At 40.9% G+C, this 288,358-nt stretch overlaps 11 protein-coding genes and 1 long non-coding RNA gene across 18 annotated transcripts; 9 read left to right on the top strand and 3 right to left on the bottom strand.

The window, feature by feature from the left end:
- Nucleotides 1–1,416: 1,416 nt before the first annotated feature.
- lbx1b (ladybird homeobox 1b) lies at nt 1,417–2,838 on the bottom strand. The gene is made up of 2 exons (XM_061680323.1): nt 2,514–2,838; nt 1,417–1,907 (listed from the first exon to the last, which is right to left on the bottom strand). Exons 1-2 carry the CDS (start codon nt 2,836–2,838, stop codon nt 1,417–1,419), a joined length of 816 nt encoding a protein of 271 aa, XP_061536307.1.
- A 50,414-nt stretch (nt 2,839–53,252) lies between these two features.
- Nucleotides 53,253–70,219, top strand: slc2a15b (solute carrier family 2 member 15b). Of its 2 annotated transcripts, none has more exons than XM_061680518.1 (12): nt 53,253–53,333; nt 55,138–55,236; nt 59,139–59,299; nt 59,430–59,554; nt 59,789–59,934; nt 60,014–60,146; nt 60,398–60,585; nt 63,981–64,091; nt 64,234–64,335; nt 64,861–64,936; nt 66,892–67,019; nt 68,740–70,219. In XM_061680518.1, the coding sequence occupies exons 1-12, from the start codon at nt 53,289–53,291 to the stop codon at nt 68,962–68,964; spliced, it is 1,539 nt and encodes a 512-aa protein (XP_061536502.1). In that variant the 5' UTR covers nt 53,253–53,288; the 3' UTR covers nt 68,965–70,219. The 2 variants fall into 2 exon arrangements, with proteins under 2 accessions (XP_061536502.1, XP_061536503.1); XM_061680519.1 differs by lacking the exon at nt 68,740–70,219 and adding an exon at nt 67,113–67,180.
- Nucleotides 70,220–105,819: 35,600 nt separating this feature from the next.
- On the top strand, nt 105,820–111,499 carry fgf8b (fibroblast growth factor 8b). The gene is made up of 5 exons (XM_061680509.1): nt 105,820–105,878; nt 105,977–106,013; nt 106,515–106,695; nt 108,287–108,393; nt 110,801–111,499. Exons 1-5 carry the CDS (start codon nt 105,820–105,822, stop codon nt 111,089–111,091), a joined length of 675 nt encoding a protein of 224 aa, XP_061536493.1. The 3' UTR covers nt 111,092–111,499.
- Nucleotides 111,500–113,778: 2,279 nt separating this feature from the next.
- On the bottom strand, nt 113,779–117,668 carry dpcd (deleted in primary ciliary dyskinesia homolog (mouse)). The gene is made up of 7 exons (XM_061680508.1): nt 117,624–117,668; nt 117,428–117,544; nt 116,445–116,525; nt 116,223–116,347; nt 115,988–116,121; nt 115,440–115,542; nt 113,779–114,166 (listed from the first exon to the last, which is right to left on the bottom strand). The coding sequence occupies exons 1-7, from the start codon at nt 117,631–117,633 to the stop codon at nt 114,062–114,064; spliced, it is 675 nt and encodes a 224-aa protein (XP_061536492.1). The 5' UTR covers nt 117,634–117,668; the 3' UTR covers nt 113,779–114,061.
- Nucleotides 117,669–118,004: 336 nt separating this feature from the next.
- poll (polymerase (DNA directed), lambda) lies at nt 118,005–123,311 on the top strand. 2 transcript variants are annotated; one of them, XM_061679602.1, is made up of 9 exons: nt 118,005–118,061; nt 118,918–119,036; nt 119,115–119,409; nt 119,640–119,745; nt 119,880–120,215; nt 120,616–120,789; nt 121,052–121,180; nt 122,091–122,259; nt 122,442–123,311. In XM_061679602.1, exons 2-9 carry the CDS (start codon nt 118,925–118,927, stop codon nt 122,801–122,803), a joined length of 1,683 nt encoding a protein of 560 aa, XP_061535586.1. In that variant the 5' UTR covers nt 118,005–118,061; nt 118,918–118,924; the 3' UTR covers nt 122,804–123,311. The 2 variants fall into 2 exon arrangements, with proteins under 2 accessions (XP_061535586.1, XP_061535587.1); XM_061679603.1 differs by lacking the exons at nt 118,005–118,061; nt 118,918–119,036 and having other exon boundaries at nt 119,206–119,299.
- A 4,900-nt stretch (nt 123,312–128,211) lies between these two features.
- wbp1lb (WW domain binding protein 1-like b) lies at nt 128,212–149,468 on the top strand. 2 transcript variants are annotated; one of them, XM_061680463.1, is made up of 4 exons: nt 128,212–128,520; nt 139,253–139,355; nt 142,756–142,917; nt 143,443–149,468. In XM_061680463.1, the coding sequence occupies exons 1-4, from the start codon at nt 128,374–128,376 to the stop codon at nt 144,216–144,218; spliced, it is 1,188 nt and encodes a 395-aa protein (XP_061536447.1). In that variant the 5' UTR covers nt 128,212–128,373; the 3' UTR covers nt 144,219–149,468. The 2 variants fall into 2 exon arrangements, with proteins under 2 accessions (XP_061536447.1, XP_061536448.1); XM_061680464.1 differs by lacking the exon at nt 128,212–128,520 and adding an exon at nt 136,025–136,097.
- A 1,769-nt stretch (nt 149,469–151,237) lies between these two features.
- On the top strand, nt 151,238–160,339 carry LOC133404532 (arsenite methyltransferase-like). The gene is made up of 11 exons (XM_061680506.1): nt 151,238–151,569; nt 154,402–154,435; nt 154,771–154,898; nt 154,979–155,129; nt 156,535–156,671; nt 156,759–156,828; nt 157,663–157,744; nt 157,830–157,961; nt 158,090–158,229; nt 158,307–158,429; nt 159,974–160,339. Exons 1-11 carry the CDS (start codon nt 151,553–151,555, stop codon nt 160,079–160,081), a joined length of 1,122 nt encoding a protein of 373 aa, XP_061536490.1. The 5' UTR covers nt 151,238–151,552; the 3' UTR covers nt 160,082–160,339.
- A 3,475-nt stretch (nt 160,340–163,814) lies between these two features.
- LOC133403941 (arsenite methyltransferase-like) lies at nt 163,815–170,363 on the top strand. The gene is made up of 11 exons (XM_061679396.1): nt 163,815–163,968; nt 164,259–164,292; nt 164,721–164,848; nt 164,931–165,081; nt 167,552–167,688; nt 167,793–167,862; nt 167,977–168,058; nt 168,134–168,265; nt 168,423–168,562; nt 168,645–168,767; nt 169,718–170,363. The coding sequence occupies exons 1-11, from the start codon at nt 163,952–163,954 to the stop codon at nt 169,823–169,825; spliced, it is 1,122 nt and encodes a 373-aa protein (XP_061535380.1). The 5' UTR covers nt 163,815–163,951; the 3' UTR covers nt 169,826–170,363.
- A 796-nt stretch (nt 170,364–171,159) lies between these two features.
- Nucleotides 171,160–235,251, top strand: cnnm2b (cyclin and CBS domain divalent metal cation transport mediator 2b). 3 transcript variants are annotated; one of them, XM_061679747.1, is made up of 8 exons: nt 171,160–172,783; nt 219,645–219,788; nt 221,800–221,937; nt 222,590–222,759; nt 225,219–225,312; nt 225,930–225,989; nt 231,549–231,727; nt 234,550–235,251. In XM_061679747.1, exons 1-8 carry the CDS (start codon nt 171,298–171,300, stop codon nt 234,817–234,819), a joined length of 2,541 nt encoding a protein of 846 aa, XP_061535731.1. In that variant the 5' UTR covers nt 171,160–171,297; the 3' UTR covers nt 234,820–235,251. The 3 variants fall into 3 exon arrangements, with proteins under 3 accessions (XP_061535731.1, XP_061535733.1, XP_061535732.1); XM_061679749.1 differs by lacking the exon at nt 219,645–219,788; XM_061679748.1 differs by lacking the exon at nt 225,930–225,989.
- Nucleotides 235,252–240,861: 5,610 nt separating this feature from the next.
- On the bottom strand, nt 240,862–280,103 carry nt5c2b (5'-nucleotidase, cytosolic IIb). 2 transcript variants are annotated; one of them, XM_061679751.1, is made up of 18 exons: nt 279,852–280,103; nt 273,500–273,617; nt 270,288–270,361; nt 255,922–256,039; nt 255,640–255,735; nt 255,408–255,499; nt 255,272–255,329; nt 254,611–254,704; nt 252,281–252,334; nt 252,098–252,181; nt 251,833–251,874; nt 251,563–251,670; nt 249,359–249,425; nt 249,098–249,268; nt 248,833–248,884; nt 246,955–247,015; nt 245,283–245,459; nt 240,862–242,816 (listed from the first exon to the last, which is right to left on the bottom strand). In XM_061679751.1, exons 2-18 carry the CDS (start codon nt 273,598–273,600, stop codon nt 242,556–242,558), a joined length of 1,710 nt encoding a protein of 569 aa, XP_061535735.1. In that variant the 5' UTR covers nt 273,601–273,617; nt 279,852–280,103; the 3' UTR covers nt 240,862–242,555. The 2 variants fall into 2 exon arrangements, with proteins under 2 accessions (XP_061535735.1, XP_061535736.1); XM_061679752.1 differs by lacking the exons at nt 255,922–256,039; nt 270,288–270,361; nt 273,500–273,617; nt 279,852–280,103 and having other exon boundaries at nt 255,578–255,661.
- On the top strand, nt 243,645–245,370 carry LOC133404123 (uncharacterized). Its single transcript, XR_009768785.1, has 3 exons — nt 243,645–243,738; nt 244,273–244,438; nt 244,530–245,370. It is a non-coding gene; the product is annotated as an uncharacterized LOC133404123 (long non-coding RNA).
- A 1,254-nt stretch (nt 280,104–281,357) lies between the features above and the next one.
- inab (internexin neuronal intermediate filament protein, alpha b) lies at nt 281,358–285,624 on the top strand. The gene is made up of 3 exons (XM_061679753.1): nt 281,358–282,433; nt 282,921–283,045; nt 283,160–285,624. The coding sequence occupies exons 1-3, from the start codon at nt 281,387–281,389 to the stop codon at nt 283,434–283,436; spliced, it is 1,449 nt and encodes a 482-aa protein (XP_061535737.1). The 5' UTR covers nt 281,358–281,386; the 3' UTR covers nt 283,437–285,624.
- The last annotated feature ends 2,734 nt before the right edge of the window (nt 285,625–288,358 follow it).

The following is a 288,358-nucleotide window of genomic DNA, read 5'->3' as shown; positions in this document are numbered from 1 at the left end:
GAGGAAATTTCAAAAACCATATGGCCTCCAAACGTTTGCGTCCTTTTTTGTGCGGTGGGACACACTTGTCTCAGTATTGCAGGCAGCGGGGGGGCGGCCCTGCGCCTTTGTGCTCGTCCCATCGGGGAACGCTGCTCATTTGTCCCCACTTTTCATGCTTTACGCTCAAAATTACAGCTCGGACCCGCAGAACAAAAAAAGCCCCTTAAAGGCCTGCAGAAACTGGGCCAAAACTTTGTGTTTTCGTGGCATCTCGGTCTTTATTTGCCGGGCCCAGATTTGTGTTTCTCACATAAATTTTTGGCCCGAATGGACAAACACGTCTGCGGGTCAAGAAGCCACGATACGCATTTAAGACGTGAAAGGAGATGAGAGATTCCGGGCCACAATATGTTTAGAGCATCCACGTAGAAAAGGCACAAAGGGATTAAATAGTGCCGCATTATCCGTTTAAACAGACGCCTTTGATGGCTTTATATACCTACTGTTTTTTTTTATTAGTCTGCATTCGACTGTTTAGTTAAGAATTACAACGTAAAGGAAATATTCAGGAAAAAAAAGAGCCATTTTTATTCCCATTGTTGCCTATATACATTGCAGTCTGTGCATTAATTGGTTCTCAAATCCTGATTTTTAGAAAGGCACTTACAGGTGTTTCACACATAACAAACGGTATCCCAACAAATTCATCCAAAATAATAATAATAAAATAAAAAAAATAAAAAATAAAAAAAATATATATATACATATATATATATATATATATATATATATATATATATATATATATATATATATATCCTTAAAATCACCGCAATAACAAAGTCATTTTCTCGCCATTCAATGAAATGCATCATCGCATCGAGAGAGGAAAAAAAAAAAAAAAAAAGTCCCAATCTTCATGCACTGCGGCATAAGGTGAAAAGAGGAGGGGAGCCTGCACTAGCTCGCCAAACCCGAACAAAAACAACAACCAAAAAAAAAAAAAAAAAAACACATTTAAATTAAAAAAAACCAACAACAAATAAATAGAATAGTAATCACAAATCAAATCATGCATTTGCATGCAAAACATAATTGGGCGAGGCCCTTTGAAAAGCAATGGAACGGACAGGTGCATGTGTATGTGTTTGAATAATAATAATACTACTAATAATAATAAGTTAGACGTGTCATTGTTGACCATATTGCTGTGATTGCAAAGACTGTTGGTTCATGTCGTGAATTACCACTGCATATTTCTTCTTGTCGTGTATCCATGCTTACGTGTGCCCATATAAAAGTATAATTACATTTTGGTACATGTTCTGAAAAGTGGTACGCAATATAAGCAGTAAGTTCTACAAGTAAGTGGTGGACGGTGTTCGCGCCCGTGGTCTTTTTTTTTTTTTTGCTGTGGCCGCCCGCTTGCACGCATCAGTCGTCCACGTCAATCTCCACGTCCTCGTCCTCCGAGCACTCTTTGCTCGTCGTGTGGTCTGAGAAGGGCGACAGCGGGGAGCGCCTCAGTTTCTGGCCCACGTCGAGCTCCCGCTGCTGGCCTCCCCGCGCCGGGGACTCGACTCGCGGATGGCCCAGCGTGCCGTTGGCGCATTTCTCCAGGTCGGCCAGTTTGGCCAGCTTGTCCAAGGGCACCTGGCCGATGGCCTTGGCCGACTCCACGTCCGCCTTCATCTCCTCCAGGTCCCGCTTTAGCTTGGCCCTGCGGTTCTGAAACCACGTGATGACCTGCGCGTTGGTCAGGCCGAGCTGCTGGGCGATCTGGTCCCGGTCGGCCGGGGACAAGTACTTCTGGTACAGGAAGCGCTTCTCCAGCTCGTAGATTTGATGGTTGGTGAAGGCCGTGCGGGACTTCCGGCGCTTCTTCGGGGTGGTTCTCTGGCCGAATAGGGTCATGCCGTCCCGGCCTGGAGAAGATGTTAAGAAAACAAAAACAAAACATTCAACGCCTTATTCGGAAAAGAGATGTTTGGCGACACGGGCCACAATACGTCAGCACGTTTTTGATTGGCGCTAATTGTGGCTGCAGTTCGCCGTACTGGGATCTCACGTCTAACATTTGGACTCCACGATGGAGCCCAAATGATTCCAACAGCTTCCACTATGGCGCAGTGCGCTGCAAACAGCAACCGCAATATTTTGCCGGATTGCACCTCTTTCAGTACCGATCAAAACGGAGCCATTCTCCTCTCTTACACCTCATTGGCGCGCGCAGACCGGTGAGTGCATATTCAATCTGTCGTCAAGGTGTAAGTAAGGCTCCAATCCACATATATAGTGCTCGTGGGGGAAAAAAAAGGGAAAAATAGAAGAGCCCGCTGCAAGAATAAGCAATCAAACACAATAAAAATGAGATGACTTCAAAAACGACGATGGACTTTGGGGCCAATAGGCTTGCAGAGCTCTCAATGAAAATCAATTGATCCTTTCGCAGCGGTCTCTGAATATTTTTGAGCTGAGCTATCCTTGCGATGATTTTTTTCCCCCGCGATTCCCCGTGTGCGATTTCCTACCTTCTGCCGCCTGTAGCACGCTGACTTCAAGCCCCTTAAAGGTTTTGCTGGCGAGCTCCTCCAGGGCGCACAGCGGCGAGGTTTGGGTGAGCAGAGCCCGGCTGGACAGGGGCAGGCTGGAGGCGCGGTGCTTCTCGTTGGACGAAATGAGATGAGCCGTGCCACAAATGGTGTAACTTCGCTTGGCGGACGGCTTGTTGAGGATGTCCTCGATGCTGAAGGGGGTCAGCGGCTTGTTGGAGTTGGCAGGGGGCGGCAAGTGGTCCAGCGGGCTTCGCCTCCTGTTTTCCCCCGCATCACACTTGGCCACTTCTTTGGATGTCATCACTGGTGGTGAGGTGAGTCGGACTCGGTTGGGGTGGGGGGGGCGGGGAGGGGGGGGGAAATCAACTCTTGAGTGAGGCTACGCAGGGGAGACGGGTGCGGGGAAAAGTCACATAACAGAGGAAGACGATCGTGGACGATCTTATTCCAAAACGGGATGCCTTCAAAGTGCTCCTGGGTCTGGAGTCCGCTGCAGCGAGAAGAAGAAGAAGAAGAAGAAGAAGAAGAAGCCTCCCTGAAAATGGCGAGCTCCAAACACTTGACGATTACTAACAAGTTATCATTGACTGGTAGCTAATCAATTATTTCCAGTGGCACTTTCACCCTCTTCCCTTTCACTCTTTGACTATGTTGCAGTCCAGCGCGGAGGTTTTTGCGACTGGGGGAGGGGGGTGGGAGGTGGGGATGGAGGGGGGGGGGGGGGTCCCATTAATTAGGATGCATGGCTGGAAGAAGGAGGAGCCCGGCGGAATTATCATGCGTTGTACTCATATCATCTTTGGTCTAATTTAGTCGTGTGGTGACTTACCAGAATAGCTTTGCGGAGTCAATGAGAGGGGATGGGGGGGGGGGGGGGGGGAATGAAGGAGGGGGCCACAAGGGAGAGGGAGATGAATCACAATCCGTAGCCTATTTAAGCCTTTTTACGCATAAAAGTTCCCTTGCACATGGCGTCACTTTGTTCTTTCATTTTGTATTCTAGACAGATTGGATTATCTCTACGATTGGACACAGGTTTGTTTTAGGTGGCGCACTTAGTCACAAGGATGTTGTTGTTGTTTTTTTTCCCTCCCTCGACCAAAGCTGGATGATTCTTTCTTTTGTAAAGGTAAAGTGGAGCTGAGCCATATATCAGGTCTGATGATGCTTCCTCTGGGGCGCCAGAGGAGAGCAGCACGCGGCCCTCTCAGCAGCACCAAAGACCGCTCATAATTCAGGCAATGGGTTTCTTTTTCCCCCCTTTTACCTTCTTTTTTTATTACTTGCAAGAAATACTTCATCTTCTCTCAAATGTCCCCGCGCCGCGGAGGGTTGACATCCCAGGTTTACGAAAGGGAATTTTACCATAGGATCATAAATATCATTTTCTCACATCAAAATAAAAACAAACTGCACGGCATCGCTTTAGTTTTGTTCCATTTAATTGCTAGTGTTTTATATACATATATATTTACAAAATATGGGGGATATTCAATTTGCAACAAACAGTGTTGGTGCATTGATTCGTCATTATTATATCCTATGTCCAATATAATTATTATTATTATAATTATTATTCAAATGATTGGTGTAGGTTATTATTTTTTTGGATTCTAATATTGCACACAGGGATTTGTTTGGAATTCTTCACTTTATTTTCACTGCTAATATTAAAATGAAGTTTATACAAGAAAACGAAAAAAAATAAAAATAATAATAATCTTCTCGGGTGAGGATAATAGATGCTGTCAGTTTTATTTGCTGCTGCAGGGGGTTGAGTTTTAATTTCAGAGGTAACTGCTTATGTGTTACGTCGGTGAGATGTGACTGCATTTTCTGTCGCTTCACAAATGTGTTTATGCACAAATGTGTTTGGGGTTTATAGTGAGATAACCTATAATAAATAATACAGATTTTTTAAAATAAGAATGCGTTTCAAATCCAAATTATTCCAACCAAATGTAAAAATATTTTTTCATGATGCAAGTCTCACAGAATTTCGATTATAAAACTTATAAATAATATTAAATGAGAATTTGATAACAACATCGGAGCTTAATGCTGTATTAGTCAACGACATACTTATCTAACTGTGATTATTTTAAGTAAGAAATTAGTCATTATTTATTGCATAATTACCGATCGAATGATTCTAATAAAAAAAAAATATTTTTGTAAAAGGTAAAACATATATATATATATATATATATATATATATATATATATATATATAGTTTTACCTTTTACAAAAATACACACACACACACACACACACACACACACACACACACATATATATATATATATATATATATATATATATATATATAAATGCCACGAGCTGCCTGTTAGCTGTCCGTTATCCAGGGACTTAATGTCTTTATAGCTATTAGACTATTAATGCAGGAGACAACAACATTCTCTCTCAATTCCTGACACTGACTATTTTGTGTCAATCACATTCTTTTGGTTCTTTTTCGGAGACTTGTTTTCAATTTAAGATGATGCTTGTCATCTAGTATGTCCATAGCATTTCCCAGTGTTTCTGCAGTCTGCACATTTTGCCTCTTCCCAACCAGGTGTTGATTTAAGCCATCCACACTGTAGTCTGTTAGCTCCAAGCTCCATCCTGCTATATGTTAGTGACCTCATGCGAGGAGACGCAGCACCCACTGCAGGCTTAGGCGGCTGTTAGTTGACAGCTGCAGGGGGAACAAGCCACATTGTAGCCATTTTGTGAGACCGCAAAGTTGGGTGTCAGATCTCCGCTCTCCTAAAGGCCCCTTTAACTCCCAGCACACCATATATAGAGACCAAGAAATAGAGACAGAGTGATACCGCCGCTTGTGTCTCTCTGTATAAAACATGTACTGTATAAATCACACGTCATTACCAGAGGGTCACTCTCTGAGGCGCACCAGTGGGCGCTTTCTTCGCAAGGGCCGCTTTGATTGGAGGAGAGTGGATTTATCTGGGACTCGGCTCTGCGGAGAGGCAGCCATATTTTATGTGCAGACTCGAGATGTAATAACAGGCTCCTGACAAATCCCTGACGGCCCGCCTTTTCCTGCCTTGCGGTACAGTGGCAGTGCTGCTGGAACCTCACAAGTCCATGCAATCCTAAAGGAAGAGCACTGCGCCTCTCTGCTGGATGCTGTTGTGACCTTTACAACGGCCTTGTCCAAGGTCAATTGACTCAAATCCCTCAACCCACTTTCTCATGTATTTCTAATGGTGTCCAGACGTGCAGGTGCTTTTTTTTCCCCACCTCTAACACTTCACACTCTTATCAAGCCTGATTAGAGTGGCAACACTTCAGCTTTGTTTCCCCCAATCTAACGATGACAAGCAACAAATGTATCTTATCCCTTTCTTGTAAAGCACTGTATTCTTGCAGTTATCTACACTATTTGGGAAAATGATCACTGGATGACAAATGTCAAACGTATCTTCATGGGATACGCTATAATTTTTGACAGTACTGCACATTAATAAACTATTACAAGTATCTACAAACAGACAATATGGTTGTGTTCAGCAACATTTCCTTTAAATGTCTATACCATATTAACTCCTGGCAAAGGTCTTTAAATAACTAACATAAATTTACCTGTAAAACGTATCATTGAACCTTTTTATGGTTAAAACCCCTGTATTTCCAGTGGACAATAAAACATTATATTGATATCTTACCATTTATTGGGTCGAAAATTGGGGCAGAGATGGATCGAAAAAAAACCTTTGATTAAATTATTACTACATATATATATATATATATATATATCACTACATGTTCGGAATTAATAAAAAATATACTAGGTACACATGCATGAAAATGATTTAAACAATAACAAAAAAGACAAGATGGACGTAAAATAAAATAAAGTTAAGATATACATTTTCGAAAAGGGCTTCGGAAAAAATAATATCTGATTTTCTCCTATACACCTTTCTTGTATTTATATAATAATAATAATAAACATAGATATGTATATACCCAGTAGTATTATCATTTACTCAGTAGTATTGATATATATTGATATTGTTTATATATAAACAATATCGGTAGCATACAGCATGCCGATGACATATATGACAGATGACATTTTTGGGAAACAAGCAAAAATACAACAAATTCAACAAAAAAGACAAAGTTGTCTCCATTCAACCTTTGCATATTTCCATGACACAGAAATAAAATAAAGACAAAAACCATTTTTAGCGAGCATATTGCATTGGTATATTTTATTGATATTGTGACAGTAAGTTAAAAATGACTATAGGCAATTATGCTATTAGGCGAATGATATATATCATGTGTCTACTTTTTAAAGATTCTTTCACTAAACAGAGTCATCGTAATCTGAAATGAAATTGATCTGATTTCTTTCAAAAGCCCTGAAAGGCGGTTGAATGGCTAAACAGGGACGTAAAATGCAGCTGAACACAACAGTCAATAAATTACAAGTCGGACATTTTCCCCCAATGTGAGGAAAAGCACAAACAGGTGCACAGACTCCCAAGAAATACAAGAAGCACAGACGTTGTCCCATGGGGAGTGCATAATGCAGTGTTACTCCCTCTTTAAAGAAAGCTTTTCATGGCTCTCTGGATGGAAGACAAGGTCACTGTTGTGGATTTTGCTGAGATTGCTTCACTCAATAGATATTTAACAATAATGTTTAGACACGTTCAACAGAATGTGAATGAAGCATACTGTATATTGGTGGGTGACTTCTCCCTGTCAGCCCTGCCAGGCGGTAACAGCATGTCCGACCATACTGGTGTGGTTTGGGGCCTGCTGTACACTTGTCAGTGTAGCATGAACATGAACAAGCATTCCGAATTCAGAGAAAACTGTGATTTTATCTGGCCATCAATATGGAATGTTTTGACTTGTCGAGCCTCATTTTCTATTCTTATGTCCTTATTTTAAATACATGACAATAGTGTATTTCTGCAGACTTTTATTGCGTTTACCATTACAATCTAATGAGACGTAGTCGACCTGCATCAAACCTTAACAGAAAATAGTCCGATTATGTTTATTATTGTTACTGTAGTTTGAAGTGATGTAGAACTGAACTGCCCTCAAGAGATGTTTCTAACATTACTGTCATCGTAGTTACTTACAAAGGGCAAAACAAACATTTCAATATGATGCAGTGCAGTTCAACACAGACACTGACAGAGAAGTATTCATTTAATTATATTCATTATCATGAACCTATCTTTGTAAAGGCAAAGTTTTGGTGCCACTTTACAATAAAGAAAAGACACCCTGATTCAAGTGACCTTACATTGGTTGTTACCATAGCTAACTGTTCTTTAAAGTATTAATCAATGGTTATTACCTAAGAACAGCAAGATTTTGCATTCTAATTAAACACATTTGGCTTGACTGCTATGCCTTAAAAAATAGTGCTCACTATTTACACTGATTTAACATTAACCCATTTATAGTAAGCCTCTCCTTTTCTCGTTAGAAATAGTAGAAGTTCACAGCGATGGTAGGATTACAGATAAAACAAAGATTAGAGAAGAAAACCTCGAAAGTGTGTCAATTGCTTAGATTTGCCAAAATATTGAGTCAACACATATTGTTGTTAAAGGATCAAACGTCTCAAAATTATTCATCAATGATTTACGATCAGTCTATGATTTCATCATTAGCCTTGTAATAAATCCGTTATGAATACCCTTATTGTAATTAGGTTACTCTGGATCTAATGTGATTCAAGTGTACCTAATAATCTGGCTGGTAAGTGCAGTTAGCATTCTTCCTATTTAGTTTTCCGCATTTGACGACTCACAAATCTCTTGAATGCTCTCCTGCAGCAGCATGAGCAGTGCATCATTTCAATATTTTTTCTTTCTCTTCTGCACTTGACCATAAAGCACAGTAAACTGTAGTGCTGCAGGATTGTGTTATTTGAGATGGCCTGGATGGTAAAGATTATTCCCTGCCTTTGCTAATAAAAACTGCAAGAGGAGAACTGGGGGAAATTATGACACCAATCCTTCATTTGCACAGCCTTTTTAAAAAAAAAACAACAAATTTTTGAATTCAAGACTTACAAAGTAGAATAAAAATGCCTTGAGGTGAAAAGCAGGAAAACTAATTTGCCGTAATAATGGAAGGAAAATTAGAGCTGTATTTTCTAGATGTAACTATTCTGTATATGTGCCTAGATTTAAAAAAACATATATAACCCATTGTAAATTATTGTTCATGGTAAGCCTTTGTTACCTACCTGCAGCACCTGTTGTATTAATTTTGGCTTCTTTTTTTCACCTAGTATACAATATATACGTCGAGTGCCTTTTCGAACTAAACTGCAGCTTCTGTAAATCAAACATGAATTCCAAAAAAGGGCCTCTCTAATTACATGAAGTAGGTTTGCTTTGAGATCATTCAAAGCCCATTTGGGCTTTTCCAATATGGCCGCATGGGAACAAACGCTGAAAGGTCAGCTGTTCTTTCTGTGGGGGCCAGAATTTGGGTCCTCCTTCTCCCCATCACTCGCTCTTCCTCATTTTCTCCACCCTTTGACACTTGTGTTCCCGTTGTTTCTCTTCTTTCAGTCACACACACACATAAATACAAACAAACACCGAGAGGTGGCCCCTGTCTTTCAATTAGCCTCTTACAAGCCTGGCGTCTGGCGAGTTGGGCCCGGAGCAGATGCTGTTGCGGAAAGGCCGATCATCTGCAGCCTGAAGACTGTATTGAATAGTCATTAGGGTGGAGCTGAGTATTCATGAGAAGCGCCGTTGTGTGGACCGGGATGCTGCTGCTGATATCTGTATTCTGTGCTTCTCTGTGGGACTTCTTAAAATAAAAAAAAACGAAAATGAATGGATCCCACTGTATGGCTTCCTTCGTGTTGACTATTGGTGATTGTGAGTTACGTAACTTTGATCAGAGTTGGCAAGAGGACGACGCCCACCAAATGGGAAGAGGAGCCACGAGCCAGACTGTCGCATTTGTGTATGATTTGTCGGCTCTCAGTGGGTCCGTTCATAAAGCACCTGGCAACCCTGCACAGAGGAATATGGTGGCTGCCATGACCATACAGCAACACTCACACAACCATATGCCCCCATTGTGATTCCAATCAGTTTGGACAACATTCACTTTCCCCTCCTTTCACTGAACACTATCAATACAAACCCCATGTGGAGGGCGCTGGGTCAAGAGGGACACTCTACAAAGTGGTTGCTGACACACACACACACACACACACACACACACACAAATGTATTCATAGACACACACAGCACTGCCTCTCCCCCATTTCTGTGGAACCCCTGTGGGCTTGACTGAGGAAATGTGAATTAGCTTCATCAATGCAGAGGTTAACATTGCGCAAAGATGATGTTGACCTCTCGTTGTATTCTAGGTTTGATGTCTTTCTTAGGGCCAAATGCTTATGAATAAAAATGGCAAGGGGAGAGGTTGACAAAGGGATTTGTCTGACTAATACCAAAGGAAACCCCCTCAGGGAAAGCCTGGTTAAGCCCACCACTATTGACCCCCCCCCCCCCCCACCCTCCCCCTGCAGTTATATCAATCATGGCATGGGTCGCACAGCGCCGTTATTGTTTTTACTATAATCGTGTCAAGACAGCTTTCATTTGTCTCTAATGAAATGTTGGCATTCATCATGCTAATCTAGCGACAACATAAATATTACAGCCTTAAATATAAAACAGGTCAAATATGAATGTTGTCAAGATGAATCGATGAGATAGTAAACTATTTCACTTGACTAAGTGAAATAGTTCAAGCCAAATACCAAGTACCAAGCCAAATAAAAACGCTATCCATACTTTATATTATAGTAGTGTCACCACCCATATTTTTTGATAATTTGTAGCAAAACAACAATATTTTGACTTCAAACTGTTTATCATCACACATTAAATTATTTCCGAACTGGAATATGAACACACACACACACACACACACACACACAAACACACGCACACACAAGATTTAATGAGATTCAGTATACAGTAAGAAGCTATTTCAAAAAAGTAAATAATCTTTAAGAGATAATGATGTTTGAAACAAAAGTCTTCATTGACGCTGTCAGAGATTTTTTTGATTGATCATTTGATTGAATATTTATAAGGGAAGCATGGCGGGCTAGTGGTTAACGTGTCTTCCTTACAGTCGAGAGGTTTCTGGTTTGGAATCTTGGCTTAGGCAACATGCAGTTTGCATGTTCTCACCTTTTCTACGGCTTCCCCACACATTCCAAAAAACACGCATGTGAACTGAAAACTCTAAATTGTCCGTTGGTGCGAAAGTGAGTTTGAATGGTTGTTTATACAGAATGTGTCCTGTGACCAGTTCAGGCTGTACTCTGCCTCTCGGCCAGACTTAGCTGGGCTAGCCGTCAACTTGCCTGTGACCCTAATGAGGACGAGTCGTTTTGAAAATGGATGGATGAATGTTTACTAATTTGGGCTTGTAGTGGTGTAGAAATGCACTGCATCATACTGAGAGGTAGCGGTGGGAAATGAACATCAAAACATATAAAAGAATAAAACATTCTAAAATAAATATATGAAAATTAGATATTATATGTTTAATACCTACTGACAGTATTATTCTTCTGCCAAGGATGTTATGATTTTAATTATGTTTAGAAAAACAAACAAAAAAAACCTCTAAAGTGATTTTTAAAGAATGTTGTGGAGCGGTGTAACACGGGCCAAGGAAAAACTCATGACATTTTTATGTGTCCAAGATTTTTGCTCCCTTTCCAGTCAACATATCATGACTGGGCATTATCAACATTGTTTTTTAATTGCTCATGAATCTTAATACAAATATCTATATTTATCGTACCCATCCAAAAAGCACGCATACTTATGATTTTGTACAATCTGTTGTTGATCCAAATAAGGATAGTTCAGCCTTGGTGGACGTCTCTACTTGACATCCTAGTTATCTCGTTAAAGACGGAATTTTTGATGCAATTCTTGTAACTGGAACAGATTGTGCAGGTATTCTTAATGAAGTGTTCAGTGAGTGTAAATGCATAAACTGCTTTTATTCTCCATAGTGAACTGATACTAGTTCAAATAGCACTTCAGTTCAGCAAAGTGCATGGCTGACTCAACAGAATCAACATTAATGTTATAGCCAATTCAAAAAGGATTTGATGGCATCATCCATAAGCGTGTCCTTGGTAATGACAATTAGGGCTAACATAAACTAGAGAAAACCTCAGGCGAGAAGGGTGAGTCGGGTTCTCAACCTTTAACCTTAATATAATTGAAAAGCATTTCCACATTTCTCAGAAGTGCAGACAAGTAGCTTTTTTTTTTTCTTATCCACAAGAATTATAATGTTACACTGACATTAAACCAACATGTAAATATTCAAGGTAAAGTTGCTTTTTGTGATAGCAGTTTTGTGTTTTTATTTTTTAAACCTTTGTAAATGGAAACACCCAAAGTGAAATACTACATTCTGACATACATTACATGCTTTGCTGGTGTGATTTTTCTTAAGTGTCTTGTTACTTACAATATCATACTCTTCCTCCAAAGAACCTTTGTCCAAATATATCACATAGTTATTGAGGGTAATTAAGACCAAAACTTGGTATTACACAGCGCCTGTTGTGCATAAGCAAAATCGACCAATTTAATTGCAAAGGATCTATTAGCTTGGACTTTATCTAGCATGAAAAATGAAATTTCTCCTCTTAATACTGAGGTAGGGCGAAGTCCATAGAAAATAAAACAGCCATTTATTATACTAACAGTCCTCTTTAAAATTGAATAGTAATGAGACACAACAGCTATTTACTTTGCTTTAATGCTGGTAGCTCGAAAAGACACCCTCCTTTACACCCTACTGCTGCCCCAAGCCTTTTAAATCTCCTGACTTGTTACACTGCAAAATATAACTGCATTAAAAATGTAAGAGATACAATTCTAGTCCGAATATATTCACCTCATGCTGATTATCCAACTAATCAGTGGAACGCTGCATCTGTTTTTGAATGCTTCTGTATTTTTGTTTGGGTCAAACATTGAAAAAACGCAGCAACTTCATCGGTCAGTCATCGTTTTCGGTCTCATCCTCGCTTGTCGCCTCTTTCCAAGGCCTCTCCGTTTTTCACAGCGAGCTCAATAAGCCAAGCGTCTCCCTCTCGCCAATGGAAGCGCGTGGCCTGGAGGAGGATGGCCGCCATTCATCCACATCTCTGCCTGTTCCTGCCGTTTAAGCCCGAGCAGGCTCGACTAATCCCCCTTCCTCACTCCTGTCGCGCTGCTCTATAGGCTTTGTTCCAGGCACCTCCTTTACTTCGCGAGCTATTCATCTTTTTCATATTTTCACCTCCCAATTCTCCCCATTCTTCCTTCTCTTCCCCCTCATTTCTTGGTCCCCCATTTTTTCGTTTTCTGCTCCCCCCTTTTCCTTTCCTTTCCTGTGCCTCTTGTACCCTTCCCGTCCCTCCTTAGTAATTTTATCCCTCCTTCCCCTTTAGAAAAGCGCCTTAGACGAGAAGTCGGTGGCGTTGAGCCGAGGAGGACACACTCCACTTAGATAAATATCCCCATCGCTCTGAGCAGAGCCAGGGAGATTTATTCTTCCGCCGAGCTGGCAGAAAATTGACTTGTTTCATGGGGGCAGGCTAGTGACGCATTGCTATGAGAGGCAAAGAGGCAGGAGGGAGAGAGGGAAGGAGAGATAAAGAATGATAAAGAGCTCACAGAGAGCGGGAAGGAGGGAATGCAAGAGAAATGAGTGGAAAGGGGAGAAAGAGTAAAGCGATTTAGGGAGTGCGGCGGGAGAAAAACGATAAAAAGAGATGCGAGAGAGTGATGTCCCTCCCCTTGTACCAGAGGATAAAGCCAGTGGGGTGGTGAAACAGTGATGAGGGAAATTGTACAGTTGACATTTATATAAGAGGATATTGATGAAGCAGAGACAATAGCAAACTCAGTCCACTCCTCCTCGTCCCTTTTTGCCTTTTCGTCCTCGTTTAATACTTCTCGTTCTTCTTTGCCTTCAACTCTCTCTGTCTTTGCACTGACATATGTACTTATTGGCCACTATATCCTCATTGGGAGAGAAGGGGCACAACCTTGGGTGATTTAAGATTATAGCCGCCCATGCATCAACGTGATAATCTCTTATTTTCTGCCTCCTGCACCGCATACTGTATATGCTGCAGCTGCATCGCCCCTAAACAAACTACTGTGTTCCCAGTGCTTCATATTGCCGCCATGCTAACACAGCAAACAGCAGGGAGACTTATGCTACCTCCCCTTGGCTTTTCCAAAGGGGTGCAGTGAATGAAAGTGTATGAGGGAGTGTATTTGTGTGTATGCGTGCGTGTGCTCAAAGTGTATGAGTGTATGTGTTCTGGGAGCGATGGAGCGTGCAAGATTTCTGCTTGTATCAGCACCTGAGCTGCATCGAGAGGGAAGTATACAGTGGAGAAAGATGGGGGAAGTGTTTGTGTGTGTGTGTGATGTGTGTGATGTGTGTGTGTGTGTATGTGTGTGTGTCTGTGTGTGCGATGTGTATTACAGAGCGAGAGAGAGGGTTGAGGTAGGCTAATAGGAAGCAAAGTACAATTTAGTCGCACCAAAGCTCAAGGCTCGCGTCAATCTTGGGTATCGACCCAGGATGATCATTTGAATTCGGAATTAAGTCACCAATCAATGGTTACACACATGCAGATTCAGTGGATTGTCAAAAGAGCGCCCAATCATTTGACTGTGCGGGTGCACGATCATACATGCATTGCACCGGGTGCGCCGCATTAAGGCCTTTACCAAAATAGCCTACTCAAGGGCCATAAACAAGGAGTCAAAATGTTTAGCTCAGTCCATTTACCACCATAGTTGGAGGTAACACCCACCATTAAGCCATTTTCCATCTTTGCTACTGACAAAATGTTAACATGGATAAACTATCACATACTGAGTACTCTGTATAAGTATTTACTGATTTTTACCAGCGGCACGATGGACGACTGGTTAGCACAACTACCTCACAGTTCTGAGGACTGGGGTTCAAATTCCGGCTCCGCCTGTGTGGAGTTTGGATGTTCTCCCCGTGCCTGCGTGGGTTTTCTCCGGGTACTCCGGTTTCCTCCCACATCCCAAAAACATAGGTGGTAGGTCAATTGAAGACTCTAAATTGTGAGTGCGAATGGTTGTTTGTTTATATGTGCCCTGTGATTGGCTGGCAACCAGTTGAGGGTGGATACCGCCTCTTGCCCGAAGATAGCTGGGATAGGCTCCAGCACACCCGTGACCCTAGTGAAGATAAGAGGAACGGAAGATGAATGAATGAATGAACGATTTGTACCTATCTGTTTGTATTTGATTTGCATTAGTGTCCCCAAGTTTTGTACCCACGTCGAGACACTGCATAATTACCACACTCAAATACGAAAAAACTTGTGTACCTAAATAAGGTGAATTACTATCCCTCAAGGTAACCTTTTTCATTGGCAATAGAAATAAAGGTGTTTTCCAACAAATGTAGAAGGTATTACCTCTGTCACAAGGGGGGTTGGTCGCGATGGAGTGGAGGCAAAGACGGCAGGTGGACCCAAGAGCAAAAGGCAAGCAGATGCTTCATACAAGCAGGAACAAATAAACCAAATGAGTCTTAAAATCTGATGCTGTATAGGAAGGAAAAACAAGGGACAGACACGCCACCACAGACGAAAGAACCTACTGCCCAGGACATTCGACAATGATTGGTGAAAGAGTGAACAGAAACCCTGAACAAAATACAAACAGACTGACAAGGAAATGAGGCACACATTGACTAGACATGAACGAATGGAGAAAGCCGATTCGTTGATAGAAGGGGACCCCAATTGATAAAAGATGACGAGCAGACGGGATCACGGGAACACAAAACCAGAAAAATCCAAACTAAGACCAAAAGTTATGATCCTTCCAAGAGTCAACACAAAAGTGCGGCAGTTTTAGCCACCACAGCAGCTGCGGGGCTGGTGCAGGAGCAATGAGTAGCCATTGAGCTGGTAAAGGTCGGCGTGGAGTCGGTACAGGGGTCTTGGGCTGCCGCTGAGCAGGAACTGGGGCTGCATCAGCCTTAACAGACGGCTGCCATAAAGGTACAGGGACACTAGAAACAAGGGCCGCAGAGTTTGCAGGCACTCAAGAAGGAGCAGGTAGAGAGACTTGCACAATGGGGGGTGAAATGGCAGACATGGGACCTTGAGCTCCTCTGTTACACACAGGCATGCAGTGCTCGGAAGAAGAAAAACGTGACAAAAACTGACGGGGACTAGATAAACCACACTGGGAGAAACAAAAACCTATAGCACATGCATGTATGTGCACAGGCATTACAATATGTACAGTATTTTATATACATTTTGTGCTGGCAAATGGTTTCTCGTGTTCAAAAACATTTACAATGTTTGTAAAAAGTGTGTTTCAATAAGTTCGAATGTGTTTTTAATAGGTTTAAATGGGAGGGGTAAAACATTTATTGAAAAAAGTTGTTTATGTGGTCTCTCCATATCACAAATTTTCACCTTTTGCAAATCTCCATTTAATTATGGGTGTCTTCACACAAACGGATTAACATAAATATACATAGTGCACTCTTACACACACTCAGATTGTCCTTCTTGGAGGTCTCATATTTGTTTAAAATGACACTTGTTTTTTGTGCTAGTGTGGTTCCAATGTTAGGATCAGCGTTACATGCACCACAAGAGCAGGAAAAGCATCTGAACTATTGATTAAATATAGTTAAAAGTTACTATAAAGTTAAAGTTAAAAGTTATTGTCTCCAAGAAAGTGTTAGGCATCCCAAATGTTCTATATCGTTTCTCGTAGGTGGCATAAATGTTTCTGAGAATGTGAACATTTTAATTTCATTATGAGTTGGTTATTGTTCCATTTAGAGGATGTGGTGTAATGTGGTTTGATATCCAGCACTAACAATCGCTCATAATATATCCCAATCGTATAACACCCCTGAAGAAGTAATTTAAAAACACGTCAGCTTTAAAAGACTTCAGGTTTTCTTGAAGCTCTGTATGTGTGTGTGCGTGCGTGCATGTGTGTGCGTGCGTGCGTGTGTGTAATTGCCACATCAAGGACTATTTGGTCTTGCAGCCTTGGCAAATGTGAGTGGCAGCCGTGTTGAGAGGCAGCATGACCGTAACTCAATCAGAGATGAAGTCGTGACACCTTAACCCTGCGCGGCAGGAAACGGACTGACTCCAGCACTCGGTTAATGCCTCCACTAACGGCCGTGACCGCACTACGCTCATATCCCACCCCAAGAAAATAAAAAAAGTCACTTCACTGCTCGTGCATCACAAGTAAGAAATAAGCCTGTTTTTGAGTGATTCATCGCAAATTGTGTGCTCTGGATGACAAGTTCACAGGTTACCGACTCTCAGATTACAGGTTCATCAAGGGAATTAATGATGCTTCGGCAGCAGCTGGATTAAGGGAGTATCTGATTTCCCTCCAGCCATACTCTGCAACAAGTTCTCTGGAAACACCGTGTAGAAACCGTGATTATTTTAAGTGACCTGAAAGTGGAGAAAAAAAGAAAATGATCCTCGGTTGTGATTTTTCTGACCCTAAACGTTGGCCTTAGGTTAGGTCGGTAACACTTGTAGATGTTTGGATAAGGGAATTGAGATAATCTTATTATGTGGAGTTCATCCCTGACTAAATTTTGAAAGTTGGATTTGTTTCATCAGCTGCTCCCAGGAGCCACACAGCTTGTTGTTCTGCTCAGAAACACCTGCACAGTATTAATGTGTGTTTGTGCGCATGTGCTTTCGTCATGCCGAACATAGAGCTTTCAAACAGAACAATAATTGGAATGGTCACTGTGTATGGCATACAGTTTAAGTAATCAGTCGGTCAAAATCATAATCAAAAATCCCGGTTTGCCGAGTTAATAAATTACCCACTATATTGGTGAACCGAAAGGTTCCTCTTTTCTTGGACTACAGGATCACTTTGCCCCCTGTAGAGAGCGGTGTGATTAATTCATCAATTCATTAGTTAAAGTTTATTTGTAATTAGAGCTGAATTTGATTGGTAATTACAATGGCAGTGGCAGTCGTTATCACCTCGTCCAAAATTGTTTACATTCTCACACCAGTAATGAATGTGATGTACAGTGGATATAAAAACTCTACACACCCCTTCGAAACACTTTCCCACTATTAATGTGACCTGTAACTTGTACATCTCAATTGGATTTTGAAATACAAATTAATAATTGAGAGGGGAACTAAAAAATAAACAGCTGAAATAATGTATGCAGTTGCACAACTGTGCACACCCTCTTATAAGAAGGATGTGACTGTGTTCAGAGTTAACCAATCACATTTAAAAACATGTTAAATGGGAGCGTTACATTTACTCAATTAACATTTTGGAAAAAATTCACTTGTCAGAGTAGTTTTAATGAAGCATACTGTTTACTTTTACTCAAGTATTTATGTTTGTAAGAAACTCTGTTACAACAGTTTACATGGCACTTACTGATTTCATTTATCAATAATGGCGTGCATGATCTATTTTTAGACTTTAGTTTTCGACTTCTGCATTGGGCGCCGTTGAGCCAATCCACCGTGATTACCACAGTGATGTTTGACTCAAGTTCACCAATCAAACAACACAAGAAAATCACATGTCCACATGCAAAGTCTTCTGTTGGGCTTTGCGGGCCAATCAAAGTGAGTCGTGACATCCGCGTGTGACTTGTTTTTACATTACAGACTACGAAAAACAACAGCTTTAACGTGGATATTTCAGCCCACTTGTAACTTGAGAAAACACTTTGCGGTAAGTTGCAGATTTTTGTCGTTGTTGTTTTGGCTGTGCATATGGCAACATTAGTCCTATTTTATGGACACAAGTAACTGTAAAACATGCATCTTCTCTGGTATGTTCTGTTCTCTCTCTGGTACATTCTGTTCTCTCTCTCTCTCTCTCTCTCTGTCTGATAAATCAGTTGAGTTGTACAAATGTCTATTCTTTTAATTCCATTCTATTCTATTTGAATTCTCCACACGAATGATGGAAAAGGTTTCAAAATGATTTATCTTGGTCAAAATTCTTTTACAACACAAAAAGGTGGCATATGAACAGGGGTGTGTAGACTTTTTATATCCACTACAGCCTTGTTCCTGTTTTTGTAATCTGCATGGTGAGCCTACACTATTGTGCTGTTTAACAAGTGGAACCAATATAGTATAAGACCATTTGTTGGAGCTGAATTTGCCTCAGTTTGTTATTTTACAAAGATTTATTTTATAAAGATTGTATTTATTATGTTTTAGATTAAGTGGCATTGTTCAGCAGTATGTGAATGAATTATTTTTATTTTATTTGACGTTCATGCTCTGATTTAAAAAATCTGGTTACTCACGAGTTACTCAGTACATGAATATTTTTTTCACTGAGTCCTTTCTTACTCTTACTCAAGTAATTATTTGGACGACTACTTTTTATTTTTACATGGGTCATATTATTCTAAAGTAACAGTACTCTTACTTGAGTACAATATTTGGCTACTCTACCCATCTCTGAATGGGAGTCGGCACACACTTGCCACCGTTTAAAGTGCCTATGATTTACTATTTAACTATTAATTAGTAAGTTCAGCGATTCTAGCAGGCTTTTCCCGATTTTTTTTGTTAGTTTTTGCTTTCGAGCAGAAAGCCTAAAGGCTTTTGTGCTAAGACTGAGTGCTATTTCCAACTGTTCATCATTTCCTTCACCTTGACTAAGGCCCCAGTTCAACGGAAGAAAGACAGCCCCAAAGCATGATGCCGCCAGCACCATGCTTCCACATTGTTTCGGTGTTCTCTTGGGGATGAGCAGGGTTGTGCTAGCACCAAACATACCTTTTGGAATTATGGCCAAAATGTTCAACCTTGGTTTCATCAGACCGTGACACTTCTTCCCACGTGTTTGGCAGATGTGATTATTTACAGTACTCTGCTCTTTTTCATCCCCACAAAGTCACGTTTGGTGCAATTTATAGCTTAATAATCAGGACACAATGAATGAGAAATATTTTAGAGGCTCTATATATCACATTAACGTCTATAGAATTTCTTGTCAATTCAAATTGTGATTGGCTTTCAACTCACAGAGCCCTTATGAACCACTCTTTGCTTTTCGAAACCTATTATTACGTACGTATTATTAATTAAATTAAGGCAAGTATAAAATGGAGTGGTTTTGTTGAAGTTTTTTTTTACTAATAAACTCTCAGAACAAAGCTAAAACCACAACATTCTCAGGCTCACTCTGAAGCACTAGCATTAAAGAAAGATTGCAATGATGCAAAAGTTGCATGTAAAAATAGATAATGGAGCCTTGAAGTGGATACATCTGGTAGAACAGGTGCGAGAGCAGCCCATTCTGATCTCTTCTCCCTCTGAGTCTGAAATCGTGACAGGGGACAAGGTCGTTCCAAAGGGCCGAAAATGTTGATCCCGCTCATAAACTCCAGGGTGCCCCAGATAAAAAGAAAATGTAAGAAATTCACGTGTGGAAGTGATGGAGAAGTCTGGAATGCGGTGCGATTGACTTCTATGTGCTATTTCGGTCCACTGTCACTTTTTAGTGGACGCCGATGGAATGATTGTGCATGCAATGTTTTGAATTGAATTACACGCTGCAGCAGCTTAGAGGAAATGCTGAGAAATGTGAAGCGGTGCAGGCGTGCAATCTCATGAACATTACTCCACACCAATGTGCTTCCTGATACTCTATGTTTATTATGCAGGCCTGTTTGGGAGAGGGCTTAGTAGCTGGTCAGAGGTTACGGCGCTGGGATTTCATGGCTAGCGCAAAGATGGCCCCACTTGTGAGAGAGCGTGGCCTCGGAGAGGTGCAAACCAAATGCAACCTCACACTGGACAAACACAGAGCAAACACATGGAGAAAGAAATATATCTAACTCAAAAGACAAACAAAACAATGTGTGAGTTTTGTCATTGTATAATGGAAACATGAGGCAGAGGACTGAATTTGATTTTCATATTGAATTGGTCGTGTTTCCATGATCCGAAGATATTAGTAAAGATACGTTTGCTTGTTAGCTGCCACATTCACTCAATCGAGGCATATACTGTACACATTGTTCCTTGCATATCATTGCACAATGCTTGAAAAAACATAAATATAAAAAAACTAGACTGTGCAATTCTTGGAGAAATTGCGTGTGAATGCAAAAATGCTGTTTGAAATCACGTGTTTGAATGAGCTGAACACGTAGAAGTTGAAACGGTGCGAATCGGTTGAGAAATAAGGAAACTGTAGCTGAATTTGTAAACATTTAGAATTTCGGCCTTTTATTGAGAACATTTGTGAAATTCGGGTAATGGGAGTGTTTCACAGGATGGCTTGAATGAGCCGAACACGTAGAAGTTTTAACGGTGCGAATCGGTCGAGAAATGTTGACGCAGGAGTCAAAGATGTAGAATAGGTCCTAATGTGGACATTTTATTGGTCAAAAAGTGGAATCATTTGGTGAAAATGGTGAAATCTTTGGTGGGTGGGAATTTTTGGAATGTTGAAAATCGATCCCAAGGTGAATTGAATGAGCTGAACATTTTGAATTTTGAAGGGGAACGACGTGAATGTGTTTTGTTGAATGTGCCATTGGAAATGATTGGGCATTTTTTTTGGCGCAAAAAATTGAATTGTGGGAAATGTGAAAGATGAGTAATGCCACGCGAGGCTTATCGAAAATGGAAAGAATGAATGATACATGCATTAGAAAAACTACGTTGTTGTGTGTTGTCTTATATCAAGAAAACAGCAACCATAAAGTGCCTGGCTGTGAAGAAAATAAATACACAAATATGATTTACTGCCCATCAGTACTGTCCTCCAGATTTGCATCTTTTTGTTTTAGCTGTCCATTTGTCTGTTGGTAAACATAATTTTGTATCAGTATACATTACAATTGGAAGCCTGATTCGTGCAATAGATTTTTCTTCCGACTCCACCGACGTTAATGTCCCTCTTCACCACCATTTGGCGGAATAAATCTCTGTTTTGCTCTTTTTGCCTTGAATCATTGGGATATTGAATTACTCCCCTGCTTGCACACATAGAGGCATTGTGCATTACATTGACTGATAAGCTGTCAGCGGCAGTTTAACTTAGAGACATTCAAAGGGCAATACAACGGTTGAGGATAAACTAACCGCAGTGCCCCCTTAGAGAAAGCGATGACGCTGTCACAATGAAAAATATGACGGGGGCATTTCATATAACATGCGGCATCTGGCATCAGAAAATAAAGGAAAACACTTCCGAACAACGTTTAGTTTATGGCGCTTTTCATAAGGGGCGACAGTTTTACCCTTGAACATGAGGGAATGCTTGAATCATAGCAGCAAAGGAGGAGAAAAGGCACTGACACAAGTAAGCTTCTGTGTTGACTCTGGAGGGATCTCATTTTTGACTTTTTCAAATCACAAAATATTAATATGTAAGTTATTAACAAAAACACAATGCATTTGTTTTTATTGTTGCACTGGTATATTTCCAGCGTGTGTCTTGTGACTTGAGATGGATCAGTCTTCTGTTTTCCCTCGTCATACCGTATTAGGAGCAGCTAAAGGGCCTTTTCATGCTACAATCTGGGAACAACCATTAACACTTGGAGCTGAACCAATGGGAGCCATCAGTCCCTCAATCGTCTTAGCTGGCATGAGCGCGGCCCGATCCATCATGGCGCGTTTGGCTTGTGGTTCTGAATGCCACGTTGCTTCAGGGTGGTCTGTCCAATTCAACATCTGCATGCGAGACTCTGACTGGAGCAGCTGTATATGGGTGCGTGTGTGTCTGTGTGTGTGTGTGTGTGTGTGTGTGTGCATGTATTGTGTGTTCAATAGTAACATCAGTGCAAACGTTTTATGACTTCAAATCTTGTTTGTACGGATTTGAAGGGTTCTGGTCTCTCGCTCCAAAAACGTGTAAACATCTGGCAACAACTGGCGAACATTTTACAAAGTTACACTCAACCGAAACTATCGCATACCTCATGGTTGTTAGATGACCTTATTGTCACAGAAGAATTAAAAATCACATCATAAATGAAGGAAGAAACATTTTGTCTTGTGTCCAATTGTTTATAACTATGATTGTACCTTTTATGAAAAGTTTATACATTGATGTTATGATTCTGATGTTACACATTATTATAAGTAATTTAAATAAGTGTGACCATATACTCGTCAAAGAGTGAGTCTTTAGCGCTATACGTAGAATAGTATAGAATACAGAATAGAATGGAATACTGTAAGACTTTTTTTTTCTTCCCTCAATGGGGCATTCCGTTTTAACCATATGGATAGCAGTGCCACACAAAAGGAATAAGCGAACAAATGTTTGGACATATTTACAACATAAGGCAATAGTAGCAGTGAGGTGGTAATTAGAGTAAATACTTGTAGCAGTAGCTACAGTAGCAGTAGCTCTGTGATATATAATTGTGCTCTATTACATTTTACAATAGCGTTCACTTTTGCCCAACAAAAGGTTACAGCTAATGGTGACCACAGGATTAGAGATTTGAATTACGTATAACGTGTGCTTGGATTTTCCAATTTATGAGCCTCCACTTATTGTTTATTGACAACAGTTTGTTAGGGATTTACAAATAACTTATATTTCCATTAATAACTGATCGACAAATGATTTATAAAACTTCTCTATAAGGGGAAAGAAAATGTAATCTTTTAAATATTGCTATAAAGAAAGAATGTGGTATCTTTTAAATCTGAAACCGTAGCGTGACAAAACGCCAACTAGAGCAAAAGTAATAAAAACGTGATATCGCCGAGGACTGCCACTGAGAGAGCGGACATAAACAAGACAGATGTCCATCCCCTTTAATATAACACAAAGACCGAGCAGGAGAAAATAAAACACCTCATTGTAATGAAATGCATTCACTGTCTGGAAATCAGGCAGCGCAAATGTCAAAAGAGTGGCAGAATGAGGAGGCCTGATATCCAATCCATTTCCTGTGAAAGTGGCGGTGTAGAGGACATCAAAGAGAGTTAGAGGGGATTTAGCGAAGGCTGTTGGGGTGGCAAGGCGGTGAAATATGGCACATTTGGTTCCTCGCTACACCCCCTAGGCATTGTGCCTTTAGAATAATTAGAGCCTAATTCTGTCTAATTAACGGACTCAATTACTCCCGAAGAAAGCTCATCAAAAAGATGGCGGGAATGCAGATAAAGAAATGCTCGTGTTTTTTCTTTAATTAATGAACTGAGTTGAATAACAGCCATTGAATTAAACATTTCCCCAAATGTGTATGAATTGCAAATTGGAGTTGTGTATGTTCTGTTTTTGTTTTGTTTTGTCGTTGTTGTCGTTGTTGCGAGACGGCAGGAGACCAGGGGCTAACGTTGCTGTCAAGTAGCTTTAGAAAAAGTCAAAGTGCCGATGCAGCACTAACAAATGACTTAGGATTGCCATCTTTAGCACACGCGGAGGTTCTAACGAAGAGCGGCGAATTAATATGCCGTCTGTGCGCTGGTGCTCCCATTGCCCATGCGTTTCTGATCCTACCAGAGCCAATAAACCGAGCACCAGCGTGAACTTTATGGAGCACCTTTTTGTTTTTTCAGTTTCTGAGCAAGTGGTTGTGTGTCAGTTGCGTATTTCACAACCTTGAGACGTTGATACAAGTCTTGTTAAACTACTCAGCTGAGATAGAGCCCTTCGTACACTTGGGTGTCCGGGGGTTGAAAACTTTTTATGTGTTTTCAGGGCCCAACGTGTGTGCGTGTGTGTGCATGTGTGTGCGTGCGCGCGCGTGTCTGTGTGTGTGTGTGTGCTGTGCTCAGCAGCTTTAAAGGCCCAAGGGTCGGCTAAGCTAACTTACTAGCTCAGCAGTCTTTAGCTCAGCTACTCAACACATTTGCTGAGGTACAAGGAAACAAATTTAAAGGCCCGATGTAATCGCCCATACGTAGACCGGGAGAGCCACACAAGAACACGAGGCATTCAAGGCCAACTGAAAAAATTAAAAGCATATATACTGTTGTACTGGCCAGCAAAATTGGTTGAAAACCAATAAATTATACCGTATTGTAGAATTAGAAATAATATCACATTTATCATACAGTATGTTCCATTTTTAATTCAAGGGTAAATATGCCTGTACAATTAATATAATTACTACAATTAAGTGAACTAATGTTAAGAGAAAAAGTTTATGCTAAGTACAAATGAGGGAACATTTTGAGAAAGTTATTTGTTTTTCAGATGTTTGTCTGAATTATACAGACACAATTATTATAAAATTATTGAGCATTATTAGAATGTTTTTACTACGATATGGGTCATTTTCATATAATGTGATCAATAATGGTAAAGACATGGCGCACTGAATTTTCTTTTGAAAATCAATACATTTTACTGATATGAGTATTTGAATTATTGGCAGTTGTTATCCATCAAAAGGTCATAATTGTTTATCAGGAAAAAAAAATCATATTTTTCAAACTTTTAATGCAAAAATGTCTTGACCGTTAGGTTTCCCAAATGAAGTTATCATGATTAGCACATCTGCCTCACAGTTCTGGGGACCGGGGTTCAAATCCCGGCCCCGCCTGTGTGGAGTTTGCATGTTCTCCCCGTACCTGCGAGGCTTTTCTCCGGGTACTCCGCTTTCATCCCACATCCCAAAAACATGCATGGTAGGTTGATTGAAGACTCGAAATTGCCCATAGGTGTGAATGTGAGGGCGAATGATTGTTTGTTTATATGTGCCCTGCGATTGGCTGGCGACCAGTTCAGGGTGTACCCCGCCTCTCGCCCAAAGTCAGCTGGGATAGGCTCCAGCACGCCCGCGACCCTAGTGAGGAGAAGCGGTCTGGAAAATGGATGGATTTGCAACGTGTTTTCTGAAGATGCGCATTACATTTTTGGATACATGGGATTTTTCTCCTACTGCTCCTACTGCATATTATGCCTTTTCCATGACAACTAACACAAATGCATCTTAGTGTTTTCACAGTTGCTTTTTTAAAAAATGATTTAACAAAAGCTCCTTCTTTGTCACTCAAGCTGTCTTTACCATTAATGCCACTGGAGGAACCTCATTATGTTGTCGCAATAGACCAGAGGGATCTGTGAGCTGAAGTGCTAGGATGAGGCAGCCATTTTGCATTCACACAATAGCAGACAGAAAAATAAATGGTGTTATTTCTGAGATATGAATGAATACGTATGAACTTGTGAATGTGTCGGAACTATTGCACATCTTTACCGTTATTACGATTATTTAAAGACAAGCGTGTAATGGCTTTAAGGAGTAGTTAGGATCATTTATGTATTTGTATCCGCAGAGTTTGAAGGGCAACACATGTAAATAGTGCAACTCACAGCATTTTTTAAGCTGTTTGTCTTTACCTTTTTAAAAATAAGTGTATTTCAATGGGCCATCACCATTTTCTCCGTCAATAAGGATTGCCTTTCCTATGAATGCCAAAAATTTTAAACCATCAATAACTTTTTGTAAATTGGATTTTAAGCATGGCTGTTTCAAGTATAGTAGACATTTGCCCATATATGTAAAATTTGTTTTAAAAAATGCTAACTGAGATTTTTTTTTGTGTGTGTGTGTGTGTGTCTTTGCTGTTTTTGCTCAAGTTATATGATAATGACCTATGTATTTAACTAATGCCTAAACCAGAAAACAAATGTATTTGAATTTTTATTGGATGGCCATTCACAAAATGTTTTACCATTTACTGATGAAATAGTAATAATAATACCAAAAATAAAACAATCAGCAAATAGTAAATTAACAACGATAACAACAACAAAAATCATAATAAATGGAATATTTTAAGAATGGATTAAATCTTTGTATATGTTTTGTATTTCATATAATCACTTTCAATTATTTGTGACTAATGTGAATACTTGTAAAAGTAACCCTTATTAATAAGAATTCATCTTTTCTTTTTATCATTACCTGTCTCCAAATTTAGAAGATGGTGTCTTGAGGGGGTTCTGCCATTCATTCAGGTCTGTTACATATTCGTTCTTATTATCAGAGGTATGATAAAGCAGCACAATGTGTTATGATGTGGCTTCTGGGATGAAGTCAAAAATGAAATCAATCTGAAAGATTTGAGAGATATTTTTATTAGCTTTGTTCATTTGTCATTAGATGTGCCATGACACGCCTTGTTTACATTTGAAATTGGGGAAAAGGAGTTTGAGATGATCCAATTAAAGTTGTAACCCTCCAGAGACCCAGTGCCCTTCCTCTCTTCAGATTATTGGGCAACACCCACTGAGAAAAAGCATTTGACTGCATTAACCGCAAATGAGCCCAACTTTGTTTTGTTCATTAAAGCGCCATTCTGAAGATGGTAAAATTGATAAGAGTCACCACAATGTATTTGCAAATTTGCACTCCTAATTTGACATTTTTCACATTTTCAGAGATTGGTGGGATTAATTGAAACGATTTGTAAAAACAAAAACAGATACTGTTACAGTTCAAGTCATGTTATAAAAAAGACTTATGATAGCCTGCTATTTCAGCACTGTCTCCAATGATCATCGTTTAGGAGCACCTACTGTGTTTTTAATATCCTGTAAATCTAATTAAGAACCAATACTGTGGTTTTGGGCTTGTGTGCAAACAAGCATTGGCACACAGTACCACTGCTGATGTTGAAATTGAAAAAAACCCAACAACAAACGAACAAAACAAACAAATCTGAGGCCTTGTAACTGTTTATGTCAAGATGTTAAAATCAATAACAGGAGTGTTTATTGGCTCTCCACTCACTTTGTTCCAACGGGGGTGGGGGGACTCATATCTCTTAATGTTCTGTGTGTTGTTTTAAAGTGGCTGAACAGGTACAGAGACAAACAATTTTTCCACCTAAATGCATCTAAAACAATACAGATGGCTGTTGTGTCCCATCTGTTAAAGAAATGGTGCGATCTCATTCCTGAGGGTTATTTCACTTTTAGACTGAATAGCATGTGGCAGGGCATAAACGGTATCCTAGCTTATAAAAGGCTTCACTGGTTTTACCATTTGTAATTAGCAAAAAATAGACACCACTAATCTGCCCTCTCGTAATAGCCTACAAGAAGTCATTAGTTCATCACATTAGTTTGCAAAGTTCAAAGATAATTCCGGACAATTGGGGCTGGGAACACATAACTCTGACTGACAAGTTTTTTTTGTTTTTTTTTTATATACAAAAGTGATGCTTAGGTATAGAGTAGATTTGTTTGTTTCAGATTCCATTAAACTGCCAGTAAGGACGAATAGGTGTGTTATTTTGTTCTCCCGTACAGTAGTAAAGTGTATTTTGCAGCTCTGGGAGGGTTACTAAAAAAATGTATTCCGATACAGTTACTAGTTACTAGTTAAAAAATGCAGGCAGTAACGTCTACGATGCCTCAGTAAGCATGTGAAATATGAATTGAAATTGTCCACACATTCCACACGTTTTTCTGCCGAGAGGCCTGAAATCAGGTCACTCGAACTTCTCAATCTTATCTACGTCACTACCGAAGATCTCCGCCTACCTCTCCGCTCCCGAGCCAGCGCTGTCAACATAACAAACACGTGCGCTCTTACAAGTGGGTCTTCTACACCGAGGCAACGAATCAGCGGAAAGGGGGCGGTCTTAGCCAAATATGGACAAATCGTATCAAAAACTGGGTCAAACAGAAGTAGCTGTCAGAGGGGCCTTTTCTGGACACTCGTATGACAAAACAAAGGTTTTTTTTTTAAATGAAATTTACACTTTTATACGATATAATATATATATACTATATATAGTATACTTTATAAGTCCAAGACCAAGTCACTCTATGGAGGTCTAAATAGCCAAAATTAGGGACCTTTAATGTTTAAGATCATCAAACAAAGATAACCAAAGTAAACATGAAATGCAATTTGTAAATGGAGATTTTATCTATTAAGGTATAAAACTATTCAAAGATACTGTACCGGGCCCTGTTTGAAAAAGTAATTGCCCCCTAAAGCTAATAACTGGTTGTGCCATCAGCAGCAACAACTGAAATCAAGCATTTTCTAGCAATGAGTGGCCATGAGTCTTTCACATCTCTGTGGAGATATTTTAGGCCACATTTCCTTGCAGAATTATTTTAATTCAGCAACACTGGAGGGTTTTCGAGCATTAACAGCCTTTTTGACGTTCTTCACAGTCTTTCAATCATATCGAAGTCTGGACTTTGACTAGGCCACTCCAAAACCTCCAGACGTTGACTTGCGGTTGTGCTTTGGATCATTGTCCTGCTGCAGAACCCAAGTGAACCCATCAACTTGAGGTCATGAACTGATGGCCAAACATTCTCCTTCAGTTTTTTTTTTTTTTTTTTTGCCAAATTAATACAAGCTTTATATTCTTTTTGGTCAGCAGTGTTATTTTCCTTGGAACTCGATGCCATTTTGCCCAGTCTCTTCCTTTTGTGGAATCATGAAAACTGACCTTAACTGAGGCAAAACAGGCCTGCAGTTCTTTAGACCTCCTGGATGAATCGTCGCTGGGTAATTTTTGTAGGTTGGCCACTCCTGGAAAGATTCACCACTGTTCCATGTTTTCTCCATTTGTAGATAATAACTCTCCCTGTGGTTCACTGGAGCTTCAAACATGGTTTTGTAACCCTTTCCTGACTGATAGATGTCAAAGAGTATATGTCCTAAATTAAATATTCTTTGTTTACTGCAAATAAAACACAAGCGGCAAGCAAAAAAACAGAAATTGACAAAATGTATTCAATGTGCTAAACACTGACATTAAAACATCATATATTAAGTTCATTCAAGCCTTTGAATGAACTTAATATATGTTTTAACATTATCGTTTGCATGAAAACAAAATAGAGGTGTCCAGCCTGCCCCATGCATATTGGTGATCTAGGATCACCATGGCAAGGAGAAAATGAGCGCACCATCACAATCACAATGATGGATGGGTGATAATGATTTGAAGCTAAAATTGTTGCATACTGTTGCACTGCAAAAGAAAAGTCACCCACATACACCGCAGACACACATATCCAAAAAAGGGACAGGTTCCACTGGGGGCATCCATCTTATGGTAAGCACAGCTGAACCATTAACCTCATTAGTATAATGGTCACACATGAGTGGAATGCCGCGCCATGCTTCATGATGGCAAATTGATGTTGATACACTACTAATGTTGCTTTGATAAATGTAGGCAGGAAAAAGAGAGGCATACAAAACTGTATATATATCATTGTTAATGAAAAGAAGTGTCTGCAGCCTTGAAAGTCTCTTCCTTCATTAGAAGTGTCTGCCTCTGAGTTTCAGAACGGACAAGTGCGAGTAAAAAAATCGCAACCATTTGAAAAGGGAGGACAATGTTTTGGTGCCCATGCATGGGGTACTCTCTTGAAATGCATGTATTTATATATATTTTCACTTGCAGTTCCGTGTGGTCAGGAATTACTTTGACAACACAGTTGTCTGTATATAAAACGTTTTAAATTTGGAAAATAAAAACATTGCCATTCTTACTAGATTGTTTTCTTACACTTGCCCGCAGAACGTTTGGAGGATCATTGTTAGAAATACTGTGGTACATTGACTTATGAGTTTAATTTGTTACCTGAACAACATGGTAATTCAATATGCTCATTTATCAAATAAAACTTTCCCCATTGCAATTATTTGAAATGCCTTTAATCTGTTTCAACCCCTCAAAAACTATCTACAGAGGGCACGGAAAGTTTTCAGACCCCCTTAAATTTTTTCACTCTTTGTTATATTGCAGCCATTTGTTAAAATCATTTAAGTTCATTTTTTCCTCATTAATGTACACACAGCACCCCATATTGACAGAAAAAAACGTAATTGCTGAAATTGTAGCCGATTTATTCAAAAAGAAAACCTGAAATGTCACAAAGTGTTCAGGCCCTTTGCTGTGACACGAATATATTTAACTCGGGTGCTGTTCATTTCTTCTGATCATCCTTGAAATGGTTCTACCCCTTCATTGGAGTCGAGCTGTGTTTGATTATACTGATTGGACTTGATTAGGAAAGCCACACCCCTGTCTATATAAGACCTTACAGCTCACAGTGCATGTCAGAGCAAATGAGAATCATGAGGTCAAGCGAACTGCCTGAAGAGCTCAGAGACAGAATTGTGGCAAGGCACAGATCTGGCCAAGGTTACCAAAAAAGATTCTGCTGCACTTAAGGTTCCTAAGAGCACAGTGGCCTCCATAATTCTTAACTGGAAGACGTTTGGGGCGATCAGAACCCTTCCAAGAGCTGGCTGTCCCGCCACACTGAGCAATTGGGGGAGAAGAGCCTTGTTGAGAGATAATAATATTTTAGTGTTTTTATTAAAGCAAACTTGCACAGTATTGTATAAAAATATAAAACACAATAAAAGAGTGGAAATAAACAACCTGATTTTCAAAGTGTATTTAATCCTGTAGTATTTGTCGATTCGATGGATGTGTGCCTTTAAAAGGTGTGGCCTGGTGAGAAAACATTGCGGGTTGTCTTCAATGAACCTACCATGCAGGTTTTTGGGATGTGGGAGGAAACCGGAGTACCCTTAAAAAACCCACACAGGCACGGGGAGAAAATGCAAACTCCACACAGGTGGGACCAGGATTTGAACCCCAGTCTTCAGAACTATAAGGCAGATGTGCTAACCAGTTGTCCACCATGCCGCCCATCCCTGTCTTTCTCCTGTTAATTACTCATTGTCCTCCCTTCGTGATACCGCCCCATGTGCACCATGCATTCCCCCGTAGTACCCGAACAGCGGACAGCAGGGAGGTTGGGCAACAGCTCTATGGGGATACACATTTTTTTTTTAAACAATACAGTGTTTATTTCATAACTTTTCAGTTATGAAATGGTTACTGGGCAGAGTCTGAAGTGTCTTGGTACCCCAGCAGAGCGCTGTATTGGCTCCGAGCCACCCTTATTGTCGGGCGCTGGATTTATTTTTCTTTCACTTAGTGTTATGGGCATAACGAGTTAGTGTTCAGTGATTTGCTTAACAAAATCCAGATGCGCCGTAACATTTTACAGCTCTCTGTGATGACATCGCCAACTACTGGCCTGGCATACATAGAGCATACAGTGTTTTAAATTTTTTGTTCAGGTCGGAATGACCGGGAAGTGTGTTGACAATGTCACTGGCGTGTTGTTCAGTAAACAAACCGTCTTACAACAAACAACCTTTCCAGACTCATGAAATCTGCAATACACTTTTGCAAAAAGTGATCAGTAAATCCCTTAAAATTTCCTAAATTCTCAGCTGTATTCACAGGTTTTACGAGACACCCTTGTCCTGCAAATAGAGTCAGGCTCACACTGCGAGCCTTTCGAAGCCACGCAAAGACAACGTCCATGGTGCGCTGCTCAGCCTGTCTACCGTGACGGGTGGAGCGAGGCTCAGGCTGCGTCCCGGTGTCCTGCGGGCACCCTGTTAAAAATGTCACTGCAGGGAAGGAAATGGCCGCCCCTGGGCATCACGGCCCCCTTTTTTCCACGGAGATAGAACACAAATTGCATCCTGGCAGTCACGATGGTGCTCCAAATGTTAGATATCAATATCATTCCTCGGTGCAGTGGCCTCAGAGAATATAAATAAAGAATATTTTTGTACATATAAATACATTCAGAGACGTGTCCGATAGGGTAGAAAAATGATAATGCAATCGGGAGCCGTGTGGAGTGTGTGTTTATCCCTTTGGAACGCAATGACCTCTATCCCTCCTGACATTTCCTTGCCGCCCATCCCCAGTCGACATCAGTGTGGATGGTGTGCGTGTCTGTGTGTGCGTTAGTACTTTACAAGAAGCTAACACAACATGGCCCCGAGTGGTACCCTATTCAGCGAGAGCCATAAAAACCACCAGCTTCAGCAGCCCTTGGAATCATTCAGGATGAAACATCGGCAGAGTTTGCTATTAAGTGTTTTTGATAAATCACTTTTATGAGAAATGCTTGAAAAACAAACTGGGGATAAACTGCAGTGGGCATCAGCGAGAGAATTGAAGGAGAAAGATGGCTCAGTCGCATTCGAATAGACGTGTTCATTAGTCTTGCTCGCTAACATATGGCGCCAGGATGGAACAGATCTCCTCGTGTATCTTAGAGATCTTACTGGAATTAAGAGTAAATGAAAGAGAGCGAGGTGATAATATGAGGCGAGTGGAGTGGAAGTGTGTCGTTGTTGTGCTGCTGCTCCTATTTGGCCCTTTTCCAAGGCTCCACTTTGGGTTACATCCCTGAAGCATTAGCATCACACATTCAAGCTGTTCCAACAGCCTGAGTGCTAACGGGCTAATGGGCTAATGGCTAATGAAAAGGCTGCTTCATGGTTGTGTTTCACCAATAACACACCAAAACAACAGGATCACAATGACCCAGAACCAGAACCTGAGCGCTTATCATTTCATCTGTAGACGTAGAACCAAATTTAGCACACATGTGCAAAGCTAATTTTGTCCATCCAAAAACATTGCCATCCTGTACGCTTGATCCGTGGTCTTGTTTACACTCATTTGCTCATTTAATTACTCTCAACCTGTAAAAACAACCGGTAAAAACACCTGTCCTGCACAGGAGAAGACATTTATTCGTTAACTGACTTCTATTAATATTAACACTTTTACTGGAACCCTGAGCTGATCGACATCTGGATTAAAATGACAGGTCTGCTTTACAATTGATTGGTTTGAACTAAATGAATTATGACTCGACATTTTATGACACAGTGTGAGTTACAGCATGTGTTATTCAACTTCCACTAACGTCGCAGCTAAAAGTACTGCTTTAACTTTGGGAGCAGCACTCTTGGTGGCAATTATTTCAAAGCTGATGTTTGTCTGAATTGTGCACTAAAAGCAATCAGTTTTGGACACTTTCGAAATCAGAAATGAATCCACAGACCTTATGTACAAATAATCATATATACAGACAAACACATCAAATAAATATTCATTTAACAAGTGGAGGTCTTTTGCAAACCAAATGATCAATTTTGCCAGTCATTGACTACGAGCTCTTAACTTTTATTTAACATGTTCAGATAGAGCCAATGAATTGTTTTAACAGGATACAAATTTGTACATTTTTCTCAGATTAATCCAAACTTTATTGTGTCTTAATTGCACATCTATGTGTGAATTGGGTCTGATTCAGTTGTACTGCATAGTATAATTAGACTATATAATTATACATATTGTACAGTTCATGCAGCACCATCTACATCTACATCTATATATCTATAGATCCAAAAAGATGTCTAAAATTGTTGCAAACCAACCAACCACCCAGGAGGTATGGACTGCTTAAGATGTCAGTGGTGTAAACTACTGCTATCTAGTGGTGCAATGATCCATTACACTGCAGTTGGGTAAACTGCCACAAATGTCAAGCACTTGACCATTTCTCATTCACTTACTCTAAAGCTCTGACTTAAAAGACCTTTGTTCACCATTAAAAGTGTAATAATATTGTTAACGTATGATTACCTTAAAAATATGCAGTTTCAAATCTTAATTGCTCCCATTCTGCCATCTTCCATCTTCCAACCACTTTCACCACCAGCGGGTTGTATGATTCAGCAAAATCGTCATCAGAAAAAGGACAAGAAGGGATGTGAGGTTAAAATATTGTACTGTCACCCCTGCCTGCATCAAAAGGTCAAATGTGGGAATATTCAATCGAAGAACGTTTCTGACTGTTATTATTAGAATCTGTTTGAGCAGCCTGAACCTTACTACATACAGTATTGTATGTTCTCGTATTGTACCAATATAAACGTTTACACATGCTTCCAAGTCTGACAAACACAAATAATTATGACAGGGTGACAGTGAATCTTCCAATTCACACAATGTCTATTCGCATGTGGTCTGTCTCAGAAAGCAACAATAGTCACTTTGTTCTGAGACTTCCATTGCACAATATAGAGAGCACTTAGTTTACCATAAAGTCTGTTTCAGACGAATTTGTGAATGGAGGACAAAAGGCTATAAGAAACACAGAAACATAAACAACGAAGCCCTAAATGCACCTGAAGTTACAATATGTCCAATTCAAAATTCTACCAATATTTGTGGGAAATAATTGCCTCTGAATTTAATAATAGTTTGACGGTTTATTAATATTAGTAAATGATCCACAAGTCGAGCCCCCATTATGCTAAACCACATCTTCCTTTTTTGTTTGGAAGGGTACAAATGATGGTCCACTAAATTGACTGAGCTGTAATCTCCCCTGCACGTTTGTCATTTTTAAATGAAAACAAATCTAAACAGTGGGTAACTACTCTTTACTTTTGTACGTATTACGAAAAATGAATAATGTTAAAATGGGAAATGCATGAAGTGATACACAGCAAGTTTGAAAACACAAATTTAACACCCTCAGATTTGACCTCAACACTCGCCCAGAGTATATGGCAGCCACAGGTTAAGAGTTAAATCAATACTTTTGAAAGAGTTAACATTATTAAAACTGTGGCAGTGTTTCTAAACAACTCTGACAGTGTAAAATATTGACACCATACCGGACGAGTTAATATTATTAACACTACCAAAGCGTCATTTAACAACTCTGATAGTGTAAAATACTGACACCAGAAGAGAAGAGTTAACATTTTTAACACAGTGAAATTGTTATTTAACAACACAGGTAGTGTAGATAAAACAAAAATACATGTGCATGTATATATCTATAATATACAAGAAATAGCATAATTCTTTTTGACACGAACATTTATTATTCATGGGACTGAGAACACTTACAGAGCTGGTAAATCGCCAACAAACATTGGCTGTAAGGTCATTATTCATCATACAACACACAGTCATGGTTTCATTAAAGAAACACGCCCACTAAACACATACTTGTTACAATGTGGGCAGAAACAAAGCGATGAAAAAAAGCAACGTTTAGCTACAACTATAGTTGTAGCTAAATGTTACTTTTTGTCCATCTATAAATATATTTACAAATGAGCACCGCGAAGCATGTTGTAAGGATGTTCACCATCCTTACAGCAATGATTCTTCTCATACTACTGCAGTTTACAGCATCAATTCATAATTATTTTAGTAAGTTTGAACTTAATTTACCATGTGAAAATACAGGTGTAGGAAAATGGCGCTGACCCGTCCCTTTCAAGCTGAAGAAGTGCAGGTGCAAATGTGGATCTTAATTCATTATATCGCTGAAGAGTTAACCGAACACCATGTGACCAACTCTGAGAAATAAACGCTACTCTGGACACCATTTCAATCTGAAAAATGGTTAATTATTAAAATGAAACCTTGGGCGTTAAAATCATCTCCCAAAAATTTAACCCTGAAATTTTAACACTCCAAGTTTTGCTGTTTAATGAGTTGACTTTTCCATACATGGTTAGTTAATGTTGAGCTTCTACCAATTAAAAGCCATACAAAATAAATAGTGCTCCTTGCCCACATGTGAGGGCATTACTTACTTGCTTACTTACTCCATTACTTAATTGCTCCAATTCTTTTTTTTTTTTTTTACTTCACGTGAAAGATACTGCTGTACTTGCATGAAATCTGGTTGTTTTAGTTAGGATTATGCAAAAAAAATAAAAAATACCCAACCATATTTAGGTTCCCTAAGAATCAAACCTTCAATTTTCTAAGTTTATGGTTTATTCACATGTACAGTAAAATGTAAAATGTACAGTGTACAGTATTACAGTGCATTACTGGTTCATAAAGCTTTAAAATATGTATAAGTAATCAAAGAAATATTGGTTGCAGATTTCTTCTATTGCGGGGGTGCGTTAAATGAGGGATAACTGTATTCCCACACATTCACATTAATTCCCATTGAAAGTGTCCAACGTCGCAAATTCCTGGAATTTTGTAACGGTATTTTTCATCCAAATAAAACGTCATTGCCTCTGCCATCTCACATTCAGCATCCACAGTGACGTCTCCGTTGTGGCCCTCCTTTGCCCGCCTCTCGTGCTGCTCTCTAACTGAAGTGTGGCAGGGATGAGTGATGAGCCAGTGTTTGGGTTAACGACAGGGATGGTGTGTTAAACCTGAAGTGTTTAATTAACCCCACAATGGGCCTGCCTGTCAGGCTGCGCCCATTCTCTCTTGATTGAGACTTCAACTCACCCACTGGTTCGCACACACACACATACATACACACACACTCACACGCGCACAATCAGAAGCAAGTGTGCATACAAATTCACATGAATGCACTCAGGCACATAAGGCCTTTGAGACGCGCACATAATAGCAGGTGCACACAAACACATACGCACGCGCACAATCGCACACACCAGCCCAGGAGGGGAGAGGACGGCGAGGGGAGGGGAGTAAAGTGATAATGCTCCGCCACTAACGCAAGATTGCTTCCCCCCCCCCCCCCCCCCCGCCCCCCCTCTCCTTCTCTAAAGTCCATTTTCTGGGTCACTGCATTGCATTCATTACTGTCTTTGAAGACATTGGCCTGGGAAGGAATAATGCTTCTCTTTCACTGAGAGCGTCGAGAGTTGTGACTACCAGAGAGTCAGGACCAGAGGCCTGGGAGTGAGGAGACAGGGGCGGGGACGCAGTAATATGTGACATCTTTATCTGATTTTAATTTCAGTCATAAATATTGAATGCTTTATTTGCTCATCTGCAGCTGCCTCCACTCAGGCAGCGTTTTGTCTTTTTTCGTTCCTGCTCATCCAGCGCACGCCATGTTTCTTATGTTAGCTCGGGGGCAAACGCAAAGCTCTTTCCCATTGCCAAATGAACTCTCACGATTGACTTCAGATGAAGGAAATGCTCAACTCTGTGGCTCGTTTGTACATTTAGCGTTGAATTTGGAGATATTTATTATTAGTAGTGTATTATTATTATTAGTTATTCAATGTTGTAAAGCTTTGTAAATCATTAACCCTTAAGAGGACACACTTCAACATACTTTGACACAATTTTTCTTGAAATTACAGATATCTTTGGACAAGTGAATGGCTCAAATTTGCCAATCATTCCCATTATAATCATACTAATACATATAAGCATAACGCATGATAATATAATTAATGATTCATGATTAATATAATTTATATTTTAATTATTATCCTTATTTTTTACTTTCTCACACCTGCTTCTACTGTACACTATATTGTATATACTGTATAGTTTGGTGTTAAGTTACCAAATATGGTTAGTGCTAAAACATTATAAATAACTATCCAATAGTTGTAAATACATTTCAACAAGAAGAGTGCTTTTACTAGTCGGATAGCTCAACCTACTGCCTCACTTCTAGTCTGTTAAACCTCTTATCTTGCATTTACCATTGCTTGCTATCATCTAAAACTGCTAAAAAATAGCTTTATTATAAAGTATAAGCCTAGATTTAATTATGAGATACTGACTGCAACCATTTCTAGGAGAAAGTAGAACAGCTCAATTCTGACTCACTGTTAGGCAAGCAGGGGGTCACTCTCTTTTGCCATATCACGACATTTAGCATCTGACGATTTACTTAATATTTAGAAATACAGTAGTTAGTAGTTCAAACTCGATATCAAACAAAGTATAAGCCTTTTATACACAGATTGAAAAGGGGTATACCTCCTATCTGGAGGTCCCTGACAGGGTGACACTGACATAGGGAGCACCTTGGGAGTCATCTCCACCCTTGGGTGAATCAATAGGTGCCATGTGACAGCGGCTCACCCATCAAGTGGCGTAGTGATGGGGGAGTGCTGCTGGAAATTTGCTTAAAGCCTACACCAATTAACTTCAAGATGACGGATTTAAGCAGCCAGTGCTGCCGCCTGCACCACTCCGTGGGCACAGAAGGGAGAGCTCAGCTGTTGGGCTGGTTTGGGCTTTTGTGTGGGTGTGTGTGTGTGTGTGTGTGTGTGTGTGACAGTAAGAGAGACAGACGCAAGCACACAAGCATCAACCCGTGTGTAGTTGTTGAAGTGAGGTGCCTGTGTGGCGTGTGCGCATGAGATGGGGGGGGGGGGGGGGGGTTGGAGCTGGGGGGAGTAAATCTGCAGTGATTCGAGCTCTGCTTGCTCGGCTCCTTAATGATGATGTCAATCTGTGAAAATGCATGCACACATTGGAGCTGTCAGGACCTCATCAATCACTGAGGGGTTTGTCAAAGGAGCCCACGCCCAGATTAACGAGGCGGGAACAATGACGGTGGGCCATTTGCATAGAAAATTACCCTCATCCAGAGGAAAGTGATTGTGCTTTGGACTGGAGGCCCACAATGGAGATGTTCGTGATATTGCCAGTTGTATTATTCATGGAAGAGAGGGCTCGATCTCTGATCACATAATCACATGATATAATTGTAATACATCATATAATATTTACCCGCAAGTGTAAACAACATATTTTACTGTTATTCTCTAACAATTAGATGTAGCCATTTATAGAGCACTCACTGAAAGACTTGGAAATTCAACCTGATAGAGACCAATTCTAGGGTTTAAAGGCTTGAATTCACCATGCCCATCCATCCATCCGTCCATCTATGCATTTTCCGTACCGCTTAGCCTCACGCGGGTCGCGGGCGTGCTGGAGCCTATCCCAGCTATCTGTGGGGTGGGGGCAGGGTACATCCTGAACTGGTCGCCAGCCGATCGCAGGACTGCAACATTCCATTATTAGTAATTATTTATTGGAATGACAGACCTGAAAACCATCATAATTTCTCATTATAACAATTCTAATCTTTATTGTTTTTGGGGAGAAAGCTAATAATTCTACATTCTACCTCTAAATAAGACATTGCATGGTCTATGTGGAACACCGACTTAAATGACCAAATGATGAAGGATTAACCCCTTTTTGGGCTCTCACTGAATAAGTGAAAAACAAAATCATTTAAATACCTTGTCCTTATATATGTATATGCTGTTTGTAGTACTGAACAACTATTCTTTCATTGTATTTATTAAGGACTTTTTATTATTATCATAACTTTGTTGATTGGACTGGAGAAATCTTACGGCTTGTGTCCATTTTGGCAGTTAGCAAATATCATAACTTGATCATATTAAGTGTTAATTGTCTACTGTATATACACAGACCAGCCACCGCTTTATGGCTACTTGCATGACATAATGATGTCAGGTATAAGAGTTTCCTCCCACATCCACAAAAAATGCATGGTAGGTTAATTGACAGCTCTAAATTGCCCGTAGGTGTGAATGTGAGTGCGGATGGTTGTTCATTTATATGTGCCCTGCGATTGGCTGGCAACCAGTTCAGGGTGCACCCCGCCTCCTACCCTATAATAGCTGGGATAGGCTCCAGCACGCCCGCGACCCTAGTGAGGAGAAGCGGCTCAGAAAATGGATGGATGGGTATTAAGGAAGAAAAAGTCTTAGTGTGGTGACCATTATTCCCTGACCTCAACCCTACTGAGAACCTATGGAGCAAAAAGGAAGAGCCATAACGTTGGACGGCCTCCAAGTTGCTCCCATGATCCCTTTGTCAACTTGTAACTTGTTGAGTAAAGATGTTTTTGGGTTGAAATGACATTGTAAAAAAGATCTCTGTTTGATGCAAAAAATACAGCAGACGAAGATATTTTTCTGAATATTTTTTTATGCTATGCATCGTCATCGAAACACTATATTTTGAGAAGTTTTGCAAATAAAAATACTGTTGTCATTGTGATGGTTTTGTTCGTTTTAATAAAACTCAGATTATTATAGAAGCTAAAATAATTGCTCATTTTCCAAACGTTACTCACAGTAAATTGCATTTTTAGGAAAATGAACAAAAACAGTGTATAGCTAATAATTCGGAACGCAGTCTAATGTTGCCGTTGCAGTTGTCATTGCTGACTTCACCCTTCACTCAGAACACCTTGCGCCGTGTTTTGCCCAACCCTCCTTTCTTTGCTCAACGTCCATATACTTTCCTGCCCAAATGAGACAGTGATGAATCAAGTGGGTTTAAGGTTCATTTTTATGAACTCCACTAAGAATGCACAGAGAGTCCATCTTCAGCTGCAGACCAAGCGTGTGCTCCTCCCTCCCGACTCTCTCCATTGTCAGCAAGAGGACACAATTGTTGGAGCTACATATTAACTCAGCCTGTTGTTCAGGCCGATTTAGCTGCGATGCCATCTGGCTTACTTGGCTGCGGCCTCTGTGACAAACAGGACAGTAAAGGTCAGGTCACCTGCAGGGGAAGTCCGGGATACATTAACACACAATGTTCACTTGTGTGTGTGTGTGTCAGTGTGCATGTGTATGTGTGTGTGTGTGTCTGTGTATTCATTTGTGTGTCAAAGAAGAAATCAAAAGAGGGTTTGTTTGTGCGGCTCTTGTGTAAAGTATGTGAGAACTGGGATTCTAACCGTTGATGTGAGAAACAGAAGTTGTGCATATTTTGACTGTGAGTCAATAGATGAGTGAGGAGGACAGCCTGACGTTAAAGAGTAGCGTTTAGCATAGAATGGTATTCAGATGGTGTGTATCGGGCAACAATGCCTTTACAGCTGCACCTGTGTAAAATAACAACGTCCAGTATTTATTATTGTGCTTGTCCTTTCGCCACCACACGAAAGACAAAGTGCACGCGTGTGTGTGCGGTGGCAGGGGGCCTCCCTCACTGAGTGAGTGCACGACAGTTAAGGTGTCAGCGCCATGATGGAGAGGATCTGCCTTCACGGGAGGCCAGCAGCTGCCAGCTTTTCAGCAGCTTGTGTCGAGGCCGTCACATAAGTTAGTGGTCAGAGGTTTGGGTAATGGGTAAAGAAAAGGGAGAAAAACTGAAAAAGAAACCTGAAAATTTACGCGGGCCAAAGGTGAGAGGTCGAAGTGTGGAAGGTCAGAAGGTGCGCCTTCTCTCGCACACACAAACACACACACACACACACACTGATAGAGGCACGCTAAGCTGAAAACGCACATCTGCATGTTCAGCCTGATCACCACAAGGTCAGAAGTCAAATTTACAAAGTCATTATTTGTGGCAAGACACTTTTTGAAATAAAAAGATAATATAAAAAAGATACTTGTAGTATGTCTAGCCAGCCAGCGTTTTATTTTTCAAAATCTTTTATCCCCAAAATATAGTACAATACCATATTTTTAATAACTTTAGTCAGTTTTAATTTTCTAATTATCTACAAGAATCATTTACCTTTCTTTCATATTTAAATGATGATGATGATAATGATGATGATTATTATTATTATCCATCCATCCATCCATTTTCTTTACCGCTTATCTTCACAAGGGTTGCGGGAGTGCTGGAGCCTATCCCAGCTATCTTTGGGCGGGAGGCGGGGTACACCCTGAATCGGTCACCAGCCAATCGCAGGGCACACAGAAACAAACAACCATCCGCACTCACATTCGCACCTACAGGCCATTTAGAGTCTTCAATCAACCTACCATGCATGTTTTTGGGATGTGGGAGGAAGCCGGAGTGCCTGGAGAAAACCCACACAGGCACGGGGAGAACATGCAAACTCCACACAGGCGGGGCCGGGGATTGAACCCCGGACCTCAGAAATGTGAGGCAGATGTGCTAACCAGTTGTCCACTGTGCTGGCTATTATTATTATTATTATTATTATTATTATTATTATTATTGCCAGTCTTTCTTGTCTAATGGTGAAGCTTGAGTCATCCATTTTGAAAAAAAATATTATTATTAATTATATTAATTATTTTCTATATTATGTACATTCAGAGTTCCTTCAATGGCAAATTACATTTTAGAAGGTTCCATCATGACCCTGACTATGAATATAAATTTCATTCCATTTAAGTTCAAGTGCAGAATTAACAACTCACATAATTGTCTGTCTTGACATAATATTTTTTTCTTTTACAAACAACTCACGTTAATTTGTTACATCTTGAATTTAGAGATACTGTATGTTTAAATAAGATACATTTCGACATTAGTATTTTTTTGTAAATTTGTTCCACATACTTTTTGTTTTGTTACCTAAACACAAAATATATTCGTTGTCAGCAGTGTTTTTTGTACATTTATTTATTTATTTTTGCATGTATGTATGTATGGATGGATGTATGCATGTATGTATGGATTCATTAATTCATTAATTCATTAATTTATTTACAACACATATTTTACATTGACTAAATGAGAGCACGCCAAATCCAAAGTACTAAAACAAACAAAAAACATTACACCACATTCACAAACCAAACCAGAAAATGAACATGTCTTTAATTTACAACCAAAATATATGCTGTTTGTGTTCTTCTGACCTTCACATTTAGTTTGAACAAGTATATTGGTAAAGTGTAGTTAAGACCAGTATATAAATAAATAACGTCATTAATCAACTCTAGATCAGAGCAGACACTTAAACACTCTGGCAGTTGACTTGGCATCCCCCCTTATTACACCGTCATGGACCAATAAACACTCAGGCCAGCGCCAGTCCACCAATCAAACATCTGGCATCTGTAGGTCGTTAGGGAGGACAACGAATCAGATCGCTCGCTCTTGCAAGGGTAGGGTGGGGGTTGCCGGTGTCGGCTCCGTGCCCGGACCTTCCTAATCTCACCAATGGGAATGCAGCTCTCCTTGTAATCCAATTAAAGGAGCGTAAGCGGTTTGTTAGACACTGTGTGTTAATGTAAGCACCATCCAATATACCCTGGGCTGGTAACAGCATGGCTGGGGATACACTTTGGTCCATGGAACATCGAAGTAGTATACAGCTGGAGGCGCTGCTGCGGTAATATCTAGATCAGCAGATTTCCATGGTATTTGCTTTGGCCTTTTGGAGTCTCATTTGTACCATCTCAAACCAGGCTTGTGAATTCAGTGGGGGGAATAGCGCTCTGAATAATAATACTGCTGACCTTGGCTGTTCCTTTTCAGATCTGATGACCAAGGTAAATGTTATCTTAAAGGAGGAATAAGAAAGGTTGTGCGCAAAGTCAAAGAAAAAAACAGTAAAGGTTGTGCCTGAGATCATAACTTGTACAGTATAATGTATATTATTATTCTTGTACATCATCCAAATGATCCGGAATGATAAAAACATCACCCACTCCGTGAAGTACTCCGAGATAGCTTAATTGCACTTAAGCATTTAATGTCGGTGTATTTGCACAGTAGAATCTTTATAGAGAAGGGGGTACCATCCACTTCAGAAGGCCACATACAGGAAAAACTACTCTTCTTTCGCTTGCTTTTTTTCACATCAGTTTCTCTTCCAACAATGTACGAAACCATAAAAAACAGCAAATAGTAGTATGAGATTCACCGTAAAACTAAAACTGAAAATATCTAATAATGTCATTTTTAGGGTCACGGGTGAGCTGGAGCCTGGACTGGATGCGAGCCAATCGCAGGGCACATATACAGTAGACAAACAACATTTCACACTTACATTCACATTTACGGACAATTTAGTCTTAAATTAACCTGACATGCATGTTTTTTTTTTTATTTGAGTGGAAGCATGGGGGGAGCATCACAAATTCCACACAGGAGGTCCTCAGGCAAGATTTAACCAAGGCTACCCACTAATCCTGTGCAAAAATAACATCTAACTACAACAGAATTGATAAGATTTTCCCGGTTTTTTTGCATCATAAACACATTTGCGCAGTGGTATGGAGGAACAAAGTACACTAAGTAAGTAGATTTTTCAGGCAGCTGTACTTTACTTATTTCTTTTCAACTTTTTACTTTTAAGTCCCTATATTTGAAAACAAAAATCAACGCTTTACACTCCCTACTTTGGCAAAATGGGCTTGCTACTTTTTTCAAATCCCGGGGATGACAACACAATGTAAAGATAACAAAAACAAACCAAAAAAAACCCGCTGAGAACTGGATTGATTATAAGTCAGAAAAAGGGACTGGGACAACAGACGAACATGAACCAAGGAGCATTAACGACGATGATGCAACAGATTTAGAGAAGCAAGATATTCCCCATCCATGGCCTTATTTTTTTTTTTTTTTTTTTTTTACACATGTACATGTACTTCTGCTTAAATACAGACTGAGATTACTTTAGCCGTAGTCACTTATTAATTTTATAGTTCGTAACCAAGCCCCGCCCCCCGCACCAAAAAAAAAAAAAGCCATACATTAGTTGCTTATGATCATAATCCAAGTTAAACAGAAACAATCATTTTCCAATTTAATCACCAAGCACCATCTGCTGGTTCTGGTAGGACACTGCCCCACTTGTTCCTAATGTAAATTCCTCAGCGCATTTGCATCATTTGCTGATGCTTAGACAAGAGTTCTCTTTTTTGTGCATCTCCCACTCCCTACGGTCCACCGCATGGTCGCGACACTTAACATGGAGGAACTTAATCATATCTTCCTTAGTCTCTTTCCCAAATGCTCGTATTTGAACTTAATTAGATGCTACATCACCTCAGCCAGGGTCTGCATGGCAAATCTTATTATGAAAAGCAATGTGTTTCTCTTGTGCTCGCTGATTCCTTTACATCTCACCGTCTGCGAGAAGAAATCCCACTGAGGCATATTCTCCAGCCCCCGTAACTAATGACGCCACTGCCCAGGTCTGACAGTGAGCTGTGTCTGTATATTGTGCTTAATATCATAATAATAATGAGGGCAAATTAGAACAATCAATTTCCATGGGTGGTTGTTGATTGGAGGAGGAGGTAGACGTGACAGGAGGTGATCCATCATCCTCGGCCAGTCACATTAAGCAGAGCGCCGCGGAGCAGGTGGGCTGGGCTGGGGGCCAGGCGCAGCCAATGGGAATGGGCAAGGACGGGAGGAGGGAGATGCATTACACCCAAATCAACTGCTAATGCAGTTGTGAAGTGGATAAAACCCAGAGCAAGGGCGGCAAGGGAGGCGACAGGATGACAGAGTGTCGCCAAGACTTAGGACTGCTTTGACAAGGCTCTAAAGCTACACGACAACGATCTTGGAAATTCGAGAAAGTTTTTGCTGGAGAAGTTTCTCCATTCAAAAGATGATGTGTGCATGCGATATCCATGCCATGTTAGATTGCGATTTGTATAGAAACTATCCATAAATGTCTTTCCTCCTTGTTATCTGAAACTGTCTTTCAAATCATCGTCTGCATGTGTGGGTTTAAAATTTTATGTACTTTGTTAGTCTCCACTGGAGGCAGGAGCAGTGTAATAAATGTATCCTTATTGTTTTGCTGTTAATGCCATTGCAGAGAGGCTAAGCCGTTTATTAGGAGTGTATTTGAACAAATGCACTTTTATAATAACATGCATTTGTTTTTTGTTTTTTCATAAACACAAAATGACACCAGTAAAATAATATTGAGTCACGTGAAACTGTAGTTTCAAATAAAGTAGAAGGAGCATTATGAAGAAAATGCAAGTACACAACATTGGACTGCGAGCACAGAGGCATTTGGAATGTTAATTAACAGAAAAGAAGCAATCTCCTCATAATGTAAGATCATCAACTTCTTAAACACCTAACCTATAATTCCATTACAACAAGCTGGCAATTTTTTGACTTGAGTTCGCTGTCACATTTCTGTGGGGCCAATTATGTATTACTCGTGCACTCACTGCAGTTGTCTCGCCATGCTGCACTATTTGCATATACTGGCCACTCGTGCCAGAGTAGCATCTGCTCCATTTGCACACCGATTGAGGAGTATCTGTAACATTTGCACAACCAACATTGTCCCAGATGATCGCACTACTCGTCACTTTAAACCGCATACACTCCTTGAAGTCTCAGCGCCCTTTGCACAATGGTCATTGCACCGGACTATTGCAATATTAGTCATTCGAACTGCTCTAAGTGCTAGAGGACTCTGCATCTTTTTGCACAATTGTTTTTTGTCAATGTCTTTATGTCTCCAAAGTGTTCTGTAAATTGACTGTCGGTTGTACTAGAGCGGCTCCAACTACCGGAGACAAATTCCTTGTGTGTTTTGGACATACTTGGCAAATAAAGATGATTCTGATTCTGATTCTGATCTTTCACGAGTGGGGGGGCCGTGAATTTAGTAACCGGGCCTTCTATGGGGACTAACCCAACTTAATCCACCCTGTAAAGTGAAAATAAAAGGTGTTATGAATTTGAAACACCACAGAGAAGAGTGTTGTTAACAAGCCCTCCAAATTTGAATGAACGTAAAAATGGCCAAATATATATTATCTGATGTTCCAAATTCATGAAAATAGAGACCTCCTCCAGGCTATCAGACTCTGTAGGTGTGTCCAGTGAATGCGCTGAAAAACACTTGCTGCTCAAGCTTCACCTGTTAATCAAATATGTGCATTCAGGATGTTCTCAAATGTCTGCAGTGTGAGCCACAGGCGGAATAATGTGTGCCGTTGTGTTTAAAGATCAGCTAACCTTCCCTGAAATGTCCCTGTTATGTGATCCCACACACAACAACACCGAGCAAGGCGGTTACATATTAGACTAACCCGTCCCCAGTCTAGCTAGCTTGTTAGCTTTCTTTGCTCGCTAGCTTGTTAACTTGCTTGCTCATTAGCTCGCAGGGTAGCACATGTCAGAAACAGGCCCCTCTGTCAGCTACTTCTGTTTGACCCAGTTTTGTATCCACTTTGTCCCTATTTGGCTAAGACCGCCCCCTTTCCGCTGATTCGTTGCCTCGTTGTAGAAGACCCACTTGCAAGAGCACACGTGTTTGTTATGTTGACAGCGCTGGCTCGGGAGCAGAGAGGTAGGCGGAGATCTTCCTTAATGACGTAGATGAGCTCGAGAAATTCAAATGAACTGATTAAAGGTGTCTTGGTAGAAAAACGTCTGAAACTCAGGAATGTGTGGACGATTTCTATTCATAGGCACCACAGAGACACTATTACATCCCAAATACTAGAGAAAGTTGGTTTGGCAAAATGTGCCTCCTTTAACAGGACTCGACTCTTCCACGTACAGCAGCTGGAGCAGTTCAAAACAGGCTTTGCGCTGACCAAGCAATCAGAGAACATAAAATTGATCTTCGGACTCAACTCTGCCACGTACAGCATCTGGAGCAGTTCAAAACAGGCTTTTGCGCTGACCAATTGATCTTCGAAGGCCAGCTCAGGGGCCCTGTGAGGACGAATTTAAAGCCTGATTGGTTAAAGAAACAGTCCCATTGCTAATATAGTTTTAGTCAGCTTGGCCAGAACAACAGATTCTGAAGTCCATGGACAGATTAGATTGACATGGGAGCACGCAGAGGCTGAAATTTGACTGGTCAAAAATGAATAAATGAAAAATCTAACACACATACTGAAAGCAGTGCAGCCAAGAGAAACGCTACATAATGAAAAGAATAGACCGTTGGGAAGAAATTACAGCTATTTTATGGAACAATGTTAAAATGTTAGTTGCAAATTAGATCAGTGTTTCTGACAGTGTTTAAGGCAGCACAGAAGGCCTTGCTCGCGCTGACCATTCACTGTTTCTAATTCTGCTTGGTAAACTCATTCCCAACATCTGAGTGGCAGAAATTAGGAATCCATGATTTAATTTATCTGGGAAATTGTTGAGCTTCTGAGTAACTGACCTTTTTTTCCCATTTGAGAAGACCCTTTTTTGTTTGAAATGGACAATACAGAGATTAATTGAGGCAAAGCATCTAATACAGTGGAGGACATTAGTTCCAGAAATATAAGGTAAACAAACACAACACAATCCCTTTAGTCCACCATTGTTGTTTGATTGTCAAGCAATTGCACATGCCTCCACTGAACATTTGCCACACATGCACGTGCTGCGTTGTCTGGGTTTACATGGAAATATTTTAAATTTTAATACAATTTTACAGGCCAAAACCCATCCGATTTTAGTTTTAAAAAAGTGTTGTGTATATGGCTCCTTTAAATGTTTTACTTTAAAAAAATATTTTTACTGCTGTTTATTACTCTGTGGATTCAGTGGAAACATTGGCAGATCACAGGTTGCATAAAGGCAGTTCCTTCTTCCATTGCTTGTTGAGAGCCATCTAGCAATCACGGAGTCTTTATAGTCTCAATTGCGTTCAGCTCTGCAGAGCTTTCAATTATTCATCAACTCAATGAGGTATTTCTCTGACAGCATCAGTGCAGAATTACAATTTGGCCATGTAAAGCTTTCACTTTCAAGTCTTTTGCATTTTAGTTTTGACCCCCTGGTGCCCCCAGGGAGAACTTTATAGCCCAATCACTCCACTTGATGGTTTTTAAATGTGTAAAATTTCCTTAAGGAAGTCACACGCTCAAACATCAGCTGTCTTTCCACAGCTCATACCTCACACTTCTCTTGCAGCAAATCTAACGCAGCAACATTAAGTACATTTGCACATTTTATCAGCGAGTGTCGCAGTCTTTCTCTCTAATTCTGTTTCTGCTAAATGATGACATGCTGTGACTATATTAGATTTCATCAGAAGTCATCAATCATGGGTGCACTTAACATGATCAGCTCCTCAGTTTGTTCAAGCGAACAATGGGGGACAAGCCCGTCCCGTCTGAGCAAATGTAGAATTTAAATACTGCACAAGAGACAACAGCAGCTCAGAGGGAGCTAGCTGATAAAAGGCCTCAATATCTACTTTTCTGGCCAGATGATCTGTTAGTGGTATTCAAGTGGAGGTCTATTGAAATAATGGGCTGTTAATAATGTGCACTTCACACACACAACATACACATACTTACATGCAAAAAAAAAAAAAAAAAAAATGTGTCGGTTTTATTAACATAAAACATCTGTTTTTCACATACATTCCTCAGCACAGCACCATCTAATGTTTTGTATTAATACTGTGCAAGTGACGGCATTTCTGCTCAGTGTGTGTTCTCGCCTTGTCAAGTTTATTGTCAGATTTACCCTAAATTGACTGACACTCAACAATGTTGAATGGTGATGTTAAAATGACAATTAAAGGGGTATTCATTAGTGTAGTAGGGAGACTTCAAACTCAGTTTGCTGAGCTTGGCTGGCTGGGGCTACAAAGTCTGATAGATGATGAGAAATTCACAAGATTTAGGGATTTAGTTCCCCGATTTTGTGAGTACTTAGGACTACCTCTTATTTATGGATCCCTGACTTGAGGCATATAGTTGTGAAGTATAACCCTAACGCAAGTATGTTATGTTTCTTCTTGTAGAGTAAAGGGGGAAAAAAAACACATCGTACTTTCTGAAACTGCTACTGGTGAAAAATGTCATTGTACAACCACAGTCTCTTGCAGAGGTCACGTGTGTGCTATACAAAAACTAAAATTTAAGATTAAAGCATGAAGTCAATGCAGAGTGGTGATGGCTAGTCATATGTTAAATTCTGAACAGTCGAACTAAAGGCAATTAGAAACATGCGACCTCATGCAAGACAGTCATGCTCGTAAAGCACAGGTGTCAAACTCAAGGCCAAATCTGGCCCGCCAAGTCATTTCATGTGCTCCGCAAAAGCAAATAATCTGTGTCAGCTTCCATGATTATTGCTCAAATTTTCATAAAATAATAACAATAAATAGTAGCGTTGAGACATTGCAAGCATTTTCTGTTTATGGTATCTTGAACAATAGTTGAACAAACTATTATCCCTGACTTCTGATTTCAAAACTAGGTATCCATCAATTTTTTGTATGTACTATGTAATAATGAGGTGACTAAACATTTGTATGGTTTCACAGTCAACGGCCCTCTGAGGGGAACTGTGACTACAATGTGGCCCGTGACAAAAATGAGTTTGACACACCTGACGTAAAGCTTTGTGTACAATGAGGGCAGTGTCATTATTTATTTAGAATAGTGCAAACCTATACTTGACTATTGTTAAATAATGAAATTCCCGCCTAAAATTCTATACCTTCTGTCACCACTCGTTGGTATCATAATTAGACATTGTCATCTAACTTAGTCAGGTGACAGCAAAATATTTGTTTTAGTTGAATGATTACTTAAAAGACAGGTAATGAAATTGGCTGTTTTGATTTGCTCTCCTTAGCACCTGTCCATCCATTTTCTATAGCAGTTGTCCTCATTTGGGTCACAGGTGAGCTGGAGCCTATCCCAGTTGACGGAGCGAGAAGGCGGGTGTCCACCGGGGTGAACCCCAACGTACAGGCGCCGAGCCGGGGGGCAATAAGTATACCCAGACCTGCTCGGCGACTCTCACTGTGGCCAACTCCAGAGTGGAAGAGAGTCCAACCCCTCTCGAGAGGACTGGTACCAGAGCCCAAGCTGTGTGTGGAGGCCAGTCCGACTATATCTACTTGGAACTTCCCGACCTCACACACCAGCTTGGGCTCCTTCCCTGCTAGAGAGGTGACATTCCATGTCCCTAGAGCCAGCTTCTGTAGCCGGGGATCGGATCGCCAAGGTCCCTTCCTTCGGCCACCGCCCAGCTCGCACTGCACCCGACCCCTATGGCCCCTCCCACAGGTGGTGAGCCCATGGGAAGGGGGACCCACGTTACCCTTTTGGGCTGTGCCCGGCCGGGCCCCATGGGTGCAGGCCTGGCCACCAGGCGCTCGCTTTCGAGCCCCACCTCCAGGCCTGGCTCCAGAGAGGGGCCCCGGTGACCCGCGTCCGGGCAAGGGAAACCTAGATCCATTAATAGTTTTCATCATAGGGGTCTTTTAGCCGTGCTTTGTCTGGTCCCTCACCTAGGATCTGTTTGCAATGGGTGACCGAAGCCCCAGAGAACTCCTAGGATCATTGGGACACACAAACCCCTCCACCACGATAAGGTGACGGCTTCCAGGAGGGGCAAACAATCATTAACTTTTTTTATGGCTGCAACACGTTCCTAAAAAGCTGGGACAGGGTCATGTTTACCACAGTGTTACATCAACCTTTTCTTTTAACAACATTCAATAAATGTTTGGGAACTGAGGACACTAATTGTTGAAGCTTTGGAGGTGGAATTCTTTCCCATTCTTACTTGATGGACAGCTTCAGGTGTTCAACAGTCTGGGGTCTCCTTTGTCGTATTTTACGCTTCATAATGCGCCACACATTTTCAATGGGAGACAGGTCTGGACTGCAGGTAGGCCAGTCTAGTCTCTTTTACTACGAAGCTACACTGTTGTAACATGTGCAGAATGTGCTTTGGCATTGTCTTGCTGAAATAAGCAGGGGCGTTCATGAAAAAGACATTGCTTGGATGGCAGCATGTTTCTCCAAAACCTGTATGTACCTTTCAGCATTAATGGTGCCTTCACAGATGTGTAAGTTACCCATGCCATTGGCACTAACACAGCCCCATACCATCACAGATGCTGGCTTTTGAACTTTGCGTCCATAACAGTCCAGATGGTTCTATTCCTCTTTGGCCCAGAGGACACGACGTCCGCAATTTCCAAAAACAATTTGAAATGTGGACTCGTCGGACCACAGAACACTTTTCTCCTTTGCATCTGTCATGCGTTCAGGCCCAGAGAAGCCGGCAGCTTTTCTGGGTGTTGTTGATAAATGGCTTTTGCTTTGCATAGTAGAGTTTCAAGTTGCACTTACGGATGTAGCGACGAACTGTATTTACTGACATTGGTTTTCTGAAGTGTTCCTGAGCCCATGTGGTGATGTCCTTTACACATTAATGTCAGTTTTTGATGCAGTGTCGCCTGAGGGATCGAAGGTTACGGGCATTCAATGTTGGTTTTCAGTCTTGCCGCTTACATGCAGTGATTTCTCCAGATTCTCTGAACCTTTTGATGATATTATGGACTGTAGATGAAATCCCTAAATTCCTTGCAATTCTACGTCATTGTCCTTAAACTGTTTGACTATTTTCTCACGCACTTGTTCACAAAGAAGTGAACCTCACCCCATCTTTGCTTGTGAATGACTGAGCAATTCAGGGAAGCTCCTTTTATACCCAATCATGGCATCCACCTGTTCCCAATTAGCCTGTTCACCTGTGGATGTTCCAAACAGGTGTTTGATGAGCATTCCTCAACTTTCTCAGACTTTTTTGCCACCTGTCCCAGCTTTTTGGGAACGTGTTGCAGCCATAAAATTCTAAGTTAATGATTATTTGCTAAAAACAATAAAGTTTATCAGTTTGAACATTAAATATCTTGTCTTTGTAGTGTATTCAATTAAATATTGGTTGAACGTGATTTGCAAATCATTGTATTCTGTTTTTATTTATGTTTAACACAACATCCCAACTTCATTGGAATTGGGGTTGTGACTTATCACAATAACAAATAAAAAAACACGACATTAAGCTACCGGAAAAGGTAGGTACTGGTCGGGATAAGACTTAGCGCTGACTGGACGAGAGGAACGACTGGATTGGATGACACCGTCTGTAAATATACTGTAGATACATTTTGTTTGGTGGTGTGGTGTGCCGTGAGATATTTCTAATGTAATGTAATGTTAGGTGCCTTGGCTCAGTAAAAGTATGGAAACACTGCTATACATTGCTGAAGCAAAAAGAATAATCTTTTCCTTGTTAGTAGTTATTATTGTGTTTTTTTCTGTTTCCTGGTAGGGTGGATGACCAAATGCCTATTTGCTCACGTGAGTGCCGCAAAAAATAAAGAAAGAAAGAAAATAACAATTTTAAAAAAGACCAGATAGTGTGCTGTGCAGGATCTCTGTATATTCCGCCCCCAACACGCCCCCAGCTGTGTCAAAGCGGCGGGGAAAGTACAAATGAGTGTGCCGAGTCAAAGTTTATAAGGTCTAACACATGAGCATTTGTTCATTTCTTACAGAGGGACTTGCTCATCAACGTGGAAATGGCAGAGGAACTGTTGGTGCTGAACGAGGAGAAATTCAGCTCGGTGAGTCCTGAAATATTACTTAACATAACATGATTTTTTTTTTTCCATTTACATCTTTCACATCACAGTTATTGTGTTATAAAGGTGAGAAGTACAGTATTGTCTATTTAGAAACAAACTTGGCATCTCGATGTTTGGCCTCTAAAAATATATAGCCATGCTCATCTTGCTGGTAATGAGTCGAAATGAAATGCTGACTGGGCAGCATTAACCACAAGTAGCTCCTTTCACGTGTTGTCATAACTCTCCAGAAGGCTTTCCGTTGCTAAATTAAGTTTCTTTCACGTGTCTATAAATGCACTGTATGACCAGATGGGCTCTACTTCCTGTCTGTTGTAACTGCATTATGACCAACTTCTTAAACAGAGATAATGATGAGAATAAACTTTAATTTTGTAAAATGATGTCAAAGAGGGCCACTGACCGAAACCATGACCTTCCCAATTGTGAAGAATTGCACTGAACACACATCAATCCAACAGATTTGATTGCTATCTTGTTTGTTTTGTCTTTTGACTGAGTGACATCAGGCAGCACAGTTCTTACTACAAACCTGTTCAACTTTCTTGTGTGTGGTGACCAATTCACAAATTACACACAACAACAAAGGTGGCAAAAGTATTCTATAATAATAATGTTGTTTTAAAGTACAGACTCTACAATGTACTTAAATACAGCCATAAAAAGTAATAATGATTTATTTATTTCTACTGTCAATTTTATTATACAAATAACCAGTTTGATAACTTCACCAGCCATCCATTTTCCGTACCGCTTATCCTCACTAGAGTAGCAGGTTTGCTGTATTTCATCTGACTTGGGGTGACCCTGAACTGGTCGCCAACCAATCGCAGGGCACAGACAGACAAACAACCATTTGCACGCACATTCACACCTACAGACAATTTAGAGTCTTCAATTAACCTACCATGCATGTTTTTGGAATGTGGGAGGGAACCCGGGTACCTGGAGAAAACCCACGCAAGTACGGCGAGAACATGAAAACTCCACACAGGCGGGGCCGGGATTTGAACGCGGGTCCTCAGAACTGTGTGGCAGATGTGCTAACAGTCGTCCACCATGCCGTTGATAACTTCTTAGCACACAGAATATTTGATTTACCTATATCTTTTTTGTAGTGAGCACTTGTTTTTAAGACTCAGAGCTTCAGCACACACACTTCAGCATTCGCCTCGACTGCAACGCCTCCTCATAACAGTCTGATTTAAACAAGGAGATCAAAAGAGAGGCAAAGGTTACTATAATTTTTTTGTCTTTGGAATATATTACCGAAAATATGTCATATACATGTTATTAACACAATCGGGACCTGTCCAGAACATATTCACCAGTTTTTGTTTTTTTTACACCCTAATATTATCCGACAATTCTGAGATTGTCATTTTTTTGGTTTCTGGTCATTTATACCGCAATCTAAGAGTATTCTAATCATACATTTTGAACACTGGATATAATTTGGAAATATGGATTTTTTTGTCAAAACGTAAAGAAGAATGTAAATATTCCTCCCCTTCCATAATTAATATTTTTACCACAACATCTTTGTGTTTAACACTTTCTTGTGTAATTTCCAGCTGCAACCTTCACTAAATAAAATAAAATCACAAAAAAATGCAACCGTATTAAAGGCATAATTGATACACAATTGTTAATTAATTTACTGTGATTTAAAAATATATATATATTCATTTGGAATTTGATTTCCTAATTATGTAAACATTTGTTTTCATATTTACAAGCATATTTGGAATAAAGTCTGTCTGTCTGTCTGTCCTCTCCTCAGAACCTCACAAAGTCACTGCTTGCAGTGGCTTTTCTGGCGTCATTTGGCAGCTCCATGCTCTATGGATTTAATCTGGCAGTGGTCAACTCTCCTGCACACGTTTGTATCACTGCTACAAGTTTTTCCATTCTCTTAATAATTCCTTGTGAAACCTCCAATTTACAGTATAAGGGAAGCACCCCTTTGAATCAACACATGCCATTTGAATTCACAAACGTGTTTTGAGGATGTATTTGATTGTCATGTGGGGGTCATGTGGCTTTGCGTGTTAAATTGAAGAGCGCCTCCATCATGTGCCTTGATCAACCCTTCACTGCTGGATTTGATACGGTGTTCAACCGGAGCAAGCTGAGAAGCATTCCCGTTTGACCCCATGCTGAAGCATGTGGGCTTTATGGTTGCTGTACTTCACTAAATGTAGCACTTCATTATATCTGTATTATACTTTGATTTAGAGTTGTTTACCAAGTCATTTTATTTATACTCTGGCTAATACACCCATCATCTGTACTGACGATCCTGTTCATGGTCACAGGGATGCTGGAGCATATCCCAGTTGACTGAGGTGGGGTTAGTATGCTGGACTGACCACCTGTCAACCACAAGACTGACACATAGTCTGTCATTCACACCTATGGGCAGTTTCTAGTCTTCAGTTAACCTAACATGCGTGTTTTTGGAGTGTGGAATGAAACCGGAGTAGCAGGAGAAACCCCACACAAGCACAGGGAGAAAGTGTCAACTCCACACAAAAAGGTCACACCGGAGATTCTAAACAAGAAGCTTGGACTGTGAGGCAAACATGCTAACCGCTTATGTCACTGGTGGTGCTGTCAGAGATTAGTTTAGAAGTGATTTTCCCAGCATTGTACGCTTTGGTTTATTTAGCCAGAGCGCTGAATCAAAATCTTGTCTGTGGATCGGATTGCTCGGCCTCTGACGTCATCACCCTGGCTTCCTGTCTGCAATAGAATTGGTTGCAGAGCTATAAAACGAGGAATGGTTCATGCCTAAAATGTATATCCGACCCTCTGCTCTAATATCTAATTACTCATGACAAAGCTAAACACAGAGAATCCGCTTCTAATTTGTATGCACCACATGTCTGGAACAAGATCCCAGAGATGTGCACGTCATGCAATGTTACAAACTGACATGCTTCTAATGTGGTTAGGATCAAGCTTTAACCATGGCACATGTGACCTGTAGGATCCATTATCAGAGCTGCCAAATGTTACGGAACGTCCGTATTTTTTTTTTTTGCGAAAATCACTGAATGTTGACTCATCACGGCCATAATAACGCTGATTGTTCCGGATATTTAAAAAAAATAAAAAATAATCCAGCGTCCGACATTACCGGCGCGTCCACATTGAACAGCTGCTTGCTGCGCGCTATTTTGTTACGCCCCCGGCTGCCAATTCGCGAAGGCGATAGTTCTCTTTGTGTCCGGTGTCAATGCATTGTAAGTCACTGATCATCGCCTCCCCGGTAGCGAATAAGCTACACTTCTTAACATGCTTCTTACAAAAGTGTCACAAAGGGAGGACGAGGAGCGGCTAGGTGAAGTCGCATGCTAATTGCTAAGCTATCGTTACAAGCACAACGTCGAAATAAGTGATTGGGTGAAACAAGACACTTGTCACAAAGGTTTGGCTGGAACTGTGTTTTTGCGGCGAGTAACCAACTTTGAAGAATAAAATAATTTGCCAATTGATACGTGTTTAGAGACATAAATATAAAATAATACACGTCCACACAGGACGCTGCTTCTGAACCAGAAATGAATTAGTACGTCACTGCACATGTCACTTCAGAACGAGGCCGGGTTAAAAGTACATCATTATTATTATTCATAAATATTTGTAATTTAAGATAACCATTATTAGTCACACAATGAGGAAATATGCATCGTTTCAGCAGCAATTTGGATATAGCAAATATAAATATGTAATATCAATAGCATGCAAGAGAAAATGTAATTACAGTACATTTCTTCTTCTTACATGTACTTGTTGCACACATACAAGAAGCACAAAATTGAAACCAGAAACTATCCAATTCAGTCTATCAACAATGCTATTTGTTTGTTTTCAAAATTGAGTGCTGAGTTTTAATTTTGATGTTTGAGATCTGATTAATCTGCATTTATCTTATTATTATTTTATTTTATTTTATTTTTACCAGGGTTGGAAACAGAATTGGCAAAGGTGAATTAATCCATCGACAGATATTTTTAATGATACAATGTCGAAATCTCATATACTGGCACTTTGATTCAGGTTGCAACTGTGTCCACCATTACAAGGTTACCAGTGGCGAGGCCAGCCCTATTTTTGGGTGGGCTCAAGCCCTCCCAAAACTTGCCTGGGACCATCCTATAAATTCGTCCTCCTCAAATTATTTTGGCATTGACAATGAAAGTAAACTGGTTGAGAAATGAGCAAGTTCTGACTTAAATTCAATGTCCATGCATTGCCTTTGAGGGAACATCGACCTTCCCAACATGGCCGACACGTAGGCACGTCAGATAGCCCAGCTGCTAAAGCACGTCTTCATATCGACGGTCAGAACTGCGACACACATTTCCAGCTGTGTTAACGCTAATGGCCAGATAATGCTTGGATTCACAACCCTGACGCAATCTATGAAATGCCAGTTGACCACATGGTGATGCTTCAATGCCTCCTCTTGTATGTTATGTGTCGGCACTGACTCGGCAGGGACTTGAAATAGTGCGTGCTGCGTAGCCATTAACTAATACGCTAATTAGACACTTGGAACTATCGCCAGCAAAGAGTTTTTGCCCAGTGTATCTGAGACAATATGAAATGTCTCCATGAAGAATTTTATGCCAAGATAGGGCGTGTTCCTATGTGGTTTTTAGAGTATGGGGCAGAAAATGACCTGCAAAAACTAAACCTTACCAAGAATATTTTATTTCTAGTCAAAACTAATTAAAATTAGACACATTACGTCATTAAAAAAAATTGCCAGTGGAGTATAAACTAAAAAATAACTTAGTCCCCTAACAAACTTTTTTTTTTTTTTACTAATTTCAAGTAAAAATGAGGTCAAAACTAGTGCAATTTTTTTTTTTTTTTTTTTTTAAGTGATTTCCAGCTGCTTTTTGCAGTGTAGGTGTTTATTTAAAAAAAAAAAAAAAAACACTGGCAGTATCAGGTCACTTTCATTGCCATAACTACATGTGCTTAATCTAGTTCCAGTAAATGCTAGATTAAGACAGAGCACTTTATGGAACAGCGTTTGCAAATGTCTGCTTTTCAATAGATGGACATATGCTATTTTTGGAAAAGAAGTCAGCCAGGTGCAGATTGTAAAAAAAAAAAATAATAATAATACATTATTGCATAATAATGAGTTTGTCTTCGTTTGTTTTTTTGTGTAGATGTTATACTGTATATACTACATTTCCTCCTCGGGGCTAACTCCCCTCGCAGGTCGCTGCAGCTGAGTGAGAGGCGGGCAGCAAGGAAGGCACAGGAGCAATATGTTGCGGGGGTAGGCTTTATTTGCAACACTGTACTGCACATCAGTTCCCTACAGAGGACACTCTTTGGCTCGCTAACTTATCCCCGGTCGCTGTAGCTACACCTGCGCCGCAATAAACACACGCACGCACCTCACGTGATATTTTCCACAGTAGCGCACTTCCGCATGCGGAATTGCGCACACGCTCACACAAACGCCACGCACACGCTGAGCTCCCTGTCACATTGACGTCAGACAATGCCAGTAACAATGGTGTGAAAAAAACAGCACGCGATCTACAAGGTCGATTTTATTGGGCACCCCTGCTCTAAATTGCCCGTAAGAGTGAATGTCAATGGGAATGGTTGTTTATTTATACAGTATGCGTCCTGCGATTGGCTGGGGACTAGTTCCACACCTGCGACCTTCGAGAGGATAAGCCTTTCAGTGAATGGATGGAGGGATGTTTCATGGTTCAAATACAGCACATTCTTCTTTTCCTCCTTCAGTACATCAAAGACTTCTACAATGAGACACTTCAAGAAACTTATGGCTGGATTCCAAACGAGAGGCACCTCACAATCTTGTACTCCCTCACTGTGTCCATCTTTGCCATTGGTGGAATGATCGGCGCTCTGTTAGTGGGCAAACTTGTCACCAAGTTTGGCAGGTTAGTGTTTTCATGGCATAAGTTGTCATACTGCAGGCAAGTATCAAATACTTACAATTTGGTGGCTAAAAACACCTTTTTTTTTTTTTTTTTATCTAAAGGAAGTGAAAATGTGTGTGTATCTGAACAGGAAGGGTACGCTGGTGAGATCAACTGTGCTGGTGTTTGTCGGGGGGACACTTATGGGCCTCAGCCGAGCATGGAGGGAGCCATCCATGGTCATAATTGGACGCTTCATTGTTGGAGTACACTCTGGTAGGCCTGTGTGTCTCATGATTGTCCAAAATGTAGTCCAAATGTTCAAAGTCGTTCTGGAAATGTGTTGAAAATGTTGTGCATGCTTCATAACAATCAGCCTGTGTGTTATTAGTGTTGTTTCATACCTGGCTTGCTAAAAACAAAAACGTCTGATTGCAAGTCCAACAAATTGAAAAGGAGCAGAAATTGAAATCAAAGGCCCGTGGTGAGTTCCTTCTCTGCAATGATCAGGTATCTCTATCAGCGTGGTGCCAATGTACCTTGGTGAGATCGCCCCCAAGAATTTGCGAGGCTTCCTGGGTCTTATTCCATGCATCCATATTTGTCTCGGGGTCTTCATTGCTCAGGTCCTGGGGCTACAAGAGCTGATGGGAAAGGTATAAACATCGTGGTGTTCAACCTCAGTGTACAGAATATGCAAAGTGTTCTCCGATTGAACTGGATGTTTCCTTACAGGAACATCACTGGCCTCTGCTCATGTCCCTGATAATATTTCCAACCCTGGTCCAGTTGATACTGTTACCATGGTTTCCTGAGAGCCCACGGTACCTGTTGATAGAAAAGGGAAATGTTCACGCCACCATTGCAGGTTTGAAATTATCTCACGTCCAAGCATCCATTTTCCGTAGCACTTTTGTCCTCATTAATGTTGCGGGTGAGCTGCAGCCTATCCCAGCTGACTTGGGGTGAGAGGCGGGTTGCACCCTTGACTTGGTGTCAGCCAATTGCAAATCTTAAATCACATTCATTATTTTATAAGAATTGCACCACTATTTGTCTTGATAACCAGTCAGATTATGTTTTAATTAAACATGTCCTGTCCTCTCCTCTGTCTTGCAGCCCTCAAGTGGTTCCGTGCTAAAGGCAACATCCAGTTGGAGTTGGAGGAGATGCAGGAGGAACAACGGTCTTTGTCCTCCATCCAGACGGTATCTGTGCGTGGACTCCTCATGGACCGCTGTGTTCGATGGCAAGTCATCACCATTGTAGTGGTCAACATCGGCATGCAGCTGTCTGGCATTGATGCGGTGAGTCGGGGAACGTTGGATTAACTTGCTCATGTTTGTGCAAAGACTGTGCAGTTATTATGGCAGCTCCCCGCTGTGCTTCCCCCATTTGTGTGCCTTCCTATCCATACATCACAGTCCCACAAAGCAGGGGGAAAACAACCACGCCTCATTATCTTCAGGTCTCCTCTCTCAGCACTAACCCCCATTGGAGGGTTGACCCGTCTACATACAGGCAACACACTCCGGTACTCACTGTGCTGTGCCAATGGAAGCTGCAGGCATGCTGGTTCACATGCTAGTACAAAATCCCAGCAGGGGTACACCCCGCTGGGTCTGCCAGTCCCAGATGTTCCAGATTGCAACGCCGGAACATGCACACAGAGTGTGTTATATATGTTCAAGCATTCATAATGAACATATGCAAGTTCCATCCATCTACTGTATGTATTTTTTTCTCCAATTTATCCTGTTGAAGGGCGACGGTTGAAGCTGAAGCCCAGAACAGCTTACTTGAGAGGCAGGACCTGGACTGATCACGTCAGTCCCAAAGGCTGACATTTACACCTACTACTTTTCACGAACATTCACATTAGAAATCAGTGACTAAAATAAATAAAAAATTAAGAAAAATAAAGAGTTGCATGCACTCTGATTTAATTATATCCATCCATCTATCCATTTTCTGAGCCGCTTCTCCTCACTAGGGTCGCGGGCGCGCTGGAGCCAATCCCCGCAATCATCGGGCAGGAAGCGGGGTACACCCTGAACTGGTTGCCAGCCAATCACAGGGAACATACAAACAAACAACCATTCGCACTCACATTCACACCTACGGGCAATTTTTGTTTCGAGTTGTCAATTAACCTACCATGCATGTTTTTGGGATGTGGGAGGAAACCGGAGTGCCCGGAGAAAACCCACGCAGGCACGGGGAGAACATGCAAACTCCACACAGGCGGGGCCGGGGATTGAACTTTGAAATTATATCCCTTAATTTGATACGTAATTGTTATCAATTTCATATTTTCACATACATATCTATGGCACAGTAGTATATCCACGAATCAACCAATTATTTTCCTGGTTCATTTAGAATATGTATTAAACATATTCCAAGACAACACCTAATAATTGATGAAGAGTACCTTGCCATTGTGACATTGTGAAATACATTAGTTGATGTTGTGAATTTTGTTATTCAGCTCCTTGTTAGAGAACAGCAAGTTGTGCAAAAAGCACTGAAACAATCAACATTTGGATAAGTGCAGTGAAAGGTTTAGTAGAGAAGCCCAAGTTAAGTTGAGCTGTAAAGGTTTTAGTGCATTTTAAACTCATCCTGAAATTTTCATCTCTTTTCAGCTCTCGATGTTTTTCCAAGTTCGGGTTTTCCATCTTCTTCTTGTTGCTGTTGCTACAGCAACCATTTGTCAACCATCACAATGTCTGGATGATAGGCTCACTTTTTATCAGTCTGGATGTGGAAGCCCAACTGGATCCAAGCTTGGTTATTCTTAACCACCAGTGTCTTCCATTGTGACTCTAAACGTCCAGCCCATTGTTGACACGGATGTTTCTGTACACTATGCCACACGCTGGCATTTGACGTTCCATGTCCACTGTACCTCTCTGCATCTTGTGCTTCAGGCCTGTTCTTGTGTGCCATGATGAGTGCGTCTGTTCTGCCAGACCGGCCACTGGTAGGATATCCCCGTCTCAGGCACTTCTCCTAACTGGCAGTAGTACATGCCGTGCAGGGCTTTTCCCACGACGCTGGTTCCTCTTCATTCTACTTGTCGTCATGGGGTTTCTGCTTCCTTAGGCATTCACTTAGCAGTTCATCACTGGGGGCCATCTTCCTGAGACATGTCATCAGCCTCCCTCCTTCTGTGTGCTGTGCAGTCTCAGGATGCTGTTGCACTTGGGGTGAAACCCTCCGTACATTGTGAGCAGCTTTCTTGTCTTTATGTCAGTGGCTTTTATATCCTTCTTTGGGCGTCCTATTACACCAACAGGGTATCTGATGACGGAAAAGAGAAAAACTAGGAAAAAGAAAACAAAATAGAAATATCAGCTGAATGAGAAGAATATACAGTATGTATTTAGGTATTTTGTTTTATACATCAACTACATATTTCATGTGCTGTGATTGGCTGATATAAGCTCCAGCTCACTTGTGACTCTCATAAATGGTATACTGTGGATGTCAATTATCATGCATACAAAACTATACATTTATACTTAATACTGAATCAAAAGAGTCAACACTATTTGAGTGTTTATTTAATCAAACCTATACTGTCCTGTACTGTGCTGCCTTGTTTCCTTAGCAATGCTATTGTGATTGCCTTTATTATTTAATTTATTAGAAATAAATTGTATTCATAAAATGTTTGACCTCACCTTATACTGTATTCTATTCTTCACATAAGCTATAAAGTACTTAAAAAACATGCTGTGAAATGGACCTCACAACTATTCCTGACGTTAGCAAGAAAAAAAAAACCAAACAAACAGAATCTACACAATTAAATAAAAGGAGAGAATACACATATGCACAGGCAGAACATGAACACTTCACACAGAAAAGACCAGACAATGTAGATCACGAAAACGTTCTGACAGCAGATAGTACAAGCGGAGTTCCTCATGTGAGATTCCGTTTGCCATTTTACAGACGACTTTGTCATTTCATTGGATGTGTTAAAAAGCAAAGCGGGACATAGGAGTATAAGACATCAACATTAGCTTCACCATTTACCCTTTAGTTTTGGGTACTAAACTCTGGATCGTGACCTTCGGTTTCATGTTATTCAGAGCAGTATGCAGCTCACCTTTTCCCCGACAGCAAAGTTATTAACAGGATCCACGTGGAGCTTAGAGGACAGTCGGTTCTTGAGTTTAGAAGATTCAGCTGAGTGGTTGCAAGCTAGTGCACGGGGCCCTCAAGGTGCCTCCCTCGTACTGCACCTTGAGGGATGACATCGGCCCACGGGCTGTTTGTAGTACTCACTGGCTGCTCTCTTCATCCGACTGCCACAACGAGATTAGCGTAAAACTTAAAGATGGAGTTGAAAAACTCATTCATGGACAATTATAAATGAATTCATTATTCGGGGATTATATTTAACTGGTTTCATTTAATCTTTCCTCATTGTGTTTACAGTCAGTTTGAATTTACGTGTGTGCATGCATGCATGGCAGCCTGCATTGGTTACTTCATCAAAACAAGAACATTTTTAATCGGACCGATCACGAGCTCGTCCACACTGCCTCAAAGAAAGAAGTTGCATCAGCAAAATGTGATTAATGTCGATACACACATTAATTTCAAAAGGACTCCTTGTCACATGTTCATCCACATGTAGATGGGCTTCATTATTGTTATTATTTTTTTATGTTATTCTCAATTTCAGATTTGGTTCTACACAAATGATATATTTAAGAATGCTGGAATTAAAGAGCCCCACATTCAGTATACCACAGTGGGAACTGGAGCCATTGAGGTCATCTCTGGAATGCTGGGTGTGAGTGCACGCATGCTAAGAAAACCTGCATGTATATGTATGACATTAATAAATCACGATCACGCTTCACAACCTGCCGTATGATGACAGATGATATATTAAGTAGCCAGTTGATGACAGCACCTTGTTTCCCATCTTGCAGTGTTTTACAATTGAGCGTGTTGGTCGGAGACCGCTCATGACTGGCGGTTACATCTTCATGAGCCTCTGCTGTGCTGGGATCACTGTGTCGGTCCTCTTCCAGGTACACCGCCATTCTGTTTGTCCACTCAAATTATTAAGAGGGTTTTAACTTGAAGAGGATTTTACATTTCTTTGTGGGAGGATTCTTTCGAGTCCATAATAAGTATTGACAGTGCACATTTTAGCCTAAAAACTAAAATGACTTCTATTTCCCTACCTCAAGCAGCATCTGTTCACCAAAGCATACATTCAGTAACATGAATACAGAAACACACACACACACACACACACATGCTCAGATATAGTTTAATTACCTCCATGAGTTATTGTTAAGTATCCTTTGTGCCTTGAAAGGTGCTATTTGAATCCATTATTATTATTATTATTATTATTATTATTATTATTACAAATGAAGTTGAACAAAATGAAATATTTGAGGTAATTTGTAGAAGCTTTCATCAGTCAATCAGGTGGAATGAGTTTTGGTAAAGTTTGTTCCCTGATATTTTGTTTCCAGTCATTTTAATGTACAATGAACATTTGAATTATCATAAAATAATATGACAACATGTTTGACCAATCACAGGACCAGCTGCCCTTCATGCGCTACATCAGCGTTGGCTGCGTTGTTGGGATTATTGCTGGCTTCTGCATCGGTCCAGGTAAATATTGAATGAAAGAACCAATTAGTGACTGTTTTTTGTTTGTTTCCATTTTATTTTATGTTTTATTTTTTCTTGCTTACAGGCTCCCCCTACTGTTGTGTAGTGGAGCTTTATTTGTTTTTTTTATACTTTGGTCAGTGGCTAAAGAAGAAAATGCAGGTTCAATCCTAACACCATATTCTGAAATAAACATGGTCTCAAATTTTAGCGTGCAGCAAAGTTAATGCAAACACTGCACACAACTATGCATGGTAACATGAGCACTGACACACGAGTGCTAATGAAGCATTGGTGTGCTGGCTTGTCCACTGGACCAGCACCACTTTGAAGTTTTTTTGTCCTAAAGATAAATTCACAAAAGATACATTTCAACATTCTGACTTTCAGCCTTAGACAATTCCAATACATTTTGCTTTGAAGACAAAATGTGTTGTTATTATCCTTATAATGAATATTATTTCATATCGATGTAATTGCGATATATGTATTCAAAATATATTTATTTTGATGTGTTTACTTTTGTGGGACAATTCCGCAATTGCACTGCATTATAGTGATGTATACACACCTATTCAAAAATGGGTACTTCGTGCAATAGGACGCTCAAAAAAACAAAAACATTTGGGTTTATGCCACACAATTTTAGACCAACTTGCGGGTCTTGTCCTGTGCGTAAGGTGACACTGCCTCCTCCTGGACACACAGGTGATGATGCAGCCTCGCACCACGCCACCCCCTCCCTCTCTCCTTCTGCCTTCACACTGATATTGTATTTCATTAGTCTTGTAAATTAGGAAGTCTTAAGTGCCACACTACATCCATTCCCCCAGTCATTAATACAAGAGAAAGAGTTGAGTGAAGTGAATTAAGAGGCAATAATTTTCAACATTGGGAGTCATGTTGAGTGGACCTGTGAGGATGATGAATTGAGGAGAATCCGGCGTACACAATGTCATTCGTCAAGTAGGCAAAAATCTATACTTCGGCGCACAGACGAGGGTTTCTGTTGCCGCAATTAGACTTTTAATGGCTCATTGTTCATCAGCTCGGCGTGATGAATGCAGCTTCCGTCAGACTAAAGCCTGCACGCAGCGTGACGCCTCCCATACATACCGCAGATGTTGACAAATTATGGCCTAGTTATTAGCCTGACAGTATTAAACCTTCATCTGCGCAATTATCATGCGCAGATAACGAGGATGGCATTTGTAATACTTAACGTTAGAGCATTAGAGAGAAAATGCATATTTCTCCTTCATCACTTTCACTTTTAACAATGAAGAATTGTGTATTTAAAGCCACAGACATTTATTTTTTAAAACTACTCTAATTCCACAAGTCCTGACTAAAATAATCTTTTTATGGTTTGGTCTTTTTCCAACTTGGCAAACGTCCTCCTCGTCACAAAATAAAGCACGTATAAAAGAAGCATGACATCATGCCTTGTTTATTTTCAATGACTTCGAAGGAAAAGTCATTGTTATGATCTCTGGAAAACTATGAGCGACTTCGATTTACAGCACCTGCTGTGCAGTAGACTATTTGACAGGATTTCTGCACCAACATCACAACGGTTATACACTGGCCTATGGAAAGCCATTTGAATATTTATTCGATGTCCAGCTTAAGGTCCATGTACTAGAACGCTTTTAAGAATGCTCTTTGTCTTCACGAGTAAGATAATTCAACACACTCGTAGAACAACTAAGGTGCACTAGTAGAATGAAAAAACTAGTGCGTCCTAGTCCTTCTACTAGTGCGCTGATTGACTTGCGGGTTGCGGACAAAGAGCGCACGAGTACATGGACCTTAAGCTGGATATGAAGGATATCAAATAAATGTTCGAACAACTTTCCAGACTGACCAGCATTTAATTGTCTGCTGACTGAAAATGGCGCCTTAAGAAGTGCTGCGAGATTGAGAAAGTTGACATTTTTCACAATCTTTGGCAGCCGGTGTGCCTTTCCTAATCACTGCGGAGCTGTTCAAGCAGTCGCACCGACCAGCAGCCTACACCATGGGAGGCTGTCTCAACTGGTTGTCTAACTTCACCATCGGCTTTGTCTTTCCCTTCCTTGAGGTCAGAACCTTTTTTTTTTTTTTTAAATTTCCACTCTTAATTATTCACGAAACGCGTGATCCTAAACACATTATTTTATGTGCGACTGCTTAGATTTGGTCTGGAGAACTTCATGAGTGTGAGATATAACTAACTCAAGATCTTCATTGGCAAACCTTATGGTAAATGCAAATGTTAAGGAATTACTGCACACTTCGGAATTACAACAACAATTTGTAGCTGGTACTTGATGTCACGATGGAAAAAGCGGTGACTACGTCTGCCTCACAGTTGTGAGGTTTGGGGTTTGAATGGACTGGTTGTCACCCAATTTGCTAATCATTCTCATTATAATCATGCTAATACATATCAGTATATTACAGATTGGTGATGATGATGATGATGATAATCGGGGAGAACATGCAAACTCCACATAGCGAGGCCGAATTTGAAACAGATGTGCTAACCAGTCTTCTACCGTGCTGCCCAATAATAATAATAAGAAGAAGAAGACTCCTGTGTGCACTGTGTGGAGTTTGCATGTTCTCCCCCCGTGCCTGCGTGAGTTTTCTCCGGGTACTCCGGTTTCCTCCCACATCCCAGAAACATGCATGGTAGGTTGATTGAAGACTCAAAATTCCCCTTAGGTGTGAATGCGTGCGCGAAAGGTTGTTTGTTTATATCTGCCCTGCGATTGGCTGGCGACCAGTTCAGGGTGTACCCCACCTCCCGCCCGAAGATAGATGGGATAGGCTCCAGCATGCCCGCGACCCTTGTGAGGATAAAGCGGTACAGAAAATGGATGGATAATATTAAGAAGAAGAAGAAGAGCTTATATAGCGGCTTTTAATATGTATGAATTACACAAATTCAATAGGAAATGAAAATGTGCAATAGTGCAGTAATACTGGTCAAGAACAGAAGTGTGCAAAATTATGGCAAGGTCACAATGCTGGAATGACAAATGCAGTGACAATCATACAATTAGAAGTGTACAAAATGAAAAGTTCCAGATTCTACATTTGATACTGAACACACAATCAGTTTCAGTTTTGCTTGGATGTCAAACAAAAGACAGTAGTATGGTGTGGACTGTGTGGTTGAGAATGAATCAATTAACACAAACACATATTTAACAGATTGTAAAGAACATATTTGCCTAGCTAACATTAACCGAAAGGGGTTTCCTTATATTCCTGTATCACTTAAAAACTGGGCTTATCAGTATTTTCACATTCAATAACTTCCAAACTACAAATGTTTGGTTGAAGTGAATGAGAGTCAAAAGTGTAGTTTTACTTTAGTTTACAGCAAGCATTCAACCCTTTGACATAAAAATGCCATATCTTCATTCAAATGAAATACGGTGAGACCATTTTTGCACCACAAGTACTTGAACAGACAAGGTAAAAAGGAATAAGCTTCTGGGACCTCTGATTTGTTTTTTTATTTTCCCTAGATTTGCAGCTAATGATGACTTTACTAATGGATTATTTTTTTTCGATTATTCAAAGAATCAGATAAAAAAAAAAAAAAAAAAAAAACATTTTATATTTGCTGTGCCTACTATATTCAAAAACAGGACATGCCAAATGGTTTGGTTTCTCCTGTGATCACAACAATTAAAACTGTGACACAGGTCCTGCACTCAAAAAAAAAACAAAAACTATCAATCAAATACGGTACACAGTATACCGGTGGGATACAACGTGACCACACTCCTCATATGTGCCCTCTACAGCTGACTACGGGTCCTTACTGTTACCTCATCTTCTGTGCAATCTGCCTGGGAGTGGCCATCTACACCAGCTTCATCATTCCCGAGACCAGGAACAAAACCTTCATGGAAATCAGTCAGATGTTTGCCTCCAAGAACAACATCCTTGAAGAGGAGCTGACATGCAACAGGGTTCTGAAAATGTCTAAGAATGGCTATGGGACTCTGGGCCATCTGGATGTTAAGTAAGAGGTGGACCTGCTCAGTTTGGTCATGTGTGACCATGGCAGGGGTATAGAAGGTATAAACAATGGATACTGTTAAGACAAAGGCATGTTTTAGAAACTCTTCTTCACAGCATGTGACTCCAAGGTCACATGGCAATGTGTCTCTCATCAAGCTTCCAAAGCATTATAATCCGTTTCCCAGCATCATACGCCATTTTCACAGGAATCTGTTCCCCAGTCCAGTCTTCGCATATCCGAGCACATCCCATGACCGTTCATGAACAATCATATCACGTGTATAAATATAACGCCTCGGAGGGGACATGCTCACTTTGTTAATGTCAGTGTGTACTTTGAGTGTCTTGACTAAAGATTATTTTTCTTTTTCTTTTTTCCCACTCTAAATGTGATGTTTGTCTCTTTTTATTTAAAGAGACGGATAGTGTGGCTACTGTAGTAGTCATTTTATGTCTTGAGTTATTTATCAACATGTCTGTTGGTGTATGTTTAAAAAAGAATTCTTTGTATAAAAGAGGGGTGTCCAAACTACGGCACGGGGGCCATTTGCAACCCGCCTTCCATTTTTTTAGCAGCCTGCGACATACACAAAAAATAAAATTTTACGCGGAATGCAACGCTATTGGACAACTACTATGCGACCACCATTACTACTAACAATAAATTGGTTCTTTATCAAGCTTTTCTACATGTGCAAATGAACTATTTACAACTAAAATAGTCACATATTTCCTCTTTACAATGCCACGTAAATAAAGATTCATTCATTTCATTATCAGAAGCAAAATGTTTTCCTCCACTTTCTGGTCTGTGCCAAGGTCGGTAAACATATCACATTATGGATGAATTGTGATCCTTAACTAAACACTGCTTGAAAGATGTCAGCTTATTAAAGATTGCTCTTGTTTTGGTTCTGAATATGGAGATCTATAGATGGGGAGGGGCAGATCTATTCTGGTGGGATGTAGGGCTGCGGGCCATAACATGATCATGATAAATCCCAAAATATTTTCCTAATCACCTTTAACAGAAAGCTGTATGTGAGCAATTTCTCAAAATAACCATAATATATAACTGCGTAATGGATTGGTTTTAGCGTGTTTAATAAAGTCGAATAATGCCGCAGTGGCCCTTCGTTAGATTTTTTTCTGTATGCCGTCCTCAGAGGAAAAGGGTTGGACACCTCTGGTAGAAAAGAATGTGTAGTCAGAGACAAGGATAAGTATTCAGTAAAATTAAGAATTTATAAACCATTAATGTTTCAAATGTTTTATACTTTTTGGCATTCTCCTCTGTGTCACTTGCCTTTGGGGCAGCGTTATTGCTTGATCATGCACCATTTATACAGCGTGAAAGTTGTAGAATTTGTCTTATTATTATTGCTTATCAAATCTCATTCGAAGAAGTACTATAAGTAGCTGGTCAGACCACATTTATGTATTCATCAGCAATGGACTTAATAATGAATGAACAGAATAGTTAGCTCAAAAACAGATCATGAAAACTAATCCCTGAAGCCTCCAGAAAAACAATTTTAAAACATCTCTTAAATTATTACAGCTATATTTCAAAACATTTCTCATTAACTGTACAGACTCCGATATGAATTTTAACGTGTTACATTTGATGTCATAGATTCTAACAGGCAGCAAACAGCCTGTGATCCACATGTCTGAGAATCCATCCTCCATCCTTTATTATTATTATTCTTTATTATTGTTATTCCATCCTCAGCATGGAAATGAACTGAACTAACTAAACTAAAAAAATGTAATGTCCACCTGTGCTTCACATTGTTCCAAACAAGCTTTAGTAAAACCTTGCGCTCTCACACTGTGTGAAAGCTGCCATCATCATAAATGTACTTATCTGCAGCCTGGATAACAAATGCGCCATGTGTCATGTGACATTGATAGCCATACAGAATGCTAAAGGATCTCTTTCCTTCTGCCTTCAGGCTAGTTGATCCATCTGTCAGCCCCCCTGCTGAACAAACACACACGACTAGGAAAAACATTGTCAGCAGTATGTGTGTGTGTGAGAGAGAGCGAGCGAGAGAGGCTGTGAGGGTGTCAGCAGTGTGTGGGTGTGTTTCAGCAGTGTATGTAACCAAAAAATATCAATAGTACCTGTAAGAGTGTTTTACTATTGAGTGTGAGAGTGTTTCAGTCGTGGATATGAGTGAAAAATGTCAGTAATGTGCATGAGAGCGTTTCAGTAGTGCACATGAGAGAATTTTCACCTGTGCATGGGAGCGTTTCACTCGTGAATGAGAGAGCGTTTCAGTCAAGTATGCGAGCGAGAAAAAACAATCGGTACATGGGTGAAAAAAAATGTCACTCGTGCCTGTGAGAGCATTTCAATCGTGCGCGTGTGAGAAGCGAGCGCATGAGAGTGTTTCATTAGTGTGTGTCGAGGTAATCCTGATGATGGCCCCTCATAGGTCGGGCAGGCTAGTCTTATAAACATCAGCTAAGTTTATCTGCACTGTTTGACCGTGCTGTCCAATAACTCTGTATCTCAGCATTTTCTGCTACGGCATAGTCTGCTGCCACATAAAGAATGAATGAAAAAGGAGGGGAGCAAAAACGGAGAGGAGGGGGACTGGGGCCAACTTTTGGAGTTGCTGGATTGCTGCTGAATGACAAAGTGTTTCAGACCATGAGAGATGACCACAAACTGTGGCTGTCCATAATAGAAAGTACCTGCCCAACAAAGAGACTGTGTGGATAACATTCGAGCATTACAGAACACGTGAGCGCGCAGTGCGCGCACAGGCCTCCGGCAGACCCAGTCGATAAATCAACCAAATAGCATCACAGGCTGGCGAAGGAAGCCGTCCAACAGATAAAATGCTCTCCCACACAACAAAGCCACACTCACTGTGTAATTAATTGCAACAAATTACCTCTTCCTCTTCCTGTCTGCCCCCACCTCCACTCCTCATGCTGCACTAACGAGCACACTCCTCGCGTTTGAAGGAAGAGCACACGCGCGGGCGCGTGCACGTGCACGTGCCTGCTCTGCAGCCTTCATAAGCGCCTTAATGTGGCTTATTGCAGTGTGCAGTCCCCTTAGCCGTGGAAATATTCGTGTGACGGATGTGCTTTGTCGCCAGCGCTCCCCAGCGGAGGGCTGCTGCTGTCAGGGACGAGATGATGACATTAACAGGGAGGCAAGGCGATGACAAATGCCTGTTATCAGCGAACGAGGCCGGTGACAAATCGAACGGCAGCGCCCAGGCAGCCCCGGCGCGGCGTAATAAAAAAGAAGATGGATGGCACACCCAGACAGGGCCCGCGTTAATGCGATTTCCACTGCTCTCCCTGACTCCCAATTAAGGCTGGGGGGTGTCGAGAGAGGAGATAGACTGTGTGTCTTGAGGATGAGAGTGTCTCAGGATGAAGAGGATGGACAATCATGAGGCATAGAACAAGTCTAACACAGTCTTCCGCCTCCACAGGCTAACATATGAATAGTGTTTCCTGCTTTTATACCGGTTCATCGGATTTTGAAGTGATCATTTTATGTTGTTGTTCTTTTTTTCAGTATACAGTGGATCCTCGATAGAATGGACTAATAGCCGATTTTCCGTCACATTGAAGCACTGTTTTTTTGTTGTTGTTGAGGCCAGCTGCACCCATATTACTGTGCAGTACAAAATTATTGTTTTGTAGGGGTTTTTGTCATGGCCTAAAACACCCAGTACAGTACAAAGTTATTGTAAATATGAAAAAAGCTTGAAAGTGCTTTAAAGCTTCACATTTCACCCAAACTTACTATGCCGGTGTGCTTGGTCATAGTAACATTGTTGACATAAAGTACTCATCGTATGCGAGTCGCTTTCCTGAGCCGTGAGGAATTTGTGTGCTTCCTAGTTCTAAATCCATTGCCAAAGGCGAATGGCTTGACAACAACAAAACTGCTACTGTACCAAAAATAGCATGTTCCAGACTCCAGAGACTTGTATTTTGTACTCCTGAGTTAACGCCTCAGCGATGCCGCTGTCTCTCTGTTCTATGTACAATAGACAATTGAAAAACCCATCATCACATGGCCGCATGTCTGTTTTATCCCATATTCGTTATATCGGGGTCCATTTTATGGAGGTTGCACTGTACAAGCAAGTTGCGCACTTTCAGTGTCGTACCATATTCTGCCGCAACATGCCCGCCAACACTGAGCTCCACTGGTGGAGATGCAGCGTAATTAAGAGCAAGAGGGAGCACGTGCCTCTGAGTATTGGTGTGTGCTTGGTTTGAACGTATGTGTTGCTGCTCCCCGTTAAAGTAGCAGTTGTTTGAAGGTTTATAATTGCCGAAACATTGTATGCTAATATCCGTTAGTTCGGGTAATGTTCAGGATCTGCATCGGATGTGGCTGGAACCTTGTTTGACATTAAATTGCTGATCTTGCATATACCCAAAAAAATCTGTTGCAATTACAAAGGATTCGACAGCGATATTAGCGTTGATTCTTGATGAATTTGATATATTACTGCATCTGACCCAGCATGACTTAATATGCAACTCTATAAAAAAATAAATACATAAATAAATAAACAAAAACCTCTGGCTTGATCTGGATCAGGTTTATCTTAAATAGGACATATTATGATGTTTCCACTGCATGCATCACATATGCAGAGCTGCTCATTATATAATTGCCAAGTGTAATTCAGGCCTGGTGATGAAGTGCTGCCTTCATGAAGGAACATTTGATAAAATCCATGTTCTGTTTTGTTTTTGCGTGGGTGAGTGTGTATTTTGCAGTTCAACGTAGCTCCATCTGGGCTCCAAGTGCAGCCACCGCTAGCTCTGCCCCAAGTTGTTATGGCAACGTAATCCAATTCCAAGTCCCTCACTTGCAAATGACAGCACCACCGCCTCAAAACAGGCTAACTTCATTCGGGGGTTTTGACTACTGCATGTCATACTAGGCACGTTATTAAAACACGCGGGAATGTGAAAGAATGTCTCATTTTAAGGTTATGACACTGCACCAACATGTTAAAAGGAATTTTACGTTTAAACTACCTCTTACACATCCACATGAAATTAGTTTGAGGGGATTCTCATCAAACTGTAGAGGGAACTTCCATTGAAGTATACCTGCCATTCTTAAAAGAATACAGGTTGATATATCAAAAGGAAATAATGGCAAGTTGTACTAACTGAACCAAACAAATAAATATACACAGATGCAAAAGTAACTTCCCTGGCGGAAGTAACAAGACCAAGTGAACCTTTACAATCGCTTAAGAAAAGCTTGCACGTTAGGAAGAATGGGGCTTGGGGGCCGCGATAAAGTGAAGGTAGAGAACATGCAGCTTTAATTTTCTGCAGAGCCCATCTGCTCCCTCCTTTCCTTCCTTGTTTTTACTCACATCTCAATCACAGTCATGCCTCAGAGGTAGTAGGTTGTTATGTGTCTCAGTGGCCAGGAGGAACATCATTAGGGTCTCTCAAACAGCGACAGTAATGAACAAACCCCCACACTGCTATGCCTTTACCCTCACATTGTGAAATGCTTCATTCAACAGACAGGTTCAAGTGCTGAGCCCAAGCTCCTTGATTAGCACTTATTAGGCGTGTCAGCAAAAAGAACAGGTTTACCTCAAATCACTTGCGCTGCTCTTTAAATCAGCTCTCATAATAACCAAGTTGACAGACAATCTTTGCGTTATAGGCAGACAGGCCAAAAAGAGATGAGCTACGATTCTGTCCAGGCTGTTCGAACTCCTGTCCAAGTAGCCAGATGTTATCGTTTTCTAAAAGGATCAGTTTGGTATATTGAGAAATAGCCCGAGGACGAAGCTGCACCTGTTCCAGGACACCCAAGGGCAGCTGTTTTGTCACTCTGACAATGTTTTATAAAAGGCAGAGGAAGCTCAAAAGGCTACAGAAGCAAACCCAGATACAGTATCTGCAGCTATTACATCCAGGCTAAAAAGGAATGGGTTGAAATGAAGTGAAATATAGTTGTGGCTCAACGGGGAGAAAAGAACAGAGTCTAAAGAGGGATGGCGGAGTCTCCTTGGGAGCCCGCAAGGGCTGTGCTCCGAATCAAAGACAGATGAGGCGCCGTTGCAGACACTAACCCGTATCATACTGCGAGCTACGCAGTGAGGAGAGGAAGATATGTGGCTCAGAGTGAGATGTCTTCTGGGAGAAGAGCCCACCGCTGATGATATTAGTTTGGAAGAACAAGGAGTAAAAAAAAATAGAAGCCTGCAGGGAAGGAGCGGAAGAAAAGGAAGGGAGGAAGCAAGGCATAAGCCCAAACTCAAACTAATAAGGTGTCATGTGGACGGGCGGGCCAAAACATGACTTGGAGTTATTGCCGGGGCTCAGCCTGATGGTATAAGAATTACAGTACATGGATCATAGCTGGATCGATAGGTAGACAAAGTCATTATGGAACGTCTCCCAATGGAGGCTGCAAGCAGGGACTGAGGGTTGATATTTATCACCGTGCTGATGGTTAACACACAGGTGGGGAGCTGTGCGCTCATATTTTGCTCGTTGCTGTTATTTCCAAAGCTATCTGTTCCAGCTTTTGCGATTGTTTTGGCTATCCTGAGAAGAAGAAGAATCACCTTTATTGTCATGAACATGCATACAAAATGTGTTAACTGCATTTTAGCCATCACAGTCAGGGTCTTGAACCTAGGTCCCCCACAGTGGCAGGCGAGGACCTTAACCGTTGGGCCACAGCTGCAGGTATACAGCCCTTTATGCAATTCTCATACCCTGCGAAGGATTTCAAACACAGCGTGTTCGCAGGTAAGATGAATCTCTAGGTGAGTGTCCACAAAGGGACATGCGTCCTTTTATGTGCCCTGCCTTTGCAGCAAAAGAAGCAAAGTGATGGGGAGCATTGATCCTCTCTGTGCCAAGAGAAATTAGGCATGAAATTAAAGCTCCCATCAATGGCCAGACGCAGGCGCTGTCACCTGATCCATTGTTATTTATACTCGGAGGAGTTGATGATGATGTCTGCATCACATGGATGATAACGGAGAGCGAGAGAGAGAGAGAGAGAGAGAGAGAGAGAGACTTTCGAGCCTCCATCCATGCTTGGTGCCACTGACCTGCCATCATTTATACTGCCAGGGCCCAAGTGCAAGGTTAGCGCCAGCAAAGGCTCTCATCAATCACTGTTGAGCTGGACAGAGAGAGGACGGGGGTCAATGTCTCTCACAGCCAGCCTCTGCTGATGAGAGAGTATTTATAGATCAGGAAGGAAGAGAGGAAGGAGCAGACTGGACGCACTGTACGTCTTTGCAGCTTATTGCGTGTGTGCAGGGAAGCACACATGACACAAACGTAGTTAACTAATGCCAATGCATCTGCCCGTGTCAAGGAAAACACGCACAACTTGAGCACATGAACACAGTTGATGATGTAATTTGGTTTGAAAATGGGCGACACGGTCTTGTAACGAGACAAATCGCCAGAAGGGGGAGCCACTTGCCCACACATCAGAATCAGAATCAGAATCATCTTTATTTGCCAAGTATGTCCAAAACACACACAAGGAATTTGTCTCCGGTAGTTGGAGGCATCTATCTATCTATCTATCTATCTATCTATCTATCTATCTATCTATCTATCTATCTATCTATCTATCTATCTATCTATCTATCTATCTATCTAGCTATCTATCTATCTATCTATCTATCTATCTATCTATCTATCTATCTATCTATCTATCGAATTAATCCATCCGTACTTTTTTGTGGCCCACTGAAGCAAATAAACGGTGTCTGCTTCTTGGGGCATTGAAAGGGCGGCCATGTGATGATGTTTATTTTCATTTTGGCAGAAAATCTGGACCAAAATTAATGAAATATAATATATATTCTACAAGCCAGTGGCAGTTTCTGGTATATGCAATATATGCGGCCACACATGGCAGCAGTGGCAAGCCACCGCCGCCCTCAATGAAAAATGCTATGTGAAATAGTTTTGCGGTGGCATTTGTATGGGAAATGTGTGCCCCCTTGTGGAGACATGTACTATTTTAAGGATTTTGCTAATAAATGTTGAGGCAAAAGATTATCGTTGTCAAGGAGGTATGGCTCCTGACTTCCTCCCATATTCCAAAAACATGCATGTTAGATTCATTGTAGATTCTAAATTTTCCATGGGTGTGAGTCCAAATAGTTGTTTGTGTATATATGTGCCCTGCGGTTGATTGTTGACCAGTACAGGGTTTTACCTCGCCTCTCACCATTCGTCAACTGGGAAAGGCTCCAGCTCACCTGTGACCCCAGTGAGAACAAACACTATTGAAAATGGATGGAAATGTTTGAAAGTGAAGCTGTTTTGCATGCACATAGGCCAGTGATGAGGCTAGCAAGGTGTGACGGCTGGTATTTATATATATATATATATATATATATATATATATATATATACTGTATGAAATACACGTTCGCAGTAAGCTTAAAAAAGAATAGAAGAATGTCGCGATAAAACATGAACTCGTTTTTTCACAGATTTGGAAGAATATATGCTTGTGAGTATTGCTATATTACCTGTCTGTATTTTCCATTGATTGTTAGTATTAAGCTGGCATCTTGTATTCAAATATACCTTGTGTAATTCTTTTTGTTGCATGTTTAGTTTTACAGTACACTTGGGGTGTCATTATACAGTTTAAACCATGCTCAGGGAGGGCAGAGACTGTGTGTGTGTGTGTGTCTGTGTGCGCGTGTGTGCGTGTGTGTAGGTGTGTGTGTGTGTGTGTGTGTGTGCGCATGTGTTTGTGTGCACGCGTGGTGTGTCACTCATGCACACACGCACACAAACACTCTTTCAGTCACTTATATTATACTACGATACTAAAAAAATACCCTGAATATAAAACAAAGCTGTAACTGTTCCATTTTGGAAGATCTTTGTACTTTTGGATTATTTTGTGAAATTTAAAATGTCAGAAATTGAATAAAACCGATCTTTTTCACTCGATCTCGATCAGCTGAAAATCACGTGGTCGACCCCGATTTCGGATCATGTGATCGGATCGGGACATCCCTAATTTCAGTTCTTTTATGATGACATACTGCAGGACGCCATATTATACTGAGAACCCAGGACAGAAGATGCGTGTGTCCTGATTTCCTGTATTGCAATAAATTCCACTTCTGATTCTATGGTATGAATGTATAACGTTTGCTCAGCTACTTCAGTCATGTTAAAACAATGAAGTTCATGGTCTGATAATGAAATAATCCTTCAATGATTGAATGGAAGTGATTGAGAATTGTGAATTTGCAGAGACAAAAAAAACAAACTTAAATGAACATGGCCGGTACAGAAGGGAAGACCGGGACCAGTCGCTCCACCGAGTGACGAGAATTACTTTAGCGACACCCCCTCAACCCCCACTTACCCGCATCTCCTATTACAGCCTCCCCACTCAAATGGCCCTTCTTAGGACATGAAGGTCAGCATGGTAGATAGTCAGGGTGTGTGATCGATAAGCCCACTGACAGGTTCTGTCAAGCATCCGGCAGGACTCAGATCCCTCAGCCCCCCTCCCAGCCCCCGTTTTGAAGGAGAACTGTCACGAGCTGCCACTGTCACATACCAGTCAGGTGCTTTCAACGCACTGATAATGTGCCAAGGAATTTCACTGTTATCCCAACTGTAAAGAGGGGAGCGAAGGGGGGCTATGTGTGTGTGAGGAGGCGAGTTGTTGAAAGTTGTGTGTTTGCATCTCTGTGTTTGTGAGCGTGTGTGTGCATGTGTGTGTGCTTGCGTGTGTAAATGCAGTGAAGCTGATGTTTATTCAACATGAAGAAACAGAACAATGGGATTTGTCTGGAAAGTGATGGTCAGTTTTAACTCCTTTTTACTTCTCTATGGCCATTCTCTTATTCTATTTGGTAAAAGTGACCAGCTCGGATAAGTTACGATGCTGGAAACGAATACTTTCCTTTTTCTTCAGTGGCTCCTTGTTAAGGGAGGTCTGCTACAATCCATTTTTCAGGTGCTCCTCAGTGACCCGAATCACAGATGTTGGAGTGGAGGAGTCTCGCCCAGAGGCCATATTCTAGGGTATTTAACACTTTGACGACAATGTCCTAAAATTGAGATGTGGCAAAACAGACGGCGTATGTATGTTTGTGTGTCTTTAGTGACGAAGGGAGGGTCGGTGGTTAAAGGGGTGACAAGGAGGAGATAGTGTTGCTGATTGACATGTGAAGAGTGGCACAAAAAAAAAAAAAATGCTCCCCTTTGGAATGCACCAATCTCCCAGTGTCCTATGTTGCTTGCGTCTGACGGTGAATTGTTAAAAGCATTCCTGGCAGTTAGGGTGAGGGTGAAAGGAGGGTGAAAGGAGACGGTCTGCTGCCAAAAGAGGAGTTTGTTTATTCCTAAAGAAGTTGAACAGTATCCATGCAGGCTGGAAACATAATCACACACAAAATACAGCAGCTGGAAACTGAGAAATAATGGTTATAATTCTCCAACCACTGTGTTATGAAAGAACAGTCCACAGATTCTCATCCTATCACTTTCAAAGCACTCAGGATAGCAGTTCAAAAGAGGCCCGGTGGTCCCCCACCCCTTGCCCTGCCTTCCATAACCCCTTTATCCCCCAAGTTCCCCACCATCTCAAACCCACCCACCGAGCCAGGGAAGGTGGTGGTCGCGCTCTCAGGCAAGGTCCATTTGGAGCGGCAGGTTAAACCGACCACACGACAGGGGCAAAAGGCCCCCGCTTACAAGGTCTAATTGGTTTCACAGGCTGCAGACTGTGCAGGGAAGGGAGAAGGGGGAAATAGGCAGATGGGGGTATAGGGGAGCGTGACAACAGGGATAGAGACAGATAAATGGTAGGAAGACAGGGGGAGGTCGGTGCAGGGAGGAGGGATCAGACAGAGGCAACAAGGACACCAGGGGGGACACTTAAGACAGAGATAGAAAGTTGAATCACATGGATGGAAAAGACAGAAGGTCAGCGGATGAAGATGATGGAAGGATGGAGGTGAAATAGGAGGACATAGAATGACAGAAAAGGCTTGATCCTGTGATTGAACTGTTTGATTTTACAGTGACTTGTACAGCAGTAGAGAGACTAGTTGAGCCAGTGAGAGCTGGTGGATTAGTAGTTTTCAATCCCCAGGTGCATCACTAATAGTGATACCATTTTTATGAACGAAGATCGACAATAGTTGGGCTCTTTCATCATATTTGAAAATCTTTTTGCTGAGGACATATTTTAGCGTTGACTAAAGTAGTATAATAAATGGTTTAAAGGCCTACTCACCTGAAATAATGTGTAGTACAGTTTTTCTCCATTGGTTTGACTAATTTCTTGAAACTGAGATTACATTTTCAGAACTCTAAGATCATTTGGCAAAACAGCCTTATAGTTCAGCACAACACCAATGCTCACTTGCAAAAGCTCATGTTTCTCACTAAACATTCGCCCATGTGTCAAAACTAAATTCCTTTCTCATCGAAATGGTCAGTGCCCACAAAATGCATCATCCCTTTGGTGTCGTCAAAGCCCTGCAAGTCAAAATGTTTAGATGTTTCGTCACTATGGCAGAGGACCATTGTAAAAGCCCTCATGTCCACCTCACAGTCTGAACCCAGACAACGGTTACTGTACTATTTTGTTTTTGTCTGACTAACAATAGTGTGTAAAACAGAAACCAAAAAAAATACCCTTTTCCAGTAAGAGTTGCCTCCACGGTTTGACAATACACATTGCACTCATACTGCCAGGGAAATTATAACTGTTTTTATTCACACACGTACATACATATGCATATAATATGTATATATGGATATACATTATGTGTACATACGGTATGTGAGCCTCCAAGCATGAAACTGATCGGAAGTCGCACGGCCATGTTTTGAGCTATATACTTTTCCCGAAAAGGAATTGAAAAATATGTATATGAATATGTATAGATTGTGGAAATCGGGTAACAACTGGTGAAGTTACGTCCGTTTAAAGATCGGAATAAAAACAGGACTTCAAGCATGGCTGTTTCAGGATGAAAACATTTACCCGCATAAAACCAAGACCGCATTAATTATTTATAATAATTAATTATTGAAACATAATTCATAATAATTACATATACATATGCTTCCGCCGGGTGGCCAGTTGTCGGGGCGCCTCTGTGTGGGACGTGTCCTGTCCACCGGGCTACTCTCGGGTGGACCCCTGGGCCCGATCCCGCCCCTCGATTGATTGGGTGGGGTCCTCAGCCACCACGGTGCAGGCACAGGAATGACAGAACACCTCTGTCAGTCTTTGTGTATGCAAAACGGTGTCAATTCACTTGCATGTGTCCTGAGGCACACACCCCTGGGAGTATTGCGCTGAGTGTGGGGCCACTCGGTTATTGCGACAAATAATTTGGGAATATTCAAATTGCTTGTGTATCCCCTCGCATATATATCATATCTAATGCTTCATTGTTGAAGCTGCGTAATGATTGACTTTTCTCATCCTGTTTTAAATTAGTGCTTTGTCTTATGTCTTCGTTTCTCCCCTCTTGAAACTTTGTTCTGTTCTACTGATCGATTCTGATTCTCAAAAAACATCAATATAATATAATATGCGGCAGGGTGGACGACTGGTTAGAACGTCAGCCTCACAGTTCTGAGGACCCGGGTTCAATCCCCGGCCCCGCCTGTGTGGAGTTTGCATGTTCTCCCCGTGCCTGCGTGGGTTTTCTCCGGGCACTCCGGTTTCCTCCCACATCCCAAAAACATGCATGAACTGGAGACTCTAAATTGCCCGTAGGTGTGAATGTGAGTGCGAATGGTTGTTTGTTTGTATGTGCCCTGCGATTGGCTGGCAACCACTTCAGGGTGTACCCCGCCTCCTGCCCGATGACAGCTGGGATAGGCTCCAGCACGCCCGCGACCCTAGTGAGGAGAAGCGGCTCAGAAAATGGATGGATGAATGGATAATATAATACTAAGAACCCACAGCTGAAACTTAAAAACTCCACTGTGACACAGTAAAATTGTTCCAACATAAAAGGGATACAGATCCTTCATTCTGCTTGACCTAACAGCCGAACAGGACAAAAATTACATATGTAATTATTATTATTAATAATTATTATTATCCATCCATCCGTTTTCTTTACCGCTTATCCTGACTAGGGTCGCGGGTGTGCTGGAGCCTATCCCAGCTTGTTCGGGCAAGAGGCAGGGTACACCCTGAACTGGTCGCCAGCCATTCGCAGGGCACACATAAACAAACAACCATTGGCACTCACATTCTCACCTACAAGCAATTTAGAGTCTTCAATCAACCTACCATGCATGTTTTTGGGATGTGGGAGGAAACAAGAGTACGCGGAGAAACCCCACGCAGGCATGGGGAGAACATGCAAACTTCACACAGGCAGTTTCTCAGAACTGTGAGACAGATGTGCTAGCCAGTCATCCAACGTGCCCTATATGTATACTATATGTACGTATATTATTTAAATTTAAACCACTTACATTGTCACAAGTATAGGACATTAACAACATCATTAAATTATTTTTTAACTGAATTTCTACACAGCATTCAAATTATTAAAGTTATTTTTACCCAATTGTGGAACTTCTACCTGTAATGAAACCTGTCTGGTCATTGTGGATTATCGACGGGCGTACCTTTTCAAGTCTCACTGCAAGGGCTTTCGAGGTAATCTTGATATCTACATTAATCAGAGATAAGGGCTGATAATTAGCCGGGAGAGTGGGGTCTTTGCCTGATTTTAGTAGTAATTTTATTGCAGCTGTGTTCATATTGCAACTAATTTGACCTTTATCTTTTATCTCCTTGACTCTTCTGAAAAATAGAGGCGCTAGGATCTGCCAGAAGTGTTTAATAAATTTAACCGAAATTCCATCCAGGCCAGGCACACTTCCTGATTGCATATTTTTTAATGGGTTATGTAATTCTGTGATGGTTAAAGGGGCATCAAGACTGTCGTTATTTTTTGTGTTTAATTGAGGAATGTTTGTATCATTAATAAAAGTTAAAATTTCTTTTTAGTCTGGCTCTTTTTGGCCTCAATCCCAAAAGGACACTTTTCACAAGCCTGTTCACCCCCCCATCCCCCCCCCCCCCCCCCCCCCCCACACACACACACCCACTACCACCACCACCACCACCGTATAGGTCAGAGAGCAAAGTTGGCAATACATCTGCAGGAAGTACCGGTATTGAAGTCTTGAACATGCACTGACATGCTAAGTAAACATTCAAAATAAGCGCGCATAAGCAGGTAAAGCAATTTTTCCAAACTGGATTATGAATTTTTACATATTTTGAGGTATGTGTGTGCTCTATTCTGATTTATTCTTGATGGGAAAACATCACAGTAACATTCTGAATTTACTATGATCTCATAAATGTCAGACATGGAGAAGAAATTGTACCTTCAGGTGTAATTTCAGTACATGCAGTACATGAAAAACAAAAAACATTGAAAACCATCGCGGCGCAGCAAGTTTGCTCATAATAAAATGTATTTGTATTTGTATTGCATTGCATTTCACAATCGTATGTGAAAATGAAGCAAAACACAGAGCAAAATCAAAAATATGTGATAGGTTATAGAGGAAAGAAATCTGGAAGTGCTCAGTAGATATAGGAGTGACTTTGTGAGTCCTCAGAGTATTTATTTCTGTTTATACTCAGATGAGCGTCATGTGTATTATTGGTAGGTATGGACCAACAAATGATATTCCCAGAAACATCACCGTGGACACTGTCACACTGCAGGAAACCTTGCAACTTTCATTCAAAATGAGAACATTGAAATCGACAATTTTCACCTGAACTTAATTTGTCTTTCAAATGTTATGAAAAACAATGTTATTTCTTTGTTGTTTAACATACACTTGTCCTCATCGTGACAGCTTTACCATCTTTCATGGTTTATTGCTTTGGAGCGTGTCCATGTCTCTCATGTCTATGACATTTGTCTTCAACTAACTGTCTAGACCAGACTAATAACACATATAAATTCCTGAAGTGACTGGCATTCCCATTCGACGTAAAGTGATCTTCTGTGCGCTTGCCAGGAATGAGTGAACAAGACCACTGACACTCCTCATTCACTGTTAGAAGAGTCTTATTTTTCCTCTCCCGGCCCCTTCATCACTTGATAATTCAGATGTATACATGTAGTAGAGATCACAAATGGCTTTTCAACATAAAGCACTTCTGTTTTCCATGATTTATTCATAGAAAAATTACAACCCCCATTCCAATGTAGTTGGGACGTTGTGTTAAACATAAATAAAAATAGAATACAATGATTTGCAAATCATGTTCAACCTATATTTAATTGAATACACTACAAAGACACGATATTTAATGTTCAAACTGATAAACTATATTGTTTTTAGCAAATAATCATGAACTTAGAATTTTATGGCTGCAACACGTTCCAAAAAAGCTGGGACAGGGTCATGTTTACCACTGTGTTACATCACCTTTTCTTTTAACAACATTCAATAAACGTTTGGGAACAGAGGAGACTAATTGTTGAAGCTTTGGAGGTGGAATTCTTTCCCATTCTTGCTTGATGTACAGCTTCAGCTGTTCAATAGTCCGGGGTCTCCGTTGTGGTACTTTACGCTTCATAATTTTCAATGGGAGACAGGTCTTTCAAGTTGCACTTACGGATGTAGCGCCGAACTGTATTTACTGACATTGGTTTTCTGAAGTGTTCCTCAGCCCATGTGGTGATATCTTTTCCACATTGATGTCGGTTTTTGATGCAGTGCCGCCTGAGGGATCGAAGGTCACGGGCATTCAATGTTGGTTTTCGGCCTTGCCGCTTACATGCAGTGATTTCTCCAGATTCTCTGCACCCTTTGATGATATTATGGACCGTAGATGATGAAATCCCTAGATTCCTTGCAATTGTACGTTGAGGAACATTGTCCTTAAACTGTTCGACGATTTTCTCACACACTTGTTCACAAAGAGGTGAACCTCGCCCATCTTTGCTTGTGAATAACTGAGCAATTCAGGGACGCTCCTTTTATACTTTTATATATAAATACAATTTCTTAGATAAACAATATAAATAAATCATCATCCTCATCCTCATCATGTACTTATTTATACGCATCTTTCATGATTCTCAAGATCAACTTAGACAAAAAAAGTATGTGTATTATACATGAAAAAAATACAATGTAAATAAACAATGCATTCTCATACAATTAAAGTACACTTAGAATATATAATAGTAATGAAGGAATAATTCAATATTCCTTCATGCGATTGTTTCGCTTACAATGTGGCAGATCGTTGGAGTCCACGTGAAGCTAGCGAAAGTTACTTCATTTTTTCCATTTTGTTGCTCCCACTAGTGAGATTCAAACTATTCAGCAGACAGCAAACATCAGTCCAGCCAAAGACGCCATTGTTGGCTCGGAACGTGTGATGGAATGAGACACTTTGTCATGCAAAAGTGGATCCCAGAAACATGAAAAAAGACACTTTAATGAGCACAAAGCGACACTCTATATCTCAACACTAGTGTGTGCAAACTTGAGGAAAGTGTTACAGAAAATTCTGTCACGGAGGTGAAGTCTTGATGTATACTTGCCGGGAGACGAAGGGTTAAGTTGTCAGTTAGTTGGGGGAGATACAAGTTAAGAGCAGCCCATGAATCTTGAAGTCTCTATAGGCACAGCATGGTAAAATAATTAGGCTTGCCTTTGAAGCAGACTAAATAAACACAACAGCACTCAACACTTGCCCCATCCGCTCTCTGTCTTTTCTCTCCCTTGTCTTCAAGTGGACTTTGGAGTTCCACTTTCCCACCCTTTTACCTGCCACACTTAACCCTTCACGTTAACCACCCATAAGTGCCATCCATCCCTTCATTCGGCTTTTTTTTTGCCTTCCACAAGTCGTTTTTAATAGCTTTTAAGGAATGGATTTTATAGTGAGGGGGTGTTGAAGGAACAGTGTGGCCGCAGTATTTAGCCAGGAATCCAATAGTGTCATGATACTGTTATGAGTCTCAGATTGTCTTTTAAAGACCTGATAACAGCGTGATGAAAAACGACTCGAGGATTTAAGTAAAATAATACAAAATAAATTTATAGCTTGACTGTCCGGTCATTTTTACAAGCAGGTGCTTTTGTATTTTTACTACTACTCTACTTTCTAGTTGGTCTCGAGCATCTTTTGGTCAGCAGTGACTCATCTGTCAGGACGTTGGTACTGCAGGGTCGCAGTTTTAGTTTTGCTGCTGACACCAAAAACTGGCAACAGGATAGATGCTAGTCTGCATCCTGACAACTGTTAAGGTGCCCTTGAGCAAGGTAGCAACTCACTCAACCCATCAACCTAGCTCAAGAGGGGCAACACTGTTTGCGCGCCCTTTCATTTTGATACTTCTCCTTGCATGCATGCATGTGTGAGATCTGGTTCTCTGTGTGATGTGCAACAGAAAATATACAAGTAGTGTAAGTTGAGTATCTCTTTGCGTGATTATAATCAATGTAACAGGTGCAGAAGGTGAAAATGTAAGTGCCAATATGCAAACCTCAAACCTGTTTACACACTTTATAATAGAATTTTACAGTCAGATGCGCCTCAACTAGGCAAGCAAGCCGGGCAATGGCCTAGGCCCCCCGGGCTGAAGCCGGCCCAAGGGACAGCCGACATTGGCCCATATCAACGGCACAACTCTAACAAGACAATGCAAAGACGTGTTGGGATTCAGAGAGCTCAGTAATGGGGCCCCTTACTAGCAGGCTTATTGGAAATACACCTACAGAACAACAAAATGATGCAAACTTATCAATCAGGGCATGTGAATTAAAAAAAAAAAAAAAGAGGATGAAGAAAAGACAAAGCAGGATAATGTGAATGTGTAGGCTATCTGTTCAGAAAAAATTACTACACATTGTTGGCTAAAATTAGTTATCAGGCAGACCAGCTATTAAACCATTTGAGACATAACAAAATGTCATATCATTAGCTATGTTGTTGTTTGTTTTGGGGAGGGCTTCCTCAAATAATGCCAACCTCAATTCTGCTGTCAGTTTGGTCTGTCCATCCATCCCTTTTCTGAAACGCTTATCCTCACTGGGGTCACGGGTGTGCTGGCGCCTATCTCAGCTGACTTTGGGAGAGAGGCAAGGTACACTCTGAACTGGTCACCAGCCAATTCTAGGCCACATATTAGACAAACAACCATTCGCATTGACATTCACATTCACACCTATGGGCAATTTAGAGTCTTCAATCAACCTACCGTGTATGCTTTTTGGAATGCGGGAGGTAACCCAAGTACCCGGAGAAAACCCACACAGGTACGGGGAGAACAAGCAAACTCCATACAGAGTACGCATCTCAGAACTGTGAGGTAGATGTGCTAACCAGTCGTCGGCCACCATGCTGCCCTTTGGTCTGTCCAAAATGATACTAATTTGTGTTTGGTATTGAATAAATATTACCTATCTCCTTGAATCTTTGGGTAAATGTTACATTAAACAAAATGTTAACATCAAGTTTTCATGTTTTTACTCCAAATGGCTGTTCATTTGTAATTTCATACAGATCTCAAATGTTGAGTGATAATGGCCTACACGCCTTTACTTGCATGAACTAACTGTATCAAAGCAAGCAAAACAACAACATTTATGTCATTTTTGTTTACTTTCAGTGTTGATAGTAAATTATTTGTTTTTTAATGTAAATTATTTAACAAAACATATCTTTGCTTATCCAGCCTGCCCCCCAGAAATGCCCCTGATTAAATTAGTTAATGGCTGATGTCGTTTTAAAACATACGTTTAAAAGAATACTATAAAGACCACTTATAAAGGGCAAAAGTTCGATGTATCAGTTAGATTTTTATGCGTTACTGGATTTAATAATATATGTCTTTATAATATTTGCGTACTCACACACAATTTTAGTAAAAAAAATATATATATATATCAACTACAAAGCGCAAGCTTGGGTTATAGTGGTTAGCATATCTGCCTCAGGTCCTTGTTGGGTTTTTCTGTGGAGTTTGCATGTTCTCACATTGCTTGTGTAGGTTTTCTTCAGGGTCCTCCAGCTTCAACCTTCATTCCAAAAGCATGCATGTTCTGTTAATTGAAGACTTTAAATTGTCGATAGATGTGACTGCGACTGTGAGTGCTTGTTTGTCTACGTCCATCCATCCATTCATTTTCATCCACTTATCCGAGGTCGGGTCGCGGGGGCAACAGTTTAAGCAGCGAACCCCAGACTACCCTCTCCCCAGCCACTTCGTCCAGCTGTTCAAGGGGGATCCTGAGTCATTCACAGGCCAGCCGAGAGACGTAGTCTCTCCAGTGTGCCCTGGGTTGTCCCCGGGTCTCCTCTCGGTGGGATGTGCCTGGAACACCCCACCAGGGAAGCGTCCGGGGCGCATTCTAACCAGATGCCCGAGCCACCTCATCTGGCACCTCTCGATGCGGAGGAGTAACGGCACAAGTCTGAGTCACTCTCAGATGTTCGAGCTTCTCAGAACTAATTTCCGTTGCTTGTATCTGCGATCTTGTTCTTTCAGTCACGATACGCACACTCGTGACTATAGGTGAGGGAACGTACATCCACCGTAATTGAGAACTTTGCCTCTCGGCGAAGCTCTTTCTTCACCACGACAAACAACACAGGGTCCGCATCACTGCAGATGCTGCACTGATACGCCTGTCGATTTCCCTCTCCATTCTACCCCCAGTCAGGAACAAGACCCCAAGATACTTGAACTCCTCCACTTGGGGCAGGATGTTCTCCTTGACCCGGAGTGGGCACCTCAGCCTTTTCCGACTGAGGACCATGGTCTCCGATATGGAGGTGCTGATTTTCATCCTTGCCACTATACACTCGGCTGCGAACAGTTCCAGCCGAATTTGGAGATCACGGCTTGTTGAAACCATCAGAACCACATCATTTTCAAAAAGTAGCAACGTGATACTGATGTTACAAAACCGGACCCCCTCAACACCCCGGCTGCGCCTAGAAATTCTGTCCATAAAGGTAATTAAAAGAATCGGTGACCATGGGCAGCCTTGGCGGAGTCCAACTTTCACTGGAAATGAATCTGACTTACTGACGGCAATGCAGACCAAACTCTGACACCGGTCATACAGGAACCGAACAGCCACCCGGAACCCCCAACCCCCATCAGACTCCCCGAGGAATACGGTCGAACGCCTTCTGCAAGTCCGCAAAACACATGTAGACTGGTTGGGCGAACTCCCATGCACCCTCGAGTACCCTGCTGAGGGTGTAGAGCTGGTTCACTGTTCCATGGCCAGGACGAAAACCACACTGCTCCTCCTGAATCTGAGATTCAACTACCTGACAGATCCTCCACTCCAGAACCCCTGAATAGACCTTACCAGGGAGGCTGAGGATAGTTGGAACACACCCTCCGGTCCCCCTTCTTAAAAAGGGGGATCACCAACCCTTTCTGCCAATCCAGAGGCACTGTCCCCGATGTCCATGTGATGTTGCACAGGCATATCCACCAGGACAGCCCCACAACATCCAGAGTCTTTAGAAACTCAGGGTGCAAACACTGTCAAACACAAACATATCAACTAATACAGCCAGCACACTGTGTAGCTCCAAGAAGTGAAAACTTTAAACTGAAGAATTATAAAACAGAGGGGCAATTTAAGTTGCCATTACAGGGATTGGACAGGTTCTAACAAATTGTTCCGTTTTATTTATTTATTTATTTTACTTTTTTTTAATTTATTTTTTATTGAGCCACACCTCCTGGAGGACTGTGAGGAATCTTAAAGTAGGACGGTGATCTCACCACAGTGTAGACTGATGGTGATGATGCATGAGGGACATTACGTTTGGCTCCAAAACTCCAGGTCCTCTCATTTCGTTTTTAAGAAGGTGAGCCTGAAATATATTCATGCTGCAGTTTGGCTTTTAAGCCGCCATTTTGCATAATTTGAGCCAACATTCCAATTCTGCCAGTTCGCCCGCAGCCATGTATTTGTTTATTATTTCAATCTGCTGTTTTTAGCATCAAATTCAAATATAAGATGTACACTATTTGTGCCAGTTATTAAACATTACTGGTATAAGAATTTCCCAATCAGTTTTTACCATTTACAAAGCGTACAAGATTATGTGTGACGTTTTACATGCATTCATCATTTTCTGCCTCACGAGGCTCACGGCGTGCTGGAGTCCATCTCAGCTGACGTTGGGCAAGAGACAGTGTACACCCTGGACTGGTCGCCATCCAATCGCAGTTTTAAACAACATTACAAATGTTAATGCAAATAATTAATGCTGGGATTCCACTGTGGAATGTTAATCTGTGTTTCCACAAAAATCTGTTTGGTACCACAAAGAATGTATTAAGTAGATTTTATTCCCTCATCAATTTGACCTTTTTCCTCAATAATGCTTCTGGGCAAAACTGAGTTCATTTGGTCATTTTTTTTGTTTTAAATTGTTTTAATTGCCTTCTAATACTTCCCCTGCAGTCTCTGCACAAACATATATGGCTTCTGTAAAACCATACATCAGATTTGTGAAGGGTAACACTGACATTTATTGAAAAAATGTGTATAGTTGTCCAGAGTGTGTGCACTCTTTTGTGTAAGAGCTGGAAGAGCCTTAAGGAGATCAATTCCCATCCATCAGATAAAAGCTTGGCTTCTATGCTCCTTTGACACAGTTTTACTTATATGTACTTACATTGCATTATATTTAATTAGGCAAACTCCATTTTTGAAATAGCATTTATACACAATGTTAGAAAATCAAACCCCAAAAAACATCACACAATTACTGTGTGACTTGCTAGGGTCCCACCACTCTCATAAACTCAGATATAAAATGTGCAGCTGTTATTATTTTACACGTGCAACGCTTTGCACACCACACCCAGCAGTATAAATGTTATTGAAAGATAGAAGCTGATGTGATTATGCTGACGTGTGAGGACCAACGCAGGTTACAACAGCTGCACGGGCTGGTCTCGTCTGCTTACAGGAGGCCAAGTGTGGAATGTAGGCTGCTCGATAAGACACCTCGCTGGGACATCCTGTCAATTTTCACATTCAGAGATTGGCTAAGTTCCTGTGAAGAAAGGAGGTGGAGGGCAACAACTGTCAGGTGGTTAGCCAGTGATCTGACACCACCCTGCCTCCACTCATCACAATTCATGGTATGTTTACGGAACAACAACCTCAGATGAAAAAGGAAATAGAATTCACTTAGAGTGGGCAACAATTTCAAAACAATCTTTGTTCAAGTGGGCTAGTAAAAAAGACTAAAAACACTCATTTGCATGCTCGGCCAGTTTATGCCACTGCGCACATGTGTATCAAATGCGCTCAACGATGAGCTCAGTTGGGCTCATCGTTGAAAATCATTTTGTTTGTAACCATTTGTCATTGTTTTTGTGATACGTGAATGAAGATGTTGGTAAGCAATGTGACTCGATGTCGGAAATTTACCTTTTTTTGTTTTTTCTGTCCATTGCATGACCAGCTAGGTGGGGTGACGATTCAGAGCCACTTTCAAGCAACCACCAGAGTATGCCCACCTGACTACACTGTCGGAACCATTTAATCGAAGCCAAAAAGTAAGCTGAGCTGCATGGACTTGTTAGATTTACAAATTGGAGTTCGCTAAGTGTTTGTTTCTGATAAGTGGCACATGCTTGACTTCTCGTAAAGTTGTACTGTAGATGTGGTGGTGGGAAAGCACATGGAGGTTCAGTGGCATGCAGGGGGGCGGGGGGGGGGGGGGGGGGTATGGTGCGGTGGTCCCGAGCATCCACCTGGGGCCAGGGAAGCATCCAAACAGGGTTGGGGGGGGGGGGCGCACCATATACAATTGAGCTCTGCAAAGCAAACCGAGGAGGTTTGATTCCCAAAGGGCCACTGAATGTTCTCCCTTTGTTCACTGTTTTTTTTCATGGCCCTCTTACTCCCAGGTCTGCACAGCTGTTTGTGGGCCAGGGGCTACTTTCTCCAGAGCCCAGATGAAAGAGCTGCCATAAGAAGCCCTGCAGGTATGTCTGCTAAAGCCATTGCTTTGGCTGTCCACTGCCCACCGCATGAAATAAAAAAAAAAAAATTAAAAAAAAATGCAGCGAGGGAACGGGAGAGGAAAACAAAGAGGAGAGGAGGGACTATGGAATATAGAGGGTGAGAATGAAAACAAGGACACTGTTAAAACAGATGGATGGATAGAAAGTTAGACAAGAATGATGGAAGAAAGGGTACGGATGAGTAAATGCGGAGATGGCGCAATGGAGTGAGAGGGAAAAAAGTTAGGGAGGGAAGGCTGGATACCTGCTCTCAGCCAGCCCAGACCTCCCGCCTCCTCGCCACCCCCGATACCAGGAATGATGTCTGCTTTTATTGACTTTGTTAAAGGGTTTTCAATGCTACTTCCTATGTGTTTACAAGATACTAAATCACGGGCTGTACACGGTGGGGGTGATGGGGCGAAATACAGAAGGAAATGTCTGAGATGATGGGTTGGAGGAATGCTTTGGACATAGCCAACAACAACTTTGTAGCTTTTGGCCTCACTTCCAGCACTTCATGCAACATGCACACCTTCCCTCCACTGTGGGGCCCTATGTCTACATCACCATCATCAGACAATATATTCATACAAGACAAGACAAGTAAGACTCACTATTTGGATACATAAATTCTCTGAGGGTCTCTAGTTTCTCTCTTTCAATTAAAACAATAACAGGCAGCATGCTTTGCTGACATCAAGTAGTGGAGTGGACTCTTGGGAGTCTTTATTGCAAAACAACGCTTGTGGTGGAATTCACTGCTTCGTTTGGGATCTCATAGCGACATAGAGTACTATAATAGCTACAGGTATCTAGACATTGTAATATGTATGTAGATTGTTCCAGCTGTGTAAGGCCTGAAAATCCATAGGATCTACCCATTCATCCTTTTTATTTAGTACTTGTACTCATTAGGGGTGTGGGTAAGCTGGAGCCTATCCCAGCTGACTTTAAACAAGATGCAGGGCAAACCCTGGAAGTGTCGCCACCCAATTGCAGCAGTGCAGCAATATATAAAGAAAAGCAAAAATGAAACCAAAGATCATGTTATCTAAAGCCAATGCCTGTTCGACAACTAATGTGGCTAATATTGCGTGGCAAATTAAGTCAAGGTGTTGCCTGGTGGTCAGTGACAAAAACTATGCGTGATACATACCTAAAATAAAACAACTAACTCTCTTTTTGAATGTCTACCTTATGATATGAACATAATGAAGCTTTGACCAGAAGGGTTTTGGTTCACTTAAATGGTCCAGTGCCTATAATGTTTTTTTCCATATGGTCTCAAAAGAAATCAAATTTCACTATGAAAAAGAGGTGACGCTGGCCTGAAGCAACCTGTTGCGGTTGTCACTGGCGTTGTCATTCGCAGAAATCCTTTTCCAGTTCCCCACACTATTTTCCTACTTGGTGGCGGGCAGGCCTAGCCATTTGTAGATGCTGTACCAAAGTCTGAAATTTAAATTTTCGATATGAAGTACTGTAAGTAGGGCAATGTTAACGTTCTTAATTGACATAGAAGTATAAAATACTAAAGATAGTAGAATGTGAACTCAACCCCAACTTTGATGACAAGTGATCTACATAAAAACGTGTAAGAAAGAACAAACAAACTTGAACTGACAAAAATACTAATGAATACAAATTTACTGAAAATGTATTGTATCCGCCACTTCCGAACAGTTTTCCTCTGACATATTTTTGGTGATTTTACTGAGCTGTGTCTTTGGTAACCGACACCAACCTTTATGTACCACTCTCCTTTGGTTCCATGGACCTCAAACAAGTCACTTGTGGAATTGGTCCTTTAGATTAGTGATTCCCAATTGTTGGACCCAAAAGTGTAGTGGAGTGTGTTGTGTAGGTTGGTGATAGACTAAAGCATGTTCTGACTTACATACAAATTCAGGTTACCTCACCACAGTAGGGGTGGAATTCCGTCGTAAACTGAGGACCTTGCTGTGCACTGAAATAGTTCACGTGCATCCAAGTTCAAACTTGCCTTTTATTTGGAATATATATATATATCATCAGCAGCAGCAGCCATTATCTATCCACTGCAGGATGAAGGCCTCTTCTTCATTTCATCTATCCATCTATTTTTAGGTCTTCAGTGATATCCAGTGGTATCCAATTGATAGTTTCTCTGGTCCACCTTTTGTCAGCTGTTCGGGCAACGTGCCCAGCCCATTTCCATTTAAGGCTTTTTATTTTTTGAATGATGTCGGTAACTCCAACTGCATCTTTTCTTGTCGCGAATGCTTATTTTCAGCATTTGGTGTTTCATGTTCCTTTGGGTTACACGTAGTCTTTGTATAACTTTGGCATTCGTAGTCCAAGTTTCACTACCGTAAGTGAGGACCGATAAAATACATTAATCAAAAACATTTCTTTTCAAGCAAATGGGAAGATTGTTCTTGAATATAACACTAAGCCTTCCATAAGCCTGCCAGGCAAGCTTCATGCGGCGTTCAACTTCAGTCCTTGTATTTCCATCCATTGTTACAAGTTGGCCTAAATAGATGTAGTTGTCAACGGCGTCTAGGACATTGTCCTCCATTTTGATATATTTTTGTGGACAGTAACGATTGAACATGACCTTCGTTTTTCTTTTATTCATTTTCAGACCTGAGCGAGAGCATTCTAACTCTAATTCCTGAATACGACGCTGTAGTTGTTCAGCATCGTAGGAGAATAAAATGATATCGTCTGCAAAACGAAGATGGCTCAAATAAACGCCGTTAATTTTTAGTGTTCTATTTCCCAATTGATGTTTTTAAATATTTCTTCAAGGCAAGCTGTAAATAGCTTCGGAGACAGTGTGTCACCTTGCCTGACCCCTTTTCCTAGACTTATTCGTACTCTTTCATCATCAATTCGTATTAAACCTGAAGAATCGTTGTATAGTGATTGTAGAATGTTGATATAGGTCGGCTCTATCCCTTGATTTACTAGCACCTGCAGTATCGAAGTGGTGGTGACTGAGTCAAACGCTTTTTCATAGTCGATGAAGGCTACACACAGAGGCATTTCGTATTCGTTGTGTCGTTCGATTATTTGTTGAACTGTCTGTATGTGGGCCATAGTATTAGAACCGCTACGAAAACCCGCTTGTTCCACTGGCTGTGCTTCACTGAGTTTGATTCCAATTCGTTTGTCCAATATCTTTGCAAAGACTTGATAAATCGTTGAGAGCAGGCTTATTGGGCGATAATGTCTTAGGTCCATTTTATCGCCTGATTTATGTAGCAAAATGATTTCTGCGTCTTTCCATGTCTCCGGTACTTCTTGCAAGTCCAAGCAGCGTTGAAATAGTTTTACAAGGCTCTTATTAAGTTCGTTCCCTCCTGCTTTAAGCATTTCAACAGAAATTGTAGCCAGACCACAAGCTTTTCCAGCCTTAAGTGAACTAATAGCATTTTCAATCTCTTCATTCAGGATACATGGAACTGGGTCTGCTTCTAGCTTTCCAGTAATCATTCGGTGAGGGTCACTCTATAGGTTTGTATAAAATTCTTTAACTCGTTGTACGATTTCTTGGTGGCTGAGACATATCGTCCCATCTTCCATTTTCATACCAAAAATTATTTTCTAGTGGTGAATTAATGCACGTTTTACGTTTTTTATTCCATGTCCCGCTTCAAGCGTTTTCTGAACAAGCCGAACGTTGTAAGTTCTCAAATCTTCTCGTATCTTTTTCCGAATCATCTTGCACAATTCAAGGTATTTAATTTTGTTGATAATGCAGCCCCTTTTCTTAATTTCTCATCGCTTTTTCATTAAGTCGAGAGGAGCTTTAGATATTCTGGATGTTGTCGTCTTTCTTGTTGATGGCGCTACTTTGTGTGCAGTTTGAGCAATCCCGTTTACAATTTCGTCGTTGTGTGTTGACAAATCTGTGTCTTCCAGCGTTAGAAGCGCTTTAAAGCGATTAGCCAAACGTATTTGAAATTCGTCGCTTCTTTCTTGAATTAAGTTTCATTTGGTAAGCTTGCTCTTACAGAAGTTTATTTCGTTCAAGTTGGCAGTTGACTTGCACTTTGATCCGAACCAATCTGTGGTCACTTCCAATGTCAAATTTGTTTAGGGTGGTGCAATCCGTAAATACCCCTTTGTCGTTGGACAGGAAGTAGTCTATGATGCTAGTGTTACCTTTGGGGCTTATCCATGTCCACTTTCTGTTCTATTTCTTGTTAAAGAACGAATTGATAAAGCATAAGCCTTCTTGTTCAGCAAATTCTATTAAGCGTTCTCCTCTTTCGACTCTTGATCCCATTCCGTAGGATCCAATTGATTTCTCGCCAGAGTTAAGGCCAATTCTGGCGTTAAAGTCACCCATGACTATTCAATATTTGTGCTTCGATTTACTATAAAGACGGGATAAATCCTCGTAAAATGCTTCCACCTCATCGTGGCTGATGGTCGGCACATATATTTGTATCAATTGATGCCAGTAACACTTTCTAATAGAGATGGTACATGTGGCGATTCTATCTGAAACACTTTTGACGCTGGTAACGTAATTGGCGATACTTTTATTAATAATGAAACCAACTCCACCATTGTGTCCGCTTTCTGATCCTCTGTAATAAAATAGATGGCCATTATCGAGAGTCAACATAGGTTCATCTTTCCGACCTATCCAATTATATCCCATTTGATGGCTTCTAGCTCATGTTGTAGCTCTTCTAATCGAGAATCATCCTTTAGCATTCGCACGTTGAGCGTCCTAAAAATAAGATTTTGTGCGTTGTCTTTTTTGCTTCTAAAGATTGTCCTTTGGATTGACTTAAAATATTTGTAGGAGTAACCATATTCTGGTCTAGCATACCCAAGTCCATTGTCCGTAAGCAGCAAATAATCATTAACTTATAATTTTATGGCTGCAACACATTCCAAAAAAGCTGAGAGAGGTGGCAAAAAAGACTGAGAAAGTTGATGAATGCTCATCAAACACCTGTTTGGAACATCCCACAGGTGAACAGGCTAATTGGGAACAGGTGGGTGCCATGATTGGGTATAAAAGGAGCTTCCCTGAATTGCTCAGTCATTCACAAGCACAGATGGGGCGAGGTTCACCTCTTTGTGAACAAGTGTGTGAGAAAATAGTCGAACAGTTTAAGGACGATGTTCCACTATGTACAATTGCAAGGAATTTAGGGATTTCATCATCTCCGGTCCATAATATCATCAAAAGGTTCAGATAATCTGGAGAAATAACTGCATGTAAGCGGCAAGGTCGAAAACCAACGTTGAATGCCCGTGACCTTCGATCCCTCAGGCGGCACTGCATCAAAAACCGACATCAATGTGCAAAGGACATCACCGCATGGGCTCAGGAACACTTCAGAAAACCAATATCAATAAATACAGTTTGACGCTACATCCGTAAATGCAACTTGAAACTCTACTATGCAAAGCAAAAGCCAACTTCATTGGAATTGGGGTTGAATGTGTATATATATATATATATATATATATATATATATATATATATATATATATATATATATATATATATATATATCCATCCATCCATTTTCTGAGCCGCTTCTCCTCACTAGGGTCGCGGGCGTGCTGGAGCCAATCCCAGCTGTCATCGGGCAGGAGGCGGGGTACACCCTGAACTGATTGCCAGCCAATCGCAGGGCACACAGAAAGAAACAACCATTTGCACTCACATTCACACCTACGGGCAATTTAGAGTCTCCAATTAATGCATGTTTTTGAGATGTGGGAGGAAACCGGAGTGCCCGGAGAAAACCCACGCAGGCACGGGGAGAACATGCAAACTCCACACAGGCGGGGCCGTATATATATATTTATATATATATATATACATATATGTAGTGTGTGTATATACACTATATAGATATTATATATCTATATAGTGTATATATATATATAGAGAGAGAGAGATTAGTGTGCATTAGTGTAATTAGTGTATGTATATATATATATGATATATATAATATCACAATATTATATATGTATTTATTTATTTATATATATATATATCATATCACAATATTATATATGTATGTATTTATTTATATATATATGTAATAAATATATTTATAGCACAATGATTCTGACTTTTCACGTCAATTTACAGTTGAACTTGTCTGCATCCTTCATTTTCTCAAAAGTCGAGAGGGAAGTAAAATTTTGTAGCTGTGTTTTGTACTATTGTGGTGTCTAATGTTACGATATACAATTTTGTACATGCAATTGTTATGTTAATCCTCCGTTTCCTAATAAGGTGCTCAAAAATTATCATTGAACATCTGCTGTTGAAAAATATGATTAAAAAAATATATCCTTTCAATTTTTGGGAGTGACAATACATTTTCTTATTATTCTTAATTTGTATATAAGTGGGTTGCGATTTGCGACTCCCAGGTTGACAACAGTTGAGCTGGATCATTTGCAGAGGTCTCGAATAATATGCATAGGACTTGCATTACGTCATGAGTGACGGCCATTAAAACCCTAAATTTTGTGAGACTTTTAAGATGTATTTTTCCTGAAAATTTTTGTCAAACCTCGAATGTATGACTGTGGTATTGCTATACTGTATTGGTACATTAGAACCTCTATGGTGGAACAAAATCCCTTCTGGGATGCTGGTAAACCTCAGATTTGTTGGAAATCAGAATATACTGTATTTACAATAGCCATCATAGTGTAAAAACCTTCATTTACTGTCCATGCAAGGTTTTATGAACCAATGTTTGACCGTACTTAACTGCCATTGCAGGGGCCATTGATAATGTACTTAATGGTTCAAAGCTGACTTGTAGCTGGCGTGGGATTGATTCTCATTCAATGGCCCATTAACAATCCCCCCGTGATTGACTGGCGACCAGTCCAGTGTGTAGTCTTCTATTCTTCTATGTAGTCTATTTTTCTCAATAATCTTGGATAAATTCCATATTGTTCGATGAGTGGACCAATTTACTGTTGAGGCTTCGTGACAGTGCACTGAAGATACAGTTGAAGCAATGACATTCAGATTCATAGCTGTTTTGTAACAGATGGGAGGTGGCAATGAACTCTGCTTAAGATACGAGTTTTGTATTTAAAGATTCTGATGCTGAAATACTTCCTATTGTAGTAAAACTTAGCAAAAGACTGCGCGAAAGACGACGAGCTCAAAGTAAACGTTATGACAGATTTCAGGAGAGAGTTTACGAGTCAAAGTCGTTATGAAAACACTTTTGGGTTACGGTAAAATTGGCTTCCCTTAAGCAATTCTACACACGGGGTCATTCCCAGACACTGTTTTTTCCCCAGCTAGAAAGTAATTCAAGCTTTTAGCTCTGTTAAAACACGAGTGCTTCCAGCGTCATTCAGTGTCACGAACAATGATTTGATTTCCTTTTTTTTTTTTTTTTTTTTTTTACTTTCAAATTTGTCTCAGGCCAGGCTCAGCCACTTTTGCCCCCTGATGGTTACCAAATCATCTCCTAGTGAGCTGCTCCGAGTGATTGAAAAAGATCAGTCGAGTTTTACCAAATTTTTGATGATTTCAATTCATCTCAAGATGTCTTGTCATTATTCCAAATTAATTTTTAGGCTGACAGCTCTTTAGAAAAGAAACAGACTGAAGAATGAGTCAATTTAAACCGACTCGGTGCAAGAAATTACATTTAATTACCGGTACATCCTCCTCAACTGAAAAAGATAATTTGCTTAATTATTTGGAGTCCGAAATTAAGGGTCAGTGGTTTCTGCAGTGGTTTCCAGTGGGCCAACAATAAATAGTCTCAGTTAAAGGCCATCAAGGCTTTCAGGAGATTCTGAGAGTAAATAAATCAATATCAACACAAACCACATGAAAAAAAAATTCAATTTGATGGTGATATTTCAGTATGTTTAGGTATGTTGTAGTAAAAGAGGAACTCTTTGAATTATATACTAAAGAAAACAAAACATTAAATTTTTGAAGATAATAGCATTCATTACAGTATCCTATTTAATATGTCACTTGTACACGAACGTATTGAAAAGTGTGGTGTAATTATGAGACACGGTCAAGCTGAGTTGCGGTTGTGCGGTTGCATGTTGATTATACAGTTTGCAATGTAGCAAAGCATCAGTGTATAATTACAACAGGCGATACAAGCTTTCCACAGTATTGAGGTTTAGGTGTCACTCATGTCAACATGTCATATTTTGCCATTTCCACACCCTCTGTCTCCCATCTGACTGTTTTATTTTATCTACCTTTCCATGGGCCTCGTTTAAGAGTGTGTATTTTTATGTCTCACATTAGCGAGGGGAATGATACCGCTCACTAAATGGTAGTCTACTCAAGTGCAGTCTCAGACATTCAGTCAGTCGTCCCGGGAGAATATCTGCTGTGCATCTTTGCCAAAATGTTTCTCTGCCTTTTCTCGGCTCCCAATGATCTCTGTCTTTGTCCTCACTCCCTGATACAGTACTTGGTATTCGTTAGTGATGTGATCCAAATGAGAAAAGCAGCTTTGGGAAGGCCAAGAGAAAATGGGAAAAGAATGGGGATCTGTGGCAAAATTTGGACATGTTTCAATGTTTTTGAAGGCCTTGAAGCTGAAGGTTTTTAGGGAATCCCAGGAGGCAGCAGTCAGTTTGGTATGTCAAATATATTTATACACTCACTGGACACTTCATTAGGTATACCTGCACTACGCTAAAAAGATCAATACAAGAGATATATGAACATTTTTGTAATATAAATACAATAATGATCATTAATATTGCGGTTTATAGGATAATATTATATAGTGTATTGCATCATGCTGAGAGATGCAGGTTTTTTTTAAGCTAAATACTCTTAGGATACCAACTCAGTATGTTGTACGTAAACAATGAAAAAAATGATTGTAATTGACTATTTTTTTAATGTACTTGAACTTTTGGAAGTTGTCTTTAGAAATTGTCGTTTTACCTTTAACTAGATTTTGTTTAAAGTATAGTACTTGGCTAGTTATATTCCAGTCCATTACTGGGTAGTGAATATACTATTGCATATTGAGTAGTGAATATACTATTGCAGTTTGCATGTTTCTACTAAGTGCCATTCTAGTTTGATATGGTTTGATATGTTGTACATACTGTATGTACTGTATGTTATCTGACAGTACAGTCTGATGGTGTCAACATGTTTTATTGCATTACTGTATCACACTTTCATTTTTGTAGCTTCATCAAAACCACCTAATTTGACCTTTTTTTTCAGTAGTCACAGACACCCCCATCCCCATTAAAAAGTAACTTTTACTCTGAGTATATTTTACATTTGTTACCTTTTACTTGTGTAGATTTTTAAAAACCTACATCAAAGCAATTATACTTTTATTTCAGAAGACACATTTTGTACTGTTTCCACCTCTGGCAAACTACAACCACAATAATAAGTAGAGTGAAATCTTTGAGGGTGAATGGAATTTAACCTGTTTGGGACACCATTCGACATCCCAAGCAATTATACCACAGACAATAAAGGAAACAGAAATAATATGATCTGGGGTTGAGAAACATTTGAATGTTCAAAACTATCATACACATACAAAAGAAGTTGTCAACTGCTAATTGTCAACTGTCAAAAACCAAAACACTTTTACATTTCAGAAAACAAATGAACAAAAGTCGAAACCAATGACAATTGAGAAAACCCGGAAAGGAACATCCTATTTCACAGTCATTCTTAGAAATCCCACGCCCTTTCTCGGAAAGACCCGCCCCGCTTCAGCATGATTCGCTCCTGCATCGCAGGAAAGGTAGGCTACGTAGATGTAACGAGATTAAGAATGTCTCTGAAATGGGACGTTCCCTTTGCGGGTTTTCAAAATTGTAATTTGTTTCATATTTTGTAAGTGTTTCTACTTCTGTTAATGTGTTTTCTGAAATGTAAAAGTGTTTCGGCTTTTGTTCATTTCTTTTCTGAAACGTAAAAGTGTTTGCACAATTTGTTATAATGTTTTGCACTTCCAGGCCACCGTATATAAGGCTTTGACACGTGAATCAGTTACCCAATTTTGAACATCACAGTTGAGCTCATGGACAACTACAATGATGCTGCATAGGTATGACAAAGATGTCATTGCACGATGACGTCTCTGCTCACAAGTCCCAAGTCCCAAGGGGCCACACTTGCATGGTATCAGGGAGTTGCAATGATATGCTTTGATGTAATAATCAGCATCTTTGTATGTACATGTAATTTCCTAATGAATTGCAAATGTTATTGTATTTTTGAAATTATTAATTCATTTTATTTTATCAGCTTGTCGAAGTTAAAAAGGTGAAACAGAAACAAACTGCACTCGTCAGATTTATAGACACTTATGCCAAAACAAAATGGTTGAAATACATATATTTCAACCATATAGTCCGCTCCAACTACCGGAGACAAATTCCTTGTGTGTTTTGGACATACTTGGCAAATAAAGATGATTCTGATTCTGATTCTGATTCTGATATACAGCAATTGTGTGAGACAAAAAAACAGATCAAGCAATCTCAACATTTTGATAAGTCTCTATTTTTCTAGAAACGTAATGTCTTTATGGTCACTTAAGTAGTAAATCAAAAATAAAGACAAAACATGCTGGCATATTCAAGGGGGACATTTTTAAGCTTCATTGATTTCAAATTTTTGTATGGAAAAGTCAAATATTTTTACAAGAGGACTTGACACGCAAATTCTTGAAAGTACTGGTACATAACGTAACTTGATGTTATGATGAGTTACCAAACATGTGGATTGCTTGAGGGGGGTCAGCACAAAGCTGAACAAGGTGCTGAATTGTTCCAGGTGTCAAAGTCCATTGTTCCAGCGTCCCACTGGAACTAATGAGGCCGGTCCGTTTTCACCCCCTAAATCCCTGCGTTGGTTAGAGTGACTGATTTATGACTATATGACAGCTTCAACTCACATTATAATATATATTTTAGATTTAACTCTTACACAGCTGCTGTGTGTGTGAAACATGGGGCTGCATTTATGAAGCAAAAGCAGGGGTCATACAATGTGCTATGACTTATTTGGCCAGCAATCCAATTTAAACAAAACCTTTGATATAGATTTGCCCATTCAAACTGAATATGAAGACTTCAGATAAAGATAGATTTAAATGAAGGTGTGAGGTGGACCATGTTAGCAATGAACTAATTACATGTAACTAGATTACATAATTTAGTCACAAAATTTATGAAATTCTAATCCATTACATTACTGGGGGAAATGTGTAGTTAAATTGCAGTTGGTTTTGAAAATTCCCATAGTTACGATTTTAGTTATATTTGAAATATAGTTGCAGAAGATCAGATTATTTTCATATCATTTCCTCCTTTTAAACCCGAGGCTTGTGATTGGCTCTCTCTCTGCTCATTTGCCATTCTGCTGTAGTCTTAAACGTGACATATTTTTCCAAAAATGACCTCTAAGCGCCACCTTGTGGTGCAGTCTATTAGTTTGTCAGAGATTTTGAAAAGGCTAGTTACACTTTTGAACACACAAAAGAACATTGATTTTTGAACAGTTTCATTTTTATAATGTTGGACTTTTTTTATGGAACGTTCACTTTATCTGTGTTGTCAAATGAAGCAATATTGTCTAAATTCTGCACATATGTCATGCTGTAAACATATAATGCAAAACAAAAAAAACATTTGATTATGTTTTTACATTTCATCGTGTTTTGTTATCAATTTATTTTTTGTGTAAAGAACAACTATATGGGTAATTTGCCAAATGTGATCTATGGTTTTAATCCACTTGAGTAGAGAACCGAGGGTCCTGTTGATGCATTCATTCAAATATAAGACAAGTAATCAAAATGTACTCAAAGGTAATTACTTATTTTACTTTGAGAAGCTATTTGAAATTTCAACAGAGTAACTTCTAATTGTAACCAACTACAGGGTGATTGAAAAGTAACTTTCTATTTTGAAGTACTTGTAATTTATTTCGAAGTATAATTTTTTACAAGAAATGAACATGAGAAGAAAGTGTATTGCATGGAGTTTTACTTAAAATTCGATATGGGCGCCAGCATTAGCCACCAGTTTCTCAAGCCGCCTGGGAACCGCATTAACTGATTTCACAAGGAGCTCTTGTGTGATGGAAGACATAACTTCTCGTATTTGCCCTTCAAGTTCTTCCAAAGTCGTTGGTTTGGTAGAATGGACTTGCTCCTTTAACCATCCCCGCAGAAAAAAGGAACATGGAACATACACACACAAAAAAAAAAAAAAAAAAATATTACAACATATGAATTAATTATGAGTATTTTAAAATAGGGAGTTACTTTTCTATCACCCTGTATATGTCCAAAAGAATCTTCCCAACACTGGATATGGACAGTGTCTTTAGATCATTCTATTCGCTCGACGTTTCCTGTCATGATTATCCACAATATATATTTTTCGCTTACAGTACATAGTTTGCTATAAAGTTGATCAAGAAATATATTTAATCCATGAACAGAGAAGTATTGTTGGTGATAAGGTTCTGCAGAATTAGCTCCAAAATATATACATAATTGTGGGAAATCCTGTCTTAATTCAGAACTTGTTTAAATGTTACGTGGAAATTCACACAATTAAATCCCAAAATCTTCCAACAGAGCCGAGACACAAAGACGACACGAAAAGCACAGCAGGCCCTGCACAAACTTCTGAAAATCAAAGCAGAATTGTGGTGAGCTGCAGGGAATCATTGCGAGAGAGCTCATTTGTATCCATGCAGCTATATGTCATGTGAAAACCATTTTGTGTCATGTGTTCACATGGAATACATATTACTTACATATGCAAGATGAAAAAGTACATTGAGGTCTGCCCTGTGGGACAGGCAAAGCACCTCTAACCTGCAGCCAGGGAATATGTTAATGTAACTGGAGATGTTCTTAAGTACATGCCAGGAAGGTTTTCCATGTGGACATTTGTGCTAATAGAAAAACAATTGCAATGTGATTTTGACATGGATGAAGATACACTCGATTGTCATTGACATATGGGTTAATGTGGTTTGTGTTCTTGGAAAGGGGCACCAATGATACATGCCATGTGGTTGCCATGTTAAGACATTAAAACAAATGCTTTCCTTCTCACCTGCATGTCACTCCCAGTTGAGGGCAAATAGGTGCATGTCAAGATTTTAAACAAGTATTCGGTTTCAAATGTGCTCCAGCTTGAAGGCCCCGCCTGCTCTCGCCGATGATGTTGACTTTCCCGCAAGTTTAGCTATTTAAATGTTGCACGGAGGCAGATGCTGCTGCTGCTGCTGCTGCTGCTGCTGCTGCTGGAGATGATACACGCGCGAGAGGAGAGTGACACTGGACTTTTCTTATCTGAACGTATACTACATACAAGGAGACATGGCATACAGAGAACTTGTTTGGCGATCATGCGGATTTGGCTTCTTGTAATCTTTACTGCACGCGTTTCTGGTTCGTAAAGCTCTGCGCGTCAACGCTCACGCAACAGAACCGTCACAACAAATTGATGGGGGTTGCAATTTAATTCAGATCCTTTTTGGATCACTTTTTAAACAAGATTTCGCACCGGTGTCACGTGAACGCCAACGCTCATCCCGGACTTTCATTTTGGATTGTCACCTTGAAAACATTTGGACGGATTTGAATGGAATGGAGTTGCGGACCTTCACCTGCAAAGGACTCTGAGGGGTTTTGGACCACTTCATTCCCACCAAACAAGTGGCGCTTAAAACTGAGCTGATTCCGAAGCAGGGGGAACTTCATTTTTGGAACCTTCCAGCAGCGAATCAGCGGAGTATTCATGAATCAATTTTTCAATTACTACAAGATGAGGCTGAGAGCATCGAGGTTAGGTTATCTGTAAGTATACATTGAAATAATACACGTACAATACACTCGAATTTTTACGAATGTTAGGTTGGCCAGCTAATTCACTTTCATTCTTTTCCCTCCAACAGATTACTCCAGTTCACAGCAGTTTGCTTTTACGCACAGGTAACACATTTTCACCTCAGTATGACCTCTTGATATGAACTCAAATAGTACGATTAATTCAGAACAATTAAACGGGGAGCTATGTGGGCACGACATTGGACGTCCGTACATCTGCAGTGCGCTGCAGTAATAATGAAAACGTTTTATTAGGGGGGCTCTGGCAATTGGCAACAATTCAAACATCTTGAAAAGTGGCAAGATCCCACTTTGACAGGTGATTGTTAAAACATATGTGGCTGGCTGTATTGAGGGCGGGGGGAGTCAAGAAGGGGGTGAAAGATCACTGCTGGTAAAGGAAAATAACGAGCAGGGGGAATGTCATCCCCGAGAGTCCCAGAATGAATCCTGAAAAGAGACGCAAACGCATTGTCAAATACATAATAAGTCATCATCGTAATTGAGAAGAATAAAACGTTTGCAATCCTTCACAATGGTCTTTCTCCACACTTGCTGAAATGTGACGAACTAAAACCAACGCGCGTGCTTGCTGTTGTCCTGCAGAACACAGTGCAGTCTCCTCCGAATTTCAAGCACCACGTCACCGAGCAGAGTCGGCTGTCGGACCGCATGAGCCGCCGGTTGACTCGAACCTACCAACTGTACAGCCGGACCAGCGGGAAGCACGTCCAGGTGCTGTCCAACAAGAGGATCAACGCCAACGGAGACGACGGAGCGGCGCACGGTACGACAGCGGCACACACAAAGAGCGGCTACCTTAACACCGAGACACAAATAACGGCACGTCTACACGGCCGGAGAACGGGGAATTCATTCCAATGCATTCAAATGCAGCATACAGTAGGAGTGTCCACAACGTTAGCTATAGGCCTATACAAAGTTAGTCAAACCGAACATTATTAACTTTATATACTTATTAAGATGGGTGAGGTCAAAGTGTCTCGACGTTTCTTGCTAAATGGATTTGTTCTTTTCATGTCGGAAGAAAGTCTGGACAGAAATTGCAATTTTCCTTCAATTTGAAGAGATATTACAAGCACCTTTTCACAGAATCCCTTTTCTTAACATTAATTTAACAATCTATTTGCTTGCCACAATTTTCCGTGACTCTTGATTTGAAATGTGTTGGGCAATTGTGTACGTGTAAATTATATATGACATAATTTATAAGGTTGTTTTTTTTTTTATTATTTTGGTTTTTTTTACAGCCCTCTGAGAGAAACCATAGCCGTGGTCCTCGACAAAGGTTTGACACCCTATATGTCAGGTGTACCGTGGCCTGTCATTTATATGTGGAATTGCACATATTTGAATAAGCTATACATGCAAAAATTGAGCTTTGTGATGAACTGCTTTATTAACTATATGTTTGATGATGTCAGACCTTTCGGAGCCTATTTACTTCAAAAGATGGTGTGAAGTCTTGCAGGGGTTTTAAAAGTGAATCCACCAATAAAACAGCATCTCAAAAATGTGGTGGTTGAAATCCAACAATGCGCAAACTGTAATGTGGTAAAACGCAGCAGTTTCATTACTGTCGGTTTTGGCTGCTTCGAGAACAACGTTCGACATAGGAGAACCATTGAGCGATTGCAACAGACGCAGAGGAAGTTAAGCATCAACATCTTTTGCGAGTTATTTTGTGTGCTGGTGGTCTACTGTACTTTGAAGGACCTCTGGTAGACTATCGTGGAAAGGAATACTGTACTTTGCAAAGGTCCTGACTCGGAGTGGGATACGTTGTCTTTTCACCACACAGCCACTGTCCATCTCGTCAATGTCTACTTTTTGGAGGCTCATTATATAGATAACTTGCATTGCTTTAATACAGAACTCCATTAAAAAAAAAACAGAAGTGAGGTCAGCGTATTCACTTCCTTGTTTTGTGTAATCCTTTGTCTTCTGGATTTCTCTACCCACACCCGCGTTCTCACACACACCTACTAAGTGGGTGTCAGTCTTGTAAGTGGCCCAAATCCGCCAGTGGCACTTTGCTTCCCCCGTTATTGAAAGTGCATCACAGCACAGCATTTACTGAACTTGCTACATCATCCCAGCCTTTTTAGAACACCTTTTTTGTCTCCTGGATTATAAAGGAAAGAGGGAGTGTATGTCATCTTTGCAATTTTGACCCATTTGGACAGGGTGTTTTCAAATCTCAGTGAATGTCCTTTAATGATGACACATCCCATCCTCCAGTGTTCATTTTGTTCATTCAGAAAAAAGAAGACAGAGGTCATTGGTGTCACTGTAACGTCTTGTATAATTGCTTGCACCACATCTTCTCATTACTTGCTTTGTGTTTGCCTGTGCAGCTAAGCTCGAGGTGGAGACGGACTCTTTTGGGAGTCGTGTGCGGATCAGAGGGGTGAAGAGCGGATACTACATATGCATGAATAAGCGAGGGAAGCTGATTGGGAAGGTGAGCGGCACAGTGAGTCTTTAAATGACAAAAATGGCATGGCACAAACCACTTATGGAGGCTATAGATCCGGAACATGCCAGTATTGTTCTCTTACGGTCTGATGTGCTTTTTTAAAAACCCATTTTTTCTCTAACAACTGCAATCCCACAAGTCACACAAACTTTTGTTATCAAATTTCACAAATGAAATAATGCTACATTTGACATTGTTCAGAAGTCAGAAATATCGAACTTGAAGCTTACAAGGTCCAACAGCAAATAGTCCCAGTCAAAACTAAACTACTAACCAATAATAATAAACTGTTTGCAAGTTGTTTCTGAATGAATAATTTGACTGTCTGCAGTCCTGAAAACAAACACAATTATTTTTTTTGTCTGCATTGATCATTTTTATAGGACATTTTACCAAATATCATCATGCAGAGGATATACATACACATGTAATTACACACATAACCAGCTGTGTTCAGATAAATAAAAAAAAAAAAAAAAAAAACAGTTTATAAGAATATAGCTTATATATTCATTCATTCATCTTCCGTTCCGCTTATCCTCACTAAGGTCGCGGGCATGCTTGAGCCTATCCCAGCTATATCCGGGCAAGAGGCGGGGTACACCCTGTGATGGTTGCCACCCAATCGCAGTAGCTGTTATATAGTGTTCCTAATTATGATGCATATAGGATTTACGTTGCAAAAACAATAAGTAAGCAAGCAAGTCACAGTTTTTATGCATATTGAGGGAAAAGAAGGATCTTTCTGCTGCTGAAGTGTGGAATAGTCCATTGGCTTGACCAAAAAAATTAAAACCCTGGACAATTCAAGAATATCTTTGTACTGTTAAAAGCATTTGTCCGACTCAGAGAGCAAATGGTTTTGTTCCGATAAAGGCTTACAAACAAAGTGTCTGTAAGGCAAACGCCTCGTTTTAAGAGAGCAACTGTTAAAAAGCCACTGATGAGCAGCAACCAGGTATTTAAAGCTGTTGGTATCGCTGGAGACTCAAGAAAGTCTCAATGTAGGATCTTCCAAAAACTTGCAGTCACGCATTAAACTGTATTTCGGCCACACCTAACCAATGGTGAAAAGGAGAAACCTTTGCAGTGGCCTCAGGAATACATAAAGTCTATTTTCAAACAGTTTTAGTCACATATTAATGTAGCGCAACTTTTAATGGTTAAAGATGGATAGAGATGTGGATAGTTGGTGGATGGCCGCCTTGTCCCAACAAGGCTGTGACATCAACATATAAGTGACACAGCGATGTTTTGGGCGGGAATAACGGGGAGTCAGATGGTATGCTTGAGTTAGTTAGTTTCAGACTGATTATTTCCTACCATGGTATAAAAAGAATTATACCTTAAAATAATTGTAATGCAAGACAGTGCATCTTCCCAAGATGCAAAAATACCATTGATGGTAAACTACAAATTGGTATAAAGGGAAACTCTCCTGGTGTGGCTGGATGAGAGTTGTATTGAAGAGTGGCTCCTATATTGATGTACAGTCACTTGTATGTATTGACAGACTTCTTTACAACTTGTTTTTTTTTGCATCATAATTTGGAACACGTCTGGAAAAGTTTGCCCAGCACTTATTTCCAGGCAGATTTCACAAGGCTGAAGTATAACTGCCCAATTGGCAGATGAAAAAAATATGCATATTGCAGCCATGTCCACGAAGCTGTTTGAATGACAAACTATCTGACAGGAACAGGGCTTTAGACAGACTGACTCCAAAAACAGCATTAAAAGAATTAAGAGACAAATTCATGAATTGTAAATTTCAATCACTATTCTGTATCAAGTTTAAAGTATATACGAGGGGGCGAAAGAAAACACAGACTATGAGATCTGCCGTGAATGCACAGTAAGTATATATCGTGTTACCCCACACATTCGTGATTCACGACTTGCTGATATAAAAGTAATGCTTTGCCGCCATCTTGTGGCATTTTGGTGCCAAAGAACCTCTAGACATTGAAGCGAGTTAAGGCTCATAATTTTGACAAAAGTAGTGCTTTGCTGCTATCTTGTTGCATATTGGTTCCAAGGAACTATGTTGACATGCGCTGAGGAGCTTCATTAAGATAAAAGTAGCAGGAACTATGTTGTCGTGAGTTGAGGCGGGTCATTAAGACAAAGGTAGTGCTTTGCCGCCATCTTGTGTCTTCCATAGGCAATAATAAACATTTTGGAGGGGCATCAATTGCTTGCGGATTTGACCAATTTACGGCAGGACTGAGTCCCTTTACAACGTGAATAGTGGGGGAACACTGTACTATGACAACCTAAAGGCTTTTATAGCTTTAACCTAAGTATTTCTATTGTATGATGGAATAAATATTTCGACTTTCTGAGAGTCAAAATGCATCTGCATCATGCTACTTCTCTCCTTTCTTTCCAGAAGAAGGGAAGAGGCAAAGATTGCATCTTTACGGAGATTGTTCTGGAAAATAACTACACAGCGCTCCAGAATGCCAAATACGAGGGCTGGTACATGGCTTTCACACGCAAGGGCCGTCCAAGGAAGGCCTCAAAGACCAAGCAGCACCAGAGAGAGGCCCACTTCATGAAGCGGCTACCTAGGGGGCACTTGCTGAGTGAGAGAAGACCATTTGATGTTCTTCCACTCTCTGTTCTTCCTTTAAGCAAGCGGACTAAACATTCCCATCAGCAGCGCTCAGTGGGCCGCTGAGGGCCGACAACATGGACAAATCATCACGGACAAACCACTACGAGAGGGGAAAAAAAACAAAAACTATTCACCTTTCACAGTCAAATGCCACTTTATCTCTCATTCGGTGGACTCCTTTTGTCATTCTTTGCTCTGGATTTTGTGTACATATTGACTGTCTAATATGATAATTATTCCCAATTTAGTGAGAAGGCATTAGATAATGATTTTTCTCATTAAATTCATGGGAACAGACTGCTTGGTTAGAAGTTCAGTGGCAAAGAATGTTTCATGTACAATGAAGCTAGACATGGCAGCTATCTCTGTTTATATTGATATGTGTCAGTTGACATTCTAATTTCCTTGAGGTCATTTTGGACAATTTTTCAACATATATGAATATATTTTTACTGTAAAAAATGTAAATTACATCAAATGGATATTTATTGTAGAGTGTATATTAAAACCACTAAAGAATCCATTCAAAAGCATCTTGGCTTTTCTCTTTTGATTGTTTTGGAATCAAATAAATGTTTGGTTCCCCAAAACTGTTGTTCCCCCCTTCAAGTTGGAGACCCAGATAACTGAGGGGCAATATCTGTGACAGGCCACACAGTTGAATGTGCTCAGCAAGTGAGACTTGGGCCTGAATGGCTGGAGCTACGCACTAAAAGCGTTGAGGTCAGCCCACCATTTTGGGCCAAACAAAGGTTACCACCATGTAGTTGCATTTCTCACGATCGCACACCATAACCCTCTGATCAAATGGGCCTTTGTGAAAGCTCATATAAAAGGGCATGTTATACAATAGTGGGTTCGAATAATAACACGAGGAGGGGTCAGTTATCAAAAAGAAGCCAGTCACACAGGGAGGGGTTGGAGGGAAGGCTGGGTGAAGAAAAAACACCAGGGCCTGTGTGGCGAAATGTGGCATGGACTGAAAGAGGGGGAATGGCTGGGAAGAGGCATTTGGGAGTGAAAGGGAGGCAGAAAAAGGAATCCTCTTCCCAGAAGCAGTTGAGCATGACCTTCAGAGGCCTAACGACAGGGGAGGAAGAAGACCCTGAACACAAGGACCTGGCTTCATTCGCAATACATGAGCTGGATGCTCAGTTAGTTTGCTGCTGTTTAAGAGCAGTATGCGCTTTGAAGTCAGTAATGTCTTCAAGTTTTCGAGAGAATTGACGACGGCTGCGTGATCTTCACAACGCGAACAGAATCAGATTAAATGAGCATGCATTTCTGTTAAGCGACAGTCAACAACAACATATCATGCAAAAAAAATTGCAAAACAATAGAGAAGGACGGTTATTGCTAGATTACTGTTGCACAATAAACACCATTGTCAGAGAGGCCAATGGGTTGAATTGTTTTTGGAAATAATCCGCAATAGAAACATTGTATATTAAAATATTATTTTCCCTTTGGAAGCCAAAACTCAAAAGTATTCTCAGTTTTTACAACATTTGAGAACTTTCTCAGACACAATAAAGCACGACATTGGGTTCATAACTGGATGTTGTTTTTTTTGTCACTGTGCCTGCCTGAGGTCCGTGCAGTGACGAAGTCGAAAACATTGGCGAGTCTTGCAAAAAGTTACTCCAGAAATATGGCCAACATGCTCCGCTGAAAACATTAATCATATGCCATCGTTTCAAGGGGTTTTGGGTTGGAACATAATAGATTTACGTATTAAAAAAACATTTTCAAACACATCTTTTTGTTTTGAAGGTTTTTTTTGTAATCCCGGATTCTTGCATTTAAAAAAAGTACATACTTTAAAAAACTAAACAAAGGCCAGTCCTTCTACAACACTTGTTGTTGTGACTTACGGCCCGTCCCCAACAGCGGTCAACACAGTGAGTCATTCGCATGATTTCTTTGGTACAGTTTTTACACAGGCTGCCCTTCCTGTGGGAATTGACCCCACGCCGTCGGCATGAAAGTGAGCAGCATGTACCAAGTCCTTCCACAACACAAGCATTGCAAAAACATGGAGATAATTTGCCGTGCACGAAACATTAGTATGACAATAATGTAATGCTCTGCTCTACTTTCAAAGCAGATGTGGGGATGGGTAAACTATTACCAAATTCTGGCAGATGGGATGGATAAACAACATCAAAAAGGTTGTTTGGATAACCCGAAAAATTGTGTATTCTACAAATTAAAGGCCATGACTTGTCATTTGATATCATACTAATTGCTTGGGACAACTTCACGCACAGAAAATGTTGACAAAATATTTGTGCCATGTGGACAACAATATTATATCAATTTGGAACAAAGTCTTGTGTATTGTTTTGTACTTAACCCACATTTTTGTCAATAATGTTGACCACAAGACTAAAGTCTCATGAAACCTCTAGGGTTGCATGGAAACAGTTAAAACAGTACATATACTAGCTAGCTCGATCGCCAAAACTTCACAAATGGCTTTCAGGGTAGCCCACGATACGCAAGGAACATGCAAGTATTCAGTTTACACAAACGGGACGTCCTCATAACAGTGACCCTGGAATGAACAGGGATGGGTTATTGTGTGTTTTGAGTGCTTTACAAGGACATCAATGAAAGGAGGGTGGGTAGGTTCTGTGACTCCCATCAAGACCACAGTGCACTGGGTTTGAGAGGGAGGCACGACTTCATGTAACATGAAGTCATATTAAGATAGTGTTCTGATCTAAACTTTGGAAACAGATTTGAAATTTTTGAATGAGAGAAACATTTTATAAAGGCTCGTCAGTGTTTTTTTATTTTAACACATTCACTGCCATTGATGGCTTTAGAAGTTAAATATCCATGTTAACTGGGAAGGCTGGCAGTGAATGAGTTAATTGTACAGGTGAAGAACAAGAGAAAGAAAGTATTTATCAGATGAAATATCTACGAACAACATGTCAGGAGAGTCTAATCAAACATGTATTCAATACATTTAAACATTGAGCTCACATATGACCAGTTTTTGCCATTCTCTCTGTCCTTCAGAATTCACTGAGTTTTGCAGTCAGTGTCCCCTTCACTCGTCCCCTTTAGCTTCTTCAGCTCCTTCATCAGCTCCTGCTCAAGATTTAAAATCTCTTTGGGTTTCTTGTACTGTACAAAGAGATGGCAAAGAGATGAGAGGAAAACTTCATTAGCGTTCAATAAGGTTTTACTGTTTCAACTTGCACGCCTTCATTAAACAAAGATAACATTGTAACTTCAAAACATAGTCTAAACAGGCTATAGGATTTATTCTTTTTATTCCAAACGATAGTATACACGCACAAGAGACCAATTAAAAGACAACAGTGTGTAATTGGGTGGAGAAGAATGAATAAAGATGCATCACCACAGCACTACAATTCAATTAAAACTAATCAATTCCACTTATGTTCTAGGACGGGTGTCCTATGGAGCATTTACATTATTAAGAGTCCTGTAATATTTGTTGCATTCATTTTGCTGCTGCCCCAAATGTATAATGAGATATAATAAAATAAATGTCCTTTTTTAATTTTAACAATTTTGTCAGTTGCATTAATTTAGCCATTTTTTAAAGATTGATTAATTTAATGTATTTACTTGTATTTATTTTGTATTCATCTATCTCAATAAATAACTGAATAATTTATTCACTGTAAATGGAAAAAATTTGAAAAAAACATTGACATGCAAATTTAGATTTTCTATTACATAACTGAAATTAATTAAAACATAAAAATAGCCAACTAATTCATTATATTACATTCAAAACAAAGGAATTAATTCTCATTTTATTGTTAAAATAATTTATTTTACATATTTTACATCCGCATTTGTGTGTGTGTGTTTGTTTTACGTCATCTTCAAATGACCTGCCCGAGCTGTCCAGTTTAAAAATAAAATGCGACCCTTGAGCATAAAAGTTTGGGAACACTTGCTGTGGGGCAAGGATAAAGAGAAATGCAGCATCAATTTCGAATCCAGATGGAAAAGATCTAAACTGCAACTGCATTTAGAGCTACATGAAAAAACATCCCACGGTGTATGTCAATACACGCTAACATGCACCGTATGTATGATGAACAGTCTAATCGATGTGAATGTCAATGGTTGTCTCTCTCTATGGATCAGCCCTGTGACAGGGTAGTGATCAGTCCGAGGTGTCCCCTGCCTCTCACCCTATCAGCTTCAATGGGCTCCAGCTTCCTTATGATCCGCACAGGATATGCATGATACAGAAGTGCGACTTGTTATGAAAAAGTATGAGGGTGGTATGAGTCAGGTCTTAATCATAAGAATGTCTGGGAAGACTGTCCGTTTATGCCACAGAAAAGGATGTTGGGCAATATTACGACATATTAAGTAAGGTATGGATGCGTCAACATTTTTGCTGTACACTTACAGTGACTATCAAAGTGTTGTTTGCATGAGTGAAGCTTAAAGCGGAGTTGTCCAGTGGAAGTTGACTGCGATCCAGATCAGGAATACCAAATTTCTTGTAATACCTGGTAATGCACAGAGGATAGCTTTAGTCTTGAGAACAGTGATTCCCAACCATTAGTGTGCTGTGAGAAATTATCAGGTGTGCCCCGAGAATTCATTACGATTATTTCACTTATTTGGTCCGAAAAAAGAAAAAAAAGGCACCATAAATAATGTATCTTTGTTCAACCATCAATGCCGGCGACATATAGTGACAGGCAGAACAATTAAATGCTCTTCCACTAGATGGCATAAAGTACATATTTAACCTGTTTATCCACTTTTAGTGACATTTTTGTTTGGCAGTATCTTATGAGGTTTTTTTTTAATGTAAAATATGTGCTTTGGCTCAATAAAGGTTGGGTAAACACTGGTATAAACTAATGTAGAGCAAACAGTGCCATCTATAGGAATAATACTCGGGTTACAAGGAGTGGGAGTGTCAAGAGTGTATTCAAACGTAGTTACTTTTTGTTTGAAGTTTTTATGACAATACATCTTTCAGGTGGCTGGGCTGAAACATTATAGACATCTTTGGGGTGGGGAAGGTTCCGGATTCTCCACTGAAAACTGCTCTTTGTATCTTTACGCGTAAATACAGGCTGTAGAAATAAAAAGGACATCTCTCTCAGCCAGTGTCAAAGATATACAGTCCAACTGTAACCCAATATGTTGGAGTCAAGACCGTAGAGTGCAAACATACATTGGAGCAGTTCTCTTTTAGCATCTCAGCATCCGAAGAGGTGACAGGACCAACAAGCGGCTCCCCAACTTCAACCTGCCATTGACCCAGCGCTCCAAGTGTGCTTTTGAGACGCCACTTTCGTACTGCAAAGCCCCAAATGTACAAATGCCCAAAATACATAATCTCATAGGCGGAGGGGGAATCATGGCTAGTGGAGGACGTATGCTGTGCATTGCTTACCAACAAGTTCATCTGTTCTTAAATCATACTCTTCTGCCATTTCTTTTCCATCTGCAAAGAGGTAGTGGATCTTCCTTTTCCCTTATGTTTTGGAATGGAAAAATGTGAAAATTAGGACACAAATTGGCATAGTCATCTCAGTCCTCGTTACCCATGATAACATTCACACCCTAGCCAATCAACTCATACAGTATAACAGCCATCAATTTGCTATTAGGGATTAGGGTAGCAGGTGAGCCGGAGTCAATCCCAGATGACATTTAGCAAAAGCCCCCCCTGGACTGGTCACCAGCCAGTCACAGGGTACATATAAACAAACAATCACACCTATGGCCAACTTGGTCCCCACTGAACTAAACATGCACATAACTGGAATGTGTGAGGAAGCCAGAGTAGCCTGGCTGAAGAGAACCCACACAAGCATGAGGGGAACATGCAAACTCCACACTGGAAGACGTGTGTGAACCTCAGCACTATGAAGCTGATGTGCTAACCTAGTACTACTCCACCATCCTGCCTTCATATAATAATGGTCCACCATGCTGCCAACATATAACAATGGCTTTTAAAACTCATTTTGCAGCCATCCAAGAAGTCCTGTGTCAGTCACAGCCAGGCTTTGGCCTTTAAAACACTTCTTTAAATCGTATGAGCTAAGTAATTTTCAAGTCGTTGCTACTATTATGTTCTAAAGTAAAAACTCTGAAGCATCATGCCAAAGTGGAGAAAAACAAAACATCCAACAAATGGCTGCACACTCAGATTTAACGAGTACTGCTTAGTGGCGTGTAACCATTGATGGTGAATAAGGTGGTTTCTGTATTTTTATTTAATCGTGCATTCTCTTTACGAAATTGTGTGACTTGCAAGCACGGTTTGTGGTCTGACCATTTGAGTACCCCGCTCGCGTCCAAACAAAGTCAAAATACAATATTGTAGATCTCGTCAACGGTCGACACCAAAAAAAATTCAACAAAACTCACCATCGTGAATCAAAGAGGTTTTCTTCGCCGATTTTAGATTGTCGATCCAGCTTTGCACAGCCATGTTTGTGTTGTGCAGAGAAACTTCCGGAATCAAACCGTAACCACAGTAACTCACTGCAAATGAAAATACATTTGGAGCTGAATTTATAAATAAATACAAGTATAAACTTATATATATTTTTAAATATCATACATTTACACATGTCCTGTAGAAAGTTGTGTTTGGTTTCACAGGGTTTGCGCATGTCATCTGACATTATCAAAATGCGTCCCGGGCTGCCGGCCGTATTAAAATCCAATAATAATCGTAAAAATTATGTCGTTTCGTCTGCATATTTTCTGATAGGTACTTAATGCATCTTTTGACACAAAGCAAATATTTTAACTAAAGGGCAGGATCGCTATGCAAATATCATTCGAATAACAAACTGAAACACTTAAAAATGTAGAAAACATTGCAAAAAAGCATATAGTCAGAATGCGTCGTTGATTATTTTAGTTCAAAGAAAAAAACGAGGAGTAAAAAACAAATCAATGATTTAAAACAAATAAACCGGAAGTGCTTGCTGGTCTATTTTTATTTTTTTTAATTTTTTTTTCATATCCGAAAGGTTCCTTGTGCAGGAAGGGGGTAAGTAAACATATTAGTAATCGGTTTTGAAATGCTTACTATGCATCTTAATTGTACATTGGTTGTCGGAATGAATAAATACACTGCCACGTTTTCTGATCAATCTGAATAAGTACATTTTGCCTGCAACGTCAGCGCAAGCTAAAGTTAGCCGTTGTATAATGTCAAGGTAGGCGTGCATTTTTAAATCAGTTTTGTTTAAACAGCCGAGGTGCTGCATACTGCTAACATACTCTCGTTCATATGTGTTATATTTGAAGTTCATTGCGTTCACGGTGGATTCTTTAGCCCTGTGATTATGTATATCATTGTAGAGACGGCTGTGGAATTGTTATCATAATAAAAGAGCATAATGTGTTAAATGCTTCTTGTTTACTACCAGCACATTGTTGAGAGATTGTGGACAAACGTATTAAGACACATATCTTACTTATTTGCTTTGTCAATTTGCGGCGGAAGTTTAATCTTAAACTTGGTAAGACATTGTTGAACATTGTTATGTAAACCAGCAAAAAAAAAAAAAAAAAAAAAAAAAGTGTAAGAAGCAAGGTGCATATAGGGTATGGATGAATGAGTTTTGTGTGGAAAAACTAATAATTGCCTATACATTTGTTCAGATTGTGTGTGACATGAATTTAATTTGGTATACAAGAAGCATAATGTGTCTGGTCAATTTTGTCAGTTTTTTTTTTTAATTGTGTGCTACATTCCTAGTTTTAGAATAGTTCTGATGACTACCTAATACTAAAAACACCATATTTGGCCAATAAAAGACAACCTTAACTATGTTAACTCTGAAAGCTTTACATTGTATGTATGACCATGTCTATACTTGTAAATCACGTTCATTTGCCAGCCTGAAGATGGAACCATCTCATGGGATTTGGAAAGCTTTCCCCAAAGTTAAAAGGGCCCGAGTTCAAGGAAAGGATTCCCCTCCTTTAAAGAAGAAATCTGCTGAATATGATGTCACAGGTTGGTATTTTTTGTTTTGGATTTATGGCAGCTCATGTACCACATTTCATTGTGTTCTTTGTATCTCCCTTTTCTTAGGAAATACCTTTAATGGTACCTCAGTGTACATCCTGCCTGCTGGAATAGGAAATGCAAGATGTCAAATATTCCAAAGACAAATTCAACGGAATGGAGGCCAGACAGAGAGGTCTCTGTGTGCTAGTGTCACTCATGTTGTCGTCGATGACAATATGGAGTGTGACAGGGCTCTGCGTCTCATCAAGGTAGATGCAATGCCTTCTGGAGTCCGTCTAGTGAAATGCAGTTGGTTAAGCTCGTGTATCAGTGAGAAACAACTCTTGGATGAATCAAGCTACAGTCTTTTACCGAAGAGGTAATGCCTATCATTGCTTTGTCTGCTGTGGTTAAATCTCAGTAAATGCAGGTTTCCATGCATTTGTATCTTATTATGGTTGTAGTCTATATTATACTTAATATAGAGACACAAATTCTATTGTTACTAGTGTCGTCTTCTCTGCATTAAGGAGGAGACCCTTTTGACTAACAGTAGACGTCATCTTTGTCCTGTTATTGTCAGTCTTTTGATATATTTTCTCATTTTAGGGATTCTGAAACTCAACTAGAAAAAGACTTGCTGACTGACAAATCCGCTGCTGAAATGCTAAGCCCAGCGTGTGATCAAAGCAAGCAAGGGGAGACATTACATTTGGTCAGTGTCTGGTACATTTAAAGAAAGGTCTTGCAAGTAACTTATCAATTACACCATTTTCCAAGTAGTGGTAATGTGGTCATTGGCAGAAAGAACAGGTCCTTATCAAAACCATGCAATCTACTGTATTTCAGAGTGTATCCGACAAAGAAGATATGCAAGGAGAAGAAGATGGAGTCTGTCAGAGTCACCTGGAAGCCCTCATCACAGGTCAATGCCGCAAAGAAGATGCCCCTGGGTCCAGCCTTGATCCTGGTCGAGACACTACCACTCATATGGTGGTCTCAGGGAAGTGGGTCTGCGCCCAGTCTTCTCAGTCCAAAAGTAATAACTTCAACAAGCACATCACCGACAAATTAGAACAACTGGCTAAGGCTTATACACACCAGGGAGACAAGTGGAGGGCTTTGAGCTACTCCAAGGCTGTCAATGCATTAAAGAGGTATCACAAGGCGGTCACATCGTATCAGGTAAGCTTATGGAGATGAAATAGATACTGTATAAATGTATCGTAGCTGTAGACACAGTCACAGTGGAGCGGATAACATTTCCAGGAATCAAGCTCAAGAAAGACAATGTTTTATTGCATTGATATGTAACTGAATTTGAAATATAAGATTTGTCCTTATGTGCAATTACAGACACATACACGTGTAATGTACTGTATATGTATAACGTTCTGTCACTATACTTATTAAAACTGGCAGAATTTGATGTAATAGCACAACTGTCATGTATGTATATTTTTTTTAGAGTTGTGATAATTAGTATTCATTTATTTATTGTTATACAATGTATAATGTATCGTGTATTGTTTCCTCCATTCACAAGATGCAAGGATCCTTTCATTTTCTCTTTCCTTTGTTTCAGGAGGCATGTGTCATCCCAGGAATTGGTAAACGCATGGCAGACAAAATTGATGAAATCATGGAAAGTGGTCATCTGCGCAAGCTAGATCACATTGGAGAGGCTGTGCCAATATTGGAGCTTTTCACTAACATTTGGGGCGCAGGAACAAAAACAGCACAGCTTTGGTACCAACAGGTGAAACATCCACTCTCCATCCTTCATTCTTTATGCAGCTTCAACATAATTAAATGACTATAATCTAAGTATGAAGAAGATAATCCATTTCAGTCATAGAAGCATAACCAAGTAACAAACTTGAAATAAAAACAAAGCCATTGTACCCCTTCAGCCAGGCCAATCTCTAGATTGAGAATTTCTTTTATAGTAGTTCCAGAATTGTAATAGTTTTAGAGGAATCAATGTTGTCATGGATTTTCAATATTTTCTTATTCGTCAGGGATTCCGCACTTTGGAGGACATTCGCACAAAAGCCCACTTGAGCAACACTCAGAAAATAGGACTCAAGCACTACAATGACTTTCTAGATAGAATGCCAAGGGAAGAAGCTGCAGCCATTGAGAAAGTGGTAAATACATCTATCTTCATTTATCTCTGACAACATATGGTACGCTTCCCACTCTGAATCCCCCCCCCACCCAAAAAAATGGACGCAAAATTGAAATTACGTGGCCAGTTTCTAATTTCTTGATGAGGAAAGCAGGCAACACAGAGGAGTACCCCAAAAGTAAACAACCTCTTAATACCTGCATCTGAAATAAGCCAGATACCTTTCCCCTCCAGGGCACTGAATATTGCGTGACTTAATTCCTTGTAATGATGCATTGTATGTAGTGATTTTTCCTTCCAGATCTAATAGAAAGTGCATGTGAGCTATGACTAAAGCATGTACACTCCCTGGAACACGCTAATGGAATACTGTTTGTGATGATTCAACATTCTAAACTCCCATCATTTAGTATGCACCACATTGAAAACCCTCTTTTAAGCAATTTAGGGAGACATTGAACATTTTTATTATTATTTTATTATTATTATATGGATAAAATAATTGGGACAAACTTCAGGCTAGACTGTTGCCATTTACTCTTCATTCTTCATGCTACTGAGAAAATGACATGCTTCCAACTTTGTGGAATAGTTTCGGGAAGGTCAAAGTGCACAAATCGAATTAAGGCATGGTTGCTTTGTTGTACAGGAACTTGAGGGCCCTGACATCTGCCCCATCAAACATCTTTTTATGAACTAAAGCAAGTTGGGAGCCAGTGATTCATAATCTTAAGAATGGACAAGAATTCCACATGCACTCCAAAATCATATAGAAGGTTTTTCCATAAGAGCAAACTATTATAACGGGAGACTAACTCCACATTTCTACCATTTTCAGTCCCTGCAATGGACAGATCTTTTTGTCCATAACGATCACACAGGTCCAGGTTTGATTATGTTTAAGGTATTTCCTTCTTGCTATGTGGCAGGTGAGGCATGCAGCCCAAGAAATTGATCCCGGCCTGGTGGTAATGGCATGTGGCTCGTACCGCAGAGGAAAGAGCACATGTGGAGACGTCGATGTGCTGATATCACAGCCTGATGGAAAGTCCCACAAAGGTGTATTCAGCAACGTGCTCCAGAGCCTCCATGACACTGGTAAGATAGGTCACATTTACAGTATTAATGTAACAGTCGGGATCATAATGTCTTCTTAATGCACTAACACAATACTGTGTGGGAAGATATTAATGCAATTTATAAGGCATTTACAATTAAGTAGACAGTTTTTTTCAACCATATTATTTGATTTGTTTCCTATTCTTTATTATTTCCTCAAGGCTTTTTAACAGATGACCTAGTGAGCCATGAGGAGAATGGAAAGCAGAAGAAATACATGGGCGTATGCCGCTTGCCAGGACCAGACCGCCGTCATCGCAGGCTGGATGTCATTGTAGTGCCCTACAATGAGTTTTCCTGTGCTCTCATGTATTTTACTGGCTCTGCACACTTCAACCGCTCCATGAGGGCCCTGGCAAAGACAAAGAACATGAGCTTGTCAGAGCATTCGCTTAACCAAAGTGTGGTGCGTCAAGGTAGTGCCAAGGTTTATGCTGGCACTCCACTACCTACACCCACAGAAAGCGCCGTTTTTAATCATTTGGGTATACCATACAGACAGCCTTGTGAAAGGGACTGGTGATGGTTTACAATTGCAATGCTTTTGTTCTTTTTATAAATTTAAGGCAGTTGAACTCTCTTCACACTAGACTGAGTAGAAAGTTGATCTTATTTGACAGTTCAAAGGGAGCGCCAACACTGAATCATCTGCTGAACTACATATACAAGAATGCACAAATGTCAAATACTGGCTTCGCAAGCTGAGTTTGAAATAGCTTGATAAACATGCAAATAAAACATTAAATTTAGGTTTTATCTGTACACCATTTTCCTGAGCTGATAAAATGAAATGTAAAACCCTGTTGCTGCCACTTGAAATTAAACAAGTAATCATGAAAGCTTTCACTAATACAAATTGTTCAACAATGAATGGAATGTTTTAGACTTCATGTACACACAGTAGGAAATTGGTGAAAGAGGTGCTTAAATATTGCAGCTGCATGCATCCCTAAAAAAACTTAATTTACAGTACCACCAATTGTGCAAGTTCTCCCACTTAAAAAGATGAGAGAGGCCTGTAATTTTCATCATCGGTATACAGTGGGTACTGAAAGTATTCAGACCCCCTTAAAATTTTAAAACTTTTTTTTATATTGCAGCCATTTGCTAAAATCATTTGTTCATTTTTTCGACAATGTACACACAGCGCCCCACATTGACACAATTTTTGCAGATTTCTTAAAAAAGAAAAACTTAAATATCACACACCCATAAGTATTCAGACCCCATTGCTCAGTATTTAGTAGAAGCACCCTTTTGAGCTAATATGAGTCTTTTTGGGAATCATGCAACAAGTTTTTCAGTGATCTGCAGTGAAAGCAGGGAGTTTTTCAGTGATCTGCAGTGAAAGCAGGGAGCAGGTGGAGGAACAGTTAGAAAGATGGAGGCATGCACTGGAAAGCAGAGGAATGAAGATTAGCCGAAGTAAGACAGAATATACGAATGAGAATATATGAATGAGAGGAGGGGTGGGGGAAGAGTGAGGCTACAGGGAGAAGAGATCGCAAGGGTGGAGGACTTTAAGTTGGGGTCAACCGTCCAGAGCAATGGTGAGTGTGGTCAGGAAGTGAAGAAACGGATCCAAGCAGGTTGGAACGGGTGGAGGAAGGTGTCAGGTGTGTTATGTGACAGAAGAATCTCTGCTAGGATGAAGGGCAAAGTTTATAAAACAGTGGTGAGGCCAGCCATAATGTACGGATTAGAGACAGTGGCGCTGAAGGTGGCGGAAATTAAGATGTTGAGGTTCGCTCTCGGTGTGACCAGCTTGGGTAAAATTAGAAATTAACTCATCAGAGGGACAGCCAAGGTTCGATTTTTTTGGAGACAAAGTTAGAGAGAGCAGACTTTGATGGTTTGGACACATCCAAAGGAGAAATAGTGAGTATATTGGTAGAAGGATGATGAGGATGAAGCTGCCAGGCAAGAGAGCTAGAGGAAGACCAAGCAGAAGGTTGATGGATGTCGCGAGGGAAGACATGAGAGCAGTTGGTGTTCGAGAGGAGGATGCAGGGGATAGGCTTACATGGAAAAGGATGACGTGCTGTGGCGACCCCGAAAGGGACAAGCCGAAAGGAAAAGAAGAAGATGCAACACGTTTTTCACGCCTGGATTTGGGGATCATCTGCCTTGCAGATCCTCTCCAGTTCTGTCAGGTTGGATGGTGAACGTTGTTGGGCAGCCATTTTCAGGTCTTTCCAGAGATGCTCAATTGGGTTTAAGTCAGGGCTCTGGCTGGGCCATTCAAACACAGACACGGTTCTGAAGCCACTCCTTCGGTATTTTAGCTGTGTGCTTAGGTTCATTGTCTTTTTTGAAGGTGAACCTTCGGCCCAGTATGAGGTTCTGAGCCTTCTGGTGAAGGTTTTTGTCCAGGATATACCTGTAATTGGCCGCATTCATCTTTTCTTCAATTGCAACCAGTCTCCCTGTCCCAGCAGCTGAAAAACACACTCACAGCATATGATGCTGCCACCGCCATGCTTCACTGTTGGGACTGTATTGGACAGATGATGAGGAGTGCCTGGTTTTCTCCACACATCCCATTTATAATTTAGGCCAACAATTTCTATCGTGGTCTCATCAGACCAGAGAATCTTATTTCTTGGAGTCCTTCAGGTGTTTTTTTTTTTTTTAGCAAACTCCATGCGGGTTTTCATGTGTCTTGCACTGAGGAGAGACTTCCGTCGGGCCACTCTGCCATAAAGCCCCGACTGGTGGAGGGCTGCAGTGATGGTTGACTTTCTAGAACTTTCTCCCATCTCCCGACTGCATCGCTGGAGCTCAGCCACAGTGATCTATGGGTTCTTCTTTACCTCTCTCACCAAGGCTCTTCTCCCCCAATTGCTCAGTTTGGCCAAACGGCCAGCTCTAGGAAGGGTTCTGATCGTCCCAAATGTCTTCCATTTCAAGATTATGGAGGCCACTGTGCTCTTAGGAAGCTTGAGTGCAGCAGAATTTTTTTGTAACCTTGGCCAGATCTGTGCCTTGCCACAATTCTGTCTCTGAGCTCTTCAGGCAGTTTCTTTGACCTCATGATTCTTATTTGCTCTGCATGCACTGTGAGCTGTAAGCTCTTATATAGACAAGTGTGTGGCTTTCTTGTGTGGATGTTGTTGATAAATGCCTTTTGCTTTGCTTAGTAGAGTTTCAAGTTATACTTACGGGTGTAGCGGTGAACTGTCTTTACTGACATTGGTTTTCTGAAGTGTTCCTGAGCCCATGTGGTGATATCCTTTACTTTACACATTGAGGTCGGTTTATGATGCAGTGCCGCCTGAGGGATCGAAGGTCACGGGAATTCAGTGTTAGTTTTCGGCCTTGGCACTTACATGCAGTGATTTCTCCAGATTCTCTGAAACTTTTGATGATATTATGGAATGTAGATGATGAAATTCCTAAATTCCTTGCCATTGTACGTTGAGGAACACTGTCCTTAAACTGTTCGACTTTTTTCTCACGCACTTGTTCACAAAGAGGTGAACCTCGCCCCATCTTTGCTTGTGAATCACTGAGCAATTCAGGGAAGCTCCTTTTATACCCAATCATGCCACCCACCTGTTCTCAATTAGCCTCTTCACCTGTGGGATGTTCCAAACAGGTGTTTGATGAGCAGTCTTTTTTGCCGCCTGTCCCAACTTTTTTGGAACGTGTTGCAGCCATAAAATTCTAAGTTAATGATTATTTGCTAAAAACAATAAAGTTTATCAGTTTGAACATTAAATATCTAGCCTTTGTAGTGTATTCAATTAAATATCGGTTGGACATGATTTGCACTGTTACAAGTTATTACCCACAGTAGTTTCATAATATTGTATAGGTTGTAAAGAACTGAAAATAGCCATTTGTTGAATGTACAGTGTAGAAAGGTCATATTTAATCGAATCAAAAGCTATTTCAAATAAAATTATCTTAACAGGTCAAGTTACACGTCACTTCCGCGTCCACACATCGGTGACGTAAGTGGGTTGTGTCACATACGCCACTGCCTGCTTCCGTCTTCGCGACCGTCTCCGCAGTAAACCTGATGTGCAGTTTTGCTTTTCAATGTGTTTTTTGATGCACAAAATGGACATTTTTAGCTGCAATGCGAAACCGCTTTATTCGAGCCATGCACACATACATAGGTAAGCAATGTTGTGCATCTGTGGACACAATTAACTTTTTCACCGAGATAAATTAATCTTTTGATGCTATTTTAATTTATTGAGATGGACCTATAACTTTACCTGTGACAACTGACAATGCCAGGAATATAGATAATGCTGTCACGGCTGCTGGGCTAGTTATGGTATCGCTTTTTTAAGGAGCTATTTATTTGTAAAATATACTCTGTTGCTAAGAATGCACCACAGCAGATACAGCTATTTTTTAATTACCATATTATTTTTACATGTTGGTAATTTCAAAAAATTATTATTATTATTTTTTTAAAGGCAAGAAAAGTTCTGTTTTTTTGCATCGAAAAAATATTGAAACGTAACCATGTATAGCTGGCTGTAGAGAATGTCCACATGATGAGATGGAACAGTTTCAAGAAGAAGCTGAAACGGCCATCCTCCAGTCGTCTCACAAACCCTCTAGCTTCTCTCACAGTGATTTGATCAAACTCTCCTGAGTCCCTGATGGTTGCACAACACTGGAGCAGGTCTTCTTTGTGCTCAAAAACAGTGTTCACAGCTTGGCTGTGGAAGTTCCACCTCACTGTGCTTGCTCTTGGGTGTCTGTGGGCCACCACGCTATCAACCACAGCATTTCTTTTTGGAGATCTTGGAGAAAATGCAGTGATCGAGCCAAGTCTGAGAAGAAATTACTCACTTTTGGGATATGTGAAGGCACCTTCTGCATGATGAGGTTCAGTTTGTGAGCATAGCAATGGACATACTGAGCGTTCCCATATATATCCTGAACCTTCTTTTGCACACTACCTGTGGCTCCTCTTTTGACACTTGCACCATCATATGCTTACGAAATGGGCTTGCTCTTCTGGTCATCACGCAGAATTGAGCTCAGCCTATCCAGAAATGCTGTGGCAATGGAATAAGCTGAGAGGGATGAACTAAAAAAAAACTCTCTTGGACATGATGAGCTTTGTCAATGTAGCGGACCACAATCACCAGCTCGGCAGAAAAAGAACACTGTTGAATTAATCACATCTTTCTTGCGAAGTTCTATTGTCACAAATGTAAATTTGCTATGGTCAAACCTATTTTCTGTGTCGTGAAGCGATTGGCTGGCGACCAGTTCAGGGTGTACCCCGCCTCTCGTCCGAAGATAGCTGGGATAGGCTCCAGCACGCCGGCGAGTGAGGATAAGCGATACAGAAAATTGATGGATGGGTGATGAAAGAACTGGAACTGTATTTAATGTACACATCTGCTGCTAAAAACAAGAAACCTGTCAAAATCTTAACATTTTGCTCTCAGTGGTCACAACAGTGTTTTTAATTTTATGGTATTTAATTTTTATGCGTGACCCTCGGCATGTTTCCTTTTTGTTTCTGTTTATTGGTCCTATTTATTCATGCGATATTTACCCATCCTGTTGCAGCTTCTGCTGTAATATTGTGTTTGATATACTGTTGGATGCAGATTGAAAGATCTGTCTATCATCACTTTCTGGAGATTTAAATTGCTGGCGTCAAACTGAACCCAACGATGAAACGATGTTAGTAAATGTGAAAGTTAGATGGGGGTTAAAAATAGAATCAAGCTTTTGTTCCTGTGGATTCGCAAGAGTTCCTTGGGAAAGTCGCACGACATAGTGATTGGTTGGCTTCCAGCGAGTTATCCAATGGCGGTTCAGTCCGCTAAACCAGTGCCATCCACGCAAATGTTCAGTACGTCCTTCACGTTGCTCACATGGATCGCGTCGAGGTGATCACGCCCCGCCCCGCCCCGCCCCAGCAGAGCAGACACAAGCAGAGCCCTCATACAGGAGGAACGGATTGTATAATAGCTGTAAAACCCGCGGCTACCGACAGGAACCAGTTGCTCGCAGCTGTCCCCTCGAAAGCTCCACGATGTTGGGGAGGCAGCACACGCAGCGACCTCTAAGCGCGACAGTGCCCGAGAAGTAGTCGAGGTTATTCACCGGATGAAGTTTGGGAACTGTAGTGTTGCATATTTTTTCCCTAGTCGTTGCAACTTTTTGGGAGGAATGCAAGTTGCTTGGGCTGTTAAAATGGGATTGTTTTTGCACAACGTTGCCTCTGTCACCCCCACAGCTTCCACAACTGACCGGGTAAGCTGTCGTAAGCGAATTCTTCGCCCTCTGACAGGGCTGCAAAGATAGCTAGCTAGCTGCTAGTTACCTGGCGAACTTGGCACACTCAGTGTAAACATTCACGACTTTGTTAAACATTAAGCTAATTGCTGTCGTATAGAACACGTAGAAATACATTGTTGTTACTCATTGCCTGCCTTTAGCACGCCTTGTGTTTACGATGAGAATGTCTGCTCACTAGTAGTGCTCGCTAACTAAACCTAGCATTGCTAAAGTTAAGGAACCCTCGAGGAATCGGGGCCTTGCTTTCGTGTGTTTTAGCAACAAGATAGTTACATAAACTTCGTTTTCGAACGTCGTCGTGCCACTTCTGTTATTATATGTCTGCTTAGCATTTCTTTCAGTCCATTACAAATTCATTTCAATCAGTGTCGAGAGGAAAACTGCACTCGCCATTTAATTGTTAATGCTCTTAGTAACGTATAAATGTTCACATTGTTATACAGCAACATAACGTAACATTGTAATTTAAATATTTCATGTCGTCTAAACACCAGAAACCCTACCTTGAGACACCGACTTACAATAACATGGTTGCATGATGGACTGTATTAATGCAAGAGTGCAATAAAGTGGGCGACAGAGCAAAGTACTAAAATTGTTTAGTTGAGTTTCACGTTTTCATTTGCATAATTCCTCTTTGTAAAGAACATTTCTCAAATCACAGTATGTTAAAACACTTAAGGAATTTATTGCTGGTAGTTGGTGTCACTAGTACTATAGCGAAAACGACTAACAAACTATATTTAGGAAAGACCCATTAAAGTGATATGATTTTTTTTTCTTTGCAGCAGTGAAAAGTTTATATTTTTGTTGTAATGACTGAAAATATGGTGAATTTTCATGCACATTCATCAACTTTAAAAATGACTGAAAAATGTCCTGGGCACTGCCATATTGATCGAACATGTGACCGGATCACCCGGATAGAGACGTCACATGTAAGTTAACACGGTGCAATTATTATAGAAAATGCCTACGCAAATGCTTCTAGCTTTGATCCACAAAGGACTAAGCCCCATCGTTTCGAACCAGCATGACCAAATATACCTACAGAGAGAGAAGATGCAGTGTGTCGTGTTTTCAGGCATGAAATAAGTTGAAGTCAAGCGAGCTGCCACAACAATTGTTTGTACTATGTATGACGTTAACATGCCCCCAATGTGCTGCGAGGGCTACCTTCAAAATAAAAGCCTGACCATGGTCACTGTGGCCGCTGTGTCGGGCCATCACCTACATATAGACACTGGCCCGCTCGGGCCAGTACAAATTTCTAAGTCGCAGAATATATTCGCCTGCAGAAAATGGAGCAAAATTGCATTTTCAAGTTCTGTCAGTAATTCGTTTATCACTGAAACACCCCCGTCCAAGACAGGGTGTTGTGATGACGCAGGGAGTAATCGCGACCAGCAACGTCTGACTGGATAAACGGGCACAAATTCGGGATCGCCGAAGCTAACGAAATTAACGCCGCTAGCCTCGTGTAGCAGCTCGTACTTTGCAGCCTGTAGAATGTTATTCTGCCCTCCCTGAGTGTGCTTTAAGCTGTTTATTGACACCCCAGTTGGAGTTTGCTGGAAAACTAAGCGTACAACAAACATAACTACACTAATTTTAGATTTAAATACAAGACACACATAATTTTAGAAATCGCTACCTAAATGCTAACAGTACTGTATGTGTATGTCGATGAGTTGACTGTTCACAAATCAGCTGTATTTTATCAGTGTATTGGCACCACCATAATCAGTCATAACAGTCGTATATGATTTAATTTTTACTAGCTCTGATTTGTCATGTAATCAAATATTTTAGAACCAGAACATCTACTTTTCAGAAAACACACATTAAGGTGCTGTCAGGTAAGATGAACTACTGTACCACCTTAAAACCCAACAGCTTTTTTTGCTTTGTTTTCAACCTTCCCGCTGTTATTTGTTTCTTCACACAACCGTATCACTCTGTGAGACCCCCCTTTTGGCCAGCATGCCTGTTCATTCTTAATGTACAGTATTGTTTGCTGCTTCCCATTAGTAGTTGCAGTAGCAGGGGTGACGGAACACAGTTACAAATACATAGTGCAATATGGAACAGTGGAAAAACACAAAGAAATAACTCGGCTAGCTTGTTAGTTAGTGAACACAACAAACGGTTAACGTTTCCTTAAGTGTCTCTGTTGTGTGAATCTATGCGCTGCACATGGAACAACGCTGTGGAGTATTGGACAAAGGCAACACTGTGAAGAGTGTATCGGCCCGCCGGAGTTCCACGAGCCCATTAGCAGCTCATGACATAGCCGTCCAACTTGGCTTACTTTGTGATCCGCACGCTGACTCCCCACAACAATGACAATTTATCGAGTCCGGAAAAATATGGACGCGATATTTTAGTAGATAGATATTCATCGAACGATAAGTCGATATAGTAATTATCGTGACAGGCCTATTGTGTACCTAATTATTGTCACGTTTATAACACTAGTTTATTATTTTTTAGATAAATTCAGTGACATCAGACAATTTTAGCAAACTAAAAAGGTCCCTTGTTAGTTGGCAAGAATTTCCAGATATTTAAAAAAAAAAAATATATATATATATATATATATATTTTTTTTTTTTTTTTTTTTTTTTTTTTTTATGGGTTGATACCAGAGGTGGGTAGAGTAGCCAAATATTGTACTCAAGTAAGAGTACTGTTACTTTAGAATAATATGACTCAAGTAAAAAGTAGTCATCCAAATATTTACTTGAGTAAGAAAGTACTCAATGAAAAAGCTACTCAAGAGTAACTTGTAACTTTTGATTTTTTGTTTTTTTTAAATCAGAGCATGAACATCAAATAAAATTTAAAAAAAATATATATATGGGAGTTGATACACACCTGCCACCATTTAAATTTTTAACTGCCCAAAAACCAACAACACATACATTCGGCCCTACAGAAACATTTGCCTTACTCACGTAAATGACTTGATGAAGAAGCTGTTTGCTGTACAGACTTATTGATTGTGCATGCGTGTGCGACACCATAGGATAGTGCTAATATTGGCATATCCACTGCCAAAACAACAATAGAAACATCTGCAACTTACCGCAAGGTGTTTTGTCAAGTTAGAAGTGGGCTGAAATGTCCAAGTTTGGGAGGTCACAATTTAAGAGCTGCGTGATAAAGCTGTTGTTTTTTGGAGTCTGTAGGAGACCCCGGGGACGACCAAGGACACGCTGGAGAGACTACGTCTTTCGGCTGGCCTGGGAACGCCTCGGGTCCCTCCGGAAGAGCTAGATGAAGTGGCTGGGGAGAGGGAAGTCTAGGCGTCCCTGCTAGAGCTACTGCCCCCGCGACCCGACCTTGGATAAGTGGTAGAAAATGGATGGATGGATAAAATAAACACACTTGGGCGGCTGTTTTTTTTTCCCCCCTAAAATGAGTCCTTTTGATTGGCTCGCGGAGGCGACGTGCGTGGTCATGTGACTGCCCTGTGTCGTCTGATTGGTGAATTGGAGTCAAATGACATTTGTGATCCCATTTGATTGGCGCAACGGGTACCCTATGCGGAAATCGTAGATTAAGTCTAAAAATAGACGCACACGCAAGAATGAATCAATAAAAGTAGCGAACGGCATGTCGATCATTGTAACGGAGTAAAAGTATGGATCCTTCTTCACATAAATGCTCAAGTAAAAGTAAAAAGTATGGTGCATTTAAAGTTCTCTGACAAGTACAGTTTACAGAAAATGTTACTTGAGTAAATGCAGCGCGTTACTACCCACATCTGGTTGATGCATATCCTTTTTGAATATGAACGAGTATCTTGCATAAGGGCTTTAACTCAGTTGATGAATGCATACTCTGGCATTAACTAATAACTAAATCCACTTCCATGCAGCACTGGTATTCTATGACACTAGGGCATTTAGGGCTGCTCTTGTCTCCTAATTTTCAACAGCCTATAATTTTCAAGCGTTAAACTTTAGTAATGCAGCAATGATATCTGGATGTCAAATACGCCCTTCATATCATAGTGGTCCTTTTCCTCTTGGCTGTTCGGAAGGAAGACGGGAATCCAGTCCATACAGATTATTTGCACCCGTTGTGTGTCATGAGACATTAAATTTGTTTACAGAAGTAGAGTGTTTTAATTACGCTGGCGTTCTTAGCTTGAGCCGACCCGACACACCCAAAGAAATTGGGCAATCAGCAAATCGAATACAATTGAACATCCAAAGTTGACCACAATCTGTTTTGTGGAGCTGGGTGATTTTCATGGTTCTAATTTTATAGTGATCAAACATGTAAATATTCGTTCCAGAGTCCAACAATTATAGCTGTTTCAAGTGTATATTCACTGGAGGATTTATTAATTTTGAATAACATTTAAAAAGAAAACTGCGCTGTCAAAGTCATCCAACTGCTATTGAGGCTAATTTGAGGAGCTAGCTAGCATAGCCCTACAGCTGCACTGTAAGTAAATATCTCACTATCCCGTCACCGATCACTCAGTGCTTTACTTATTTAAACACTATTATCAATACCAGCTGCTAAACTTGGCATCAGGAATAAAAACTATTTAAAAAAAGATTCCACGGTCATGACGTCACATATCATCATCATCATAGGTAACTAGTAACTGTATCGAAATACATTTCTAAAGTAAACCTCCCAACCCTGAGTATGAGGAATACTTAACACTTTAATTCCACAAGCAAGACTCCCGCTAAAGAAAAGATAAATCTGCACAACACTCTTAGAAAACCCTTGCCGAGTCATTTAGCAAACACCTACCATATGACAAAGCAAGTACAAGTTGGCAAGACACATGGAACGCCATCAACTACATTTCATTCTGCAGTGTTCTTGTATGCCAGTGTGTGCTGCAGTGATGGACAAAAATCCTTCGTTTAAAATATTTAATTAGGTTTACATTTAGATGTCATCTTCATTGTTTTTGTTTTGTTATAAAAGCTTAATTAAAATGCTATTGCGCAAACCTGCTTTGGCATATTCTCCTGTATACAGCCTGGATATAACTTGAAGTTAGTAATTGTTAAATATTGGCATACAATATTCTTGTGCAATGTTTTTCAGTAGATGTATGAAGTACTTTTCAAAATAAATGAAGGAGAGATTTACACCGTTTCCATATGTGGGGGTGGGAGGATTTATCGTTAAACTATTATCGTGAAATAATCTTTGTTTTGTTTTTTTCTCCCCCATACCGGCCACCCCTCCTGCTGCGGCTCGTCTGTTGTTTTTGCTGTTTTGTATCAAGTTTGATCAATTTACTAAAGATTGACTCTTTTGAATGCTGGACTTTAAACCAGTTTGCTAAACTTAGCTTTCTCAAGCTAACACTCTGGGACCCCAAAACAAACCTCTGCCTTTAATTTACTGCTGCGGATTGCCCTCCCCAAAACACTGACAGGGTGGCTATGGATTGTGCTGTGTCTGACTCTCACGAGTGCAACTCTGTCGCATTGTTACTCTGTAGCAGAAATGTTACGTCTCCCAACCTTTCCAAGCAGGGCCCTTCTACTTTCCCACTTCTACTATACTTTGGAGCAGGTTCGATTCATGGTTGTTTGTTGTGAGTGACGTCATTACGCTCTTTTGTGGAACTGATGTGTTCAAGTGTGCCATGGAAATTGGCCCACTCTTCCACTCCTGCTACCTGCATTGTCACAACGGGCACGCTTAGGTAATGAAACATGGTACCAATTGATTTGAAGGTGAAACGGTACTTGGTAGTAGTGACTGAAATTGTTTGGTACCTGATTTGGCACCCTGCCCTATTGATGATACACTTTTCTTAAAAGAAAAGATCAGTGCCAGGTTTTTATACCTGTAGTTGCCATGCTCATTCTGTTTCTTAATTAAGGTGCTCTTGAAGGCTTTTTTTTTTTTTAACAATACATGTTTTATATTGTCTTCTGTAAAAACATAAAAAGCTGCTTTTTATGTTTTACTGTGAGATGTTCAATCACAATTTTTTTGAGCTAGCTACAATTTTGCATCTGAGAGCCGCAAGAATCATAGTGGCAGACTTTGTTCAGCATATACCAGACTTTCGGTAACTGGCTTTTGTATCGTTCATCTTTTTAATTGACATCACTTTCTTCAGCACATTGTGTGGCCAACAGGGCATGTTTTTGAATAAAAAGACTGTTTTTGTGTTTTAATGGAGGACAAGCTGAAGACTGAAACAAGCTGAATTGTTAGGTTCCGCGTATCAAGTGGCAAAAAGACCAGGTTGAGAGCATAAACTGGGGAAAAGCCAGTATATCACTGAAAACATCTTAAGTTACCTGAGACGTCACGTCGGGAAAGAACATCGTGTTTGTTACCCTGTGAATTCAATATCTCTGTCCAGCAGCATTTTGGAATATTTAAAATATATTAAATAGATTAAAAACATCTTTTAAGAAATTATGAGGTTATCAGGTGTGTGAGGCTTTGCCACTTGAATGTCAGCAGTTGAGTATGTGGATTGTCAAGTGGATTGTGTCGACTGGTCTCACTGCTGTTGCTTGGAAATTGCCGTAGAGAAATCTTTGCTGGGCCTAGAGGTGTGTGTGTGTATATATATATATATTTATTTATTTATTTTGAGGACTGTTTTTGTGTGAGAGTGTGACCGATGAGGTAGAGTCTGGGATTTTGGACCCTGGATTATCATGTCTTTCAGTTCGGGACCTGTACTGGTGATCTAGAAAGAGGGGGGAGATTTAGCTTTGTACGGATCTTTGGCTAGCTAATTCAAGTTAAATCCCAAATATTTTTAATGCTTCTAGAATAAACTTTGAGTACAAGTGAATTATCAAAGTGGTCTATGAAAAGTATCTCCTACACAGTTTGTAGGCAAATGAAAACACCATAAACATCAGTTTCAAAATCAAGAGAAAATAAAGTTAAGCATACACTTGTATTTCTAAACACAAATACCACCTTTTTTTAATACTCAATACTTCAGCTTTGTTCCTTCTTTTTGTAGCTGACATTCAGCGATTGAAACATTTACTTTAGGTTTGTTGTCTATTATTTTGAGATGCAGGACTTGCAGTGTGTTCAGCCTCCTAAATAGTCTCTACTTCGTGTCCATCCATCCATCCATTTTCTACCGCTTATCCGGGTCGGGTCGCGGGGGCAGTAGCTTTAGCAGGGACGCCCAGACTTCCCTCTCCCCAGCCACTTCATCCAGCTCTTCCAGAGGGATCCCGAGGCGTTCCCAGGCCAGCCGAAGGACGTAGTCTCTCCAGCATGTCCTGGGTCGTCCCCGGGGTCTCCTCCCGGTGGGACGTGCCCGGAACACCTCACCAGGGAGGCGTCCGGGAGGCATCTGAATCAGATGCCCCAGCCACCTCATCTGGCTCCTCTCAATGCGGAGGAGCAGCGGCTCTACTCTAAAATCCTCCCGGATGACTGAGCTTCTCACCCTATCTCTAAGGGAGAGCCCGGACACCCTGCGGAGGAAACTCATTTCGGCCGCTTGTATCCGGGATCTCGTTCTTTCGGTCACGACCCACAGCTCATGACCATAGGTGAGGGTAGGAACGAAGATCGACCGGTAAATTGAGATCTTCGCCTTTCATCTTAGCTCCTTCTTTACCACAACGGACCGATACAAAGTCCGCATCACTGTAGACGCTGCACCGATCCGTCCGTCGATCTCCCGTTCCATTCTTCCCTCACTCGTGAACAAGACCCCAAGATACTTGAACTCCTCCACTTGGGGCAGGATCTCATCCCCGACCTGGAGAGGGCATGCCACCCTTTTCCGACTGAGGACCATGGTCTCAGATTTGGAGGTGCTGATTCTCATCCCAGCCGCTTCACACTCGGCTGCGAACTGCTCCAGTGAGAGTTGGAGCTCACGGTTTGATGAAGCCAACAGAACCACATCATCAGCAAAAAGCAGAGATGCAATACTGAGGCCACCAAACCGGACCCCCTCTACGCCTTGGCTGCGCCTAGAAATTCTGTCCATAAAAGTTATGAACAGAATCGGCGACAAAGGGCAGCCTTGGCGGAGTCCAACCCTCACCGGGAACGAGTCCGACTTACTGCCGGATATGCGGACCAAACTCTGACTCCGGTCGTACAGGGACCGAACAGCCCGTATCAGGGGGTTCAGTACCCCATACTCCTGAAGCACCCTCCACAGGACTCCCCGAGGGACACGGTCGAACGCCTTCTCCAAGTCCACAAAACACATGTAGACTGGTTGGGCGAACTCCCATGCACCCTCGAGGACCCTGCCGAGGGTGTAGAGCTGGTCCACTGTTCCACGGCCAGGACGAAAACCACACTGCTCCTCCTGAATCTGAGATTCGACTTCCCGACGGACCCTCCTCTCCAGCACCCCTGAATAGACCTTACCAGGGAGGCTGAGCAGTGTGATCCCCCTGTAGTTGGAACACAGCCTCCGGTCCCCCTTCTTAAAAAGGGGGACCACCATCCCAGTCTGCCAATCCAGAGGCACTGTCCCCGATGTCCACGCGATGTTGCAGAGGCGTGTCAACCAGGACAGCCCCACAACATCCAGAGCCTTTAGGAACTCCGGGCGAATCTCATCCACCCCCGGGGCCCTGCCACCGAGGAGCTTTTTAACTACCTCGGTGACCTCAAACCCAGAGATAGGAGAGCCCGCCTCAGAGAACCCACACTCTGCTTCCTCATGGGAAGGCGTGTCGGTGGAATTGAGGAGGTCTTCGAAGTAGTCTCCCCACCGACTCACAATGTCCCGAGTCGAGGTCAGCAGCGCCCCATCCCCACTATACACAGTGTTGGTGGTGCACTGCTTTCCTCTCCTGAGACGTCGGATGGTGGACCAGAATTTCCTCGAAGCCGTCCGGAAGTCTTTCTCCATGGCCTCACCGAACTCCTCCCATACCCGAGTTTTTGCTTCAGCGACCACCAGAGCTGCATTCCGCTTGGCCAGCCGGTACCCATCAGCTGCCTCAGGAGTCCCACAGGCCAAAAAGGCCCAATAGGACTCCTTCTTCAGCTTGACGGCATCCCGCCCCTCTCTTCACCCGGGTGTCCAAGACATGTGGCCGCAAGTCCGATGACACGACCACAAAGTCGATCATCGAACTGCGACCTAGGGTGTCCTGGTGCCAAGTGCACGTGTGGACACCCTTATGCTTGAACATGGTGTTCGTTATGGACAATCCATGACGAGCACAGAAGTCCAATAACAGAACACCGCTCGGGTTCTGATCGGGGGGGCCGTTCCTCCCAATCACGCCCTTCCAGGTCTCACTGTCATTGCCCACGTGAGCATTGAAGTCCCCCAACAGAACAATGGAATCCCCAGCGGGAGCGCTCTCCAGCACCCCCTCCAAGGACTCCAAAAAGGGTGGGTACTCTGAACTGCTGTTTGGTGCATAGGCACAAACAACAGTTAGGACCCGTCCCCCCACCCAAAGGCGGAGGGAGGCTACCCTCTCGTCCACCGGGGTGAACCCCAACGTACAGGCGCCGAGCCGGGGGGCAATAAGTATACCCACACCTGCTCGGCGCCTCTCACCGCGGGCAACTCCAGAGTGGAAGAGAGTCCAACCCCTCTCGAGAGGACTGGTACCAGAGCCCAAGCTGAGTGTGGAGGCAAGTCCGACTATATCTAGTCGGAACTTCTCGACCTCACACACCAGCTCGGGCTCCTTCCCTGCCAGAGAGGTGACATTCCACGTCCCTAGAGCCAGCTTCTGTAGCCGGGGATCGGATCGCCAAGGTCCCCGCCTTCGGCCACCGCCCAGCTCACACTGCACCCGACCCCTATGGCCCCTCCCACAGGTGGTGAGCCCATGGGAAGGGGGACCCACGTTACCCTTTCGGGCTATGCCCGGCCGGGCCCCATGGGTCCACCAGGTGCTTGCCTTCGAGCCCCACCACCAGGTACTTCGTGTCCTAAAGCTCCTATTGTTCTGAAGTCTCAGAACTAGTTTCTCCTTGAGACCCCTGGACCCAATTCTGTGACATCGCTTTGAAGAAAAATTGCTGATAAAGATGAGACATTGAGATGATTATCTAAGAGTACTTGTCATTTAGATGTCAAACAATGAGCTTCTTAAAGCTTCCAAGCACAGTTGTTTAATCTGCACGTGCTGTTAAGACTAAGTGGCACCCGCTGGCCCCGATTTTTTTTTTTAACATTATACATACAGTAAATGCTTGGCATACAGTCCATGCATAATGTGTATCCTTAAGAATTCATTGTAATCAAATGTTTTCCTTTCATTTTTTCTTTTTAAACTAAGTTTGAATTTTACATGCTATAACTATGACAATGAAGCCAAATGGGGTGTAAAAGTTTTAGAACACAGTAATGCGAGACTCAAAAGTCATCTACATTCAGTCAATTCAGTGCCTCCTGTAATGGCTATGGCTTAGGTTTACAGATTTTTAGTAACCGGTAAATGATCAGTGGATCACAATAGCAGTCTCTATGTTTAATATAAGTGTAGTAAATTAGTTATTGAATTTGTTGCTTCTATTTACAGTCAACGGCACCTGTGTGAATGAAGGTTAATCATCTAAATACAGTTTGGCACTTCAGACATTACTGAAGTACTATAATTAGTCTATTTCTAATTAGTAGCAGGCCATGTCATAACTGCATGCCTTGTGATGTTTTTAAACTTTCAGGATGAATTGAGGTTCAATTCATTCCCCTTTTCTAATTATCTTCCAGAGCCTGCTGGTCTGTGAAGGTGTCAACAACCAGAGCTACATGTGTGAATCGGGTCACTGCTGTGGAGAATCTCAGTGTTGCAGTTACTACTATGAGCTTTGGTGTAAGTGTCCTGCTATTTCGAGCCCACAGTCTCAACACACAAATATGCAGGATTTGATTACATGGTGTTTTGCTATTCTTGCAAGGCAGGTGTATTGGGCTAGAATCAAGAAATTTTCAAATCCATCTTGCTTATTGACATAATGCTTGACTCTCCATTTTATTGCATTATATTTTCCTATCTTGGTTATAGAGAATAACTTCACTTTTAAATAATAGTTCAAAATTTGATTTTGCATCTTTTAATACGATAGGTGATAGGACGGCGTATGGATTATTCTATTACAAAAAAATCAGTGTTCAATTTTAGGGTGAACCTTCACTATATTGTACTTGCGTATAATCAGTGCAGAGGAAAGAAATTTCCCAAAGGAAATGGTGAAATAGATTTCTATTTCATCATTTCAGTCCGTTTCAGAGTAAAACTGGTCTCAAATCATTTCATTCATGACAGCAGTTGAAGCGGTTTTGTGCAGTTTAAGAAGCATTATGCCGTTTAACATTATGCCATATAATTTCCCATACTGTGTATAAATACACTCAAGTATAATGCACACACCCAAAATTGACTCCAAAAATCAGGAAACCCCATCTTCCTATGTATAATGCGCGCCCGTAACTTCCCATCCATTTACATATATAAAAACAATAAATGTTAGTTGTCTCATTTGTTTTTGTAATCAATTCTGATCAATAATATTAATACAAAGGTTTAATTGTTCTTCATGTATTTAATATGGTGGCATACCCTAGTGTTTAGTTTTAACACTGTGGGTTTATGGAAGTATTTTTAACCTCCCACGTGGCCATTGGCACACCAGCCTACTTGCATAACGTACTGAAAGCACGAGAGGTCATTTGCTCGGATAACATATTCACCACTAGTGCAAGACTATAATAAAAAATCATTACGACACAGCAAAAGCTGCAGAGGGGGAAAAACACATAAATTAACATTCACATTATTACAACTATTTATGTATTACGGGACTAACTGGCACGGTGGACGACTGGTTGGAGCGTCAGCCTCACAGTTCTGAGGACCCGGGTTCAATCCCCGGCCCCGCCTGTGTGGAGTTTGCATGTTCTCTCCGTGCCTGCGTGGGTTTTCTCCGGGCACTCCGGTTTCCTCCCACATCCCAAAAACATGCATTAATTGAAGACTCTACATTGCCCATAGGTGTGACTGTGAGTGCGAATGGTTGTTTGTTTGTTTGTGCCCTGCGATTGACTGGCAACAAGTTCAGGGTGTACCCCGCCTGCTGCCCGATGATAGCTGGGATAGGCTCCAGCACACCCGCGACCCTAGTGAGGAGAAGCGGCTCAGAAAATGGATGGATGGATGGGACTAACTGGCATAAAACAGCATTTGAACAACTATACAACCACGCTAGGCACTCTGGGACATCCTCTGATGGCAAGCCACCATGATGACAACTATGTTTTTTATTAGGAGTGAATGTGTTATTCGGGCAAATGAACTCTCGAGCTTTCAGTACGTGGCGCAAGCCGGCTGATGTGCCAATGACCATGTGGGAGGTGGAAAATACCTCTATACAGCTGCAGTGTCAAAACTAAACACTAAGGTGCATCAGAGCATCAATAGTTTAACACCATATAGGAGTAGATGAATTATAGCATTTTAAATATGAACCTGAATATGAAGAAAACTTCTAAATCACAAGATTTAAAACTAATTAAAACACATATCTACTCATGTACCTCTTTTCACTGAAGGAATTTTCTAACTTTTACTATACCTATCTATAATGCGCACAATTGACTTTTAAAGCTTTTATAGGGAAAAAAATGAGCATCATCCACGAGAAATTACGGTAAATGTTTTGTTGAAATCTGACTTGTACGACCTTGGGATTCAAATTTAGATAGAAAGAATATTGGTTAAATTTTGCTAGAAAGACTGTTAAAAGCTGTGACTGTGTGTCAGTGCTTTGCCTCTGTGGGCCATGAAATGTATTAAACTCACAGCACTAACATGACACCATTATGAAAATTTGATTAAACGCGGTATTTGATAAGGCTACATAGGTCCCTCAGTGTTATCAATAGATATTACACCGATCTGATCGGTATCTGCCGATAATTAGTGTTTTATGCTAATCGGCTGATCAGCTTTGTCATAATTCGCCGATCTGATTGATCAATGACGTCATTGATCGGCTCCGCAAAAGACATTTACTGTACGTCACCATCGTATACAGTATATTTGAATCCAAAAGCTAGTTTATTTTTAGCCTTGTCGTGTGTCTTTTGACGTAGTACTCTAAATATCTGACCGCCAATAGTTAATTCATTCATTCAGCTTCCGTTCTGCTTATCTTCACTAGGTTATTAAAAAAAAAAAAAAAACGGTGTGGGACAGACAACACGTAATGCCTGGATCGGACTACAAGACAAATTTGGTCTTTCGCGATTGCACTATGTCAAACTACTGCAATAATATCTTGTATTCCGATACTACTGCATCCTGTCATTTACGATCACTGGGTTTTATCTTGTCAACTCAAACGCAACCGGATACACTCGTTACCATGGGGACGACATCGTGACACGTATATTAGAAGAACAAAATGGGGGGAAAACGTGTGCTGGTGGTCACCGGTGCTCGGGAGACGACTTTAATTCAAGGGTTACTTAAGGTATGTTCACATACTTTTAATACGATACAGCTCGCACGCAGGCGACGTAACGTTATGTAGCCTAGCAGGCTAGTGCTAGTTTCGGTGTGTGTTAAGTAATTTCATTACAGTAAAGTAATTTAATTATAGTATGTTATCACCCATTATTTCTGTTATGTTGTAATGTTGATTTGACCTGACTGATTAGAATACATGACCTGACTGCAGCAATGATTTTCAACCTTTATGGAGCCAAGGCACATATTTTGCAATTGAAAAGTCTCGTGGCAAACCAACAAACAAAAATGTCACAAAAAGTGGATACATTAATTACTGTATTTACTTCCTGCCATCAAATAGAAGCACGTTCATTGGTTCTGTCTGTCACTATGCCTCACTGGCATAAATAGATGAACAAAGATACATTTTATTGTAAATAACTTTTTGAGCAATTAAATAAAATTTTATCATTTCCCACGGCACACCTGAAGAGCGCTCATTGCACACTAATGTACCACAGCGCACTGGTTGGGAATCACTGGACGACAGATTACTTTTGAAGATACTCGGTATACAGTACACAAGTATGCACAGGAAATTAACAAGTCATTTAAATAGACACATTGCTCGATCTTGTGATCGGATCGATTATGTTTTTTTTAAACTCGCTGATCTGCCCCCAAATCCTGATCGTGTAAGCCTAGATATCAAGCATACTGTTCTTGAAAATGAGAAATGTATGTGGATTATCCCTTACTGTAGGGTTTTGGTTGGTCTGGGCTATCATCTTCATTTTGAGCTGCTGCTGTGTGTGTCACCATCGCCGTACCAAACACCGACTACAACAACAACAGCGACAGCACGAGATCAACCTCATTGCTTATCGTGAAGCACACAACTATCCCTCAGTGCCCTTCTACTTCAGTAAGACTTATTAAATACATTAATGCTCTTGTTGATGATGATTTTGTTGGCGAATTGTATAATTATCCTTACTGTACCACTTATCCTCACTAGGATAGCGGGCGTGCTGGCACCTATCTCAGCTAAATTTGGGCAAGAGGTGGGGTACACCCTGAACCAATTGCAGGGCACATAGACAGACAATCACTCACCTTCACACCTATATCAGAAATTTCTCTATTGGTGTTGCACACAAAGTCCAAATGGACCACATATTACACTGGGTTACAGTCTTTTTTTTTTTTTTTTTTTTTTTTTTTTTTTTTTTTTAATGTTTGGACAATAAATTTGTTGTTAACCAGTCTTATTGATGACATTTCATGATTTCCACATTTTAACACTTTGTGTTATTATTGGTCCATGTCATGTATTTCTGTTTTAGCAATCCAAACGCGTCAAGTGTGATCAGGTTTCTTACCTTTTGTAAAGGTATCAGTGTTTATACAGCTCTTGTCCTGAATCTTGTCCACTCATCTTTCTCCCCAGGGTTTCTTCCAAGCTACCTCCTGCCAGATTACGAAGAAGTAGTGAACCGGCCACCTACTCCCCCACCACCCTACAGTGCCTTACACACAGCACCATCCTCAGGAGTCTCACAGCCTCACCCTGAGCAGCAGGATGGACAATGTCCAGCCATTCAACCAACCCCAGCGCCTCCTGACTTGGACCTCCTGTGCAACAGACCTAGTCTAGAGGAGCCACAACCAGCTGCTTTAAATTTAATGCCAAAGGCTGACAGCAAGCCTGCACAGACAACACAGGACTCAGGCATGATACTATTGTCAGAGGGGATTAGTGGGGAGAGACTCAACCTTGAGGAAAAGAGAAGCGACTGCAAGGATCCTCTGTTGAAGGACCTGTTAGATGACAAAGATCGACTCCCTAATGGTAGAAGACGACGATTTACAGGGGATTCTGGGATTGAAGTGTGTGTGTGTGGCTCACACGGGAGCAATGGTTGTAGTGGAGCAGGTGGCCTGGAAGGTAAGGAGTTGCGGGAGCTGGAGGGCCTTCTGGGCCGAGATGGAAATGATGATGAGGAGGCTGGAGACTTCTGTGACAGTTGTGTTCACCGGTCTTCCTTCAGCGTGGAAGAGGAGCAGTCGCTCGGCAGGTCGGAGAGGGGAGCGGCACCAGGTTCCTCCCAGCCAGCGCACCTCACAAGCACTGCCTCACTGCACCCTCCAGTGTCCCTCCTCCTCCAAACCATCAATGAGCAGGAGAGTCCCCACCACAGCACCAGTACTGAACCGCAGGGTTAAAACGCACACCATTGAACATGGAAGCTTTTTTGTTTTTGTGGCACAAAGGTTTTTAAGCCTCAAGATGTGGAAAGTGAGTAGAGGTGCAAATCAGTCGTGGGATCCAGAAGTAAAACTCTGTTCGACACACTGGAACATGGAGTGGCCTTAACTGATTTCTGCTTTGACAGAATACAGCTGGTGCATACGACGTAACTCACACATTTGTTCGCCTTGCATCTTCCTCCACATGTGATACACAGCAAAGACTCGATCACTGTAACAGCAGGAACAGAAACGGGAAGATGGCTGATCTTACTCACCAGGTGTGTCCAACCTGTTGCCTGTGTCTGGAGGCAACAATTTAGTACAAGACACAAGCAACAAGCCCTTTTCACATATTCTGTGTTTGAGCAAGGAAGCAAATACTGTAGAAACATCTGACCTGGACCTGAATATGCTTTTTTCTTTTTTTTTCCTCCAGCATATTTGAAAGAAAATTCTTGTTCAATCTGAACCACTAGCTATAAGTGCATTAACAAGTCTTCATGTGAGCAGTTCCTACTTTGCACAAGTTGTATTTATCTTTTATAAATGAAGCTTTTAACTAAGACTAGCATTCTGTTTTTCCATGATTACTTAGTAAATTATGGCACAATGTAAATTTCATAGGGATACAAAAAATACAATTGTTGGTTTATATGTTGCCTTTTTATTAACTTCATGAATGTTAGCATTTTGTGCCTACCCAGAGAGCTGATATGAGGAACATTAGATCCTCTGAGTCACTTGAGCAGATTATCACCTTCACCAGCAGCACAATATAAAAGCAATCATCTCAGTTACTGCATTTAAAATTATCAACCTACCCTACCAGTCTAAAGAAAAAAAATACTGTTTAATATTTCTGTGTATGACAACAAACAAACATACATGTGATAATTTGCACAAAACAATGCTAAACATTTGCCAATCTAACATGTTTTTGGTATATACATTGTGGTCCATGAACATTGGGACATAACAATTATCTTGTTGGCTGTAAACACAACTACAATGGATTTGAAATGACACAAACTGTGCTTTAGCTGCAGACTTTCAAGTTTGGCGGTATTTATATCTAAATAAGGTGCATGGTGTAGGAATTTATATATACACAGAGACCCTTTCCAAAAAAATAGAATATCATGGAAAAGTTCCATAATTCCATTCAAAAAGTTAAACTTTCATAGACTATAGGTTCAGGGCCCACAATTTAAAGTATGTATTTGTTTACTTTTACATAATTTCGGCTTCCAGTTCATAAAACCCATTAAATCAATAATTCAATAAATTAGAATACTGTGAAGAAATCAGCCCATAAATGTTTTAAACTGAGTGTCACACACTAATCATCTATTAAACTCTAAACACCTGCACAGGTTTCCCCAGGTGTCGTTAAATTGCTTCAGTTTGGTTCAATATGGGGAAGACTGCAGACTTGACAACTGGCCAGTAGACCATCATTGATACCCTCCATAGGATGGGTAAGACACAAAGGTTCATAGCTAAGGAGGCTGTCTGTTCAGAGTGCTGTGTCCAAGCATATCAATGGAAAGTCTAGTGGAGGGACAAAATGTGGCACGAGAAGATGCACCAGCAAAAGAGATGACCGTGGGCTTCAGCTTATTATCAAACCGAGAAGATTCAATAATCTAGCAGAGATCCAGAAAGAGTGGAATGAGGCGGGACTCACAGCTTCAAAAACCATCACATTCAGACGCATCCGGGAGATGGGCTACAACTGTCGGGTTCCTCGGGTCAAGCCACTTCTGAGCCTGAGCCAACGTCTGAAGCGTCTCAACTGGGCCAAGGAGAAGGACTGGACTGTTGGGCAGTGGTCCAAGGTCCTCTTTTCTGAAGAAAGTAAAGTGTGCCTTTCATTCGGAAATCAAGGTCCAAGGGTTTGAAGGAAGACTAGTGAAAAACAGAACCCAAGCTGCTTGAGGTCCAGTGTGAAATATCTACAGTCAGTCATGATTTGGGGTGCAATGTCCAGTGCAGGTGTTGGTAAACTCTGCTTTCTTAAATCTAAGGTCACCGCAACAGTCTGCCATAATGTTTTAGAGGACTTCATGATTCCTTCTGCTAAGGATATGTATGGAGATGCAGATTTCATCTTCCAGCAGGACCTGGCCTCTGCCCATACTGCCAGAAGCACCAAAACCTGGTTTGATGCCCATGCCATCACAGTGCTTGACTGGCCAGCCAACTCGCTGGATCTAAACCCCAGTGAGAATCTATGGGGGGTATTATCAAGAGGAAAATGAGGGGCACCAGACCCCAAAACAAAGAACTAACAGCAAGCCTCAAGGAAATCTGGGCTTCCGTAACTCCCAGGCAATGCAACAGGCTGATCGCCCCAATGCCATGGCGCATCGAGGCAGTGATTCAAGCAAAAGGATTCCCATTCAAGTATTGAAGACTAACAGATCGTTTTGAAAGTACTGTATTTTGATTGATTTAATGTGACCTTCATTTTTCATTTTCTTTTTTCCACAAAAACTGAGAAGTAAATGATGATTTCTTCAGAGTATTCAAATTTTTTGAAATCCTGATTTTGTGGGTTTTATGAGCTGGAAACCCAAATTATATGAAAATAAACATCCATCTGTTTTCTGAGCCGCTTATCCTCAAAAGGGTGGCGGGAGTGGCGGAGCCCATCCCAGCAATCATTGGGCAGCAGGCGGGGTACACCCTGAACTGGTTGCCAGCCAATCGCAGGGCACATATAAACAAACAACCATTCGCACTCACATTCACACCTATGGGCAATTTGGAGCCTTCAATTAACCTACCATGCGTGTTTTTTGGCTCTTGGAGGAAACCGGAGTGCCCGGAGAAAACCCACACAGGCACGGGGAGAACATGCAAACTCCACACAGGCGGGGCTAGGGATCGAACCCCGGTCCTCAGAACTATGAGGCAGATGTGCTTTAACCAGTCGACCACCGTGCCGCCTGAAAATAAACAAATACTTGAAATAGTTTAAATTGTGGGCTGTTAATTTATAATCTATGAAAGTTTAATTTTTTGAATGGAATTAGTGAAATTAAGTTTTCCATTTTTTGGAAAGGATTTGTGTGTGTGTGTGTGTGTATATATATATATATATATATATTATATATGTGTGTGTGTGTATATATATATATATGTATGTATGTATGTATATATATATATATGTATATATATATATATATATATTTATATATATATGTATGTATATGTGCATATATATGTATATATATATATATGTATGTATATGTGCATATGTATGTATATATATACATGTATGTATATATAATATGCCTCATACTCTTTAAGGGGCCAAATGTAATGGGACAAATTAATCATAAATAAATGTTCACTTTTAAATACTTTGCTGCAAATCCTTTGCAGTCAATTACAGCCTGAAATCTGGAATTCATAGACATCACCAGATGCTGGATTTCATCCATGATGATGCTCTGGCAGGCCTGTACTGCAACTGTCCTCAAGTTCCTGCTTGTTCTTGGGGCATTTTCCCTTCAGTATTTTCTTCAAGTAAAATGCATACTCAATCGGATTCACGTCAGGTGATTGACTTAAAAATGTGTTCACAGTATGCTTCAGGGTCATTGTGCAGCTGGACCCAGAATTTATCCGTAGACTAGATATTTTTGATCATGGCAAGTTGAAATCTCATGTACTTTAATTCAGTTTGTAACTGTCCACCATTGCAAGGGTGATGCAATAAATACATCAACGTAACAAATATTGATGCCATAATTTTACAATTGTAGAAGGATTGTTGTGCGATTGAACAGTAAACAGAAATCTTTGTATCCTATTACATAAATATACTGCAATAACTGTCCCGCGGTAATGTTCTTGACATTTTAAAAATATTGAAATTGAGACAAATTTTGGGGGAAGTGAATTTCTATTGGTTGGCAGCTTTGTAAATAGAAGCTGTTGTAATTCCTAAACCGTTGACCTGATTTGGATGTAAATACCCTCATGTTCCAGCTGAAAGTCTGCAGTTAAAGCACGTCTTGTTTCATTTCAAATCCATTGCAGTGATGTTGTGTGTACGTCTTACTTGGACATTTAAATAATCCCTTAACAGTGTAACAGTAATTGTCAATGTAATTGGCAAAAGGACCCATGTATTGTAACAACTGTAGCCTGGACTGGAAGGCTCTAACTATGGAATGGACAAGCCTTCACTTTAATAAAATTGCGTGTGTATAAATAGCTAACGGGTTGCATATGACTGAATGTCAGTTCACATTGTATAGAACAGACGAAACGTTCCGAGCATGGGAATCTGAACAGTTCAAGTAATGACAAAGCTGCACTACAAAACCAAAATGGCCACATGTAAAAGATCAATTAATTGATCTCTAACCTGCTGGTAGAATGTTGCACATCTGCACTGTAAATATGAATATTCCCACAGTTTTAACAGCTTGATGAAGATTGTACTTGGAAGAAGGACTCTGATTATACTTTGAAGATATATTTTTACAAATGTATTCAGTTATAGATTTACATTTTGCAGACCTATGGAACATCCAGCAAGTTTTTCATCAGCCAACACAAAAGTTCATACATTGAAATTAAAAAAAAAAAAAAGTGCCCCTGCTAAAGAACTTTTAAGCACAATTATTTTATTTATATTTTATATTCTGGTTTGAACTAATCAAAGTAGATCATAAGTACTATCTGTGTGGTATAAAATTGGAACTTGTGGTACATGTAGCACAGATGAGCTATTTTTCATTCGAGCTGAATCATTGTGAGTGTGTTGAAATTAAAAAGATAAACCACTCTATTTTCAAATTTACAATCACGTGACAGGTTATAGACAACGCTTGAATAAAACAAGTAACTATTTGTTTTGCCTTCATGTCCTTCAGTGTCAAATTGAGACTAATTCTGAAGTTGTGTGAAGGGTACATGATGATTGAACATCCTTGTTCAACCCAATCAGGTTATATCATGCCAAAGACTCATTTTCTTCATCATTGTGTGAATGTGCACATATTCTTTGAATGTTACTGTCAACAACCAAGATGGATGTACTTGGTTACGCAACATTTAAATTTTAATAAAAAATTGTCGTGTTTCACTTTCAGGTATTACCCTTGTTTTTGTACACTATCAAGTCAAACCTATTTGGGACATATACAGTGATCCTAAATAGAGAAAGGTCTTGGTAAGATGAATAAATTGAGATTCAGAAGGAAATGACTGGTCTATTACATCTCTTGACTGACAAATGAAATGTGTAAACTTGGATACTTTTGTCTATACGGTGGGTCCTCAATTTACGACAGTTTGAGGTTATTTTGGGCAGCGGCAGAAGAATAAGTGGAAGAAGGCAAGCTCAGTTAAAGTATTTAGAACCCCAAATCCAATGAAATTGGGACGTGTTAAACATAAAAACAGATACAATGATTTGTAAGTCATGTTCAACCTATATTTAATTGAATACACTACAAAGACAAGATATTTAATGTTCAAACTGATAAACTATTGTTTTTAGCAAATAATCATTAACTTAGAATTTCATGGCTGCAACACGTTCCAAAAAAGCTGGGACAGGTGGCAAAAAAGACTGAGAAAGTTGAGGAATGCTCATCAAACGCCTGTTTGGAACATCCCACAGGTGAACAAGCTAATTGGGAACAGGTGGGTGCCATGATTGGGTATAAAAGGAGCTTCTACGGTCCATATCATCATCAGAAGGCGCAGAGAATCTGGAGAAATCACTGCATGTAAGCGCCAAGGCCAGAAACCAACGTTGAATGCCCGTGACCTTTGATCCCTCAGGCGGAACGGCATCAAAAACCGACATCAATGTGCAAAGGATATGACCATATGGGCCCAGGAACACTTCAGAAAACCAATGTCAGTAAATACAGTTAAGCGCTATTGCCGTAAGTGCAACTTGAAACTCTACTATGCAAAGCAAAAGCCATTTATCAACAACACCCAAAAATGCCGCTGGCTTCTCTGGGCCCGAGCTCATCTAAGATGGACTGATGCAAAGTGGAAAAGTGTTCTGTGTTCCGATTAGTCCACATTTCAAATTGTTTTTGGAAATTGTGGACGTCGTGTCCTCCAGGTCAAAGAGGAAAAGAACCATCCGGACTGTTATGGACGCAAAATTCAAAATGTGTGGTGCATTATGAGGCGTAAAATACGACAACGGAGATCCCGGACGGTTGAACAGCTGAAGCTTTACATCAAGCAAGAATGGGAAAGAATTCCACCTACAAAGTTTAAAAAATTTGTGTCCGCAGTTCCCAAACGTTTATTGAATATTGTTAAAAGAAAAGATAATGTAACACAGTGGTAAACATGACCCTGTCCCAGCTTTTTTGGAATGTGTTGCAGCCATAAAATTCCAAGTTAATGATTATTTGCTAAAATCAATAGTTATCAGTTTGAACATTAAATATATTGTCTTTGTAGTGTATTAAATTAAATATAGGTTGAACATGATTTGCAAATCATTGCATTCTATTATTTATTTATTTAACACAACGTCCAAACTTCATTGGAATTGGGGTTGTACTTTTTTTTTTTTTTTAATGTGATTATTGCTCAGCAGTTCATTGTGGAAAAGCATGTTTGGGTATTTCGCCCAAAGCAAGATTATGTACATGCATTTAAAGCTCTGGCAAAAAATAGATGACCAAAATGAGAAGTTTATGCCAACAAATCTTCATTGGGTTGCAAAGAAACCCTATTCTTTTTTTGTTTTGTTTTTTTGTATGGCTAGTTATGTTAGTTTTACAGTTATTGAGGCAATTTTTTATGTTCAAGTTGCTTTTGTTCACTATGACTGTATTCTTGATGCATGTTTGTGTACATATACTTTTTTTTTTTTTTTTTTTCAAAAGATTTCATTATTTTTAAAGTCTTCGTGTTGTCTGTAAACTTCGTCGGTGGTCTGTTGCTTTAAATATTGCTGCCGTAAAGATTGCTCAGGAATAACCTACGCTATTGCTGAAGGTGGCTTCAAGTTTGTACCGAGGCGCCTTTCCTCATTTTCTAAGCGTTCTTAGATTTTTTTTGAACGACCCATCCTCCAAATACTTCCGGGTCATCTAGCTCGGCTAGGATACTATAGAAAAAGAAAGTTCCCAAGCAAGAGGCTCATCATGTTCGGTGCTTCTTCTGGTACAGTGTAGTGCACACGGTGTGCAGGAAGTGAACTCTGAACCTTCATTTCAACGGACTTCGTGTCAGTCCGAGACTACTCCTTACCCGTATCAGTCATTTTGTCCACCAGTTTTCCACACAAATCTCACTTACCACCGACAATGGCTGATAAAACAAGGTAAGAAGAAGCGTCAAACATCTCGTTTCCATTTCCTTTAGTCTAGCTTTAAGCATTGAGAGTCTTTAGTGTTAGCTTGTTGTTTTTTGTTTACCTATCCACAATCTTGATTTATACGACATGTGTATTAGTGACCCAATACCACAGGTGGGTATAAGCGCGGTACATTTATTCCGTTACAGTTTACTCAATTAACATTTTGGACAAATTGTACTTGTCAGAGTAGTTTTAATGAAGCATACGTTTTACTTTATTCGATTCAAGTTCACCAATCAAACGACACAAGAAAGTTACATGTCCTCACACAAAGTCTTCTGTTAGATTTTGCGGGCCAATCAAAGCGAGTCGTGTTTACATTACAGACTAAGAAAACAACAGCTCTAACGTGCAGCGTAGTTTTTTCACTGCCCAAACGTGGATATTCCAGCCCACTTCTAACTTGAGAAAAAAAAAAAGCAAATGTTTCTGTAAGGCCATATGCATGTATTTTTTTTTTTTTTTTTTTTTCCCCACTTCAAAATCGAAATGGTGGGAGGTGTGTGTGTGTGTACTCTCATTGAACATGAGTTTGAATGTGATCTGTTACTTCTGAACACAGCCACGTGCTAGTTATAAGGGGGAGTGCATCCTTGTGCAACCAGATTTTTTTTTATTTTATTTAAACTTTAATTTTATTTTATTTTATTTAAACTTTAAAGACCAGTTAAAACAGAACATCTTTTTCAATTGTGACCTGGTCAAGAAGGCAACAAGTCAAGTCCAAGTCACTCACATTCAAGTTTATTTCAGTTGTTTATTTTCACCTCACCTCTCAAAAAGGTCAGTTGACTTATACAAATTGTAGGTCATGTTAATTGTGGAAAATGGTTTAAAATGATTTATCTTGGTCAAAATTGGTTTACAACAACACAAATACCTGGCATTGGAACAGGGGTGTGTATACTATCCACTGCATCCTTGTTCGTGTTGTTGTAATCTGCCTGGTGAGCCTACAATATTGTGCTGTTTAACAAGAAACAATATACAACCCCAATTCCAATGAAGTTGGGACGTGTTAAACATAAATAAAAACCGAATACAATGATTTGCAAATCATGTTCACCCTATATTTAATTGAATACACTACAAAGAGAAGATATTTAATGTTCAAACTGATTATTGTTTTTAGCAAATAATCAATTAACTGCCATGATTGTATATTAGAGGAGCTTCCCTGAATTGTTCAGTCATTCACAAGCAAAGATGGGGCAAGGTTCACCTCTTTGTGAACAAGTGCGTGAGAAAATAGTCGAACAGTTTAAGGACAATGTTCCTCAACGTACAATTGCAAGGAATTTAGGGATTTCATAATCTACGGTCCATAATATCATCAAAAGGTTCAAAGAATCTGTAGAAATCACTGCATGTAAGCGGCAAGGCCGAAAACCAACATTGAATGCCCGTGCCCTTCGATACCTCAGGCGGCACTGCATCAAAAACCGACATCAATGTGCAAAGGACATCACCGCATGGGCTCAGGAACACTTCAGAAAACCAATGTCAGTAAATGCAGTTTGGCGATACATTCGTAAGTGCAACTTGAAACTCTACTATGCAAAGCAAAAGCCATTTTTTCAACAACACCCAGAAACGCTGCCGGCTTCTCTGGGCCCGAGCTCATCTAAGATGGACTGATGAAAAGTGTTCTGTGGTCCGACGAGTCCACATTTCAAATTGTTTTGGGAAATTGTGGACGTCGTGTCCTGCGGGCCGAAGAGGAAAAGAACCATCCGGACTGTTATGGACGCAAAGTTAAAAAGTTTTTGTTTTTATTTGCTTAAAACAACAAAGTTTATCAGTTTGAACATTAAATATATTGTCTTTGCAGTTTATTCAATTAAATATAGGTTGAACATGATTTGCAAATCATTGCATTCTGTTTTTATTTATGTTTAACACAACGTTCCAACTTCATTGGAATTGGGGTTGCAGTATGAGACAATTTCTTGGAGCCGTATTTGCCTTAATTTGTTATTTTACAAAGATTTTATTTTATGCAGAGTTTATTTATGTTTTATATGAACTGATATTGCGGCACAGAGGAAGACTGGTGCCTCACAGCTCTGAGGACTGTGGTTTAAATCCTGGCCCCGCCTGTATGGAGTTTGCATGTTCTCCCCGTGCCTGCATGGGTTTTCTCTGAGCACTCCGGTTTCCTCCCACATCCCAAAAACATGCAGGGTAGGTTTATTGAAAACTCTAAATTGCCCGTAGGTGTGAATATGAGTGAAAATGGTTGTTTGTTTGTGCCCTGCGATTGGCTGGCGACCAGTTCAGGGTGTACCCTGCCTCTCGCCCGAAGATAGCTGGGATAGGTTCCAGCACGTCCGCGATCCTAGTGAGGATAAAGCGGTACAGAAAATGAATGGATGGATGGATGGATGGATATTTAATTTAGTTATTTTTATTTCATTTAATATTCATGCTTTGATTTAAAAACAAAACAAAAACAAAAAAAATCAGAAGTTACTCAGTACTTGAGTAGCTTTTGCACTGAGTACTTTCTTACTCAAGTAATTATTTGGCGGACTTCTTTTTACTTTTACTTGAGTCATATTATTCTAAAGTAACAGTACTCTCACTTGAGTACAATATTTGGCTAGTTTACCCACCACTGCAAAATACTGCAGTATTCTACAGCAAACATATAATTTACCTTGGAGTTGTACGAATTTTCTTAAAAATTGTATATATTGAGCTAACTTCTGTCAGCCTTAGCATATGAGTAATGCTGTATTTTATAACGTGTGATATGAAGTATGGTACGTAATGCATTTAATACTGTTTTTCAAGCTTTGTGGATACCATCGTTCATCTGGATGTTAAGGTAGGATAAAACAAACATTTTCTTGATTACTATAACACCGTTCACCTGATTGTTAAGGTAGGATAAAACATACATTTTCTTCATTACTTTAACCTAGATGTATATATTACAATAACTTTAACAACCGAAAACCACTTAGTGTGATAAAGATCCAATATGACCCAAAAAGCGTATTCGTTTTTTAAAATGTATTTATTTATATTGGCTGGTGCTCAATGGTAAATGTTATTTTGCCAGGTCGTGCTCTTTGTTACAGTTCTCGTCCTCACAGACGTATCCTGACCCAACATTTCTCTCCCTTCGTGTGACATCAACATCGATGTAATGTCATGCAGGATTATTATGGAAAAAAGTTGCAGAAGACCTCAGATCTGAAGAGTAATGCCTGTGTTGCTCCAGCCCAGCCCTACCCAAAATTCATCCTCCATGCTCTGAGGAAAGTTCATCCTGATGTGACTGACAGGTTGTCGCTGAGTTCTTTTTTTAATCCTCTTTGCAAATAACAGTCGGTAGTATTCTTCAATTGGTTTCCTGCTCCCTCAGATACTATGGCTGTGGTCTGGTGGTGCCAGAATGTTTGGAGGACTGCAGGATTCTGGACTTGGGCTGCGGGAGTGGCAGAGACTGCTACATGCTGAGTCAGTTGGTGGGAAAGGCTGGCAATGTTACTGGCATCGACATGACTGAGGATCAGGTATGTTCCTCAGTCATGTGATGTTTTGTGCATTTGGCACCTGGGGCTTTTGTAGGGATATATCTGATTTAATCCACCTCTTAATACCAACACTATCGCGACCATTTCTTCTGCTGCGGTCGTCGTCCACCTTGGCGATGGCTTTTTTTTTGGCTTCGGTTGTGGCACTGCCATAAATATCTGTGCAGCACTTGGGGCTAGGCTAATGGTCACCTTTCTGCGTAAAATATATTAACTTGAAATGTTTGGGTTGGTGCTGGGCGATATGGGGGAAAAAAATCTATCACGATATGGGCTGTTTTATGTCACGTCAACGATATATCATGATATAGAACGTTTCAGTTATTCTATGAAAAATGTGGGAGGGGGGGTCCCCTCCTGCTTAGGAAGCATACGTGACGTCAAGCCACTTGGTTCCCAGACTGAAACGCAATGTTGAATTATTGCAAGATCAGCGAGTTTAAATAAACCAATCACAGATCAGATCACAAGCTGGAGCAATATATCTATTTAAACAACTTATTTACTGTATATACAATTGAACCTCTTTTACGAATTTAATTTGTTGCGTGACCCCATTTGTAATCCAAAATGTTCGTAAACCGAGGAAATGTTTCCCATTAAAATGAATGGAAATGCAATCAATCCTTTTTTTTAACAGTGTGTGGTTAAAAATAAATAGAGTACAATCTAGAAATAAGAGAAAACACACTCTTATAAAGTAGTAACATATTAAATAAACGTAACGGTTTATTGCTCATTATCTTTAACTAAGAAGGAGTAAGGAGAGGTGGACTACAGCTCCTCATTGAAGAAGAGTCTTCTTCGATTATAACGGAAATTATTTTCGTTTCTAATTCATTGGTTGATTTTGGCAAAAAAAACTGATCCAGGGAAACTTGTCTTTTTCTGTTCAGAAAAAAAATCACGTCGTCTAAAAGATTAATTGCTCTGTTCGCCAATTTACTTCTGCATTTCTATTGGTAATTTTTATTCATTTTTTGATTGCCTCGCTCACGCTATCATCAGCAAGAGAGAAAAAAAAAACAACAACAACCTTACTTGCATTGTATGACGTACTGAGCCATCGTGGTTAGTGGTTACACAACTCGAGAAGAAGCACAGCACAGATGTTCCTGCTCATCCATGACAAGTGCTACCTAACACTATCTTTCGCTTTTACGAGAAGCCATTCTTGACTGTTTAGCAAAAATTTCGTTCGCCAACATTGCGCCTACTTAATTCATAAACTACACTCCTCCCGATAGATATCAAGACTAGATATGCCAGTGTGCTATAACAGCTTTTTTCAAAGTAAGCCTATCACGATCCAGAAGTGGTTCTTTGTTTATTTCTCACATATTAGGACCAATAAAACATAATTGAAATATCTTTTGTTATCTAGCTTGAAGTGGCCAGGAAACATGTGGACTTTCACATGAAGGAGTTTGGCTACAAGAAGCCCAATGTGACTTTTGTCCAGGGCTACATCGAGGCCTTAACGGAGGCGGGTCTGGAAAAGAACTCTTTTGATGTCATCATGTAAGCTGTACCTCTTGCCTCCCACTCTCACATTTTAAAGCTGTGTAGTTATGGAAAATTTGTAATGGTCAATCTTTCATCACTTAGCTCCAACTGTGTGGTGAATCTTTCTCCAGACAAGAAGCGAGTCCTGTCTGAAGCCTACAGTGTGCTCAAGGTACTTTTTAACTCTCTGAAATGGGATAACAATATATTTTGAGAATTACTTTTCCCGAACTTTCCATGGGATGGTTAGATGGCCAACTTTGGAGGGAGAGAGCAAGAAGATGGACACAAAAATTATTTTATATTCTAACTGGCCCACGTACTTGTACATTATTTATAATCCAACCCCACCCTAGCAAATAACATTCAAGCACACTCTGTCAACCCTCTGTGTTCTGAATGGATTACTCCAGAATACTATTTGACAGCATTCCCTCAAAATCTGATTCATCATACTCTTGAAAATGGTAAATGGACTGCACTGCACTTATATAGCGCCTCCACACCATCACAGTGTCAAAGCGCTTTACAAAGCCTCACAGTCACCCACTCACACACACACACACATTCATGCACCAATGGGCAACTGCTGCCATACAAGGCGCTGCCAGGCCCACTGGGTGGAAATTAGGGTTCAGTGTCTTGCCCAAGGACACTTTGAAATGCGGACAGTCATAACCGGGATTTGAACCAGTGACCCTTCGGTCACTGGACAGCCTGCTCTACCATCTGAGCCACCGCCATCCAAGGATTTACCAATAAGCGGCTCAGAAAATGGATTGATATTTATACTGTTCAGACTTACGATGGATGCACAGTGCAGGTTTGCATAAAATCTGATGTTCAACCATGATTACAGTATGTTGTGAACTTCTTTTCAAAAGTAGTTAAGTTAATCAATTCTGCAAATTTCCAGTGTAAATTCCCAGGTTTTTACCATCCTTGTCTAAATCTCTAAACAATATTCATGTTAACTACGTACTGTACTTGCTCTACGGTTGGTTAGGATGGTGGTGAATTTTACTTCAGTGATATCTACAGCAATGGAAGACTAACTGGGGAAATTAAAAACCACAAAATCCTGTGGGGTGAGTATTTTTTATGTTCTGCTTATATACTGTACATAAGCTGCAGACACACACCTGAATATCTCACTATACAATCTCACGATAGGGGAGTGTTTAGGTGGCGCACTGTGGTACAAAGATCTGCTGCAACTAGCCGAGGAAGTAGGATTCAGTCCACCAAGGCTTGTTACTGCCAGCATTGTCACTGTTGATAACAAAGAACTGCAAGCCATTCTGGGTTTGATACTTGTTTCTTGTCATTTTATCCTGTCAAGGCACAATGCAATACAATATTTTTTCCACCAAGATAACACTGTTGAATAAACACACACTAACAAATTAATTTTCACCTGTTCTGCATTACAGGCAACTTCAAGTTTGTCTCTGCCACATACCGTCTGTTTAAGGTCCCAAAAGGCAGCCCAAAGCCCTGTAAAGTAATTTATAATGGAAACATTACAGGGGCAGAGGGCTCCCTCCACTTTGACTGTCAGTACACCTTCAAGGTTTGTACATCTCCTTCAGCACAGATCTGCTCCAGTTGACTTTGAACTGAATGTTCACAAATGTTTGCTTCTGACAGGCAGATCAAGTGGTGGATGTAGATGGTGAATTAGCTGCCATCCTGACCCATTCCAGATTTGCACAGGACTTCACTTTCCAGCCACCAGGAGGCTCCTGTGAACCTTGTGGAGTCAAACCAGAGGTCAGTGATACTTTAAAGGTCCCATATTTTACCAAACCAACTTTTTCTAGTATTTGGGATGTTATATTGGCTTTATGATGCCTCAGTAAACAAATTAAAATCATCCACACATTCCTGAGTTACAGATGTTTTTCTGCCGAGAGGCCTAAAATCAGGTCATTTGTATTTCTCGAGCTTATCTACGTCGCAAGCGAATGTCTCCGCCTCCACCTCTCTGCTCCCGAACCAGCGTTGTCAAGATAACAGACACGTGCTCTCACAAGTAGTGAGGGTTGGGTGTTTGCTCCCTTCCTGATTTCTTATGTTTTGCATGTTTGTCACACTTAAATGTTTCCCATCATCAAAAAAAGTTAAAGACAACACAAGTAAACACAAAATGCAGTTTTTAAATGAAGGTTTTTATTATTAAGGGAGAAAAAAAATCCATGTTTGGATTTTTTGTTGTTGTGTATATTTAATACTCCAGAGGCAATTCTATGTTTATATGGTTTCACAGTCATGATGGCCCTCTGGGGGAAACCATAACTACAAAGAGGGCCGCAACCAAAGTAATTTTAACACCCCTGCATACGTGAAAACATATTAAATGACATTGAGCACCAGAGGTCAGTATGTCTGTGGCATCAGTTTGAAATTGTGGGCATCCCCTGAGAGGCCCACAGTCTTACTGCGAACAGTCATATGCGATAAAACATTGTCACACGCACGCTCACATATGCACTCATACACAAGCACAAGGTCAAGCAACTGTCTCAGAGTCATGAACAAACTGTGGATTCATGCTGGCAACCTTGAACAGGAAGGAATGTTCTCATCTCTGACTCATGGAATGCCTTCTTATCAGCTCTCATGGTTATTTTGTGAGTGCATACATCCATAAACAACATGATAGATGCAGCCCTCCCCCATTTCCTTGTTTACAACATGAGTTTTAATTTCAATGATAGTACTTCCAAGATAAGGACTTTTTGAACTATACCTTTGGACTGCCCCTTTGCTGTGCAATCAGATTTACATAATTTACTATAATCAAACATGTTTATTATTTGCAGGATAGTAATAGAAATACTTTAGTGTTATTCAATAACCAATGTCTGATAAGAGATGAAGAACGTCATCAAATTGACACTAAGGGACTTGGTTCATTAGTAAACATGTTTGTAATACAGTGGACCCCCACTATTCATGGGGTATTGGGAACTGGCGAGACCGCTAATAGTGAAAATCTGCAGATAATGGACACTCATTATAATTGCATTGGGGAGGGGGTAATTCAAATAAATTGTTTTTTTTTTTTTTATTAATGGGGATATACCGCCAGTAACTGGTTTTGGGGTTGGTTCTTCCCCGCCCCCCAAAAAATGAAAAAAATATTTTTGGGAGAAAAAAAAATCTGTGACGAAGTGGCCCCTGTTAAGGAATATAATGTAACAGATTCAAAAATATGAATTATATTTTTCCAAAACCCTCACTTTATCTTGACTGAAACTTTGGAATCATATAAATACAAAAGTGACTTTTATTTTTTATTTTTTTTCTCCCAGGCACGTTGTGAGGATCCTTTCCAGCTTGCTGTGCAGTTGCCAAAACAGGGTCCAGGTTCAACCACAGGGGGGTGCTGCAATACAAAGTCTGCAACCTGCTGCAAGTAATTGTTGGATGAGTTCAGCAACCCAGCATCATAATGTCAGCACTTGGTAGACTGGACATCAGTGTTTCTCAACTGTTGTCACCCTGGGACCCGCATTTTCTTAAAAACTGTTGAAAAAAAAAATGCCTATGTAAAGAAAATGTCATACTTTAAAAACATAACTACATGTTCAAAAGTACCATACAGAGACCCTTGAAAAGAAACTGGATGAACATGACAACTAAATGTACAATGAATAAAACAAAGAATTTCACTTAAATCTTGGCACTGATTTCTTTTTTTTAGGAAAGTCCCTTACTAGTAATAGAGTTTTTCCACGCATACCTGTCAAAATAATGTGATTTTCCAAATTAAAGGCAAGTCCAACTTGGGATACACTTTAATCATTTCACTGGACAGGGGGTCCTCTGTTTACGACAGAGTTCCGCTCCTACGGCAACGTCATAACCCAAATTTGTACAACAGTCAGAATTGGCTGTGACCACGGATTCTTAGACCATCGTCCAAACTGTTTCGTTGCAGGCCATTCCTGACTTTAAAACATCGTATGTCGATACCGTTGTAAGCCATGGACCCCTTGTACTTTTTTTCTTACCTCTCCGTGATCACCGATTGTGGGTCCGGGACCCACTTCAGGGTCCCGACCTACCAGTTGAGAATCACTGCTGTAGGTATTTCCATTTAGAGAGGTGATTCGTTTGGAAATTGTATTCCTTTACTTTAAAATAATCCTCACAGTTCTTTCATCTGTCATTTTGTATCATTTAGATTAGGAAATGTGAGTGGAATGACCTTGCATTAAAAATGAATACTTACTCACATATCAATGCAGTGATTTACAGTATCAACATTATATGTTTGGAAGTTAGGCTTGAAGTGCCGTTAATTGTAAAGTCATCACAAATCTCAGAGAAAAAAAATCTACTGAAATGGCATTGATATGTCACTAATTCACCAGATCATTGAGACGATCTCTAGAGGCCACTTATACACAAATCTGCAACTTACATAGACTTCAGACCTGCTTCGTATCTGCCACGATGCTCAAAACTAAAGAAACATGTCAATAAGGAAATTGATGCATTCTGAGAAAAAACAAATCACGAGTCAGTACACAGTATATACTTCAGGACAAAGTATTTCGAGGAAGTTTTGTAGTTAAAACACAATTATACGTAGGGCTGAGATGGGTGCGCTATTGTGTTGAGTGATTTCACCGATCTGTTTCAACAGATCAACCTAATAATAAACAACATGCGATTGTATTCATTGACCATTAAAAACTTTTGATATAATTAACAATGACATACTAGTCAATACATTGGTTTGTCAACTGACAAACAATATTTGGGTTTTATTGATTTGTTTTAATATACAGTAGCTGAAAAATTTTTTTTTTCCCCCTTTACATTTTTTTTATTAAATATAATGTACCTATGACTGGTTTCCTAATCGATCCCTATTTGGGTTCATGCTGTTTCGTGTAGTGAAGCACAGGGTGTGCTCTTGTGCAGAAAGTACATTTTGAACCCTCCCTCAAACGGACATCTTAAATTTGAGACTGCGGTCAGGCCAGCCTCCACTCGAAAAGAAGTTCAGCCAGCCGCCCCTAATTTTGTTTATACTAGTCATTACGGTAATAAACCAAAAACGAGCGGCGAAAAGCCACCTTCGAAATAACACCCTACAAATATTACATGGATGTCAACACACTGATTAAAAAAAAAAAAAAAAAGATAAAAAAATAATCATTGCGGTATCGCAAGACCAGTCCACTTCTAAGGGACACAAGAATACCCGAGGTCTCCCCCATTAGAGCTCCCATTCAAATCTGGTGTATTTACAAATAAAACATAACCTCAACTCTGCATATTTCACAGTCATTACCCCATGATTTAAAAAATATATTAAAAACAATCCTTCCGGTGTTGCAACACCAGTCCAGTTCTGGGGGACACTAGAACACTCCAGCAAAAGAGGCCCCATCCAAATCTGGTGTTGAATTTCAAAATAAAAGTCCCCTGAAATCTGCATATTCCGCTGTCATTACCACTGATTAAAAAAAATCCATCCATCCATCTTCTCCTCACTAGGGTCGCGGGGATGCTATCTGTGGGCGAGAGGCAGGGTGCACCATGAACTGGTCGCCAGCCAATCGCAGGGCACATATAAACAAACAACCAGTCGCGCTCACCTTCACACCTACGGGCAATTTAGAGTCTTCAATTAACCTACCGTGCATGTTTTTGGGATGTGGGAGGAAACCGGTGTATCCGGAGAAAACCCACCCAGGCACGGAGAGAACATGCAAACTCCACACAGGCGGGGTCGGGATTTGAACCCCGGTCCTCAGACCTGTGAGGCAGATGGGCTAACCAGTCTCCAAAAATCCATCCATCCATTTTCTGAACCGCTTTTCCTGAGTAGAGTCGTGGGTGTACTTGCGCCTATCTCACCTGTCCAGTCCTGGAGGACACGAGACCACCCCATGTCTCCATCGAAAGAGGTCCCATCCAAATCTGATCTTGCATTTCAAAATAAAAATCCCATGAAATCTGCATATTTTCGTTGTCATTAGCACTGATTAAAAAGAAACAATAAAAATCTGTAAAAAAAATGTCTTCAGTATCCCAACACCAGTCCAGTTCTGGAGGACACTAGACCACCCCAGGTCTCCAAAACCTCTCGCTTACAGGTTTAGTTCTGCCCGTAAGCATCACAGTCCAGCAGCGTTGATTTGCGAGGCCCCGTGGAGGTAGCTTGATCAGGGTATTTTACTCTAAGATGATACGCCAAAAACTTACAACTAGTATGGTATTTGAATTTGGCTTTGAAAAGTGCGCAAATTACGTACTTCAACAAGTGTCAAGCAAGTTAAACTAAAAATAAAACTACCTATAGTCTGTGTTTGTCCATCTTTGCACCAGTGACACCTCTTAAGTTTTGCTGCACAGGTGAGCAGAAGTTATAGGCCGCCACAGGAAGTAAATTCAACTGCGTTAACTGAGTTAATTTTTAATGCTTTGAATAATGTAAGTTTATCTCCCAAGATAACGCATTAACTTAAAATTTGTAATTTTTAACTTTAATTATTTTAAAGATTTTTTTTAAAATGAGGGTTATGACAGTAAAATATGCCGATTTCAGGGGACTTTTATTTTGAAATGCGACATCAGATTTGGACGGGACCTCTTTTGGTGGAGACCTGGGGAGGTCTGGTGTCCTCCAGGACTGGACTGGTGTCGGGATACTGAAAGGATTATTTTTAATCCCTTTTTTAAAATCAGGGGTAATGACAGTGAAATTTGCAGATTTCAGAGGGCTTTTATTTTGAAATACAATATCAGATCATTATCAAACCGCTTTTAGTGGAGCCCTTGGTTAGTCTAATGTCCCACAGATCTGTACTGGTCTTGCGATATCAATGGGATTTTTTTTTTTTCCCCCTATAAATAAGATATACTTGCAGTCATGTATGCAGATTTCAAATTAGCTTGATTTTAAATGCATCTCAAGATTGAATGAAATGAACATTGCTGGTTGCAATCCTGGGATAGTCTACTTCCTCCCAGAAGTGGACTGGTTGCGTTATAACCGAGAGTTTATTGAATATAATTACTTTAAATCCGAAGCGTTGACGTCCCTGTAGGCCTATTATTGGGTAGCCTTTATTTTGAAGGTGGCTTTCGCTGCTCGGTGGCCGCTTATTACCGTAATGCCAAGTCTGAAGAAAATTAAGGGTGTCGCGCTGGACTTCTTTACGGGTGGAGGCTGGCTTGACCGCGGAACTTTGAGCACGGTGCCCAGAATTCTTTTTCGAGTCGACACAACATTCGCCACCGGATCGTGTACTTGACTTGTACCATCGATAATGGCTGAACAAGCAAGGTAACAACAAGCTACAAACATAGCAAACTTGTCTCTATTTCTTTTAGTCAACTTTTAGAATGTCGAGTCTGTTGCATTTGTTACTGTCTACATTTTTTTTATTTTATTGATGCGACACATTTATATGTATCGTGACAAAGTACAGAAGTATTACACAGCAAACGTATATTAAACATGGGATTTTTACTAATGTAATTAACTCGCACATTCTGACCTAGCTTCTGGTTTCGTCCTTATATGAACTTCATATTTAATATTCATTTTATAATTGATTCAATAATCTTTTGAAGCTTTGTTGATACCACCGTTCACCTGGATGTTAAGGTAGGATAAAGCCTTACATCGTCTTGAACGCTTTCGCCTATCATAATTGTTTCAAATGAGTCATCTTCCTCATGATCATGATCACAGTTTTCAATTTGAATGTTTCACTGCATGACTTAATCTGACTCATTCTAACTCTGCATTAGTCTTTTTACAATCGAAATAATTTGTGTGTTTGTGGTTTGAGTCCATAAATGTGTGCACGCCGTCTTTACATATTTAGATTCCATATGCATGTATAGTACCAAAGTGACACCACTAGCCTAAAGCAAATAACCTGATATGATTAATATACAGTACCTGGCTGGTAAAGCTGATTCACATGTGATTTTGGAAGGCGGTGCTGTATTTTATAGTTCTTGTTCTCACAGATGTGACTGACCCAACATCCGCTCTTGTGACATTAACATCTACACCCTCTCATGTAGGATTATTATGGAAAGACATTGCAGAAAACGTCAGATATAAAGAGTAATGTCTGTGTGGCTCCAACGGAGCCCCTCCCAAAATTCATCCTCCAGGCTCTGAAGAAAGTCCATCCTGATGTGACTGACAGGTTGTTGCTGAATATGTTCACACACTTTATTGGCAAAGCACATTTGGTAATATTCCAGAATGGGGTTCCTCCTCCCCATCAGATACTATGGTTGTGGTCTGGCTGTGCCAGAGTGTTTGGAGGGCTGCAGGATTCTGGACTTGGGCTGCGGGAGTGGCAGAGACTGCTACATGCTCAGTCAACTAGTGGGAGAGGCTGGCCATGTCACTGGCATCGACATGACTGAGGATCAGGTAAACTATTTTGGTCAATTTAAATTAAAACCATTATTATTATTATTATTAAATTGAATTACTCACAAAAAGTTGAGAATATCCGGCTTTTGGCTGAAATGTCAGGATTAACCTAAAATGCCCTGTAACTTTTACAGGTGGACTTAATGTGGCCTTCTCTAAACCTCGGCATGCACATGTGCAACTGTTTTATGTTTCAGTACTTTGGCAGAGTCATGGGAAAACCATGTGTACAAAAGTTATTGTATCAGTAACAGTAGAAATGCTATGGTGATGAGCAATAACATTAGAAGTCTTTCTTAAAATGCCAATGTATGGCATTGCAATAATTAATAATAAGAGCAGATGTAATTGCATCATTTATGGAAGCAGGAGTGCCTTATTCAGTGTAACAAGAGAAACTGCTTCATGAGATAATTCTTTGATGGGGATGAGATAGATCAATGCACACAAAGATGTATCAATAGCACAAACAGTGGTTCTACCTCTTCTACGTCGAGAAATTATGAGAACTACAAGTAGAAAAAAACACAAGGAGCACATTATTCTAATAGGTTCAAAGGGCACCCGAAGCTCTTTTGAGTGTTTTTAGGTGTCTGATCGTTTTTAGGTTAGGAGGAGGGAGGCTTTTATGCTCAATTGTAAATGGTGACTTTGAGCAAGAGTCTGGGTACTGTCTCGACTGCTTAGCAGTCTACAGGGCTAGCACGGCTGTTGCTTAGCTTTTTTTTTTTTTTTTTTAAAAAAACATTTTTACATTTTAGGGTAGGTATCAGTCTGGTTTTAGGATAAACCACTGCACTGCTCTCCTCAAAATTTTTAAAATGATTTTAGAGTCAGTCTTGATAACCGTAAATTAATAGTGTTGGTTCTCCTGAATCTTATCACTGCCTTCAATACGGTAGACCACACCATCCTTTTAAACAGACTTGAATACCTAGTTGGCCTTTCTGGTACTGTACACAAATGGTTCTTATCTTACTTCATTGACAGAACTTTTATAGTAGGTCAAGATACATGGTCTTCAGAAATCCATAAACTAACATCCGGTGTGCCGCAGCGTTCAATTTTAACCCGGGTCCTATTCACTATTTGTATGCTCCCTCTCCGCGGTGTCATTAGGAGGCATGGAGTGAACTTCCACAGCTACACTGATGATGCGCAGCTGTACATTGCCTTCTCACCTGATGACACCATTCCAATGGATACTCTTCTTAAATGTAATTTAGACATTAAATCCTGGATGGCATAGAACTTTCTCCAGCTTCAACAGGACAAAACTGAAGTTTTAGTCATCGGCCCTGAGGCCTTAAGAGACAAACTTCTGACTAAACTACAAGCATTGTCCCAAAAACCTTCCTCACTGGTGAAAACCCTGGGCATTATTTTAGACTCCGAGCTCCCTTTGATTGCACACATTAAAATATAGATTTTTATCATTTGAAGAATATAGCCAGTTAATGCATGCTTTTATCTCCAGTTGGATTGTAATACCCTGCTTTCTGGTCTTCCCAAAAAGACAATTTCAGCCTTACAAATACAAATTACTACAGTATTCTCCAGCACGTGTTCTGACAAAGACCAGAAGGCGCAAGCACATTATATCCAGTGTTAAAATCACTGACCGCATTTGCTCCCCGTGTGTTTCAGGATTGGTTTTAAGGTTCTTTTGCTGGTTTTTAAACGTCTTAATGGTCTTGGCCATTCTTACCTCTCGGAGTTGCTTTTTACCTATAAACCCTCGCGTGCCCTGAGGTCTTCTGCCTCTGGCCTTTTAGTTCTTGTTTCATGGCCCCTGTCTGTGGAACAGCCTGCCGGAGCATCTATCCCAGCTATCTTCGGGCAGGAGGCGGGGGTACACCCTGAACCGGTCGCCAGCCAATCGCAGGGCACATTGAAACAAACAACCGTTGGCACTCACATTAACACTTATGGGCAATTTAGAGTCTTCAATCAGCCTACCACAGATGTTTTAGGGATGTGGGAGGAAACCGGAGTGCCCGGAGAAAACCCACGCAGGCACAGGGAGAACATGCAAACTCCACACAGGCGGGGCCGGGATTTGAACCCCGGCCTCCAGAACTGTGAGGCAGATGTGCTAACCAGTCGCCAACCGTGCCGAATTATTATTATTATTATTATTATTAAAAATTTTACCTGTGTGTGCGCCCTTGTGTATCTGTTGGGATAAGTGGCGGGAGGAGATTGATTTGAACTATGTACAGCACGTTGCATTGCATGTCATTGTATGGAAAGTGCTTTCTAAATAAATTTGATTTATTGATTGATAAGGCTGGCACAAAGACAGCACTGCATATCAGCAGAACAACCCAATGCCCACGATGAAGCATCCATAAGCTTTATATTTTGGTTTTGAATTCAATATACAGCAGCCTGTGCGTCAAGTAAAGCATCTGGGTTATCATATATGTGGATCTCAAACTTAATTGAAATCTCTTTTGTTATCTAGCTTGAAGTGGCCAGGAAACATGTGGACTTTCACATGAAGGAGTTTGGCTACAGGAAGCCCAATGTGACTTTTGTCCAGGGCTACATCGAGGCCTTAACGGAGGCGGCTCTGGAAAAGAACTCTTTTGATATCATCATGTAAGCTGTACCTCTTGCCTGCTGCTCTCTTTCAGTTAGTTTCACATTTTAAACCACTGTTCTGTATTTGTAGAAATGTTTTGAAATCATTTTTCATTGCTTAGCTCCAACTGTGTGGTGAATCTTTCTCCAGACAAGAAGCAAGTCCTTGCTGAAGCTTTCAGCGTGCTCAAGGTACACTTCTCTTTAACTCACTTTTGGTCTCATTGTCCGAACAAATTTCATGAGATTTGACAAGAATGTCTTAACCAATGATCAACTTAATGTACATGCTCTACTGATGGTTAGGAGGGTGGTGAGTTATTTTTCAGTGACATGTACAGCAATGGAAGACAAACTGAGGAAATTAAAAACAACAAAGTTCTTTGGGGTGTGTATTATTACTCTTCTGCCATATGTTTGTTGCAGACACATGGCTTAGTATAATGCAATTTTTCCAATGCAGGTGAGGGTTTTGGTGGTGCGCTATGGTACAAAGATCTGCTACAGTTGGCTGAGGAAGTAGGATTCAGACCCCCGAGGCTTGTCAAAGCCAATGTTATTGCTGTTGACAACAAAGAAATGCAAGCCATTCTGGGTGTGATGCTTGTTTCTGTCTTCACAGTGAATTTGCGGTGTTGTTTTGTCATTGTAACCTGTCAAAGGAGATTACACTAAGAACTTCATTTTCAACCAGGAAAACACAATATTGTTGAATATACTGTGAATTTCTTTTCACCTGTTCTGCATTACAGGTGACTTCAAGTTTGTCTCTGCCACATACCGTCTGTTTAAGTTACCAAAGGGCAGCGGAAAGCCATGTAAAGCAATTTATAATGGAAACATTACAGGGGCAGAGGACTCCCTCCACTTTGACTGTCAGTATACCTTCAAGGTCTGTATATGTAGCTCCTGCAGCATCAGATCAGTTCCAGTGGATTTGGAACTGAATGTTCACAAATGTTTGCATCTCACAGGCTAATCAAGTGACAGAGGTTGATGGCGAATTAGCCTCCATCCTAACCCAATCCAGATATGCGCAGGCCTTCACTTTCCAGCCACTAAGAAAGTCTTGTGAACCTTGTGAAGTCAAACCTAAGGTCAGTGATACTGTAAAAATATGTGTCATAACTTTGAACACCAGAGGTCAGTATGTTTGTAGTATCAATTTAAAATTGTGGACATGCCCAAAGAGGCCCACTGTCTAACTGTGCTCACAGTCGAGGAAACATGCTGCACAGTCTCACGTGTGCACGCACACACACACACACACGCACACAAACACTCTCCTTCTCTCTCTCTCTCTCTCTCTCTCTCTCTCTCTCTCTCTCTCTCTCTCTCTCTCTCTCTCTCTCTCTCTCTCTCTCTCTCTATCAAAGCACACATAAAGTACGCACTCATGAACAAGCACAAGGTCAAGCAGCTGTCTCAGAGTCATAACCAGACTGTGGAGTCATGCTGGGAACCTTGAACAGGAAGGAATGCTCTCTTCTCCAGTTCATGGAATGCCATCTTATCAGCTGTAATGGTTATTCTTTGAATGCATACATTGCATGAACAACACTAGATGTTTCAACAACAGTCCTCTGCTCAGACCACATAAAAAGAACACTTTTCAGTTATGTATTACATATTTGGCATTTTGAATTCATAGATAGTACTTCAAAGATCAGAGTTCATGGTTGAACCTTTGGACTGGTCCGCTAATGTGAGATGACGTTACATACTTTACTGTACTCGACCATGTTTGTTTGTTATGAAGACATATACTGTTGATTAGCTCCACTTCTGTCATATGCTTATTTCATGAACAAACAATATCAGATGGAGTTAAAAACAAAGAAATGAAATCAATACACCACTTGTAAACCGACGCAGAGGCTTAATTGATATGGGACACATTTTTCATGTTGAATCTAGAAAGTAACAGAAATAGGAACATTATTATTTTTTTTAATATGTATTTTTGCACATCCTAGAATTGCCTTGGGTGACACTTGATATAATCCAAAAGTGTGATGTCCTGTTCCTTGTTGAACTTGTCATTCAGGCAGGCTCTGGGGATCCTTTTGAGCTTGCTGTGCAGCTGCAGAAACAGAGTGCAGGCTCAGCCACAGGGGGATGCTGCAGTACGCAGTCTGGAACCTGCTGCAAGTGATTCTGGGAAAAGACCACTGCTGCAATTTTCCGAATCTTAGCATCATAATGTAATCACGCTGTAGTATAACAGTAGTTTGAATGTCACAAATTCTTGTTTTTCTGTATGTGAGCTAACAAAATAGATGTCCAATTTCCGGGGTGAAGGAGTAAATCCAGTGTGGTAAAACCTGTTAAATTGGTTAGAAGTGATTTGGAACACAGGACATTTTAGAATAACATTGTAGAATTTCCGAGGTATTCTCTGAAAACTGTATGTTGTTAAAACATTAAGACATCTTTGTACTACTACAGCATGAGTAATTCAGACTTGTTTAATATATATTAATAGAGTGCTCATCATTTAACAAACAATTTACTTTATTAATTTAACTAGCGAATTGTGTATTTTTTTGTACTGCCTCTTCAATTTTTATAATAACTTGCATCGTTGCTTTTGTTCTCAATTTCAATGTTTTTCAACAGTGTCCAAATCAATTTGTCTATCACATTAATTTTGATTTGTCAGCGTAATATGAAAATAAATGCTTTTGATTTTGTTTTGTGAATATCAATACATGTATATAATTTTAGAGACGCTTTCTTTTTAGTCTTACCAATTATAGAGGCAAGAGTTATAAAGATGAGTGAAGATCAACAGGTTAACAACACATTATAACAGTACAGTTTTCTGGTTAGTACTGTGAATGTACATCCCGTTAAGAGGTTTTGTCATCCAATACGTTGATGTATACAACATATTATTCACATTATTTTTCACAAGAGCAATTGCAGTCATTTCAACCAAAGCATGGCATACTTTTCCCAATTAGTTGTGAGTCATTCTAAGTCGTTATAGCAGTATACGATTGGTGAAATCGCATACTGCAGTATAAGGGCTGGACATTTAGACAATTTCAAGATATACCAAAAATCTTGAAAAACAAAACAGGAAAGCAATTAGACATGGCAAAATTGCCTTTTAAAAAATATATTGTGAGAACTACATGTTTATGAATAAACTGCGTTATCCAGAGTGAGTGAGAGCTTATTTTGGCTGCTAAATGTTGCAGAATGAGTCGTGAAGTATTCCTTAAAAGGTAGCCCGCGTTGTAATCATGTAGACTGTGTGCTATCTCCTACACATGAATATACTGTACAAAAAGTCACGAGTGGCTCTTGTCCATTTCTTAACATGAGGTGCACTTGTTTTGGAATTTGATTCGTCACTGTGGCAGCGGAGGCCCCGCCCCTGGCCGGTAGCCTTCTTCCGATTAGCCCCCGACGCCGTCCGTCAGGAAGAAATCAACGCAGGCACGAGTTAGCCAGTAACCGTGCGCTGGCGAGGCACCACTGTCGAACACGTAGTGGGAAAGAAGAGGTCCTGATGCGCGAGTCACGGCAACCCTCGGCGGAGATGAAGGCGGACTCCGACTGGTTCTGATTTTTAAAAGTCCTTTTCATTCAGCAGGTTGCTTGCCAACGGTTGTCATTATGGCAGAGCCGTTATCCCCAGCACCCACCGCTGCAAAAATGGCGTCAGTGAATCGGGTCCGCGCGTTGACGTTCATTTTCTTGACTGTCACTGGTTGTTTTGTCACCCCGACAAGTGGCAAGGAAGGGTCCGAGGAGACCGTCATCAGTGGCCTCCGTCTGGAGGACACGGACGACATTTCCTTCATGGATAAAGGCTACTTGCGGGTGAGTGAGCGCTCTCGGATCAAATTAAGAGTGTACGGGCAGAACATCAACAACGAGACCTGGTCCAAAATTGCCTTCACGGAGCACGAAAGGAGCCGGGCGGGGGCGAGCCTTGACAGCTCCTCGGGCGATAACCACAGCCAAGAGGACTTGTCCGGCTTGCATCCTTGTGGCATTAGGACTTCAGATATCATTATATTACCAAACATTGTTGTGAACCGAAAGACGTCTGGAATAGTTGAGATAGAGGTGAAACCTCTGCGAAAGACGGAGAGGAGCAAAGCCTATTACCTTTGCATCGCCACCTCCGCACCTGCCGTGGCTGGAATGCACGACCCATGGACGGAGATCACCTGGATCTACCACGATGGCGAAGACACCAGGGTGATCGTAGTGGAGGAGAAAAAGTTCTTGCTGCCTTTCTGGCTCCAGGTCATCTTCATCTCAATGCTGCTGTGTCTGTCTGGTATGTTCAGCGGCTTGAACCTGGGGCTCATGGCTCTGGACCCCATGGAGCTCCAGATAGTGCAGAATTGTGGCACAGAAAGGGAGAAAAACTACGCCAAAAAGATCGAACCAGTCAGAAGCCAAGGGAATTATTTACTTTGCTCGCTTCTGCTCGGTAATGTGTTGGTGAACACAACGCTGACCATTCTGCTGGATGATATCGCCGGTTCAGGGTTGATTGCCGTGGTCATGTCTACCATCGGAATAGTGATCTTTGGGGAAATCGTGCCGCAGGCCATATGCTCCAGACATGGCCTGGCTGTGGGTGCCAACACCATTTTCCTGACTAAGTTCTTCATGTTGCTCACCTTCCCTGCGTCATACCCGGTGAGCAAACTGCTCGACCACCTGCTGGGGCAGGAGATCGGAACAGTGTACAACCGGGAGAAGCTTCTGGAGATGCTGCGTGTCACCGATCCTTACAATGACCTGGTCAAGGAGGAGCTCAACATCATCCAGGGTGCGCTGGAGTTGAGGACTAAGACCGTGGAAGTTGTGATGACGCCTCTTCGAGATTGCTTCATGATACCCGGGGATGCCACCCTTGACTTCAACACCATGTCAGAAATCATGAAGAGTGGATACACGCGCATTCCGGTCTTTGAGGGCGAGAGGTCCAACATAGTGGACCTTCTCTTCGTCAAGGACCTGGCCTTTGTTGACCCGGATGATTGCACACCACTCAAAACCATCACAAAGTTTTATAGCCACCCGTTGCACTTTGTCTTCAATGACACCAAGCTGGATGCTATGCTGGAAGAGTTTAAAAAAGGTGAGTTTCTTTGACACTGTCCTCATCTATTATGTAAAGTTCTTGTTGTTTTGTTCCCCTCACATCAGCCCTGCCACTGCACGTATGTCAAAAGACAAGCACACGACATTTCCAACATAATCCCTCTTGACCTTCACACATTGGCCTTTCTCCTCTCTTCGTCTTGAATGAGGATGCGAGTGATCGTGTAAGGTCAAGTGTGTGTAAATCTAAAAGTACGGGGATGCAAATAAGAGAGCGCAGAGAATTCCTGAGATCAAGGGACGCACTCTTTCCAGCCTTACAAAGCATTGACGCAGCTCCATCATTAATGAGGTGCACTTGCCACAGATTTAGCGCTCACTTCCTGTGCAGGGGACGTCTCCTTATCTTTCTCCATCACTTCTCTTCAGTGTTAATGTTCACAAAGTTTCTCCTTGTTTCAGCTGCTGCCCTCCATCCTTTCATCTCATTCTCATTCAAACCTTTTATCTATGCCCCTCTCGCCCTCCCTTTCTTCCCTCTCGCTCTCTCCCCCTCCGATTTGTGAATGCATTAGGACATGTGGGAATGGTGTGACTGCAAGACTTAAGGTTATCAGGTGGGGGCATCTTGTTTGAGAACCTGCTTAAATCCCTCGCTCTTACTCGCCTCTGAATGATGGTGGTGATAACTTCTTTTGTCCAGCCCTGGAATGCAGTCATGTGGATAATGAATAACAGCCTCTTAACACCCTCAAACCCCCCACCCCCCCTCCCCTCGCGTGTTGTATTCGCATGATGTTTACCTCACTCACAGTTTACCTGAATTTTTGTTCATCACTTCAACCCCCAACCACAATCCACACTATTTGCATCCAGGTTATTACTGGCAGAGTGTAATTGTAAGTGTAAGTGTATATTTTCCAGCTTTGAATTTATATTTGATCACAGCAATATGGTCACTTGCACAAACATTTACAATCACCACGATGCTGTTTTTAATTGACAATATGTTACTTTTTATTGTAAAATTTCTGTTTTGGTTAGCTCATTTAGCTCATAGAGACATATTCATATCAGTTTGATGCAACGCATCCTTATAGTAGCCCTAAAAACACTGAAGATGCATATGCATTTTGTATTTGTTAGAATATTCAGATGCCTTTAAGAGGATTAATTGGAGTGGAAAACAGAGCAATCATTGAGCTCCATTACCAGAATTTAGGTGTAGCTCTCCTTGCCAATTTAGCATTACATAATATACTAGCAGGGGGTTGTTTTTATCATTACTGTTTATTTGCTGATGGAAGCATGAAACATACATACGTTTTTTGAGGTGATTTTCACAGAATTACAAATATGGCATATTTATAATTGTGTCAGTAGTGCATCCCCATGTTCTGTCCTTTTATCCTTAAAGTATAATGTTATTGATGTACAGTCGGAGCAGGTATTGTCACACTTTTTAAGCGACTGGGACAGAATTTCGCATAGGGCTTGTTGTATTTGTTAGTTGATATTATTTCTGCTTGTGTGGGTATTTCACTCAACACCTTTATAGTTCGGAATATGATATTATATACTGTAGGTCTGGTTTTGATACTCTGTGTAGCAGCTGGAGCAGAACGTTGTTACGACTGAAGCAGCACCAGAGGGAATTTGCCTCCGGCCTCTTGCGGAGGTCATAAGCAACTGTTGCAGGGAGGGCTACAGGGTCAAAGTTTCCCGTCAATCTGGCTCTGTTCACACCACACTCTCCGTTCAAAGTGCCTTGTAATGTAAGTCATTGTTAATTTATTTTTGGACTGTCACAGTTGTCTGAAGTCTGTCACAAAAGTGAAAAACCTGCAATGTTACAGCCACGAATATAAGCGTTGTAGAAAAAATTGTGTTGGGTCTGAGCTTTCCAAGTCACTGGTGTCTCTGGACAGGTCAGGATTAGTTGGGGAAGCCTTAATGTGTGTAATATTTTGTAAAATAATAAATTATGACCGTATTAGACGTTTTCACAAATCTCTAAGTAGTTACAGTTTCACAGTATAACACATTCATTATGGAATTAGGGATGGAGGTACTCAACTTTTTCCACAACTGATATGGATTCTTTCCGGGTTGGCAATATCGATTAAAAAAACTGACCGATAATTGTAGTTAAAGATTTGTGGTAGCAATAAACAAGTGCTGTTATTAAAGTAGGACCATAATATACCAGCTGCCTGGCTACAACTCATAGTAGTCATTGTATAGGCTGTAAAAACGAAATGCATACAGTTGTACAAGCATGAAGAAAATGTAAATATCCCGTTTTATAAACATGGAACTTAATAAGCCTTTCCTACAATTGCTGAACTGATATCAAATAATAGTATAAGATTGTGGAGTAGTATAATGTATTCATGATTATGATGTGATGTTGTGACTAAAAAACGGGCTGGAGTTTTTTTTTTTTTAATATGTGAACAACCGGAAACGTCCGTGGTATAACCACATTCTCGCTGTCAAACTGCTGTAGCTTTTAATCTTTTATGTTTTATTGATCCACCAGATATAACAATCTCGTGCAAGTGTAAAAGGAAATGAAATAATGTAAAAGGGCAGTTTAGAATTAAACAGTTCCTAGTGCAGTCCCCAACTGTGTGTCAAAGCTTGGCTCAGGGGTTTCATTTTGAGTTAATTAATTGAGACCGACACCCTTCTGGAAATTTCTGACCCTTTCACTAATTGCGCTTTCTCGCAGGGACTGCCACAATTACTGGCATCCAGGGGTTAGTCACTCAGCTACAGGTTTGCTATTTAATGAGAGGGTCACTTTGGGACCAAATCAAGTAGCAGAGTAAGAAGCAGGAATTTATCAGCCCCCACCCCCGCTTCTCCCTCCATGACTTCCAGCATTTATGATATTCCTGGGAGTACAGTAGATGTTATTCACTCACTGGCATGCACTGGGACCAACCAACCTTTACGTGATGAGGGATGTTTGAAGAGCTTAGATCAGGTTATGCACAGCTTTTTGGCTCCACCGCACTAGGATCCTCTGCCCCTGGGCAAGGCACGACTGCTGCCAAACTTGAATGTGGGAAGGAGACTTATCCCTCTAAGGTGGGAGACACTTTCTCCTCATCATCTCCCAGCCTTTCATTGGACACATTTTGTTTTTTAAATCTTGAAAAATGCATGAATTTTCTCCAAATGGAAGATATGAATCAACAAGGATTTACAATAAAAAAAAAAAAAAAATGATGTAGTTGCTAACCTCTGGGTCCAATCACTCATGACGTTATGTAAACAGTTTTTTTTATTCCCCCCCCCCCCCCCCCCCCCCCCCCTTCTGGACATGGTATGGTCGGGACACCCAATCATCATGACATCGTCACTTATCACGGGATTGGCATCAACTTCATGAGTTGATGGGCTGCTACTCACTGATCGGAATAAGACCTGACCACTGAATGTTGTATTCAATGATTGATGTTCAGGCAGTGATTCATAGACTCAGAAACATGCTGCAATCAGTGCAATGTTTGGAAGTAAGGCCTGCAGTGAAAAAGCCTACATGTGGCCCAGCACATCTTGATCCAGATCCCTGATTGCTGCAATATAGGCCAATCTATGCTTAGTTCAGATCCAACAGGCTTCACAGACTCTTTGCTGCTTATTTCCACCTGTTGATCATGTTGGAATACAAACAGGACTGTGATTTGATTTTCAAATTGTGTTCTTCCTTCTTGGTGTTTGTATGGAAAGCATCTTACTGGAAAGTGAGTCAGAGTGTTTGCACCCTGTGGTGCTTATGCTGCAACAAGTGTTGGAATTGAATGACATCATTATTGGTAAAACCACTTAATCTTTCCTCATGAGGGATACCACTTCAAAGAACAGACAACTTCTTCTGCCAATCAAGTAGAACCCCTGAGGTTGGCCAAAATCTGTTCCAAGATACTGGTTGGCTAGAACATAAGAGAAAAGATAAGTGAAACTTTAGTGTCAAACAGTATGACATCATAAAACCTTTATTAATGGTATAGGCATGTTTCAGTAATATTATAACATTCTTAATTGTCCTTCAAGTCAGTCACTGTTGAAATGAAAACCGTAAAACAGCTCTGTTACAGTAAAAGAGCTCCTTATGTTCCATGTAATAATGAATTTACGTGTCATTGCCTCCACCTCTAACAGGCATGCTTCAAGTTTTTATTTTCCCTACCTTAATATCTAACCACTTAATATTAAATTTTTCTCTGTGACAATCACAGCAGTCACTGCAGAAGCTATACAGTATATAGCACTCCCAAACAAAAATAAACGTTTGTTTCCTGGCTTCTTTTATTTTTTATTTTTTTGATGCCATGATTCATGATGAATCAGTGGCTCATTGATATGCATTTTCAGTGCATTCAATCTAACGCCCTAACTCTGAGAGTGCGAGTGTTCCACGAGGCAGAGCGTGCTCCCTTTCTCTTTGACTTTACGAATGACTGAGTGAATGAGTTTGTTCAAATCCCCCATCATCCCACAACCCTCGCAGTTTACTCGAACATCTTTCATGCCCGTCCTGCCTGTCGCTCTGTCTCCCCAGTCAGAGCGGCAGGAGTACACTCCATCACTCCCAGAGTGTGGCGCGCTGAATAACCGAACAGCACATTCCAACAATGCTCCGAGTTTCCGAATGGTCCGAAGTGTAGCAGAGCGTCTTCGAAATGCATTTCGGAACGCACCCAATGTGTTGGCGTCTTGCATGAAGTCTTGCATAACGTCATGCATGATTGCACTTCAAATTCTGAAGTTGAAGTGTAATTTTAGAGCTGCATTTTTCTGAAAATTAGAATTTTACAATTCTAATTTTGAGAATTAGAATCTGTTGCCAACGGTCGCAAAGGATAATGCCTAGATCAGACCAGAGGTGGTTGGAGTCGCCAAATATTATTCTCATGTCAGAGTACTGTTACTTTAGAATAATCTGATGCAAGTAGAAGTAAAATGTCGTCCTCCAAATATTTATTGAGTAAGAAATGACTCAGTGAAAAAAACTACTCAAAACTAACTGGTGAGTAACTTCTTATTTTTAAAAAAGAATCAGAGCATGAAGGTCACATAAATTAAAAATTAATAATATATGGGAGTCCACACACACCTGCCACCATTTCAATATTTAAGTCTCCAAAAAACACGAACACATGCATTATTTGCTTTATTCACCTAAATGACTGAATGAAGAAGCTATTTGTTGACCAGATTTATAGTATTTATATTGTGTGCGTGTGTGTGTGTGTGTGCGCGCGTGTGCGTGTGCATGCACGCGAGAGAGAGAGAGAGAGAGAGAGAGAGAGAGAGAGAGAGAGAGAGAGAGAGAGAGAGAGAGAGAGATTAAGATTACACAGCATGGCTCGTATCCCCAAAGAAACATGTTTTACACTGATTTATGACCATAAAATAGGGACTCATTCGTCATGGTAACAGACTCTGTGAACCTAACTACCTATGCTCAGTCCTGACGTTCTACGTGTCTCCTCCCACCTGAAGCGAACACGCCTTGTCTGTTTCTTCTCGATCCCATTGATATTGAGGCACAACTAAATAAATTATTATATGATGGTATTCCCAGACTAATTTCTGATTGAAAATTATTGCTTTTCATACTCAGTCAACACGGTGGATTTGCACTGACGTCTGTGCCAATTTTGTGCAATAGTTTGTCCGCTGATGACAAAAGTCACCATCACATTTAAACAGCCGTTAACTGTAATAGTGTAAGAAAAATAGTTCCATAGGATTGAAAGTGATTGAAGTAGAAATCATTTATATAAATATATTTGATGTTTTATTAAATCATGATAGACATGCTGCGGCTCTGACTCGGACCAGTCTAATTCAGGTGTGGGCAAAGTACAGGGGCCACCTCTGTTGTTTCATCTGACTCAATGAGCATTTATCAAGAGTAACAAATATTTTCCCATTAATTAAGACAATTTTCCTAAAAATTGAGTTAAATGTATTTTTTTAATTTGATCTATTTTGTATTAATTTCGCTTATAATTCATCAATTGATTGATACAATTAAATACATATAAATTACATATAAAAAAATTTATATGTATAAATTACAATTAAATACAATTATAAATTACAATTAAATACATATACATTTAATTTTTTAAATTTTTAATAAATAATTGGTTATTTTAGTTCAATTCTAAATAATTACTTTTTAAAATGAGTGATTATATTTGTTCAATAAACCATTTTACATTTTTATTCATCATTATTTACTTTTCATATTTATTTGTCTAATGAAATATTTGGTTAACTGATTTATTGGCAAAAACTAAATTAACCTTACTAATATAATTAGTAGTAAGTAATAACATTTCAATAATTGCATCAATTATTATCATTAAAATAATTAGAAATAATACAATTTAAAATCTGTGGAACGGTGTAAGACTGGTTAGCACATTTGCCTCACAGTTCTGAGTTCCGGGGTTCAAATCCCGGCCCCGGCTGTGTGGAGTTTGCATGTTCTCCCCGTGGTTGCGTGGGTTTTCTCCGGGTACTCCGGTTTCCTCCCACATCCCAAAAACATGCATGGTAGGTTGATTGAAGACTCAAAATTGCCCGTAGGTGTGAATGCATGCGCGAATGGTTGTTTGTTTATATGTGCCCTGCAATTGGCTGGCGACCAGTTCAGGGTGTACCCTGCCTCTTGCCCGAAGATAGCTGGGATAGGCTCCAGCATGCCCACGACCCTTGTGAGGATAAAGCGGTACAGGAAATAGATGGATGGACATTGATGTTGATTAATCATTTTGGTTAAAAATGGTCCGTTTATTAATTTTTAATATTGTTTTTATTAATTTATCAAATTAAACAATTGGTTAATTTATTTATTGTAAAATAAAACAAAACTATATTTTCAAATAAAAATATTATTTTATTATTACAGTAAATCATTTTTTGACCTCATCTACAAATGACCTGGCCCATCTGTCCATTTTAAAAAGCCAATGTAGCCCTTGAGCACAAAAGGTTTGCTCACCCCTTGCAGTCTAATTGGATTTCATTTTGGGTTCCAAATGTGACGTGGATGGGACACGTCATGCATATCCCAACAGTTCCTGCACAAAATGTCTTTCTGTTGGCTGAGTACAAATCAAATGTTTTGTTTTTTACATATAATGTACTCTATATTCATATATCCTGTTACATTTTGGTCTACAAATCAATGACAAAAATATGTACATAAAATTGCTTTAAATAAAAATGTGTTGAATATTAAATTACTATTTACTTTATGAGCAAATGTCAATAAGTATGAATTAAGGATGTCCAGTTAACCAATGGGTGGCACGGTGGCCGACTGGTTAGAGCGTCAGCCTCACAGTTCTGAGGACTGGGGTTCAATCCACGGCCCCGCCTGCGTGGAGTTTGCATGTTCTCCCCGTGCCTGCGTGGGTTTTGTCCGGGCACTCCGGTTTCCTCCCACATCCCAAAAACATGCATGCTAGGTTGATTGAAGACTCTCAATTGCCCGTAGGTGTGAATGTGAGTGCGAATGGTTGTTTGTTTGTATGTCCCCTGCGATTGGCTGGCAACCAGTTCAGGGTGTACCCTGCCTCCTGCCCGATGATAGCTGGGATAGGCTCCAGGACGCCCGTGACCCGAGTGAGGAGAAGCGACTCATGGATGGAAACTTATCCAATGCGTTACATAAACTGTGCTGCGCTCGTCCTGACCTCTGCGGGGCAGTGTGGTGCATACAGGGAGATACACACTTGCAGTAACAAATAAATATTGTTAATACAGTATTCCCTCGCTATATCGCGGTTCACCTATTGCGGATTCAGTGCATCGTGGATTTTTAAAAATCATATTCATATTGCTGATAATTACATATTTTTTTTAATTGCCGTGGTAAACTAAGCATTTTTTTTTTAGCTAAATAATGGAAAAAACAATTGACAATTTATTGAAACACATTACACGAAATAAAACACCTGTACAGTACAGTACAAAAGCTCAGTCGTGCTGAGCGCTGATAATTCAGAGTGTCTCTGAACACATCACTTCTCCGTGCCTGTGGGCAAGCTGAGTGTTTGTTGACGGTGTACGTCTCGCGGTAACTGTGTTTCGTTACGTTATCGAAAAATGTGAGATAAATTGACTGACGTCTCTCTCATTGGAAGACGTTACAATACTTTATGTCAAGCCCTACACTGCTGCCCAAAAAAGGTACCTGCTGGTTGGCAGTTAGCGATGCGAGTTAGCGGAGCAAGATGCTAGCAGTAGCACCTATCTCGCAGTAAAGATGGAACTTCTTGACCAGTTGAATAAAAGGCAGATCGGCACAAGGTTTATGCCTGTTTGTAGCCATTATGGCATAAATGAATCTTCGGTCCGCTTCATAAAGAAGGACGAAAATAATATCTGGATGACAGCCGCAATGCTCTTGCCGCAGTACAATCGACGTCAACTTTAATGGTGGGTACCTTCATTTTAAATACAATACAAATACAATACAATAATTGTGGGACTGGAGAGTCATACAACTTAAAAATCTGTAAAAGAAAAAAAATGTATATATATATGGATGCTATATCGTCACTGAGGGTGTACTCGCCTGACTTTGGTGCAGGCAGCGTGGGTTCAGTTCCCACTCAGTGACGGTGTGAATGTGAGTGTGAATATATATATATGTGCCCTGCGACTGACTGGCGACCAGTTCAGGGTGTAGTCCGCCTTTCGCCCGAAGTCAGCTGGGATAGGCTCCAGTGTCCCGCGACCCTAACCAGGATAAGCGGTGTTGAAAATGGATGGATGCTATATCGCGGAATTCACTTATTGCTGGGGTGGTCCGGAACCTAACCCCCGTGATAAACGAATGATCACTGTACAAATAATTTTTCAACAGCGTGGACGAGACTGGCGAGACACAACAAGGGAAGATGCTGGGTGAGGCTGCGATGATGCGCAGCCAATCAGCTCACGGGATAAATCCACTCGTGCTCTCATTGGTCGATGCTTTCTTCCTTGTTACTGAAAGGAAAGTAAAAAGCGCTACCGGAAATGGTCCAACAAATGCAGAGGAAACTCCACCCTGTGGTGTCCTAGCCAATACCAGCCGTAGCGACACCCCTGACTTGGAGGTGAACTGCAGTACATTTTCAAAACTGCATGCATGGGTTGCGCTCGAGTATAAAGACAAACTACGCAAGGGACAGCCGCAGTGACGTCAGCGCGGTCGCTGCCCGCGCGAGCATAAAGAATCCTTTACTCCTTGCTACGATGTTAGCACCTAAGCAACCTGCTGTTTTGATCACATGGCGTCTGCATGCCGTCCGGGCGCTGCTGGACAGAAGTGGTGGAGCGGAGCATGCAATGGACTGCTTGTATAAGAGTGATCAAATCTGAGATTTTTATTTTTGAGTATCAGACACTATACTCTTTTTTCGCTGACATCGGACCGATCGGATCGGGACAGCCCTCATGTTTTTATCAGTTTCCAGGGGCTCCGTTGATCATGTTTTTTGGTTGTGGCCGTGCACGAGCTTAGCTCAAGGTGATACTACATGGTGGTACTTAGACTTGATTGAGCTAATTCAGATCAGCGGTTCTGGACCTGAATGATCTCAGTTTTTGAGTTCAGGGGAAGTCAAGTCAGAAATCAGGATCAGATTAAAAGCATTTTGAACCTTCTTGTTGGAATACCACCCAGGTGTCTACATACCTATATATATAGATATATGTGTTTACTTGCTGTCACCAGTCCAAAAGCTTGTCTGTCTTGGAATTTTTCTTTTTCTCCCATTAAGTTGCAGACTTTGACATTGTTGCAAAAGGCAACACAACTCAAGAAATAAACACAAACTAAAACATTGGTGGGAAAAAAGACAATGGTAGGCAGCTGATATTTCCGTTTTTCTTTCAACAACAACAAAAAATTACGTTTGACATTGGGTAATTTCAATGGCTGGTTTGACCTTTTGGGGTTCCTTGACCAAGTTTGTTGTGTTAAAAGGCTGGCTTTTGAATTAGCCTACATTCTTCAGATTCTGGTTCAAAATGGAATGGGCTTTTTAAGACCCGATTAGTACAACAGGAGGAGTGTGACTAAAGGCCCAAAGCATTCCCAAAGCCAGTTTGATCTGGCATTATATCTGCTCTTAACATGTATCACCCCATTTCCAGCAACTCATCCCATGTTCACAAAACCACTTGGGCAGTAGGGAGTTTGGATAGATTTTTTTTTACTTGGGCAAAACTGTTTTTCTGCAATTTCCATCCAGTAAAATGTTATGTAATGCTGAAATTCATATATACTATTACACACCATATGGAGGCGGTTATTCCCTTGACGAAGTACTTGATGATCAGGTAAACCATATATTTTTTTTTTATTTCGAGGAAGAGCGTGTTCAAATAGACTGTAGTTATGTATATAAGATACAGAATAATATCTTTTGAATTTGTGTATTTACCTATATCTGAACCCTCAAGTCAGATGTATTTATATTGCCTTTAATCACAAAAAAAGTCATAAAGGGCTTTCACAAGCCAACAGTTCACAAAAGAAAATAACATCCTCTGGTGTAAACCCCCCATCCGGGCATGGAAAACTCAGAGAAAACCCATTTGGGGGCAAAAAGGAAGAAACCTTGAAAGGAATCACAGATAGAGGGATCCTCTTTCAGGATGACCAGGCTAAATTGGATGCTGAGCGGGCAATATTAATAACATGATATGCTATACAATGATAGTTTAAACAGCTAGAGAGTCTGTTAAATGCACCATAGGTAGACATTAGACTTTACACCGATCTGATCGGCCTGATCGGTATCAGCCGATAAATAATAAATAAATAATTTTTATTTATTTTTTCAAATAATATCAGCCGATAAAAAAAAAAAATCTGTATTTTATGCTGATTGGCCGATCGGCTTTCATGTCATAATTTGCCGATCCGATCAATTATGTCATCGATCGGCTCCGCACAAGACATTTACTCCGCGTCGCCGTTGTGTATGAATCCAAAAGGTAGTTTATTTTTAGCCTTGTTCCGGTGTCTTGTGGCATAGTACTGTAACTATCTGAAGGCCAATAAAGTTTTTTTCAATCTTGTCGGTGAAAAAACACATCTTCGGTGTGGGACTATTTTGCGGTGTCTCAGACAAACAACACGCAAGTTATTTGCTGTCTGTGCACAACTGAAGTACGTCGTGGGGAACGTCATCTAAATGCTTCAACACAACAAAAGCCAGGGAAAGCCAAACGGACGCAAACTCTGGACAACACCGTCCATATAACCGGGACAGTGAGAAAGTTAGAGTAAGCATGTCATTAACAGTCTTTCTTAAAGTAATTTATTTGCAATAAAGTAATTTAATTACAGTAAGTTAGCACCCATTAATTCTGTTGATTTGACCTAAACTTATGTCAGTGGCCAATCCTTGAATGCACCCTAGATGTCACTGATGTTTAACTTTTGTCTAAAATGCTCGAGAATACTGGAGGATATTCAGTATACAGTACACAAGTATATGCAATAAATTAACAAGTCATGTAAATAGACACATTGCTCCAGCTTGTGATCGGTTATCGTTTTTTTAAACTTGCTGATCGGTGATCGGCCCCAAAAATCCTGATCGTGTAAAGCCTAGTAGATGTTTACTAGGAAGTAGTTCTCCTCAGGACCTTTCCCGGTTGGCAGTTAGACAGGCCAAAATACAGATGTTGGGGTGAAGCAGGGTGAGAACCTAGTTCCATACTAAAAGTATGGGAATACCGAGTGGTCGATTGGTTAGCACGGCTGCCTCATAGTTCAGAGGGTCAGGGTTAAAATCTCAGCCCTGACTTTCCTGTGTGGAGCTTGCATATTCTCCCTGTGCTTGTGTCGGTTTTCCCTGGCTATTCAGGCTTTCTCCCACATGCCGAAAAAGGTTTAGGTTAATTGACGACTCTTGTTGTTTGTCTGTATGTGCCTTCCTTGTGACCAGTCCAGCGTGTACAGTACACCACATCTCGCCCAATGTCATCTGTTCTTTCTCAACCCTATGGGGACAAGCACTGTTTTAAATGGATGGATGGATCTAAAATAAACATCCAATAACATGCAGTATATGCATTATTGCTTGTTTTCTGTCCTGCTATTTACTTTGTCAAAATGACTGCTGTGAAAAAGGTCAGCGAGTAGTGGCCTATAGTGACTTTTACGCTGCACTGTACTTTGCTTAGAATCTTTTTTTGTTTTTTAAACTAACACTTTATTCTTTCCTTGGCAGTCTCTGTATTTGGACACATGAATGTTAATGCCATACGTTAACTGAGTAGAAAAATAAGGCCTGTTCAGGGTAAGCCTTGAAGAAGGGCTAAAATTCCTGCAGTCTGCGCAGCACACTCAGAGAAGCACACCCGCTTGCTAGTTCACCAAGTCCCATCCCCCTCCTTCCACATTCCCCCTCTCCCTCTTCTCTCCATATTGTCCTCTTGCCTATTTCCCCCAGTGTTATAAATTACAAACGACACAAACCTCCAGGCCTAATGCCCTGCCATGGATGAGTTCCAAGCCGGACTTTTTGGAGAGCTCAGAGTCTGGCTTCATTGATAACACCGGGCACACTGTCCGTCTCTCCACTTGCTAGCAGGAGAAAAGCCTTAAACGGGGGTCTTTACAAGCCCAAAAGACACCAGTAGTGTCCATGTATTTGAAGTCTTCAATGACAGTTACAATGATTTATTTCAGCAGCAGAATACAGTGGTACCTTGACTTCTGAGTTTAATTTGTTCCGTGACCAAGCTTCTAACTCAATTACTCACGTATAATATACATTGTCCCCATGAAAAAGAATTGAAATGCCCTCCATCCATTCCAGCCCCCACAAAAACATGTTGTTATGGCTTTCTTAAGAAATGAAAATAGCACTGTATTGTATAGAAGCATAATAAACAATCAAAGTGACTGTAGAGAAATAAAATTGTTTTATGCATTGTAATTACTGTATGTACTGTAGTATTGGTGTGTTGGAAATGTGCCATTAAGGGGCGTGGCCCAGTGAGTGACATCAAGAGCGGGCGGGAGTCGTGCTGTTAGTGTGTGTGAGCTAGGGTTGCCACAAACAGTATTTGTTCTCTCAAGTGCAAGATCTCTGGGGACACGCCCCAGTGCAATATGATTGGCTGCTGCATCAATGGAGGGCATGACGAAGATGACGATTTCGTGCCGCCATGTTGGCTAACTTGCTACTGTGCTGTGGCGTGACACTGTCACCTCATTGGTAAATGAGAAAAAAAAGAGTTGCGCATGTTACGACCCGAACAGAACACATGCAGACTGAACCGAAACACTCGAACCGAACCGTTTCCATCCCTAGTACACGTGTCACCAATCTTAAACAAGATTTCCAGAATCTATAGTTGACAAACACCCCTCAAAAACATCAAAGGTTAATAAGCACGTTTTTCAAATCCATGATAATCTTTGGTCTTTTTGATGTTTCTGTCAAACACGATGTAAATGTGTCGATTCGCCCACACAAACACACGGCGGCATGGCTCTCTCAACCCAAAGGGTGTGGGTTCGACCCTCAGCCCGTGACCATGTCAAAATGTCCTTGTATAATATTAATATTATTAATAATTAGTCATTAATAATGTAATAATTATGATTTTTATATGCTATTTGTTTTTGTGTTTAGCAAGCTTTCCAATGATAACCTTTTGAAAATAGGATAAAAATTAAGGACGGTATGGGAGTTGGAATCTAGGATTTAACAAAAAGATCACACCTAAACTCTTGAGCCCTATTGTCTTAGGTGACGTTCACACTGCAGACTTCTAATGTGGATGTAATGGGTTTGCGAAGTGACACGCTTGGGCAGAAAACAAGATGTCATGTGGCGCATGTGCACAAACACGAGCCGCCATGTTTAGAGAAGTCAATATGGCGCCTCTTGTAGATGTCCTCATGACGGATTTGTGGCAATTCCAAGGATTTTGTGCAACCGGAGCCAACGTTTTATTACTGTATATCAATTGTAAAGCATCTTTTTTCCACTGACTGTTTTCTGCTCCTTCGTCCGCCTAACAATTGTAACGTTTGTCGCCTTTTGATGACGTATAGGTCAGATGAGTGTGACCTACGTGTCCATACTGCACTTGCATCAGATTCCTATCTGATTTAGTCACATTGCACAAAAAAATCGGAATTGAACTGCAATGTGAACATAGCTTTAGGCCTGGTACTCACATTTTTCACATCGTAAAAGTGGTGTGGTGTGCTCCAGTAATCTCATCACCAGACTTTGTCTTTCAGGTATGTGAACCATGTTATTTTACTGTTATACTTTTATTTTGAAGGCTTGATTTTACAGGCTACCAGATATTTTGCGGCAATGTGTCCCAAGTGTTGCCGAAAGGAACAGGAGCAGTAGTGTTGTAGAATGGTGATGGTGTCAATAAAGATTTGCATTGGAAAATACTTCTTGCCGTCTGGTGAAAAAATCAAGTAGAATATTTACACACTCTTCCTTGTTCCTCATTCAGGTTGCTTCTTGATTGGTTACATTCCGGACCCTATTATCAGGACAAATTCACTCTTAACACACCTCAGAGCACAGGATAATCTTATTGGATAATCTTACAAGACATAAAATAGTCAGGCGTTTGTCGTCGTTGGTCTGGAAGGGGCAAAATTGGGGTGGGGGGGGTGGGGTGGGGTGGGGTATAAGAACAAAAAAACACTCAATTATTTTTGTGTGTACCAGGCTTTAGTGTAAAGACATTGGCCAGAAATGGGTGCATTTTCATGTTCTTTATTCATAACGTTCTTAATATTTATCAAGGGAAAATATAGCTGGAATCGTCTTTAAAAGCTCGATCGCATAATGCTGGTCTCATGTAAATCAATTATTATTTGAAATTTTACACACATACCTACATACCTAAGATGGGATATCGTTGCCAGGCTCCAAAAAGATTTGCATTTTTCTGTTTCATTGTTTCTATTTCACTTGTGCTTTCATTGTTTTTGAGGATATACTATTTTGCATGTCTAATTTTTGGTCAAATATTTCCACACGCTTGTAGCATAGTATGGCTGTACTGCGACAAGCAATATGACACAAGTGTCGTAATGCGACACAATTGTCGTGGTTTAAGTCCTCTTCGGCCTCCCGCTGGGCATCGACACCGAGATGCCCGTCTACTGATTTAGCCGTCCTGCCATGGAGCCCGCTGCCTCGTCGGCGGCCACTCTACGCTCAGTGGACGAGGCACGCGGTCTGGGAGGCGATGGAGGCAGTTCATGAAGTGATTCCATTTGGTATGTTCACTCAAAAGATTCTTTCATTGAACAAATTGTTTGAAAGAACGCAAAACTATTCAAAACCCGTCTCAAGAATAAAACAACAAAAACTTTATTTTTTTCTGTCTCTCCGTGAAGTTCGCCTCCAAAAGGCTTGTGGCGCGGTACTTGTCTGCAACCTGGTCTTTGGGAACTGCACTAAAGGAAAAAGTAGTGTAAAACAGTAAAATGTTCGGCCTGTACTTCATATATTTGTTGTTGCAAGCATTAAAGGACCATCCATCCATCCATTTTCTGTACCGCTTATCCTCACCAGGGGTGCGGGCGTGCTGGAGCCTATACTAGCTATCTTTGGGCGAGAGGCGGGGTACACCCTGAACTGGTCGCCAGCCAATCGCAGGGCACATATAAACAAACAACCATTCACACTCACATTCACACCTACGGACAATTTAGAGTCTTCAATCAACCGACCATGCATGTTTTTAGGATGTGGGAGGAAACCGGAGTGCCTGGAGAAAACCCACGCAGGCATGGGGAGAACATGCAAACTCCACACAGGCGAGGCCGGATTTGAACCCAGCTGCTCAGGACTGTGAGGCAGACGTGCTTACCAGTCTCCCACTGTTCCGCCATTAAAGGACCACAATTTTTTTAAAAATGTATTATGTACTTTCTAGGCGGCACGGTGGCCGACTGGTTAGAGTGTCAGCCTCACAGTTCCAATTTAAGCGCGAGTGACGTTTAAGTCTAGCTCACCAATCAAACGACACAAGAAAGTCACATGACCTCACACAACGTCTTCCATTGGGCTTCCCTGACATAGGTATTCACACTAGATAAGCCTGCCCTGCTGATCGTCGTGCGTACGTGGCGGCCATGTTGGGAAGGTTGTCGTTACCATGAAGGCAACGGCGCGCTACTCTTGTTTACATTTAGATGAACAAAAACAACAGCTTTCATGTATTGTAGTATTTGTCTGACACTGTCTGCCCAAACGTGGATATTTCAGCTCACTTATAACTTAGAGAACACTGTGCAGTAAATTGAAGATGTTTTTTTTTTGTAGTTTTGACTGTGCATACACACACAGCAACATCAAAATTTGCACATTCACATTTTATTTTGTAATTATTTTTTTTAAATGGATGTTCATGCTGTAGTTAAAAAAAATTAAAGTTACTCACTATTTACTCAGTACTTGAGTAATAATTTTAGTCTGTACGTTTTACTCTTCAGTAATTTTTTGGAGGACTATTATTTACTTTTACTTGTGTCAGATTATTGTCAAGTAACTGTACTCTTACTTGAGGACAATGTTTGGCTACTCTACCCACCTCTGGAGCGGAAATCCTCTATTGCTACTCTTACGTTTAAACAACATTTTTGGTCATCAGATCAGCCAGTGTCGTATTTGCGCTGGTCTATTGTATTTTTGTGTTGAGGTGCTGGAGGTCGGGGCCCTGGTTGTGGTCCCAAGCGGAACCGTGAAGCACACATAACATCGGCGACAAGAGCTGATCTGCTTGTACATCTTGTATTAATTAGGAAACGCAACTACAATTATCTAATTAGTTTACTAATGTCAATGTTAAATGTATTAAGCGACTGAGCGCTGTTAAGGATTATGTCACAACACAGAAGGAACTAACTTCAAATTCAGAAATGGCCAATAAAAACAGAACAATATTGTACTTAATATTTTCCTGGAAGATGCATTTGGGATTCGCCTTTGAAGTTGGTAATAGTGAAAAATTAAGTCAAATAGACAATGATCTTAGTCAATTATTTTCCAGAATGAGTGCTTAAAGAGGAGGATGCTATTCATGTGGCACAGCTTGCAGCAGGCATCAGGTGCAGGTAGAGATGAGCCTGGCTTAAGTTGGAGGACAAAACAAAAAAGCAAAGAAATGAGTCAAATTTTATTTTAATCTTGAATTTGTACATCAACATGTACGTCAGCAGTGTAAATAAGTTCTTCTGAGTGGAGATTTATTTTTGATTTTTTTTGCCTTATTGTAGTCTTTACAGTCTTCCAGGTTGCTTAATTTATGTTAAAATCAAAATAATTCTCTGCGGGGGCTTGGGAAGATTCCCCCCAGAACCCCTAAAATGTTTTGATTTTTTTTTGGTCACCTTTTTCATGCCTTTGGTGTTTCCATGTCTAGTTCAGTTTGTAGTCCACTTTTCGCCCTAAATCAGCTGGAATAGGGTCTTCTTAAAGGGAACTGCTTCACGGCTAAGGAAGTTGACTGGCCCAGTACAATTGGCCAACCAGTTTCTAAACCAAGTCCTTACTGGCTGACCTACGGCTCTCTCAAAGCTACTTGTTTTAATAGCATCAAGTTCAAATTCTTAACGCATTAAAAGTGATTTGATGTGTTCCCTCAATTTCCACTCCAAGCTAATTACATAAAGTTTTTTTTTTTTTAATTCAGTAGTTAGTTCATTCTAGCTTTAAGGATTTCCCTCCAGCTAGTTGTTTTTATTAAGCTATTAATTATGAGTTTCAAAGTGTCAAGTGCATTTTGCCAAATGTGCATTTTTATGTGTTAATCTTGTGTTTTTATGGATCTGATGTTTACATACCCACCGTTTCTTGTCACAAGCAGTTATTTCAAGAGCTTTCTCGAAGAAATAGAATAAAAAGAAATAAATTACTTTTCCCATAATGATCTCAAAATAAGAGAAGCCACTGTAGCTCTAAATTTCCATAGTCAGGCTAATTGATTTATTGATTCAGGAAGGCAAAACAAACTTGTTGGCGTGATTGTGAGGAAAATGAAGCGGCAGCTGCCGCCCGTGCGTGCAGACCTTTTTCTCCAAATGAAAGCCAAACATGGACGATATCGTACGAGTAGTCAAAAAGTAATGAGCCCAATTTAATTTAATCTACTAGTAATTGAATTTCATTTTCATTCATTCATTTTCCATACCACTTATCCTCACTAGGGTCGCTTATCCTCCCTAGGGTCGTGCATTTGTTATGCTGATTGTTTATGGTTTTGTGCCTTGTGTTTTTGTTTTATTCTGTATTTTCTATATTGTTGTTAGTTTGAATGTCATTATATAAATTTTTGTCTTATGTACAGTAGTCCCTCGCTATATCACGGTTCACCTTTCGCGGCCTTGCTATATTGCGGATTTTGTTACAGTGTAATCTTTCATGCCGTTTTTTACAGCGTACAAACCCGCACTGTATTCTGCGTCCTGATTGGCAACGGTACTGTAGACCAATTTGAATCCATCTTCTCCGTGCCATGTCTCCTGTACAGCGCAGAATGCGTTCGCCTTGCTAAATTTAAATTAGTGTCCGATTGCTAGCAGTGTGACTTTAAAGTGCTTCCTGTTTGGAAATTTTCTCCCAGACATGACCAACAATGTCGACGAAACGTGCTGCACCGACAAGGGCACCTGCGGTCGCACCCAAAAGACAAAGGAAGGTACTAACAATTGCAGAAAAAGGGAGACTTCTAGACATGATAAAGGAATGTAGAAGTTACGCGGCTGTAAGGTGCCATTTCGGAATCAATGTATCTTCGGTGCGTTACATTAAAAAGGAGGAAAGTAACATCAGAACGACAGCAGAAATACGTTTTAATAAGCAAGCAAAAAGGGTTGTAACTGTCCACAACAAGATCATCGTAAGAATGGAATCAGCTTTATCGTTGTGGATTAGTGACTACAGAAAAAAAAAGAACATTTCGCTGGATACAAACATTATCTGCACTCAAACTAAAAAGCTTTATGAAAGCTTTGCTGATAGCCAGGAGGAGGACGATGCGGAGCCCAGGCCATTGACGAGTGCTGCTGCTCACCCAATAGGCCCAGTAAGCTCATTTAATGCCAGCAAGGGCTGGTTTGACAAATTTCAGAAACGCTTTGGACTTTCGTTATTTTATTATTTATTATCATTATTTGTCAGAAAATGTTTACATTTTTATTTCTTAAACAAATGTTTGGGCCTTAAAACAGGTTTTGACCTTGAATTCGTAATACAATAATATTAACATTAATAATAATAAGTACAACAAAAACAATAATAGTAATGTACTTATTTTTCTTACAAAGGTTTGAACTTTGAGCGTGTTTAAACAAGAGAGAAATGTGAGGACATGTTAATGGTGAGGTTTACAGCCTTAAAACACATAGTATAGTAATTGTAAAAAATAAAGCTTCCTACTTTGCGGATTTCACCTATCGCGGGTTATTTTTGGGTCGTAACCCCCGCGATAAACGAGGGAACACTGCAGTTATCCATCCATCCATCCATTTTCTTCCGCTCATCCGAGGTCGGGTCGCGGGGGCAGTAGCTTGAGCAGTGAAGCCCAGACTTCACTCTCCCCAGCCACTTCATCCAGCTCTTCCGGGGAGATCCCAGCCGGGAGACATAGTCTCTCCAGTGTGTCCTGGGTCGTGCCCAGGCTCTCCTCCCGGAGGGAGATGCCCGGAACACCTCACCATGTCCGGAACAACTCACCATGCGTGAAAGTCATATGTGTCCAACTCCTAGCCGCGTTATTAGGATTCACACATAGTTTTTAGGCAGGACACGCCCCTCTCCAATATTACTGGCTCCAAGACACGCGCCGCTGATTTGATTGGCTGTTGTATCCCTGTAGAACACGGTCTACTGCTTCCAGACGGTAAAAGAAGTATGTGATGGCGTTAATGTTTCCTACTAACCCTAACCCACCCTAAACCTAACCTTACCCCATCCTAAACCACCTTAAACTCCAATCCTAGCCCTAAACCTAACCATAACAAACTTCTTTGTTTTTATTTCGTACAAATGTGATACAGGCGGCACGGTCCCGGCCCCGCCTGTGTGGAGTTTTCATGTTCTCCCTGTGCCTGCGTGGGTTTCCTCTCACATCCCGAAAGCATGTGTGGTAGGTTAACTGAAGACTCTAAATTTCTGTGAGTGCGAATGGTTGTTTGTTCATATGTGCCCTGCGATTGGTTGGCAACCAGTTCAGGGTGTACCCCGACTCCTGCCCGCAGTTAGCTGGGATAGGCTCCAGCATACCCGCGACCCTAGTGAAGATAAGCGGTATAGAAAATGGAAGGATGGATGTACAAATGTGATACATGTTTGGGATGGTCATCTCGTTACATCTGCATAGCCTGCCCTTCCCTTGACGCAGGAGCCAATTATGTAGCAGTGGGGCGTGACCTGCCTAAAAACTATGTGGGAATTCTAACACATCCTAGCCCGAGGACCATTTGATAATAGCATGGAATTGGCCCGCACAGCAAGCGTAAAAAGAATCAGCGTAAACATATACAGTAGTGTCTTTGCTATTCTCAATTACACCTTCTTCATATTTGACATAATTACGCATGGTTCTATAATGCTGCAAGTGACCAGAGTATGATTTATGGCAGTTTTAAGTAACTCAGGGTGCCATAACGTGTGTATGTGTGTGTGTGTGTGTGTGTGTGCGCGTGTGTGTCTATGTGTGTGTGATTGTGTGTCTGTGTGTGTGCGTGCATATGCAACCGATGCAAGATAGCTTAACATACTTACATAGAGTGTATTTTATTATTATACAGTATATATTTTATTTATATTATTATATTTATACGTATACACTCAGTATTGACTATTGAATTACTTGGAAAATGTAGAAAGCTAAATAAGCTACAATGGAATCAGCAATGTTGCTAAACTACCAGTACATCAAATCTACTTAAATTGAGTTGAGCCTCTGAAAGCAAAATTTTTAAAAAGTATAAATGAACACTTAATTGTAAAATCTTTGGATAATCATACTTCTTACTACCACTGCAATATCAATGTCTTGGACTAATACAGTGACAGACCACAACAGAAGCCGATTTTGTTTTGCAGAGAAAATAACCTGCTCAAATAATATTCCTGAGTAACATAATCCCAAATTACACTTTTCAGCTTCATCTGCCTCATGTACCCTTGTTTTTCTCATTTTTCCTATCTGCTATCAAAATTCCCTTCATACATACACACCACATGCACACAGTTTGATCCTAATGCTTTGATGTTTGCTGAGTTGTGATAAGTAGCTTAGCTTGCGATTGTTGTGTTAACTTTGGGACATACCAAAATGTGTACATGCGTCCTCAAATTCAGTATGTGCTGGACGTCTTGGGGTTGCACAATAAACACATGAGTGTATAAGCGATCTGGAACTGTGAGGACTTGATAGGTATCTTGAATTTGTTGAGGTATGGCCAAGGAGATTGATAAGATGATAAATGGACTGCACTTATATAGCAATTTATCAAAGCGCTTTACAAAGCCTCACATTCACCCACTCACACACCAATGGGCGACTGGTGCCATGCAAGGGGCTGCCAGGCCCACTGGGAGCAAATTAGAGTTCAGCGTCTCGCCCAAGGACACTTCAACATGCGGACTGTCATAGCCGGGATTTGAACCAGTGACCGTTCGGTCACTGGACAACCCGTTCTACCTACTGAACCACAGCCGCCCCCTCCTCTGCTGTTCTATCCATTTGCTTGCTTTCCTTAATCCATACTGGGCGACACAATTTGCCAGCAGTCTTGGGCCGGCTTTAGCAGGAGGATAGGTACATAACGTGCGCGTCAAATGTGAGCGACGCATTTTAGGTTGTGTGCTCACAGTTGCGCTCAACTCAACCAAGAGAGGAACTAATCAGTTCATCAAGTGATTCCATTCAGTAAGTGTACTCAAAAGACTCGTTAGCGAAAGACACAACACTACTTGAGTCTCATCTACCGCACTGTAAAAAAAAAAAAAAAAAAAAAAAAAAAAAAAAAAAAAAAAAAAGCAAAATACTTGGTACGCAAATGAGCAGTCACACACTTAAATCTGGTGCTGGTGTTTAATATTTACTCAATGACCTATCTCATTGGCCTGGAGACTAGTAGGCGACCTGATGGTGACTCAAATCTCCCGGAATGGGGAGATCTCTGTCACGTCTCCTGGAGACTAGCCGGGTCTCCAGGGAGTCACAGTAAATACAAACATGTTTGATTTTTTCAGACTCGACAGTCTTCTGGAGACTGTCGAGTCTCCAGCAGATCTCTGAGACGTCTTGGAGACTAATTCTGTCTGCGACTGAGGAGACGGCAGGGCGAGGTCTCTGCAACATCTCAGAGATCTTCTGGAGACCAAGGAGACTGAGGAGACATCGCGAGACGTAACCATGGTGAGAGCGCAAGCCATATTTTGGGCTCCTGAGTCGTGGCGATGTCTCCGCCAGTTTGTTAGGCCCCTTATGTCTACCCCTGGTTATAAGTATATCACAGTGAAACATGATAATTGTGACTACAGCAAATCATGCTGGGAAATGCCTCCTCATCCGATTCCCTAACACGCCACAATATCTTTATATATGGCGCGTTGACACACAAACTACAAATCTTAGAAGACAGAGCAACATCTGCCGTACCGAACGATCGGCTACCTGCTATCATTTCGCAGCTCCATCTACATGCAGCCTGAATGCTGTATTTGTTTGGTAGCACATCACACATTTTCAACACATCTATGTGATCAAATTTAATAAAATGTCTCATAGGAGTCGCCTCACTATTAAAACAATTGCAGTCCATACCGAATCTCTAAAACACAGAACCTTACACCAAACATAAATGAATTTGTTGCCAAGAAAAGATCCTAAGTGTCCAGTTCTGAAAAAATGGCATCGAAGCAAAGACCTTGAAAGTTTTAATTCATAATAATTTTACATTTTTATGAAAATTGCAATTTCTTTATATTTTCAGGTTTTTTGTGGCGCGTTCACATTTTGAATTTGTATAATTTTACGCAGAACAACATATTTCAAGTTATTTAAGTTTAAGTGGCATGTCCGTTTTCATTCACATTTATGTTCAAGAATCCTTAGTCTATTAAATTAATTGTTATCCTGTTCAGCCTAAAGTGGGCTTTGAGTTTTGGTTCCATTTACGATAGACTTTGACACACCTGTTCTCAGTTGTGTATCCAATTCAAATTTAGGTGGAAGTAAAAGCTGATATCTTGTGTTTCATATAATTTTTTTTTTTTTTTTTTTTTTTATCAAAGCAAAATGTTTTCAGTTGGCAGCAAAAATATAGGATTTGGCCTCACAGTTCCAAAACATTGGAAGTTACAGGCCACTAAATTTGATCTTAACCCAAGTGAGAGACACATATCACTACTATTATAGTTTAGGACTTTGTGTAGACAAAATAATCAATTCTGAAATTTTGTTATCATGCCTTAATATAGCTCACCGCCCCGGGAGCTGCCCTGAGAATGCCCGATCTCCTCTGATCTTGGAAGCTAAGCAGGGTTGGCTCTGGCTAGTACTTGGATGGGAAACCACGTAGGAATACGGGGTGCTGGGGTTGGGCAGTAAAAACTACTGTTTACAGAAACTGCAATTGCGAAATAATGTGCTTCATGGCACTGAGAGTGCTGGGAAAAAAAAAAAAAAAAAAAAGTCTCACCATTCAGCAGTTGCAAAACTCACATAATAGAGCAGCACCTGACCACAAGCTCATTCATTTTCTCCCACTGGTTTCCCATTGACGCGTGTCCTTATGACTGAGGCTCGAAGGAATCTCCACCCAGGGGAGATTTCAACAACAAACGCAACCAGCTACGACAGCAAGCCGCTTCTCTGAATGAATAACAATGTTTTTCCAGCATTGTGTGTGTGTGTACGCATGAGTGTGAATGTGTGTGGCTAGTCCCAGCAGAGTGATCTTATGACCGAAGCCTCTTAATGAAGACGAGGTATGAGCCGATTGGACTTCTTTGTATTGTCTTCATATTGTCAAGATCAGACTGTATTATTTGACCAGAATCAAGTGGGGGTATCATCAGGTTTATAATATAACCAACTAAGGAGGATAGCTATACCCCTTTTTCACATGCGTCAACTCTACCTTCTTTGCTTTATTCAGTTTCTGTGGTGCTAATTAAGTCCTCACCTGGCAATCTTGGAAAACTCTTTGTTGAGAACCCATCTCATCCTCTGCGTTCACCAGAGTTTGCTTGATAAATTGTACCTTAAGGGCAGAGGGTTCCCAAACATGGGTGCTGGCACCCACTGGAGAGGTGACTTTATTCACTTTCAAATGAGATGTTCTTTTTTGGGGAGATGCAAGAAAACGCTATTAACAAAAAGTGAGGGATATTCGGCCTTTGGGTGAAATTTAAAGATAAACCTAAAATGCACTATAACCTTTACAAATGAACTTAATTTACCCTTCTCTAAAGTTTTGAATACATGTCCAATTTTGTTTTTGTACTTTTTGCATAATTTGCTGTTTTCTACCCTCGAACAAGGAGCCGAATGGCAGAACCCGCAACAGATGTTGGATCCATGAACATACCAATACCAAAAATGTCCTTCCTTCCTTCTTTCCTTCCTTCCTTCCATCCATCCATCCATCCATCCATCCTCTTAGCTGCTTATCCTCACTGGGACAAGGGTGTGCAGGCGCCTATCTCAGCTGACTTCGGGCAAGAGGCTGGGTACACCCTGAACTGGTCGCCAGCCAATTGCAGGTCACATACTGTATAAACAAGGACTTTCGCACTCACAGGATAGTCAGTTACAGGCTGATTGTGAGTAGGACCTTGAGCAGGAATTAAGCTCAGGTAAGCAGGATGGAGGCAGCAGTGATAACCACTTCACCAATGATTTTTCCTTGTTAATTGGTCTCTGTTTTCATCCTCATTCAACAAATGACTGCACCAACATAACTTTGTTGATGACATAATTTTATTAGGAAATGTTAATTGTAGAAGTGGAGCAATTTCTTCTTTTACTATCATTGAAATGTTCTTCTGCTGGCATCTGTGGTGTCGTCACTTGAATATGTGCCCTGGGTTTTAATGTCTATATCTGCAGTATAAGGTGCAGTAAGGAGGACCTTTCCCCTGCATTCAGTGATTATCCATGGCGCATATTGAACAAAATGTAGGGAAACTCTGCATAGACAAACTGCATGCCACAGTCACAAAGATGCAAATTTTGATAAAAACACGAGGACAAGCATGGTTTTCCATTGAAAATAAAGTTCCAGATCTAATCTTTTTGGGGTATACACACATAGTGTAAGAGTCAACTCAGTAATGAAAAGTACAGTGGACCTGCGCTATCCGCGGGGGATAGGGATCGAGCCGGTCCACGAATAGCGAAAATCTGCAAATAAGTGATTAGAATTCCATCTATCCATCCATTTTCTGAGCCGCTTCTCCTCACTAGGGTCGCGGGCATGCTGAAGCCTATCCCAGCTGTCATCGGGTAGGAGGCGGGGTACACCCCGAACTGGTTGCCAGCCAATCACAGGGCACATAGGAACAAACAACCATTCGCACTCACAGTCATGCCTACGGGCAATTTAGAGTCTCCAATTCATGCATGTTTTTGGGATGTGGGAGGAAACCGGAGTGCACGGAGAAAGCCCACGCAGGCACGGGGAGAACATGCAAACTCCACACAGGCTGGGCCGGGGATTGAACCCGGGTCCTCAGAACTGTGAGGCTGACGCTCTAACCAGTCGGCCACCGTGCTGCCGTGATTAGAATTGTCCATGTTAATAGTTACAATACAATAAATAATCAAAAATAATACCACAAAACATGATCCCAAAATAAAAACGGGGAAAAAGAAGCTCATCGCTTTTCACATGCTTACAAACATATTGTAGACATTATTTTGCCATTAAAATTAAGAAAATATAATTCTGACGCAAAAAGCAAATTGGTGAGTTATTCTGTTTTTTGTTTTTTTTTTCTGTCCTGTTTGGGTGTTAGGTCAAGCAGAATGGAAAATCGGTATCCCTTGTATGCCGGAACAGTTTTACTGTGTCACAGTAGAGTTTTTAAGCGAGTTGTATCGTATTAATAAAACATGAACATACCTCAAGCAATCCATGAATGACCGTCCTCTCCTGAGCACCGGTGACGACCACCACATGTTTTTCCTCATTTCGTTATTTTTTTCCCCACACGATACATTGGCGCGATCCATTGTTGTCGTCACTATGCTAACAGGTGAATCCGGTCACGTTGACTGGTGACACATTTTCTGGTTCTGCCTCTCCGACAGTGTTTGATTTGACAAGATAAAGCCCAGTGATCGGAAAAGATAGGATACAGTGGTATCGGATTAAATGTCGTGTAGTGTTCCCAACGTTTTGACCGAGATACGACACAATTTGATAGAAGTAGTCTGACATAGTGCAATCGTGAAAGACCAAAAGTCTGATCCAGGCATAAGGAATGGCCACTTGATTAGGGATAGTGAGGAGGCCCTCAGACCAGCTTGTCGTCTCTGTTGTTTTTCAGAGTGCGTAGCAATTGGGTATACTGTTACACTACGTGCCCAGCCTGCAAAACATTGTATTTATAATTAGGGACAGTACGCCCTGAAAAGCACAGAAATGCAGAGTTTAAAGGAGGTTTTCTCATCGGTGGCTTGACTTAACCAAGTTGGCCCTTTCATTATTTAGACGCTCCAAAATTATGGAATCAGATTTGTGCCAAAAAGAATCACACAAAAAGTTTTAAATTGCCAACAAAAAGCAAGACTAGCAAACAAAACGTCTTGAAGTGCAAGCAGAAAATAAGACTGAGAGATATTCTCTTCCTCAAGCAAAAACAAAAAAGTTATTACTTGCAATGACAATTTTTTTTGCTTGCGATGACGATATTCGCGTTTGCGCTGCCTGACTTTTTGCTCACGTTCCAATTTCTGCACTGCTGTTGGCTGACTTTCTGCATTTTCTTTTTGGCACAAACTCTCGGGTGGGCAGGCATTACAAGGAATGCTTTCTCATTGGTTATTCCGTTTTGAGTGACAGCTAACAGAAACAAACAACCCTCCGCACTCACATTCACACCTACGGGCAATATAGAGTCCTCAATCAACCTACCATGCATATTTTTGGGATGTGGGAGGAAACCGGAGTGCCCGGAGAAAACCCACCCAGGCACGGGGAGAACACGCAAACTCCACACAGGCGGGGCCGGGATTTGAACCCCGGTCCCCAGAACTGCGAGGCAATATGTGTCAACCAGTCGCCTACCGTGCCGGCGGAAGTGTAAGTATCTATCATATATGTTGTCAATGCTGTACTAGGAAGTCGTGATATAACATTATGCTAGTAACATGTTAGAAGCGCACAGCCACAGTTTATCAACAATTTATCAGCTAATGACCGTTAGCTATATTGCTAACGTTAGCTACCATACTGACTCATCCGTACTGTATACTATATAGCCATTGGCCACATTTCTTTATCATCTTATGATGACCTGAGAATTACTTTACTGAATAAAGTTAAATACTTATAACCAGTATGGCTTAAAGATGGAATTAGTATGAAAGGGAAGCACAAATTCTAAATAGCTTGTAGGATTTCCTGCAAGAGTTTAATTGTATACAATATCTACTTTTAAAGTTAGCCAGTCTTTCTTACTTGGTGTTGACAAAAAGAAAATAATAAAAGATAAAGACAGTTTTCCTTTCTATATTCTATTAGTATTCAATATTGGGGTTTATTTCCATATTAAGTTTGCATTATATCAAATGTTTCCCCTCTAATTTAGTTTTGAAGGAAAACAAGCATTACGATATACAGTATGTATGTATATGCATAATGTATACTGTATATGTGTGTGTATGTGTATTTATTTTTATAAATGATCACTATTAGAAACAAGAGTAGTATGCCGTGGTTAAAAGTCAAACATAAGAAGGTAGTAAAAATTGATATTTCCCAAGCCTACACTATTGTCTGCTTTAATTTCTGTCTTGGGCTAGTTTCCAGTGCAGTTTTCCCCAGTCAGCTTCTTCTGGTGTGAGAATTAGCAAACAGTCCACTATGTGTCCAAAAAAAATTCATAGTGAATGGTCCCAGCTTTAAGCCTCGGTTTGTTTGAACAGTTTTCATTGGTCTAATCTAATTAACCTTCATGTCTTTCAGCCAATGGAGCAACTTCTCCAGATCACAGCGCTGATGCTTACCCAGCTAATGGGCTGGTGGTGTCAGACATGCCTTGCCCCCTGTCCGACCATAAATTTCATGTATACTTTACGGATTAATAAATCCCATCACGTCGACCTTGTTTGAACAGGAACTCTACAATCAGACACTCACTTGATCTTATGCGAAGACTGAGTGTAGTGAAAATGAAATGTGAAAATTGTAGAATTGGAAAATGTGATATTTTTTAATGAGGCATTTGTGAACATGATCCAATTTTAAGTTTCAAGTAGTAGAAACCTTTAAGATTTTCTTTCAAGGTAATTTTTCGAAAGCTAATTTGTTGTTCATTCGGTACCTGTTTTGATACGGTAAGTGATGCTAATACAATAGCAAGTTATATATTTTATGTTAAAATTGACTCAATGCTCTGTGTATTTCCTTGTCTGATTTCCTGTCTGGGATGTCATATTCTGACTTTTTTATTTTGCAATTAAATATATAAACAAACACAAGGTATTTTTATCGTTACATTTATGGTCAAAGTAGATCCTAAAAGTTTGTCAGTCTGCATTTAGACTTTTCTGGTGTTCCTATCCAGTCAACTACTTTATCACTCCCGGGACACTGAATGAATCTTCATCCTCAGCTGTTCCATCTGGGGATTTGAAATTAAGACTGTAGGACACAAAAAGAAAAAGATGTGAAATTACTTGACGGAAGGTTGCTGGAGGTCTTAGTTGACCAAGATTCATCCATGCATTAGAGTTGTTTGCTGCAAACACTAAATTATTTCAGAGGGGAAAACATTTGATATAAATACAAACTTAATATTGAAATAAATCCTAAGATTATAGAAAGGAAAACTGTCTTTATCTGTAATTATTTTCTTTTTGTCAACACTTAGTAAGAAAGACTGGCTAACTTAAAAGTAGATATTTGTATATCATCAAGAATATTATTTAGTTATTTAGAATTTGTGCTTCCCTTTTATGCTAATTCTGTCTTTAAACCGTACTAGTTATAAGTGTTTAATTTTATTCAGTAAAGTAATTCTCCGGTCATCATAAGATGATAAAGAAATGTGGCCAATGGCCATATAGTATACTGTACGGATGACTCAGTATGGTAGCTAACGTTAGCGATATAGCTAACGGTTACAGCAAAAAGTCAGGTAGTGCAAACACGAATATCGTCATCGCAAGCAAAAAATATTTTCATTGCAAGTAATAAGATTTATTTTTGTTGCCTGCGTTAGATTATATCTCTCAATGTCTTATTTCTTGTTTGCAACTCAAGAAGTTTTGTTTGATAGTCTTGTTTTTTGTTTGTGATTTAAAAGTTTTGTGCGATTCTTTTTAGCACAAATCTGATTCCATACAAACTTGTATTGCTGAATATACAGTGTGAAAATAATTTTGTCAGCATGATGTTTATACATGCGCGGAAAAGTTCTCACTGTCGCCTTTCACTGCACTACACTGGTTTGTACCTTCCTTTTAGACGGCAGTACTTACCAGAATCATGACACAAAGACCCACATCAGTGCTTGGCAGTAGTACTTTTTGGTTGCTGAAACCTGAACTTTTCCATATTTCTTCGGGAACATGCCATAGCATTGGCTAGCAGATTGAGTTTTCAAAACTAACAGAATGCTGTGGCAACCGGAAATAGTTGGGCGGGACAAGCTTCGGCCCGTCTGTGGTTTAAATTTTACCAGGCATTTGGGTAATATTCTCTTACTGTGTCGCCTAGAAGCAACATCACCGAGCCGCGTCTTTGTTTTGCTCGCCGACTTGCCACCATAGCTCCTATTTTATTAGGTTACCCACCCCGTAACACTAGGTTACAGTATGTGTGGTCTTTGTTTCGTTTATTAAAAAAATACTGCACGTGCTGTTCAACCAGTCTTAATAAATTGCAGCATTGAATGAATGAAAATTTTTATGTAATCCCAGCACTTCTTTTGATGTGGTTTTCTGCCTCTTGTTTGAGTTAAATAACAATATGCAACAGTTTATTTCTATGAATCCCTGCAAATGTTTACCATTTCAAATGATCACTTCTACAACATTCGTAGGAAATTACAATGTCACATTACTGGTGAAAATTTTTTAGAACAGGCCTGCGGGCTACTCATGTGGGCTATATGGCGCTCGCAGGGACAATGTTGGCTACCCCTGGTATAATGCGTAGGTGTTAATGTTTGTTCACTAGACACCTCTCATGCTTTGAAGACTACACAATTGTTGACATTTGTTGACAAGACATACTTTGCTGTCATTTTGCAAATTTGGATGAAACCAAACAGAATCGTATTTCCACCGGCTTAATGTAAGAAAAGATTTTGCGGACAATGAAGGGGAGTTGAAGAGTTGGGGGGGGGGCTGCAAGAGGTAACTCTTTCAAGTGCAGAAACTTTACCGTATGGTTTATGTATCTGTTTTTCAACATAAAACAACTTGAAAGTTAATACCAGATTATTTCATTTTATGCATGTTACTTATGTTAATTGAACTTATCTGGTGAAGTACCGTATGTCTTTATCTGAAGACGCAAAACAATGAATGCTGTACTTTTGCTTCAACCTGCTGTCTCAGCTGGTGAATTTCTCTCAGAAAGCTGCATTTTCGTTTTGTGCCAGGTTGACAAAAGCTGGATCAGGACCACCTCCTCACGTGCGGGAAATGTTGTGTGTGCTATTGTACTTACTGGAAACCTGACACACAGGCACACGTCAATGCTCGACAGTAGTGCCTCTTGACTGCAGGACAGTTGAACTTTTTAACTTTTCCTTTGGGAGTATGCTGTAGTGTTGACAAGCACATAGCCAGGGTTTGCGCTGCCTGTTCACCACCTCGACAATGGTTGATTGAAACAGGATGTGGTGAAGCGAATATTGTACTGGTTAGCCACGCTGGCGAATCAAAATCTTCTGTTTCAAAAGCCCCCCAAAAAACCCCCCCGCTTCGTAAAATGCTTCAATAATTATTTGTTGACTGTATCCAGGGTTGTGTTGGTCATAGTATAGAATAATTTATTTCTTGTGTTCAGTAAATAATGCGGAAGATAAAAAACTTCCTCCCGAGAAATCGCATGCTAAATTGCAATCACAATATTTAATTAAGAGTAATTTCCCAAATCATTCAACTCTAAACCTGATCGATGACTCGGTAGTTTTAATTGGGCCCACACTTTTAAAGCTTATCGGCTTCCCAGTGACGAGGGCTGGCTAAGTGTAGCCAATTAACACACATAGTGTTGTGGCTAACTACACGCAAGTGTGGCTAGGAGATTTTATACTGGTTTGACACATTTGCTAAGAGGTTCATGACCCAGTGCCCAACTGATAGCTAACAGTGCCGAAGAGAAGATGAAAGCCAGAATGTCTGGGCTGGTTGAAATTTCTTATGGAAGTTCTGCCTACGAGTGTTGTCATATATTTAATAGAATGATTTTCAGAATAGATTACCATTTGCGATAATCCTGCTAATGTGAAGCTTCCTATGTAGTTACTGAATGGTTTTTCATTGACCATGATCGATTTTGAGCAGTAGGGATTGGGCCTTTTGTGTGAATTTTGCATTATTTCTGGTGCTCACGTGGGTTCCTCCAGATCCTATGACTTTCCCCCACAGCCAAACATGCATATTTCGTTCACTGAAGTCGCTAAATTAAGGTGTAAATAGGTATGTGAATGGTAGTGACTAGTAAGTCTCTATACAAGAAATCTTGCTGTAGAGTCAATAGCAAGATTTCCCAGTATGTGTTTCTTCAATTCCTGCAAGTATATCAGCGTTGTGTACAACAGGCCCAAATTTCACACTCCTTCAGTAAATTTGTAAATACAAATTGAGACAAAATCATCATTATGTCAGTACTTTTTGTGAAATTTTTTTGAGGGGGGTGGTGTGCCGTGAGGTTTTTTTTTTGCACGTTAACTATGTGCCTTGGCTCATTAAAGGCTGGTAAACACTGCTTTATAGTTTGTCAGTCCTGGGATTGAATGGCGATCTGTCTGCAGTGTACTTTGCCTCTCACTCAAAGTCAGTGAGTCACCCAAAGTCAGTGAGGATAGGCTGCAGTAATCGATTATCTTTTATTTCCTGCCAGAATGTTTGTATTAAATGAAGAATAGTATTATATAATAACAGTATTAGGCAAGTACATTACCTCAGTCATTGATGGGTCAAAATGGCTAGAAGCCTTCTGTTCACAGGAGTTGGCAGTAGAGAAATTACACCATATGCGATGCTTTCCCATCACCCTTGTTTTGCTCTATATTTTCCAGTGCTCAAATATTTGGGGGTGGGGGGCAATGATGAGTGTCCACAACAGATACTGACTCCTCATACTCCCACCCCATCTCCCCAAGCCTTATGTGCCTATTTATAGGGTACAATTACGCTATGGAAAAATATTACAAAGCTGCATTCCATAAATACACTGGGAATGGTGGAAAAGAGCAAACGGTTTAGTCTCTGAAGGCCAGAGTGGAGGTTCTCAGGCTTGGATTTGGAGTACAGATGGATAGGTCCATAGGTGCATCTTTGTCTAATTTGGATCAGTTTTACAATGCATTTAAGGGCATTAGGTATGTGTAAACAAACTTTCAGTAATCAAATACAGTATTTCAACAATTAACAAGGGGTAAAGGGAAAGTCTGGGAATACTTCTAACAGAAAGAAGATACAATGACATAATATTATCCATCATCCATATATTTCAAATAGATTTAGAATTGTTTTTGAATGGGTTGTTTGCCTGTTTATGTTTTTTAATTAATATTCTGTAGTTCTTTGCTCAGAGTGTGCTGTGAGTTTCATTGTCAAGCGGTGGCTCTAGATTTTGATTTATGAGTAAACGTACTTGAACTTAAACAACAAATTATAATACAAAATGTTTATTTTCCATCAGGCTACCACATATACAGAGTAGTGACAATTTTAACCATGTAAAATTGTTGGAATACATTTTCAAGTGGATTTGATTTGAGCTGACAATATTCACAAGGCTCTATAACTTCTAAATCCAAGTTGGCTATATTGAAGCTTTTAAAGGACTTTTTTTCAACTCAGTCATGTGACAGCCGTTTGTACTTGAGGCTCCATGATCAATCTTTGCTACTCGAGGGCTGAAGGGATACAGGTGCACTTCAGGGCTAATTTCCATTTTCTCTACATTTTAACAATGAGTAGCAGCTTTTGGCGGTTTCCAAAATGCATCAGCTAACCCTCGTTCTGGTGTTGTGACAAATTCTGCGATTTCTTAGTGATTTATAGACCAGCAGCATCACTTTAAAATCTATTCTAAAGCTGACTGGGAGCCAGTGTAAAGACTTTAGAATTGGAGTAATATGCTCAGACTTCTTTCTTCTGGCCAGAACCCGAGCTGCAGCATTCCGAATGAGCTGCTGCTGTTTAATGCTCTTTTGAGAGAGTCCAGTCAGAAGACCATTACAATAGTCAAGTCTACTTGAGATAAAAGCATGGATGAGCTTCTCCTGGTCTGCTTGGCACATGCAAGCCTTCACTCTGGATATGTTCTTCAGATGGTAGAAGGCAGTTTTAGTAATTGATTTGATATAACTGTTGAAAGTCAGGTTGGAATTTATCAGGACACCAAGGTTTCGGACTTGGTCTTTGGTTTTTAAAGAGAGTGACTCCAGGTATTTACTAACAGCAATCCTCTTTTCTTTATTGCCAAAAACTATTTCAGTTTTGTCGTGGTTTAATTGAAGGTAATTTTGGCTCATCCAATTATTTATCTGTTCTAGACAGTGACACAAAACCTCAATTGGACTATAGTCATCTGGAGACACTGCTAGATATAACTGTGTGTCATTTGCATAGCTATGATAGTCAAAATTAAAGTTCTGAACAATTTGACCCAAGCGTAGGTATACAGGTTGAACAGGAGAAGTCCAAGAACCCCCTAGGTCCTGGTAATCTGCAGTCCAGTTGCTTTGATTCAAACTTTGTGGTTGTGTTTTATTTGTGCACAAAATGAACCATGCATTAGTTAAACGGAAAATCACTATGTTCAAAGAACAAAACCAACAAAGCATGCATTTCACACAAAAAAACAAAAACATAATGAAATTCAAATTTACAGTAAATTAATGTGAAATTTGCTGTTGTCTTTCACCTAGCTAAGTACTACTAGTGGTAACCTTTCATTGCTCAGTGACTCGCCGCACTGGGCTTTTATGTCTCAAAAGTATTTTCTGTCAAATGGCTGTCTGTTGTCGTATTAGAGCAGCTCCAACTACTGGAGACTAATTGCTTGAGTGTTTTTGACATACTTGGCAAATAAAGATGATTCAGATTCTGGAGTGCCACTCGCAAAGCCTTTTCACAACAAAGTCTTTTCATGGCGACATGGTGGACGACTGGTTAGCACATCCGCCTCACAGTTCTGAGAACCGGGGATCAAATGGCGGCCTCACTTGTGTGGACTTTGCATGTTCTCCCTGTGCCTGCGTGGGTTTTCGTCGGGTACTCCGGTTCCCTCCCACATCCCAAAAACATGCGTAGTAGGTTGACTAAAGACTCTAAACTGCCCGTAGGTGTGAATGTGATTGCGAATGGCTGTTTGTGCCCTGCGATTGGCTGGTGACCAGTTCAGGGTGTACTCCACGTCTCGCACGAAAATAGCTTGGATAGGCTCCACCACACCCGCGACCCGAGTGAGGATAAGTGGTACAGAAATAGTCTTATTATAATGTTATTTCTCCAATCCTTGAAAAGGGTTCACAGGTAAGAGTAAATATTTTGGGGTATTTTTTTTCCAAATGTATTGCATGAATAGCACATGCTTTGACATTGACAAAAAAATAGACCTCATAAAATTGGTTGAGGAATGAGAAAAAATGTTTTCAATATGCATTGCCTTTGATGGGTACATTGCCCCCACCAACGTGGCCGCTATTTAGGCACCTCATTTAGCCGGTATCTACTATGTTCTCTATTTATGTCTACGGATTGCTGCTTACACTCTGAAGTCACTCCACTCACCCCTCTCCTATTGGATGCGCAGTCTAATATATCATTGATATATTGCTGCCCATCCATCTATCCATCCATCCATTTTCTTTACCGCTTATCCTCACTAGGGTCGCGGGCTGCTGGAGCCTATCCCAGCTACCTTAGGGCGTGAGGCGGGGTACACCCTGAACAGGTCGCCAACCAATCGCAGAGTACATAGAAACAAACAACCATTTGCACTCACATTCACACCTACCGGCAATTTAAAGTCTTCAATCAACCTACCATGCATGTTTTTGGGTTGTGGGAGGAAACCGGAGTGCCCGGAGAAAACCAACGCAGGCACAGGGAGAACATGCAAACTCCACACAGGTGGGGCCGGGATTTGAACCCCGGTCCCCAGAACTGTGAGGCAGATGTGCTAACCATTCGTCTACCGTGCCGGCAATATATTGCTAAATATTTAAAAAAAAAAAAAAAATTCAACTTGAGGCGCAGCACTGCAATGGTAAACAACCAACTTGACGCAACGTTGCGTTTTGAACCGCGTGTACACAGCATTCAAAATGAGGTTTAAAAAGGGCTTTTTTGGACACATTCATGCACGCGCACACTGCGTGTGTCTTGTCCTTGACCCCTGCGACTGCCTCACCGAACCCCTAGGGTTCGATCTAACCCAGGTTAAGAACCACTGCTTTAGACTAATCTTCATGATCACTACTACCCAAAAGGGACACCAATACAATGTTTGATGTTAGTTAAATATATCACTACCGTCATAGCTGGGCTGCCGTTATACGGTATGTGGAAAAGAAATTATAATTTTAAGAGCCCGTGACAGACAATGATCCAACAAAATAGTATTTTCAATTAGAGGGACCCAAAGTTTTTTTTAAATTAAAAAAATAATAAATAATCTTCATGATCACTACTAAATATAATAAATAAAAAAAAGAATATAAAAGAGAAAAAAAGAGAAAGAAATAAAAAAAGAATTATGCGGTCTTGACTGTCTGAAAAATAATTTGCTTGCTGTTGTTTGCAATTTCTAATTTGTAAAAAGTACATAGGGTTGCTGATATTTTTTGTGTTCAAAATAGAAATATTGAGAATAGAAAACCAAAATTCTTCTGGTGGGTATATTTGTGATACCCCTCACCCCCTTTTATATTTTATTTTCTGATATTGTGGTAATACTGATAAACGTGGTAATTTGGGCCACTATAATCATGATATAACATGCGCCAATTGCTAAATGAACAATTTAGGTTTGCTTGAAATGACATATTGATGATGTTTAGCAGTTTATGCTGTTTGTATGTCACCATACAGTACATGCTTAAGTAGAATGTCTTCCTTTTTACTGTGTGGAGGATAATTCTGTTTAAAATGCACCGGCTATATGGTGATATAGTGTAGCCTTTAAATTAGTAGATTATCCAGGGAAAAAATTTATTAGTGTTGTTTTGCTCACTACTCTATCCAGAAATCATTCTTGCTGTTTGCGTTCATGCGCTCACTGCTTACCATTAAGAGAAGAGAGCAGTCAAAATTAAAACCAACAGGAGACAGCAGTTTTCCTGAATGGATGATACTGAAAGTGAACCCTGACCTCAATGCGTGTAATGTGACTGCGTGCCGTACTACCCAGCATGTCTTCAGCGTCAGCTCAACGAGATGGTACCAGATGTGCAAAAATGGTGGCTTATAGGATCCTGATGACTGGTCCTCACAAGCACACACTTTCACTGTGGGTTGGTGCCAGGTTGCAGGCTATGCAAAGTCCAGAGGTTCAGCCTAACCTTTACCTGGAGTCCCCCACTCACTATCCCCGTTCCTGAAAAGCAATGCATGTAACTATGCAAAAAGGGGTTTGCATGCTCTTGTAACATGTTTTACGATAGACAGAAGCAACATTTTATGTTGTACTTGTGTGGTATATGTCTGTGGGGATTTAGAAAGTCTGTAGTCTTCAAGACAAAACAATTTAGAGTGGAGCAACTGTCTGAGTGAGTCAGACAGAAAGAAACTCAGGTAGACTGCATTCGTTCAGGTTTACTTTATTCATAAGAAAATACTTTGCAACGCATTTTCTTTTCCCCTTTTAATATAATACAGCACTACAAGCCACATGGCCATAAGGTCTACAAACCTGACTGACGGAGTGAGACAGTGACAGCTTGTGTGTGTGCATGCATGCGCATATGCCTGCATCTGTGTCTGCATTTGTAGGGACTAGGCATGGGCCCGTTACCACTCCGACGGTATACTGTGCTTTTAAAAAGCCACGGTTTCAAAACCACGAGAACCTTCCATCACCGGAATGAGCTTTATTTGTTTTTTATTTGAGTCAGCAAAAAATGTGCAGGGCACCGGCAGTATGGAGCAGACTCATTTTTATGAGTCTCACACGTCAGTTCGCCCTGCATCCAGGATGACTGGATGCAGCAGCCAATCATATTGCAGTAGGTAGGCCATGTCCTGCCTAGAACTCAACTAAGATTCATCGTATCGCCTCTCTCTCCCATTCCATCCATCCATTTACTTCCGCTTATCCGAGGTCAGGTCGCGGGGGCAGCAGCTTAAGCAGGGAAGCGTAGACTCCGCTCTCCCCAGCCACTTTGTCCGCTCTTCCATGGGAATCCTGAGACATAGACTCTCCTGCATGTCCTGGATCATCCCTGGGTTCTTCTGCCCGTACCTCACCAGGGAGGCGTCCGGGAGAGGCATTCTAACCAGATGTCCGAGCCACCACATCTGCCTCCTCTCTGTGCGGAGGAGCAGCAGCTCAAACATGAACAAGACCCTGACATACTTGAACTCCCCCACTTGGGGCAGGATCTCTTCCTTGACCCGGACACCGGGCACTCCACCCTTTTTCGAGGACCATGGTCTCAGATTTGGAGGTGCTGATTTTCATCCCAGCCGCTTCACACTCGGCTGCGAACCAGTCCAGTAAGAGCTGAGTATCACTGCTTGATGCAGCCATCACAACCACATCATCTGCAAAAAGCAGAGACTTAATACTGACGTTGCCAAACCGGACCCCCTCAATGCCTCGGCTGCGCCTACAAATTCTGTCCATCAAGGTAATGAACAAAATCAGTGACAAATGGCAGCCTAGGCAAAGACCTACTGCCAGCAATGCGGACCAAACTCTGACACCGGTCGTACAGGGACAGAACAGTCCTAACGGAACAATAATGTCAATGAATTACTACAGCACGTTTGCAACCAGCTACGGAAGTTAGTGTGCCTGCAATTGGTGACGTAATTACTAAGGACTTGCTACAAAGGCAGGTAACATGGCTAGGTAGCATGATTAACATGCTTGTGTCTTCTCTGCCGTTTTCACAAAGCGGATGAGAAACAAAGAAGTAGCTACTATTTCTTTTGGGAGAAATAAGTACTTCTACTGTTGTACTGTATTTTGATTTTATTTAGAATCATTCAGTTGTTTATTTTCTCTTTACATTTACAAATGTAGCTACAGGGTGTGTTCAATGGAAAAAAAGCCACCCAGACATTTAAAAATTAATCTAATTGCAATTCCGTGATCCCGTGGAACCTCAATAATTGTGCTCACGGTCATCATACCATCAGAATTTGATACCTACAATGCCTGGTAAGGACCTTGAAAAAGCTCAAGTTATAGCTTGGACCCTGCCCATAAAACATTTTGGGGAGTAAGTACTTACTTGTGGACCAGTCATGATTGGGCATCGTGGTGGAAGAGTGGTTAACACATTCGTGGTTGAGGGTTCGAATCCGGGCTCTAGCCTTCGGCTTTCCTGTATGGAGTTTGCATGAAATCTCTGTGCTTGTGTGGGTTTTCTCTGGGCACGCCGCTTTCCTCCCACATTCCAAAAACATGCATGGTAGGTTAAGTAAATACTTTAAATTGTCCATAGGTCTGACTGTGAGTATGAAAGTGCTTGTTCGTATGTGCCCTGCCATTGACTGGTGACTAGTTCAGAGTGCACCCTGCCCCTCGCCCAAAGTCAGCTGGGGTAGGCGCCACCACACCCTTGCCGTAGCGAGGATAAGCAGCTAAGAGAATGAATTGATGGATGGATGGATGGATGGATGGAAGGAAATCTTTGGTATTGGTTGATTCATGGATCAAACATCTGTTATGAGTTCTGCCACTCAGCTCCTTAGTTACAATTAAAAAAGGCAACCTAACATAGCTACTGAGACACGGCTGAGCACAGAGTGGATTGGGTAATAGTGTGTCTACGGAGAATTATTAGCAAATAAACAATGTCACACATGCCTGTTAGTCATCCACCCGGGAGGGCGATGAGTGATTAGCACATCCGCCTCACAATTCTGAGGTTGTGGGTTTCAAGTCTGGGCTCTGGCCTTCATGTTAGGGGTTTTCATGTTCTCCCTGTGCTTACGTGTGTTTTCTGCGGGGACTATGGTTTCCTCCCACATCCCAAAAACATGTATGGCAGGTTAATTGAAGACTCTAAAACTGTCCATATGTGTGAATATGAGTGTGAATGGTTGTCTGTCTATTGTATATGTGCCCACTCCCATGCACCCTCGAGGATCCTGCTGAGGGTGTAGAGCTGGTCCACTGGTCCACTGTTCCACGGCCAGGACCAAAACCACACTGCTCCTCCTGAATCTGAAATTCGACTTCCTGATGAACCCTCCTCTCGAGAAACCCTGAAAAGTTACCAGTGAGGCTGAGGAGTGTGATCCCCCTATAGTTGGAACACACCCTCTGGTCGAGTCAACATTAGAGTTTCCACTGTAAATGGGAAATGTTTGTGTTTGTGCCCATGGGACAGTCTTTGAAAAAGCAGCTATTTTTTAAACTGACATTCCCATTCAGTTTTGCCTCACATATTTGTCTGTGTCGGCTGTCACCAACAGTAGCAACATGAGAAGTGGCCCGCATCTTTGTGGAATTTTCTAAAAAAAAAAAAAAACACTTCAAACAGCTCTAGAATCCTCCATAACAAATAAAGTAAGTTTAATATATCGTATCTAATATATCGTTGATATATTGCTACCCATCCATCTATCCATCCATCCATTTTCTGAGCCGCTTCTCCTCACTCGGGTCGCGGGCGTGCTGGAGCCTATCCCAGCTGTCATCGGGCAGGAGGCGGGGTACACCCCGAACTGGTTGCCAGCCAATCGCAGGGCACATAGGAACAAACAACCATTCACAGTCACACCTACGGACAATTGAGAGTCTCCAATTAATGCTGTCTTATTACTCACTAATGATGGGGCTGCTGGTTGTCCATCTTGTTCAGCCATGGTCAATTTCCAGGGGATCTCAGCAGGGTTGGACCATAAACTGTTGGATTCCTATAAAAATGCGTGCCTGCTGATCAACAAACGCACCTTCAACAATTCACGAGCAAAATTGAATATTTACAAATGATGAGTCATGATAAATGCACACACAACATTAAAACACACGTGGAAATCGTGGATATATTAGTGGATTTGTAAAACGTGAATCGCGGGTATATTTATGGATTTGAAAAACATGTGCAAATAATTTTGAGACATCTCTCGCCCCATACGTCCCCACATAACACACACACACACACACACACTCACACACACACACACACACACAAGATAGTTAACTGTTTATTAGCCATAACCGCAGCGGCACACGTTATTCAGCCAGTAGTTGACTATAGTGAACATATTTGATTGACAGGTGAAGTGCCAGCGCGGTTTGACATATATGCTCTATACCTTTATGCCAAATGTTTAATATTTTTTAAGTACATTTTTGTGAACAGAGCCTGTGTCTGTTTTATGTTTATTTTTTGTTTAAGATATTTTATTTATTTTTCAGCATTTCAAGGCCAATGTTGAATATTCTTTCGAATTAAAAGTTAATTGTTCAAAGGATGTAATTGAATTACTATGCTCTACCATTATATCAATGGCATAAAAACAAACAAACAATGGTACTACCATTTATTGTGATAATTCTAGGGAAATGATATTGCTAAAAAATGTGCTATCGCGACAGGCCTAGTCAGAGGTCAAACCTCGGTTTGTAACAGAAAATTGAGAGTTAGGTTGACATTTTGTTTGGTAGTGTCTCCTTTTCATGTAAAACTGAACCTGTCACTCCTATACAGTATATATATACATATACAGTGCATACAGTACCAGGGGCTTCTTAACAATGTGATTATATGAAAATATCATAAAAATATTTGTTGTAAAGGTCTTTGCAAAGCTCTTGCTTGAAATTCATTTTGATCCAGTGTAAAACATCCTGAATGCTGCAAATTTAAATTACTTCCCACTGCTGTCATATTTTAGTATTGTTTAAGTGTAATGGCAAATTTTGAAATTGGATGTTAAAACCAATATTTCTTAATAAATTTGATGGAGTCCATGCCATTAAAGTGTGTGTGTGTGTGCGTGTGTGTGTGTGTGTGTGTCTGTGTGTGGGGTTATGCATTCATCTGCTGGGCCCCTCGATTTGCAATGCCCTCCAAGGGCGATTTAGACTAATTGCATGCTCAAAGACTCATGGGGCTTGATTGCTTTAACCCAATTAAGCGCCATTTCTGTTTGTCCTCGTTAAACCTTGGTGATAAAGCAACATTCTTAAGAGGTCATTGATATTGTTTGTGTGTGTATGTTAATCATTTATTTATTTATTAATTTCTCTAACGCTTCTTACTACTGCCTTACCTTCTTTGTATCGGTCCGTTGTGGTAAAGAAGGAGCTAAGCCGAAAGGCGAAGCTCTCGATTTACCGATCGATCTACGTTCCTACCCTCGCCTATGGTCACAAACTGTGAGTCGTGACCGAAAGAACCAGATCCCGGATACAAGCGGCCGAAATGAGTTTCCTCCGCAGGGTGTCCGGGCTCTCCCTTAGAGATAGGGTGAAAAGCTCAGTCATCCGGGAGGATCTCAGAGTAGAGCCGCTGCTCCTCCGCATCGAGAGGAGCCAGATGAGGTGGCTGGGGCATCTGATCCGGATGCCTCCCGGACGCCTCCCTGGTGAGGTGTTCCGGGCACGACCCCGGGGACAACCCAGGACACGCTGGAGAGACTACGTCTTTCGGCTGGCTTGGGAACGCCTTGGGATCCCCCCGGAAGAGCTGGATGAAGTGGCTGGGGAGAGGGAAGTCTGGGCCTCCCTGCTAAAGCTTCTGCCCCCGTGACCCGACCTCGGATGAGCGGTAAAAAATTGATGGCTGATGGATGTTTTCACCAGGAATTATTCTGTAATGGCTTCATACGTTAGTTACCCGAGTGTTTATTCAAAGCATCAACGCTGGACTGGATGCACATGGTTTTGATGTATTCAGACTGCCAGGTTCAGTGCACTGCAAATTAGTGTGCTGTCATGGTGTTGTGTGGAAGCAGAATGCTGCAGTGCAATAAAACTCTCAGTGATGAGGCTCGACGTACTCTCTCTCTGTACAAAAGCTGCATTAGCCACAACCACTCTGAGTCATGCTCTGAGTGATGTACCTGTGGTACATCACTGTGTGAAATAAACACACAGAGATGCACACAAATTGTACACACTCACATACATGTGCATGCCTAGGTACACACAAACACATTTGACACCCTCCGTTATTTACACCCAGGTCGCTGCATGCAAACGACCCATTCCGAGACAATCTGATCACACAGTGGAGGCTTCGCCTTCTTCTGTTCCTTTGCTTGGTGAGAATATCGCTGGGGTGGAATGGAAACTTCATTTTGAAGGGGGCTAATATTAGCCAGGGCATGTGGAAAATTCCTTTTAAATGATCACAAGCTGAGAAAAGGCAAGAATTTGTATAGCATTATGCTTGACAGTCTTCACTGCAGTTAGTTTCTCTTTTTTTCCCCTGGGTGGCACACAGGAGAGTCTTGGGAACACAGATGCAGAGGAAAGGGGATTAAGGCACCAAAATGATGACATTCAGGAGCGTATGACTTTCTTTGGCTGTCACTTGTTGTAGGCTTGGGTCTCTTAAGACCACTTGGACCACAGTGTCTTGTTCTTTTTGCTAAAAAATGCCCATTGTTGGCGGCACGGTGGCCGACTGGTTAGAGCGTCAGCCTCACAGTTCTGAGGACCCGGGTTCAATCCCCGGCCCTGCCTGTGTGGACTTTGCATGTTCTCCCCGTGCCTGCGTGGGTTTTCTCCGGGCACTACGGTTTCCTCCCACATCCCAAAAACATGCATTGATTGGGGACTCTAAATTGCCCGTCGGTGTGAATGTGAGTGCGCATGGTTGTTTGTTTGTTTGTATGTGCCCTGCGATTGGCTGGCAACCAGTTCAGGGTGTACCCCGCCTCCTGCCCGATGATAGTTGGGATAGGCTCCAGCACGCCCGCGACCCTTATGAGGAGAAGCAGCTCAGAAAATGGATGGATGGATTTTCTCATATCCACACAAATATTTACAAAACTAACCTAACTGCTAACCTAAATTTTGCCACAGGTTGTTGATAGAACCCATTGATAGAACAAATGGTGGGGACCCACTGAAACACACCTCTTGCATAACTGTAAAGACATACAGTAAACAGCTTCATAGCAACCACGTGAGTTGCACAATTTACACGAGTTGCCCTTCAAACTCTGCAGATATAAGTGCATAAGTGATCGTAATTACTCATTAACCCCATTACGCTCGTGTCTTAATGCATCCATAATAATGTTAAAGACTTGCAATTGTTCTGACACAAATTCATACATATCTCAGAAATAACACCATCTATTTTGCTGTCTGCTATTGTGTTATTGCAAATGGCTGCCACATCCTACCACTTCAGATCACAGATCCCTCAGGTGTATTGCAACAACATCACGGGCCTCCTTGCAGTGGCATTAACGGAAAAGACAGCTTGAGTGACATAGAAGGACCTTTTTTAAAAAAACCAAAGAAAAAAAGGAACTTGTAAGACACTAACACGCGTTTGTGTTAGTTTTCATGAAACAAAAAGTTATATTAAGCAATAGGCGAAAAATCCTATATATCAAAAAATTTAATTAGCATCTAAAGAAAACATGTTGCAAATCATGAAATATCATTTGGGACACATAACGGCAAAAAATGTTTTGTCATAAAAGTGGAAAAAACTATTACATTAAAGCATCTTTTTTTCATACAGACAATTATTACCTTTTGAATGATAACTGTCAATTATTTAAATGCTGATATCAGTAAAATTCATAGATTTTCAGATTGAAATTCAGTGGGGTATGTCTTTACTGTTATTGATAATATTATATGAACAAGACCTGCATACATACATCGCCATTGATATTTGATTAAATATCAACTTTCATCATTAAGCTTCTGGCATAATTCTGACTGCATAATTGAGCATTCTTCTTAGCAGATTTAGTCGTTTTTTTTTTTAAATGAGTTAGGTTCCTGGCATGCGCACAGTTTTCTAGCATAGTTAATGTTCAATTTGGTTGAGGTCAGGGCTTTGGGAAGGCCAAAAGCTTAATACAAGTCGCCTTTTTTCATTCAAAAACCAGTTTTGACGTGTTTAGAATCAATGCCCTTTTAGAAGATCCATCTTTTTTCACATTTCAGCCATCTAGATTTGAGGTGAATTTGAATTTGGAGCAAGTCCTCCTTCCTTTTAGGTTCGGATGTTCTCAAACAACCCAGGAAACACCGAGGCACAAGCCTACCATGACCTGGAAACTGCTGGAACATCTCTGTTACTGTCCACAGTGAAGGGAGTTAAACATCATCGTGGACTGAGAGGGTGCCGACCAAGAAAGAAGCCCCTGCTCTGAAATTGACCTTCAAACTTGACTGAAATTTGTGACTGCCATCATGGACACACGATCACATGAGACAAAGATTGAGGTATTAAGCCACAATGATAAGAAGTATGATTGGAGGAGGTTTTCAAACCTAAGAACACAGTAACAACTGTCAAGCATCTTGGTGGTAGCATCATACTCCACTGCACAAAGTGGATGGTATATTGGCAGGTACTAAAAGAAGTACCTTGTATTACCTGGTTTTGCCAATGGAAAGTGCTAATCGTGAGTAGAGCTGTGCCAAAATGAGTAGGTAATGTACTGTGGAAAGGGGGCAGTAAACCATTGCTGGTCATTACTGCATCAATGTAACATTGCAGACGCTACGCAGATGGAAATGGCCACATTAAACGCACATTGTGACGCTTACTATTACTGTACTATACGATGCTGGTCTTGGTAACTTGGATTAGACGGGCTTGTCTCGGAATCTATCCAAGTTGCCTTATGTTTTTACTTTGTGGTGAGCTTGGATTTATGTAGAGAGTTGCTTCTGCATTTAGTTTATTTCATCATATATATCACGTGTCATCCCTTTTGAAACCGTTCCAGAGAAATAATTTAGAAAGTGTTTAAGATCATGTTCAGATCCTGAAACTACCGTGTGGATGTATTCATACCATTTTCCTTACATTTTTCTATATGATACAAGCCTTACCTGGTCTTGTTCTTGACTCAGTCAGACATTGCCTCTGTCTTGGTCTTAACTTGGTCCAAACTCCATAAAGTCTCGGGGCTCTGTTTTTATTGACAGCACATCTGTGGCAGGGCTCAAATGGCGGCGGATCCTGATTTTTGTGCAAGCGCAAGGCTCGCTGTACATGTTTGCCAATTTGGCAGATCAGTCCGGGGCCAAGATGGGCACTCCGGCGCAGCGAGTGTCCTTGGAGATGCATCTGGCAGAATGACAATTTGGTGGACGAAAGTTGATCTAAACTTACGCCTGCTCAGACCACGTCTAAGTCCTGGCGAAAGGTAGACCGCTGGTCTAACACAATTTTAGTGAATTTGATCTGGGTGCAGGCAGACAGATACTGAGCTGGGTGGTCACCAGCGGTTATCACCAGCTCAATCTGTATTTAACAAGGGTACCCGGATTGTCTGTTGCAGACAGAGCAGTGACAACGCCCGAGTCGTGCATGGATTGCCGCGGTTATGCATCGTCCTGTTTCGCACAGAGAATGGATCCATGTCTCTGTCGAGAATAAGTGGATCCGCTTTGATTGGCGGTGGCTGAAGTCGTCTGTAAACACTCACAATGTGTGGCGCAGCCCGCCCACTCTCTGATCCGCCGGCTTCTGCTGGTCTATGAAATGAAATTACCAACAGCGGTCTAACCCCTTGCTTGCCATGCAGGATTTACACCGTTCACGAAAATAGATCCCTTGGTCTTGACTTGGTCTCCGTATTTTGTCATGACGTGAAGAATTCTCCGCAGTTAGAGACAGAGTACAGAGGTAGTACTATTTTGATTTGGTAAACTGACCACTTCAGACTGTGGTGAGTTGAGCTGAGCTGGTACTATGCAGTGGAAAGGGGGCGTAACTAATGCAGAAATCAAATGTTGCTTTGGTCACCTGCTGTGAATAGGAGTCAGAGACACTGCTGTCACACTAGCCTTTTCTCAGGTTGCATGCAGTTATTGTATAGTTTTCAGTTGTCTAATTTAAACATATGCCTATCTGACATGTCAAAAGTGACTGACAGAGGGATGTCCCAGTCCGTTTGTTCCCTTTTAAGTTCCCCCTTCCAACTCCCAGCAGAATACCATTACCCCTTGACCTGTACTGCACTCACAAACATAATATGACCCTAACTTTATAACTTCCCTTTGTGTTTGTGTTTCTGTGTGTGCATGTATGATTTGCTAGGAAAATCCCATCTGGCCATAGTTCAGAGGGTCAACAATGAGGGTGAGGGAGACCCTTTCTACGAGGTTCTCGGTATTGTCACCCTGGAGGACATTATTGAGGAAATCATCAAGTCAGAGATCCTGGACGAGACAGACTTGTACAGTAGGTTTCCCTCTTAAAGTTCATACCAGCTTAACTTTAGTTGCGGTCCAAGCTTTATGTGATATTGAAATCACAATATAGGTTGGTGCAAATATTACAAAACGATGTAAAATATAGCACAACACAAGAATACAATCTGTATGTCTGGATTAAAATGGGTCACATTGCCATGAGTAATACTGAAACCCACAGAGAATTCTGTATCAAAACCAATAGTAACTTATAGCAGTGATAAAGTATGCCTTATATTGAGATTTATTCCCTCTTAAAGTTCACAGAACATATGCATTATGTGTTATCAATATGAATGTAACTCCGCAACAACAACAATATTGTGAACAACTGCAATCTAATGATCATTGTCATTGCATCTTGTGGCCTGCGTTGAACAGTTTTGCAAAGGTCCAGTTACAGATGTTATGACAGTTTAATGAATAACATTGCCTTTACTTTTTCTTCGTTTCTCCCAATTTGGCAGCCACTCTGTTGCCCCATTTAACATATCTTTGCTGTGGTTTTGACCTGCGCATGTTCGTACTGTGTTATTGTCTTAAATGTTAATTCTCTTCTTAGTTTAAAGTCATTTGTGTGCATGTTTCTTTGGCATAAAGATAGCCATAAGTGGGCATCAATAATTCTTACTTTTGGCTGTAATTGATTGATTTATGAAGTTGTGGTTCCTATATTTGCTTGCAAGTGCAAATTAAAACCAAGATATGGTGACACTATACTTGAGGAGTAAATGGAGCATGTTCCAGCAGTAAAATGGTGTTTTCAGCTTGAACAGGAAACAGTGTCGACCAGTTACTGTGCCCCCCTTTTTGTGCCAAATTTGATATATTTTTAACCTATGTGTACATCTGTTTATTTATGCCACTAACGTTTAGATAAGGATTTGAGAACAAATCAAAACGAAATAGAAACAGGAAACATTGTGTTTAGCATCTGCAAATGTTTATGTCAAATCCTGTCAAAGTACCACGTACTTAAAATGTTAAGTGAGCCGACTGCTTTTAAACTTGGCCGAACATTTGGCGCCTCCACGGCAATATGTGAGAATTCTATGAAATGTGTTTTCAGACCACTGGTACACAATATTCCATAAAATAAAAGGCCCAGTTGGTTCAGCTGGCATTTAAGAGACCTGCACCTGAAAAATGAATGAGTGGAAGGACACCGTCACATACAGTATATAAAAATGCCCATACTCGCCACCTCAACTCTTCTAAAGCCAAGCCATGTGTTTAACTTACCAATTTCCCACTGTGGCATACCTGTTTGAAAATCTTAATGTTGTGTGTACGTTTAATGAACGGGTGACCAAATACATCAACCCCCCCACCTTCCTGGGTGTGCTGTGAGGCTGACACTGACAGGAAGCATGTCACATCTTAAATATAATTTGAAAATATTCTAATCATTCATGTGCATGAGCCAGCCATATTGTACATCAAACATCTCTTCACCTTATAGCTTTTTGCTCTTTCGGCTTGGAATGCACCCCAAAGACAAAACAAAAAATGCTTTGTGAGCAATTCAATCCCAAATTTACAATCAGGGTATAAAACACTCTGTGTGACACTTGACACATGGCACAAAGTGATCTTTTTTTAAACCAGTGAAATGTGCTCTTCCCACTCTAGTTTAGTGGGTGTTTTTGACTTGTTGTATCTCCTCAGGAACATTTGTTACGCATTGAAAACATGCTATATTTGGGCTGCGGTCCATAAAGTGAATATAGATATATATTCAATAGATATGGCTTGAAGTGATAAAGAATGTGGTCAACTCACAGCATAGCCTCTTGTAGCTCTCTGTTAGTTCTGAGAAAGATGCCATAGCTATAGTATGTTTCCACAAAAGGGAAACAAGTTTGGGTAACTCAAGTTTCGCCACCCTGTGAGCAATGGACAACTGTCTCCATTAGTGGAGTGGCATGGTGGACTGACTTCTTCCTGTTGTAGAAGTATAATCGTGTGTCTTCTCATCAACTCTCTCTTTCTGTCTGCAGCTGACAACAAGACGAAAAAGAAAATCACCCATCGTGACAGGAAGCAGGATTTCTCGGCCTTCAAGCCTACCGACAATGAAATGAAGGTTAAAATATCACCTCAGCTTCTGCTGGCTACCCTGCGTTTCCTAGCAACAGGCAAGTGGACTACATTGCTGCTTCACTTCCCCCAGTGTGTCGTAGTGTTTCCTCACTGCAAGGAAAGTTTGCGCACACTGTATGTGTGAGCAGTATGTGCCTGTATGCGCTTTGAGTTTGGGGGCCATTGGGTGGAGAGTGGGGTGAGTAGAAAGGTGGTTACATTTACTTAATTGCTCTGTGACATTACTTTCGGCATTTGTAGCCTACGAGGGTTCCCACGTTTACATTTTTAGTGTAAAATTCGAAATATTTCCATTAGGTAAACAAGCAGCTGAATACATGACTCATATTTCTCCAACTTCAGATGGATTTTCTTTTGAACTTTGACCTTGCAGCTAAGCATTGATTACGTTCTTCCAAAGGCTATTAGGAAGGTTAGTTACTGGTGGTGTAGCCAGCTGACAACCACAGCTCTACTACTGAGTTGATGTTGCTACACAGTTCCATTCCTAAAGCATCATTTTTGTTATTATCAGAGGTCTGGTTTACTCGCTGGGCTGCAGCTTGGCCTGTTCCTAGATGTTGTCCTTGTAAGAGTGTTACTATCTTTACACCACAAAGATATAACCCAAATAAACCCACTATTGTATTGTGTGTTCATTCCGTTGTTCAATTGTCATTCTCACAGCCTCGTTCTCTGTCTCTGTAGAGGTAGACCTGTTCGCACCACCACAAATGTCTGAAAAGATTCTACTGCGCTTGTTGAAGCACCCAAATGTCATCCAGGAGCTGAAATACGATGAGAAGAGGAAGCGGGCGCCTGAGCACTACCTCTTCCACAGGAACAGACCTGTGGACTATTTCATCCTCATTTTGCAGGTAAGTGGGACTTGGAACACTGGGAAACCGGTTCTACCCCCAACCAGGCTCGCTCTGCCCCGTGCGGTCGCTTCTCCGTTACACTTTTTCGAGGCCGAGCAGGGACAATGGCACCGCTTTTCAGAACCTCCTCCGACCTGGTTCGAAAACGCAGGCCGAGGAAGGCCGTGATGTAACTGTCATCTGATTGGCCGACAGATGTAGGCGTTTCTTTAAGCGCCGTGATGCGTCACTTTCACATTCAAGGCGTCTAAAGGCTGCCGCGCACCGAGCGACGTCACTGAACCCGACTGAACTGTCATGCAGTGTACGTGGTTTGGCGACTGTTTTCATAAGTGGCCTATCAGTCTGCCACTGGTTTTGCCGCGATCCGTCTTAACGTCACAGCAGATAAGTTTCAGGGCTTAGAGAGCCGTGCCGCCGCGCTGCATCAAGCCATATAAATAGCATATAAAGCATCAAATATTGTGTTTTCTATCAATACTTAACTATATTCATACTGTATAATGTACTTGTGGATGAAAAAGCAAAGCTTGTGACCAGAATGTACGCGAACGTACGTACACGCTGGGTACATTCAAATGAATGGAGCCAGCGAGCCTCCTTTCAAATATCCACACACCCTCTCTCTTAGGCAACCTGCATCTTCCTTAACGATTATTCTATCTTTTTATGGTCAAAGGAGTGTGATAAAGTTACTGAATACGCTGCATCAAAACACCTATACAGGCTCGCCGGGCATCCACTTGTGAAATCGCTCATGTGCGGGGGGTGTCGGCAGGGTGTCGACAGCTCTACGTGATGGTCCGGCGCAGTCGGATTTGACCACGTCGCGCTGCGTGTGGCAGGCTTAAAGCAGCTTTTGTTCTCTGGTCGATTGAGGACGTGCCGGCATTTTTGTCCATATTGGCAGAAGAGGAAATTCAGTGAGATGGAAGGCGCGACAAGAAACGAGCGCGTCACCATCTTCTAGATCCCGCCCCAATCCCTACCACTTTTGTTTGGTGCCTGTTGTAATGGAAAAGCATCGGAGGCCAGGCCAGGCCAGGCCAAGCGAGGCCGGGGCAGAGCGGGGCCAGGCCGTGCTGGAGCTTGAAATGGAAAAGCGGCATATGTGGAATACTGTGTATCGTATAAATTACATCAAACATTCTTGAAAATTCCAATAATTGGTCCATAAAGTACAATTTAAACCAGAGTCATTTTATTAGCGATCGTACAATGAGTGCCTGATATTCTGGCATTTTAATTGCTAAAAAAAATCGTTATGAAAATACATACAGTGCCTTTGATTTGATTACAGGTAGATATTAACAATTTGTTGCGTCTCACATACCGACCTGCATATGTTGAAATGATATTCTTATGTGATTCTCTTTTGGTCATCTAAACACTAATACATACTGGAAAGCTAGACTGATAGATATGATATAGTTACAGTATATTACACACCGGGTTGGGAGTGTAACTCAACTCAACTCAATTTACCGGTAATTGAACAAATCCTAACAGTTACAAGTCTCAACACTGCAAAGCTAAAGGACCATTGAAACCATGTTTATGTTGTGTTTTTAATGTTTGTCTAACTTTTGTCCCAATGTTATAACAACATCAAGACAATAGCTGATTGCTGTTACAGTAGCCTACTCCTTTTTATACACAAAATGTCACAAAACAAAAGATGATTTAATTTAATGACGAAAATGGTTTGAGTTGATGACCGAAAATAGAGGTCTGATTTTGCTGAACCAAGTTATTGACGCGTGCAGGTCAAATGCAGGTGGGAAAATTAGATGTTAAACTTCAAACTATTATGTTGTAAAACACATGTGTCAAACTCAAGGCCTGGGGGCCAGATTTGGCCCACCATATCATTTCATGTGGCCCACATAAGCAAATCATGTGCGTCTACGTCAAGTTCTTCTGGACCAAAATTTCAAATTGTCTTCCCTTTAATAATGCATTTCAATATAAGAAAGTTATGAGTGATTCGGGCAGGCGGCTGCATTTAGTGTTTGGACCATTATCTATATATATATATTTTTTTTTTATTTTTTATTTTTTTTTACTTGTAATGTAAGAGGTGCATCTTCTCCTCAAATCACCTTCGCATTACATCTTAGTCATTCATTGTTAAAGTTAGGACTTATTGGTTTTACGTTTTAATATTACCAGTAGTAAAAAACTAAATTACAGTTGTGGGACAATTACATATATCTTAAAATTGCCCGTAAAGCTAATCAAGGTTTTATGATTGCAACAGTTTCACCCTGAAATGGCTTCTTTCTATTTCCATAGTTTTCTATGGGAAAGGTTGTTCAAAATATGATGAAAATGGCAACACAACGGTTTGCGTTTTACTGAATACAAAAAGACAGAACCAATGTTACACACGAAAATGTTCATTTTTCTTCTTCTTTTTTCTGTTTTGAATACATCTCTGAATCTGACTTAAACAGGGCAAAGTGGAAGTGGAGGCAGGCAAGGAGGGGATGAAGTTTGAAGCAGGACCGTTCTCCTTCTACGGGATGATGGCTCTCACTGTCTCCCCAGGTGAGCTCTCTGATTATGCAACTTGATTATACTTTGTTGAAGTCATCAATGATTCAAGTCTTTTTTTTTTGTAGCTTTAAATTCATTTGAATTTTTGCTTGTCGTTGACTCTATTAGCCCGTTTCAGTTGCTTGAAAAAGGTGGGAAAATGTAACAATAAGAATGGAAGAATGTTTAGAACCTGCCGTTATTTAATCTTTATGCGAATAACCCTTATCAGCAACATTATTTTAAACAGTCTGTAGTTAGTGATCCAAGCTTTGTCAGTCAAGTAAAAAAAAAAAAAAAAAAAGCCCTCACCCCTCTCAGTTCATTCATAAACTTCTCACTATCTCAATTTGTCACAACCACTTTGATCGGTAGATAGGAACTGAGAGACACCTACTGGTGAAAATGGCCCTCTGCTGTATGATTCTCAAGTCAAGCTGGATTCTCATGATTCTTTTCATTCCCCTTTCAAAGTCAGTCTCACCAATTGCAGCTGATACCCTTTAACATGTTGAATCAGAAATCCTGTTGATTTTGCCTATATGTACAGTGTACTGTATGTATGATTATGTCTTACCTTTCTTTACTTCTCTGCTCCCCTTCTTTTCTCTACTCTGCCCTCCCCAAAGTACCGCTGTCCCTTTCTCGAACATTTGTCAATAGGGCCGATTCATTAGCCGGATCACCAGGTACAGTTTATTTTTCTTTCTATGCTCTTAGCATCTTCACATTCAATTCTCAGCTACTTGCTAATTCTTACTTTTTTTGTTTAGCACAACAATGTTCAGTAGCATGAATATTTTTCTTCTGTTTTGAGTGACTTTGTGAATGGTGATGGGTGGGATTGGTTCGTACTTGAATGCACCAAGAAAATGAAAACAGAGAAAAACAGTACAAAGAAAAAGACTAACACCCTCACCCTTTGAGCCATTATTCATTGGGGTTGAATGGTGCTGGAGACTGGAGGCCCCAGACTCCGCCCTCTCCTCCTCGCCCCTAACCTTTAACCCCGTGACTGCATAAACAAGACCTACAGCTACAGCCCCCTGCTGGACAGCACTGTGCACACATACAAAGAGCAGCACGTACACATATGTTCAGTCGCACAGACTGCACGCATGTCAAGCACAGACTGCACGCATGACTTTAAAGGACCAACCAGTATCTGGAAATGTAGTTGAGTCAATATATTTAGCTATTTCTTTCATTCCATTTGGGGCCCTGATTGCCACACTTTGATGTTGGTGGAGCTTTCATACACACATGTATTTTTGATACTTTTTCTTTTTTAAAAATAAAATACCTGACCCCTGCTGCCTTTTGAAAATAGAGTACTAATCTGCAAGACTTCACATGCCGGTCTTTGGCCCACTGTGCTTGGCCTGCACACACACACACACACGAACCCTATTTGTGCGTCTCATAGACACCGACTTATTCCAACGTGAGATTACATACATTCCAGTCAGAATAGTAGTTTAGCCAAGCTGTTTTCACTTTGTTGTGTGTGATTTTCACTCGGCTTCTTTAAGAAGTGGAAAATATAATCTGGGTTTAATTAAAAAAAAAAATAGAAAAAGTATTTTCTATGTGGTGGCACATGCAAGCTGCCTCAATGAAACTCACCAACTCATGAAATAATCGGTACAAGTCCAAGAAGACATACTGTAGAAAGTACATTTCAATTTCATCAGTGTCTTGCAACTACCTTCCCCCAATATAAATAGCAATTTTAATTTGAATGCCTTAGAATGTAAACATAGTTTATCATTATTATTATTTTTATTATTATTATTATTATTAGCTTTGCTGTAAAAGAATAATGTTCTTTTATGCAATTGACTCACAGATCTTTTTTGTCACAATCGCAAAACAGTGTCATACACAACAATGGATTCATTTAAAAATAAATAATAATTTTATTTGTTTATTTGGACATTACTTACAGGTATGTGTAAAAAAAATAATAATAATGTATCTACAGTATCTCCAACTTTTTACCATCGAATCTAATTGCTGGCTTGTATGTATCTGATTAGATAGCTCGCAGCACTCATAACTAGAAAATGCAGCCCTATGGGGGGCGCAAGCCAGTGCAAACTGTAGGCGGGTCCCAAGACCGGATAAATACAGAGGGTTGTGTCAGGAAGAGCATCCGGGTTAAAACTTTCCCAAACAAATATGAGCGTTCATCTAAAGAATTCCATACCGGATCGGTCATGGCCCGGGGTAACAACGTCCACCCCCTGCACCGTTAATCTGCAGGGTGCCGGTGGAAATTCAGCTACTGTGGGTCGAAGACGAAGGAGAGGTGGAAAGCGGGTTCTTAGGCAGAAAGAGAAGAGGAAAGCACAGAGTCTAGAATTGAATGTGGGGACTTTGAATGTTGGGAATATGACAGGAAAAGCTCAGGAGTTGGTTGACAGATAATTAGGAGAAAGGTTGATATATTGTGTGCCCAGGAGAACAGGTGAAAAGGCAGTAAGGCTAGAAGTTGAGGGGCAGGGTTTAAATTATATTACCATGGTGTAGATGGGAAGCGAAATGGAGTAGGGGTGATTTTAAAGGAAGAGTTAGCTAAGAATGTCTTGGAGGTGAAAAGAGTATCGGATCGAGTGATGAGGCTGAAAGTTGAAATTGAGGGTGCTATAGATTATGTGATTAGCGGCTATGCCCCACAGGTAGGATGTGACCTAGAGGTGAAAGAGAAATTCTGGAAGGAGCTAGACAAAGTAGTTCTGAGCATCCCAGACAGAGAGAGAGTCATGATTGGTGTAGATTGTATTGGACATGTTGGTGAAGGAAACAGGGGTGATGAAGAAGTGATGGATAAGTACGGCATCCAGGAAAGGAACTTGGAGGGACAGAAGGTGGTAGACTTTTCAAAAAGGATGCAAATGGCTGTAGTGAACACTTTTTTCCAGAAGAGGCAGGAACATAGGGTGACCTACAAGAGCGGAGATAGAAGCACGCAGGTGGATTACATTTTGTGCAGACGATGTAATCTGAAGGAGGTTACCGACTGTAAGGTAGTGGTAGGGGAGAGTGTGGCTAGCCAGCATAGGATGGTGGTGTGTAAAATGACTCTGGTGCTGGGGAGGAAGATTAAGAAGACAAAAGCAGGGCAGAGAACCATGTGGTGGAAGCTGAGAAAGGAAGAGTGTTGTGCGGTTTTTCAGGAATAGGTGAGACAGGCTCTCGGTGGACAGGAGGAGCTTCCAGAAGACTGGACCATTACAGCCAAGGTGATCATAGAGACAGGCTGGAGAGTACTTGGTGTATCCTCTGGCAGGAAAGGGGAGAAGGAGACTTGGTGGTGGAACCTCATAGTACAGGAAATCATACAAGGAAAGAGGTTAGCTAAGAAGAATTGGGACACTGAGAGGACCGAGGAGAGGCGAAAGCAATACATTGGGATGCGATGTAGGTAAAAGGTAGAAGTGGCAAAGGCCAAACAAGAGGCATATGATGACATGTATGCCAGGTTGGACACTAAAGAAGGAGAAAAGGATCTATACAGGTTGGCCAGATAGAAGGATAGAGATGTGAAAGATGTGGAGCAGGTTAGGGTGATTAAGGATAGAGATGGAAATGTGTTGACTGGTGCCAGTAGTGTGCTGGACAGATGGAAAAAATACTTTGAGGAGTTGATGAATGAGGAAAATGAGAGAGAAGAAAGAGTAGAAGAGGCAAGTGTGGTGGACCAGGAAGTCGCAATGATTCATAAGAGGGAAGTTAGAAATGCATTAAAGAGGATGAAAAATGGAAAGGGAGTTGGTCCTGATGACATTCCTGTGTAGGTATGAAAGCATCTGGGAGAGGTGGCTGTGGAGTTTTGGACCAGCTTGTTTAACAGAATTCTAGCGGGCGAGAAGATGCCTGTGGAATGGAGGAAAGGTGTGATGAGTAGTGGAGGCTAGACTCAGGACAGAAGTGAGTATTTGCGAGCAACAGTATGGTTTCATGCCTAGAAAGAGTACCACAGATGCATTATTTGCCTTGATGGAAGGGTGTTGATGGAAAAGTACAGAGAAGGTCAGAAGGAGTTACATTGTTTCTTTGTTGATCTAGAGACAGCCTATGACATAGAGTACCCAGAGAGGAACTGTGGTACTGCATGTGGAAGTCTGAAGTGGCAGAGTAGTATGTTCGACTAGTACAAGACATGTATGAGGGCAGCAGAAGAGTGGTGGGGTGTGCTGTAGGTGTGAAAGAGGAGTTTAAGGTGGAGGTGGGATTGCATCAGGGATCAGCCCTGAGCATATTCCTGTTTGCAGTGGTGATGGATAGGCTGACAGATGAGGTTAGACTGGAATCCCCGTGGACCAAGATGTTTGCAGATGACATTGTTATCTGCAGTGAAAGCAGGGAGCAGGTGGAGGAACAGTTAGAAAGATGGAGGCATGCACCGGAAAGGAAAGGAATGAGGATTAGTCGAAGTAAAACAGAATATATGTGCATGAATGAGAGAGGTGGAGGGGGAAGAGTGAGGGTACAGGGAGAAGAGATAGTAAGGGTGGAGGAATTTAAATACTTGGGGTCAACACTCCAGAGCAAGAGTGAGTGTGGTCAGGAAGTGAAGAAACGGGTCCAAGCAGGTTGGAACGGGTGGAGGAAGGTGTCAGGTGTGTTATGTGACAGAAGAGTCTCTGCTAGGATGAAGGGCAAAGTTTATAAGGCAGTGGTTAGGCCAGCCATGATCGACGGATTAGAGACAGTGCCATTGATTGAAGACTCTAAATTGTCCGTAGGTGTGAATGTGAGTGGGAATGTTTGGTCGTTAATATGTGCCCTGCGATTAGCTGGCAACCAATTCAGGGTTTACCCCACCTCCTGCCCGCAGTTAGCTGGAATACGCTCCAGCATACCCGCGACCCTAGTGAGGAAAAGCGGTATAGAAAATGGATGGATGGATGAAAAACATCTGAATGATTCCCAGGACTTTTGGAAAACTATTTCATGGAATGATAAAACTAAAGTTGAACTGTTTCGAAGGTGTGTGTCTTGTTACCAACGATCAAACGGGATGGTGGTAGTGTCATAACACTGGGGACTGCTTTGCTCCTTCAGGACCTAGACGACTTGCTGTAATTGATGGAACCATGAATTCTGCTCTTGACCAGAAAAACCTGAAAGATAATTTTCAACCATCATTCCGTGACTACAAACTGAAGCGAACTTGGGTTCTGCAGCAGGATAACAATCCAAAACAAACCAGCAATTCCATTTGTGAATGGCCCAAAAAAAAATGTTTTGAAGTGGCCAAGTCAGAGTCCAGACTTGAATCTGATTGAAATGCTGTGGCATGACCTTTAAAAGGCTGTTCATGCTCGAAAACCTTCCAATTTTGCTGAATTCAAAACATTCTGCAAGGAAAAGTGGGGCAAAATATCTCCACAGAGATGTGAAAGACTCATTGCCAGTTCAAGAAAACACTTGATTTCAGTTGCTGCTGCTGAGGATGGCCCAAGCAGTTCAGGGGTTACTTTTTTTACTTTGTCTCATAGAGCCAGGTAACTTTGAAAAGTTTTTTTCTCCTTAGTAAATAAAATCCCCATTTTAAAACTGCATTTCATGTTTACTTGGATTTTACTTGGATTTTCTTTCTTTATTTACAATAGTTTGATGATCTTAAACATTAAAGTGGGGAAACTGTGCAAAGAAAAATAAGAATTACAGAAAGGGGCAAATGCTTTTTCATGCACTATATATCGGTAGGTCTTTATTATATTGTTCTCAGGTGCCCACAGCGTAAGGAGCAGCACATTGTGAGTTGAAAGAGAAGTGTGACAATGAAGTGTCATAATGAATTATGATACACAAAATGTTTAATTTTTCACTTTCCATTGAATTATGTCATTACTATGTTTTTGTAAAGTTCAATATTATAGAGTGCTATTTCAAAAAAAAACATTTTTGGGAGGCTGGAATGATTTAAAGGCTTTTCTATTCATTTCAATGGGGGAAGATAATTTGAGTTGCCAGCGTGGTCACAGAACTAATTGAATTTGTATCTCAAGGCACCACTGGATGTCTTTTGGAACAATAGTCCTGAAACCTTTCTGACACACCTTGTGTTGGCATATAGGTAAAATCAATATCACCCAGAGAGTGTTTGTTGCCTTGCTCAAGGGCACCCAATTTCATTTGTATTTGTTCAGTGGTGATCTGTGACTCACTGTTAAGTGTATTATATATATTTACTGTACTGTATGTGTAATATTCATACTGTATAACTTCCCTCACAGAGAATAAATCTCCACCACGGCCGTTTGGACTGAACCACTCAGACTCTCTGAACAGGAGTGATCGAATAGATGCCATCACTCCGACTTTGGGCAGCAGCAACAATCAACTTAACTCCTTCTTGCAGATCTACGTACCTGACTACTCTGTCAGAGCGTGCTCAGACCTGTATTTTATAAAGGTGAGTAGAAGGGACGGACACTGTGTCCTGTGTGCCTGTTGCTTAGTTGAAGTGACATCTGCTCGTCGAGTGCACGGTTTTCCAATAGGTAGCTCGCAAACTGCTGCTGTGACAGAGTAGTTCACCAAAGGATCAAAGAATTTGAGTTGTGATCTGCCCATTTGTGTGCATATTGCATACTCACATACATACATCATATTGCACTTGACGTCTGGATGCAGTTACAATATATCCCACACTAATATTGTAAAAGACACTTTCAAACAGCTTTCAAAAACAAAAGAAAAGAAAAAAGAAAAGAAAAAGAAAAGTTTCACTGGATCGGTTTGTCGTGCCAAAATCCACCAATGAAATAGAAAAGCAACAGACAAAACAAAAAAAAACACCTGACTCAAAATTTTCCTGTTATTATGGAAGAAAATGAGAGGCTGTAGTCCTCCTCCCCTTTTCCCTCCTTAGTTAAAGTTAATGAGCAATAAACTGTTTTCATATTTAGTTTAGTTTTATTTCTTTAAAATAGTGTGTTTTCACTTATTTCTGTATTGCACTATATTTCTTTTTAACCACACAGTGATTCAAAAAAAGGTAGGTATAATTTAATTTGGGGGCTGGAGCGAATTCATTGCATTTCCATTCATTGCAATGGGAAATATTACCTCGGGTTTAAGAAAGTGTCAGGTTACAAACGGGGTCACGGAACCTTTAAGTTTGTGTACCTGGCTACAGGACAGTGCAGGTGAAATTTCCTAAATTCCCTTTGTTTCTTGGAAAGTTATATGGGAAATTAACTATTAATATAATAAATAAACAATAAACAACCATTATGGCAATCGATAATCCATCCATCCATTTTCTGAGCCGCTTATCCTCACAAGGGTCGCGGGAGTGCTGGAGCCTATCCCAGCTATCTTCGGGCAAGAGGTGGGGTACACACTGAACTGGTCACCAGCCAATCGCAGGGCACAGATAAACAAACAACAATCCGTACTCCCATTCACACCTACGGACAATTTAGAGTCTTCAATCAACCTACCATGCATGTTTTTGGGATGTGGGAGGAAACCGGAGTACCCGGAGAAAACCCTCGCAGGCACGGGGAGAACATGCAAACTCCACACAGGAGAAAACAGATTTGAACCCGAGTTCCTCAGAACTGTGAGGCAGATGTGATAATCAGTCGCCACCATGCTGCCGCAAATAATAAGAATAATGGCAACTGCATTCACACGTTATTTGAACAAAGTTACAATTATCATTTCTTCAGTTTGGATTAACAGTAGGTTTACCTGCTACTTCTGATGTTGTTTTTCAACCCAGAAATAATACAAATCTTATTGTAATTGAACACAAAACATGTATTGCTCAAATGTTGTAATTATATTTATTACTACCCACTCACTAGTCATCATGTGTGACGTAATGGTAATTTCCAAGTTACCATTTGTCATGAGTGAGTATGCCTGCTTGATGTGGTAATGCCAATACTTGTTTTTTTTTGACAATTGTGCAAATGATGCAGAGTCCTCTAGTAATTTAGAGCAGTTTGAAATTACTAATACAGTCTGGTACAGTGACCATTGTGCAAATGGCGCAGAGACTTCAAGAAATTTAAGCAGTTTAAAGTGACTAGCAGTGCGATAATCTGGAACAATGTCAATTGTGCAAATGGTGCGGATACTTCTCAAGCTCATGAGTGGTCAGTATTGTTCAACAACAGATATGCAAATAGTGTAGAGTGGCGAGACTACTATAGTGAGTGCACGAATAATGTAAAATTGGCCCGACAAGAGATGTGACAACAATCTCAAGACAAAATTGGCGGCATGTTACAATGGAATTGTAAGTTAACTTTTTAAGATGTTAATGACAAGAGGGAAGAAGCTGTTGGAATGTCTGCTAGTTCTAGTTTGCATTGTTCGATAGCGCCTACCTAAGGGAAGGAGCTGGAAGAGGTGGTGATCAGGATGTGGAGGGTCCAAGAGGATTTTGCATGCTCTTGTCTTACTTCTGGCAGGGTGCAAGTCCTCAAGGGTGGGTAGGGGGGTACAGACCATTTTTTCAGCAGTCCTGATTGTCCATTGCAGTCCATTGGAGTTTGTCCTTTTCTGTGACAGCACCAAACCAGACTGTGATGGAAGAACACAGGACTGATTCGATGACCGCTGTGTAGAACTGCCTCAACAGCTCCTGTGGCAGGCCGTGCTTCCTCAGAAGCCGCAGGGAGTACAACCTCTGCTGGTCCCGTTTAAGGATGGAGTTGATGTTGGTCGATACGCACACTCGTCACCGTCTTTGATGAGGCCGATGACTGTGGTGTCGTCTGCAAACGTCAGGAGTTGAGGTGCAGTCGTTCGTGTAGAGAGAGAAGAGCAGCGGAGAGAGGACAGAACCTTGGGGCGCCCCAGTGCTGATGGTGCGTGTGGATGAGGTGGTGTCCCCCAGCCTCACTTGCTGTGTCCTGCCCATCAAGAATCTGTAAATTCACTGGCAGATGGCAGGCGAGACGCTGAACTGGAGAAGCTTGGAGGAAAGAAGTTCGGGAATTATTATCATTAAAAGTGCTAAAAAAACGCATACAAGCTTCCACATCAAATGTGCCGTGTGTAAATCCAATGCGTTATTTCGTGGTATCGATACAATCAATTGATTACCTATTAAAATGATTTCAATCGAAATATTAGGCATTAGTAACCAAATCACTTTAACCTGACCTGTCTGTATATTTTATTTTTAGATGGATGTGGATGGATGTGTGTACATATATGTCAATCCCAACCTTGCTCTGACATGTTACCTGTTGGCTCTCTCCTCCTGTTGCCTAGGTAACGCGGCAGCAGTACCAGAACGCTGTGATGGCGTCGCGCATGGACAAGACGCCGCAGTCCACGGACAGCGAGTTCACCAAGATCGAGCTGACGCCGAATGAACTCCGCGATGGTGTGGAGACCCCCACCGTAGTCACCAGCACAGCCACCACCGCGCCAGCTGTGACTGTAGCTTTGGCCAATGAGACGTCCCACCTTCTCAACCAGCAGCACAATTGCGTGGGCATGAGCAGGAGCAACCACAGCGCGCACGAGGGGCCCATCTAGCCCCCCACCCAGCACGGCGGAGACCCAGACCCTCCACCTTCCTGTCTGACGGACACACGGTGCAGCGGTGGAGCTAGAGATGAGGGAACATGAGGGAGCGTGGGCGGGCGGAGTGAGGATGCTGCACCCACTCAGTCAGTTAGTAAAGCCCCCCGATGGAGGGGCGGTGGGGGGAGGTGGGTGCTGAACACCGCCCACTTGTCAGCAGTCCTGCTCTACTACACCTTCTTAAGATGGTGCTGTGACTGAGCTTCCTTTTGGGACAATTTGACACTTTCATAGCGGTAACTTGGACAAGAGGACAACAGACTGCATGCAAACCTGCCCCTACCCCGTCCTGTGCTACCAAGCACACACACACACACACACACACACACTCACTAAAAGTCACTGTCATTTCCACTCAGGCCAAAGACCTTGGTCCCCCCCGCCCCTCGCCTTTTTTTTTTTTTTTGACACTGGACAAACACACACTCCCTCCCAAACATCCCACTTTTTGCATCATTCAGGGAAACTCAGTGGACATTTGATCCCATCGACATGGACTCCAGAGAGGAATGGTTTGGCAAAGACTGCACCAAAAACCGCTTTGAGAGAAACCATGACATCACAAACCAAGAATGTTTTCCTGTATTTATTTATTTTATAATATTGTATGTATATATAAAGATATATAAATATGTATGCGTGGAGATATGGTGTGACATAACGTGGCAATTAAGCATGCAAAAAGTCATACCAGAGAGGACATGCTACATATATGGAGCTAAACATCCATTCGTGTATACGAGGGGGTGAAGGTCTTTTACAGTTACAGTATGTATATGACAGATTGTCTTATTTTTACTATTGTGTATTCTAAATTGGGCTTTTTCACCTTAAAAAAAATCACACTATTGCCTTTAAGAAAAACAAATCCTAACCCTAATTATTTTTAACAAAGTGCAATGACGACAACTTTATTTAAGAGATGATTATTAATAATAAAAAAAATGACTATATTGTAAAATGACAGATATATTTGTATGTGTGCTCTGTATGTATTTGTATGTTTGCATTTGAAATATGCTAAACCCAACATCCACCTGCAAAATTTCCCTTGTCTATTTGGAAGCCTCTCATGGTTGTGAGCTCACAATTCTACTGTATGTTGACGTGTGATTTCTGATGCATTGTGGGAACAGAGACGTGAACGTGGAAGTGCCATCACAGCGCCAATGCGCGTGGGAGTTGAGGCTTGTAAAAGAGTGTTTTTGTTGTTGCCAATTTTACATTTAATTAAACTTGACTATTGCACAGTATTAATGACCTCATCTAACATGTTGAGCATCATCAATGTCACAAGAAGAAACCTCAACATTAAATATGTCCACGGATGACACGACATTCCATATCCACTTTGTAGTTTCATTTCCTTTTGTTTGTCTCCTTGTTACATGACAGTTGTTGTTTTTTTTTTGACAGCAGTGAATGTGAGAGGTGTTGTGGCGGCCATGGCAATACAGATCATAATCCATGTTTAATAATTCTTTTGTCACGTCAAAACTGTTGTTTCACGTCTGCTGTGGCTGCCATCAAAAGACGTTACGTTATTGTTTCACTTGGTTCATGGTTCATGGTTCAATTTCACCTACTGACTTCACCTACTGTAGTAAACTACTGTAGTTTTTATCATCCCACAATACAGTACAGTAAATATTGATCTAGGCAAATTCCTCCTAGCTACATCGTAGAAAAACCTAATCATTTAACCTCAAGAAAGTTAGTACACCCCCCCCCCAAAAAAACTGTGAATGTGTTTACAATACACATTTCTGAGACACTGTGGACGACTGGTTCGCGCATCTGCCTCACAGTTCTGAGGACCCGGGTTCAATCCCCGGCCCCGCCTGTGTGGAGTTTGCATGTTCTCCCCGTGCCTGCGTGGGCTTTCTCCGGGCACTCCGGTTTCCTCCCACATCCCAGAAACATGCATGGTAAGTTGATTGAAGACTCAAAATTGCCCATAGGTGTGAATGTGAGTGCGAATGGTTGTTTGTTTATATGTGCCCTGCAATTGGCTGGCGACCAGTTCAGGGTGTACCCCGCCTCTTGCCCGATGATAGCTGGGATAGCTCCAGCACACCCGTGGCGCTAGTGAGGATAAGCGGTATGAGAAATGAATGAATGACTGCATTTGGGGGAAAAAGAGAGAGATTGGGAGTATTCAGTTGTGGACCAACCTCCGATTTTGTAGTACTTTAACGTTTTCACGTGCTTTTCTGTCATAAAAGTGTAACAATATGTTAATCACTTAACACTAAGCTGTAAAACAATGAAACACTCCGTTTTTTTGCACTAGCAAAATTTACAACTGTACATTCCCTTGCTGGGATTTAATACACCAACTCGTATTAGGCATCAGACACCTGACAAACTCAGAAAAGAATGCGTGCACACTTAATAAAACAATCACCACCACGAAGACCAGAGCATAGCTTATGCCTCAAGTGTCAACTAACGAATATTTCCTTACCTTGACACTGCAGTTATAACAATTTGTCTCAATATTCAGACATAAAGTTTGGTTATGTGTGTAGTTGACTCAGGCGCCATACAATACTTTTATGCATACCAATTTGATTCCCACAATGACATGAGAATGTATTTCCCCCCCAAAGTTAAATAAATAAATATGTTGAATAATAACATTTTAACCGGAAGTGGCAAAAGTACCCACACTCTCTGTTCTAAAACAGCACAGATACTTTTGAAAAAAATAAAAATAAATAACAACAACAACAACAACGTCCAGGCACCGAAATGTACTCAAGTACAAACAGAAAAAGTAGACACAAATTTTTTTTACTGTCAATTATTTACAATACTGTACCTGTTCTGACAACTCTGCACAACGAAAGAAAAAACCTCTGCAGTGTTCATACTGAGACATTGACTGGACATGCTATCCAAACAATGTATTCCCAGGTTTGCAAACGTGAACTGAAAAATGTACTGTGTGTTGTTCCAGATTAGATCAAGATTTTTTTTCCCCACACCAAAAGCTGGTGGTTTTTCGGCTCGCGCAAGACAACTCATTCTCCACAAATTATTCTTGGAGCCAACAGCATAAAACAATTCTCTCAAATAAGGCCACGGACAGGGAATATCTTGCTTCTCGGAATCTGTTGAATATTGTCATTAATGGTTCCTCATGGTTCACGTTCCTGCATGTCGTTTTTTTTGGGGGGGTTGCCTCATACAGTAAGTCTCCACAATCTCAATCAGTCACTCAGCCAACATCTCTGCTATTGTTGATTTTTCTTTTCCTCTTTCTATTCAAGTCTTTTTTTCCATCACGTTGTCAGGTTGAAAAAAGTGACAAAAACGTAGTCTGACAAATTAAGGAGTAGAAAGTACGGACTTATGGTAAATGGACTGCACTTATCTAGATAGCGCTTTATCTACACTATCACAGCGCCCAAAGCGCTTTACGAAGCCTCACATTCACCCACATTCATGCTCTACCAACTGAGCCACAGCCGTTTTCAAATGTAGGGAGTGAAAGTAAAAAGTTGTCTATCCATCATCCATCCATCCATCCCCTTTTTCTTCCAGTTATCCAGGGTTGGATCACGGGTGCTGCAGTCGAAGCAGTGAAGCCTCTCCCCAGCCGTTTCGTCCAGCTCTTCCAAGGAGATCCCAAGACGTTCCAGGGCCAGCCAAGAGACACAGTCCCTCCAGCATGTCCTGAGTGGTCCCCAGGGTCTCCTACTGGTGGCACGTGCCCGGAAGATTTCACCAGGGAGGCGTCCAGGAAGCACACTACACAGATGCCGGAGCCACCTCATCTGGCGTCTCTCTATGCAACGGAGCAACGGAGCAGCAGCTCGAACTCTGCTCGGAGTCCTCCACTTGGGGCAGGATCTCATCCCTGACCTGGAGAGGGCACTCCACCTTTTTGGAGGTGATGATTCTCATCTCAACCGCTTCACACTTGGCCGTGACCCGCTCCAGCAAGTGTTGAAGATGGTGGCTTGATGGAGCCAGCAAAACCACATCTGCAAAAAGAAGAGACCCAATACTAAGGTCACCAAACCCCAAAACCGGACCCCTTCGATGCGTCGGCTGTGCCTACAACTTCTCTTCATAAAGGTTATGAACAGAATTGGTGACATGGCGGAGTCTAACCCTGACTGGAAATGAATCCAACTTACTGCCGGCAATGTGGACCAAACTCTCGTATTAGGGGTTCCAATAACCCATACTGCCGGAGCACACTACACAGGACTCCCTGGGACACAGTTGAATACTTGCTCCTAGTCTACAAGGCAGTCTGCAAAACAGAAGACTGGTGTAGAGCTGGTCCATTGGTCCTCCTGATTCTGAGATTCAACTTCCTGACCGAACAGACCTTTGCACGGAGTGTAATTCCCCTGTATTTGGCGTGCACCCTGAGGTCCTCCTTCCTAAAAAGAGGCGCAGTCCCCGTTGTTCATGCGATGTTGCACAGCACTGCTCCCCACTGCTGCGACGCATGATGGTGGACAAGAATTTCCTCAAAGTTGTCCGAAATTGTTCTCCATGGCCTCACCGAACTCCTCCCATGCCCGAGTTTTGGCCTCAGCGATCACCAAAGCTGCATTCGTCTTGGCCTGCCGGTAACCATCAGCTGCCTCTGGAGTCCCACTGAATGAGAGAATTAATTTTTTTTTAAAACCGTTTACAGTTTGATACCACTGGAAGTCGCTATTTCTACAACACCCCCCCCCCCCCCCCCCCCCAAAAAAAAAAAAAAAAAAAACCTTCCTTGCAACCTTCCAACCCCACTTGCCATTCCACGCACGCGCACACGCGCACACACACACCACAAAAGTTCAGACACCTAAAACGTAGGGAATGATTAACGAATAAACCAACGGAATGGCTACAAAAGCAGATAGTGTAATCTCACTGCTTTGCAAAGTTCTCAGAATGAGTTATGCTTGCACAATATTGTCCATGTTCTTCCATAAACAGTAATAATTCAAATAAGAATGTTTACATTGTATTTCTGCAGTCCAAAAAATATATATGTTGAATTAAAAACCAAGGGGCATAAACATGTTTACAACCTGTTGACTCATTACTTGTTATTGTTACCACTGAGTCTTACCGAAATATGTTATTATACGGACACTTAAGGAATTACAAAAAAAAACAAAAAACTAACGAAGAATTAATATCTAAAATTGGGGCAAAATATGGCTTGTTCTTTGTCTGCAAAAATATTCTTCTTCTTTCCAGGCAGACCATTTCACTTGCTTTAAGCATTTTTCCAGAAGTTTTTATTGAGATTCTGGTTACAAGTACTTTTGGCGATAAGAAATGCCATAATTGTATAAGTCTATAGTATCCAGTAGTTTTAATACAGGTGTTTATTTGTTTAGGCTAGTTAAACAGGCTAGGGCCTGTTTAGGCTAGGCTTGCCAGTGCGAACATATTTGTTCTAGTGGCAGATGATTTTAAATTCAGTAATATACTGAAAGTCATTATTTGCAGCTTAACGGCTGCTTATCAAATTGTGTCTAGCATGGAAGCAACGTCATTTGCTTGCAAAGCAAAGAATGCCATGCAATATTAAATGCTGTATGCCTTCTGTCTCACAGTTGAGAGGATCTCGGTTTGAATCTCGACTCAGGCCTTCTTATGTCGAGCTTACGTATTCTCCGTGTGCTTCCTCCCACATTCCTAAAACACGCATGCTAGGGTAATAGAAGGCTATAGTCTAAATGTTCCAGAAGTGTGAATGTGAGTGACTGACAACCAGTCCAGGTCATACGCCACCTCTCGCCCAAAGTCACCTAGGCCAGGCTCCCTGTTCGGGGACAAGCACTATAAAACATGGACAGGTGGACGAAGCAGTGATGTTTTCAAATCACTGCAACTACAATGACAATAATAAACATTTTGTTCAATTTGTTGTATTAGATCCCATTGGCTTTTGCAGATGTACCAAATCAAGCCGTGTCGTGAGTGTGTGTGTGTGTGTGTGTATGACCTTCAAAGAACAGAACACAAAACTATGAAAAACTATCTTTATTATACATTTGTAGGCCATTTCCTTCTGTATACAAACTGCCAGAGCATCTGGGAATAAAGCAAATAAGAACATAAAAGGATATGCATGAAAGATAACCATAGTTTAGTTGACCGTGACAAAACACGCTGCAAACAAGGATGCATTCAGGACATCATGACAAGAAAAATTAGATATCAGTTTAAATATTGGCTTAACTAATAGCCAACAGGCTCAACCCCCAAGTGTGGTGTGGTACAAAAGTTAAGAAACAATGGGCGGAAATAGAAATAGCAATAATAATAATAATCTCCATTAGTAGTTCTGTAAACTGAGACCCTTTAAAACACTAGCTTAGAAAAATAAAAATAACCCTCAAAAGTTGTTGATTACAACTAACATTTAGTTACAGCTTTTAACATGTTATTCACGTTTTCCATTATTTTTTTTTTCTTTAGTAGTTCCAGCTTGGATTTACAGTTTTGTTCTGTGTAAACTGCAATGCATAAATCCCTAAAATTTCTACAGTCAACCAACTTAAAAAAGAGATATATTCTCACGTGCATAATGTTATGCAAAAAAAAAGACAGTTGAACCCTAAAATACAAATATTCAATTTGGAACCCCCCCCCCCCCCAAAAAAAACTAAACTAAAAATTATAAATAAACAAAAGAAGAAAAAACGATACAGATTCGTTATGGTTCCTTCAATTGTTTAAGGTTATGTCATAGGTATCAGTGTACGTTTGCGTGTCTGGATCACAAAAAAGGCTAGAAACTGCAATATCAACAGAAAGAAAAAAATAATAATTTTACCTGTGCCAATCGCGCTATTTACTTCAGTTTTAAGCATTTGGGCTCTGCATAACCACAAACATTCAAAATCACAGGATGCCTTGCATGCCCTTTGCATTTGGAGGCTGCATGTCAAAAAATAAATGCAAATGCAACACTTAAGTTTCATTTTCTTATAAAAAAAATACTGCCTCTGAGCTTCTTCAGCTGTTTATGCCTGACAACTATTTACAGAAGCACAGGTTCACTGTTGTTATAGCGACTATCGGCATGTTATACAGTACGTGTGTCCTCATTGTTGCTAGGTAACCAGAACAGGTCAACGGCCACCCGAGCACTGGGATGCCTTCTCTCTGTTTAGCAAAGAGGCTCTTCTTGTCATTATCACCCACAATGCCTTTTGGCAGAAACAAGACGTCAAAATGTCAAGAAAACCACACAAACCCAAAGCACACTGTTCCCATTTTGCATAAAAAATCAATTGCGATGCAACGGATTGATACATCTTTTCACATAGCGTGCCGACACATATGTGACGTCATCGTCTTGTGTATGTCATGCTTCAAGCCAGCTTATCCTAAAGGTCATGTTAAACCTCAGCGGAGGAGTGTCTTCAGTCCATTGGCAACAACAAACAAATTCAAATCGAATCGATTTCAAAAAGAACTATGAAAAAATCATGCGTGCAGTTATGTGACAGTCGTGATCCTGTTTGTTTGCTGGTCTGTCACACTTTACTCTAAAATGTCGAGTATTGACACACACATCTGCTAACACATGCACACACACACACACACACTCACATACTTTCTCTCTCACTCTCACTCACACACACACACACACAGTGAAGGATTTTCCATTTTGCCTTTAACTAGAAAACCTCTAGATGACTAAAAGGAGAACTTCATTCCTCCTCTTCCTCTTCTTCTTCTTCTTCTTCTTCCTCCTCCTCCTCGTCATCGTCCTCGTCGTGGCAGTGGGTGATCTCCTGCGGGGTTTGCGGGAACAGGTTGGGAGGCTTGATCTCGCTGAAGGAGCGTGTTAACTGGTTGCGTTTGCACTCGAATTCTTTGCAGTCGCTACAGTGGTTGCGGTTGCGCGTGGCCAGCGGCGACTCGCTGGCGATGTCCACATGCATGTGCTCCACCGTCGATTCGTGGGGCATCTGAGGACGACATGAACATACGAAATCCTTGCTTTGAAATATTTAAGATGCAAGAGCAGGTTTTCCTCCACTGATTTTTCGTGAGTTGTAAAGGAAGAAGAAATGATTAATTATATAATTATTATTTTGTTTAATTGGTCCAAAAGTCCTTATTTTTTCCTATACTAATAATGATATATCATACAAGTAATCTTGAGTTCATCGATCTATTCTAGTGATGTATCGTCATAGGCAACACAATTGAATGATCTTCCCACTAAAACAATAAGAAAATCATACAACATCAATCAAATCAAATCAAATGATGCATCTGTGTTCATCTATCTATGCCAGTGGTAGACAGGGCCAGGCAAAACGATGAAATGCTCTTCCACTAGGTGGCCGAAGGTACAATTAACCTGTGTACCCACCCACCTGTTGCCATTCATACAAAAGAATAACAGCTTTGTGGTTCAACTAAATAGGTCCAGATTTCACCCTGCTGAGTTAAGTCCATTTGTGAGCAAATTGAGACGAGATCATGCTTATTTCGGAACACAGCGGTGGAGCGGAACATCTGTTCAAACAAAATGTTAAAAGAAATATTGCCTCAGTTCACGCATTATGCTTCGGTTCCCCAACAGTTGTGCTTTCTCCCACAGAGCGTGACATTCACACATTTGCTCCATGCATAACTTTTTCACATACTGTACACTGTAGACACATGGTTTTGTTCCGGTCTACATTAGCCCTGAATACACCTCCTAAGACAATCCAAATTGTTGATCTGAACAACAAAAGTCACCGAGTCAGACGTTTTCATTTCCTGTTCCCCCCAACATAAGATCACCCAATGGAACTCCTTGCCTTGGGCATTACTGTGCTTCCATCTCGGGATAATGACAGCACATAGCACTTATCAATACAAGAAATGCTGAAAAAGGTTGGTATTTTAAGAGAAAAAGTAATATTTGAAAAGATTCCAAGTGGATGGTTGTGTTAAGATTCGGACGGTGAAGAATCTTGAGCTAAATATTTGTACATTAAAACCTCAAAAAACTAACTTACCAAATGTGTGACTTGAAATTGCTCAGTTAGGTTGCTTTTTTTTTTTTTTTTGCAAAGTAAGAGAGCCTATTTGTCCTTATTCGAGTCATTGCTGCCACATTATAGTCAAATAGCCACAGTAGCAATGTGAACATAGACATAGATTCAATTTTTGAAAGACTAACATTGCTATCTGTACAAAAAAAGATGTAAAAATGAAATGTAAAATACAGAAATGTGTGAGGGATTAAACGGGGAGAGAAAAAGCAGAGAAAAAAAAAAAAAAGGAAGCTAGAGACATACGTCAGCAATTCTCGCTGTTGCGCAATGATGCCAGTTATGAAAAGTGGAGTCAAATTCATATGAAACATCGCTGTTCGAACGGAAGCATGGTTTTATCACTCCTTGACTCATGATGTACTCCACAAAGGTTCAGGAAAGGTGGCATAAAGGTCAGAAGATTAGATTTTCCGAAGAGGCCCATCGACTTCCACCCAGTGCCCTTGAAGACCCTGGAGTGGTTGCTGTGATACCATCTAAGAAGACCCCAGGTCCACCATGAATTCCACGTCCTGCAGTTTGCCTCCTAGGAGAAGGTGGTAGTGGATGTTGGCATCCAGTAATAGGAATGGGCGATTAATCGATTTTGTCGATCTGTCATGACAATTTTTTTTGTGTCTTCCACAGTTTAAAGCCCATCCACTCTGATCTGCACTGTTTAAACTAACAACATGGTTGCAAGAGGAGCTAGTTTCCAAAACAGCCAGTGATGCCAACTTCGCGATTTGTTCACTCAATTTAGTGAATTGGTTTGACTTTGTTTTCCATACAACAAGAAAAAGAGCCTAATGGATGGCAACCACAATCATCCTCAACATTTCCAAAGACATGGTGCCCATTCATACATTGCTGCTCGACCTTAGAAAAGGTCATATTCAAATATTGAAAATGTTAATTTAGTGAGGATCATTTTACATACATGTTTTGACAAGAGGGATATTTTACCAAGAGGATAAACTTATTTATACATTATCTGCCCCCACCCAAAAAAATAAAGACAATTCCTGTGGAAGTTGATTCATGTTAATGTTCGGGAAAAAGACTTGCTTGAAGAAATTGAGAGAAAAATAAATGCCAGTAAATACAAATGAATAAAGGGTGGAAAGAATTAAGCAAAACCAGTTCTGAATAATGTCATCATATTTGAGTTTTTTATTAGCGATTAAAATCCTAAATCGGATTTTCGTGAAAGAAATTGGGAGATTTTATTTTCTAAGGCCACATGGCCTACCCCTATCCTGTACCTTTACATCCTACCTAGATAAAGGCAGCGTGTGTTAAGCCCAATTCTGTGATTTCCCGGGTGCATTGAACACTATTTTTGCAACATTGTGAATTTGTGTGGACATTGACAAATCTCATTTGCGCCTCGGTACTCACAAGTACGTGCGCGGCTCTAAAGAGATAGCTGAATGGATAGTAGAGCAGGTTGATGAAGGAGGCCGCATAGAGATCTGCGTAGCGCATCACTTGGGAGGCAAACAGAGTCTGCCTGGAGCCGCTGCGGAAAAGGCTACCCATCATGCCGTAGCACATGTCCATGTCATGTGTGACTTTCTGAGGAAGAGAAGAGTAAATTGAGTTGTGAAAGTAGATCTGTAGAAAACAGTATTTATTGACGTCACAGATATCGTACATGAGGGTGACCTTTGGGGAGAGAGGTTGTCTGCATGATCTTAGCTCAAAAGCCCATAACCGATATTTGGAGTTTATATTAATGTGCAGTCAGAGGGAAAATACTGGCCACAATTTTGAATAATACAAACTCCAAGACTTCACTTTGTTTAAATGCCTTTAAGAATATATTAAACAGGTTTTCAGATTTGCAACATGTAAAACTTTTTTCTAATGTTAGACAACAGACCTCTTTGTTTTAAAACTAGCACAAAGTGCAGAGAGCTCTCAGGCTCAGCAGCATGTCTTTACAAAAATTAAATAAAAATTTTAACCAAAACTGACTTTTTTTTCACTGCATCAAAAACAAAAACTTTAGGTAGCTCCCAGGGTCAGCAGGATCTCTCTGCCATGGCCCAATGGTTAAGATCATCGCCTACCACCGTGGGGGTTCAAGACCCCAACCGGACCATCTGCCAACAACCCTCGGACTCACGGCTGTGGTGTCCTTGAGCAAGACACTGATACCCCAAACTGCTCCCCGGGCGCTTTAGCTGCCCCCTGCTCCAGTGTGTTCCACTAACGAGTGTGTGTGTTCACTGTGATGGGTAAAATGCAGAGAACAAATTTCATGTGCATGCATGCATGTTCATGACAATAAAGGCGATTATTATTCTTATAAAGTTAACTGAAAATGTAAACAAATAGATAAATAGATAGATAGATAGTTCCCTGAAGATTACCCAGTTTCAAATTGATCTCTAATCGGCCATCTGATTAAATAAAATGGCAAATGTTGATATGCGTCAAAATGCCGAATATTGGCGCCAATAATCAGTCTATGCGTAATCGGTTTGATACAGGGTTTTTAATCAGACATGGCATAAACCATAAATAAACATGCACACAAAAAAAGAGTGAGAAGAAAAACATACAGTTTGTCCTCAGTTGACAACAGTCGAAACCAAAAACATTTTGTGGTTATGAATGGCACTCTGTCAACTAGTTTACCCCCCTGCCAGTGTGTAAGCCAACCATGTGAAGTAAAGGTAAGATAAACTATTTGATGTTTCTATTTTTATAGATTAGAAATGTTTTTTAATACAAATATTTATTATAATAATGACTTTACATGCCAGTGATCAAGACTACATATTCTAAATTGTCGACAAAATCGTGTTAGGCTGGTGTCGTAGAAACTTAACTAAGTCGTAAATCGTGTAACCCGTTTGGTGTCTATGTTCGCGTCTGTGAGGTTATTCATTAATAGTGAGACTCCAGCACCTGCCCTGAGAGAGTAATCTTTCAGGCAAACTGGGGGAAACGCCATCAGAGCGAAGGTAAATCACTCTCAACAAACACACTGTACATGTGACAGCATGTGGACAGACCCTGTCCTTTTGTGTCGTTATGGAAACAGAGGCTATTAAAGCTGTACCTTGACTCTTCTCTGGATAGTGCTGATATCTGGCCTCTCATTGCTGCTGCTGTCCAAATGTCTGCGGGAGAACGAGAGATCATTAAGGTCGGCGAGAATAGGTGGCTGGGGTTTGCTAAAGAGGCTGGTGTCTGGTTATACAACCCCAATTCCCATGAAGTTGGGACATCGTGTTAAACAAAAATAAAAACAGAATACAACAATTTGCAAATCATGTTCAACTTATATTTAATAGAATACACTACAAAGACAATATATTTAATGTTCAAACTGATCAACTTGATTGTTTTTAGCAAATAATCATTAACTTAGAATGTTATGGCTGCAACACGTTCCAAAAAAGCTGGGACAGGGTCATGTTTGACACTGAGTTACATCACCTTTTCTTTTCACAACATTCAATAAATGTTTTGGAACTGAGGAGACTAATTGTTCAAGCTTTGTAGGTGGAATTCTTTCCCATTCTTGCTCGATGTACAGCTGTCCGGGGTCTCCGTTGTCGTATTTTACGCTTCATAATGCGCCACACATTTTCAGCGGGAGACAGGTCTGGACTGCAGGCAGACCAGTCTAGTACCCGCACTCTTTTACTACGAAGCCACGCTGTTGTAAAACGTGCAGGATGTGGTTTGGCATTGTCTTGCTGAAATAAGCAGGGGCGTCCATGAAAAATACACTGCTTGGATGGCAGCATATGTTTCTCCAAAACCTGTATGTACCTTTCAGCATTAATGGTGCCTTCACAGATGTGTAAGTTACCCATGCCATTGGCACTAACACAGCCCCATACCATCACAGATGCTGGCTTTTGAACTTTGCGTCCATAACAGTCCAGATGGTTCTTTTCCTCTTAGGCCTGGAGGACACGACGTCCACAATTTCCAAAAACAATTTGAAATGCAGACTCGTCGGACCACAGAACACTTTTTCCCTTTGCATCGGTCCATCTTAGATGATCTCGGGCCCAGAGAAGCCGGCGGCGTTTCTGGGTGTTGTTGATAAATGGCTTTTGCTTTGTATAGTAGAGTTTCAAGTTGCACTTACGGATGTAGCGCCGAACTGTATTTACTGGCATTGGTTTTCTGAAGTGTTCCTGAGCCCATGTGGTGATATCCTTTACACCTTGATGTCGGTTTTTGATGCAGTGCCGCCTGAGGGATCGAAAGTCACGGCCATTCAATGTTTCTCCAGATTCTCTGAACCTTTTGATGATATTATGGACCGTAGATGATGAAATCCCTAAATTCCTTGCAATTGTACGTTGGTGAACATTGTCCTAAAACTCTTGACTATTTTCTCACGCACTTGTTCACAAAGAGGTGAACCTCGCCCCATTTGTCCTAAAACTGTTGACTATTTTCTCACGCACTTGTTCACAAAGAGGTGAACCTTTGCTTGTGAATGACTGAGCAATTCAGGGAAGCTCCTTTTATACTCAATCGTGGCACCCACCTGTTCCCAATTAGCCTGTTTACCTGTGGGATGTTCCAAACAGGCGTTTGATGAGCATTCCTCAACTTTCTCAGTCTTTTTTGCCACCTGTCCCAGCTTTTTTGGAACGTGTTACAGCCATAAAATTCTAAGTTAATGATTATTTGCTAAAAACAATAAAGTTGATCAGTTTGAACATTAAATATCTTGTCTTTGTAGTTTATTCAATTAAATTTAGGTTGAACATGATTTGCAAATCATTGTATTCTGTTTTTATTTATGTTTAAAAACAACATCCCAAATTAATTGGAATTGGGGTTGTAAATAACATTATCAATGCAGGGTTTCAGCCCGCTCCTATAGACTTTACACTCTTCACCCCAAGGAGCTCACAACACACACAAACAGTCGTGGTTTCTACAGAGTGGCGGAAGTTCAAGTTCTTACTTGTAGAGTTCTGCCAAGAAAATGTCCAGACCTTGCAGTTCTTCAAATAAAGCTGAGGAACAAAATCATTATCAGCATCACTGCTCATGTGCAAGAACGTGACAACAACTGTGTGACAAAATCCTGTGACAAAGTCATGTGCCAAATCTAATCTTATCATATGCAACTCATTACAATGATATTAGAGCTGGCCTAGTACATTTCAGTTCAACTAAATGCAAATGTGAGCAGTCGTCGTCGTCGTTTTTTTTTTCCACATCCTCACAACTCTTGTCGGTCCAGACGTGCAGCTCCTGAGCAAGCTCAGGTATGACGAGGAACGTCCTCCAGCCTTGGCGTTTCTTGGACTTCAGTATGTCTCCAAAGATATGGTCCCCGATGTATACAATGTCCTTGCCTTTGGCCCCAAGCAAGTCGCACACGATGTCTGAGGAACCTGTGGTGAATAGTGTCATGACTTGGACATCATACAGAAAGCAACAACTCAGTGACCGCAAGCACCCTAACACCACATCAAATGTCTTACCTCCAGAGTAGACAATACCATGCTGCAGGGGCCCTGTGTAGGTGCCAATCTTAAGTCGCCCTGTGGTCTGAGGTAGGTGGTAAAATACATTACGTAATTAGGTTTTAGATACAATTTCACAATGCTTCAGACAAGGATGCTGCAAACATTGAGGCTACTGTACACTCACTCGACACTATCAGGTATACTGAACTTTGATAGGAACAAATGATTTTGCCTCAATTTTTCATGACAGTCACCAACGTGCTGAAGTCATGGCGTAGTCAGATGAGTTTTTTTTAATGCCTGTATATAAATGGTCATTCAGATGCTTACATTATGTGTCTATCCATGGAGACAGATGAGTTATGTGGCAAAAATTTATTTGGTTATTTGTCTTATTGTTTTGCCCACACGGAAGCTGAACAAACTCGGCACACCCAGGATTGTGTCCGTCAAAGGGGCAATATTGCCACGCAGTTCTTTTTATAAGTTCTGTGACGGGTATATCCAAATACACGAAGTTAGCACATGCAATGTGATTTATCAAACCTGAGATTTGCACCTTTAAATACCACTTCAGAAAGGCAGGTGCAAACCGGCACACACAGCGGTACCAGCATTGCACAGGCAAAATGAGAGGAGGCGGGTAAGGACTTCGAAATTGTCTTTTGATCAATGCAATTTTGGAGCTTCTGAATAATTTTAAGGCTGACTCGGAGTCACAAGTAGGAATAATGCCATGTCACCGACAGAACGCCTTTTAACTCTGCATTTGATTTACGGTAGGTACACTGTGACTATTGGTGCTCGCCTTTCCCAGAGCAGATCATTGGGTGTGCTGTCCTAATTTTTAAATGCAATGTTATGTAGGATGGGCAGATACATTCAATTGCCACACTGGGCGAGATAAATCATACAAAAAATGGCTGTTAAGCGGTTGCTGGCTTCCGCAAAATTATCAGTGGTAGATTTCTTTACTGTAACCATTTGTTTGTCTCTTTAAGAACACTTTCAATTCAATTACTTTAAACTTAATTTTGCTCTTATGGTGTTCTCCAAAATTTTCCCTGCTGAAAACCATCAGAGCGACAGGAAGAGCAAAACCATCTTACAGTATAATTATAAAACAGCCTGCGTAATCTGGTAGGCCCACCACACACTGAGCAACCAGCTGAATGAGTGACGTGGACTATCGCAAAAAAAAAAAAATACAGCTGGCAACTCTTCGCTGCACACAAAGCGACTGAACGCCACGTATCAACTGAGGTGACCCTTTATGGGGTTTTGAGTCTCCACACATAAGTATACTGTTTTATTTTATTATTTTTTTCATTGAGCCACAAAAACATGAAGCGATTGTCAAGAAAGAAGCAGATGGCCACAGAGAAGAGGAAACGAGCACGACTAAGGAGAGAGTGTGGCTACTTTGAGAGGCTGTTGGCAATGATGAAACTCCCCGCTCACTGACTGACTGCACCCGTGCATTTCGGCAACAAATACTACACATTTCGCCAAAGACTGCACACTTTGCTTTCTTGCTACAGGTACATATAAACACTGCATAACTGTATGTAAAATATGAATCTGTCACATTTCTGTGGGCGTGGCTCAGTCTCCTACAGGACATTCTGACTTACTATCAGGTTTAACAGAGGTACATGGATATTCTTATTCTGTGAAACCTCCCGCACCATGACATTACATTTGCGGGATCATACATTCTGTTGTGGATATGATAGTTGAAATGAGGGGTTATTTAAGTTACAGATGGTACGTTTCCTTCCTCTAGTTGAACCCGTCTGACATCATCCTCTGACCTCTGCCTGAGCCTATAAAGTTGAAATTCCAGTTAATCAGCCCACTCTCTGAAATACTCCAACAAAAATGTGGTTGTTTCACAATTCTGATGACTGATTGACAAGGAACTAGGTGGGGTCAAAGACTGGGGGCCGGTAGAAGGGATTTGTTTGTCTTTTATCACCTGTTTTGTGAGGAACTGCTGTTGTGTTTTAAGTATAAAAGCTGCTATATTTTTAAAGTTTTAATAGATTAATTAATTAACTGATTTGAAATTCAGCAGTTCTCCAATGTCAAAAACCTGAGTGGCTGATGAGAAACTGTCTAAGAGTTTGACATGTACCTAATGAAGTGGCTGGTGCATGTACAGTATATTCTTGACATTTCGAGAGTGTCATCAAGCTGGGAGCTTCCTGTTGTCTCACCGTGTCCACTTGTCGGAGCACTGTCCCTTCACCAAAGAACAGCGGCTTTCTGGCATCCACCAGGATGAGGTCAAAGTAAGACTGCCACGGTCGGTGTGAAGTATCAGGCTGATGTGGACAAACACATGCACGCACATGCAGAGGGTCACAAAAACATAAAAATAAAATATAAAATAAAAAGATGTTGGGCATCAATATACAAAAGACTGAGCTGGATTGCTTATATTGTATAGATATATTTCTTTAGAGTGAAGAGGACAGACTATTTACCTTTGGACCGTGGGGGAAATCAAACAGATAAGTCATGATTTTCTGTGGACAAAACAATATCCATCAAGAGGGCTTCAATTCATTAATATTATTTATATAATCTAACTGCTAAACAAATACAAAACTTGTATGCATGATGTATGCATCCAAAATGATTACTCTGCAGTAAATAAAGCAAATTATGACTGGTGACTATTTAGTGTTGTCCTGAAGCAAGAAAGTAGCTGGTTTTGCTGATGGGGTGAATATTAATGGTCTTACTTACATCAGTGTATTTGTAGTCGCTGTTGGTAGCCAAAAACACCTTGGCAACTTCATTCATCCGGCTGAGGAGAAGAGGCAACTTTCCCTGTTGGGAATGCAGAAAGCTCTTTACAAATAAGGCTCCTCACAGATTCAAGTATACAGTCTGTGAGAAGAGCAGCCTTTATGAATACAAACAACTTACATCTTTCACAACATACTTCTCGAGGTTCTCCACAGTTTTCTCCTTTAGTGTCCCCTGAAATGTAAAAGATGTAAAAACCTCTTATTACAGTCTTATTACAAGCATCAGCGCAGATTGATTCGCTGACTGATTTAAAGTTGAGTGGAATCTGTGGGAAGATGAAACCGCAGTTGAGTTGTTCAGAAGGAACAAACAATGCGATGTGCGGAGGAAAAGAGGCATAGCACATCACCATCAAAACCTCATCCCAACTGTGAAGTATGGTTGAGGGAGCATAGTGGTTAAGAACTGCTTTGCTCCCTCAGAGCCTGGACACATTGCTATCATCAACAAAATATCTTTCTACATTTTGCAAGGGAGTCTAAGACCATCAGTCTGGCAAATGAAGCTTATAGAAGATGGGTAATGCAACAGAAGAACGACCCAAAGGACAGAAGAAATCAACAAAATGGCTTCAACAGAACAAAATACGTATCCTAATCAAGGTCCTGATTTCAACCCGATTGAGATGCTGTGGCATGAACAGAAGAGAGCACTTAACACAAGACATACTAAAAATATTGCTTACCTGAAACAGTTCTGTAAAGAGGAATGGTCCAAAATTCAAATTAAACAGGTTCACCTACTTTTTCCACTCTACACTGTGATGTTTATATTGTGTTTAGTTAAAACATGGATGTTTGTGTGGTATTACATTAAAGGCCATCTAAAGTGGCCAAAAATGTCTTCTAAATTTGACACACCACAGAGAAGAGTATTATTAATAAGCCTGACAAATTTGAATGAATTAAAAAAAAAAGACGTTTGTGAAATCAGGCTTCACAATGGTCAAGAATTAAGACGTTCATTCAGCTTTCAGATGGGAGTCTTTGCACATTTTCAGCACTTCAAACATATTTAATATATTTCGAAACAAATCAATAAAATGACTAGTGGGTCTTTAAGAAAACTGTATTTGGGCTATTGTTGTGACTTGATGATGAAGATCACATTTTATGACCAATTTATGTAGAAATCCAGATAGTTCTATAGGGTTCACATTAGGAGTGTCCCGATCGAATCTTTCAGATCGGAAAATTGTCCGATCCCAGCAAAAAAACTAATATTGGATCGGATCGGCCTGGACCTAAAATCTTCGATTTTTACCACTCTGATACAAGCATCCATGCGCCGCTCCAGCACGACATGCAGATCCCACGTGATCACAAAAACAGGTTGCTAAGGCGCGAACATAGTAGTAAGAAGTAAGAGTGAATGTTGTTTTCTCCAGTTGAAGTTCACTGTAGAACTAAACTCACATAAAATAATTACACCTATAGAATGTTCAAGTTCATCACAGCCTTCGTTTTTGTTCACAAAAATCTCTAGCTCAAGGCTAACACACAATGAATGAAAAACACCATTAACAAGTAAAAAATTAGCATTGAAGTTGCAGCATTTATAGCTCTCAAAATAATGAATATTGGTATACAAACGCTGTATAAACACATATAAATAGGCAATATAACAATACTCTCTTGCATATATTCTTCAAAGTGTGAAAAACGCGTTACGATAACAATACTCGATCGTGACTTCTACTTTCTTTGTTACTGCGTGTATCTCATTGTGTGTATCACACTGCCCCTAAGAGGTCAAGACGTGCACAGCAAGATTCCGATTGTCAATAAAACTAAACCCCAGTTGCATCAAAAGGTTCAAAAGGTATTGCCACATGTGGCGAAAGCAAATGTTGTTCCCTCTATATACTCAGTAAAAATAAATACTGTAACTGAATTGAACTTTAATTGTTATTTTGCACTTTAAAAGTATCATTTGGATTTATTATTTATTGAGATTATTTTTCATGGTTTTCGAATGTATTTTTTTATTTAATCTATTCAAATGTAGAATATTCTCATGTTTAAGTTAAGCAGTGGTTATGTTACAATTTAAATATATATTTTTGTTATTGGTTTTATTGAAGCTATTTTTCAGGATTTCCTAATCTCACTTTCATTTATTTTATTCAATTGTAATTATTGTTATTTTTATAGTTACTTTATGTAACCCACTGGTTAATAATCAATAGGTCAAGTTTTTCTCATACCTACTGTTGCTGATTATTGTTCTCTGTTTGAGTAATATCACTTCATCAAGCCTTTTCTATCATTCCATACTACAAAATAAGTAAAGTATGTATGAATATTGCTGATATCGGATCGGACTGATATCAGTATAGGTCAAAATTCAATAATGTTATAAGATCAGAAGGGAAACTGTTGGATCAGGACATCCCTAGTTCACAATTTATTTATTTTTTGCAACTGTAGCTTTCACACATGCCGTACCTTGAAGTGGACCCAGTCAACAGCATCGCGAACATCCTGGAACATGCTCTTGTAAGACATGAAGAGGTCACCGTCTTTAAAGCCAGTCTCGCAGCTGAAGGGGTCGGAGCAGAGACACACATGTATACAGCTGTTGTACAAGACAAATCTTTACAGAACGTTTTCCAAAACAATTGGGGAATTTTTTTTTTTTTTTTTTTTTTTGACTTTTTGCTCGTTTGCTTTTAAATGGGATAGCCTTCCCTTGATGGAGGGGTCCCCAGCCAAACAGGAAAGCATTCTTCCCCTAAAAGACCAACAACCAGGTTTCAGAGGACAGAGACCATGCAACCATTCCAGATTACATTTTCAACAAATGTACAGGCCATTGGACTCTCCGCTAATATTACCATCCAATGTTTATCTCACTTTTTTCCTCATTCTAAAGTTAGTAAACATGTTTTATACCTGTGTTATATGTTATAATAGGGGCGTATGCTTTTTTTTTTTAAATTAGGGAAAGAAAATATATTTATTTGTATTGATTAACTGTTTGACTTCAATGTGCAGCCTCCATGCAGCAGGGCTTTGTTTTGTCCCAGGCTGGTCTGAGTCACTCCACATACAAAGCCCAGCAGCTTGCTCAATGACATGACATTTATTGTGTTACGCAGCTTCTTACCTTGTGTATCTATCGCAGTTGGAGAAGAAATCCACAAGGCATGCAAAGAGGTAGGTCTCTAAAAAAAAGTCACAAAGCATCATGCATCACACTGACATTTTTTTGTCATTAATCAATTGTTGTGCAAACACCTTACCTGGAAGGTTAAACAGTGTGTTGAGGATATAAAAGCGCTCTGTATCATCTCTTTGGATGAACTTGTTTGGGTAACGCTCACGGATCTCGGGGCTGGAGAAGGAGGAAACCCACTCAGATTAGCTTGTGAGGGCCGTGATGCAGGCACGCATACCGTATGAGGACACAAACCTGACAGTGTTACTAACAATCTTCCTCAGAGACGAGGAGAGATGAATGTTCAGAAGCCTCACCCTCTGAGGAAGTTGAATCCATGGACGCAGACCAGTATATTACCGTAGGCGTCAACCTTCAACAGGTTTCCATACATGGTGTCAAATACAAGGCCCCTACAAAAGAATAAAAGTAACTAATGAAATAAACTTATTGTTCAAGACTGACATTTCTCTAATGACAGTTAATTTTCATTTGAGACTCTTAATATTACTTGTGCTGCTGCCCATTACATTAGCTCTAGCCAAATAAAAGTCGTACAGAGGTCACAATTACACCCTAGAAGTGGCAGTTTGGCCCACCTGGTAGGAAATGATGGATCGTAGACGAAGCTGAACAGCTCCTGTGGGTAACCGATGGAAACAAGCCGCTCCACGGTAAGCTCAAATCCGAGCGACTCATACTCTGGCGATTTATACACTAGAAATCAGACAAACACACACACAATGAGGTTACCAAACATTGCAAGCTTCTGCGTTGCACTCACTGTGAGTCAATACGACAGGCTTGAGATTTAATGAAAGCAATTGCACTACTGTGCTTAAGTGTGAGGGCCCCACTAGCTTTTACTTTTTAGTGACCTTTGTCACTGCAGTCATTTTGACAGACATACAAAAATTGTAGGACACACAGTTAGCGGGATAATGCAAAAAATACAACACTGATTTCCACAAGACTTTGTAGGAAGGCCACACACGGGCCAAGGAAGAACAACAATACAATTATGCAAGGCTTTAAAAAAAGGTGTACAATGTCAGAAATCACTACCTGAGTCAAATGGCATAAATGTTTGCCAAGAACAATAATAGCTATCTGTTTGTCATCCTCCATTAACCAGGAAACAAACAAAATATCTAATTACCAGTTTGTCCTCACACTTTTTATGTAAATAAATCAGTGTTTGGTAATCTCTGCTGAATGTGCCACATATACAGATCTGCAACACTAATTTGCAAGTGTAATTTGGCGGCTTGGTGATAAAGCGACACCTTAAAGAGTGAAATAAAATCAATGCTTTTACATTATTATGGGGCTTGCGTTTTTGTTCAGATTCTGGGCTGCTACTTCTGCAGGGTCCAGACTTTGCCTTGTCACAACCTCTTCGCACCTTCGCAGGTAGTCAAGGTAACATAAAACCATTATTGTGCCGCACACACTGCAGGAGAGGAGGGCGGGGTGACCAGTGGCTCATTTGCATGACAAAGGACTGGACGAAAAGTGTATTGGTGCCCATTTTTAAGAACAAAGGTGATGTGCAGAGCTGTGGGAACTATAGTGGAATAAAGTTGATGAGCCACACCATGAAGTTATGGGAAAGAGTAGTGGAGGCTAGACTCAGGACAGAAGTGAGTATTTGCGAGCAACAGTATAGTTTCATGCCGAGAAGAGCACCACAGATGCATTATTTGCCTTGAGGATGTTGATGGAAAGGTACAGAGATGGTCAGAAGGAGCTACATTGTGTCTTTGTAGATCTAGAGAAAGCCTATGACAGAGTACCCAGAGAGGAACTGTGGTACTGCATGCGGAAGTCTGGAGTGGCAGAGAAGTATGTCAGAATAATACAGGACATGTACGTGGGCAGCAGAAAAGTGGTGAGGTGTGCTGTCGCTGTGACAAATGAATTTAAGGTGGAGGTGGCACTGCATCAGGGATCAGGCCTAAACCACTCCCTGTTTGCAGTGGTGATGGATAGGCTGACAGATGAGGTTAGACTGGAATCCCCGTTTACCATGATGTTTGCAGATGTCATTGTGATCTGCAGTGAAAGAAGGGAGCAGGTGGAGGAACAGTTAGAAAGATGGAGGCATGCACTGGAAAGGAGAGGAATGAAGATTAGCCGAAGTAAAACAGAATATATGTGCATGAATGAGAGGGGTGGTGGAGGAAGAGTGAGGCTACAGGGAGAAGAGATAGCAAGGGTGGAGGACTTTAAATACTTGGGGTCAACCGTCCAGACCAATGGTGAATGTGGTCAGGAAGTGAAGACACGGCTCCATGCAGGTTGGAACGGGTGGAGGAAGGTGTCAGGTGTGTTATGTGACAGAAGAGTCTCTGCTAGGATTAAGGGCAAAGTTTATAAAACATTGGTGAGGCCAGCCATGATGTACGGATTAGAGACAGTGGCACTGAAGAGACAACATGTCATGGCCCTGTGTTTCAAGTTGTTTTTCTTTGTGTTGCAGTGTCTGGGAGGGCGTGGACATCAGTGACGCACCTGTCATGCATTGTAATCATCAGCCTTTTTAGGGGGCACCGTGACAGTGTGTGGGCGTCGGAATATTCACTCGTTTTTGCCTCGTGTTTGCTGCCGTTCTGACCGCTGTCCAAATTTAGGCTCAATACGATTATACCACACGGACCGTTTGTCGTGTCTCCCTGCGTTATCTGATTTTGATTCTCTCTGGTTGTTAGTTCCTTTAGTTTCGTATGTCTCGCCATCACATGCTCTTCCATTTAATTAAAATTGTTCGGACCTCTGACCTGGAGTCTATTTTTTGGGATCTGCCCTTACGGCATTGCCGCTTGTGACAGAATATTCTGACCAGAAATGGATCCCACAAACTCAGACTCTTTTCGCCACGCGTTGGCAAGTCAAGGAGATTTGGTAGGAAGACACGAGACATCGTTACACGAGCTCAGGGAGGCAATTACGGCGTTAATGACCCATCTCAGTACACTGAGTTCTCGGGTTGATCAGGTGTGTGCACTTGGATTACCTCCGGTTCTGGCAAAAGCACTCGCCACCAACACAGTGGCCGCGGTGCCACCCGCCAGGGAAGCTTGTCTCCCAAATCCACCTCGTTATGCTGAGGAGCTCGGCGGCTGCGGTCAATTTATTTATCAATGTACCCTCGTATTTGACCAACAACCGGTCACGTATGCCCAGGATAAGACGACAGAGTCCCCGACGAAAAAGTTGATCGGACTAGCCATTAGACTGGACAATCGACTGAGGGAACGGCAGCGCGAGCGGGCGGCTGAACGGCGCTTTTTTTTTTGAGTCCGCTTCCCCGGGACATTCTTCGTCTGCCATGGAAGACGCCGCGCCTGTGTTCCCCCATCCACCTCGGATGGTGGATATTTCACTACCTGTGAAATATCCACAATCAGTCCTGAATTAGGGTGCAATGTCCAGTGCAGGTGTTGGTCAACTCTGCTTTCTTAAATCCAAGGTCACCGCAACAGTCTACCAGAATGTTTTAGAGGACTTCATGATTCCTTCTGCTGAGGATCTGTATGGAGATGCAGATTTCATCTTCCAGCAGGACCTGGCCCGTTCCCATACCGCCAGAAGCACCAAAACCTGGTTTGATACCCATTCCATCACAGTGCTTGAATGGCCAGCCAACTCGTCGGATCTAAACCCCATTGAGAATCTATGGGGTATTATCAAGAGGAAACTGAGGGGCACCAGACCCAAAAACAAAGAACTGACAGCAAGCATCAAGGAAATCTGGGCTTCCATAACTCCCAGGCAATGCCAGAGGCTGATTGCCTCAATGTCACGGCGCATCCAGGCAGTTATTCAAGCAAAGGGAACCCAACCAAGTATTGAAGATTAACACATCGTTTTGAAAGTACCATATTGTGATTGATTTAATGTGACCCTAATTTTTTTCTTTTTTTCTACAAAAACTGAGAAGTAAATGGTGATTTGTTCACAGAATTCGAATTTTTTTAATTCCTGGTTTCATGGGTTTTATGAGCTGGAAGCCCAAATTATGTAAAAATAACAAAACTAAATAAATAAATACTTGAAATTGTTCAAATTGTGAGCCTTGAATCGATAATCTATGAAAGTTTAACTTTTGAATGAAATTATGGAACTAAATAAACTTTTATATGATATTCAAATTTTTTGGAAAGGGTCTGTATGTTGTAATGTATCTATAGAATACTTCAGTGTCAGCTGTGTTATGAACCTTTGCGGTAAACAGTGGTAAACAACCTTGCGGTAAACAGTGCAAAAGGTGAACAGAGCTAATCATCAATCAATTCAATCAACTGTCTACTTGGACATCTTATCTGCCTCTATTTGTGGGCAGTGAAAGAAATGTTATTTGGAAGTTGGAGTACGGATTGGACATGTGACTCAGACTATAATTAAACAGAAAACAATGAGATATTAGAGCATACATAGTTGATTAAATGTACAAAAAAAAAGACTTTTTAAGGTGACAGTATCCACTCCAGATTGCGCGGTGTTGATTCAGTTCAGTTGATTCACTCTTTTGATAACAACATTTTCCCCTTCCCTCGTGAAGCAAGCCCATGCCATGTGCATGCATATGCACATTGTACACCCATGTTTGTTTGTATCAACACAAGCCTGGATGTTCTGCGCATGAATCAACAAGGACACTTGATCAGGTGTGAAAATTAAAAATGGCCCAACTTTCAGCGGGAGCTCAGATGGGCTCTGCACAGGCTGCTCGCCATCACCAAGAGCTACATATTTACCCCAGGGCCAAACTAGAACTAAGACGAGCTTTGCGAGGCTCCGAAAAGGCCGGGGGAGGATTAAAAAGCTATCTGACACTGGGACAAGCATGTGTCACATGTTATAAATATAAAATTGAGAATATGTTTGTGTTGATGTCTGCTTTTCTCCCGGTAGTGTTGTGGGAGGCCCCTGGTGGGTGGGGAATGTAATATACAAAACAAAATAAGAAAAACAATATCTCGTGCCCTTTCTGGTTGTATGGTGCCAAACATTAGCAAAACACAGCCAAGCACAAAGATCACACATGTGATCCTTTAAATTAGCGCTGGTGCTGTTGTTTTGTAAGAATCCTGAATCCTTTCTGAATTAGAACCACGTTGCCTTTTGCAGCTCAATCCCCCATCTGTCTCTCAGCCCCAGCTGTGGTCCTTCAGTAAACAGAGGGTCTGGGCCCTCTGCCCAGAGCAGTAGCGCACACCAATTACATTGCCTTTCAACCTCCTCTACTTGCTACTCCTCCTCCTTCCACCACACTCTCGTCATATTCTTCCCGAAGCACAGGGGCGCTACAAAGAAACCTATTTTAAGAGTTGTTTGCCCTCAGTCACATCTGCGATCACCATTCTCACTTTATCTAGTTCACTACCAGGTCGTTTTTTTACATATTGACCTTGATATAGACAAAGCTCAACTTAACATGTCATAACATATCTTAATCTAGACTGTAAAACTGGTTGTTAGGACTGTCATTTAGGACGTGATTCATGTCTAATTACATAATTACAGGAGCCTTCTTCCAGGAAAGATTAGGCTTGCTTAACCATGTATCCTGCTCACTATGAAAAGATTGATTGGGAGGTTTTGGTTTAGAGGAGCAATGTCATAAAAATACTTTTTTAATACTGTAACATATAGACAGGATTTGACACTATTTGATTTTCAGGTGTAACTTTAGCCGCATATATTTCTGAGAGTAGTCTGTGGAGTTATTTGTAGATCTGTTGCTGCATCAAAAGCACCACTGTGAGGCAGTGGTTTTCATGCAAGATATATCTAAGGACTATTCAGAGCAAACTTAACAAAGACCTTTGGTGTATAGACCGGAAGTTGTGGGACTGTTAGTTACAATGAAATTGAGTACTACCATGCATTCTTTTAGTTCTCGTATTTCTCCCACTGACAGGGTGCACATGACTAACCCCCTCACACAGATACACACAATCAGCCTCCGTACAGCTGAGGTGATAAACAATCATTAATTCAGAGAATGGGTACCTTATATAATAATTTTATTATTTACATCCATCCATCCATCCGGCGGCACGGTGGCCGACTGGTTAGAGCGTCAGCCTCACAGTTCTGAGGACCCGGGTTCAATCCCCGGCCCCGCCTGTGTGGAGTTTGCATATTCTCCCCGTGCCTGCGTGGGTTTTCTCCGGGCACTCTGGTTTCCTCCCACATCCCAAAAACATGCATTCATTGGAGACTCTAAATTGCCTGTAGGCATGACTGTGAGTGCGAATGGTTGTTTGCTTCTATGTGCCCTTCTTTACAGATACTGTAAAATCAACTGTTCCATGTCTTATCTACGCATCTAGAAAAATTATGTGAGGTCTTTGGAATTTCTTAAATTTCTGCATAATTCGGTCATGAAATGTATTCTGATGTTCATCTAAATCAAAAGAAAAAACAAACAGCTGCTGCTTTTTTCTACTGAAAATAACAAACATTCACAGGACAGAGGAAAAGTAAGTGAAGTCAGGTGTGAGCCTATCTGGAGACCAATCAATGGGACATGATTGGATATGTGGTTAAAAGCTGCGCTGGCCAGTTTAGAATTATCTTGTCAAGCAGAATGCCCTGAGGTAAAAAAAAACAAAAAAAAAACAACTGTTGCGTGTCAGCTGAAGACTTACAGAAATCACTAGGCACATGCCAACATCATTTGTCATAGTTGACAAATCTACCATACATAAAACAAGTATGGGGTTCATTGGAGGGCACCAAGGATGAAGCCACTGCTGACTAAAAAATATATTGCTGCACATTTGAAGTTTACTGAAGAGCACTTGGGTGTTCCACAGCACTACTGGCAAAATATTCTGTGACAGATTAAACCAAAGTTTAATTATTAGGTAGGAACACACAATGCCATTTGTGGAGTAAAAATGGCACAGCACACCAACATCAAAACTGTTTCAACCAGGCCCGGAGTGGCTAATCATGAGCACCGGGAGAATTCCCCATGGGCCGGGCTGCTTTCAGGGCTGCTGACCGCTTGTACACTCTCTAGGAATCAGTGTGCGCCCCCCATATCGCTGAAATGGGGTGTAATGAGGTGAATATTTTGCTCATTCGCCACGGTGGCGATAGACCAATTTACCAAATACAGAGTTTCTCCAGTCCGCCACCGCCACAAGATGCCCTTCTAAATCATGGCCCCAGTTCAGGGAGCAAACCCCGTTGCACGCGCATGCCCCCAGCTGCGGTTGGCTGGGCGTGCCCGTCTGCTCCCAGCCATGCTGAGGGACCAGAAATGTTCTTACACAAATAAAATAATCCTACAATTCTCTATACGAATATAATTGGTAACAGTATAAACACAACATCGCTTGTCAATCCAATGACGCACTGTTTATATATGCCAGTGGGGGCATGCAGAAGGTTAGCAATTTATCAGCATTGCTGCTGACCTAGAAGAACAAGCAAATATTGCGTGGGTTTATGCACCAAAAACCTCCCTGCCGCCCAGCCGTGCAAAACAGCCAACAACTTTGAATGTTAGGATGAGGATGACAAAGATGAAACAACTATTTAATCAGGACAAAAATCAACAAATCAAATCTGAATGGTTTGGCAAATTCCACCGGTTTCAACAATTCTGTAAACTGTGTGAAAAATAAGGATTATCAAGTGCTTTCATGAGAGGGAAGTCATCAACGGTCCCTAAGAAGGACAATATTTTGAAACACGAAGATACTGCAGACCACAAGTATGTGTGTTTTCGAATCAGTTTTATTTTAGTCGTCTACACACATTTTCCCCATATAAACTCAGCCCTGCTTTATATCACATAATCCCACAATTCACATTGATTGATGTTTCTACTGTAAGTAATACAGTAATCGTGACATAATGTCATTATTCTATACAGTAGAAGAAATAATTATTTGATCCCTCACTGATTTTGTAAGTTAACCCACTGACAAAGATGTGGGCGTCTATAATTTTTATGGTAGGTTTATGTTAACAGTGAGAGACAGAATATCTTAAAGAAAATACAGAAAATCACATTTAAAAAAGATGATTGAAACAAAGGCGGTACGGTGGCCGACTGGTTAGAGTGTCAGCCTCACAGGACCCGGGTTCAATCCCCGGCCCCGCCTGTGTGGAGTTTGCATGTTCTCCCCGTGCCTGCGTTGGTTTTCTCCGGGCACTCCGGTTTCCTCCCACATCCCAAAAACATGCATCAATTGGAGACTCTAAATTGCCCGTAGGCATGACTGTGAGTGCGAATGGTTGTTTATTTCTGTGTGCCCTGCGATTGGCTGGAAACCAGTTCAGGGTGTACCTTGTCTCCTGCCCGATGACAGCTGGGATAGGCTCCAGCACGCCCGCGACCCTAGTGAGGAGAAGCGGCAAAGAAAATGGATGGATGGATGGATGGATTGAAACAAAAGGAAAAAAATTATAATTTGGATTTCATTGAGTGAAATACGTATTTGATCCCCTACCAACAATAAAGAATTCTGGCTCACACAGACTAGTCCTCTCACTTTAAGGAAGTACTCCTCATCTAAACTTGTTAGCTGTATGAAAGACACTTATCTCAACTAGTTACCTGTACAGACACTTATCCACAGAATCAATTAATCAAACATCAACCTCTCCATCATGGGCAAGACCACAGAACTCTCTAAGGACATCAGGGACAAGATTGTAGACCTGCACAAGGCTGGAATGGGCTGCAAGACCATTGGCAAGAGGCTGGTTGAGAAGGAGACAAACGTTGCTGCAATAGTTAGAAAATGGAATAAAAATAAAAAGACTGTCACTCTCCCTCTGTCTGGGGCTCCTTGCGAGATTTCACCTTGTGGTGTATCAAATGATCATGAGAAGGGTGAGGCATCAGACCAGAACTACAAGGGAGTTGTTAATGATCTCAAGGCAGTTGAGACCACAGTCACCGAGAAAAACATTGGTAAAATACTAGGGCGTAATGGATTAAAATCCTTCAGCACCCGTAAGGTCCGCCGACTCAAGAAGGCACATGCACAGGCCCGTCCGAAGTTTGCCAATGAACATCTGAATAATACAGAGAATGATTGGGATAAGGTTATGTGGTCAGACAAGACAAAAATATACCTGTTTGGAATCAATTTGACTCGCCGTGGAGGAAGAGGAATTCAGACTATGATCCCAAGAACACCATCCACACCATCAAGCATGGAGGTAGAAGCATTACGCTTTGGGGGTGTTTCTCTGCAAATGGGACAGGTCAATTTACCGCATTGAAGGAACTATGGATGGACCCTTGTACCGTGAAATCCTAGGTGACAACCTCCTTCTCTCAACCAGAAAACTTAAAATGGGTTGTGGATGGGGCTTCCAGCACAACGATGACCCAAAGCACACAGCCAAGGAAATGAAAGATTGGCTAAAGAACAAGAAGAAGCACAAGGTCATGAAGTGGCCATGGAGTGACCTAGCCAGTCCCCAGACCTAAATCCCATAGAAAATCTGTGGAGCGAGTTGAAGCTTGGAGTTGCCGAGGCACAGCCTCGAAACCTTAAGGATTTGGAGAGAATCTGCAAAGAGGAGTGGTCCAACATTCCTCCCAAGATTTGTGCAAACCTGGTGATCAGCAACAGCCTCTGTACTGGCCATCAAGGGGTTCCCCACAAAGTACAAAGTCATGTTTTGACAGAGGGTCAAATACTTATTTCTGACAAAATAATTTGAATCTTTTGTTTAATTGGATTTTTCTAGATTTTCTTTTTGATATTTGGGCTCTCCCTGTTAAAATACAACCACCATGCAAAAACTATAGACCATGAATTTCTTTGTCAGTGGGTAAACTAAGAAAAGCAGTGAGGGATCAAATAATTATTTCCTCCACTGATTGCAGGTAGCAAATGCAAATGTACGGGTTTATTCAGTCCTGCTCACCATTATCAATCTATCTATCCAGATGTATTTGCCATTTTGGGTCACATTGTAGGAAAGGAAAAAACACGGCCACAAGGAACTAAATTCCTGCCAAAAGTCTGTTGGAACACTGGTTAAGTGTGTATCACATACTGTAAATGTGTCATGTTCTCTTTCTTAAGGTTTAAGAAACGTAAGAACAGAAAATGTCATGCATGGATGTACAATCAACAAACCATGTTGACATTTATACTTGTTTCCTGTTTGATTTGATGAAGTCGAAGATGTTATTGGAAGATCATGAGCGCAGGATGGAACAGCACAAGTCAATATATCGTGTGGCAGACTCAACCATCACTACACACACACACACACACACACACACACACACAATACTATATTGTCCAATTTGTCTGGATTGCTCAGTAACAGAAATATTATGTGTCTGTTTCCTTTTTTTAACTGTGAAAATAGTTTTTCTTTCTGGTAAAACCTGTCATTATTTTTCGCCCTAATTTTGTCATAAATCTAGACGTAATAATAAACAATCCCTATTTCACAAGAGCATTGTGTACTATAAGGCACCATTACTGCTTGATCGTTATGGATCATCTAAAGCTCAAAGCTAACAGAGTTGTGTGACCAAAGTTTCACAACTGCTGTTTAGGGACCTTTGAGGAGGGATGTTTGGAGCTTCAAGTTCTATCATTACAGGACGAGGCTTTTGGAACACCCCTCATGTGTTGCTCAGTATCTCCTCTGGGGGATCAAAGTGCACCTGTGAGATAAGGCTGACTGATACCATCTTGTTCATGCTCTTACAAATGGCTCTCTCAACAGACAATTACCAAACTAAATGGAGTACAGATGGCTGACCAAGAAAGTTGGCTGTCATAGTAAATGTAATGTATTCCAGTGGAAATTGTTTATGATACCGCATGTGAATATGTACCATAAATGTTGTTCAAAAAAACATCCATTCATTTTCTATACTGCTTATCACTAGGGTCAAAGGGGTCAAGAGGCAGGTTACACCCTGGTGTGGTCAGAGGGTACATATAAACAAACAAGCATTCAAAGTCACATTCATATCTAGATGGACAATTTCAGGTCTTCAATGAGCCTAACATGCCAGTTTTCCGAAAGCGGGAGAAAGCCACAGTATCTCATCTCGAGAAAGCCACAGGGAAACCATGCAAACACGACACAGGAAGGCCCAAGCTGGGATTTAAACCCCAAACCTCAGATCTGTGAGGCAGACGTGCTAATCAGGACGACACCACAGTGCCCCAACAATTTGTTCATTTGATTTGATTTGATTTATTTGGTGATAGCACAGAAAATATCATAATAGAACTTCCGGACATACAGCCAAGTATCATTACCGAGAATAAAAACACAATAAAGCCAGAGCGCTTATTTCCATTGGGGTCCTCAGCACATAAAAACACCATACAACAGAAAACAAAGCGATGTGTGTGTGTGTGTATATATACACACATATATATATATATATATATATATATATACACACACACACCCACTCACTCTCTCCACCGCAGCACCGTTGATGTTCAGGGGAGCGCATATATATATATACATATATATATATATACATGCATATATATGTGTGCATATATATATATATATATATATATATATATATATATATATATATATATATATATATATATATATATATATATGTATATATATATGTATATATATATATATGTATATATATATATATATGTATATATATATATATATATATATATATATATATATATATATATATATATATATATGTATATATATATATATATGTATATATATATATATGCGCTCCCCTGAACATCAACGGTGCTGCGGTGGAGAGAGTGCGCAGCACCTAGTTCCTGGGAGTGGACATCACCAAGAACCTCTCCTGGACCAGCAACACCTCATCACTCGCCTAGAAAGCTCACCAGTATCTCTACTTCCTGAGCAAGCTGAGAAGAGCCAGAGCCCTGATCCCCATCATGTGCTCGTTCTACAGAGGGACCATAGAGAGCATCCTGACCAACTGCATCACTGTGTGGTACGGAGCCTGCATCGCATCCTGCCGCAAGAATCTCCACCGCATAGTGGGGGCAGCTGAGAAGATCATTGGAACCTCTCTTCCCTCCCTGCAGGACATTTACAGCACCCGCCTCACCCGCAAAGCCCTTTGCATAGCGGGGGATGCCATCCATCCATCACACAGCCTCTTCAGTCCGCTACAATCAGGGAGGAGACTGCAGAGTCTGCGGGCCAGGACTAGCCGACTCAAAGACTGTTTTATTCATCAGGCTGTCAGGAATCTGAACTCTCTGCACACTCTGCCCCCTCTACCTCTTCTCTCCTCTGCCCACCTGAATGCTGAAGCCCACACACACACACACACATGCACACACACACACACACACACACACACACACACACACACACACACACACATACCAGACTCAGGGTCGCACCAGACACTATAGAAGCATTGGGGTCTGTCATCTAATTTATATCTATATGTCTTATTTGCCTTGGTTCTCTGTCCTTGACTATGTTGCACATGTCACCTGATCTTTGATATTTGTATATACTATAGTTTTTAGTTTTTGATATTGATGCTATTATTTATCTTTTGTAGCACCGCGAGCCCTTGAGTATCGCAATTTCAATCCTCTGTATGTGTTACGCCGGCACAGTGAATCACTGGTTAGCACATCTGCCTCACAGTTCTGAGGACTGGGGTTCAAATAAAGGCCCCGCCTGTGTGGAGTTTGCATGTTCTGGGTTTTCTCGGGGTACTCCGGTTTCCTCCCAGATCCCAAAAACATGCAAGGCAGGTTAATTGAAGACCCAAGATTGCCCGTAGGTGTGAATGTGAGTGCGAATGGTTGTTTGTTGCTATTTGTGCCCTGCGATTGGCTGGCGACCAGTTCAGGGTATACCCCTCCTCCCACCCGAAAACAGCAGGAATAGGCTCCAGCAGCCTGCGCCCCTAGTGAGGATAAGCGGTAAAGAAGACGGATGGATGTATTACGCATATTGAAGAGTTGACAATAAAAGCACCTTGACCTTGATAATATATATATATATATATATATATATATATATATATATATATATATATATAAACACACGTAGCTGGTCTGCTCGCTCGCAGTCCCTGCAAACGTGCCTGTTAGTGTGCTTTCAGTGAATGTTGTACTTTCAATAATGTAAAGCACATAGAGTTACCTTGTGTATATAATGCACTGTATAAATAAAGCTTCCTGTCCCTTGCCTTGCCTTGAGCTAACCCCCGCTAGCAGACAATGGGGAAATGTTAGCTCTCAGACTACCCCCCCAGCTAGCTGCTAATTGGCCACATCAACCATATTAGTGGTTCCGGGGAGAGGTTTAACCACTTCAAACATGGTTACTAATAGTTGGGAAGTAGTCAGTGATAAAAGTAAGTGTTTGTGTGTGTGTGACTGAGTGAGAGAGAGGGAGAGTAAAATTCAGTTTGTTTTATTGCAGGGAAGGAGGCATGTTGAGGGGATGGCTAGAGAATTGTGTGTGTGTGGGTGCGACAGCAAAGCATTCATGTGTAAAACTGTAGTGAAAATAATGGCTGTTTAACTATTTCTGCTGCTACAGGAGGAGCAGGCAGCTGCATATGAACATACGAGAACGACAGAAACACCCACATTAGGCAACGGAGAGAACGCGATCCTTCCGCAGCCTTGTTGATGAGACGTTCAGCTCACACGGGTGACCTGCTGCCCAGTAGCTGCGTTGAGGATGAGCTACATCTGTACCTCATGGAGCCAGTGATCAACAGATGTAAAGGGGACCCACTCCAGTGCTGGATGTGACAACTCTGACTCCGTTTTATTTACTTTATAAAACTTTAGGGAAATATTTATTTAAATTTGCATTTAACTTTATAAGGGATGCTGCTGACCCTGGGAACTCCCTCACGTTTTGTCTTTGAAATTCAAAAAAATATTATTATTATTATTATGTCAATCATTAACATTTCAATTATGTTGAAAATATGGAAAACTTTATTTACTATAAAAAACTTTAGGGAGCTATTTATTTCTTAAAGTTTTCATTTAACTTTGTAAGACATGCTACTGAGCCTGGGAGCTCCCTGTACTTTTTGTTAGAATAAAAAAAATAAAGAAAATTAAAAAACAATTTTAATATGAAAAGCTGTTTAATAAATGTGCTTAAAGGAATTAAAATGAAGTCAGGTGTTGAAGTTTTATTATTTCTAACTGAATTATTTCAATTTTACCGCAAAACGAATGTCAGCTCCAATTATCGGTTATCGGCTTCCTTGAATACTAATAACTGGTAACGGTATGGGCCCTGAAAAAAAACACACCGGTCTATCACTAGAATCGTCATCATAAAACCCTGATTGGAGTACCTCTAGTGATAATCGATTATTCAATTAATTGTGGCACGTGTACAGTGTAAACAATGGATGCGCTCTCTCGTTGCCTAGATTTGATAAAGCACTTCTGGGGTCAAAAGCTGACAGTCCCTCCATGGATACATGATAGGTATGCTTCTCACAAACATTGACACATATTTATGAGCGATAAAAACAGTAATGTCAACTGCTGAACAACTTGCACTCTGCGCTAGGTTGGAGCTGTGAATTTAGAGAGGGACTAAGAGTGATTCCTGTTCTCAAAGGAGTCATCATTCAGTAACTTCACAAACACATGTGGCCCACTTAAAGTCATTTGGTTATTTTTGGAAGCATGGATAAAAAAGTGGGGCTGAGTCACAGAACAACAAGGCAGGATAATTTTGGACCAAGTTACTGGTCAGTTGGATAAAGTATGCAACCGATCATGTGTACCAGGGAGTAATGTGGAACTTTCAGACCACGTTCATTGATGGGAGACCATGTAAACAGAAGAACTGCAAAGCTGTGATCGTTACTTCAGAAATCATACTCAATAAGGAGCCAGATTTACTTTCTGTCCCCAGAATGTACTATTTACTCTAGTAGCTGTTTTGTTCCCATAGGTGTTGGGTGTAGTGTACATACCTGCCAAAGTGTAATCCATATCGAAGCCAAAGCACTTTATCTTTTCCATTGCCAAGCTTCTGTTGACAAACACTCTAGATAAGACACACCGAAGCATGTGTTACTGGTAATCTTAAACAATAACAGCAATTTTCAGACACAGTGGCAAATTGTGTTCTAGGGAGAGGGTCTCCTTGAGTGGTTTAATTGGCAGAATAAAACTTTTACAACCCACTGGTAGTCAGGCAATAGTAGGTGTGTTGTGTAGCCACATGAGGCTGAGGATGTGAAATTTCCCTCCGATGAGCCTTCTCCAAAGGACACATACATTTTTCTCATCATATTGCATACTCACTTTAATTGAAGAAATCACAATACAATAAAGTCAATAAGTCATGTTTCAGAACTTTAAGGTAAAGCTGAAATGATCTACTTCAGCAAAAAAAAAAAAAACAGTTGCCAAGAGGAATCTTGCTGAGGGAAGTGAGTTTTTTTTTTAAGAGCACAATAGCTATACTGTACAAGAAATTGGATATGCACAAATGTTTGTCAATGATCACTAATACGCCACTATATCTCAGAAAGAGCCTTTTTGCATTATATGCAGAGTACTACTTGTTTAATATTGCTGGCCAACTGAAATCCAGTATTGGTCAGGTTTACGACGACAGGCAAAATTAAATCATCAGAATCATCATAAGAAACTAAACCTCCCTGTCATAGGTAATCTATTGTGTTATTATTATCACTGTATATTTTCTAAAATATTTGGGATATTGTATCATAATAGCATATAGAATAATGACATGCTAATGTTATGAAAGGAACATTTAGTCTTATTATTAAAAATATCAAATTTTTAGCATTCATATCCAATTTTAGCCTTACATTGTATAAAGAAAACGTGAAATCTGAAGCAGTTTCCATTTCAGTCAATAAATAGAAACTTGCCTTCTGTCTGGTGATTTGTTAGAAGTACGCTACTATTTCGAGCAATGGTAAGACTTTGTGACAATCAGCCAGGAAACAGCTCTACTATCCTGCCTCGTAAATCAGTCAGTGGGCGCGTAGTGGCCACAGTGATAGAGACTGTTTACATAACATGGCTGACATTGCTAGCTTAACTCATAATGCTGGGACATTTGAGACTGAAGTCAATGCACAGACCTTTTATGATATACATCTTTTATGTTTCAGCATACTTTTTCTTTTGAATTTCCCCAAATTTTAAACTAATGTCAATGTGTAGATTACATCCATTACTTTGCAGAAGATTTTTATTGTTTTAGCTGACAAAATTGAGACTAATGTCAGTGTGGAGAATATATCACGTTTTAGCAAAGTTCACTATTTCATTTTTGTCGAAATAAGATGCTAATCAGCAAAAACAATATCAAACATCGAGAGACAAATAGAATGTAGGGTTACACTACATCCAAACCAAACAGTAAATACCTTGAAGCAGTTCCGTAATGAACAAGCTCCCATTTTGTTGTTTGTCCAGGAGAGGAGTGGCGATGCATTCTATGTCAAATTAAACCTCACTTTGACTTTCCGACCTGCTCCAGCAGGCCACCGCAGGACCCACAAACAATGAACCCCCCCCTCACTCCACCCTCTCTCACCCACCCCTCCTCTCTTTGCTTTCTTACCATTCAGAAGCTTTCTGACTTGTTGCAAAAATGATTGTGGCTATTCTACGTCATTCTATGTTGTTGCGTGTGTTTGGTTAGTCATAGAGTTGTTGTCAAAGAAATCCAGAACAGTCACAAGTCTGGCAGAACCGAGCAAGCAATAGCCGTGTTACTCAAATCGTGGAAGGGGTGGGTAGCGCAGGATATACTTGCCTTCAGATCACCGACTATTGCACAGTACATATACAGTACATATATTTAGAAAGAGTCTTATTAATAATAATATCCATTTTCTACACCGCTTATCCTCACTAGGGTCGTGGGTATGCTGGAGCCCATCTCAGCTAGCTGCGGGCAGGAGGCGACCAGTTCAGGGTGTACCCCGCCTCTCGCCCGAAGATAGCTGGGATAGGCTCCAGCATGCCCGCGACCCTGGTGACGATAAGCGGTTCGGAAAATGGATGGATGGATAATAATAGAATTATAAATTAAATAATTATTCATTCAAACTGTTGCCATCGTAAAATGATTTGACTGTACAGATGTTTTAAGTAACATATTCAACAATCTTAACAGCCCAATATGAGCAAAGATTAAGTGAAATACTGTAATATTAACAAAGTAAAATAGTTTTGAATTAATTTAAATAAGTAAAATCAATAAATACTTTGCTTTCACTTGAAAGTCTACATTCAGTAGTACTATGAAATAAACTAAAGGTCACTCAATCAAACTTGATGACTTTAAGGAGGTACGATCTTCTCTCACATAGGATACAACATTTTCTTGTTGTGCACGTGTGAGTGTTTCACAGACATTGTCACTGATGGGAAAGGTTTATATAGCCTCTGGATGTTTCATCGAGACGAGCATGGCTCTGTGATGACTCGAGTCAACAAAGTTGGGTGTCTATATGACAAGTCTCCAAAAACTACAACTACAAAAGTACAAATAATGTTTAGAATGTTTTTGAGTGTATCGATGCCTTAAAATAAGCATAGACTAAATATGCTTAATTGAAGTAGTGAGAGTCATGACCTCAACAGTATGCTATGAGGCTGAGAATTTTGCTTGACGACAAAAACAATAAAACCACATCCAAGGAACGCAGTCTATTAAACTAATGCTAGCAAAACCTGCTCAACAATTTACCCACAAATGTCTTGTACCGCTTAATGAGATTTAATTTTAAGTACTCAATGTCAATTTTTTATCTTTTTTCCAACGCTGAATCGACTAATGATGTGCAGTAACTAATGTGATGTGACACATACAGTAAAAATAAAGTAAAAGTTAAAACATTTATTAATGTGGCAGCCCACACTCAGATTGAAAATTGACATCTAACAATGTCATACTGAGTTTGACATTCTAACAAATTAACAACAAAAATTCTAACAAACAAGTGACATAGCTGCTGGTCCAAATGACTCAAAGAGTAGGCTCAAAAAAATAAAAAAACATTTTAGTTTTTGAGACTGCACGCTGGGAAGCGTTAAAAGGATTACTTACACCTTCAAGTCATAAATATTGCGTCAACATTCCGCGCAATGTGCATGTTAGACAGATCAGAGGGCAGCGAAGGCAGATGTTTCTTACCTATGGTAGGGCTCTCGTCTGTATTTTTTCATTGTTACTCTGTCCATGTTGGCAGGCAGGTCTGCATAATTCTGCAGTCTGTCACTCCATGAAGTAGTCATCTTTAGTCTTTCAGTGTCTGGGGAAACAGTTAAGAAAAATAAAAAAATAGTCTGCATCTGTACTTCATCAACATGGGGTACCTTGTGGTTCACGATGCTAGTGGAACCTCTAAGGTTGAACACAAACTGTTGCGGGACCCTGTTTGACCTTTGAATTGTTCAGTTTAAAACGAAAAGAACACACACACCATAGTAATAACTGTGTGTACATTAATGAGGGGAAAAAAATTAATTGATCAACTTAATGGATTTTAGAAAATGGCTGCAATATAACAAGAAGTGAAAAATTTAAGGGGGTCTGAATACTTTCCGTACCCACTGTATACAGTAAATTAAGTCATTTAAATTGACACATCGCTCCATCTTGTGATCGGATCGGTGCTCTGTTATCGTTTTCACTGTATACTTGTGTATTGTACACTGAGTATCTTCATAAGTATTCTCTAGTCCAGTGATTCCCAACCAGTGTGCCGTGGCACATTAGTGTGCCATGAGCGATCTTCAGGTGTGCCGTGGGAATTTTAACTCCTCATAAAAATATTAATTTTCAAGAAATAATGTATCTTTGTTCCTCTATTTATGCCAATAAGGCATAGTGAAAGACAGAAAAAAATAAATGCTCTTCTATTTGATGGCAGGAAGTACATACAGTAATGACTGTGTATCTACTTTTTGTGACATTTTTGTTTGTTGGTGTGCCGTGAGATTTTCCAATTGGAAAATATGTGCCGTTGCTCCATAAAGGTTTTAAATCACTGCTCCAGTCAGGTCATGCATTCTAATCAGTCAGGTCAAACCAACATTACAACATGACAGAAACAATGGGTGTTAACTTACTGTAATTAAATTACTTTATTTTAATTAAATTACTTCACACACAATGAAACTTTAGAGCATGATTCAACAGAACACCTGGATGTTTCCGTATAAACGTTGGCGCTAGCACTAGCTTGCTAGGCTACATAAAGTTTTGTTGCCTGCTTGGGAGCCGTAGCTTATTAAAAGTATGTGAATATACATTAACCAATCCTGGAATGAACGTAATCTCCCGAGCACCGGTGACCACCACCACACGTTTTCCCCATTTTATTCTTACAAATTTTATTCTTATAATAATCGCAATGTCCTTGCCATGGTAACGAGTGTTGGTTTTGAGTTGAGAACATAAAGCCCCGTGATCGTAAAAGACGGGAAGCGAAGATTTTATTGCAGTAGCCTGATATAGTGCAACCCTGAAAGACCAAATTTGTCCTGTATGTGTTGTCTGTCTCATATGTGTTGTCTGTCCCACACTTCCGCCATGTTTTTCAAAAAAATAACTTTATTGGCTGTCAAATATTTACAGCAGTACGTGCGACAAGGCTAAAAATAAACTAGCTTTTGGATTCAAATATACTGTACACGATGGCGTCACGCAGTAAATGTCTTTTGTAGAGCCGATCAATGACGTCATTGATCAGATCGGCGAATTATGACATCAAAGCCGATCAACATAAAATGCTAATTATCAGACGATACCGATCAAGCCGATCAGATCGGTGTATAGTCTAATAATAATAATCCAATAATCTTTCTTATGCCTACACATCCTTACAAGTGTGAACTATGAAACTATATCTGCTTAAAGCTGCCGGTTGCTGGAATGTGTCCCACTGAGTCATCGCGGGGCTTTATACACCCCAATGAGAGGTGCTAGCCACCAGCGAGTTCTCAAGCTAACAGGGTACTGGAGGGTCCACAGAGCTGACACTGCGGCCAGGGAGCGGGCTAGTCCATTGCGTCACCTCCATGCTTCGTGATGTTTCGGTGTGTCGGTCCACATAATAAAGACATTTGAGGGACACAGCGGCACACGTCATTCAGTCTGTGGCTCACATTAAATGGCAGAGACACAGTACTTCCTGCTAGTTACATACCCACAACGCTTTGCAAAACACAAAATACATAACACTTGGGAATTTACATAACGATACCAAGCTCTTCTGTAAATTGCGGCACCCAGGGTAGAAGCATTTTCGGATGTAGGCATAAGTAGCTTGCTAACGGCATGCTGTAGCAGTGCAAATTATATAGTGGGGGATGGGAGACTCATGCTGATCTCCCAACTATGTGACTGGACAGCTCAAGTTCTTATTTAGTGAGGGAGGGGCGACTCATGCTGGATGCCCAAGTGCATCACTGGCTGCCGTTTTAGTCACACCCCAAAAAAATCTTGAAAACTGAAATGGTGAAAAAAGGTTTAATGAAATATCTCCACAATTCAGCACAACAGAGTTCTTGTTTCCAGCAACTATCTTCAAACATGTCTAATGTATTTAGAAACAAATCTCTGAATTCACTTTACAGGGTCTTTATAGTGAAAGAAACCCAGTCTTGTTCACTCAGGTTACAAAATATTGCCAACATCAAATGCATATTGTCCAAAGTTAATCCACATTTTGTCATAGATAGAAAGCATATCTCCTTAGTCCCACTGCCTATAATCAGTCACAGTGAGGCTGAAATTAAACATCCAGAAATGCAAACCACACTTGCCAAGATCATGATGTATATCCTTAAGACCACATACAATATTTATTTCTGAACTTTTTGGCTGTGCTCCATTCTACCTCTAGTACACTACAATCACTCAATATTTGTTTGTTACCCATCCTCCACACTAAATACAGAATGAAAGGAGTCAGTCCAAGCATGTCTAATTGACCCGCCCTCCTGTGGAATCTTCTTTCTTTTCAAAGTCGTGGCTCAGAACTACTTTGTATCTGGAAAGCTTTTGTAGTCATATCTGTTGCAATGTTTTCTTTTTATTAAATTTGATTGCACCTACTTGGTTGTGAAGCACCCTAAAAAAGGCATGCCCAAAGTCCGGCCTGCGGGCCAAATCCGGCCCGTGTTCAAATTTCCTCCGGCCCGAAGCATCATGTCATAAAATCAATAATGTGTGGCCCGCCAGCAAAGTTTACCACAATAAACAATAAACATTACACACATACAAAAAAAGCCATTTTATATTTCACGGCACACTCTGGTAGACCTGTGTGGCTGCACTCTCGTTGCGTGACCCCTTTGTGAACATTTATCACTGTGGTATGTTTTTAGCCCATTTCTAAAATGGCAACTGAAACTAAAAAGAGGAAAGTTGACAACGAGGGCCGCTGTGTCCAGGACAAGTGGATTTTTTCACTGACATACGAAACAACTGTGTCTGCCTAATTTGAGACTGTGGCTGTTTTCAAATAATTTAATATTAAGAGGCATTACCAGACGAAACATGCTACCTACGACAAGCTAACGGTGAACAAACGTGCCGAAAAACTGAAGCCACTGGAAGCTGTTTTGATAGCACAGCAGAGCATTTTCACAAGAGCCCCTGACTCAAATGAAAATTCTACAAAGGCGAGCTACGAGTCTGAGTGAATTGATTTTTTGTGATGATCAAACCACAGTTTTGTCAAATTTCTGTCACTATAGTATAGTCACGATACAATTCTATGTCAAAATGCACTGGGATGTGATTTGTTAAAACAAAATGAATAAATACATGTTTCAAAAAAATGTCAGTTAACTTTCAGAAAATAGTTCATTTGTATTTAATTTATTATTATTTTAACCTTTAACTATCCTGGTAATGCAATTGAAAACAGATTCTCAATTGCAATATCGACCTAGCTGCAGACAGCAAAGTGATATAGTTACATATTTAAATGTTAATTTACAATGGTAATGGTTCGAGGAATGTCAGGCCGAATGGTCGGCCCCCATACATTTTCATCTGACCAAGTCTGGCCCTCTTTGCAAAAAGTTTGGACACCCCTGCCCTAAAACGTCCCGTCTAGTTCTCACAAGTGTTCTCTTTCTGTAGCATAATTTGCAGTATGATTTTGTCCGCCTTCTTCTACATTACTGTCTGTAATCTTGTCTATGCAGACGGGAAAGAGTGAGATTGTTTCAAAATGTCACCACACTCTTATTCCTTATATATATATAGAGAGAGAGAGAGAGACAGAGAGAGAGAGAGACAGAGAGAGAGAGAGAGAGAGAGAGAGAGAGAGACATTACAAAAAAAATCGAGCTCTTCATGGAGTTGTAGAGAACAGTCATTTATCAAGTCACCTTTATCTAGATTATTGTCATATATGGGCTATGGAAACTACACAATTGTGGTTTAAATTGTTAACAGGTATATAACTTGAAGGAAAGGACAATTAATAATACAGCAAATGAATACCATATATAACTTATTTCAACCATTTAAATCACTATTAAGAACGATTTTTATAATCTTTTACATAATAAACTACACCCATTTTTATTTTATTTTTTTACTTAAGCTTTATCTGACGCGCTCTTAGTATTTTATCAAGGGTTGTAAAACCTTTGGGTTTGCTCGTCACAGTGGACGGCATTGCAATGCACGGCAACGCAGTTCCGGTGGAAAGGTCAGACGGCACAACAGTTTCTGCTGTCAATATGTTAAAAACTAGTGGGACGCCATCTGACTGAAAAATAACCTGTCTTTAAATGTGTAATAACCTGGGGTTACGCAATCGATATATTTAAAAGTTCGGTAACAGTACTTTCCAAGGTCAAAATGGCGTCAAAAGATTTTCCTTTTTAAAGACGAGGAGATAGCTCCTCCAGTCAACACTGCAGTGTGTCGCAATGTTTAGCATTTAGTGTCAACTCAGTTTTGTGTTTGAACACGTCTCCCATGTTGTCACTATGCATTTATTGTACATGACAACCAGAATTTAACATGCCATCTTGCACCAAACGCAGAACTGCTGCATGTATAGTCCATTGCATTAGATTTGTGATTGTCTTTTTCTTATTTATTTATTTTTCTTAATCTTATACTGTGAGCACTGGTTTGCGCTTGCTGTATTAATGCAAAGTTGTGCATTCCTTTGTGTGAGGATGGGTGCTGTTATATTGAATGAAGCATTCTGATTGATTGGGAGTACATTTTATTATTTGAATGTGTTGTTAACACTGTTAGTGTGAATATAATAGTTGATGAAATCACAGCATACAGAAGAAACTTTAGAACTAAGTGGTTAGCATAAAAAAACAAATAAGGAATGGCCTGGTGTCACCTCAAACGACGCATGCCAGGGAGGCACCGGAGACGTAAAAATGAGATGACAACGTGGGGGTTAAATGCAGTATTATTTAAAACACGTTCCGCATTTTCCACACGAACTAATCCATCAAGGGACTGTACACTCTGTATGCTTGTCTAACACAAAGCATCCAAAGGCAAATATGTGAAGATCTACATCTTTGACTATAAAGAATACTCATGAAGAATCAAATAGTAACCAAACTGTGGGGAATAAGGTAAGGAAAAAAAGTAACTTAAAACGTAAGACTTGAGAGGAAAAGTAGCTAGGAAGTACATTTAAGTGCACTGTCAACTCTGATTGCATGAACGTTTCTGAGCCTTTGTGCTCTGACTTGTTGATAGTAATTAGTCAGTTGTTTGTACTGGAATCTGGAGAAGCGGTTAGGCTGCATAGCACAAGCGCTGAAGTCAACTTGCTTGTTCTGGTGCCAGCAACGGGCAGATGACACACATGATAAAAAGTGTCACGGAAAGGCACACATCAACACAAATACATTTTTTTTTTTTTTTTTTCAAAATTTCCATGCAGAGGTTTTTTTGTGCACCGTTAATGCTTCTGAACAACTCCATACAGCTAATGGAGTTAGCTGTATGGAGTTGCAGTCATTTTTAGCCAATGCCTTCAGGACACCTCTGTTTACATTCTGACCAGGGCTCGGTGGTGTCAGATGGGAGCACAGGTTTCGGAAGGTACAGTATGTCAGAGTATTGCATACGACAAGCCTGCTCTTATACGAACGGGCTTTGTTCCACATATACAATATATCACATCGCTCCCTTAATGAGGGCTACTACAGCGTACTTCACCCCTGAAAACAAACTGCCACTGTAATATCAGAGATCATTTATGAACTGCACTGACGGTCGATGTGGAATTCACAAGGCCAAGAGGAAAACATCTTCGCTGGACGACCAAACATCTTGTTATTTGCTAAACTAGCTAACAGTCTGCTAAGCTCTCCTTGTTCGACATTGATGAAACGGGTAGCCAGGAACGCTTTGGGCAAGGCTTAAACACACATAATCTTGAGTGGAATACAGTAACAACGGCCACCAAGGCTCGTGGAAGCTTTCATTGTGTTTAAAATAGCTATGCCTGTTACAGTCGTAGCATTACTGTACTCACCGCTGATATATCCCGTGTCAAACAACTGCACCGCCACTTGGCCTGAGCCAACGTGAAGCTCGGAGAAGGAGAACGACGGGTTGTGTATATCTACGCAGAAAGCCGCAGTCAGACCCCGAAAGTGTACCGCACTGTGGGGCCAAGGGGTAGATTGTGTCTCCACTCAGATTGCGGCTCTGTGGCGTTTGTCTCTCCCTCTCTCTGCTGCCAGCTGTAAGAGGAAGGCATGAGGCAAGAGGGCGGCACCTCCTTCTGTCTTTCAGAGGGGGCGGTGTCAGACATCATCTTGCAAAGCCAAGTGACACACGAGGTCTTGCGTCCTACGACATAGTTTACTGAACAACAATTAGCATAATAGTCGCTAACAACCAGAGCATAACAGGCGGCACGGTGGTCTCGTGGTTAGGACATTTGCCAAACTGTGAGAAAGGGGGAGGCCCGGGTTTCGCCTTCGGGTGTGGAGTTTGTTTTCTCCGGGTTCTCCGGCTACTTTCCACCAATGTATGCACGTTAGGGTCATTGAAAACCAAATCACACGTGTCAAAACAGATAGAGGCTCGAGGTCATTTGAAGATGAGGTGGAAAAAAAAAACCAAAATATTTAAATGTTAATTGAAGGTGTAAAATAGTTTACTTTACTAATGTATTCGGATTTCATTATTTCCCCCAAAACTAATTCACCAATTATTTTCTAAGCTAAATGACCAAAACGTCAATACTTAACCAATTTTAGGGGGAGGCCAAATGAAGGCCACAAATAGTACAGGACTTGATCATGGGTGAAACAGGCTTTACTTTGCCCAGCCAGGTTTTAGAGCCCCTGAAGAAAAATGCGTGCAGCTCTGCAGGTGCATAGTTTATTGACCTGGATACATTCAAGTCAGCAATTAACGAGTACTCGTTCTTTCCAACAGAGGGCAGCAAAGTCGTATTTTTGAAAGCTGAAGCGCAGTGCGGTATGACAAAACGAATTGTATAAAGTCGAAAAAACAAGAATTAAAATTGCATGCAGAGTGCAGAGTTTATTAGTTGGAATAACAAAACTAACATGGCTGCAATATATTGAATTAAGTTGTATGTCGAACTGCATTTGAAGAGATCACTTTTGAAGTCAATATTTGTTCTACGGGCCGGGTGTGGCTATGCAATGTGTCGCCGTTATTATTATTATTATTTTATTATTATTGTTGTTATTATTTTAGAAACTATGGTATCGTCTACCGGATAGTAACCACGTTTTATCTCTAAATTGCGATTTAACCTGCAGCCAACACAAAAGATTCAATAAGAGGACATATGGATTAATGTGAATTTGTCATCAAGGTGTGGCTGTATAATAATTATTATGATAATGATAATGATAATGATAATAAAGACCTACGTAATTTGTGTTTCTAAATTTCACTTTGTATTCCTGACCCATTTGGATCGAAGAATCGGTGGTATTACGAGGGAGTATTCATGAACGATCGCGCTGCCCCCGCCTATAAAAGGGAGACGCGCCCATATCCTCTTCTGACTCCATTCAAGCCACGATGAGCTACGGATCTGAAGTCTTCTCGTCTTCCTCCTACCGAAGGATCTTCGGGGAATCTCCCCGCTATGCGTCCTCTCCATCTCGGACAGCCATGAGTGGGTCCTCGCGGGGGGGTTACCGAGCATCCTCCGCATCCCGGAGCCACGTTTCATCCGCGGGCGCGTACGGCCGAAAATCCGGACGCTCCTACTCGTCTATGCCTCTGGAGACCTTCGACCTGGCACAGAGCAGCGTCCTGAACAATGAGTTCAAAATTGTCCGTACTAATGAAAAGGAGCAAATGCAGGGTCTCAATGACCGCTTCGCCATGTTCATCGAGAAAGTTCGCAACTTGGAGCAGCACAACAAAGTGCTGGAAACCGAGCTGGTGGCCCTGCGTCAGAGGCAGGCAGAACCATCCCGCCTGGCCGAGCTGTACCAGCAGGAGATCCGTGAACTGCGCTCCCAGTTGGACGAGCTCAATGGGGAGAAGTCCCAGCTCCTCATCGAGCGAGATAGCCTTGACGATGACCTCCAAAAGCTCAGGGGGAAATATGAAGAAGAGTTTCGTGCCCGTGAGGAGGCGGAGGCCACTCTCAAAGCTTTCAAGAAAGATGTGGAGGACGCCACCATGGTGCGACTGGACCTGGAGAAGAAGGTGGAATCTCTCCTTGATGAAATCAACTTCCTGAGGAAGGTGCATGATGAGGAGGTGGCTGAACTCACGGATATGATCCAGGCTGCTCAGGTGTCTGTGGAAATGGAGGTCGCCAAGCCAGACCTCACCTCCGCCCTCAAAGAAATCCGAAGTCAGTATGAGTCGATGGCATCCAAGAACCTGCAGTCCGCCGAGGAGTGGTACAAGACCAAGTTCGCCGACCTCTCTGAGCAGGCCACCCGTAGCAACGATGCCATCCGGGCCAGCAGGGAGGAAATGAGCGAGTTTAGGAGGCAACTGCAGTCTAAGACCATCGAGATTGAAAGCTTGAGAGGCACTAATGAATCCCTAGAAAAGCAGCTCAGGGAGATGGAGGACAGGCACACCGTGGAGATTGGAAACTACCAGGTAAGAACAATTTGTTCATAATGTTATCTAGTCATTTAAATGCGAACATGCACAGTAATTTTGGTTCATCAAATAAAAAAAAAAGGGGGGGGCGCTGTGGGCTACGAGCTCTGTCAGTGGTGCTGCATTTCTCCTAGGACATCTCAGCTCAGCATCTGCAAGTGACAACGCCCACGTCCTTATTTCCTCTACCATCAGGTTGCAAAACATGCATATCCTTTAGTTCCAGTTTACTCATATGCTTTCAGCTTCTAAATGAACAGATATTTGAGGCCAATGACTGATTTTATAGACATTTTAAAAACTAAGCTTTGCACTAAATCCAATGAAAGGTTCCAGAATGTTGTGCAAGGTAAGAACATCGTTGAGAGCTGGCAAAGACATGATTGTTTTTACAGCATTGCGTGTCCACAAAAGTACAATGTCTCTTGCATCTGATAGGATTTAATTATTTAATGGCAGCCTTGTAATCTATCTTTTTTCGTAGGATGGCATAGCAGAGCTGGAGAATGAGCTGAGGGCAACTAAAAGTGAGATGGCTCGTCACTTGAGGGAGTACCAAGATCTGCTGAATGTCAAGATGGCTCTCGACATTGAGATAGCGGCATATAGGTAGGAGACTTACCATAAATTGATCATTAAAAAAAAAACAACTCCACACCTTCTCTCTTTTTCCTGTCATTTTCAAGCTTCCTTTTAAACTATTTTCATTATTATCACCTGCAGGAAGCTGCTGGAGGGCGAGGAGACCCGCATAGGGACAGGGGTCGCCTATCCTAGCCCATCCATAACCTCTGGCGGTGGACAGGGCTACAACTACCAGTCCCGCATCTACACCAGCTCTGGCAAGAGCTCCAAGAGAGAAGGCAAGGATGAGAGCCAGCCGCAGAGTAAGGCTGGGAGCAAGGCCACCCACGAGGTTTATGAGGAGACAGTGGTCACCACTAAAAAGGTGGAAAAGCAGCAAGATGCCAGTGAGACCTCCCCCAACCAGAAAAATTAGGAGCCTAGTTTAAGCCTACTAGACCACTAAACCTTATTTGTCTTGCAACTGCCCTTCTCCCCTTCTTTGATCATTTTCAATACTAAAACAAACCCAGTGTCTTTACACTTGCAACACCACAGGAACCTAAAAATGCTAGTTTGCCTTCTCGTAAACATCTTGTATTAATGTGTTGGATTTGCAGATAGACGTACAATTTGGGATCTGGAGGTTTGTTTTGTTTCTTTCAGTTTCCCTTAAATAACACACAATCCCAGAAGGAAAGTGTCATTCCCCAAAGGAAAAGCATCATAACTCCACTAGTGTCATAACTCCACGACAACAATCACTCTATTCACTTTCTTTCTTTGTCATTCTCTCACCAAGAAGAAGCAGCTCTTAAAACAGCACATGCTCAAACTGTGATCTTTTCATGTACAGTACCCAACTGCTTGTTCACACTTGCATCATACAGATGCACAAAGTAGATCAGAACTGGTTAAACACCGTGACACCAATTCAACAAAAAAAGTGTGCAACCACTGTGCGTACTTGAAGGATGCTTTGAATACATCACCTGTATAATCAGTTTAATTTATATGGAAAATAGATTAAATAGTTCATTCAGTAAGAAAAAAACAACACTGAACTACAATAAACCATCCAGCGTTAACAATATATGGCTGGCCCAAAATGACTAGCTTGTGATGTTGCTTAAGCAACAACAAAAAATATATAATAATTTTAAAAAATTCACCTCGCACAAATTTTCAAATCGATGTTGGTGCATCAGTTGTTTAATTGTGCATGCATGGGAGCAGCACAAAAGAAGGAGGACATCCTCAAAGGAACACTGCCCTTTCTAATCTTATTGAATAATAACAATCGTTGTGAAATTATAATGAGCAAAAAGGAAATGTATGTTAGGCGTGCTTAATTTGCATGGCATATGTAGATGTCAACCTGGCATGGAATCAGCCCCATTGCTCCTTCAGCACAACGAGTGGTTTTGAGAGTTTGCCCATGCCTCCCTTTTTCTACCAGTGACCATGCACAACATCATGCAAAGCATTCATTGATGACTGTACTGCAAATGGTGTTTGTTAGCTTTTTAGGATACAACTTTATAGATTATAAATCTCCAAAAATGCAATGAAGTTATGGATAACAAAGAAGACAATTCAAGAGAAGTCCATTTTCTAATTTAAACAATAAACAGACAAAGGAAATTCTTTTGTAAATGATGCTTAAGCACAAAAAGCTGATTCTGTCAGATGCACCTTAGCGATCCATGTGCTCCATTTCTCACGCTTCATTGATGATTCAAGTCCATTTTGAACCTACAATCTATATCACTCAGCCTGAAGACCAAACCTTGCAACTGCAGTTATAATATAGCCAACCCAAAAGCACCAGGTTATGATTTGTTTAAAATGTGACCTCTCTCTTTCAAACTTCGGCCATGACTGGATTAAACGTCTGTTGTAGTATGACCTCACCAGTAGAAAACTGTTAGGGTGAGCTACTTGTAGCTCACTATTTTTTGCCTGCTTACTGCCAGCTTAAACACAGCAATGTTATTCTTGTGCTACTCGCCATGGCAGGCACTGCCCTGACAAGCTGCACTCACACAATGCGCGATTATATGACAAAATGTTCTGGATTGGCTTGTTACATTCGTGGCTTGGGAACAAATAATATGTTCATACTGTAGTAAGCGTGTATTTGTATTGCTATGCAGTGGCCTATCCTAAAAGGACTCCGGAAGAAACATTTAACTCGCACATGAAAATGTTTGTATGCTGCATTTCCATAGTACCAAAACTTTTATAACCACACAGAAAACCAAATAAAATGTCAAAGGTTGTCTAAATAGCCCACCACTGCAACACTGCCAGAAATCACACACATGCAGCACCAGGTCATAGCATGGCATTACAAAGAGTGTGTCAAAATGTCTGACGCAAGTATCAATAGTTTGCCATAAAATAAATGCTGTAGGATATAAAATGCCTTAAAACACCAGCAGCTTTGTTTGCTCGTGGTGCGGATGATTCTGTCCAGTGGGGTGTTTGCTCATTATTTGTATTTATTTAGAGCAATACATTAAAAGCTTAGAGATTGAATGTAGTTGATATGTTACTCGCGTTAGTATTTCAACTTGCTATGTATTTCTGTGAGACACCATATCAATAAAGATTTGACATTACTGAGGCTGCAAAGGATTTTGTTCTTGTTTTTCTTTTGTGAATTAGTGATTTGGCATTTGGGGGGCTCAGACATAAGGCATTAAGCCTAAACATATTGTGCAGAAAATTTGGGGTGCTTTAATCATCAATATATGTTGGTAATAGATGTAATCAGTCATGTTGTTGCCTTTTTGCTATTTAGTGGCATAGATGCTGTAATTTGCATCCCAAACATCTTGCTGTATAAGTGTTCTTGATCAAATCATCCAGTCTTGTTTATCCATACGTCAACTTGATTTTTTATTTTTTTGCTTTAACGAACAAGCAAATTTAAGTATCGCTTTAAACCCATAGACAATAAAGAGCAGTCTCCTTTTGAGTACTCTATTTTCTTTTCGTGACATGGGGCAAAGTGCAAGATGGATATCACAGAGATGATGGATGATATGCCGCAGTACTTTATGAGGTCGTTGGTGACAAGCCCCTCTGCCACTGGTCAGCAAACTAACACATAACACCGTGGACCTTGAACATCACAGATCCGTTTGTGATTAGTCCTTCCTTTTTTCTTTTTTCTTTTTGCCCATCGAGTGGGTGGGACCGCCTTGATGCGTGTAGTGCATGTGTGATGCAGGGTGGAGCTCTTCAAAGATTTATACCTCTGCAATGCTCACAAGCAGACGGTGTGGTAAGGTCCTCTGAAATGCCACCATAAAAGGTCTGCTGTGCAACAACTCTTTCTGATTTGCTTTCAAATAAAAAGTACACAAACTTTCCAAACCTCACAACTACCAATCTCCTTCTTCATAACTACACCAAACACATGAGTGTTAAAACGCAAGAATAATAGCTGATAGGTTGTATAAAATGTGTGATCTCATATAGGACATTCGAGATGGGATTAATTTGCGATTTACAGTTGCTGCAGGAGAACGCTGGCAGTCTAATCCCACAGCAATCACTGTACACTGCAGTTAACCATTCCTCATGCGTGTTGTTGCATTTATTACAAGCTTCTCTTCTGATAATTCATACAGGAAATGTTATTATATGACCAATCCCTTGATAGCATATAATTAAAACCTTTTTTCCTACAGTCTATAGTCAGTTTTGGTAGACAATGTTGACTGTGTTCATGAAGAAGCTGGTCTCTCAATTGACCAGACCAGAGACCAGCACAGATGTGGCAGGACCCAGCCCGGCGTCCACGTCATCATATCTTGTGCCAGCCTCCCAGGGGACCCTGAATGAGATGAATGTGCCTAATGTGCAAAATATGTACTGTGTGAAATAAAAATGTGAAGTGAGACTCCTGCAGGCTCGGCGCTGCCCGACCGGCTGGAAGACCCCAGAGAAAAGGGAGGCAGCCCCACCCCCCCAAAAGCTAACTCCCGCAGCCACCCCCTGCCACAATCCAGCGACTAGAACAGGGCACAGGAGGTGGGTGTGCCCAAGGCAGTAGGCGCTGACTCCCACCACAGACCGTGAAGTCAGCAGGGGACCCCACATAACCCGAGCGAGCGACTTGAACGCCTTCTGCTGCCGATTTGAAAAGGACACTTTCACACTACACACCCACCCAACCGCACCACCGACCACAATCACCCCTCTGATTTCTGCGTTGACCATCCACGAACAGGATGTGAGACGCATCTTCAAACAACAAAAGATTAACAAAGCAGCAGGCCCAGACCTTGTGTGCCCATCCTGCCTTAAAGTCTGCGCGGACCAGCTCGTTCCAGTCTTCACACAGATCTTCAATAGATCTCTGGAACTGTGCGAAGTACCATCCTGTTTCAAACGCTCCACCATCATCCCAGTCCCCATGAAATCTACACTCTCTGGTCTGAATGATTACAGGCCTGTTGCCTTGACATCTGTGGTCATAAAGTCCAACCGTCGAGACCTTCAAGTTCCTGGGAATTACAGTCTCTCAGGACCTGAAGTGGGAGTTCAACATCAACTTCATCCTCAGAAAGGCCCAGCAGAGGATGTACTTCCTGCGGCTTCTGAGGAAGCACGGCCTGTTGAGGCAGTTCTACACAGCGGTCATTGAATCAGTCCTGTGTTCTTCCATCACAGTACGGTTTTGGTGCTACTACAAAAAAGGACAAACTCCGACTGCAACGGATAATTACTTGCATATCACAGAATATCACAGAAACCTAAAAGTATGAGTGTTGGCCAGTGAGTCACAGACAAGTGTCAATACTCAGGCGACAGCTTCCTGGAACTTCCTGGAGCAGTGATGAGTGCTGATTGAAGACAGGTGCACGACCAAGGTGATGGTGATTGCTGGGGGGGAGAGAGGGGAAGAGAGAGGCAAGGCGCAAAGTACCACCCAAGTTCCAAAGGAGGAGCTGCAGGGCACAGATCATGAGAACCACCTCTAATTTGACATTCTTGGAATAAGCTTTTACATGACATGGTATGTTAATTGAAAACTTTAAATTGCCCATAGGCATTGAATGTGTGTGCCAATGGTTGTTTGTTTGTTTGTGCCCTGCGATTGGCTGGCAACCAGTTCAGGGTGTACCCCGCCTCCTGCCCGATGATAGCTGGGATAGGCTCCAGCACGCCCGTGACCCTAGTGAGAAGAAGTGGCTCAGAAAATGGATAGATGGATGAATGACATGAATGCATTATTTTTGAATAAGTGATGTAGGTGGTCAATTCCACGTTTTTCCCATGTGCTGTCGTAAAGGGGTAATTTGCTAGTCTCATAATCGGGATTAAATCGGGAAATAAATTAAC

The sequence above is a fragment of the Phycodurus eques genome, chromosome 6 (genome assembly GCF_024500275.1).
Source record: "Phycodurus eques isolate BA_2022a chromosome 6, UOR_Pequ_1.1, whole genome shotgun sequence".
In the NCBI taxonomy this organism is placed as follows: Eukaryota; Metazoa; Chordata; class Actinopteri; order Syngnathiformes; family Syngnathidae; genus Phycodurus; species Phycodurus eques.
The sequence above is the reverse complement of the archived record's forward strand: the minus strand, read 5'-3'. Positions and strand labels throughout refer to the sequence as shown.

Excerpts from the sequence above, each read along its gene's own strand:
- lbx1b (XM_061680323.1), bottom strand. The coding sequence starts at position 2,838 with ATGACATCCAAAGAAGTGGCCAAGTGTGATGCGGGGGAAAACAGGAGG. Across the intron at positions 1,908-2,513 it reads CGTGCTACAGGCGGCAGAAG|GCCGGGACGGCATGACCCTA; the intron begins GTAGGAAATCGC and ends CATCTTCTCCAG.
- slc2a15b (XM_061680518.1), top strand. The coding sequence starts at position 53,289 with ATGGCAGAGGAACTGTTGGTGCTGAACGAGGAGAAATTCAGCTCG. Across the intron at positions 59,555-59,788 it reads CATTGTTGGAGTACACTCTG|GTATCTCTATCAGCGTGGTG; the intron begins GTAGGCCTGTGT and ends TGCAATGATCAG. Across the intron at positions 64,336-64,860 it reads CTGTGTCGGTCCTCTTCCAG|GACCAGCTGCCCTTCATGCG; the intron begins GTACACCGCCAT and ends GACCAATCACAG.
- fgf8b (XM_061680509.1), top strand. The coding sequence starts at position 105,820 with ATGAATCAATTTTTCAATTACTACAAGATGAGGCTGAGAGCATCGAGG. Across the intron at positions 106,014-106,514 it reads CAGTTTGCTTTTACGCACAG|AACACAGTGCAGTCTCCTCC; the intron begins GTAACACATTTT and ends GTTGTCCTGCAG. Across the intron at positions 108,394-110,800 it reads GAGGGAAGCTGATTGGGAAG|AAGAAGGGAAGAGGCAAAGA; the intron begins GTGAGCGGCACA and ends CTTTCTTTCCAG.
- dpcd (XM_061680508.1), bottom strand. Across the intron at positions 116,348-116,444 it reads AAGAACAGATGAACTTGTTG|TACGAAAGTGGCGTCTCAAA; the intron begins GTAAGCAATGCA and ends GGGGCTTTGCAG. Across the intron at positions 115,543-115,987 it reads ATAAAAACTTCAAACAAAAA|GTATTACAAGAAATTTGGTA; the intron begins GTAACTACGTTT and ends GTGCATTACCAG.
- poll (XM_061679602.1), top strand. The coding sequence starts at position 118,925 with ATGGAACCATCTCATGGGATTTGGAAAGCTTTCCCCAAAGTTAAAAGG. Across the intron at positions 119,410-119,639 it reads TACAGTCTTTTACCGAAGAG|GGATTCTGAAACTCAACTAG; the intron begins GTAATGCCTATC and ends TTCTCATTTTAG. Across the intron at positions 120,216-120,615 it reads AGGCGGTCACATCGTATCAG|GAGGCATGTGTCATCCCAGG; the intron begins GTAAGCTTATGG and ends CCTTTGTTTCAG.
- wbp1lb (XM_061680463.1), top strand. The coding sequence starts at position 128,374 with ATGAAGTTTGGGAACTGTAGTGTTGCATATTTTTTCCCTAGTCGTTGC. Across the intron at positions 139,356-142,755 it reads TTACTACTATGAGCTTTGGT|GGTTTTGGTTGGTCTGGGCT; the intron begins GTAAGTGTCCTG and ends CCCTTACTGTAG. Across the intron at positions 142,918-143,442 it reads CTCAGTGCCCTTCTACTTCA|GGTTTCTTCCAAGCTACCTC; the intron begins GTAAGACTTATT and ends CTTTCTCCCCAG.
- LOC133404532 (XM_061680506.1), top strand. Across the intron at positions 154,436-154,770 it reads TCGTTCATCTGGATGTTAAG|GATTATTATGGAAAAAAGTT; the intron begins GTAGGATAAAAC and ends AATGTCATGCAG. Across the intron at positions 156,672-156,758 it reads AACTCTTTTGATGTCATCAT|CTCCAACTGTGTGGTGAATC; the intron begins GTAAGCTGTACC and ends TTCATCACTTAG.
- LOC133403941 (XM_061679396.1), top strand. Across the intron at positions 165,082-167,551 it reads TCGACATGACTGAGGATCAG|CTTGAAGTGGCCAGGAAACA; the intron begins GTAAACTATTTT and ends TTTGTTATCTAG. Across the intron at positions 168,266-168,422 it reads AGAAATGCAAGCCATTCTGG|GTGACTTCAAGTTTGTCTCT; the intron begins GTGTGATGCTTG and ends TCTGCATTACAG.
- cnnm2b (XM_061679747.1), top strand. The coding sequence starts at position 171,298 with ATGGCAGAGCCGTTATCCCCAGCACCCACCGCTGCAAAAATGGCGTCA. Across the intron at positions 221,938-222,589 it reads CCTGCGTTTCCTAGCAACAG|AGGTAGACCTGTTCGCACCA; the intron begins GCAAGTGGACTA and ends CTGTCTCTGTAG. Across the intron at positions 225,313-225,929 it reads GGCTCTCACTGTCTCCCCAG|TACCGCTGTCCCTTTCTCGA; the intron begins GTGAGCTCTCTG and ends CCCTCCCCAAAG.
- nt5c2b (XM_061679751.1), bottom strand. The coding sequence starts at position 273,600 with ATGACTACTTCATGGAGTGACAGACTGCAGAATTATGCAGACCTGCCT. Across the intron at positions 252,182-252,280 it reads AGAAGTATGTTGTGAAAGAT|GGAAAGTTGCCTCTTCTCCT; the intron begins GTAAGTTGTTTG and ends CATTCCCAACAG. Across the intron at positions 248,885-249,097 it reads CGTCTGGACCGACAAGAGTT|CTTTATTTGAAGAACTGCAA; the intron begins GTGAGGATGTGG and ends TTTGTTCCTCAG.
- inab (XM_061679753.1), top strand. The coding sequence starts at position 281,387 with ATGAGCTACGGATCTGAAGTCTTCTCGTCTTCCTCCTACCGAAGGATC. Across the intron at positions 282,434-282,920 it reads TGGAGATTGGAAACTACCAG|GATGGCATAGCAGAGCTGGA; the intron begins GTAAGAACAATT and ends CTTTTTTCGTAG. Across the intron at positions 283,046-283,159 it reads ATTGAGATAGCGGCATATAG|GAAGCTGCTGGAGGGCGAGG; the intron begins GTAGGAGACTTA and ends TATCACCTGCAG.